At 40.0% G+C, this 288,358-nt stretch overlaps 3 protein-coding genes across 6 annotated transcripts; 1 reads left to right on the top strand and 2 right to left on the bottom strand.

Annotated features, from left to right (window-relative positions):
- Positions 1 to 7,186: 7,186 nt before the first annotated feature.
- slc17a6b (solute carrier family 17 member 6b) lies at positions 7,187 to 24,795 on the bottom strand. The gene is made up of 13 exons (XM_057850918.1): positions 24,666 to 24,795; positions 23,882 to 24,545; positions 22,537 to 22,792; positions 21,737 to 21,855; positions 19,702 to 19,816; positions 19,093 to 19,180; positions 18,907 to 18,993; positions 18,331 to 18,473; positions 18,019 to 18,168; positions 16,405 to 16,537; positions 15,970 to 16,080; positions 13,717 to 13,844; positions 7,187 to 9,807 (listed from the first exon to the last, which is right to left on the bottom strand). The coding sequence occupies exons 2-13, from the start codon at positions 23,953 to 23,955 to the stop codon at positions 9,466 to 9,468; spliced, it is 1,746 nt and encodes a 581-aa protein (XP_057706901.1). The 5' UTR covers positions 23,956 to 24,545; positions 24,666 to 24,795; the 3' UTR covers positions 7,187 to 9,465.
- Positions 24,796 to 28,548: 3,753 nt separating this feature from the next.
- ano5b (anoctamin 5b) lies at positions 28,549 to 72,614 on the bottom strand. 3 transcript variants are annotated; one of them, XM_057839743.1, is made up of 22 exons: positions 72,202 to 72,613; positions 61,201 to 61,222; positions 61,064 to 61,108; positions 50,062 to 50,126; positions 43,893 to 44,000; positions 41,912 to 41,980; positions 41,424 to 41,708; positions 40,702 to 40,821; positions 40,435 to 40,550; positions 40,200 to 40,334; positions 39,938 to 40,043; positions 39,743 to 39,803; positions 37,480 to 37,631; positions 37,303 to 37,377; positions 36,988 to 37,213; positions 36,714 to 36,892; positions 36,537 to 36,634; positions 32,478 to 32,608; positions 32,101 to 32,306; positions 31,783 to 31,970; positions 30,138 to 30,243; positions 28,551 to 30,039 (listed from the first exon to the last, which is right to left on the bottom strand). In XM_057839743.1, exons 3-22 carry the CDS (start codon positions 61,077 to 61,079, stop codon positions 29,815 to 29,817), a joined length of 2,667 nt encoding a protein of 888 aa, XP_057695726.1. In that variant the 5' UTR covers positions 61,080 to 61,108; positions 61,201 to 61,222; positions 72,202 to 72,613; the 3' UTR covers positions 28,551 to 29,814. The 3 variants fall into 3 exon arrangements, with proteins under 3 accessions (XP_057695708.1, XP_057695726.1, XP_057695717.1); XM_057839725.1 differs by lacking the exon at positions 61,201 to 61,222 and having other exon boundaries at positions 28,549 to 30,039; positions 72,202 to 72,614; XM_057839734.1 differs by lacking the exons at positions 61,064 to 61,108; positions 61,201 to 61,222 and having other exon boundaries at positions 28,553 to 30,039; positions 72,202 to 72,612.
- Positions 72,615 to 117,813: 45,199 nt separating this feature from the next.
- Positions 117,814 to 238,398, top strand: igdcc3 (immunoglobulin superfamily, DCC subclass, member 3). Of its 2 annotated transcripts, none has more exons than XM_057849104.1 (14): positions 117,814 to 118,065; positions 131,150 to 131,455; positions 197,057 to 197,201; positions 202,049 to 202,179; positions 202,447 to 202,584; positions 205,212 to 205,370; positions 209,355 to 209,520; positions 225,916 to 226,163; positions 229,414 to 229,578; positions 230,298 to 230,486; positions 230,745 to 230,849; positions 230,959 to 231,094; positions 231,201 to 231,408; positions 237,356 to 238,398. In XM_057849104.1, the coding sequence occupies exons 1-14, from the start codon at positions 117,999 to 118,001 to the stop codon at positions 237,497 to 237,499; spliced, it is 2,307 nt and encodes a 768-aa protein (XP_057705087.1). In that variant the 5' UTR covers positions 117,814 to 117,998; the 3' UTR covers positions 237,500 to 238,398. The 2 variants fall into 2 exon arrangements, with proteins under 2 accessions (XP_057705087.1, XP_057705095.1); XM_057849112.1 differs by lacking the exon at positions 117,814 to 118,065 and adding an exon at positions 118,926 to 119,007.
- Positions 238,399 to 288,358: the final 49,960 nt, after the last annotated feature.

Here is a 288,358-nt window from a genome sequence, read left to right as displayed (position 1 = left end):
CCACGCTGCCGTACTTCACAGTGTCACCCTTTAACTATGTAAGGTAGTGATTAAAATACACCACAAGGTGTCAATGGCGAGTTTTAAATTAATAAGAGATCAAGCCAATGCGTTTTGTCCCTCGACTGACGCCGTAGTTTCCTGTTTAGTGCAGGTCCATTGTGATTTACATTCATTTGATTGTTGTCAAGACAAACAAGACTCCTGATAATGGTTCCTAGGATCATAGTTTGTATATTGTGACTACATATTGTCATCCAGTGTTTTTGTTGAGCTAAACAAGTTGCCAAGATGTTTAGAGTTTGACCAAAATCTGAGTAAGCTATTTTGATCGTGAATTGGTGAATGCCAGTTCTCTTTGCATTGTTAACTGCGTGAGGATAGGGCCTCATTAATACAGATTGAAGCACTTTTCTTTTTGTGAACATTGATTTTTGAGAGATATATTATTTTTGTTGTATTTTCACTATATGATACTTACGTTTGTTGGGAAGGAGTTGCCGAAGCTTATGCCAATAAACAGCGCGGTCCGAACTACGAATCTGAACGCCTATGTCCTCTCCTTTCTCTCTGCCTTACACCCCACTGTGGATTAAAGGAGAACTACGGCGTCAGTCAAGGGACAAAACGCACTCATTAGCTTGATCCTTAATTAAAAACCCGTCATTGAAACATTGTGGTGTATTTATACGGTGGCCCTGAAGTGCAAAACACAACGGCAAATCAAAAAACACAACGGCAAATCAAAAAACACAACGGCAAATTAAAAAACAAAACGCCAAATTAAAAAACACAACTGCAAATCACATAACAAAATAACAAATTGAAAAACAAAATGCCAAATCACATAACAAAAAAACAAATCAAAAAACACGCCAAATTAAAAAGCACAACGCTAAATTAAAAAACACAACTGCAAATCACATAACAAAATAACAAAAAACAAAACGCCAAATCACATAACAAAAAACAAATTAATAAACACAACTGCAAATCACATAACAAAAAAACAAATTAAAAAACACAACGCCAAATTAAAAAACACAATTGCAAATCACATAACAAAATAACAAATTGAAAAACACAACGCCAAATAAAAAAACACAACTGCAAATCACATAACAAAAAAACAAATTAAAAAACACAATTGCAAATCACAAAACAAAAAAACAAATTAAACACAACGCCAAATTAAAAAACACAATTGCAAATCACAAAACAAAAAAAAACGACATTTCGGCTACCGGAAAAGGTAGGGACAGGTCAAAAAGTTAACTCATCGCTGATTGGACGAGTCCACCGGAAAGCGTAGTACTGATGAAGAAGGAAGTTTCTCCGCTTCTGGCGTGGAATTTCAAAATGAGCCTTACTTACCGAAGATGCGAACATGGCTGCCGCTATAAAAGAATATTTTTATTCGGGGCATACGTATGAAGTCCGATTGGACATACTCGCAAAAGGTTTGTGAGACGCACGTACCACTCCATGGGGCCAAATTACATCAGGCACGTGGATGGCTACGATAAACTTAAACCCTTTGGCCTGGCTCTGGGTGTATGGATTCTCGAGAAGAATAATGTGGCGCAGCAAACAACAATCCGTCTGTAATCGCGTGCAATTCTATTAATTGCGTCACGGGTCTTTGTGCCATCCCAATGAGAATGCGAACAGACCTCGGCACGGAAAATGAGACAATCGCAGCAATACAGTGTGCCCTCCGTCAACGCCATTTATGCCGGCTCATCCACCCACCGTTATGGATCATCAATCTGCAATCAACGGATTAAATCCTGGTGGTCGTTGTTCAGAAGAAGGTGAGTGTGTATATGACTCAGAAGAACACAGCATTTTAAACAAAATTGTGTATACCGAAAGTGAGTCATTCAAATTATATATATATATATATATATTTTTTTTTTTTTTTTTTAATTCACCTCATATAAGGGTTAATTATTGCCACATAAAATCTTATGTATCCCCAGGTCTCAGTTTTGGATAGACTTCTTTGGAGACCTGAGGGACTATGGAAGTTTCAGTGGAAGTCAGGAACTGCCTGCTAGGATTTTGCTTCAGTGGTGGTGTACAAAAAGACCTGGATGAATGCAAGGACCACTGGAACAAGCACAGGATTCGTCCAAGCGGTCTTGCATCTTGTCCTGGAGAGATATCAAATGAAGTATCTCTTGCCCCATAGGTAATTGTTTCATGTTGAATTGTATCACATTTTACGTCATAAAATATACACATTATTCGTCTATCAAAGTGTGTGAATTGTATACATGGGTAAAGCAACTTAAGAATAAGTGCTCTCTATCAGTTTACTATTCCATCACCTGATAAGCAATTATTTGGGACTCTGAAACATATCGAAGTAAAATGATTCCATTAGAACTAATTTTCCAAACAAAATGGGGGAAATGCTGTCAATTTAAACTCATTTAGTAGTGATGTCTGAGATTGATGTCTAATTTGATTTGTGTAAGGAAACCTTAATCATATTTTCTCATTTTGCATATATGGTTCCAGAGATGGTGGATTTCCTGTTGGGAGGGAACTGGATGTGTTTCCTGAGGCAAGGCAAACCGTAGGCTTGTGCAACGACCCAAATATTGAAGAATACCTACAGCACGTTGCTCACCAACATTGACTACAGCAGGACTGGGAGTCACCCACAGAATTGTATATTTTACTCTGAAGGAAATAGCTGGGTTGTAGTATTTTTGAAACTCGCTCATAGTATGTGACTTTTCTTTCCTCACAATAAACTTGCTATGGTAACATTTTACCTGGTACTTATTATGAAACCCAAAAGGTTAAGCACAAAGAATTTTAAAAATTTTTGGCCACTTCCGAGTAAATGTATTCACCCTGTAGTTCACGTAGTTAATTTCTGTATGTATTGGCTGACTTGAAAATGTACAGTTAATACCATTTTCCCGTACATGCATAGCAACATGGAATGTTTAAAAATATATATACTAGAAAAAATGAGTTAAAAATTAAGTCTGTCACTCTCAATGAAAACTTTATTAAAGATTTAAAAATCAAGAGAAAAAAATAAAGCTAGGTGCTTCTCAGAACTTTAGTACCAGTTTCTGCCAAAATTTCCTACATGGGCGAAACGTTCTACATGAGTCGAATTTGACACCAAAAGTACTACCTTGCGCTCTCAACTTTTGTTTGGAAGATGCATACAGGCAGAACGTACTAAAAAAATGCCTTAAGAAAACGTAAATGTAGAAATAAGGACAGTTTAAATACGCTACGTGACTAATGTGGTCAACTGCTTCAAGGCTGACACAGAAAAACCCGATGATAAAAAGTATGAAAGGGTAATACATGCAAAAAGTATTTTTGAGGCAATGAAAAGGTACCAAAAAACAAAAATAGTGTTTACTCTCCACTTCTAACCGATGTGTGCATACGTGCCAAAGCTTGCGCAAGCGTGCTGAGCATTGTGTAGGACGTTTCGCCGCGTAGTAAGGAATCGCCGAACACCGGTCAACAGTACCTGGTGAGAACTGGCTTATTAATAAACAGAATAACATACACTAAACAGACAAGGCCACATTTGAGTCCACAACCTCAGAACTCTTAAGGTGCAGGGGGTTACTACTTGGCTAACATGCAGTATTGCAAAAAGGCTTAGACAAATCCTAAACTCTGAGTGCCATTGACAATGATAGACGTATAACCACGTGGCTCTTTTCATACTTTTGCTCTGAATCTTTAAATATCACCAGCAGACATATAGTACATTTAAAATAGGTGGGGTGACAGAATGAACATCCATTCCTTTGCTAACCCTCCCATTTCAATTGATTTGACATCTAACGTCGTCAATGGCAGTGAGTTAATTGTTACTTTAAAAAATTCATAGGATGTTTCTCAAAACGTCATACAAAAACATTGTAAATACAGTACATTAAAAACACCAAAATCCAGGTGAATTCTGGATTCCAAAGTCCATGTTTTGCTTGAAGACACCATATGTGCCTTAAAATAAAGCTGACAATGTATTGGCACAAGTGTTGGCGAGTGGAACCGTGAGTGACAAGAACTCGATGCGTGGAAGGGGCTGGTGGAAATGCTGCTAACCCTGTAGTGAACATCAGAACTTCTTCCAGGGAAACGGCTGCAACTTTCTCTGAAATAAGAATGGCAACAATGCAGTATGATCATTTGATTGGCATGCATTACGCAATGCTTTTATTCCCAAAATGAAAGTGCATAATTAGGACATGTCAAGGAAATCTTATTAAGGCCTGGTAACCGAATGAATAATGTTAGCTTTCTCCGGTAAGCGTATGTATCGTTTTACAGAGGTAAAGAAAGTCATACTGCACTGTTTTACTTACTCGAAGGACGTTCTGCGTCATTGACATTAGAAACTTCTCGACGCCTCTTGTCACAGCCGCTGCACCTGTTGTCACAGCCGCTGCAAAAATTAGGTTAAGATTCCACCAACTGCTTTCCACAGGTCTGGCAGTGCATTATACTTCAAGAATTCAGTTGTGTTTTACGTATTTTTGGCCAAATGTTGAACTTCAACCAAAAGCGAGCAGTAACTATCTCTGCCGGTAGGCGCCATCTTGCAGTCGAGTCTTTCGTCTCGTCCAATCAACGATGGTCGTACTGTTTCCGGTGGATTCGTCCAATCAGCGATGAGTTAACTTTTTGACCTGTCCCTACCTTTTCCGGTAGCCGAAATGTCGTTGTGTTTTTCTTAATGTTATTTTGTTATCTGATTTGTCGTTGTGTTTTTTAATTTGTTTTTTTGTTTTGTGATTTGCAATTGTGTTTTTTAATTTGGCGTTGTTTTTTAATTTGTTTTTTTTGTTATGTGATTTGCAGTTGTGTTTTTTTATTTGGCGTTGTGTTTTTCAATTTGTTATTTTGTTATGTGATTTGGCGTTTTGTTTTTTAATTTGTTTTTTTGTTATGTGATTTGCAATTGTGTTTTTTAATTTGGCGTTGTGTTTTTTAATTTGTTTTTTTGTTATGTGATTTGGCGTTTTGTTTTTTAATTTGTTATTTTGTTATGTGATTTGCAGTTGTGTTTTTTAATTTGGCGTTGTGTTTTTTAATTTGGCGTCGTGTTTTTTAATTTGGCGTTGTGTTTTTTGATTTGTTTTTTTGTTATGTGATTTGGCATTTTGTTTTTCAATTTGTTATTTTGTTATGTGATTTGCAGTTGTGTTTTTTAATTTGGCGTTTTGTTTTTTAATTTGCCGTTGTGTTTTTTGATTTGCCGTTGTGTTTTGCACTTCAGGGCCACCGTATATTTAAATCTATACCTTATGTAGTTAAAGAGTGACACATTTTTTTTTTTTTTTTTTTTTGTTTAAAGAGTGACCCGTTGAATTCCGGCAGTGTGGCCATGTGACGTCACCGCCCTGCGACGTCAACAACAATGGCAACATATTAGTTAAAATAACTTTACAAATTTTATTGAAACGAAAACATTGAGTGGTTTTGATATCAAATTATTATAACTCGTACTAAAATTTATCTTTTAAGAACTACATGTCCTTCTGTTCGTGGAAAAAAAAGTTTCAGAAGTAACCCTAGAAATTCAGCAGACCGTGGGCAGAACTTGAGCCGACCACAATGCATCCAAAGTTGGCCACTCCTGTGCCTGCCAGCCACACTGCATCGTTGCTTGTGGCCTGCCATTTGTCTTACCTAGACATAGCCCAAATAACATAAACATAAACATGCGAGGGATAGTGTATTTGAGCACCTCTGCAGCACAGCTAGATGGTAAAGTGAAGCTCCAATTGTGCTGGACATAAAAAGTCACTGACGGTGCGCTTCGGAGTTCTTATACAGTGGTGGGGGCAGTCCAGAAAGCAAGAGTTCTAGGTGACATCACCCTTCTCGCTTTTTAGGAGTGCCCAAAAATCCTGGCATCTCTGACAGTGAAACTGAGTTTTTTTCTGATAATTAAATTCAATTCAGTTGAATTGTTGTCAGCCTGTCCACGTTTTCAGTACTTATCTTCAAACATATTTCATGTACTTAGAAACAAAGTATCAAAAAATAGTGTCAGGTGTGATGTGTGATAGAAGAGTTTCGGCTAAAGTGAAAGGAAAGGTCAATAAAACTGTTGTGATATCAGCTATGTCGTTTGGTCTGGAGACAGCGCCACTGAGGAAAAGACAGGGGGCAGAGCTGGAGGTGGCAGAGATGAACATGCTGAGGTTCTCTTTGGAAATGACCAGGAAGGACAGGATCATGAATAAGCATATCAGAGGGATAGCACATGTTAGAGGATTTGGAGAGAAAGTCAGAGAGGCCAGACTGAGATTGCTTGGGCATGTCCATAGGAGAGATAGTATATTGGCAAAAGGATGCTGGATTCCCATATGCCATGCAGCAGGTCTAGAGGAGGTTTATGAATGTAGTTAAAGATGACATGAAAGATGTTGGTGTGATAGCAGAGGATGCAGAGGACAAGGTTAGATGGAGTCAAATGATTCGCTGTGGTGACCCCTGAAGTGAAAAGAAGAAGAAACAAAACCTCAAAATGGCAAAAGCATCTTTTATCCCTGAAAAAAAGGCAACATGAAGCAAATATCAGAGAATCCAAAAATTTGAAAAATAAGGTCCTAATGAAACCTTTTTTTCAAATTTGTAAAAAGAAATGTCAAAATGATTGTGTAATAAGCGCTCTAATATCTATAACCCTAGCTAAATCGTCTGTTTTTTTTTTTCTCATGGAACCTGCAGATGCATGTGTTGACTTGCATCCATCATTTTTTTTTTTTTCCAAAAAGAAATGTCAAAATACTGAATTACTCTCAAATCATGAAATTTTAAGGGTATCAAATGTGATACATTTGGCAATAAAGGGTTCAGATATTTGCTCTTTTATCTGATGAATATTGAATATATTATAAATATATGTTCTTTGTAGTGTATTCATTTGAATTCATTGAAGTTTTTAAATTTTACAAAACTGCCCATACTATCGATTTGTTTTGAACAGTTCTTTTAAATTTGAACACATTGTTTGTTTTATGTCCATGAAAGAACACTTTATTTGGAATCCTTTTATATTGATGGTGGATTTCCATATCAGACCTTCCTTAAAGCTTGCAAATGACAAGGTTCACACCTAATTTCAAACTAACCTGTTCTTTGACAGTCAATATACACAATAAAAATATATATAAAACGCAGATTGTTTTTCCATAGTTTGTTATTTAAAAAAAAAAAAAAAAAAAAAAAGATCTAGAGTATCTTTTTTGACAACAACAAACCTCTCAGTTTACACAGCAACAAAAGGCAGAGAATTACACTTTAACTTCAGAGGCACAAAAACAGGAAAGTTGAACTACTTAATGTTGCACAATTATTTTTTGTTCTGTTTTGTTTTTTGAAAGTACAGACTTCAATTATTGTCCTTGAATGCCAGTGACTGTTAAGACAGCTACAGCAAATCAGAAAATACACAAGGGCAAAAGAATGGAAACACTACACTGGGTGACTGGGGTATAAAAGGAAGATGAGGGTCCTTCCACTTGATTTACAACACTGACAAACTAGAGCGTGATAGAGATAGATAGAAAGATAGAGAGAGACAGAGAAGACAATAAGACAAATAGGGGAGAAGAGACACAAGAGTATACAGTACAATCCAGAGGGACAAAAAAAATAGAAGCACATTAAGTAAAACAGCACCCGTTTTTCACGGAGCCACTTTATCATTCATATCTGGTGAGCAGCCCAGTTACAAACTCTTATTGACATTGTCAAAGATGTTTGTGGTAGACTACATACTGTATCATATATCATGGACTATATTATAGCATCCTTTTATACATACATTTTCTACCTGTGCACATTTTCTACATTTATAATCACAAAAATATGAATTTTGAACAAATGCATACAACCTGTTGAGTAGTATCTAATGGTGATGCTGAAAATCGGTACAGAATTGTTACTATAGATTTATTGCTTTGTACAGTACAGAGAAATGTTTGGTGCCATTTGCACACTTGTGGTACAGACTGCAAACTTGTTGCTGATGGTCTTTTAGTTGTTTAGAAAATTTAACTTTCTTTTAAAACCTATTTTTGCTCTTCCCTTTGGTTGATTGTGCAAAGAAATTGAAACACCGGTAACAGTTTCTGAGACAAAACCCAAAAAAGAAAACAATTTTGAAAGGATGGAATGAACAAAAAGAACAGTTGCACCACCAGGTTTCATGCATAAATACTCTTTCACACGCATTTATTAATGTTGATTGCTGATGAATGGGTGGAGAATGATATTTGGCCCCTTGAGCAATTATAAGATGGAATGTGTTGGCCCATTATTTGTTATATTTGATTTTTGGAATATGAGTGTTTACGTTTAGACAAATCTTTAAAATGTGTTATATTTTTCTAATAGCCAGATTATTATTTCTTCAGATGGAAAATAATTATTTACTTTATTTTAACTATCAATAAACGCAAACATCCATATATTTTTAGGAATGCTCACCTCATTCTCTGAAATACACGTAATATCTTCTTACTTGCTAAAAATGTGCTTTAACTATGTGCATTTTCTATTTTCAATGTTACTCAGTATTATTGTGCTGCTCTAATATATTGATATTCTGTTGCTGAGAAACAAATTTGTTGCATTGCACAAACCCTGCAGTTACTCTGTTTTTACATTAAATCTTTTTGATCGGGGAAAAAAAATTGCTTCCAGCGTGTCTTTTCTGTTCTGCATTGGTGATTATCTATGTTATATTTTTATGTGCTTATTTGACAACAAACATTTTATTTAACAAAATAACACTTTACTCTTGCACTAAACTGTTGAGATTGCTAACCTCACACTCTTTACCGCAGGGATTTCATGTTACAAAATGGATTTTACACAGGAAACATTGGAAAGAGACATTGTACCTTAATGCAATGTTACCAAACACATGTCACTTTGTCACATGTCAAATGTCTACACTAGAACAATGCAAAAAATGTGCTCTTAGGAGTGATACAATACAATCAATATTGACGGTGGTCAGTTTCTGTTTATACTGTAATGCTGTGCAGTGACAAGTTTATAGACCCTTTAAGTTTGGCTTGCAGTGTGTGGTATTTTAACCAGAAGCAGGTCATGTAATTGATGAGGGCTCTCCATCTTACAGGCTTCTGTTTTTTAGGAAGCCTTTCTTGGATGAGATGAGGAATTTACATTAAAACACAATCTCACTTCAAATAAGTATATTGACTATCCATATGCATGATACATTTACAGGTTGCCAATTTGATATGTGTTTTACATCTTTTCAGTCAAATACCATTTAATAGTTTTTCAATTATACATTACGCTGATACTTCTTGTGCAAACAACAACAATGGATTGGGAGTTTTTTTTTTTTCTTTGTAATTTGTTGATATAATTTATGACTATACTGACACACACTCAAGAGGTCTACGTGTGTATTGTGTGTTTGGTTTAAGAATATCCCTCTTCTTGCCCATAACCATAGCCTCCTCCCTGAGACTCTTCTTGCACATACTCCTCTGTCTTCTCCCAGTTAGCGGCCCATCCTCCGTTCACCTGTGTGGTTGCGCCATACGACTTGGCAGGCCCGCCGTAAGCACCGTAACTCTGTGTGATGTCACCCGTCTCCTCTGCCAGCTCGTCCTCATCGATGAAGCCGCACTTTTCCTCGCTGGTGAGCTCGGGGTCGGCCCACGGTTGTTTTTCTCCTGATGCAAAGATCCCATAGAATATCACACCCCCATAGTGCACTAAGGAGGCAATGAGGAACACGTACTGCCACTCCTCTCTTGTCTAAACAGTGCAAAGAAGGAGAAAAAAAGAGATTACAACTGAAATACAGTCTATTATGCAGTGAGAAAAATAATATATCAGTGGAACTCAGTCCAGGCCAAAAGACATTCTCGACTCGCCTAAACCATATCAAAAGCACTAACCTACATCCAGAACCTATTCAGTCTAAAATTTGCTCCTTGAAATTGTAATAATTTATTGGCGACAGCATATTCAATTATGTAGCGTTTCCATGGGTTGCTCTGGTTCTAATACATGTTTGTATATGCCAAAGCTTTCTTTTTTTCTTTTTAATCATAAAATCCTTCTCAACTCATATTTGATTGAATAATGTAAATTTCATATGCCAAATATTTCATGTTATGGGATGTTTTTTTGTTGTTGTTGTAAATACTCTTATACTTCATTTATTTCAACACATTCCAAAAGAGTTGGGATGGGGCAACATTGATGAATCCTCAGAAAACATGTTTGGAGAATAGGTTAATTGGAAACAGGTGAATCTCATTATTGGGTATATAAGTAGTATACTCGAAAGGCTCAGTGGTTGATGAATTTTTCCACTTTGTGAGCAACTGCGTGAGCACAGAGGAATTCCAACAGTGCAAAAAAACATTTTCAAATTAACGATTTAGAGGAATTTGGGAATTTCCTCATTTATGCATTGCCAGACATATATACAAATTTCACCGTTAACTCACCGTTAAAAAAAAAACACAACAAACAAAAAAAAACTTTTGGAATTTTAAATCTACATACCTTATTTTTCAGACTATAAGTCGTACTTGAGTATAAGTCGCACCATTCCAAAAATGTACAATGAACCAGTGTATAAGTCGCATTTTCGGGGGAAATTTACTTGATAAAATCCAACACATAAAACAGATATGTCATCTTGAAAGGCAATTTAAAATAAAAATACAACAGAGAACAACATGCCGAATAAGTGTATAGTATGATAATGTTACATGATGCATGAACAACGAAATGCGAACATGGCCGGTATGTTAACATAACATAGCTATTAAGAGTTATTCAGATAACTATAAGAACATGCTAACAAGTTTACCAAATCATCAGTGTCGCTTCAAAACACCAAAATAATATGTGAAATGATATAATAATGTGTAATAATTTAACACATACTGTAAGTCACTCCAGAGTATAAGTCACACCCCCAGCCAAACTATGACAAAAACTGTGATTTATTGTCCAAAAAATATGGAAGCACGTTCGGGAAATATGCTGTGTTCTTGTGTGTCGGGAGACCTGACTTCCCAAGTTGGAAAATCCCTTTGATTTGTTGTAAAGTTGTAATGTGGGATAAAAATATGCTTGATAGTAACTTGCTACAAACAGGAGTAGCCTATCTTAATGCTCCAACATTACATCAAAAGTTGAGTGATTATTTGGCACTTTTTATACACCATTTAATACAGAATAATTTTTTCGATTGCAGCATCAATATTACGGTGCATGTGCCAATCATGCAGTCGACCTTGCAAATGACATCTTTTCACATGCTTTACAGCAGGGGTCCCCAACTACGGCCCGCGGGCCCGATACGGCCTGCCTCCACATTTGGTCCAGCCCCCTGAACAATACCAGAGAGGATTTAGAATTTTTTATTTTATTTATTTTTTTTTTTTAATTCTCAATAGTGTTTTTTTTCCTGGCCTTTTTCTGTGAAGAACTCAGAGAGGGTTATTTGGTTATTATCTATTTAATTAATAGTGTTATTATTATTTATTATTATTTTATTATATTATTATTTTTATTTTATTTACTTTTGTTCCGTGAAGAATCCAGAAGGGGTTATTTGATTGTGCCTTTCTGAAAAACCATATTTTTTTTACATTTAGGCACTCCTGCAATCATCACACTTTTTCTGTTACAAACTGATCTCAGCCCCTCATCAGAGAAGGGAAAAGTTATGTGGCCCTCACAGGAAAAAGTTTGGGGACCCCTGCTTTACAGGTTAGTGCCAGATAAACCACTCATTCTTGTTGTTCATTTTTACCTCTGTTTTGATGTTTGTTAGGTCGCCTATTGCCCTGAATTGGGAATTAAAATGATTCAACTGTACTGTTTACGTATCAAGCAGTTAACTGCAGTAATTTACTCTTGTCATAAATTGCGGCAGCAGATCAGTCGTCTTTTAGCTAACTGGCTATGAATACAACGACAATGAAATGCTATTTGAGTGAGAGGCTTTCACCCAAGAGCTTTGTCTAATTTTGTGTTAATGTGATATGTGGTATTTGAATGGTATCATTACTGATGCTATTTATTGCTATTAGTTCATATGACCAAAATGAATAGAATCCACCTGTATTATAACCTCTAACAATTTTGTATGTGTTCTCATCATAATTTCCAGCTGTTTTACAAGCATGTTATTTGTCACTGTGTAATCTGCAACAAGATATATTAGTTTTTTTTTATTTCTATTTGACTCAAAAAGCATTACTCTTGCAAATGGATATTAAAAAGTTATTTACTCACAGCAAGGATGAATCAGCAAGGAATAATAAGAGAGGTAAACTAGGTAATCCACCTAGACAACATAAACTACTTTTATGTCGCAACCTATCAGTTCAGAAACACTGACTAATTGTATAACAGTTACAATGATATATCCCCATTTCTGTCCAGACGAAGTAGAGCAGCAAAGTGTTGGAAGAGGTGAAGGAGAGATGGTAGTTGATAAGCATGAGCAGAAGTGAACTGACGATCAACATGGGATGTCCCAGTTTTGATTTTGAATACTGATGGCTAAAAACAAGAAAATGTCACATTTTTTACAGAAACTTGTATTTTGGTTTGCTCATATATAGTTAAAAGCACTATTTCTGATCTTTATTTTTTTTATATGTGCTAAAAATATATATTTTTTAATGTCGCTCACCAGTGCTTATGCATGTATGGCCCGTAATACGGTCAAAAGATTAAGAGAATTTTGAAGAATCCTGTCATGCAACTGGCAAATATAAAAACAAACATTCATTGCCCATGTCCTTAGCTTTAAAAACTAGCTCACTGTGTAAAGTATACTGTTGCATGGGATCAGGAACAATTCAGAGAACCATTGCCAGTGAACACAGTTCATTTCTACAGTTAGAGTCCCTTCCCCAAGGTCACCTGATATGGACGGACGCAAAATACAAAAGTGTGCTGCTGTCTGACAAGAAAGAATCTTGCATGGTTTTTCAAAATCCATCAATTTTCAAAGAAGAAAAGGATTCAGATTGTTATCAGCATGGAGTTCAATAGCTAGCATATGTGATGGGAGTGGTGTCTGTACATATCCATAGCATAGATAACTTAAACATCTCTGATGGCACAAATGGTGTCATTTAGGAAATATCTTTAGTGATTTCCCCACTTAATGAAGCAAGATAATGCAAAGCCATATTCTGCATGTGTTACAACAATGTGTCTTTGTAGTAATAAGAGTGCGAGTGCTATGCTGGCTTTTCATTAGTCCAGATCTGGGTCCATTTGTAAAATATAACAATGGAGACCTGCTCTTTAGCAACTGAAGCTGGGGAAAGAATTCCACCTGTAAAGCTTTAACTATTAGCTTCCTTAGTTCCCGAAAGGATTATTGAGTACTGCTAAAAGGAAAGGTGATGTAACACAGTGGTAAGTGTGCCCTTGTCCCAAGTTGCAGGCATTAAACTTAAACTGATTGAACGCTTACAATAAACAAAGAGTTTATTAATTTGATCATTTAAATAGATTGTGTTTGTTGTCATTTAAATTGAATATAGATTGACAAGGATTGGCTATCATTTTATTCTGTTTAAATTGACGCTTTACACAACGTCCCAACCTCAATGGCACCCCTAAATTAATTAGGTTTAGTTTTGGGGTGCCTTTTTTTTTTTTTTTTTTTTTTGGTCATACCTTGTTTTTTGTCATAGCACCAACAATTAGTGGACACACCATCCCGGAGAGGGTTCCCACTCCATTAGAGATGCCCATAAGGATACTGGCGTACCGGGGCGCAATATCCAAATGGTTGACATTAAAGCCTGAAAATAAAATAAGAATGAATGAGATGGATTTGCATAGAATTTTGAAGGGTCATTGAGACGGAATTAATAAAATGGACAGAGCGACGTATTGTAATGCACTGAGTATCAAAAACAGTAGTAACAGTAGTGGTTGAAAGGAGTGCAAAAAGTGACTGCCTTGCAGCAAAAACAGGCAATAACTGGCCATGTTTCTCCCCCACTCTGACTGGCTGCTCAGTTCTGTCTGCCTGACAAATCTCTTGAGACCATTGGCTCTGAATTATTTAACACTCTAGGAGAAAGCTCAGGAACAACAGGCAGTCAAATTTTGCACACAGTCAGAAACCTCACATTGCTACAAGCAGTCGTTACCATGCTGATTTTGCAGCAACAACAAAGTGAATAATAAGAAATAATAGTCTTTTAAGACTGCTTACAGTAAATGTACAGTGATCCCTCGTTACTTCGCACTTCAAACTTTGAGCCCTCAGTCCATTGAAGAACTGTTGTTTGATAGAAAAATATGTCTATATGCTGCCATAGTAGATTCATGGGGCATTAAGCCCCCGAACTATTTTTAATTTGTCCGTTTTACCCTGGAAACCCCGGTTTACAGATATCGCGCAACCGCTTTTGTTTCAACCCAGCTATAAAAAGAAGGTAAGTAATAATATTTATTATTCAAAATGTCTGTTATTTTTAGCTTAGAATCATTCATTGATGTCTAGTATTTTTTTTTAATGACTTTAAAAAAGTATTCACTCGCATATTTTAAACCTTTAAATAAATTACGTCACAATGAAAAGTAAGAGTAAGTAAGTCACGGATATCTACCTCATGCCTATGGCTTAACTTTTTTTTTTTTTTTTTGTTACAGTCGCATTTTCTCCAATATGATAGATGATGAATAATCGATCCAAACAAAAAAAAAAAAAAAACGTTTAAAAGAGTAAATATATGAAAAAGAACATCTCAACCACTCCTTGATGTCTGCGATTTCTGCATCGCGACCTGTGTTATTTTACCATGTTTCACCCATAAAATCCGGCTGTGGCCATTCACATTTGTGTCTTGACACTCTCTGATACATGCTACATGGAGTTTTTGAATCGAAACAAGGTAAGTACACGATAATATCTTGTTAAAATCCTGGCGTCTTTAATTATGCTCTCGTGTGCTCTCACCTCCAGTTAGTGTTTTGCTGTTTAATTTTTATTTATTTATTTATTTATTTTTTAACACTCTCCTGTTCAAAATTTTTCTTCCCCCAGAAAATTGAGATTTTAAGCTTTCCAATGATGTATCACACATGCATATAGGACAGTTTTGAAATTTGGCCAAATTGGGGGTCTTAGAGCGGAACTTCGAGTCACCTGAGTGTTTTCCGCCATATATATATATATATATATATATAATGTATGTTTTTTACTTTCTCTGGGGGAGGGCGGTTCCCATTAACCGCGAAAAACGAGGGGTCATTGTATACTGCATAGTCGTTTCACACATTTACTGTTTCTTTGTGATCTTATTATAAACTGTTTTGGATTTATTGTAGATTCAACAATTATGAATGTCATTAGAAGAGGTTAGAGCTGCCATTGATGTGACTGAATTTAGACATCAAATTTAAAAAACAAGAAAAATGCTGGATACATTTTGGGCACATTCTTATTTGCTTTTTCACCAGCATTAAATGAGATATGCAGCTATACTTTAGTTGATAATGTTTGTCAATTTATTGATTAGATCTTTTGAAATTAACATTTCTGATTTACTGACACATCTGATACAGTGAATTGATTTAGGTTTCATAAACATCGCAAGGCCAAATGAAAATTAGAAATATAGCTGTCTCGTCAGATTTCAAATATATCCCTGTACTTCCACAATATTTATTTACTGTACTCACTGTGCATACTGTATAGATTAAAACATTTATCACAATAAAAAAGCCAAGTTAATAGCACCTGCTTTAGTTAACACTATAAGAGGTATTAATTCACACATATTTTCAGTACCGTAGCCATGTAAAAGAGGCAACACAATGATAAGAATCTTGAGTTGTAGTGTGAACATTGTCACAATTTTTCCACCACTATTTCCACCTTTCAGGCTTATGTGGAGGAGTAGAATATCCACTAACCTGATATAGCAAATCCACTGAAGCCAACTGCCAGCACCAGGAAAGAGATGGCTACCCCTTTACTGTGAGAGTATCCTACCACTAGCAGGAGCGTTGCCTCCATGCCAAATCCTAACAGAGAGGGAACAGCGGGTCTCAGTCACGAGCACACAAAAGCCCACTAAGCCCACAGGCTGTGTACCATCACAATGCCAATTGAATTAAGTGAGCATGAAGATTTTCTCTCAATTACATAAGGGATAGAAATGAAATCAATCTGCAATGACAATCACAAATGCGTACTAGTATTGACCATTACATTGACACTGATCACCATGCAGTTGAGACTGGAGCAAAAGTGAACAGTAGGCATCCAACGCTGTGACAGTAACACCCTTTAGCTGTGCAGGAAGAGGTGTGAAAATTGATACTTTGTCCTCAGCCGAGCTTTCTCACCTCCGCAGTTCATGATTTTTCGGACTGTGGTTGTTGACAGGATATTCTTGCTACGCAGGTGGTCTGCCAGCTGGCCGCCAAAGGGCACAATAATGGTCATCACCAAATGGGGCAGAGCAGACAGTATGCCAACCTACAACCACAGGAAGTAAATGCAGCCGTCATCCCCATTAGGCTTTGGCACTGATTTGTTTTCTACACTATATTAAGTACACAGTATTCTGTGTCTGACAATAATTTAGTTTCTTTTGTGTTTGCCATCTATTTTACCAAATTAATCACTACCCCAATTTTCGCACTATAAGACTATAAGACTATAAGTCGCCACCCACCAAATTTGGCACGAAAACGTCATTTGTTATAAGCCGCAGATAAGCCGCACTGGACTATAAGCAGCAGCTTTCCTCACTGTATTATGGGATATTAACACCAAAAGATATTAACTGTTAACACTTTATTTGACAGCAACATCAAACGACTGTCATAAGACGAAATGAACCACCTAGAAATCAATGAAGCTTTGGAGCCCAGTGGTTCAAAGCTTCATTGCTTCAAGAAGCTTCATTTGGTCATCACTGCTCCCTTGGGGGTCACAGTCAACCGCAGCACTGCTGTTGTCCAATATGCCTCCTAGCATGCATTGCAGCGCTGCAGGTGTAAATAATAATCAAAATTCATGCTCTGCGCTAATTATTTCTTCAGTTAGTGTTCTAGTTCTTTCATTAATTGTTAGTTATTGTATTTGGTAACACTTTGTTTGACAGTGGCGCCATAAGACTGTCATTAAACAATCATAATTATGACATGACACTGTCATGACCATTTATGAATGCTTATAACATAGGTCATTTAGTGTTATCTGGTAAAGTATTTCACTTTTGAATGGATGTAAAAGATCCAAACAGGACATAAATATAGTTAGTGACATAATTTGCCGGACGACACTTGATGACATAAACATTCAGTAATGCCCATGATAGTATTATGTTATAAATGTGACGGTCTTATGACAGTCGCATGACGCCGCTGTCAAATAAAGTGTTACCTATTAACCCAAATAAATCAACAAATAAGACGCACTGGACCTATTAACTCAAATAAATCAACAAATAAGACGCACTGGACTATAAGCCGCAGGATTCAAAATTAAGGACAAAAGTAGCGGCTTATTACGGTAATTGCTTTTTCTTGAGTCATGACTGGATTAGCCCTTTCTTATCAAATGCTAAGCTTACTTGTTGTTTATTAACTACACTTTAGTTGTGTTTAGTACTTGAAGGTTTTAAACAAGAACTTGAACATTCTCCATTTACACTTTGACACATGTGTCACTTATCAACAAGGTGTGACCAAATACAGTAATCCGTAAATTTAATTGGTCATAACAGATTTTCCAATGATGTTATTTTGATTGCAGCCATCGTTTGGACAGACAGACAGACAGACAGACAACATACATACATATATCATCATCATCACACCAACCCATCTATGAAATATCATTGGCTGTTCAGTTTATTCCAAGAGCAAAGTACAAAGTATTCCATGCTCCTAAACATAGCACATGCATGTTTTTAACATATACTGTACATATTTAACATTTCTATGACTAACCTTGCTTATCTCAAAGCCAAACACTTCCTCAAAGTATGCAGGTTGGCTGATGAGTAGCAAGTAAAACGTCCAGCTCCTGCAGAAGTTGGCCACGATAATTGCATAGACCGGCATTGAGGTGAAGAACTTCCTCCATGGTGTCTTGAATTTCTGCAAGAGAGGATTTCTCGGCATTTAAACATTGAATTGGATGGACATGTAGAAGTGAACATTTCGTTTGATTAAAAGAAGTGAGCTCAAACTTAAGTCATGTACAAAGCTGTAGTTACTCTTGGCTGGTAATGTTGGCTTTGTTGTGATGTATCTCCTCACCTCAGCAGGGCCCATTAACATGGCACTCTCTCCAATGCTCTCCTCTATGTAGCAGCGCTCCTCGTCACTTATGGTGGGATGTTCAGCAGGGCTCTCATAGGATACAAATATCCAGAACATGTACCAAAAGATACCAACGCATCCTACACAGCAAATAAAAAAACAGGACTTGAGCACTTTCTTTTCTTTTCTACTTCTGTTTTACTCTTTTCCTCTCTCTGAACTGTGTGTACACAAATTGTTTAACAGACTTTGCAGAATGCCTGAGGGAAAACTGTCATGCCCAGGCAGGACAGCTATCTGTTTCCAGAACAGACAAAAAGATGGGGGGGCAGTTATTAACGCTGCAAAACACTGGGGGAGTAAATCGATACTTGGTCTGCCTAGGATAAAAATCCATTTGACTTTCATTGGACGCACTGATGATCAACCATTTTGAAGGTTGCCCAAATGTGTACAGTACATGCTTTCCTGTCATACATGAAACATTCCGAAGCTACAACCCTTATATGCCAATTCTGTTTATAAGAGAAATAGGATTGTCTTAAACATATTCAATGCTTTAATTAACCATACCATAGACATAAAATACCGAAGACCATCCTGTATACTGGACCAGTATCCCAGCCAGAGGCATTGCGATCACAGCACCAGCGTAAGAACCTGAAAAGAAGCATGACAAAACGTGAAAGATATCACTGTGCGTGTAGGACCAACCTTGACTGAACGTCCTCTACAGAAAACAGTCCCGTTCATAGTTACCACAGAAAGAGATGGTGGCCAGACGACTCCTTTCCAGTGGAGGTGCCCATTTACTCCATATGCCATGACATGCTGGGTAGGTGACTCCCTATATGAAATGTTTGAGGAGTCAAGCGAGCCATTTACAAAGATTCTTCCTCTGGCAAAAACCTCATTAGAATATAGTGAAGTATGTGGTGCATGCCTTTTTCTGTGAACCAGTGGTTAACAATAACTAACAAAGATTAACATTTTCCCCCAATTAGCACGAACAAATGCTCCCTAATTTGTTGAGCAAAGCAGCCTTGAAGTGATTAAGGGTTCATCATTTGAATGAGCTACCCTGACATGAAAAGTACTTTCAGTTTGACTGACAAATACAATGCATTTTATTCATGTGCATCAAAATGTATCTGTTGTGAAAGTACAGTCAAGGAAAGGGAGGTGCACGATGCCACAAAGCAGTATAGATCAATATAGGCCATCTCAGATTTCTGCACGGTGGATATCAAGTGCACTTTACACTCCTTTGGCTTTCCATTGTGTAAAATTCAAACAGGCTGATGTGCAACCATTTCTATTCCTATAGCCATAATGGAAGGTGCTGTTTTTAGAATGAAGACTGCTTACCTCTACCAGTCCTTGCAATATCCTAACAAAAATGACACAACCATAATGGACACGAGCAGCAGAGGGAATGAACATGTTGAGAATTGACGTGAGAACAATGGCTGCGCCAAAAACCCTAAAAAAAAGAAACACATTTTGTAAATTGCACTCACAAGCGTTCACTATTTTTTTTTCAACATTATTGTAACGCGTGCACTTATTTCATACAGCCTTTTAATTGGATTTCTTAATATTTAAAAATAAATGGAGTAATTATCAATACGCCCTGATATCATTCATGCTGATCAATTTATAACCAAATTAGAGCAACATTCGTTTGCTTCCAAAGGCTCAACAGTGTAGCAGACGTCATCAAGATAAATATTTAACACAGACTCGTCCCATCGATAGTGTTGCGTAGCAACCAAGTCAGAGCTCCTGTAAGAAATTGCTTCCAAAAAGAAGAGCGTTTCAAAACTGCATTTCAAGACATCTTTGTTGTGCGCGAGCGTGGTTGTTACTGTTTTTTTCTTTTTTAACACACATTAAAAGAAGCGATTTTTTAGGTTGCGGTGGCAACACGCGCGCTCGCACACGCACAAGCACCGAGCTATTTTTCATTTCTGTCGCATGCTCCGCCTTCCTCATCTCCAGCAGGCAGGCGGGAGGGGGCCCCCATAATCCGGTCGACTCATGTGTCAGGCACGGGACCATCATGGCGGCAATTACATCAGCGTGCAGACCAGCACGTACAAGACATCATTGTACAAAATTAGGAATTCAGAATGTATTATTACTATTATTATTTTTAAATGAACTCGACTATTAATTGACAATTTCGATTCAAATCCCTGTAAATATATTGGAATCCCGTTGTTTTGGATATACAAATTTTGATGAGTGAAGTCGTGTTATCAAATAAAAACGAATTCATTGATGTGTGAATAAAGGCCTTATAGTGCCAACACATTCAGGGTCGGTTTCACACCTAGAGAGAACTGCAGATTAGAGCCTCGCGCCCCCCGGGGAATTTATTAACAGGTGGCACGCAGCCCGACGCAGGGCGACACTGCCCGCAGCCTAGTAGCCTAGTAGCCTTTGCGTCATTTTTCTCCATTCAAATAAACATGAATGCCTTTTTGTATAAAATGAGAAATGAATAAAATTACTATTTTTTTTAAAGCATCAAGAGGTGCCGAATATTATCACACAAGGAGAAAAAAAAAACCCTTTATAGGTTACTCATTTAACCCATTGGCTGACATTGATGGAACTAGACGTCCATTTTAACTGGAAGAGGCTGATAATGATAATTCACCAAATGAATTGGACGTCTCTCGTTGTCAGTGGCATGGGTTAACTACTATGTTTGTTTGTTGTTGTTTTTTTCAAATCAACTTTATACTGTTATTGGGGGCCCTAAGCAAGTTGTATTTCTGTTATTCTGTTATTAATTTTATTTCTCTTATTTTATTAATGTATAATATCTGTGTGTTTGTAAATAATGATTAATAATGAAATCTGGTGGTGGTGGCTTGTTTGCGGCATGGCTATATATATGGCATGGCTCTATCTATATATCTATATACAATATATCTATCTATATCTATATCTATCTATAAATATATATATATATATATATATATATATATATATATATATATAATTATTATTATTATTATTATTATTATAAAAGAGACCTCAAATGTTAATATACGCGGGAAAAAATGTGTTGTCCAAGTAAGTGGACGCCAGAACATTGTTTTTGTGTTTGTTTGTTTGTTTGTCTATCATTAAATTACCCAAAATAGTCACTTGGTTAACAAACGACAATTTTGTTAACGTATTGAGTCGTCCTACGCTTCCTATGCGCTTTGAGACTATTTCCTCATGGAGTAATGGGGTTCATTTGCAGGGACACTGCGACATGGTCACCAGGGCAGGAAAATCGACTCCTCATCCTTTGGGGGTTGGGAGACTACCAGTAGCCATGCCGCAAACAAGCCCCCGCCACCAGATCACATTTGAGGGTGTGGCACTTGGAGCTGCGTCCTACCTGTTTGCAGCCAGCCTGGAGGAGATGTATCCTCCTGGGATTTGTGTCACGATGTAGCCCCAGAAGAAAGATCCGTGAATCATTCCCACGGTCTCTGGGTCCCAGTTGAACTTGGCTTTCTGGTAAATCATTGGGGAAATAAAGTGCTATTATGACATTTATTTTTGCAGATTTTAAAAGAAATTCGTATAGCCGATTTTGTTGTTGAAAAATAAATCCTTACTTGAGAGCTATCGGATTGTTAATTAAAAAAAAAAAAAGTATCCTTTGGCCTGTATACGTTTTGTGTTATTTTGAATTAAAGCCAAGAAAAAGCAACGCAATGCTCGATTTGGAATCGGTGAACTATTGTTTAATAATCCAACACGTTTTCATAATTAAAATATGCATACTGCACGAAACATCATCCAGCACAATTGCAAGACATGCCGCATAGCTCTCACGTCTTGCTTAATACTTTCATTGGGCCATGAGAAAACATTCAATAAATAAAACTGGGCCTTTTTGATAGGCCTATAATGATGTCAATCATTGTAGGATAATAAACCAGAGTGTTGCAACGTGGTCATGTTCACTATATTATTTGGTTTTTGTGATCTAAATGATCTAATGTTGTGTGCATGGTTTTTAAAATTGGGAAAACGTTTCTATTGGAGACACAGTCCCTCTTGTGCATGTGTCAAGAAATGCTTTCACATTCTTCTTTCTATCCGATATTTTATATTGGTTGGGGCAGGGGTTAGGAGAAAAAAAAAAGAAAAAAAGCGGTATCCCGCTGACGTGATAGGTGTTGGGCACACCTCTTTAATGATGATCTTGCCATTCTGGTGGATAGTGCTGTTGTTAACCATGCCCACGATGGCCACGCCCAGATTGCACCGGATGCCAAAAGAGATGCAGAATCCCAGGCCACTCATAATGGCGATGATGTATCGGCGCGGCAGTCCGAAGCACTTGCAATCGCACAATGGGGGCTTCTTCTCCGCGGCCTCGCGGGGCCGCCCGTCTTCCGTCAACTCGATCACTTCTCCGCCTTTTTGCCTCTTCTCCATCACCCTGCAAAAAGATCCCAGTCAGGACCAGACCGTAACCCCGTCCTCCATTTATTAATTTTTTTCATTTTTATTTCTTGGGTTCTCAACATGACCATTTGAAACACGAGGCCATGTTCAAACTCTGGTTAATTTTGGAATGTTTATCCCTTAGTTTGTCTAAAAAGCATCATCTTAGCATGAAAGTGGGGTAAGACCTTATGGGTCTCAGGACACACCAAAAATAATTCAAATTTTAATTGGAAAAACAAAAAAGATGATGAGCCATCTACAGAAAAAATGGACATGTGTTCTTGTACCGCATTGCAGCATCACATTTATGCTCATTGGCATTCAGTAGACTGAGCAGATCCCCACGCACATCTGTGGGCATCCCTCAAATGTCTCCCCTCTCCCCCTACCTACTTCCCCACCACACTCACATATTAAATTCCTTAGCATTCTTGTTTTTCAGTGACATTTCAGGATATTTCTATTTCAATAATTTAAACACGACTGTTCCAGCAGGAGAAATAGCACTTAATTATAGGACCATTTAATAAAATGTGGTTTTATTCAACAAAGGAAAAAAACGTCTAAAGGATTACAATGCATTATATAATAAATAGAGTGAAATGTGAAAAAATCTCAATAAGAAAGCCAAGCAAATGAGAAGATGTCTAAACGTGTCTAAATATAACCGGATCTTCCCTCCACTCTTTTATTTATTTATTTTATATATATATATTTTTTTTTCATATATTCAACATGGGGTTTTTTTCCAACCGTGCAAACCCATTCAGGTTGGCTATGTGATTTAATTTAACACGAGTTACAGTGACATCGCACATTCACACAGTGGCCTTGTATCAATGGATTGACCCCTGACAATATCGAATGTGTGTGTGTGCGCGCGCAACACACACGCACTGGATTGCATAATTCTTCTCACTATAGAGGCGTGCCTCCAGATCTCTGTTAGTTTGAAATGACTTGTCAGTGGCCTGCAGGTGTGTAAATCTCTCAATACAAATAAAATTGTGACATCTGGGAATGCCCACCTCTCCCTTCATGCGCTATCCATCAGGCTCAATTGAAACCATCGCGTCCTTACCTGTGCATGTGGCCCAGGGTCTTCCCCGCCAACTCCTTCATCCCCACCGTGGCCCTGGTCTTCATCGACTCCATATCCAGCGTCTATGTGCAGGCCTGTGCTGTCGTCGTTGTTGTAGTCTGCGCTTTACTGCTTGCACATGATGTTCCTGAGCGGGAGAGCCGACTCAGGCGGCTACACGGTTAAATAACGAGCCAAGTTCTGAGAGCAAGACAGGCGACGATCCAGATGATGAGTCTTCCTGGACGACGAATCCACAAAAAAAAAAAAAAAAAAAAAAAGAAAGAAAGAAAAAAAAAAACAGAAAACACCTTCGTCTAGTGAAAGGGATCAGGCGATGTGAGCGCCTTCATTCATCATCCAGCATCAACCTCGCTCCCTGGATGGCGAGCTGGAGAGCAGGAGGCGCAACTGGCCAGTAGCGAGCAGCAAAGGCACCAACTGAGTGGATGATGCCTTGGAGTGAACGACGAGACTCCCTCTGCCAGAGAGGGGAAAGAAAAGAGAAAAGCGATAAAGTTGATATTGTAGATGAAAGCTGTTATGGGATGAGTGTAAAAAAAAAAAAAAATCAAAGAGGGTGTGAGCCACTGGTGTCTCGTGTGCTGAGCGCAGGTTGATCTGACGGCGTGTTCAGCACCGAGGTCAGCGACAGCCTCAACATCTGGACACATGTGGAGCGAGAAACACGTTCGAAATCAGCGTTTATCATCGAAATATTTTGCACACGACTCCCCCTTCGTCATTTGTGTGTTAATAAGAAAATGAGGGCAACGATACATACATTACAAATAATTTGGCCCGTTTCTATACTGCTTCCAGGTGACTAGATTGTCCAATTTTATTGTGATGACTTTGAGGCTTTTATGAACACAAAAATGGAAAACGAACTAGCAAACGTGCAAGGGTAGAAATCCCTCATTATGATAGCTGCAGCCCCCAAGGGCGGTGCTATGGAAACCAAATGAGCAGGAGTGGATTTTCCCTCCAACAACCTCCTCTTTTCCGCGTAGGAATCCATCAATAATGTATGCGTCTCTCCACATGTTCCTCTCCCAGACAACGAGCGCTTCCCATTGATACATGACCAGATTTAGAGATTAAATGAATATAAGTGCATATATGTACCATTCTATATCACGACCTGCAAATAAACAACTGAATATTAACACTAGGCTAGTCACATTAACATTTATAATAATAATGATAATGGTAGTAATCACAAAAAAAAAAAAAAAAAAAAAAATGATTATAGGCATTTTGATTGACATAGATTTTTAATCATCTATTTATTTTTGTGAAGCCACACGACGTTGAACATGTAGGCTTTCATTTATAGGCGAAGACTGTCACCTGGTGGCCATAAAAAAATACAACACCATCAAATACAACCCCATCAAATTCTGGGCTCTAAAATCCCACAAATGAAAGCGTTATGGTCACTGTAGTAATGGTTCTTCAATCAGCCCTAATCTTTTTCATCTTTAATCTTTAATCAATTGAGTATATTAAAAAAAAAAAAAAAAAAAAAAAGAAAGAAACACGGTATTAATGCAAGAACCTTATTTCAAGTGGTTTCACACAACTGCTTTACGTAACTATTAAGTTATGAAGTTAAATGAAAATTGCCTAAATGACTTAAGTAAGACTTAATAAACTACTTGAACAAGTTAAGAAATTCCTATTCAACCCTTTTACATGCAAAATGTCTAACCACACTCAAAAAGGCCAAAGGCCAAATGCCATACTGATTAAATTAAGACTCAGTAAAGTTCTTTTACAAGTTAAGCAATTCCTATTCAAACCGTTTACATGTATAATGCATAACCACCTTTTGTTTTCTTACAAGAGGAGTGATAATTTTAAATACTCATGGTGATGTTGTTAATATTCTGGATGAGTGGGGTACCCCAGTGATGAACATGGGCCTACCTGCCAAATGTATCCGACTGCTGTGCTCGTGAGAGATAACAGACAGACTTTGCATCCCTTAAGCAAGCACAGACGTCAGGCTCACTGTTATGTGTCTTTTCAACCAAACACACTCCAGCTACAGTGCCTTGCAAAAGTATTCGGCCCCCTTGAATCTTGCAACCTTTCGCCACATTTCAGGCTTCAAACATAAAGATATGAAATTAAATTTTTTTGTCAAGAATCAACAACAAGTGGGACACAATCGTGAAGTGGAACAACATTTATTGGATAATTTAAACTTTTTTAATAAATAAAAAACTGAAAAATGGGGCGTGCAATATTATTCGGCCCCTTCACTTTCAGTGCAGCAAACTCACTCCAGAAGTTCAGTGAGGATCTCTGAATGATCCAATGTTGTCCTAAATGACCGATGATGATAAATAGAATCCACCTGTGTGTAATCAAGTCTCCGTATAAATGCACCTGCTCTGTGATAGTCTCAGGGTTCTGTTTAAAGTGCAGAGAGCATTATGAAAACCAAGGAACACACCAGGCAGGTCCGAGATACTGTTGTGGAGAAGTTTAAAGCCGGATTTGGATACAAAAAGATTTCCCAAGCTTTAAACATCTCAAGGAGCACTGTGCAAGCCATCATATTGAAATGGAAGTAGCATCAGACCACTGCAAATCTACCAAGACCCGGCCGTCCTTCCAAACTTTCTTCTCAAACAAGGAGAAAACTGATCAGAGATGCAGCCAAGAGGCCCATGATCACTCTGGATGAACTGCAGAGATCTACAGCTGAGGTGGGAGAGTCTGTCCATAGGACAACAATCAGTCGTACACTGCACAAATCTGGCCTTTATGGAAGAGTGGCAAGAAGAAAGCCATTTCTCAAAGATATCCATAAAAAGTCTCGTTTAAAGTTTGCCACAAGCCACCTGGGAGACACACCAAACATGTGGAAGAAGGTGCTCTGGTCAGATGAAACCAAAATTGAACTTTTTGGCCACAATGCAAAACGATATGTTTGGCGTAAAAGCAACACAGCTCATCACCCTGAACACACCATCCCCACTGTCAAACATGGTGGTGGCAGCATCATGGTTTGGGCCTGCTTTTCTTCAGCAGGGACAGGGAAGATGGTTAAAATTGACGGGAAGATGGATGCAGCCAAATACAGGAACATTCTGGAAGAAAACCTGTTGGTATCTGCACAAGACCTGAGACTGGGACGGAGATTTATCTTCCAACAGGACAATGATCCAAAACATAAAGCCAAATCTACAATGGAATGGTTCAACAATAAACGTATCCAGGTGTTAGAATGGCCAAGTCAAAGTCCAGACTTGAATCCAATCGAGAATCTGTGGAAAAAGCTGAAGACTGCTGTTCACAAACACTCTCCATCCAACCTCACTGAGCTCGAGCTGTTTTGCAAGGAAGAATGGGCAAGAATGTCAGTCTCTCGATGTGCAAAACTGATAGAAACATACCCCAAGCGACTTGCAGCTGTAATTGGAGCAAAAGGTGGCGCTACAAAGTATTAACGCAAGGGGGCCGAATAATATTGCACGCCCCACTTTTCAGTTTTTTATTTGTTAAAAAAGTTTAAATTATCCAATAAATTTTGTTCCACTTCACGATTGTGTCCCACTTGTTGTTGATTCTTGACAAAAAATTAAAACTTTTATATCTTTATGTTTGAAGCCTGAAATGTGGCAAAAGGTTGCAAGGTTCAAGGGGACCAACTACTTTTGCAAGGCACTGTATTTACACACAACACTACTTACAGTCATGGTGTCATTTCACCCACAAGTCTTTGCGCCCGCTTTGTTTTGTGACACATGCACATAAACTGGGTGTGGCTGATTAACTCTGCCAGTACATTGAACTCTGCCAGGGGTTTGTGTTCAACTCACTTAATTGACACAGCGCCAAGAGCGATCTGAACATTGCTGGTGTTAAACAACATCAAATCAACTCAAAAATAATTTACACCAAAAAAATCAACTCCACAAATTTGCAGTATACGGCAAACTCAGGGGGACAAAAGTCATACAATTTGTGCAATCACGTTACATATATATTAAGCAATGCTTTTTGATAAGTGTTTTAAATGACTCACATAATTAATACAACAATGGAGTCAGTAATGTATAAAAACACAAAGCTAATGTGTATTTACAAAACAACTGTTTAAAAGCTAAAATCACGTTACGTATATATTAAGCAACGCTTATTCATAGGTGTTTTGACTCTCTTACATGATAACTACAACAATGGATTCAGTAATGTGGAAAAACACAAAACTAATGTCTATATACAATGAAAAACACCTTTTTAAAAGTTAAAATAGTGCATGTGCATTTTTTTGGGGTGTAGTTGCCAATAACACATAAAACCTACAAATAGTAAATTAATCCTATAAAAAAGTACATTGTTTAAGCTATTTGTGAATTATCTTATTATCAAATGTGTTGTATAAAAAAGTCTGAAAATATGTCATTTTGACTCCAATTGAGCTGTGTGTAGCCTTCTTACAACAAATGCAGCTAAAATTCAAACAAGAAACAATTAACACTCATTAAGTTTTGAGTGTGGAAATACGTTAATCTCACATCTATTTTTATAAGTGTTTAGGAATTACTGGGTTGACCTGGGACCCCACATACCGAATTTCGTGCCTTATCTTTTTTAAATGTGTGGTAGTATGTCAATAAAATGAAATGAACATGCATACTTTATTATTTGGACAATTTACAGACGCACTGTGAGTACATAAAAATACTGTTTGAAAATGACTCTTTTCTTTTTTTATTGGGACAAAATAGAGGGAAGGGGTGGTTAGATGATTTCAAACATCAAAGCTTGAGGCTTTGAGATACAATTGCACCAAAAAGACAACGACCGGTCTAACAAGGGAAGCACACGTCCATTGACTATTGGAAGCATCTTGTCTCATGAGATTAGCCTAATGATACCAGCCGTTAATTGTGAAAGAATTGCTGACAAATAAATAATGGAGAGGAAAAGGGAATCCGGTACAGATACTTTTATTATCTATGCATATAGCACAACAAATAATATTCCATCTGATGTTTGCATTGTAAGAAATAAAAATATTTTTTCTTGTTCTCATTTAGTCTGGATTAAAAGATTTTGTAATTGGTCCCAAAACAACATTGAAATACAGTTGTAGGGTTGCACAGTCTTCATCATTGTTTGAATGCGGTTTGCACCCTTAAACCTGACTGATACAAAGATTTAAACCAAACAAAAAAGTTGATTGTTACAGTACCATTGTGAAGGGATATTTTTACAAAATAAAAAAAAGCAACAAATGCATTACTTATCTTTTAGAGCCGTTCATGAGCAGTGGAATCTTATCACTTTTTTTTTTTTTTTTTTTAATAACCAGTGTGATTTTCTTCTACCTTCGTTTCATGGTTGCAAGACAAACAAAAATGTAACATATATTTTTACAATGATAACACTTACTTTTTGCCACCACGATACAACATACAGCTTTTCTGACATATTCAGTCAATTGTCAAGTACCCTCTTTACAAGCATCACATGCTGGGATAAATATATCACAATTAAAATTATTTAAAGGGTAATTACAATGGCATTCTCCTTAATTAGCACGTACATAAATGCATGTAGCTTTTTCTTAACTGCAAGCTATGGAAAAGAACAAGGCATTGCATGGATAATTGCACAATCATTTTGCTCAATGTTATTCATTTTTCCACATCAACCCCTTCCTTTGTATTTTGTATGGCACAAATACACAACATGCATTTGAGAAGCAGATGCAAAATATTGATTGCAATGATGTTTTCCTCTACTATCTCTGCTTGGTTCCTAATATAGGAATCCATTATAGCAGGGTGGATATGCCCATTATAGAAGAAACGAGGCCAGCATTGTTTTTGCCTAATCACGGAAGCCCTTGCATATGGAAGTCATCAGCAGGTAAAAACACAAGCTCAAATGTCCATTCTTGGCCACCACTAGAGGCACTCAGATAGCACTTCATGCTTGTCCGGCACAGAGGACACTTCTGAGAGGGGTTCGTTGATGAAGCTGGCACTCAGCTGGAGTTTGAGTCTCTCTACCTCGTAGTTGTGCAGATACTCTTGAATCAGGTAGCGTTCCCGTTTAAATCGTGCCTTCACATCTGAAGGCACATCTGGAATCATCCATGCCACAAAGAACTTGACCACGAAGACCACGTGCTGCAGAGAGAAAGTGAACAGAAGGACATTAATTAAAACTCAATCAAAACCTTTTCCATACGAACATATTTGAATGAAAGAAAGAGTCAATATCTTACTTCCATGATGATAATAAAGGCCATTTTGGCAGCCAGGATATGCCAGAACTGCATGGTGTGAGTGTATTCCCTGTAGTGGCCCGGGGGGTAGCGGTAGTCTCTGTATCTGTAAACCCCAACAGGGAGAGTTCCATGATGCACAAGTGCAGAAGTCATAGGTCACCACTAGCTTTTTTGTTTGAATGAGAGGGGGAGTAAAATTAAAAACCTGAAAACTGTGAATGCACAAGTTTGCACAGCCACTAACAAACGGAATGTGGCTGTGCCCAAAAAAAAACAATCACGTTCAAACATGATAACACATATGCCATCACTTGAAGTGCGACTGAAAACACAGTAAACACCGTATTTTTACCCTATAAGGTGCATCAGAGTATAAGTCGCACTTTCAACGAATGGCCTATTTTGAAACTGTTTTCATATATTGGGCACGCAGCATTATAAGGCAGTAGTGGTTGGGGTTGTGTTATGCATCCACTAGATGGAGCTGTGCTAGGGGGAATGTCCTGCCATGAGTAAAACGATATTAATCCATAAACATATTCAAAAACAGGAACATTTTAACAGTCCAATTGAGAAACAATGATGGAATTTTCACTTTGGTCTTAAGAGGGAGCAGCTGGATTCTAGCCTGGAACTCCAGACTCACTGCTGTTCTGGCGACTGGTCCGCGGATCAAATTCTCCGGGCGGAGCAAGCCACAGCAAACAGAGAGCTGAGTGGACCAATCAGCGACGGGCGGACATGACGTTGGTAAAGCGACAAGAAACTCTACCGCGAGGACGTAAACATACAAGGAAACCGTAGAAGTTTATTCAACATGGCTAGCGTGAGACAGACTGTTGGTTTTAGTGACTCAATGTGTATTTGGACATTTAAAACTGAATTTACCGCGGATAGGAACATATTCTCGGCTCTCCCGTTCACCATCTGTGTTGTTGTGGGGACGACTTCTAACGCGTAAGAGTGACGTTGCTCGTTAAGAGCACGTCACGCAAATAGACAAATCTGACTGCACGGACGATTTCGTTCGGGCTCGAGAGGCCAATAAGGAGCTGGGTCCCAGACTCTATAGCTGGAACAGCGGGGAGTCTGGAGTTCCAGGCTAGCTGGATTCAGCCATGTTAGATGAGTTATGTCATATTCACTGTTGCCAATAGAGGGCAGTGTATCCACCCAAATCAATAAAACTAAATTCAAATGCTTTCAAAACAAACCATTACAACGCCACTGTTAATGAAACGAATCCTCGAAGCAGCAAAATTTGATTCGAAGCTTTTTTCTAATCGAATTACCCGAGTTAATTGATTAATTGTTGCAACACTACCCCGCACAGATTTAAGACATCTCGTGCCAGATGCAGCGAAGTAGCCCCCGAACATACCATAGTAATCTCCTCCGGGTTTCACAGTAGGGACAGTGTACATTTCTATGACGACTGTGCATTTTACAGAGTAGTAGCCTACCAACATTTTGGGAAACATTTGAGAAACTGATTATTTCTGTATGACCAATTACTCTAAGTTTGGAGAAAATTTAGTTTTTTTGCTGGGAGAACCCTCTCAGCTATGAGGCTTAACATTCCCAAATATTAAAACTGTTCAGCCCAGGCCTTCGTATTTATTAAATATATACTGTATATTACCTGCAAGTGGATGTTGAATTATCAAACCAGTTGTCCTTTTCTTCTGGCATGTTTCGGTAGGGAATCTGTGAGATGTTGTATATCGACAAGCTGTTGTTCACATAACCCCTCATGGAGGCCCCTTTGCCGTACGCATAGAGGTAGACCATTCGGGGAATCATGTCTGAGGTGAAGGCCATGATAAACGCCTGAAATTAATATGAGCACAAGAAGCTGTCAAATAAGGGTAGTAAAAGACATTGTGAAATACAAATGGACAAAGGCAATGCTTGAAGAAGCAAAGTAAAGTAGCACATTATTTGGAAAACAGAAACTCACATTTGTAACGACAGACATTATTGCAACTGCATTAAGAATCTCCTGCCAAGCTCCAATGTTTCTAGCCTTGGATGCCACAGGTCGTCTGAACTGGGTGGTGAACTTCCAGGCGTCCACCCGAATTTCCAGAATATTGTTGAACAAAGCCAGAACGGGAGCCAAAGGAAAAGATGCTACAAATAGAGTGATGAAACCAAACTGGACCACTGAGAGGAGCCACAGAGGATGAACAAAGAAAACAGAGACAACATTAATAAAAATATGTATCCCACTCTGTAATTGAGAGAATGATGAACCTTTAAAATTGCAAACGAAATATAATTGTCACATTTATTCATTCATTCATATAAACAGGTAAGTATTCCAAATGAACCTACCCATCTCTAGGTATTCATAGAACAATCCCAGCTGGCTGAAGTTCTGCAGGACGTGGTCTTGCTCCCAGCGGCTGTAATGGTTCTCAGGATGGTGCCTCCCTTTTCTGCTGCTCCACCAGTTACGCATCAATCTGCCATGGAGCCAATGAAATTTGACAAATTATAAAATCAGGGGCATCCACATCTTTATGACCTCGAACAACCACTGTTCTAGTGGTATTAAATTAATGTGTCTGTGATTTTGGGTTTCCATTTGTTTACAATTGCACTAAATTTTATCAGAAAAAAAAATGAATATAGCCCACTGTATTCTATATTTGCAATATTATTTGTGAAAACTAAACATAAGCCCTGTGCCCAGGTTATGTGCCCACCAGAGTGGCAGACTCAATGTGTGATTTCAATCCAAACGTGTAGAATCCTGGCAACTGTGTGATATAACCAATTTCAGCCCACCAATCACAATAAAAACAATGATATTTTTTATATTATTTTTAAACCAGTGATACCTGGCTTGAATGAAAATAATTGGATTAAACGGGTTAAATTTAAAAGTGCAGCATCAAGCAAGCTCATCTGGTGCCCTAAAAAGTTATGACAGAGGGATCGACCACTTTGAGAAAATATTCATGAATTTGATTCAAAATGAACAATGAATGATGATAATCAAATGCAGAAAGTATTTTGTAACAGCTAATGAAGAATTTATGCAAATGTATTATTTATACAATGTTGACATGGTTTCGCAGGTACTATCTCTCCTCAGAACGCCACCATAACTCTGATATGGCACCTTCGCCCTAAAGCGTAACGATCAATCTCGATTCACACTAAGATTCAAATAATATTTTGATGCTTTGGCTCTCAAATGTCACAACTCAGCTATTTTTAAAAATTTCAGTGATTATTATTATTTTTTTTATTATTAAATTACCATTCAAGTACCGTATTTTTCGGACTACAAGTCGCACCTGAGTATGAGTCGCACCAGCCATAAAATGCCCAACGAAGAGAAAAAAAAACATATATAAGTCGCACCGGAGTATAAGTCGCATTTTTGGGGGAAATTTACTTGATAAAATCCAACACATAGAACAGACATGTCATCTTCAAAGGCAATATAATTCAAAAATACAATAGAGAACCACATGCTGAATAAGTGTACAGTGTACAGTGCATGAACAACTGAATGCGAATATACTGTCCTCACCAGGACGCTACAGCTCCGTCCTGGCTATTAAGCGGGCTCAACTCCCAAATGACGATGCTGGACGTCCGTATAATTTGCTGAATCAATTTCATCCTCGATACCAAACAGGTTCGCATCAACGTAAATAAATGATAATTAGGTGCTTTTACAGCAATGGCAAAAACGGTCAGCATGCGTTCGCTAGCATTAATACATCGTTCAAACAACCACACAACTGGCTTTAAGTGTCCGATCGCGGGTGGAAAACACACGACAACAACAGAAAAAATGATACACACAGGCGTTGCCTCTGTAGAGATATTTTACAAGCATAAGCAATGAACATAGGTTCGCAGCCGTGTTTGTCTCTCGCTATCTCGCCCACTCACTCAGAGCTACGTAGCTGTCGGTCTTCTTCTGGCGTGTGAGCGCTCTTCTTCACGTAAACAAGTGCAAGTGCCGGGTCCCCCGACTGGACCCCTCGCCTTCCCAAAGACGCAAATGCAGGTCCAACTGCGTGGTCTTGTTAGCTTGATTTAGGCTTTTGTTGAACATCAGCACGAACGGGCCCTTAATTTTGGAGATGAAGTTTCTCTTGATGTAACCGGCTAATCCAAATCGTGTTATGTACGCATGCAGCAATTATGTCAGCAAAGAGCGAGAGTGGAAGGTGTGACAGTGTTCTGTCAAATTTTTTATTTCAGAAATTGCAAATTTGCGGTTCTACGCATTTTATAAAAATAGCTGCGAATGTAGCGGTTCCAAAACAAACTAGGGCTGTCAAAATTATCGCGTTAATGGGCGGTAATTAATTTTTTAAATTAATCACGTTAAAATATTTGACGCATTTAACGCACCTGCCCCACTCAAACAGATTAAAATGACAGCACAGTGCAATGTTCACTTGTTACTTGTGTTTTTTGGAGTTTTGTCGCCCTCTGCTGGCGCTTGGGTGCGACTGATTTTATTAGCTTCAGCACCCATGAGCATTGTGTAATTATTGACATCAACAATGGCCGGCTACTAGTTTATTTTTTGATTGAAAATTTTAAAAATTTTATTAAAACGAAAACATTAAGAGGGGTTTTAATATATAATTTCTATAACTTGTACTAACATTTATCTTTTAAGAACTACAAGTCTTTCTATCCATGGATCGCTTGAACAGAATGTTAATAATGTTAATGCCATCTTGTTGATTTATTGTTATAATAAACAAATACAGTACTTATGTACCGTATGTTGAATGTATATATCCATCTTGTGTCTTATCTTTCCATTCTAACAATAATTTACAGAAAAGTATGGCATATTTTATAGATGGTTTGAATTGCAATTAATTACGATTAATTAATTTTTAAGCTGTAATTAACTCGATTAAAAATTTTAATCGTTTGACAGCCCTAAAATAAACAATACAAACTTTCTTTAAAGAAACGAATATTTACTTACGTTTGATCATGGACGGACATGTAGAAAAGTTCTCCTCAAACACATCATGCTACTGTATGTTAGCCGCACACAACAACTCTCTCACTGTTAACGTCTTAACCGTGTCATTCGGCATTAATTTACGCTTTTTTTGTGTGGCAAATGTATGTTTATGATGTAACTGGTTTATTTAGCGCTTTTTATTTAGCGATTTAACACCATACTTTTGGATAACATTGACAGTTCAACTGAATGTAAAAGAGGGCTTATTCACTGCCACAAAAGCTTTGGGAGCAAAATATTATAAGGGAGAAAAATTTGACAGAACAACGGCAGCGACGTAGCTGTGCATTAGTGTTAGCGCGTAGCCTGAACTTGGCTTCTACGCAGGAGGCGGGTTTGACCACAGACATACAAGAATAAAATGAAGAAAGGGTAACTCTGACAATGCACGATTTTCTTTCTGTGCGCCAAATGAGCAATATTTCAGTATTGCTTATGTTGGAGCCAAAGGACTACACTCATCATCGAAGGACGAGAGCACCTGTGTACCGCTAGCAAGACGTCAAGTAAGGTGAATTGAACCAACTCTTTCTACACACTTGCTAGGCTGATGGTTAATTTGTTTGATTGATAGCCATCAGGCGGCACGGTGGCTGAGTGGTTAGCACGTCTGCCTCACAGTTCTAAGATCAAGGGTTCAATCCCGGGCTTCGGCCTTCCTGTGTGGAGTTTGTATGTTCTCCCCGTGCCTGCGTGGGTTTCCTCCGGGAACTCCGGTTTCCTCCCACATCCCAAAAACATGCATGGTAGAACACTCTAAATTGTCCGTAGGTATGAGAGTGTGCGTGAATGGTTGTATGTCTCCTTGTGCTCTGTAATTGGCTGTCAACCAGCTCAGGGTGTCTCCTGCCTACTGTCCGTAGTTAGCTGGGATAGGCTCCAGCACCTCCGCGACCCTCATGAGGAAAAAGCAGCATGGAAAATGAATGAATGAATGAAGCTTATATGGCCGAGTCAGGGCAAACTGACGCAAACACGAAAGGCTTATGTGCATGTGTCATGCACCCACAGTGCATGTATGCGCTTGAATATAAGACTAAACGGGAATTTTTAATGCCTGACATTTGTGTCCTCTTTTTGGAAATCAAAATATGATCATCCTGGAATGACATATACGGCCAGCATGTGTAGTTATATGTTTTGATGCTTCTGCACATGCGGGTCAGTTTGCTCAGCGCATGTCAAACTGCGAATTAATGCGCATGCGTAATACTCAAACGGGCTAAATGGACAAAGGCAGTCTGAATGGGCATGACAAAAAAACATATGAAAAAAAATATGAATTGTGCATTAAGACCTGCAGTATGAACCTAGCCTTAGAGATTCAGATAGAAGTTGAAAATAGGGCTACGAGAAGTAAAATTTAAAAGGCTCACGGTAGCAGGGCTTCCTGGATGTTCCCCCACAGTTGCTTTCCAGCCATGACGATCACTAACTGTGTAGTTAGCTCTATCAAGCAGCCTCCAGGGTCACACTAGATCAGCAATAGAGTAAAGAGGCATCAAAACAATGGGTTGAAACACATACAGCGTATTAAAACCCGTGTTGCACACCTCTTCATTCCTCAGTTTGCTCCACTTTCCGAACATGTATGAATATTCACCAGGAAATCCTACAAATTTGCCCTTAAAGAAGGCCACATAGAAGCAAGAGGAGTAATAGTTGACAAACTGAAATAGAAACATCTTCATGGTGAGTCTGTTCTCATACTCCAGGTGAGTCTTTGGGATCTCTGATGGAGAATAGATAATGAAAATTAAAAAACAAAAAAACTTTATCAACTATTGTATCATGTTATGTCCAGGCAGAAAGGTGATTTAAATGTACCCATATCAGTAATCCATATGGCCACCCTCTCATAGAAGAAGTTCAAAATCATGATGATGACAAAATTGATGCAAGAGGCGGTCGCAGAAGTGGCCAGTTGTGGTGTGATGAACCTGCCCACCACCTGGATTTTCCTCATTGGGTCCTTAATGATGCTTGCAAAGGCAGCATACACAGCCAGCCTGTATGCTATGACCCCAATAATACAGGCTAGGATCAGAGAAATCTGTAGAGAAAACACAAACACATTCTGTTATCGGTTGTGTAATGAGGCGTGGCCCATTGTGAAACCATTGACGTGGAACATTTCCATACCCAGAAGATGACCGTAGCTCCTGAGAGGCAGAAACGAGCACACTTGCTACTGACTGGAAGATATGGTTCCATTTCCTAGTTGATGATTTAGATTTAGTTAATATACTGCACTTTGACATACTTTGTTATGGTTTTGTGTATAATTGTTGTCATGTTTCAAAAAAGGCAATAGTGCACCTGAGTAATCCTGTTGAGTCGTCTATTTGTACACCTAATTTCAAACTCAGGCCGAATTTGAAGCTGTTGCTGTTCCTCTTCAAAGTCCACCAAGTCCCACTCATACTCCAATCGAGCTTGACGCCGCTTCCAAAACTCCAAAAATAGAGTTACTGAAAGTATATTTGCGGAAAAGTGAGGGTGTTTGTAATTTCAATTATCTCAAGTGATTTTTTTCTTTCTTTTATGAAACAATTGTGCCCTGTTTTTATACTTTAAATTTAGTAGACGTGTATAATTTGGTAGTTTCTAGAGGTCAACCGATAAATCTGGCCGATATATGGACTTTTTTTCAACATCAACCATATGCCGATTAACAGAAAAAAAGCCAATAAAAAGGATTTTGCTCAGGCATCTGTGTGGACAACTGTGGCCACCACTGACTGATGGTAGGACCCCGGAAGGACCCTGCAACAGCTTAAAGGCAGGCTGTCACAAAGATGTTTTTTTATCTTGCATGAGAGAATATAATGTTGCTTTAGCCTTATAAAGTGTGTACTGAGAGATCCTTACACTCTAAATCAGTGGTTCATAATCTGGATTCGATCGAACCCCAAGGGTTCAGTGAGTAACTAAGGCAGGGGTGCCCAATCCCGGTCCTTGAGAGCCCCTATCCAGCTTGTTTTCCGTGTCTCCCTCTTTTAACACACCTGAATCAAATGATCAGCTCATCAGCAAGCTCTGCAGCAGCCTGATAACGATCCTGATTAGTTGATTCAGGTGTGTTAGAGGAGGGAGACACAGAAAACAAGCTGGATAGGGGCTCTCGAGGACCGGGATTGGGCACCCCTGGTCTAAGGGGTTCGGTGAAGGTGAAATGCAGAGCCCTATTTTCGTACGGTTATTAAATCTAGGCAAAGTGGCTTTTAAGACCAGGTTTTGGACTAGTTTGCTCCCAATTTACAGGCTTGATAATAATAATAATAATAATAATAATAATAATAATAATATATTTTATTTGAAGGCGCCTTTCTGGCACTCAAGGTCACCAGACAATCATTTTAAAAGACATTTAAACATATTAAAGATTGAAAACAGTAAAAATAGCAAAGTATAGAACGTATAGAAAAAAAGATAAAATACTAAAGAGACGTAAAAACAATAAAAACAGAACTAATAGATAAAAAAATAAGTAGCAGATGACTAAAACACAAAGAAATTGGGGATTATTATTGACAGGCGAGTCTGAACAGGGGAGTTTTGAGTTTGGATCAAAAAAGAAGGGGGAACAATTAATCCATTTCTTTTAACTGCTAACCCTCGATCTGATAGGAGGAAGAACTGGTTTGCTCAGTGGAAGGTTGACTTGCCCTTGATATGAGGGAATACAACAGACCAATGGGCAGCATGGTCTCAAATTTTCACCAGTTATTAATTTTGAAGAATTTTGAACAGGGATATACAAAATGATTAGCTTGCTATCTTGGATATATCGGTTCGAAATTAAAAAAAAAAAAAAAAAAAAGAAAGCTGTATTATCTAATTCCGAAGGGTTTGGTGAATCCACATGTGAAACTTGTGGGGTTCGGTACCTTTAGCATGGTTAAGAACCACTGCTCTAAATGTAACTCATAGCATTAGTGTAGCAGTTACGTTAGCATTAGCATTAGCATGGCAAGCATCCTCTTAAACGCTCACTCTCAGTTGTTTACATCTTATCATGATATCCTGGTGGGTTTAATTATTGGAAAATTAATGAACTGTTCTTGCCGAGTGTATCATCAGAAAAAGGAAGTCCTGTGTTTGTTGGTTTGGTAGCACTAGAACGAATGAATCCTTTAGGTCTCAGGTCGTCATTGTAAATTTGAGACTGTTGAAGCAATTTTTAAAAAAAGCCTTTCATCATGTACATGTTTAAAATAAAAGTATATCAGCCTCTAATATCGACTTACAAAACCAGCTTTGGATATAGGCAATCGGCTGAATTAAAAAAAATTTTTTTAGATATCGGTTTCGGCATCGATATTTGAAAATCCCGCATCGGTCGACCTCTAGTAGTTTAGAGCTACATTATTCCAAAAATATCCTAAAAAAGCCTCTGACTTTGCGCAAAGGCTGCAGTGTGCTCAATTAGACAGATAATCCCAATGTGTAACAAAATCATACTGGAAAGTCGATCTGGACATTAGTAGCATGTGGTTTGTCTGATTCTTCACTGTGAAAGACTTCGGTCAATATCTGACGGTGAATATAGACAATTACAGCAGGATTGCGAGTTACTCACCCCAAATCCCCATGAATATGGCAAAGAACACTGTTCCCTCGTTATCAAAGAGATGGGATTGCTGGAAGAGAACACAGGGAGTGACACAATTATAACTGACATGGTGGAATGTTGCTGACTCAGTAGGTCGTATTTTAATCCTTACAGACTGTAAACAATCATGAAAAAGTAACTGCCAAAAGAGGATTAAGTTACCCAGGATGAGAGACATGTAGAGTTGAGTTTCCAGAAAGAGCACTTTTTGTCACACAATGGACACATCACGATTCTGCCCCCAATATTAGGATCGCATATTTCTTTGCTAATAAAGAAAATGACAAAGTAAAAGGCGATTGTATAAAAACCAATGGCCGTCACATAGACTAAAAGATGGAATGAGCTTTAAACTTTAGGAGCAAGTCAAGTAAAGAATTATGTTTTTTTTTTTGTTTTGTTTTTTTAATCTTTTCATACCAACCTGGAAATGTTGTCGTCGTAACTAAGCACGCCATAGGTGAAACATATAAAACCCATGACAGCAGCAAAGAATAACATCTCAGTGTAGAATCCCAGCCATGCAAAGTAAATCCCAATCTTTTCCCCATAGTATTTCCTAAGGGAACAGTTTCATTTCAACAATATGTGTGACTTCAAGGAGAAATATGTAATTTAAGAGGAGACATTAACTAAAAATGCGTTTCCAATTTTCATACCTGATGAGGTTAAGTGGCTGCTCTTTGTAAAAGCAAAGAAATCTGGCCCAGTGCGAGTATAAATTGTACCGCTCACTCTCACATTCAGCATTTCTTGCTCTTTTCCAATAACGGCACTGAAATGAAAAGACAGAAGAAAGGTTTCCTAAGTAAAATAAATTGTGGGAAACATGGGAAGGATGTTAAACCACTAAATATTTAAAATTGTTTTTAATTGAATGTTTTTTCTAATAGTCTGTTGATGTCAGTTTTTACATTGTGACATACATCATGAAGTGGGAAAGCTGCTGTGTATGTCCCATTGCTGAGTAATCGCTTGATTCCTGTCTTATCTTTGTCTTGTTGTCCATTTTTGTAATATGGGCATCTGGCTAAGATGTAGTACACCTGGGAAAAAGAAGAAAGATGCAAATTTTGTTTTCCTAAATCTTGTAAATATATTTACGGAAGTGCATTGCAATCACATGAAAAATAAAAAATTGGGGGGCTATTTTTTTTTTTTTTTTTTGAACTCTCGTTTTTCTGAGTAATCTACTTTTGAGGTCGTTTAATAAATAAAGAGAGAGAAAAAAAAGAAAAGAGAAGAAAAATATAATTTAAAAAAACATCCCCTAGAAAATTAATTTGAAAAACAAAGCTGAAAAAATAATTTTCAAAAAACAACCTCAAAAATAAAAATTAAAAACAAATTTGGAAAAAAAAAAAAATTCAAAAAACAAACCCAAAAATAAATTACTCAGAAAAACAATGTTGAAAAAAAAAAAAAAAAAATTAGAAAAACAATCCCAAAAATAAATTATTCAGAAAAACGGACAGTTGAAAAAAAAATTAATTCAAAAAGCAACCTCCAAAATAAATTACTCAGAAAAAAGCTCCCAATTTTTTATTTTTCTTGTGAATGCAATACGCTTCCGTATGTGTTCAATTAGTCAACATTTTTATGCAAATAAATAACACTCGAAATAAACATCAAAGAGAGATACACTCACAATTCTGTTTCTTGTGGATGGCGGGAAGAAAGTATCCTTGTCATTGATGAGGAAGAAATCAGTCTTGCCTTTATCAAAGGGATACGTAAAATAATCAGGCTGAGGGTGCATAATGTGCTCTGGCAAGCGGAAAGGATTTGACAGCCACTCCAGAGGAACATCCCGGCCGTGAGGGATATCACTGGCTTTGAAGGGAACCTTTATTTTCAAGACATCAGCGTAGGTGGCCAGAACATCCCATGGTGCGTGGATCTTCAAGAAGTATGTCTTCTGGTCTTTAGAGTCCTGATATAAGAAACAACGGGGGGAAAGACGAAGGGCATATTCTGAAAGTTTGACCTTTAACCTTAAAACAAATCAGTAGCTAATCCATGAGTGTGTTGCTGTGTCTACATATGAGCCTTCCCTTTAATGTTTTCCAATAATATCTTGTGCCAATTCATTTTGTCCGCTAGATGGTGGTAGTGCTCGGTTTTACAGTTTCTTACAGATTTGTCTTCTGTCTCCAACTCCAAGCCAGCTTTCTTCAGGTTAGCCTCAAACTCCCTCCTCCTCTCCTAAGGACAAACACACGGAGGGGGAAAAAAAATCACAAGAATGAAAGCAGAACAAGCACTTAACAAACCACATCTTTCTTTTCTTCTTTGTCATTAGTCTATGCCTGTGTTTGCCCCATCGAGGTTCTTTCCTTCCAATATTTTGAATTTTTGCAAAGAAACATATTAGCCAGCCAGCTATGGTGGTTGCTGTGATATAGGCCTACTGTAGAATGCATCCTTATAACAATAATAATAATAATAATAATAATAATCATTATTATTATTAACTCATTCACTCCCAAAGACATATAAACATTGCTATTTATTATGTTCAATTGCTCATAAGTGAAGGACGAAAGAGTAAAAACAAACTTTTTGATGATGAAAGATGGGAATCTACTCTTTCTGTAAGCTCTGTGTTCATGTGGCAACAATAAGCACAGTGCTTGCAAAAAGAAAGATTAGATTCCAGATTAGTGAAGATGAGTTAGTGCAATATTCATAATGTTGGCAAGTGTTCAACCAAATTAAAATAATCAATTAAAAACAACAAAAGATACACGGCCGTGGTTTCGAGAATAATCAATTAAAAACAACAAAAGATACAGAGCCGTGGTTACGTCACCTTAAGTAGTGATTAAAATTCACTCCACTAGAAGGCAGTACAAACAAGTTGAGAGTTAACATGACTGATCCTGATGACCATGCAAGGTTACAACTTGCTTACTTTCACTTCCAGCAGGTCTGGAGCAACATTATTATTCATTTGGGGCTCTGTCCACCCGGTAACGTTAAAACAAAACTGCCTGTTCACCATGATCATCTGCTTGGTAAACAGCTGTCTCTTTCTCAGTGACCACAAAACCATGTGGGGGACATGAAGGAGAGTTGCTAGGGAGAAAACAGTAGCCCTTTATAGTCCCACAATGAATTTTTAAGGATATTATCTACAGCTCTTACATGCTTTTAAATAATCACACGAGGCTCGGAATGTTGGAGTGCCAAAGCCTACTCCTGTAATCTACACACGACAGCACTCTGAGCACAAGGTTGGGGGTGGTGCAAGTGCAAACAAAACATTTGCTGGGCACAGGCCCCCGTGCAGTGACTAGTAAAGGAAAAAAAATGCCGCGATAAGTGACACTGGGTATTCAATATACCCAATTACCACTGCAGCTTAAATTAGACCATGAAATAAGCCTGTCTCCTAAATCTTTGCACAACAACTCAGCAAAAATATTTTGAAAACATTTCTCTAACTTAATGTCTTAAAAAACGACAAATAAGCAATTCAATTGTGTTTGCTTTATGTAAAGCTCCTACTTCCTTTAATCACTGCTGTTTGTGTTTTCATGTGACTGACTTATTTGCATGACCTTTGTATTAGGTTTAAATGATTACTATCTAAAACTTCCATATCAAACATAATTAAGTGTAAAACATTTTAGTTTCATGTTATGTGTCCATAGAAAAGAAGCTACTACCATCACTTCCTATATAGTTGGTGTCAAATATTCCTCTTCTGGATTGTGTAATGAGGCTAAAAGTACCACAGTTTGCCGCAGAACAATGATGAGTAATCAACTAACGGCAGCGTGTCATTTTTCTAGTGTTTTTTTACACACATGGTTAAGAGGGTGTAATAAAAGCAGATCACAGCTAGCGTACAGCTTAACACTCGAATGCCTCTATGCCTAAGCCCTTTTGTACTGAAACATGTTGTCCCCTTCATGCAGATATGGTGAAGTATCCATTTTCAGTATGTTAATAAGGAAAGCAGCATCAACAATGTGAATATGCACTTTTAATTATATACTGTCATAAGTCAATAAATTCTGTGGGAAAAGCACAGGTGAATAAATCTGGACTCTACTGCTATGCATTTGACGTGCCAATTTCCCAGGAGGACAGTGAAAGTGACCTCTGTTACCTGTTTCTTCTCTCCATCTTTGTCATCCACATAAGACAACACAAAGTCGATCCTTCGCACTCCATCCCTGAAGAATACTGTGTCTTTGTTTGGCTGCAGTTTCTCTGTCTATGAGATAAACAACAGGAAAGGGAACTATTGGTTTGTGTTTCCTCTGTATGTCAAGTAATCATTTTACAATATAATTACGAAAAAACTTCAGTCATTTGGATAGCACAGTCGCCTTGCCCTTTGTAATCTACTTTATTCGTCTAACATTATTGGTGGACCAGCCAGGCCATCTCTCATGTTGCATTACCATACAGTCTAATTGCTCTGATATTATAAAATAAAATAACACTCACAACCCTTAGGGATAAATTTGCATGTTATTTGGGGTTGAGCAAAGATGTAGTAATTAGCATAAAACATCAATTTGGCGTTTCACAACTCTATCTCCTTTGTTTAATTATAATTAATTTAAGTAGATAATTTAAGTAGAGACGTCACGAGTACCAAAATAATAATAATAACATAAATGTTTTTAAAGGACAATAATACTGTTGTACAGCGATTCCTCGCTACTTCGCGCTTAAAACTTCAGTCCATCGCGGATTTTTCTTTAATAAAAAAAAATTAAAAATACAGATGAGCTGTCCCGAGCCGATCCCAGTCTCCCTCTCGCACCCTCCCTCTCCCTGCTCTTTTTTCATCAGGCAGGCAGTGCACGTTGTGCACTGGAGTTGTTTATTTAAGTTAACGATGATTGACGAATCAATGTGTTTGATCTTGCCAGACTCAAGAATTTCTGAAGCGCTGCATATGTACATGTGCATATATACTCATTTAGTGAAGCATTTAATAAAGCCAGGAATTTTTTCTACTACTACTTTATTCTTGTTTAAAAATAATACGGTGGGGCAGTCACACGTTTAAAACTTATCATAATTATTACATTTGAAGTGCTTTAAAAAAATTGATTAAAATATATAAACATTATAATTCTTATTTTTTTAAATATACTTTTGGAAAAAGGTGAAAAAAGATATGTCTAATATGTATCTCTTTCCAATGCTAAATTTGAATAAATACATTGAACACACAAAAAGCGCTACTTCGCGGTTTTTCACTTATCACGGCGGGTTCTGGTCCCCATTAAACACGAAAAACGAAAAATTACTGTATTTCAAACAATAATACAGAGCAGACACAGCATGATGTGATCATTTGTAATTTTTGTTATAATTTTAAAGCTGTCCTGTTCAGCTGCTCAGGCACTGAATCTGCGTGCCTTTATAGGCTAAACAGTTTTAACGTGACACATGGGAGTTTGATGTACTCCCATCGTGGTTGTTTATATTGTGTTGTTTATTCAGAGAAAGCAGCTGGACAGAAAAGGGTTTAGGCATTTAGGGGCACAGAGAAAAAGGAGGGAAAGACAGAAGAGAGGGAATAGTGATACAAAAATAAACCTATCATTAAATATATATGATACTTAAATATAAGCAGCGTTGCTATGAGTGCACAAACAATGTTAGTAATGCGAAGTGGTGAAACTAGAAGAAATGAATAGTGAGTATTAAAAGTCGACATCCCACTGTTTATTCAAGGGCATTAGTCATGCGGCCATTCTAACGTGTGTTAATCCTGTGGCAAATGAGACTGCTTCATGGGAGTGTACGGGAAAGCCATACGCTTCCACTGCCATCTCAGGGAGAGCAAGCTCAATATAGCCCCTGCCTGTGGCAATAGCCAATGGAGCACGGTCCGTGCCCCAGGACTTAGGGTGGACACCAACCAGCCTTTGGGAATTGGGAGAAGAAGCCCCAGCCAACACCCAAAACCACCCACAAGCCGGCACCCCCTGCTGCCGCCCTAAACCCGCCGGGATATCCGCCCTTGAGGCCCAGTGCAGGACGGACCACTACGTGGGAGAACGACAGAAGTTGCAAGGCAGCGCGCTTGCTGCCGCTGGGGCTCAAGTAGGGCTATAGGACAAAGGAGACAAAGAGAACATGAAAAGGCCACCACGGGATGGAGCCCAGCCCATTCCGATCACAGCCACCTGCCAGGACGAAGAGGAAGCCCCGCTTAAGGAGCCACACAAAAGGAAAAGTTGGTCCCACCCACCACCCAATTACTATGATTACCAAATCCCTGACAGGAAACCATTAACGCCAACACTGTGAAGGAACTGTGATGGAAGGTGCAGTGTATGCGTTAAAATAGGAGCGGCGGGACAGAAATGGAGAACTGTTTCCCAGCCACTGCAACACCCACCTCAGCCTTCCTAACTGTGTATGATGTACAGTATGTGGTGCATTGAAAATAGGTGTGGATGAGGTGGGACAGGCAAAGGGCCGGCACCTGACCAGCTGCCTCAGCCCGTCAGTCCCAGACCCCCACATTGACGGTTGTATGATGCATTACAATCGAGGGAGCTGGGAAGGATCTGAATACCCAGAATGAAAATGTACGTGCTCAGAGTGTAAATATTTACACTGTGAGGTCTAGAGTGTGTGAATTAGTGTGTGGGCCAGGCCCGATTGCCAAGACCCCTGCCCCACCCCACAACCCCAGGAAACCATCCCAGCACCCTGACAAGGTGCCATATCCCCAAACCGGCAATAGGGGACTGATTGACCCCAAGAGGCAGGAGGCACAGAATCCCACCCCAACACCCCAAGAATGCCTGGAGCCATCACCACGGACTTGAGTGGAAGAAGTGCTACCATCGGGAGCCCAGACAGGTGGGACGAGGAGATGGCAGAGCCAGGTGAGGAGAGGTGCGACCTCTACCCTTGGGCCGAGAAGGGAGCACCCAGTATGGAACCTAAAGGCACCTCCCTGGCTGGCATCCACGCAACCCCATGAGGGCTGACCAAGCTGCCGGCCACACCCCACTAACCCAGTCCCCCCGGGGCACCAACGCCACAGCTATAGAGCAGATAGATCAAAGACTAGTGAACATGCAGAGGCCCAATTAGGGTCTAGAGAAGAAGAAGGACAAACAATTCCACAAATGGCCACAGTGGGTGAAGGTTTTCATTCGAGCCCATCAAGTAGACACCGTTTCACCATCTTGTGTCTTACAAGTGCAGTCAGTTGATGCATTCAGATGCTTCATGTTTCTGCAGAAACCTAATTGGTTAAAGTGTCTGTGCTGGATGGGTTTGGACAAAGACCAGGACCCACTGTGTCCCCTGAAGAATGGTTAGCCATCCCCTGGTCTAGGGAGAGACCACAGTATTTAGATACAACTGTTTTTCATATGAAACTCCTTTGCAGGTATTTTGGTTATTTTTCCAGTTTAATAATATTGTTTAAATCAATAATGGCGGAATGGCTTGTTTTTCTTTTTTGGAAGGTGTATAGTACTCAGATCCCTAAACAGACAAAGATTTATAAGAGAGAGTAGAAATCTGCAGTTCAAAAAGAATGATATTTTCTTTGTCACTTGTAACCAGAGCTGTTTAATTAATACACATAGCTTAATAGCATGATTATTGCTATTTGCTATTGTACATTCATCAGATTGGGAAAAATCTCATTTTATGCATTTTAGCTAATAGCTTTTTCTGCTTAGCAGCCACTGTCATATTGTAATTGCCAATGGGTCGATAAATAGTGTGAGAAGTACAGTATGTGTAAAAAGAGTGAGAGTGTGCAAGCATGGCCAGTACCTCTTTGGAGATAAAAACGTTTTGATACTTTGTCATATGATCCCATATGACTGTTGCCTTAGCCACAAAAATGTAATCTAGTGAACAAGAATTTATACAATAACACATTTCTTAATTACTGTAAAGATAAAGATCAAATTTAATGTATCTAATGCTTTTTCAACATTTAATGATAGAACAATTATACTCTTTTATACGCTGTACCAAATTAATTAGGTTATAGCCATTTGACATTGTTGGTCATGAGCTATGATGGTGGGGAAATGTTTTTTCTTGTCTTGCAGCTAAGGCATTTGCATTGATTTTAATATCTGCGTTTATAAATGATATTGGTCGATAGTTTGCTTGTTGGGTGGCATCCCGCCCTGATTTTGGTAGTAATTTTATTACTGTGGTGTTCATTTCATCTCTGATTTAACCGTTTTTGTTTCTTTCAAATACCATTTTATAAATAATGGCACAAACACGGTTCCTTGTGCTTCTTATAAACAACATAGTGTAATCCTAAACGGTAGCAATGTAATGCTTTTCATAACTCATCTTTCATGCTTATGTTGCAGTATTTCACAGTTTCTGTGAGCAGTTGCGTCAGTGTAAAGCTTTCTACATACTAACTCAAATGTTATATGTTGTACAAAGCACACATGAAAGAGTAGCTTACTGGACATATTTCAGTGCAGTCCTCAACAAATTATTGAAATTGATTTTTAAAATAACGGATGAAGTGGAATGAAAATGCATGAATAAAAGACATATAGAGTTCATTACATGGAACACTAACTAAGGTAGTTTCAAAAACTCTTCTTGGCTTGTTTATCAAAGTACCACATCCTCCAATACGTCTTCTAATAAGAATTGTTATTAAGCTGCCTACGAGTGGAAGTTTAAATTTACGTGATATAGTGCTTGAGCATTATAAGAGCTGACAGAGTAGCACTGATTAAATGTTCCATTAGTGGGCTGTAGTAAAGATGAACATACACAGCTGGCTCCCACCAGAGCATAAATGGTCGCTGTGTCCTCTTGTAAGGGAATAACAAGCACTCCTTGAACAAGTGAGATCTTGTGATTCCACAATGAGGGCAACAAGTCAGTAAAAGGCCATCTAAACATATGCTGCACGAGCAAATTGAGAGTCAGTAGTCTTCCACTATAATAGCACAATTTAAATGATATGACAAATTACACCACCATGTCACAATGTCTACTACTAGTAGATATGAATACCACAAATATATTAGAACAAAAATGATCTGACTGCATTCTTACCTCCGTGAAGTTGCCCCCCTATCATACACAAATTTATTTTAAAAATCTATGTCATTTGTTTGTGCTCATTTGTGCTGAGAAATTTTTCGATTTTGCTGCTATTGTTTTTGCGATATTAACAATTCTTTTGTAGGTCAATCTGAAGTCTGCGAGTCACGTCATCACTCAAAATTAATATCTCAAGCCCCCCACTTACTGTAAAATGGACTTGGAAGAGTGCCATTTGTTTGTGCTACATTTGCGCTGGTTGTTGGCACACCCCTCTGTTATTGGGAGAGTTAGTACACTCCGTCAGCCGCAGGAGTTGGATATAAAAAGGTGCGATTGAAGTCATCACTCAAAATGAATATCTTAACATCAATATAATGATAGCAGCACAAACGAACATTTTTACAGCACAAACGAACACAAAAGTAGCATAAACGATTGGTCCATTTTGCAGTAGATGGGGGGGCTGCATGATGTCATCAATTTAAATTAAGATAATATCTCAATATCTCAAAAACGATAGCAGCAAAAAAAATTTTTAACAGCACAAATCGGCGCTGAATAGCAGAAAGGATTGACACTATTTTTAGCCATTTTTAATCAAAATGGGGGGCTGGTTGACCGATAGATATGCAACTGTATTAGGCAAAAACTAACAATTAATTGCCTTTTTAATTATGCCTCACTTTCTAGACATGACTAATCAATTCATGCTTAATAAAATTAGGACACCAAAATTAAAGTTCAAGTTAAAATATCCTCCATTACCATTAAAATCAAGAGAAGTGCAAAATCAAATTCTCCACTTCACAACAAATTTGTGATTAATTGTGATTCTGTAGTAGTGCAAAAAACAAACAAAAAAATAAAATAAATAAAAGACGCTGCGGCAACCAGATGGGCTGAGTATTGATACTTTTGCAATCAAATATCATATCTGGATACAACATCAACATTTCAGTATTGATACGTCGATAGTTCTAGATAATTTTGACAATACTTATTTGTGTCTGGGTCAACTCCAGATCGTGACAGTGTTGGTGCAATATGCAGATTCCCTGAAAAGCTCTATGAAGAACATCAGAAGAACAAACTTATTTGAATGTTGTTATGCATTCTGTGTGTTCAGATGCTGCCATGATAACATAACAGCTTGTGTTCGCCATCACTGTTCTATCTTTAACATCTTAGATAAAGAGAAAAATTAGGAATAAAATGGTGCCTGTATAAAGTAATGCGCTGTATCATACCTCAGTGTGTCCTGGGAGGGTTGCTCTCTCTGAGAGTGAATTAACATCATTTCCACCATTTTCATCTGGAAAATAAATGGGTAGAGTCACACATTTCATGTAACATACAGTAAAGTGTATCACAAAAGTGAGTACACCCCTCGCATTTCTGCGGATATTTAAGTATATTTTTCATGGAACAACACTGAAAAAAAATTGTCACAATGTAAAGTAGTAGTTAATTTATTTCCCCTCAAAATAACTCAAAATATAGCCATTAATATCTAAACCCTTGGCAACAAAAGTGAGTGCACCCCTTAGAAACTACGTACATCCCTAAATGTCCAAATTGAGTACTGCTTGTCATTTTCCCTCCAAAATGTCATGTGACTCGTTACAGGGGTGTTGTCAGCATTGCTGCAGAGATTGAAGAGGTGGGCGGTCAGCCTGTTAGTGGTCAGACCATACGCCGCACTCTACATCAAAATGGTGTGTATGGCTGTCACACCACGAGGAAGACGGTACACAAGAAAGCCCGCAAACAGTTTGCTGAAGACATGTCAACAAACCACATGGATTACTGGAACCTGTCCTATAGTCTGATGAGACGGGCGGGCTTTCTTGTGTAACGTCTTCAGAAGAGGCTTCCTCCTGGGGTGACAGCCATGCCCACCAATTTGATGGTCTGATGAGACGGGCGGGCTTTCTTGTGTACCATCTCCAGAAGAGGCTTCCTCCTAGGGTGACAGCCATGCACACTAATTTGATGTAGAGTGCGGTGTATGGTCTGACCACTAACAGGCTGACCCCCCACTTCTTCAATCTCTGCAGCAATGCTGACAGCACTCCTGTAACAAGTCACATGACATTTTGGAGAGAAAATGACAAGCCGTACTCAATTTGGACATTTAGGGATGTACATAGTTTCTAAGGGGTGTACTCACTTTTGTTGCCAGGGGTTTAGATATTAATGGCTATATTTTGAGTTATTTTGAGGGGAAATAAATTAAGTCTACTATATAAGCTGCACACAGACTATTTTTCATTGTGTCAAAGTGTCATTTTGTCAGTGTTGTTCCATGAAAAGATATACTTAAATGTCTGGAGAAATGCGAGGGGTGTACTCACTTTTGTGATACACTGTATTTCATAGATGTTCTTATGACTTTAAAAGCTCTTTCTATGACAGCATTATGAGACTAAAAATGAATGCCCTTTTTTGGATTTATTGTAATGCACTACACACATACCATCAACAAGAATCCTAACAAGGTTTTCACTCAGTGGAAAAATACAGAACTATAACACAGAGCAGATAGTTTTATTTCAATTCACTATTTGAAATGTAAAATGAATAACATTATCCCACAAATAATGAACAGAAAATTCAGATTTCTTTACATTTGAAAGCTTTATCTGGTCCATATAAAAAATACTACGCATACAGATAGTCCCCGGGTTACGACCGAATTCTGTTCCTACACCGGCGACATAACCTGAATTTCCGCTTAAGTCGCAACTAAGCCGTTAAGCACCTAAACCTAACTATCCAAAAACATGTATTATACATCATTGCACTGTGCTCGCCAAGATGTTGGAGCTAAGTCTTAGCTAGACAGCGAGCTAAGCTCCAAAATGACGATGCCAGACGTCCATGTGGATTGCTGACTTTATTCAGCTGCTCATGACATCAGCACTTACAGAATGAAACTAAAATAAAAAATAAATTAAATCAGTTTCATCTTCAGTAATAACAATTCGAATTTGCATTTACAACTAGCTACTGATACAGCAATAACAATCAACACAAACGATAAGCATGTATCAATTAGCGTCCGCACATGACATCATCAAAAACAATCACAAACTCGCACTAAGTATTCAACCACAATTGAAAATGCACAATCAACTGTACGAAAAGTATTAAATACAGGTGTTGCCTCTGTGGATGATTCACAAGCAACACACACGCGCGCAGGCTTGCAGCTGTAATCTTTCCCTCCTCTTGCACTCGGCTGCGCGACTTCTTCGTGTGCGCAGGTGTGCTCTTCCTTGTGTGTACATGGGCTTTTACTTGCGTGCCTTTAGTACTACTTGCTCTACGATTCCTGAGCCAAGATAAAAGCAATCATCACTAAACAAAAGTCAACATTTAAAAAAAAATCAAAATAAAAAAACATGACTGGATTTATTTATTTATTGGATTTATTACTGATAATCCTACCTAATACTACACTTTACATGTCATTTGTATATGGTATCTATCTGTCTATATTTAAAGTGCATCTTGTAACTTGATGTATTCTGTTTCTACAAGAGAACATGTAATTAAATTCTGGGTGAAACATTTTCTCAGATGTGAGACATTTTGATTTCAACTGAAATTCGAATATCAGCTATGGCGGGGGAGGTCTGTGATCTTTGAGTGCCTTTTCAGTCTATTTAAAGCAACTGTTGTGTTTAAATGAGGTTAAAGCTCCTCTAAGAATTACCACCTGTTCAATATGGCTGCATGTGCCTCTCAGAGAATATAATATGGTCACAATAAATCTTGGTCCTTTTGTTCAGAGGGGATCTATTGATGCCCAGTCAGTCATTTTGGTAATGTCATTATCAAAAGTACTGATCTGTGATCTGTAATGCACACATGCTCCTGTCTGTCTGTAATTCAATGACACTGCATTCCAGCAGGGCAGCGTGGCAGATGCTGCTTGATTCTCTTTTATTCCTGAATGGTGGGAACATAGCACTTCCTGTGGGGGAGGTTGGAACGTGCATGAAGACAGCAAGGGGGAGGAGCTGGGCATACAGTGTGCATCTCTGCGGTGCCAGAAGTCCCACGTGAACTCAGCCCTTGGAGGACAATCCTCTACCTTCTTCGGGGGGAAACCTCTAATTGGGTGCAAAGATGTTTGACAGCACCGGGAGCCAATTCAAAAAAACGCATTATCAATAAGAGCAGAAAAATCCCTGATGGTAACCACACAAAAAAAAAAAAATAATAATAATAATAGCAGAATAAAAACATATCTCTGGGATTTTAAGAGAAGTGTCAGCTCGGAGGCTGAGGTTGTATTTTTGACTCCAATATCTTTCATCGTCCTGTTTTTTTTTTGTTTTTTTTTTTTTTAACACACATGACACGTAAACAGTTATCCAAGTTGAGCAAATAGAAGCAAAGGGCCAACAGTGTGTCGATGACAGATCAAAGTCAATAACTGATTCAAAATGGTGAGCTACTGTGCTTTCAATAACGGAGCTGCTTACTTAGAATTTTTACAGGCTAACAAACTTGATCAAAGTCAATAACTGATTCAATATGGTGAGCTACTGTGCTTTCAATAACGAAGCTGCTTACTTAGAATTTTTACAGGCTAACAAACTTCATGCTTTCTTGTGACAAAGCTAACATTTTTGTTCATCCTATTTTGTTTAGGGCCCGTAGTCTAATGGTGATATTGCCACTTTGGTAGTATTCAGAGGGTCTAGCTACTAAGCATAACTGCTCCATTACACAACAGCACTTTGAGTTACCAAGTGTAACAGCGTGCACTCTGAGGGATTAGTTTCCTTATGATCGCGTTTCAAAGTCAGCTTTTGTAAGGAGAGCTATCCTGAACTGTTGTAATGTAAAGATCCTTGTTGCCTCGACGGAAAAGCAATTTAAGGCTAAGGAAGGGTGGCTAGACGTATTTTACAGGAAGATATTTTCACAGTTTTCTACTACATTGCTCTCTGTTGCTCCCGGCGACAAAACTTGACAGCCGATTTGTCGGACTTCATCAAATACTCAGAGGAATTTATCGACGTATAGGGCTCTTTTTAATGCTTGGTGTTACTGCGAAAGAACAGTTTAAGGCTAAACTTGTACAGCTGGGAGTAAACTTGCATAAAAACATAATGCTATATTTGCAACAACTTCTTAATATTCGACATAGCCGATCATATTTGAGCACAGTTAAAACTGGCACTTGGAGACTACCTTTCTCCCCAATAGCTTGTGCCTTTTTGTGACCGCAACACCCTGCAATTACACTTCAAGTGTTTTGTGGCCAGTGGGACGATTTTAGAAATATAGTAAATAGCAGTTATGCATTAGTATGCAGTATAAATGAAACACATCGATCTCCTTCGTCACACAGCACTGCGTCACACACATCACAGGGTGGGTTGCATATCTCTCAACCTGCATCTCATTCACAAGACCAGCAGTCTACGCCTAAACATAGACCTCTTCTTCGAAACTGTCGTAAAAGTGTCCCATTCATCCACAAAATTGTCACAAGCACCAGGCATGTCCGCTAGGACACACCCTCACTGCACTAGTCGCGTTTTATTCTGAAACACTCGGGCGCAGTCAAAGAAAATAGGACCTGAAATATTTAGATCATTTCATCCTGACAAACTACCAATATATATGGAACAGATACAGTGGGACCTCGAGATATGAAAGCTTCAGTTAAATACCCCAAAAATTTCATTAAATTAAAAGATGTGTAAAGATGTGTAAAGATGTGTTTTCGCCTAATAATACAAAAGTCGCTTCATAAACGCACCGTAGGTTCCTGCTGCCCTTTTCGAGAGAATCTTTCCCATCATGTACAGTACCATGACAAAGCTGTACTGTGCGAGCGTTTTACCTGCATTTGCTCCTAAAAATAATTTGTTGGTGTCGAGAAAAAAGAACGGGAGCACGAGTGCGACCACAGATTTTACCCCAGCATTTTGCTCCTGTAAAATATAAGAGATGTGAAGATGTCTTCATCCCCATCTTTTTTGCTTGATCCCCATCTTTTTAGCTCACGACAAATCATTAGTTATTTTAGAGCTGACAATTCTTACACGCACTGTATCTTTTCCATCATGTTCAGTATAATGATCCTGATGCCCCATTGGTCAGAACCTTTCCCATCGTGCTTAGTATCATGATCCTGCTCTCCTATTGGCCAACTGTTGGTATCACTTTCGCTTTCGGACATTGTCTTGCTCGAAAGGCAGGGTTCCACATTTAAAAAAAAATTTCGCCTTATGTTCCATTCTCCACTTAATTACGGGTATTAACGGTTAGGTCAAGCATATTGCGTGATTCAATTGTATTTGACTCTTAATTCATTCTGGTTTTACATCATCATAAATTTTAATGAAGTGATTTAGTCGAGCTTAGAACGATTTAAAAACGTGATTCATTACATGAAAAAAGTATGATACAAAAGAACAAATGAACTAATAAAAAATTACCTGTTCAAGTCCGTTTTTAATCTCTGAAATAATCCATTTGGCTTTTTATTCTATTCATAATAGTTTATTTTAGTAATTTATTGGTTCAATGTCGGGGTGCACGATATCCATTTTTTGAAACCCGATACAGATATAAAAAAAAAATTCTGCTCCTCAAAGCCAATACCGATATTGATAACCGATAATAAATATATAACTTTTAAAATGTATATTCACCCTAGTTTTTGAAGACCTGGAGGTTTAAAAAAAAAAATAGTGGTGGATTCAACATTGATTTGCCTTGGACCTAACCAGACTTTTCATATTACATGAACATTATTATAATGAACAAAACAAAGACACGAACAGTCTTGACTTCAAATAAAGTGCCAATATTTATTTTTTCAAACAAATATAATTAGAGTCAATCACATTCAATTCGTCAATATAATTGAAGATGTGTTTCCTGAACAATGAGCACTGAACTAAAACATAAACCTAACAGGTATTGTGCTTTGTCATCAGATAAAAATATTTGGTGCCGCAGGAGAGGAGACTGTTGTGGACTTGGTCCATGAAACAACTTTCTTAACCTGACCTTAGGACAGCAAGCCTATCAATAACCAAAAGGCCTCTCAATAACTTACTAACTTATAACTAACACTGTAAAATGCAAACTTTATAGAGTAAGGTTCATCACTCATTCCTCATAACAAAAATATGGTAGAACAAAAAGGATTAATGGCTGGCCTTATAATAATCAATATAAACGGCAGTGAGTGAGCCTGTTTTCAATAAAGTATGAGGTTTCTTCTCTGCATAGTACGAAATCCTACCAAGGACTAACATTACATGTCTATACTGTATGTCCGGGGTGAAAACCTACGTGCCGTGCATGATTGCCGATCGAAGTATGGAAGCGTGTGGCAATCTCATTATACTTTGCCGATAAACATTCATTTAAAAAGTGGCGGCGGCTTGGAATGATGAACCTGGCTCCAAATGGCGAAGTATGCCGCCTGAATCCTATGTCTTCCACGAGGGAAAAGGGTTGGTTGTCTAGTGCCATCATTTCTGTGATCATCTTTGTGAAACTTTTCAAAGGCCTCGTTAAATTGTACAACCCCGGTTTATAAACTGGCTTTGGAATTGGCTTTGGAATTGGATGGGCAGCTTCATTCGCAGCTTGCACGTCCTCGTACTCTTTCAAAACACCATCGAAGCGATTGTCATCTTTTAAGTGGTTTATTAAGATGTGTTTCTCGCCAGCCGTGCGGCACACTTGAGCGTGACGTCACAGAAAGGGAATGCTTGATTTACAAACGCACACATCCCAATCCACCTTTTCTTTTCTCGCCAGCCGTGCGGCACACTTCAGTGTGATGTAACAGAAAGGGAGCGCTTGATTTATAAATGCACACATGCCAATCCACCGACACCGTGCCAAAAATATTACAGTATATATAATCGGTCCTATTAATAATGTTATTGGATTTATTGGGATGACATCATAATTCCTATTATCGGACGGATAATTATCGGACCAATAATTATCGTGCAACAGTAGTTCATTGTTTTTGATGTGATTACCTTTCAGTGTAGTCATCTTTAAGTACTATTAAAAGTGCTCTTTAAAAAAACTGCCATGAAATCAACTATTTCTACAATACATGCGCCCTATCTCCCTGAAAGAATTATGTCAAAGAGCATAATTAGTACATGCTTCATCCCTGAATTATGGTGAAGAACATTAGACATTTGAAAATGCTGCATATGGATATTTTGGTTTTAGTTTTCTACACATTGAGTTTTCATTAGATTTCTGTTTCTAATTAGTAGTTTTATATTTACTGTAATTTTTGGATTGTTAAGTCTGACTATATTAAAGCCTCACCAACCAAACTTTACAAGAAAACAGTATTTGTTCATACATAAACCGTACTGGACCGTAAACTGCAGGGTTCAAAGAGGAAAGGGAAATTAGCATTTTATAACCCAAAAATTATAGCATTTTATAGTCCAAAAATTATAGTTTAGGTAACAATTGTTTGATTTAACATACCATTTGACAGTGAAGTTAAGCATTATTACAAGTGTCCTTGAGTCCCCTGTATATTAACTACAGTATTTAAACTGAATTTTAATAGGAACTATGTTTGAATGATATGCCTTACACCAAGGGCGTAGGTTTGCATAGGGACGGTATGGACATAACACTACCAACTTTTCAGGATGCTCCAATTGTCCCCACCAACTTTTAAGCAACCATATTTGTATTATATAAGGGGAGTTCAGTTATATACAGTTGTGGTCAAAAGTTTACATACACTTGTGAAGGACATAATGTCATGGCTATCTTGAGTTTCCAGTTATTTCTACAACTCTGATTTTTCTCCGATAGAGTGATTGGAACAGATACTTCTTTGTCACAAAAAACATTCATGAAGTTTGGTTCTTTTATGACTTTATTATGGGTTAACAGAAAAAGTGATCAAATCTGCTGGGTCAAAAATATACATACAGGAACACGAATTATCAATTTCTTGTGAGTAATTATTGACTTGAACAATCATTGACTTGAACAAGTCAGGAACGTCACTTGGAGCCATTTCAAAGCAGCTGCAGGTCCCAAGAGCAACAGTGCAAACAATTGTTTGTAAGTATAAAGTGCATGGCACTGTTTTGTCACTGCCACGATCAGGAAGAAAACGCAAGCTATCACCTGCTGCTGAGAGAAAATTGGTCAAGAGGGTGAAGATTCAACCGAGAATCACCAAAAAGCAGATCTGCCAAGAATTAGAAGCTGCTGGAACACAGGTGACAGTGTCCACAGTCAAGCGTGTTTTGCATCTCCGTGGACTGAGAGGCTGCCGTGCAAGAAGGAAGCCCTTGCTCCAAAAGCGGCACCTTAAGGCTCGACTGAAGTTTGCTGCTGATCACATGGACAAAGATAAGACCTTCTGGAGGAAGGTTCTGTGGTCAGACGAAACAAAAATCGAGCTGTTTGGCCACAATGCCCAGCAATATGCTTGGAGGAGAAAGGGTGAGGCCTTTAACACCAAGTACACCATGCCTACCGTCAAGTACAGTGGTGGCAGTATTATGCTGTGGGGCTGTTTTGCTGCCAATGGAACTGGTGCTTTAGTGCTTTACAGAGAGTAAATGGGATAATGAAGAAGGAGGATTACCTTCAAATTCTTCAAGACAACCTAACGTCATCAGCCCGAAGATTGGGTCTTGGGCGCAGTTGGGTGTTTCAACGGGACAATGACCCCAAACACACATCAAAAATGGTAATGGAATGGCTAAATCAGGCTAGAATTAAGGTTTTCGAATGTCCTTCCCAAAGTCCTGACTTGAACTTGTGGACAATGCTGAAGAAACAAGTCCATGTCAGAAAGACATCAAATTTAACTGAACTGCACCAATTCTGTCAAAAGGAGTGTTCAAAGATTCAACCAGAAGCTTGCCAGAAGCTTGTGGATGGCTACCAAAAGCGCCTAATTGAAGTGAAAATGGCCAAGGGACATGTTACTAAATATTAGCGCTGCTGTATGTATATTTTTGACCCAGCAGATTTGATCATTTTTTTCTGTTCACCCATAATAAAGTCACAAAAGAACCAAACTTCATGAATGTTTTTTTGTGACAAAGAAGTATCTGTTCCAATCACTCTATCAGAGAAAAAACAAGAGTTGTAGAAATAACTGGAAACTCAAGAGAGCCATGACATTATGTTCTTCACAAGTGTATGTAAACTTTTGACCACAACTGTAGGTCTTTTAGATTGTCTTCCCATATGTTTTGTAAGGACATAATTGATCATACCATTATTAAGTGAATTATTTTCATGATGTTCAGACTTACATTTACCTGTTTTCACTTGCTGAATGTGCCGGTCCATTTTTTCCCCTCTCAAACGCACATGTGATTGGCTGATGACTTGTGTTTAAAAGGTGTTGATTAATTTATTACATTATTTTATTTAAAAATATTTTTACTTGCAGCCTATAAAGACATTTTTGTTCAAATAATCATATACATTATTCATAATCGAGGTAAAAAGTTTTCTTTTTTTTAGATTGGCTGTGCTTGTGGACAAAAGCAGTAGTGTTTTAACTGAAGGAAGGCTTAATTTTTATGTTTTTATTTTATTTTTTTTTATTTATTTATTTTTATTTTTTTTTATACCGCAAGAAGTTTTTTCAGTTATATTTAATTAATGTATTTATTTCGACAAATGTTGAGTGGTCTTAAAACAAATGCTTTTTTTTTTTTTTGCATTCCTGGATAGTTGAGAGAAGTTTGTATCTATTGAGTATGTTAATATCATTGAAGTTATGTTCATATATTGCGATTTAAATTTGCTAATAAAATCCAGACATTTATTCCGGAAGTTTTCAAAAACGTTTCTTTAGTAGGTTTTGAAAACAAAGGATTAAATCGAATGGTGTTATCACCTGAACCAATACGCATAAAAGTTAGTATAGTGCAATATAGATTTGTTTTGCATTAATTATTTTGCCTATCAATTAATTAAGTTCATATTCGTGAGAAATGTATCCCTGACCCCCGTTCACCCAATCTGTTTGGTCTAATTAATGTCCCGTCCCCAGTAAAAAATGTACACATAGGTTATGCTGTTATAACATCCCCACCAATATTGAGACCAAACCTACATCCTTGCTTTACACACAGTTGCTGCTCACCACAGTATGTTTTTTCTCCTATGCTGGAATTTAATTTTTTTTTCAAATTTCTTGAGCTCTTTTCAGCTAAAGCCACATACATCAAATGCCCAATGTTTTTACAGGCTGAGTGCTTACTCTCCTTCTGCCTTCAAAATAAAGAATGATGTGGAGAAATAATGGAATTCCCTCAAGGTAAAACATTTATAAAGGTCGTTAGCTCGTCTGGAGTAAATTTTAAGCGGAGCCACACACTGTCAATATTATTTTCCCTTAGATTTAGTTAAAATGCACCACATACTTTACCTACAGGCAACAAAAACAACCTTAAATTTTAACAAACTCAATTAGCTGTTGCATTTTTATGTCTAACATTTACCACAAAACATAGCAACTCTTATCCAAACTCTTATCTTATGCCAAGATTAGTTTTTTGAATCATCAACAATTGGATGTTGTCTTTTAATCTTTTTAATTTACATTTTTCTTACTCAAATATTACCCTTAACTGTCATCAGCTTATTTGTGAGAGAAGGGAGGGAAGGAGACTGGAGCAATATTACTACATATACAGTATATATTACAGTGTTATAATAAAGGTGTGGGTCGCCTCAATCAGTGGCCTGTATTCAGATCAAGTTGCCTCCTTTTCTGTAAATGTGGAATAAATACTGTATGTTATCCTGGACAGCTTGGCAACAAATGGTGGAAATGGATGAAAGAGCATTAACGGGTGTGTGACCACATTTGTTAATGTAAACACTAACAAATCTTTTGATGGTTGAAAATCTTTGATCATCTCATTGTTCATGTTAGCATGCCTGACTACTGTGCATGCATCAGTGCAGATGAGCCACTTTACCCATGAACAGAGCACACTGTACAACCTGCACAAGGGTCAACATGGAGGCTGAAAAAGCAAACAGGGAAAGACACTTCTGGGTGTGATTAGCACACATACCAGTGGCGAACTAACGGCCAAACAGAAGCAAAGATATGCTTAACTACTTAACAGAGCTTGGCGTTATGGGAACAAGTATATGAAATGAGACAAGTGGAGGAAATTAATGAAAGAACGGACAGACAGGCATCACATTAAGCCTCAGATCTGCCCGTACCTGTGTGCAGGTTCATCCTAAATGCAGTCAGCACGGCAGGACCATCTTCAAGGAGCAGATATAAACATTAGAATGTCATCAGTAAGAAGTAAACAACCTTGTTTTAATGCTGGTGGACATTGGTACAAGGGTCTCACTTGAAAAAGTGCCTCAGGTAAGCTTGGACAAATTAAAAGAAAAAACAGAATTTTTAGCAACAATTTTTATCCCTAATGGAATTACATTGGGACTTTTGCACAGAAGCTTAGCATTCATTCATCATCTTCACAAGGGTTGCAGGAGTGCTGGAGTTTATCCTAGCTAACTATGGGCTATGGGCTGGGTACATGCTGCCCTTAACTGGTTGTCAGCCTATAACATGGCACATACCGTATAGAAAAACACCCTTCACAATCACATCTATTACCAGTAGTGTTCAATCAACCTACAATGCATTTAGTCCGTAGGGGGAAACCAGAGTTCCCAAGAGAAAACACATGAGGGCGCAGGGAGACCACGCAAACTCCACCCAGGGAGTCCAGAGCCCGGGATATAATCCTAGATACCAAAACTGTTAGGCAACGTGCGAACCAGTCATTACAGTGCCTTCCTTGACTTAAATTATACTTTAATATTGAACACACATTTAGCAGTGCTAAGGACTTGAATCGATACAAAATCTTGGTGTTGATTTTACAGATACATTTATTGTCAGCAGGCCTGTAAAGATTTATTCTCGTATTATTTTTTTTTAGCACACACATACATGATTTAAGCAAGCATGAAACATGTCTGATAACGTGTACATTATTTGTGCATGAAACATGTCTGAAAACGTGTACATTATTTGTTCACCCAGGAATCACTTTATTTTTAGACAGGACTAATGTCTCACACTTCCATAACTACCACTTGTGTCATAACAAAACATTTGGAACAGATTTAACTTCCTCTTAAGTCAAAAGTAGAGAAGACGATGCGCAAGAATTTCAAGTGTTACTTTATAGCAAAAAAATAAATAAAAGTATTACTTTATAGCACATGTAATAAACTTAGTATTTTAGTTTGGATGAATCACTCTAAACAGGGTAGTAAATTATATAAAGAAAATTGATCCAAATGGTTAAGTGTAAAATGGAAGTATTCAGTCCTGTGGGCATGTTCTCAGTAATGGGAAAAAAATGGGTCCCATAGACCAGAACATCATGCAACCGTAATAAACCATTTTCATTGAAGCATTTCACATTTAATGTGAATAAAAACACATATATTTAACACGTAATATCAATGTACAGCTACAGTAAATGACAACAGCGTCCACACTGTTGTCACACAAGTACAATTTCCTTCATCATTCATAGGTTTCCTTAACATGGGCATAAATCCTTCATCCAAAATGTCATGTACAAGAAAGAGAAGAGACTGCCTTATCTTTGAGAGACACAACCTCCAAGAGTTGAAATAGTGGTGAGGACGTGATGTGTGTGAGGTCTAAAACTGTTTCCAAGCAGCCCTGGCAGATGCAGATTAGGCCCTATTATAATCACATTAGGATGTTTATACCCAATGACTCTGCTTTCAAACAACATTAACCCAGTTATCCATTAAATATTACTCAATGGCTTAAAATTTGCTAGTTATCTTACACATAAGGTTATACAGTAAACACCAAAGTTTTAGCATATAACTTTCAAGTGAGTATTTTGATCGTCACACGAACCAATACTTCTGTGCAGACAGTGAGTGGGACTGAGATGTAAGAGATGGCCTTTCATGTGTTATATAGTGTCGTGCCTCTATCACAGGGGTAATAAAATTACAGGGTGAGTTTCCATAGCAACTCTTTGGTTCTGGCTCTGCTCCAAAAGGGAGATTACTTCATCAGGATCCAGACAGAACAGTGAGATCAGCTTTGAAGTACCGGTGTACACACACAAAAACAATACAAGATATGGGGAATAATGTATCATCATTTACGGAAAATATTTCTTAAGATGTGTCGGGATTTTCATTGACGAGAGTGTTTTTAGGACAACAGACAGGGCTAATTCACACATCTAGCCATATAGACAAATGCTTCGGGCACTGCTTCTGCCTCACAGGGTGTAAAAAAAATAAATAAAAATTCACCTTTAACAGGAACTAAAGTCATTCTCCAATATTTTGAACTGTTTCATGCATAAGATAATTTGAAATGCATGTGGTTGAAGTGTGTTATTTGATTGCAATCTCGTTTGCAAATTAAATCGTTCTGCAGATTGTACATTTTGAAATTTTGCACTATGTGGCATTACACCATGCCTTATGTTGCAAGTACCTACCCTTTTCCTTCTTCCTCCACGGTAACTAATATTGGGAGCGTTGACTACTGAGAAAAGCCATCGAGAGGCTGCCACTTCCTGGTTGTAAAATGTGCTGCATTAGGCATGCAGTATATAAATAAAGCACAACTAGTTGCTGTATTTGTCACTTTTTTATAGCACACCCCCTCCACTGCTATTCACCTTTCTAAGAGGGACTTCCGCTGGCTTTTTCACTGGGAAAAGTCAGCCTCCTCATCTGGTTCTCGATTGACTTTTCCCCCAACAACCTCCACCCCACAATGCTGTTTACTATCCAGCCAGCCGAAAGGCACTTTTCTCAGCTTGCTCACTGGCAGGAGCCGGCCTATGATCACTGAGTAAAGCTGTCTAGAGCAGGGGTCCCCAACCTATTCCACTAAGGCAGACTGTGGGTGCAGGATTTCATTCTTACCAAACAAGATGACAACACTTTTTCCCCAATCTGGTGTTTTACAAGTGCAATCAGTTGATTGCAGTCAGGTGTGGCTTGTTTTAGCAGAAGCCTCATTGGTTCAACTGTCTCTGCTGGATCGGCTGGAACAAAAACCAGGACCCACAGTGTGCCTTGAGGACTGGGTTGAAAACCCCTGGTCTAGAGGTTGCTACTTCCTTGTTCTAAAATGTGCCGCATTAAGCTTACAGTATACTGTATAAATAAAGTGTTATTTGAATCTATACTAGGCATGTGCCGTATGAGATTCTGACGGTATGATAACCTTAAGCCAAAATATCATGGTTTCACGGTATCGCTATTACAGCTCTAAAATGTCTAACTTTGAGAAAAAAAAATCCATTGAACAGGACTTTGGAACATAAGTATAATGTTAAGTTAAAATAAATTATTAAAAAAACTTTGATATTCTAAATAAAATTAAAATAAATGAAAAAAGAACATGTTTCACCACCCCTAGAAAAAGTAAACACGCTGAAGTTGACTCTTGTAGCTGGTGGGAAACGTTCATGACAGTGTTTACCAACCTCTAATTTTGTATAAATGCGAAATCATATTGAATAGCAGTGTGACAAAAACATCTATTATTAGATGCAGGGAGATTCGACACGTCACGATTCGATTACAATTGATAAATGTTCAAAAATGATGATTTTCCCTGATAAGTTTATTACAGCCGCTACTAGCGGAACGAAATTCAAGACACGTCTGCCGCCCGTACACCTTTAACGGACGGACAAGGTAATGATGAATGGATGCAGCTGAAGTTACTGAGTGAGAGATTTACTCCTGTTCAAAAGACTTGAAAATAACTTTGTGAATGAGACAGGCAGGGACCCGGCGGTCGTGCTTTGGGTCCTCTTCTGTGCGCAAGTTATTTTTTAGAGCTAGAGGGAAAGAGAGATAGTTCGTTGCTCATTGTCTTTCAGTTGTCCAGCAGTAGATTCAAGTCGTGTTAATTAGAAAAAGTCCCGAGTGTTTTGCTACGAACCCTCTTGTGCTGTTTAGTTTTTATTGTTGTTGTTTTGGAGATATTACTAGCTAGCGCCGAGCGCTATGCTCATTAGCGACTTCGCTAACATGTATTTCCATGTCAATTTGTGCGTTGTTTGGTGGTCTACAAAACTTACTCTACATGCAGAATGTTTAAAACCAGGATTAAGTACAGCGGTAACACTACAAACATGCGAAGCAGTACAGAAATCTGTGAAAACAGTATATTGAGAATTCTTATTTCTAAAGACACTTAATTTGTTTGTTTCTAGAAAAGGCGGAGTTCATTCCGCCAGTGCAAATGTTATTGTATCGTTGAGAAAATAAGTACTGCCTTTGAAAAAGCTAATGTTTTTGCACCTTCTTGTGAAAAAGAGCATTTCAAGGTCAGCTGTATGTTGTATAGGCATGTTGAGAAATAAGTACTACCTTTAAAATGGTTAATGTTTTTGCACTTTCTTGTGAAAAAAAGGGCAGCATTTTGTCGTACGGGTATGTTTCCATTGTTCCTGTTGAATCATTAGGATATTTTAAATAAATAATGGACATAAATTTGTTTGGCTACTTTATTAATCAGTAATGTATGATGGATCGATAATCGTGATAATCGTGATCATCATAAATACCGTGAACATTCTTCAATGATCAATGAGTAAATCGTAATCGAATCGAATCGTGAGGTGCCTAAGATGGCACACCCCTAAAATTGAAGGTATTGCCTGCTCGGCATCCACGATTCGCAAACATGTTTTACATGTCGGTTGGCCCTCCTCTTCTAAGCCACGGCCGTCTGTAACCTTTCTGTAGCAGAAATATTCCAATAACAGCGATTTCGTTTTCTTTGATGGGGGGAAAAAGTTCAGGAGTTTCACCTCCTTCAGCCATCATGAAGCACAGTTAACTCACTAACACTGAGCGACAACTAGTGGGGGAGGGTTGAGCCTTGCAGCTGCAAGCGACGGATTTCTCCCTGCCTTTTGGAATATATAAAATAGCTAATACCGAAGGGATGGTATGACGGGAATTTTTTGCTGTTTTGAAACCGTGATGTTTTCATACCACGGCATACCACGATACCTTGAAACCGGTAATCGGCACATGTCTAATCTATACATGTGCATTTTCAGTGGTTTCGTAAAATACTTTGGTCGCACAACCAGTTTTTTCTTGTGACCTCCACTGTGCTGCTGTTTACCATCAAGCCAGAGGCGGAGAGGCTATTTTCTCCGCTCGTGCACCGGTAAAAGTCCGTCTTCTCGCCTAGTTCCAACATTTATCTCTGAACAAGAAAGGAACTATTTACACATAGATAACACATAAAGTCAATAAAAACGTGCAAATACGGATGAATTCAGGCTTGCAGACATAGCTATGCGACACCAATTGAGTAAAAGTGTGAGAATTGGCTTATTGTCGATTCTAACCAATTTTTCATCAACTTGGATTTAGTTCTCCTTAAATAGGCTTTACTATGGAGATGTAAGAGCATGAAACATATTGATAAACACTGCATTATTTGCTAATGAACAAATTTGATTTAGTATCTCTTTTAAACAAATAATATAGCATCCAATAACAGATTGTGTTCAACATTAAAGCACCACCACCACTTTAGTCCGCCAGTCAAGTCTGTTTGAGCAGCTGTGACAAAGGTACTATAGTCACAGCAGAGACAGAAAAAAGTGACGACAGACTCCTTCCTGCCCTTTCGCATATGGCAGTAGGTCTACTTTGATAAGAGCCCCAGCAAAGCCAATGCACAACAAGTGCAGTCTATCAACGCACTGCAGACCCAATGTAGACAGACAGCTCTTTACTAAACACTCATCAATAAATGCAATTTTGTGTTGGTTAACAAGCTCAGTTCTATAAATGTTGCAGTTCAGTCAGAAAAGTGTGCATGAATCTGACTGCTATTTGTTCCCGCTGACAGTCTGGATATGTTCATTAACAATATGAAACTAATTCCTTCACGAGGTCAAACCATTGGAACTAAAATTAACTCCTCAGTGGTGAATGAGAGATCACGAGATCATAACATGGGTGTGGCTTGGGCGACCCAAAGGGTTTTTATTTATTTATTTGCAGCAGTCTACTGTTTCTATTGAGGAGAAGACCTAATGACACCAAGTGATCCGACACGATGATTTTAAATAAAGGCTTTGCTGGGATTTGAGGACATTTGGATAACTAATATACACTAAATTTGACATACATCATTTCAAAAGAAGACCTCATCATCATGTAATTTTTGTACCCATAAGTAAATACATTTCCTCATGTTAATGAGGCTTCATCTTCAGCAATTTTTCTTATTGTTCACATTCATTATACTACAAACACTGGGTATGGAAGAATTAAAAATACTGGAGAGAAGAACAACTGTTCATGACCCAATATTGTTTTATTTCTGCTTGTACCTCACTCATTCTTTCACAGTCTGATTAATAGATCAGTCCTGTCTCAAATAAGACTCCTACTTTTCAAAAAGCATAACTTTTTTTCATTCACTACTTGTTGTGAAGGAGTTTCACAAGCACTTCATTAACCAAAATGTGTTGGTGATCATAAAGACATTAGCAAACCTCCTGCAATTAGTCTTTTGCACTATTGTATTGAATGTTAATTAGGGCTGCAGCTATCAATATTTTTAGTAGTTGATTAATCGATTAACTTTTTAGTTCGAATAATCGAGTAATCAGTTAAGGAACATAAAAAAATCATCTGAGCTGAGCCTCAAACGGTTTAAAAAAAATAACAATAAATGAGGATTCATCTACAACAAAAGAACAGAAAAAAAGTTTGTTAGCTCAATTTGCTATAAAGTGCTAACTTTTTTTTACAATGCTCTTAACAAATGGTTCGGACACATATTCCACCAATAAATGGCTAAATATACCTACAAACTAAATTACGAATGCATTAAAAAAAAACATTAGCTCAAACAAAAACTTAGCTTATGTTGGTCTTAACAGGGAGCAGATGGATTCAGCCATGTGAAATGAGGTAGACTAGAGGGCCGTGTATCCACCCAAATCAATTAAACTAAATGCAAACACTTTCAAAACAAACCATTACAATGCCACTTTAATTAAACGAATACTCGAAGCAGCCAAATTTAATTTGAATATTTTTTCTAATCGAATACTCGAGTTAATCGATTCTTCGTTGCAGCACTAATATCAATAGATCTTATTTTATTTTGTTTATTTTTTTTAATTTACTTTGGTTTGGATAAATATACAACTATTCTCAAACACGTTACAGCGCTAATGGTCTTATCGGTTGAATGCGGGCAGAATATTGGGTATATGCATGTATTGTAATATGTATTATAATATTCTTTTATTTGTGAATGTTGAGTCATAATAATGATGTTGAGCCATACAAGAACACAACAAACTTAACAAGTGCTGTTGGGTCAGAAATAATGGTAAAACAATTACTTTTCATCAAGACAACATCTGAACGTAACAGTAAAATGTCCCTAATGGACACTAATGTTTCCAACCACTGAATGTGGTTTGAGGTTTAGTTAAGATATATTGACTCCTGACCGAAAATGAAGAAATCGCATTAAAAACAGTGTTGTGCATAAATGTGTTCAATGAACGATCATTCTAGGGCTGTCCCAAACGACTAACTTCCTCCCGATTAGTCAGCCGACTATTTTTATGATAAGTCGACTAATCTAATAATTTTTTTTTTTTTAACTACTGTAATAATGATTTTTTTGTTCAAGCTTATTAATTCACAAAAAAAAATTTTGGAACACCTAAATTCTTTATTAACGTATAAATAAATAACATAAATACCAATAATAAATCATAAACAATGAGGTCAAATGCAGCTGGCATTAACTAGAGCAAAAAAATGTAAACGGAAACACTGTGACTTCACCTCCTTAACAGGAGTCAAAACAATTCTTACTCTTTTTGTGGTATGCCATTGTCTATATATTTCTAAATGTTAAAATGAATTGCAATGTCCCGGACAACCATTTTCAGAATACTTTGTGTGAGTTCAGATGCTTTTTCTGGTGTGCATTCCGCATTTTTGGGGATGGGAAAAACTGTTCAACTTTTGTTTGTTTTAACCTGAAAATAAATAAAGTAGAGGGCACACTGAAATATTACCACAATTATTTTGAATGAAAGGCACACATACCCACAGTAACAAAAAATAAATATATAGTATTAATTTTATAGTATACTACAAAATGTAAAACTTTATAATATTAAATAACTAACATCAGTGCAGTCATGGATTACAGTAAGCAGGCCAGTGGTGTTTCCAAATATATTTTTTATTATATTATGTATATACAGGATATATGTATATATTTTCCCCAAGTGGGAGCTTCCATGATCCTAATAAATTTAACAATAAATTTAAAAAATATATAATTATATTAATTATTTTATTAAATAAAAATGCATGTTGATACGACGCACATAAAGGCAAGTTCCATTTAAAAAATCGTTAGAAAATTGTATGGACTTACAATCCGCTAGCTTGTTGTTTCTTGTTGTCTTCAAAAATTACACGTGGGTGACGGCGCTTCAAGTGTTCGTTCATAGCCGACGTGCTACCGTAGAATGCGAGCTCAGCTTAGCAAAGAGTACACAAAGTGACACTCTCCATATTTTCCTTGAAATAATTCCAGGCTCTGGCTATTCTGGTCCGCTTTTTTGGCTTTATGCCGCTTTCACGTGTTACCAACTCTGCTCTTTTTTGGAAATTGGACGTGTTTTTAACTCCTCGCCAGCGATTCACTTGGCTCGTTGTCGTCGGTTCGTCTGGGTTCGTCCGATTTCCTCCTCAGGAAGGCGGCGGCGTGCATAAAAACACCGAGAGACGTCGGATGGCTCTTTAAGGATACTTTTATTGACCAAAACAAAAACGTGAGGGATGAAACCAGTCAACTCGGCGCTACCCGCGCACTTTTCCAACTCACCGATCTAGCTCCCTCTCTCTCGCTCGCTCGCCCACTTTCTTCCTCTTTGCTCAATCTGACAACGCCGGTCACATTGAAATAACAGCGGCACCCTTGGGGGTGCCAGTAACAACCGCTTGTATCGCGAGCGCCCGCCATTCTAAACTTTATCCGCATGTTTTTTTTTGTTTTTTTTAACCCGTCATTACCCGTCGACGGTATGTTTTGCCCGTCGACGGATTTACGTCATCGATGACGTCGACAACGTCGACTAGTCGGGACAGATCTAGATCATTCATTAACACGTTTATATTTTGGGCTAAACTATAATCGCATCATATTTTTGTTTCATGAACGTTACTGTGAACGTGCTCATTCTAGCGGTTGTGAGCAGAGAGCAGCGTTCATAACCTCGTTCATTGTCAAATACTGGTGTTGTGCAGCAAAGAACATATGCGACTACCAGAGGTGGGTAGTAAAGCGTTACATGTGCTCTGTTACATTTACTTGAGTAGTTTTACAATGCCATACTTTTTACTTTTACTTGAGTAGATTTGTGAAGAAAAAACGCTAGCCTTACTCCGCTACTTTGGGCTACACAAGAGTCGTTACATTTTTCCTCTTTATTCTTGATATTAGAGTTATTACATTTTTTGCTAGCGATCATATTGCCTAGAGTAGCGCTACTAATTTCACCAATGAGACGTCGGAACAATAATCACATGACTCCATTACACCAATCAGACGCAGGCTTGCCGTTCCATGATCACGCGAGTCCATTCAATCACGCGTCTTTAAAGACCTGTGACAAATGAAGTATTTGACAAAGGGTGCTGCCCTTAACATGAATCAAAGGCACAGATTTAAAATTCTCTCCCAGTTTTTATTTGGCACCGATTGACCACGGAAAACCGAAGATATGATCCTTTTGATTTCATAATAGGAACTATGAAGGAACTACAGTATTTTCTACTCAAACTGCGAACTATTTTCTCTACTAGAGGGCAGGGCACTCATGCTCTTTGGATGAATAATGCTTCATTACTGGGGGTTTTTTTCTCTCTTTAATTTAACGATTTTTTTTATTTCTCTGGCTTAATGTGGTTATGTAATGGGTTATTGGACAGTATCATTATAAATACAGGGTGATCATGGGACTTGCAGTCTGTATACCACATTCATGAGTTCAGAATTTCTGACAAAACTGATGAGAAAGCCATAGGCTAATGACAAAATTAAAAAAACAAACATTAATTGCGGAAAACTATCCAACCTGCCAACTGAAGCTGCCTAAGGAAGTCCCGGCTGTGTTATTTTGCAAATACGGCAGCTTTTGCTCCCCAAGCTTTTCTGGACTTTTTATTAATCATTATTTTACATTCAGTCGGACTTTATTTAGCATTATTGGATAATATTTAAACATGTTGCATAATAAACATCTGCAATATGAATATGGCTTAAATAAATTTTTAAAGGCACACTGTGAGAGAGAACTTTTCTTCCTGTGCGTCAACCAAACATAAGTACATAATTCTTTTATCTAAAGAAAGTTTTTAGTGTTTATTTTGGAATTGCTGCATTTGCGGCCGTATGTAAGATAACGTGCAAGTGCATAACTGCAAAGTTGCTTTTTCTGAGGGGGTACAAAATCTGACAGAACACTGACCCAGTACCAACATTTAAGTGGGTTTTACAAACAGGTCAGTACTGATGCAGATTTGAATTTGAATATGAAGATGAATCTTACAGTTTCAGTGTTTAAGTGGATAAAATAATTGCTGTCTGTGGTTCTAATATCGAGTCTGTCAATAATAGCTAGCTGCAATTATTGGGGAGAAGAAAAAACTACAAAAGTTAAAAATAAATAAATAAATTACAAAAGTTCATTTTTTGAAACATGAACTTTACTTCAAAATTTTGAATTATGAACAATACAGTTCATTTTAAAATTTGTGAACAGCAATTTTAATGTAGAAAATCAACTTTCCCAACAATGATTACAAAAATATTATAATAATGAGTTTTCCTCTGCATTTACTTACTTTATGATACCTTTTGTTACTCTATCTGAAAATTTGTTTTAATTTTGGAATTGTCTTCTAGGGTCATCCAACAGCTGTTTTTTTTTTATCACACATCGAACTACCAATCCAATCCATTTTCCGACTTTGCGTAATGTGATCAAGAGTCGTCTCTGTTCAAAGAAAGCGCTAAGTGCACGTGGACAATGACACGTTTGCACAGAAATGACTAAGAAATGATTGAAAGTTTAAAACGACCACGAAATGTTTATAGACTATGGCTTTCAAAACGCTCACGTTGTAAAAGCGTCTTTTACTGTATATAATTGCTTCCATGTGAAGCGGGCACTGACATAAATCAATAAAGAAGCAGACGACTGAATAAACATCACTGATGCCGAAACAAATAGGCCTACCTCCAGTGTGAGCGTCTCCAGCGCTCTGCAGCTCTATCAAAGTTTCATCCTTGGCCTTTCCCGTTATTCTCCTCATTGCGGCCAACCGTCTGTTCAGTCAGAACGTCTGTGACGAGGAGGAGGCACGGACCGCTGATGCCACTGTGGCACTGTCGGCTCGACCAAGCCTCCACCATGTACACAAATCGTCAATAAATGAAAGACGGAAGCATCTTTTGGTAAAAAGCAGCACAATGTGCTGAAGAATCCCTGCTCGTTCCCAGACGCTACCCGAGTAATGAAGGTACTCATAAAAGGGGAGTGGCCAGAGGCTTTTCATAGGCTCAGCGTACCTTTATGGAAACCCATTTGAGCGACAGAGTGGTTGGCAATGTAAAACACCGAAAGGACAAGAGACGCTGATCCGAAATAAGAAATGACTGCGGTACAGAATTAAAAAGGTCCCCAACGTCTTCAATTAAAGAAAACGTTTGAAAGCACGAGGCGCAATCTAAAGAAAACTGATTTGTAGACAACATTGACACCTTGTGGTTAAACTCAAGTGGTGCATCATATCTAGTGGTAATCACGTTCATCCACAATATTAGGTGCACTTCTTTTCTGTCTGCAACTTTCTACTAATAAACAAAATAACAATGGAAACAACCGGACAAGTTTAAAAGACGAAAAACGAAAGAAAAAAAGTAACACATATTGGTTACGGCCCTAAGTAACTCTCAACATTTTTCGAAACGTCCTAAAGCAATTGAGAAAACTTTAATACATAGACCAGCTTTTGTGCAAAGGCCAAAGGCATTAGACTTCTACATTCTACATTCATTTTGAAGGCAACATGCATATTAGCACAAACCTGATAATGAAAAACTGATATCCATATTATCTGATATGATTTTAAAATGCTGTTATTGGCCAAAATTATTGGCTACCCAATATTTGACAACTATACTATTTACTAATGTGAAATTGTACATTCTGGGATGGATGGATGGATGGATGGATGGATGGATGGATGGATGGATGGATGGATGGATGGATGGATGGATGGATGGATGGATGGATGGATGGATGGATGGATTGGGTAGGTAGGTAGGATGGATGGATGGATGGATGGATGGATGGATGGATTGGGTAGGTAGGTAGGTAGGTAGGTAGGTAGGTAGGTAGGTAGGTAGGTAGGTAGGTAGGTAGGTAGGTAGGTAGGTAGGTAGGTAGGTAGGTAGGTAGGTAGGGAGGTAGGGAGGTAGGTAGGGAGGGAGGGAGGTAGGGAGGGACATAGATAGATATACAGAGTGATCCCTCGCTACTTCGCACTTCAAACTTTGCACCTTCAGTCCATCGCTGTTTTTTTAGATGAGCTGTCCAGAGCCGATGGCACAGTCTCCCTCCCTCTCCCTGCTCTTTGTTTGTCAGGCAGGCAGTGCACGTGCACTGGAGTTGTTTAAGTTAACGATGACTGACAGATGAATGTGTTTGATCTTGCCAGAGTCACCAACTTTTAAAGCGGCGTAGGCGTCAATCATCGTTTAACATGTTAAATATTTGGTGTGGCAACTCATTGTGTGTAAGTGTGCAGCTCCGGGCAGATTTGAGTAGACTCACTCAGTGAAGCATTTAATAAAGCAAAGCATTTTTGTACTACTACTTTATTCTTGTTTATTAAAAATTTGGTGGGACAGTAACATGTTTAAAACGAATCATGATTATTACATTTCAAGTGCTGAAAAGAACATTTATTAACTCGAGTTTAAAAACTGATCAGAGTAATTTTATTCACCTCGAGTAATCGTTTATTTTGACAGCTCTAAGCATCACGTTTTGCTCGGACTACTTTTAATGCATGACAACGCGCTAATGTCATGTGCGGAGAGGAAGAAGGGAAAAAAAAAAAAAACTTACTGCAGCCGACAGCCGCTACAAACGACGCCGACGTTGCTAAATACTAGCCCACATGATGCTTCGTTGGTAGCTGGTAGCGTCTGATGCGTCTCATAGAGATCACATGTATGTTGAACTAGATGCGAAATGACAGACTCGGCCGCGTCTGGGCGGCGTTAGTAAACAGCCGCCATCTTAAAGCAGTAGAGCGCTAAGCGCTAATAAATAAGATTAACGTTACTGTCACTACTAGCTCACGTAACGTTAGCCCTGCGGAGGGTTAGGTTTCTATTAATTATGACCACTGTCGATGCGTGGCTAACGTGTCTTACATACAGGCTTTAACATAACATAGCATTGTGGAGTGATGAGGGTGTAAAATAAAAACTTAATAATGCTAACTATCAATTTTAGCTCAGTAGTCATTGCTGGATAAAACACCAAGTAGCACTGGTCCCTAATGTGCTCCAATACAGCCTGTATCATACATTTATTTTGAACACTGCAAAAACTCAAAATCCTATCAGGACTTACAGTTTAGACTAACTTGAAACTTAACTAGAACTTAAAAATGGCTTGACACAAATAGAAATTCAATTGAAACACATGGGGAAAAAATCCAAACTTTTAAGTGATGTGTGTTATCAAGCGTAACGGCATTTTTAGGTAAGATATATATATATATATATATATATATATATATATATATATATATATATATATATATATATATATACTAGGGCTGCAGCTATCGAATATTTTAGTAATCGAGTAATCGACTGAAAATTCTATCGATTAATCGAGTAATCGGATAAAACAAATATATTTTTAGGTGAAGAGCAATTATAGATATACATGAGAAAACAAGACATTTTATCATTTTCAGTCAATCAATGTCTTTATTTTTGATGTATATTGTTGAAAACAGCCAACAATTGCATCTCAGATGTAACTAGAATTTAAAAAAAAAAAAAAAAAAAAGACTAATTCACTGCTTTCACTCAAAAAACCTTTAGATCTTATTTAACAAAAAAAAAATATATATATATATATATATATACACACCTAAAAATGCCTTTACGCTTGATAACACACATCACTTAAAAGTTTGGATTTCTTCCCCACGTTTTTCAATTGAATTTCTATTTGTGTCGAGCCATTTTTAAGTTCTAGTTAAGTTTTAAATTAGTCTAAACTGTAAGTCCTGATTGGATTTTGAGTTTTGCACTGTTCAAAATAAATGTATGATACAGGCTGTATTGGAGTACATTAGGGACTAGTGCTACTTGGTGTTTTATCCAGCAATGACTACTGAGCTAAAATTGATAGTTAGCATTATTGAGTTGTTATTTGACACCCTCATCACTTCACAACGCTATGTTATGTTAAAGCCTGTATGTAAGACACGTTAGCCACACATCGAAAGTGGTCTTAATTAATTGAAACCTAGCCCTCCGCAGGGCTAACGTAAGATGAGCTAGTAGAGACAGTAACGTTAATCTTATATATAAGCGTTTAGCGCTCTTTATTAGCGCTTAGCGCTCTACTGCTTTAAGATGGCGGCTGTTTGCTAACGCTGCCCAGACACGGTCTAGTCTGTCATTGTGCATCTAGTTCAACAAACGTGATCTCTATTTGGACTCATCAGACGCTAGCTGCAACTAACGTAGCATGTGCGGGCTAGTATTAAGCAACGTCAGCGTCGTTTGTAGCGGTTGTCGGCTGCAGTAAGTTTTTTTTTTTTTTGCTTCTTCCTCTACGCACGTGACATCAGCGCGTTGTCCCGCATTAAAAGTAGTCCGAGCAAAACGTGATGCTTGGAGCTGGCAAAATAAACGATTACTCGAGGTGAATAAAATTACTCGGATCAGTTTTTAAACTCGAGTTACTCGAGTTGCTCGAGTATTCGTTTCAGCTCTAATATATACACATATATATATATATACACACATATATATATATATATATATATATATATATATTTTTTTTTTTTTATAAGATCTAAAAGTTTTTTGAGTGAAAGCAGTGAATTAGTCTTTTTTTTTTAATTCTAGTTACATCTGAGATGCAATTGTTGGCTGTTTTCAACAATATAGTACATCGAAAATAAAGACATTGATTGACTGAAAATGGTTCAAGATTAGATGAAATGTCTTGTTTTCTCATGTATATTTATAATTCTCTTCACCTAAAAATATATTTGTTTTATCCGATTACTCGATTAATCGATAGAATTTTCAGTCAATTACTCGATTACTAAAATATTCGATAGCTGCAGCCCTAATATATATATATGTATATATATATATAAAATATATATACGGGGGGGGGGGACTGGTAATCTGTGGGTTTTGGAGGATCACAGAACGGCCGGTGCCCTGGACGGCCGGCGGCCGCCATTCATTATGCATCACTGTTTTTATCCCCCCTAGCCTCTGATTATCTACAGTTCGCATCCAATCCGACAGGTGGCAGCATTGCGCTTGCTGTTCATCGCCAGTCTGATAGAAGAACGAAAGCACAAAGTATCCTTCATTGGTTCTTTGTGGAAGCAAACTAGCGACGAGCGTCAATGCACAATATGGATGGTGGTGGCAAAAAAAGAAAAGAGAAGGGTGGCGCGGAGAAGGTTAGGGAGAAAAAAATGAAGAAACTGGAGAGCGAAGCATTAAAATTTCATAAGTTGACAAATATTTTCGCAAGCAGCAGTTCATACAACGGCCACGTAGGGGAACAGCAGGTCAGCCCCCGGCGATGGTGAGAGGGGGAGCGGGAGCCGCTCTGACGTGCAGCTGGTGCAGGGAGAGAGAAAAGAAGAGGAAGGGTGTAATGATAAGCTGGTGGAAGTTCCCCAGACAAGCGCAGGGCAAGTAAAAAGGGATGAAGAGGGTCACTTGCTCGGTAAACTGGCAATAGGGAATGGGACGTGCTACGTCATTGTTTGGACGCGCCTCCATGCTGGCAATATGATTCACTTCCGGGCCGGCAGACTCAATGCGGATTGTAACGTGTGGTCGTGCTAAGCTAACTCTTTCGGTGTTTTAGAAAGAAATTATGGGTGTGTATTGTTGTGTTACCGGGTGCAACAGCTTCTCCTACGACTAAAAAAAGGGCGAGGAAAACTGGACTCACTTTTCACCGTTTTCCTGCATGGAGGACCAAATATCAGATCACGAAGGCACGACGGATGGCTGGGGCGCAGCGGTTCGTTGGAAAAGCATTTCTCTTGATCATATTTCTGCTGGAATGAGAGTGTATTCCCCTCATCTCTACTCTTGTAAGTTGAACGATTTATCCGTTTTGGTTTCAATACGGTTTTTTTTGTGGTTTTTTTTACTGTTGTGTAAATCTGCCTCGGTAGCAATGCTAACCTTCTCCTCCTCCTCACCTACCTGTTGTGTTACTAGGAAAACCTGCATATGAAATGCTGACAACACATCCCGATTGGTCACCATATCTCTTCTTGGGTTATTCTGAGGTCAAGCGCACCACATCGGAGCGTTATGAGAGGTTGGAAAGGTGAAGCGTGCACGCTGAAACTTCAGTTTGCTCTGCTCTTACAAACACGATCCCAAGTGTTGTTGTGAAAAGTCAATAAAATATGAATACCAAAACATGACTTGAACAACTTCTTGACAAACTGTAACTGCTTGTTGTTTACTTCAGGTCTTCATAATAAACAGGTGTAATAATTACAAAGTCAGGTGACTTAATTTTGTTATTCTATTTGGAATATGCATTGACAATTTTTGGACAGTGTTGTAGACAAGAACTGGGACTGATAAGTTGCAATAGATTTATTTCAACTTAGTAATGCAATTTCTCCAATACGATATTTGAATTGACAGTTTAAAATCTTTAAATTAGTGCAAACAAGGCCCACCCTCTGGCGGTGGCAGCAAATATTATATAATTATAAGTAATACACAAATACAAGATCACAATAAACGTGTCTTTGTCAAAGCAGTTTAAAACACTATTTACTGGCCTTGGGTAAATTGCCAGACAGGATAAATATGTGCTTTAAAGTTCTTGCATTTCCATTTTAAGTATTGCAAGTACTAGTCTCCAACACAGTATTTGAACTGACAGTTTAAAATCCTTTTAGTACAAAATGGCCCACACTCTGGCAGGGGGCAACAAATATTATAATACATAATACATTATAAAAAGCTATATACTATATAAATACAAGATCACAACAAAACCTGTATTTTTTCAAAGCAGTTAAAAAACATCCAGTGGCCTTAGGTAAATAAAGGTGTATAAATATGTACTTTACAGTTCTTGCATTTCTATTTTAGGTATTGCAACTTTTCCAACACTATTTGAATTGACAGTCTAAAGTCTCCATAAGTGCAAATAAGAATATTATAATTTAAAAATAATAATAGAATATATAAATTCAACATTACAATGAAACGTGTCTTTGTCAAAGTGGTTTAAAAAAAAAAAAAAAAAACGTCACTGGCCATAGTTAAATAGCCAGGCAGAATAAATATGTGCATTAAAGTTCTTGCATTTTCACAAGTTAAAAGCCCGCAGTTCATCGACGAGAAGGGCAGACCCAGATGGCGTCTGCTGCAGGGGCTTGTTTGAGTCCGACACAGGACAAATGGAACCACTCCACTGAACAAATTTTCTTTGTCAAATGATCCAAGAAGAGAGATGGTGACCAATCGGGATGTGTTGTCAGCAGGTAAGTGAGTCGTAGTAGGCGAGCATTGCTACCGAGGCAGATTTACACAACGGTGTAAAAAAAACAAAAACGTATTGAAACCAAAAGTGGATAAAGCGTTCAACTTACAAGAGTAGAGATGACAGGAACACACTCTCATTCCAGCAGAAATATGATCATAAATGCTTTTCCGATGAACCGCTGCAATCCAGCCATCCGTCGTACCTTCGTGATCTGATATTTGGTCCTCCATGCAGGAAAACGGTGAAAAGTGAGTCCATTTTTCCTAACCCCTTTTTTTGTCGTAGGAGACGCTGTTGCACCCGGTAACGCAACAATAAGCACCCATATTTTCTTTCTAAAACACCGAAAGAGTTAGCTTAGCACTACCACACGTTACAATCCGCATTGAGTCTGCCGGCCCGGAAGTGAATCATATTGCCAGCATGGAGGCGCGTCCAAACAATGACGTAGTACGTCCCATTCCCTATAGTTATCCACCAGGTAGCTACATTTCAAATGAAATAAATGACAATCAGTGTCGGTCCTGGCTACTTTCGCGCCCTGGGCGAACCACCCCATCAGCCCCCCCCCCCCCCCCGACATCCTAACATTCCAAGGATAAGATTCTGGCACAGAAGTGAATCATGTAACATCTTATCAGTCTGGCAGATCAGTGTGTATGGTGATTCTAAACACTGATTTAATGTTCTAGGTAACATGTTTATGTATGAAGAAACGCTAGCATGCTGCAATGCTGTTAGCAAATGCTAACAAGCTAGTTACAACAAGTTAAGGCAGTTAATTGGTTTACTACTACTAGTCTGCAGTGCTTCGACTACATTAGGACATAAAACTACAGTAACATAGTACACTCACTGCTGTCTTGCTTCCTTTTCTCCTCTTCTGCTTTCTTTCTTTCTTTTTTTATTTCCAGACGGATAACTTTTCATTTTGCCAATTAAAAAAGGGCCCGATCGCCGCCCACTCACTCTGAGTCACGTGACACACATACATATTTGTGCAGTAAAATGAACACGAAGGTGGGGGCGACGGGTTCGAGTGCGCGCTGCGTGCGGTCATCTTGGCCATAAAAGTGGCGAAAACTAAGCACTTTACACTCATATGGATGTACAACATCATTTTAAGATGCTAAACTAACACCTTCCCTCTTAAAGCAAATGTGCAATGCGAATATATTGCAAAGAACGCTCTCCTCGACGCAGCGAGAACGAGTGGGATCAACCAACCGACGTAAGAGGAAAAACACGAAACGGTCGCGCTGATAACGGCTCTAACTTATCATAAGAATTTTATGGCATGAAGAGGAAATACTTACATTCGTTCATTGACGCACAGATTAATCCTCAAACAGGTGGGGTGGCCCCCTCTGCTCGAAATGTGAACCTTACGCTTACGCCTATTCTCTTTTTTTTTTTTTTTTTTTTTTTAATTGAACACTACAAAACATACAAATAACAAATAATACAAACAACTAGTTCACATAGAATATAACCATCTCAACATATTTACATCATTAGACATACAAAAAATAGTAAATAAATAAAAATAATAACTCAAGGGGAAATTAATTAAGTACTAAACAATTTTGCATGAGCTTTTATACTAGACTTGCATTTATTATTTTGTATCATATTAAGTGATGTGAAATATGATTCAAATTCAACCAAAAAAAATCTTAAAGTTCGGATTTACTTTTTGATTTAGGCCTATTCTTGTTCTCAGAATATGCAGCACTTGTGACGTAGCAGGACTGGTTGCTATGGGAACGTACGCAGCGGCATACTGCATACCCAAGTAACCTTGCTAAAAGGAGTATTAAAATTGCTAATAAAATCGTTTAGGATTATTTTAGATGCATATATGTTATATTTTTCTTGTAGAGTATTGGACGAGGAATATGATAGACCCATTAATGGACTTTCTTGGAAAAAATCACCATTTCTTAAAGTAGTCACAGGAATTATTAGGTGGCCTGTGACAAACTGTATATGGCTTGAAGCCTCGCCGCACTCCTTGCATTTACTCGGTCAGTGATTAAGATTTGTTCTGTTAACTCACTCTCCACTTGTGAGCAGATGATTGCCCTCCCGTCACCCCTGCCCCTTCCCTGACACACATAACTCTCAGCAGTAATTGACATGGTAGTAAGGGGCGCCCGAGTGCCCACCCTACCAATTTGACGTGGAAATGAGCGGTAATAAGGCTAGATTCTAGCGAAGTTTTTTTTGTTTTTTGTTGTTGTTTTGTTTCTCTTCGAGGGCGCTTTTGCGCCCCCAAATAGATTGCGCCCTGGGCGGTCGCCCACATTGCCCATAGGAAAAACCGCCTGTGATTTTCTGTATAAAAATGTGGTGTTCAAAAAGTCTTTTTTCAAACTTGAGTCTTGAAAAAGAGGCGGTCGTCTTATAATAAGGTACGGTACAACAAAAGACACATGATCGACATTAACAGGAGAAACTTACAGAAAGGTGTATGGAGCCACGTCTTCTTAGAACTACTCCTTATTGTAGTCTGTAACTGTCTGACATCTTGCCAAACCCTCAACCCAGTAGTTAGCTGTAATGCCCCATGATACAAGGGGTAAACTGCCAACAAAAACAAGAAGAAGAACTAATCCTTCCCTCCCTACTAGTAGGAGCCCCATCAACGCAGGCAGGTGCAGCACCCCAGCGGCCGGACGGATTCTCTCAATTTGCTCCCGTGAAAAATCATAAAACCTGACATTTTAATGAAAAAAAAAAAAAAGAAAAACAGATATGAAGAAAAATCAGATTTGTGCGTTAAGACCTGCGATATGAACGTAGCCTAGTGTCTACCAGAACAGATTGCTACATCCAAACAGGTAAAAATCGTGAACAAGCAGAAAATTTCATTCTCCATAGATTTTCTTATTCAGTATGTTCCAAAACAATTGGAAAAATACAAACTATAAACCCTTCACAGATTCAGGACATCTTGTTCAGGATGCATAAAGGCAGCTCTAGAACATGCTCAAAACTGCGTTAATGAGTTCATGAGTTCATGAGTTAAGTTCTCCTCTCTTAGCCATTTTGAGAATAAATTTCTCAGCTGATTCCCCATTTCAGCTGAAAAAAAAAGTGATCAGCTTAACAGAGTTACAATTAAAAAAAAAAAAAAAAGATACAAGGGAACGTTTGCAAACGGTGACGAAGAAATGGATTTAATTAGACGCCCCAAAATAAAATATATTGTCCATAATTCCCCCATCCTTCGCATGTGTTCTTCATTGTGAAGCAGTGCAAGAGTTTGTAAATAAACGGAGGCAAAAAAGCACCTGTCTAATTTACTCTAAACAAAAACATTGGTCTCATGTGTGACGTAGGGACAAAGTTTGTCGAAGGTAGACATGAGCCAATTATCGGTTTTAAAGTATAGCGTGGTATGAAAAAGTCATCGTTTCAAAACCACAAAAAATGTCCGTCATGCCGTCCCTAAGGTATAGCTATTTTTTATGTCCCAAAAGTGCAGGGAGAAATCCGTCACTTGCAGCTGCAAGGCTCAACCCTTCCCCACCGTTTGTTGCTCAGTGTTAGTGAGTTACCTGTGCTACACGATAGCTGGAGGAAGTGAAACTCCTGTTTTCCCCCATCGAAGAAAACGATATTGCTGATATGGGAATACTTCGTCTCCAGAAAAGTTACTGTCAGCTGCAGCCTAGAGGAGGAGGGCCAGCCGACATGTAAAACATGGTTGAGGGTGGCTGCCAAAGAGGCAATACCTCTAATATGATTTCGCATTTATACAAAATTAAAGGTTAGTAAACAATGACATGAACATTTCCCACCAACTACGAGAGTTAACTCCAGGGTGTTTAGTGTGTCTAGCGGTGGTAAAACGGAGTGTTTTTTTTCTCTCTGGCAACTGTGTATTGAAACAGAGTGTATGTATGATGTAAACCACTGACGTGCGGTGAGGTTCATGGTTGGTGAGGCATTGACTCCTTCAGTGTCAGATTTCCAAATACATCAACCAAAAAGGGTAGCTTATTCAATTGGCTTCTGGTTATTTCATATCTTATCAGCATCCTTCACAAAACACGCACACACGGTACATATTATCGATACGTAAAAGTAAGAAAATAACATGCATTTGCTCTACACCCTCAATGTGTTGGTCGTCGCAATTCTATAATTCATGCAACATAAATGAGAGTAAAGAGTGGTGTACAAAACCACAGAATTCAATTCTGACCTTTAGTGAAATATTCAGTTGTTTTTAAAACTTTTAATTCTGATACTTTAATCAATTTATTACAGATTGCTAAACAAAAAGTGTGAAAAGAAAAACAAAGAATATTTTATTTAAGGCCAAAATTTAGTTTTTAAATATTCTATTGTATTTTTCTTGGTCTAAGCTCTTTTTTTTTTATTTTTTTTTTATAAGATTGAAATGAAAACTGTTTGTGATCTTGCGCCTGTCCTTCACCACAAAAACCGGTGTTAGTTTGGAAGGGCATAAGTTTGGTCTCAACATTCGTAGGGACGATATAACAGCATAACCTGCATGTAGGCACACTTTTTGCTGGGGACGGGACATTAATTAGACCAAACAGATTGGATGAAGGGGGCAAAGGGCCACATTTCTCATGTATATGAACCTAATCAATTAATGGGCAAAATGATCAATGCAAAATAAATCCTTATCTTCTGATAACTTTTACATGCATTGGTTCAGATGATACACTGTTCGATTCAAACCTTTGTTTTCAAAAAATACTAAAGAAACATTTTGAAAACTTCCTGAATAAATGTCTGGTTTTTATTAGCAAACATAAACATAATGAAAATAATTCACTTAATAATGGCAGGGTCAATTCTATCCTTACAACATATGGAACTATTGAAAGATCTAAATTCTCTATATAACTGAACATTATATCATGCAAAAAAGGTAAGGTTGCTTAAAAGCTGGCGGGGACAATTTTAGCATCCTGAAAAGTTGGTAGTGTTATGTCCCTACCGTCCCTATGCAAACCTACGCCCTTTTTGTAAAAGTCCTCCTTATTTTCCTTTACTTTAAAAAACATCTCTCCGCATCAATGGAGAGGATTGCTTCAATTAGATCGTTCTGTGTTCTATTTGACATCCAGAAAACACAGTGGATCCAAATGTCTAGCTAACCTTTCATCTTTCTCAACAAAACCATGTAATCGTTCTACATATATGCCACGTTTAGAAGAGCTACACGCTCATCGTTACCACGAAATGTTAACTCCTGTTTAGCTAGGATGCAGGTTGCATTAATGAGGTCTTTCAAACTCTTTTCTTTACCTTAGCATGGAGGATGCTACCGTTGAGCTTTCGCTGTTCGTCAAAGCCAAAACGATCCTTGAGCTTCCAAAAGTTTTTAAAGCAATCAGGCTTTGAATGTGAGTGGTCGAGCTGTCATGTTTGCTGAGGCTTCGTGGTAGTTTTTTAATGTCACAATATCTCGTGTTAGTCCAGACATTGGCGCAAGTTGAGAAGAAAAGGCAGGGAAAGCAGCAAAGGCGATTTTTCGAAGGACAGCCACATAGCCAGTCTTTTCGGGTGTACCAGTCCGTTTGAAAAGCGCAAGTTATCTTGTCTCGTAGTTTGAAGCAAACCTTTTAGCTCCGGTGTTGTGTTAACCGCGTCCACTTTTAATGGAAAGTCCAGTTTCACGTACGCCCCCTTGCAGTGCGGCAGAGTACTATCTGCCGCAACCTGTGCCTTTTCACTACGGGTTTATTTCCCATCAGCAAAACTAAATATGTCGCTAACAAACATTAAACTTTAAGGGATAAAGACATTAGCCAGACTGTGGAAAATCAGGTCAAATAAACATATCTGGAAACATTATAATGGCGACATGCAGATGTACGGCAACCAGCACGCTCCAATTCCATGTATCAACCCAGTTTGTTGTGGATTGCGCAATCAGAGGTGAGGCTTTACTCATTGCTGCCGCACCTCTCGTTTCATTTCTTTATTTGAACAGGAAATGGGCAAATTCAGCGATTTTGACTATAAAAAATGTTTGAAATGAGTCATACATAAAGAGCAATGAACAAATATTAATATAAATTTGATGCTATAAATATTTTTTTGTCTTGATGACAGGTGAGGCTCTGCCTCACCTGCCTCACCTGACCGCACGTCACTGATGTAAACATGATACAAGTCATACACCCATGCTTTTTATGGAAAATAATTCAATTATTTTTGTTCTGATAGGAATAATGTTGAGCTGTGGCTTTAGGCTCACCTAAAGGACTGCATTTATTTTAATTTTCTGTAGAATATTTCAGTTATTTTTTGTCATTTTTAAATTTGTTTGACCTTCACACTAGACTTACAGTGCCCTCCATAATTATTGGCACCCCTAGTTAAGATTAGTTTTTTAGCTTCTAATATATTTTTCTGTAATTCAATATGGGACCTTAGTGGAAAAAAAGAGAAAAATCCAACCTTCAATACAAGTGCATTTAATCAGTGGGGAAAATTCCCACATAAAGAAATAATTATTTGACATCAAATAATGTGTGTCACAATTATCAGCACCCTTGGTGTTAATACTTTGTACAATCCCCTTTTGCCAACAAAAAAAGGTCTGGGGACTCAGATGGCCATGGGAGGAGCTTGATTTTGTGTCTGGTTAACCATTTCTGTGTAGATTTGGCCATATGTTTAGGGTCATTGTCTGACCAAAGCACACGGTCCCAGGCTTCAACTGGGACCGTGTCTCACCTTCAGATGAGACCAAGATTGAGCTTTTTGGCAACAAACACTCTAAGTGGGTCTGGCGTGCCACGAAAGATGCGCATGCTGAAAAGCACCTCATACCCACTGTGAAGTATGGGGGTGGGTCAGTGATGCTGTGGGGCTGTTTCGCTTCCAGAGGCCCTGGGAACCTTGTTAGGGTGCATGGCATCATGAATGCTTTGAAATACCAGGACATTTTAAATCAAAATCTGTTGCCCTCTGCCCGAAAGCTGAAGATGGGTCGTCACTGGGTCTGGGATTTAGAGAGATTCTGCAAAGAGGAATGGCTCAAGATCCCTCTTTCTGTCTTTTCCCATCTTGTGAAACATTATAGGAGAAGATTAGGTGCTGTTTTGTTGGCAAAAGGTGGTTGTACAAAGTATTCACACCAGGGGTGCTAATAATTGTGACACACATTATTTGATGTCAAATAATTATTTCTTTGTGTGAGAATTTTTTCCCCACTGAGTAAATGCACTTGTATTGAAGGTTGGATTTTTCTTTTTCTCCACTAAGGTCCCATATTATTTGAATAAAAAAATATATATTTGAAGCTAAAAAACACATCTTAACCAGGGGTGCCAATAATTATGGAGGGCACTGTATGTTCCAATTTGCAAATGTTTTGAAAAATAAAAATCCTGTTAAATGGGAATATCCCAAAGTAACAAATTTCAGAGCTGTACGTGCAATACCGTTAAACCGTGATATTTTTGCTTGAGGTTATCATACCGTCAGAATCTCATACCGGCACATGCCTAGTCGCAGTCAGTGATGTTTCCACAGTTAAATCTTCGGTTATCAGTGTCAACATGATGGTGCCACAGATGCCAAATTCGCACATCTTCACTCTGGCCGCAGTTTTTAAGAAACCTCGTATAGATTTGCATGTGCGGGTGGATGATATGTGTAGACATGGCTCGAGTCTTAAGTATAGCTACGGGGCAGAAATAGTTATGTAGCTACGAGGGTTGTTAACCTCTGGGTACCTCACAATACTTTGCGATACAAGGCTCACGATGACGATGATCTCACAATAGGCGATACAACAATTATTGATACATTGGTCAGGAAATCATTCTAGAATGTTCTACATAACTAATAAACAGAAAACCAAGCTTTTTTTTCCATTTGTCTGCGGTGAATTGGAATGAGTTTACAAGTAGACATCCAGGTCAATGGCAAACAGTGAGTTTTATTTTGGGGTATTTCAGGTCATTTGCTGTTGATTTTCAGTCACATCTTGTTTTCTCAGTTCTTTATGATGCATGTATTCTCAATTCTTTATGATGCTTCTTGTTTTCTCAGTTCTTTATGATGCATGTATTCTCAATTCTTTATGATGCATTAAAGAATACACCGTCTGTATTTAAGGACGCGCGTGTGTCTTAGCTTTGTCGGATGATTGACTTGCTTACCGCTATGTGTGCCCTCATCTTCATGCTTCTCCGGTAGTATCCTACTTTCCTAAATTCACGTACTGTTTGGCATGCTTCCTTTATTTTACTTTTTCTTTAATACAAACTTATTTGCTATTTCTGTTCTCTGAGTCTGTGATTGAGATCCACCCAAACGGCTTGCCGTTCATCACAATATCATTATGAAGTCAATACCTAAATCATTTCCAATTTTGTCAACCATGTTTTGAAAAATATTGAAAAATTAGAATGCACTACGGTATTTGTCTTAGATCTAAGATGTTGTTCAACATTCTGATTGTATGTAATCCCCATTTATTCATCTGAAGTTGAAAGTGATGCATATAGCTTGTTTAGTATTACTTTTAATCCAGTTTAGGACCTTTTATAGTTCCCCAAAAAAACTATAGTCTGCTTTAACATTTCTGTGGCCCTCGCTCTTAATAGCGGCAAAAAAACCAAAACAAAAAAGTATCAAAGCCACGACAGGAAAACTGTCCGCTGCTAATAAAGCAATCAGATATGTAGCATCACTGCATTTTTCAATTTTGACATAAATTACAGCTGTAATATATTATTTTTCTATTTTATTGAAAGGCTATTTTATTTCTTGATTGTATTTATTATTGCCATTCATTAAAATGCGGAAGAGATTTGACCTGCCAGGCACATCTCAGGAAAGCCTCGTAGATTATTAATGGTATTAAAGCAGACAGGACAAATACAGCGCCTTTGTCACATTGATTTTCAAACGGCCTCTTTGACGTCCAAAATGTGACACCCAGCAATTTCACAGCCGCTCATGGACAGATAAGATTATCCCAGGGTGTCAATTTTTGGCTAAGGCGTGTGTTTAGGGATCCCCGACAAGTAATGTACAAACGGGGACACACCTCGACCGCCTGTATATTAACCTGCTGTATACTGATCATCAGCATCAGCTTTTGCCGGAAACAGTCGTGAAGACAATGGATCTGAGAGCCATCATATTCCTTCTTTTGCTGCAGCTCGTCGCCCTCTGCTATGCACAACCTAGCTGGGTGAGTACCGGAACTCCGCAAATGATTTCTACCAAGTGGCACAGTTCATTTAGAACGGTGGGCCCAGCTGTGACACACTTCTCTAAAGTCAGACCTTCAGTTCGTGCCTTGGTTAAGATATCGACAGGTATGTAGATCTGTTGATGGAACAATTTCTAAGAAAACCAAGATGGCTGAACTTTGTCACTTGCCCTGATCTGAGAAAATGCACGTAAAATAGCTTATTTTGAAAAAAAGAGTAGACATTCTCTATTGATTTGGCCGTGATAAGGCAAAAGTAACTTTGATCAAGTCTGCTCTAGCGTTCGTTCCACTGTCGTTGGTAGCCAAATTTCCATCTCGTCCTAAGTGTTTATTTTGAAAAAAAGGGTAGACATTCTCTATTGATTTGGCCGTGATAAGGCAAAAGTAACTTTGATCAAGTCTGCTCTAGCGTTCGTTCCACTGTCGTTGGTAGCCAGATTTCCATCTCGTCCTAAGTGTTTATTTTGAAAAAAAGGGTAGACATTCTCTATTGATTTTGCCGTGATAAGGCAAAAGTAACTTTGATCAAGTCTGCTCTAGCGTTCGTTCCACTGTCGTTGGTAGCCAAATTTCCATCTCGTCCTAAGTATCATTTCTTTCATTCTCATTACAGGACCAGGCTGTTGATAACGGTATGTGACCCGTCGGTGTGCAACCATCCTAGCGATCAAAATCAATAGGTATCAAAGCGTGAGTGTGTGTTGCTGCCACTGAATGTCATCTGCTTTCCCATTAGAGAACTTGGGGGGTCCGGAAGAGGAAATGGTTTGTTATTTTGCAATTATTTTCGGGGGACCTAATTGTTTCACAAAAGGGGAGAAAGATACATATTTTGAACGACATAAGGAACAAAGGAAAAGGCATCACTTTCCAAGACATAAATATTTTAATTATTGCTAAGTGGCTTTGTTTTGGATCTGAATTGGACATGAGGGGTTTGTAAACTGGAAATAATAAGACATATAAATGTTTTTGTGTTGATTGTTGCATTGGTAACCATTGAACAGTTTCAACGTGTAGTCGACAACCACACACCGTAGTAATGAATGTTTAACTCCCATCTCTCTACAAAATGATTCCTTGTGACTAGGGTTGTTGACGATCAATATTTATTAAGCTTATTGGAAAAAAAAAAAAAAAAAAAAAAAAATCTCAAATAATGGCATTTAGACCACCATAGGGGATAGTTTTTGATTTGGTCTAGATAATTGGGGGATCACACAAGTTGATGTAAATTGGGAATGATAACATGTACTGGGTATTCATAATGCACTTTGAGTAGTAGCTATGAGTGATATAGCCATGCTTACAATTGCCATTGTGGGCATGGCTAGAGGGGTTAAGTGGGTCAAGATAACACCAACATTATTACTGAAAGTTAATATGGATGCGGACAACTGTAAATTTTTATTGACTTGTACAGTCTGTTCAACTCTAAACATACAGTTCTTAGGCCCAACAAACAGTAAATTATTATAAACATAATACTATTCATAATCTCACTTAGACATATGGAGTTTCACACATTGCTTTAATAGCACGACACATTTTAGGAGCACGCAGAGGCCATTACAACGATCTAAAGTTTTCCCTGACCACATTGTTTCCCAAAAGATTTCAAGGTTTAAGGATAATAATCTGCCACATCACATGTTGGAGTTTTGAGACGGGTGCTGTTGGGACGTTTCAGGTGGTAAGGTTACAAAGAGGCCCAGTTATGATAAGTAAGTATGACAAATCGGCTATTCTTGAGTTTATCCTTATTTCTACTCATCGATCCCCTGAAACACCAGATGTGTATGTTGACAGGATGGGAAGACATTCACCCTGAACGCTAGCAGAGTTGGAGCTGGGTGTGACAAGCGGAGCCATCGCACCGGCACACGGACCACCGGTTGCGCGGGTGGGAGAAGGGATCGCCAATGGTTGGAGGATCAAAGGTTTGATTCCAGACCCCACCTATTCCCTCAGGGCTGTGACTGCGGTACCGCACGAGCCGTGAGCTGGTGGTTGTGTGAGAACAGGTGCTCACAAAATAATGGTTCATCGCCAAGGGACAGCCGTCACGACTGTCCCCACGGTTTTATACTCACCCCAGCTGACGATGCTGTGTTTCGTCGAGGTGAATGTTTTCCGGTCTTTTTGAGTTTGAGAGAGTATTTAAATGTTAGAGAGATTACCGTGCCTCAGACGTCTCGACAAGCAGTAGGCAAAAAAAACTAAAACATGTGAGTATGTGACATATTTTAGGTACACCACATAGTCCCAGATGTATTTTAAGATTCTTTACTTTTATTATTTTATTTTCACTTTCTAATGATTAACTTTCCTGTAGGTACCGCATTATATTTTAGACACCTTAAACTCATTGTTTGTGTTCTACACAAAGGCAAAGTCGTTCTATGCTTTAATTAGGGAGTGTTTTAAAATAGGACAGGACTAACTTGATGGGTAGCCCGTCTAATTGATCATGAAAAATCGGTCTCAATGCACCTGTACAAAGAGGGCACTGTGAGCTGATGCCTATAGCCACGGGACCAAAGACAACCAAGGATTAACCCTTTGAGGCGGTATCATATTGTTTTAAAGAGTACTTAACAGGAGTCCTGAGGGGGACAAATTTCGCACATCCCTGTTTAAACTGTTCATCAATTGCTACATTTCTTCCACCACTTGACAAAGCTAAGTTCTAAGGCCACATCCATGTTTTTACGATCCCCCGTCGGGGCTCGTGAGGGGGATTGAAGGGGAAACGATATCGTCATCGCACACACCATATAATTGTCTGCATTAGTCTTAACACATATATAGTCTAACACATACATATGACACTGTCTAAGTGTTTGCATTACTCTAACACACGTAATATAATTAATCAGGAAATAGTATCATTTTCATATTTACGGTAGGACTACGCTACTAATATAAAATAGAACACCATAGTTTAATGAGAGGAAATAGAAGAGATACACAATGCCGTCTTATCGCAGGAGTGACGCACCAACTCTGGCAAATCTGCTCTCCCAGCAAACTCAAGGACAAAGCGCTTTGTCCTAAAACAAGCACAACCAGCCCGGACAGCAAAGTTGATGGCGGGCGTCCCAATCCGCGCACGAACCTAAGCCGCCCAAAACCGGCCACAGTGGGGGTGGCACAAAAGCAACGCCCAGAAACGCCGTCGACAAGACCCGCGTCAGCAAAGACTTCAAAAAGACTGGACACTGAGATAAGACAGATTTCTTCTGCTCGGAAACATGTAGCCTTGTTTTGGATCCAGAATTGTCCCTCCGTCGTCTGTTTTTGCCTTGTTTTTGACCATTGTCGACGAATAAATTGTCAACCTGTTTTCGGCGAGTGTTCTTCAAGCTTTTGAAACATGGAGTCAGTGTGCAAAGGGTTAACACAGGAACGCGCGGAGTTTAGCTTCCTCCTGGCCTGGCTCTTCGGGGGCGTCGAGCGGCGGAGCACATTTCCGTTCTGTTGCCGGCCTCCCCGTGCGGTTTGGGCTGGGAGGACTAAATTCCTTCAACGGCTTGGGGGTCGGGAACTGGACCGAGGTCCGCGGTTCCGTGACCTGTCCTCTAGATGATAGACTGTGGAAAAGAAAAGAGGAGGAATGCCACGTCTTGATCTTCCGCCTCCATTGTGTATAATGTTGTCATGCCACACTAAAAATGGCGATGGCATGACGTCACTTTCATAGTGTCCGATTGTTGTATGGACACTAAACCTGAACGATATATCAATTAAACATCGCCATCGCGATGTGCGTGTGCGCAATAGTCCCATCGCAAGCACGTGCGATAGTTTTTTTTTTTGATCCACATAAGCCTCACTTTCTGGTCTGCGCACAGCCTCCTACCCTCCCTCTCCCAGCCTTTTGATCCTCTCAGTCACTGCGGCACAACAATGGCTTTGATCTGGCCAAAGAAGCAGACTTCACACGGGCATCTGTCAATCATCGTTTAACTTGTTAAACAGTTGCAAGGAAGCCGCGCTGGAATGAATGTGTGTACTGCGGGGACGTTGGAGACATTTAAATGCCAGAAGTGATCATGAGGAGTTTGAAATTTCTACATGTCACTTCAACGGTCACAGCTAAAGTAGATAAACAGAAGCATTTAATAAAGCCAAGCATTTATCTGCTACAGTACTTTATTCTTGTTCAAAAATGATTTGGTTGGACAGTTATGTTTAAAACTTATCATAATTATGAAATTTGAAGTGCTTAAAAACCATTTATTTATATACATTTTTTAAATCACTTTGGGGGGGGGGGGTTGGGGGGGAGAAAAAAACATGTCTTTTACACGGTGACCCAAAAAAAAGTTTACACTGCCATAATACAACTTAAATGCCATGTTTATTCATCTTAGAATTAGAATTGAATCACAAATTATACATTATTGTAAAGAACATGTACAGTACACTCTATTTTTCAATGTGTCCTCCCTTAAGTGTCACAACAGCCTCCAGGCGCCTGCGGAACGCTTCTTTATGTAGGATGCTGTCATCTTTTCCCAAGATCTAACAATGGACCTCTCCAAGGCTGCCACAGAAGTTTGTGGCTTCTTACAGGCACTGTCCTCCACAGTTGCCCATATGCTATAATCCAGGGGATTGAGATCTGGACTATGGGGTGGCCACATATCACCTTGTCAATTAACTTTTTGGTCCACACAGATCGGCACTTCCAGACCCAGGTTTTCGTGAGGCTGTTCCAATATCTTTCAGCTTCTTTTTAACTTTGTAGACTGCACATCTGGATATTCTCAGATTTGCTGCAATCTCAGTAGGTGTCAGACCGGCACGCAGCAATTCAGGTACAGCTAAAGTTTTCTTCATTTTCAGCAGAAGCACAGGAATTGTAGAGACGAGAGATTACCAGCTGCATTGAGTGACCTTAATGAATCACTTAAGCATGACAACCTATTTAGATATGTTTCAATGGCTTTAAACAAGCAGTCAACTGAGTGTAAACTTTTTTTTGGGTCAACCTGTATGTATCTCTTTCCAATGCTAAATCTGAATAAATACATGGGGCACAAAAAAAACACTCACAAAAAAAAAATTAAAATGGGGGGGTGGGCTACTTCGCGGTTTTTCACTTATCGCGGCGGGTTCTGGTCCCCATTAACCACGAAAAACAAGGGATGACTGTACACTGTGGTGATCTAAAGTCTTTCCAAACAGCTATTTAAGTCATCTTGTGAAAATATCTTGAAAAAAATATATATACATTTTTTTTAATATCGCAATATAATAATATCGCAATATATCGCAACACAAAAATCGCAGCAATAGTTTTTCCCAATATCGTTCAGGCCTAATGGACACACTAGCCTATATTAAGTAGCGGGTAATATTAGCCAGCTAGCTTATCAGTGTAAGTTCTTGCACGAATAAGAGACACATTAGTGTAGCTCCTAGTGTAGCCGCAGCCTTTACCCTTCCCAGCAGTCACAGTTGAAGGGAAATTTCCCGTAAATTTTAAAAAATCGTTTAGATTTTTTTTATTGCCACCATATTTTTTACAGTGCAGGCTATCAGAACTGCTGGTCTTTTACCGTCAATTATACAGACAATTTTTTGGGTGTACCATGATATCTTCTCCATTGTCACCGTCTATACAGTAGGGCAAATAAGTATTTAGTTAACCACCAATTGTGCAAGTTCTCCTACTTGAAAAGATTAGAGAGGCCTGTAATTGTCAACATGGGTAAACCTCAACCATGAGAGAGAGAATGTGGGAAAAAAAACTGAAAATCACATTTGATTTTTAAAGAATTTATTTTCAAATTAGAGTGGAAAATGAGTATTTGGTCACCTAAAAACAAGCAAGATTTCTGGCTGTCAAAGAGGTCTAACTTCTTCTAATGAGGTCTAACGAGGTCTAACGAGGCTCCACTCGTTACCTGTATTAAAGGCACCTGTTTTAACTCATTATCGGTATAAAAGACACCTGTCCACAAGCTCAGTCAGTCACACTCCAAACTCCACTATGGCCAAGACCAAAGAGCTGTCGAAGGACACCAGAGACAAAATTGTAGACCTGCACCAGGCTGGGAAGACTGAATCTGCAGTAGGTAAAGCACTTGGTGTAAAGAAATCAACTGTGGGAGCAATTATTAGAAAATGGAAGACATACAAGACCACGGATAATCTCCCTTGTTCTGGGGCTCCATGCAAGATCTCACCCCATGGCATCAAAATGATAACAAGAACGGTGAGCAAAAATCCCAGAACCACACGGGGGAACCTAGTGAATGACCTACAGAGAGCAGTGACCACAGTAACAAAGGCTATTATCAGTAACACAATGCGCCACCAGGGACTCAAATCCTGCACTGCCAGACGTGTCCCCCTGCTGAAGCCAGTACACGTCCAGGCCCGTCTGCGGTTCGCTAGAGAGCATTTGGATGATCCAGAATAGTACTGGGAGAATGTGTTATGGTCAGATGAAACCAATATAGAACTTTTTGATAGAAACACAGGTTCTCGTGTTTGGAGGAAAAAGAATACTGAATTGCATCCGAAGAACATCATACCCACTGTGAAGCATGGATGTGGAAACATCATGCTTTGGGGATGTTTCTGCAAAGGGACCAGGACGACTATCCTGTGTAAAGGAAAGAATGAATGGGGCCATATATCGAGAGATTTTGAGTGAAAATCTCCTTCCATCAGCAAGGGCATTGAAGATGAGAGGTGGCTGGGTCTTTTAGCATGACAATGATCCCAAACACACAGCCAGGGCAACAAAGGAGTGGCTTTGTAAGAAGCATTTCAAGGTCCTGGAGAGGCTAGCCAGTCTCCAGATCTCAACCTCAGAGAAAATCTGTGGAGGGAGTTGAAAATCCGTGTTGCCCAACGACAGCCCCAAAACATCACTGCTCTAGAGGAGAGCTGCATGGAGGAATGGGCAAAAATACCAGCAACAGTGTGTGAAAAGCTTGTGAAGAGTTACAGAAAACGTTTGGCCTCCGTTATTGCCAGCAAAGGGTACATAACAAAGTATTGAGATGAACTTTTAGTATTGACCAAATACTTATTTTCCACTATGATTTGCAAATAAATTCTTTAAAAATCAAACAATGTGATTTATCCCCCCCCCCCCCCCCCCCCCCCCCACATTGGCTCTAATGGTTTAGGTTTACCCATGTTGACAATTACAGGCCTCTCTAATATTTTCAAGTGGGAGAACTTACACAATTAGTGCTTGACTAAATACTTACTTGTCCCACTGTATACCGGTGAACTACTGCCAGTATTTTACCGTAAATTTTACAGATTTTTTAAACGGCTGCTATTTGCACTATGATGAAAATTCTTTGAATGTTAAAAACCTAAAAAGCAGAGTAAGGGAAACATCTTTTGTTTCTGTACTCTTCAACATGCGTCCATCCATACAGGTGTTCCTCACAAATTGGCCACATGGGGTACAAGCAGGTAGTGTGACTGCAGCGTTCTGGCTGCGTCCAGAAAGGTATTATCCAGCACGAGGTGTTGCATTCCCTGGGGTTCTACCACGAGCATATGCGCAGCGACCGTGACCAACACATCCTCATCCACTGGGATAACATCCAGAAGTGTGAGTCCTTTTCTACTGGATCACGAGAGTTACGATTGTATTAAGTAGTGTTAGGTCCTCGTCCCCTTCCTTCTGAGACATGCCCACCTCCAGCAGGTGTGCATGTTTTTTAGTGATTACAGGTCAGACGAGTGGAGCGGCCACACCTGAGGGCAATTAACATCAGCCAGCTTTAAAAGCCAAGGATACGCTCCACCTCGTCGCCCGATCAACTCGTCTGGTTTCGCCGTCAGTTGCTTCTCGCATTCTTTATATGATATCACTGATTCCCGGCTCACAATTACTTTGCTCTCGCCCCAGGTCCTGTCTTCTGCGCGCTCCTTGTCGGATTCTACGCCTGCCTCCTTCCGAGCTTCCACGCCTGCCTCCTTCCGAGCTTCCACGCCTGCCTCCTCCCAAGCTCCCACGTCTCACGCCGGCTCACGAAGCAACCCCCATCCGCCACGTTATCTCTGGTGTCTGTAAATAAATATTACTCACCGCAACCACCGTGTGTCTGCACTTAGATCCCTCCTCGTCGCACACCCTAACAGTTTGATCGGGCCATAATGGATCTCGCAGACAAACCCACCGGCTCACCCACGTCACTCCGAGACCACCACCAAGCCATTGACTTCCTCTTCCATAAGGTAACGGACATTTCCCACTCACTCCAGGCCATACAAGCACAACTCTCCCCGCCTCCCCTTCGCCGCGCCGCCGCCTCGCCAAGCCACGTTCCCGTAACTAACCTGGTGTCATCAGCTGCAGACCGGGAGCCGCACGTTCCCGCACCGGCGCCTTACGATGGAAACCTCGGTACGTGTCGGGCTTTTTTGGTCCAATGCAGCCTTGTTTTCGAACTACAGCCGTCCATGTATCAAGGGGACCGTACAAGGATTGCTTACCTCATCGGCTGCCTTCGCGGAGCGGCTTTGGAATGGGCCTCTTCAATATGGGAGCAGAGTTCTTCCGTGTGTGTGTCGTACTCCCGCTTCACGAAGGAAATGCGCAAAATCTTCGATCATCCAGTCCGTGGCAAAGAGGCAGCCAAGCGGCTAATGTCCATTCGCCAGGGGCCTCGGAGCGTCGCCGAATTCTCGGTTGAGTTCCGGACGTTGGCCGCGGAAAGCCGGTTTAATGACGCGGCTCTCCAGGAAGTGTTCACCCGCGCCTTGAACGAATCCCTCAAGGATGAATTGGCCACACGGGACGAGCCCAGTTCCTTGGAAAACCTGGTTCTTTTGGCAATAAATATTGACGATCTCTTACGCGAGCGAGAAAGACAACGCAGAGAAGAGCTGGACGCCACACGCAAAATCTTCCCTGCCCTTCCACTACCACCGCCACTTCCTGCCCAGGCAGCTGACGCTGTGCAGGCGAAGTCGCCCCCTTCTGACAAAACTGAGCCAATGCAGTTGGGCCGCACAAGGCTGTCCCCGGAGGAGCGCACACGCAGGTATAAGGCTCAGTTATGCATTTACTGCGGTGAGGGAGGGCACTTTATTCGTGGCTGTCCGGTGCGTCCGGGAAATGGCTCGCCAATAGAGGAAGGACTATTGGTGAGCCACATGTCTCACAATTCTTCACGCAGACTCCAGCTCACAGCCACCCTCTCCAGGAAGGGCCAGTCTCACACAGTCACCGCCCTAGTCGATTGTGGTTCGGACGAAAATTTTATTGATAAAGGCCTGGCGAACCAGTTGGGGCTGTGCACGCACCCACTTCCTGCCCCGTTAAGGACCACAGCACTGGACGGACAGCCCCTGTTTAACGTGAACCGACGGACTGAGGCCATCGACGTCATCCTGTCAGGCAACCACCGAGAGGTGAGCTCCTTTTTGGTTTTTAGTAGTCCTCGAACACCGCTCGTCCTTGGTCTCCCGTGGCTTAAAACTCATAACCCCTCCATAGACTGGACACACCCTAAGGTAACTGCATGGAGTGACTACTGCCATACTCACTGTCTTAAATCTGCTCTAGTGCTGTCCGGTCCGGTCCGGGAATTGGGGCCGCCCGACCTGTCTGCGGTGCCGGAGTGCTACCATGACCTTGGGCAGGTATTTAGTAAGGATCACGCACTGTCGCTTCCTCCCCACCGTCCTTACGACTGCGCCATCAACCTTCTTCCTGGAGCGACTCTCCCCAAGGGTCGTCTTTATAACATCTTGCTTCCAGAGAGGGAGGCGATGAAGTCGTACATCACCGAGTCCTTAGCCTCGGGTATTATTCGCCCGTCCTCCTCCCCCGTTGGTGCGGGGTTCTTTTTTGTGGGTAAAAAGGATGGAGGCCTAAGACCCTGCATAGACTTCCGTGGCCTGAATGAGATCACCGTTAAAAACAAATACCCTCCTCCGCTGATGGATTCTGCGTTCACCCCCCTCCAGGGCGCTACGATTTTCACGAAGCTAGACCTACGTAGTGCCTACCACCTCGTCCGTGTTAAGGAGGGCGATGAGTGGAAGACTGCCTTCAACACACCCATCGGTCATTATGAATATTTGGTTATGCCATTTGGGCTCACAAATGCCCCTGCTGTCTTCCAGAATTTGGTTAATGATGTACTCGGTGACATGATTAATAAGTTTGTGGTGGTCTACTTGGACGATATTCTGGTGTTCTCTCCCACACCACACGAGCATGCGAACCATGTTCGTCTAGTGCTCCAGCGGCTCCTCGAGAACAGACTGTATGTAAAGGCTGAAAAATGTGAGTTTCATGTTCCAGAAACTGCCTTCCTTGGCTACATTGTGGGGCGTGGGAAGCTGCGGATGGACCCGGCAAAAGTGACTGCTGTTCTGGACTGGCCTCGCCCCTCTGACAGGAAGCAACTACAACGCTTTCTCGGTTTCGCCAACTTTTATAGGAGATTCATTCGCAATTACAGCCGGATCGCAGCACCCCTCACGGCCCTCACCTCCACCGCAAAACCGTTCCTCTGGTCCGACGTTGCAGATGCCGCTTTCAGCGACCTCAAGAGTCGTTTCACCTCAGACCCCGTGCTGGTCCACCCCGACCCGTCACTCCAGTTCATTGTGGAGGTTGATGCCTCTGAGTCGGGCGTGGGCGCGGTGCTCTCCCAACGCCAGCCCACTGATGGCAAAATCCACCCATGTGCTTTTTTCTCCCGCAGGCTCTCACCCGCTGAACGCAATTACAGCATCGGGGACAGGGAGCTCCTAGCAGTAAAATTAGCTCTGGAAGAATGGCGTCACCACCTGGAAGGCACACCACAGCCATTCCTCGTGCTCACTGACCATAAGAACCTGGAGTACCTCAAGGCGGCTAGGAGACTGAATCCACGACAGGCCAGGTGGGCTTTGTTTTTCTGCCGTTTTGACTTTGTGCTTTCTTACATCCCAGGCTCCAAAAACACAAAGCCCGACGCCCTGTCTCGTCAATTCCAAAGCATTGAACCTAAGGAGGAACCCGCGCCGATTATTCCTCAAACCCGCTTCCTGGCCTCCGTGGAATGGGAGATCGAACGCAAAGTAAAGGATTCCCATGGTGAGCACCCAGATCCTCGAGCCGGTCCCCAGTCTAACCCGTTTGTGCCCCAGGGTCTCCGTTCCCAGGTCTTGGAGTGGGCTCACTCATCCCGGCTGTTCTGCCACCCCGGCATCCGTAGGACATTGGATGTACTACGCCAACGGTTCTGGTGGCCCTCCATGCCAGAAGATACTAGATCCTATGTCCTAGCCTGTACAGTATGTGCGCGCAGCAAAACATCAACCAAGCCCAGCTCTGGACTCCTTCGCCCACTACCTGTCCCAAGCCGACCCTGGTCCCACATAGCCCTGGATTTCGTCACCGGTTTGCCCCCCTCCAAAGGAAACACTGTAATCCTCACTATAGTGGATAGATTCTCTAAAGCCGCTCATTTCATTCCCCTTCATAAACTTCCATCAGCCACGGAAACTACAACCCTGCTCACTAACCATGTCTTCCGTTTGCATGGCATCCCGACAGATATAGTCTCCGACAGGGGACCCCAGTTTACTTCCCAGGTCTGGAGGGCTTTCTGTGCGGCCCTGGGCGTTGGTGTGAGCCTCTCCTCCGGTTACCACCCCCAGACGAATGGACAGTGTGAGCGTACCAACCAACAGCTCGAAGCAGCCCTCCGCTGCACCACTCAAGCTCACCCCAACACCTGGAGCGATCAACTGCCCTGGATTGAATATGCGCACAACTCCCTGCCGAATGCCTCTTCAGGTATGTCACCATTCCTGTGTTCCTTGGGGTACCAGCCCCCATTATTCCCATCCCAGGAAAGGGACATCGCCGTCCCGTCTGTCCAAGACCACATCGACCGTTGCTCCGGAATCTGGGAACAAGCACGCGCCGCGCTCCTCCGTGCCTCCGGGAGATCCCGTGCCCAGTCTGACCGTCACCGTTCGCCCGCGCCGGCTTACACTGTCGGCCAAAAGGTATGGCTCTCTTCAAAGTCCTTGCCTTTGAAGACTGAATCGGTGAAGCTTTCCCCGCGTTTCGTTGGGCCCTTCGAAATCACGAAGATAGTGAACCCCGCCACTGTGCGTCTCCGGCTCCCGGCGCATTACAGGGTCCACCCCACGTTCCACGTCTCCCTCATCAAACCGGTGTCCTCTAGTCCTTTGGCCCCCCCTGTTCCGCCCCCTCCGCCGCCTCTGTCGGTCGACGGGGATCCGGCCTACCGGGTGGAGCGGCTTCTGGATGTCCGCCGCCGTGGCCGTGGGCTCCAGTACCTTGTTGACTGGGAGGGCTATGGCCCGGAGGAGCGGTCCTGGATCCCTGCCCGGTGGGTGCTGTCGCGGGCGCTCATCCGGGACTTCCACCGCACCCATCCTGGGCGTCTCCGTCGGGCGCCTGGTGGCACCCGTAGGGGGGGAGGTCCTGTTAGGTCCTCGTTCCCTTCCTTCTGAGACATGCCCACCTCCAGCAGGTGTGCATGTTTTTTAGTGATTACAGGTCAGACGAGTGGAGCGGCCACACCTGAGGGCAATTAACATCAGCCAGCTTTAAAAGCCAAGGAGACGCTCCACCTCGTCGCCTGATCAACTCGTCTGGTTTCGCCGTCAGTTGCTTCTCTCATTCTTTATATGATATCACTGATTCCCGGCTCACGATTACTTTGCTCTCGCCCCAGGTCCTGTCTTCTGCGCGCTCCTTGTTGGATTCTACGCCTGCCTCCTTCCGAGCTTCCACGCCTGCCTCCTTCCGAGCTTCCACACCTGCCTCCTCCCAAGCTCCCACGTCTCACGCCGGCTCACGAAGCAACCCCCATCCGCCACGTTATCTCTGGTGTCTGTAAATAAATATTACTCACCGCAACCACCGTGTGTCTGCACTTAGATCCCTCCTCGTCGCACACCCTAACAAGTAGGACCATTGCTGAGATTTACTGTCAAGTAATGGATTGTTCCTGTCCTCAGATGAAAGATGCAACTTCAAAAAGCAGGACACCAATAATCTCAACACACCTTATGACTATTCCTCCCTAATGCACTATGGAAGGTAAGAATTCGTTTTTTTCTGACCTTAAATTTGAAATGTCTGTAGTATAGAGCCAGAATAGTCAACTTTTGCTTCAGAATTAATTGCTAATTCATGATAGCTTGCTCAGATACATGTCATACGACACTGAATAAATTCACAGAAGGAAGCCTAGAAGTAGTCTGAGATTTCATCCTACCCTGCACCAGTAAAAGACACCTTGTGCCACAGCAACCCAGAACTTTGATGAAAAAAACAAAAATATTTAGACTTTCTGAAAACCAGCCAGAACACTTTGCTCCAAAAATTCCGGACCCTCTTGTAACTTTGGGTTATAAAGTGCACAAATTCATGTCACACCATGCATGATTAAGCAAAGCAGCCCTAGAATGTGTTCTACAGGAAAGTTAGAAAGAAATAATGGAAATTTACCGTAACAGCCTTGGCCTGGTGTCCTGATGATGCATCAGCTGGTTATTTTCCAAGGCCACTATCAAACACTCAGTTCCAAATAAGTTTAAAGATATGTTTGTGATTAGCGGTGTTTCAGTACAAGTGTGGGTGCAGCCAAGTATTGTGTTTTTACAAATTTTTTCTGTAATCCTGTAGAACTGCCTTTGGAATTAATAGAGCCGTCACCATAACACCCATCCCTGACAGCTCAGCGGAGATTGGCCAGCGGAGGGACATCTCTGATCTGGATATTATCCGGATCAATCGCCTCTACAAGTGCTTCAATTATGAAATGTAGGCCACAATGTGACAGGTCAAGTGACACTTTCAATAAAACCAATGCATCCCAATTACCAGAACGTCTCTTTTATTGGGCAAGCAAAAATGAGGGAAAATACCTTCTGAGGTTGGATGTCGATGTGAATTACTAAATTGACTACTTGATAAAATATAAAAATCAAATTTACGAGTAAAATTGGTTCTGTAATATAATGTTGCCTTCACAAAATTCTGTCTGCATTTTTACTCAAGAGGGGCGAAATTCTAATTAGGCTAGGTCCATACCGCAGGTCATACTGCGTTCGTGTTTTTCCGACTTGAGTGAGGCATTAACTTGACAGTCTGAACTAAACAGGTTGTATAAAAACAGACCATTTCAAATCTGATCTCGGTCACTTTCGTATGTGGTTAAAATTCGATCTGCGCCACATTTTTCCAGAATGTGGCTACGGTCTGAACTGTCAAGTATCCAAAACAGAATTCATGTAGCAATTACATCAGCAAAGAGCGAGAGAGATTGGGCGCTACGGCAGCGAGAGATGTGCATTAGCTTTAGAGCATAGCTTGAACTCAGTTTTTAGGGAAGAGGCGGGCTTGACAGCAGTCATAAAAAAGGTGAGGAGGGGGAAAAGCATAAGCCTGAGAATGCTCGGTTTTCTTTCTGTGCCCCAATTGAGCAGTATTTCAAGATTGCTTACATGGCCGACAGTCTGGGCAAACTGCCCATGTGTGTGTGCGTCATGCACGTACAGTGCGTACATGCATTCTATCAATCCATATAAACTTTGAATATATGACTTAACGGGGATTATTTATGTCTGTTATTTGTGTCCACTTTTTTGAAATCAAAATATGATAATCCTTGAATTATGTAGAGCCAGCATGTATTAGGGTGACCATATTTTGATTTTAAAAAAAGAGGACACTCGCCCGGCCTCGAGGTACGTGTGCCTCCTCCCTCTGGATAGAAAAAAATCAGTAATGTGACACACTTAAAAAAAAGTGTGGTCACAAATATTGTGATTTAATATTTTTATATTCTGGAAAAATTGTATACAAAAATCTGTATGTGAAATTAACCCTGAAATCTAATTTGAGAGGGGAAAAAAAGTAAGTAGGAACAAAAGAGCGGAACCATAAAGTCAAAAAGAGGTTGAACCCAATTTCACTGTGACGTGAGGGAACTCGCTCACCCCTCCCTTCAGAGGAAACTTGGGATGAGAGCAGGCTGGTTCTGTCTCCTTTCCTTAACTGCTTTGCATGTGGTTTTCAGGTTAGTAAATGTTTGGAATGCACTTCACCTTTATTTTGGGACTCATGAATACTTAAAGACATTAAGGTGATCAATTTACACCATAAAGAGTTGCGTTTTTGTAGCGAACTTTAGAAGTGAATTCAAGCGCTAATGTTAGCTGCGCGCTAGCTAACGGTTAACGTCCATTGTTGAACACAATATTAGAGAGCGAACTATATTTCCACCTCCGACTTGAATCCTTCAGAAAGATTGTTAATGTTATGTTTTACATGCCTCATTTATTTAGTTGATGTGATATTACACTGGAACATGTAACTGAGTTATATAAAACACTTAAATGACAGCAATGCTATTTTCTGTTTTGAGAATTTAGAAATTAGATGAAAATAATTTTGATTTTTGACATGCACTTTAAAAGTGAAAATTTTGTAATCAAGAGAGGAAACTTGGGATGAGAGCAGACTGGTTAGTGTCTCCTTTCCTTAACTGCTTTGCCTGTGCTTTTCAGACACGGCAAACAAATCTTTTTGTTACCGGGATTCCAAGTTTTTGGGACCCGTAACAAATTGTGGGGGCTCGTCCGGGATCACTCTTCCAAAAATGCCGGAGGAGCTGATCCAGTGAAACATTTGAACTACGAGGCCGGCGTGACGACGTGCGTCTGCAGTCCAGGAGGGAGCCAGCAGGTGTCCACGGTGAGCGGAGTCAAGCGTCACAGAGGGAACAGCACTGCTGAAGGGCTGGACGTCCATTTGTCGTCAAGCGGATTACACAGCTTATTGAATGGAGCAACAACGTAACACAGTCAACACTAATAGCACCATGCCAACCACGCGGAAAGATCTGGTGTGGAGCATCAAGAAAAACTTGTTCACACTTTCAAGCCAAGACCTTCGCCGGGTCGCAAGGAGCGTCGCAGCTGAATGTCAAGATGTCATCGGCTTCGGTGACGATGATGAGACTTGCGTGGACTATGTCATTTCGCATACCCAGTCGGACACCTTGCTAGAACTTGAAGATGAAGGTATGAGTCGTCTGTTGGTATTGAATGAGTTAATGGGTAAATACATTGCATGTCCAACTGAAATGCCGAGTAATTTGGAGACTGGTGTTAAAACACAGAAGAGTTTTTATACCACTCCACCTAGAGTGGTTCCAGATTAAATAACACAATCATCACACTCACCCTCCCATAATATAAACACACAACACCCTCATATTAACACAAATGCAAACACATATCCAAACACACAGACAGTAGAAGACTTGAAAAGAATGTATGACCAATTGGGTGAGACACTTAGACAGTGTGAAACTGTAGCGTGTCCGCCACTCGCAACACATGAATCTGCATCACACCCAACCGCTGAGAGGATGGTACCCCTAAGGGACCTTTCTTACCTTCAACGACGTGAATTCAAAATACATGGGGCCCAAATTGGTGACCAAAATTCAGACATAAGTTACAAAAATCTAAGCAAACAAATAGACGAGGGAATTAAAGAGGGTTTTGCCGAGGCAGAAATAGTTCGGGGCGTGTTGAGAATAGTCAAGCCAGGTACTTTTAGGGACATGCTGATGAACAAAGATGATATGACCGTTTCTGAACTAAAGGGGTTCCTGAGGTCTCACTTAGGAGAAAAGGCCACGACTGAGATATTTCAGGAATTGATGTGTGCAAGGCAAGCAGAATATGAGTCACCCCAGCAATTCTTGTATCGCATGATTGGTCTGAAACAGAAACTCATATTCCAGTCAAGGCAAACCATCACACACATTGCTTATGATCCAAAGACTATTCAAGAAGTTTTCCTTCACACCATTTACTAGGGCTTTGGAGCAAAACATACAGAACTCCGACAAAGATTAAGACCTCTCATTTCTAACAATCAAATTAGTGATGAGGAAGTTCTCAGCCAAGTTACTAAAATAATAAATGATGAAAATGAACACTTCCGTAGATTTAATCAGGCGCCCAGGCAACGAACAACACATACTAACGCTGCTAAGGTGGAGACTGAGCGTTGTAATGACAATGAGAGACTGAGAGGAAACAGTGAAAGCAACCAAACGCAGCAAACTCTACAACAGCTCACTACTCAGGTAGAGGCTCTGACGCACATGGTCACCTCTCTGATGAAGCAACAGGAAGTCAGAGCCCAAACACAAACTGCAGCAGCACCACCACTACAAACTCCATCTCAGTCACGATTTGCTTCTCCTACAACATTCAACAAGCCACCTGAGCACCCACCAGCACACACTTCCAATCAAGCTAGGGTAAAATCACCTTTCTGTCCAAAATGCACTGAAGAAAATATGCCTGATTGTAACCATTGTTTTGTATGTGGACAAGCTGGCCATCGAGCAGTAGGGTGTTTGAAGCGTATCAAGCCATCTTTAAACAGGATGCGGCCTCTGCCGGGGGAAAGTCAGAGACCAGAGCACACACCAAGTCCCAGTCATTAAATCGCACGTCAAAATATTCACCAACACCTCAAAACTCGAGAGCACCTCTAGTTGGGAAGAAAAGCTTACTCAAGTGTCTGATTGGTGGATATCCACAAAGTGTTCTTTTTGATTCTGGCTCACAGGTGAGCATAATTGATCGTAGATGGGCAGAAAACTATATCCCTAACTCTACAGTGAGACCACTACAGGAGCTGATGGATGTTGAGATTGGTGTTGATGCTGTAAATGGCCAAGCTATTCCGTATGATGGATGGGTGGAGCTCACAGTAAGCCTTGCAGGGAGTGAGGATCCCCATCTAACCATCCAGGTCCCATTTTTAGTCAGTTGCTTGTCACTACCTCAGCCACTAGTAGGCGCAAATGTGCTCGAAGCAATTGTCAAGGGAGACAAACTGTTTAGTGATGCAGTAGTCACAATTACCAGTCTACTGTGCAGAGCTTTTCAGATGGAAGCAGATGAAATAGCAGCCATTGTAAATTTTATTCAAGTCCCACAGAAAAGAGAGTGTGATCCAGTAACTGTAAGAGTAGGAAGAGACAACATCATAATTCCAGCCGTAAGAACGGTACAAGTGTCATGCAGAGTACCTTCAAACTTCGACACCTCAGATCCTCTAGTTCTCTTTGAACCGACGGGTGAAAACACGGTAATGAATCAGCTGAGTGTGGGAGAAGGTATTCTGGAAGCACATAACACTGGACGGCCATATGTGAAAGTCCCAATCGCCAATAACTCAAAACATGATATTCTGCTGCCGAAGAGGACCTGCGTGGGCACCATTCAACACATTGACAAAATTCTTGAGACAGATACGTCAGATATACAACAAGTTAATGGTCCACAATCCAAAAAGACATCAATTTGGGTAAATAACCTTACATCACACGACAACTCCCCTACCCAGTCTTGGATACAACCTGTCAACATTAGTCATCTGAGCTCTGAACAGCAAGAAATGGTGAAGAAAGTGCTCTGTGAGGAATCAGCTGCTTTTTCCCATGACAGTGGTGACATTGGATGTATTCCAACTCTTCAAATGGAAATTAGGGTCAGAGATGACACACCCGTGCAAAGGGCTTATGCATCCATACCAAAACCACTGTATCGAGAAGTTAAAGAATACATCCAAGAACTTTTGCTCAAAGGATGGATTGTGAAGTCAAAATCACCATATGCTGCCCCTCATCTGCGTAAGAAAGAAAGATGGTACCTTACGTCTGTGCATCGATTATCGGCTGTTAAACAACAAAACAGTGCCCGACAGACACCCTCTTCCCCGAATCCAGGACCTCACAGACTCACTTGGTGGATACAGCTGGTTTTCAATTTTAGACCAAGGCAAAGCGTATCACCAGGGATTCATTGCCGAGGGATCAAGGTACCTGACAGCATTCACAACCCCTTGGGGATCGTACGAATGGGTCAGAATACCATTCGGACTATCAAATACCCCTGCTGATTTCCAAAGAAGCATGGAGGAGATGCTTGATGTACTTTGGGATGAATGTTGTATCCCTTACCTTGATGATGTCCTTTGTTTTTCCAAGACGTTCGAAGAGCATGTAAAAGTGTTGAGGAAAGTCCTACAGGCCTTACAACTACATGACGTGAAACTAAAACCAGAAAAATGTGAGCTGTTTCGCAAAGAAGTCTGCTACGTCGGTCGATTAGTGTCTCCTGAAAGTGTAAAAATCGACCCAAAAACATTGAAGCGGTTCAAGCCCTGAAATGCAAAAGACCACAAAATGTTGGAGAGGTCCGACAGCTGCTTGGGTTCTTGAGCTATTTTCGAACATATGTGCTGGACTTCTCACGAATAGCAAAGCCACTATATGACTTGCTCCAGGTAGGGTCGAATACGCCACAGCTCAGCAAAACACGTGGAAAGGCCAAGTCTCCACAGCAGTCGTCTCGAACACCAGTAAAATGGACTCGGGAGCACCAAGAGATTTTGTAACGCTTGATAGACATGCTCACAACACCCCCAGTGCTCGCTTATCCTGATTTCAATGTCCCTTTCACACTGCACACAGACGCCTCCCAAAAAGGCCTGGGAGCAATTCTCTACCAAAGCCAGGAAGGAAAGATGAGGGTCATTGGGTATAGTTCACACACATGAACCCCTGCAAAACAAAACTATCATTTGCACAGTGGGAAGCTCGAGTTTTTGGCTTTAAAATGGGCGATCTGTGACAAATTCAGGGATTTACCATTACTTGTTCTATGCACCCCATTTTACCGTCTATACAGACAATAATCCCTTGACGTATGTGTTAAGCTCCGCGAAACTAAATGCAGTAGGTCATCGTTGGGGGGGACAGCTTGCCGATTTTCGATTTGACATCAAGTACCGGCCCGGTAAAACAAATATCGATGCTGACACACTATCTCGCTGTCCCCTTAATATTGATGCTCTGATAAAAGTGAATTGTCAGACGAAGCAGTGGGTGCCATTTGGGAAGGGAGTCGGAGATCCAACCAGGGAGATGTAGCATGGGTGGCTGCGCTCAACCTCGCTTCTGAAAGCCAGTTTCATGCAGAACCACTTCAGCAAATAAGTCACCAGACACTAGTCCAAGAACAAAGAAGGGACCCAGCAATCGGAAAAGTCATTGCGTTAAAAGAAAATAACACACCACCAACAGATAATCAAAAAGGGAAGTTTGACGCAAACGCCAGGAAACTTTTGAGAGAATGGAACAGGCTGATAATTGAGGATGGTGTTCTTTACAGACAGACCACAAATCGAAAACAACTCGTACTCCCTGCTGCTTTGATCCAGACAGCACTAATTCAGCTCCATAACAACATGGGCCATGTCGGGGTTGAAAAGGTTTTGAGCTTAGCTAGGGAACGATTCTACTGGCCTTTCATGAAAAAGGAAATTGAAGAGTACATAACGAGGAAGTGTCCCTGTATTAAACAGAAAAAGCCCACACAGCAAGAAAGAGCGCCTATGGGGAGCATTAACTCTGACTACCCTCTGGAACTGGTCTGCATCGACTTCCTTCACTTGGAACCAAGTTGAGGTGGGTTTGAATACATATTGATTGTGGTGGACCACTTCACACGCTTTGCACAAGCCTATCCGACCCGAAACAAAGCCGGCAAGACAGCAGCAGATAGACTGTTCAACGATTTCATTCCAAGATTTGGATACCCTACCAAACTCCACCATGACCAGGGACGTGAGCTTGAAAATGAATTGTTTAATACGCTTCGACAACTTTCAGGAATACAGCATTCCAGAACCACCCCTTACCACCCGCAGGGCAACCCCGCTGAGAGGCTAAATCGCACCTTGCTACAAATGCTGAGAACTCTTGGACAAAAGGAAAACGAAAACTGGAAAGACCATTTACCTTACATCATGCTTTCATACAATTGCACTAAACATGAGGCCACAGGTTTTTCCCCATACTACTTACTGTATGGCCGTCATCCCCGCCTCCCAATTGACCTTGTCTTTGGCCTCGTCACTGAAAGTAAAACTGAGACACCAAGAGGATATGCTGACAAATGGATGGAAAAGATGACTGAGGCATACCGCATAGCCAATTCCAACAGCCAATCGTCCAGTTCAAAGGGCAAGAAAAACTATGATAAAAGATGCAAAGGAGTGACACTTCAGCCAGGCGACAGGGTCCTGGTGCGAAACCTGAGAGAAAAGAGGGGACCAGGTAAACTGAGATCCTACTGGGAACAAACAATTGCCAGAATGCAATAGTGAGAGAGCAAGTCGGAGACAATCCAGTTTACAGAGTGAGCCCAGAATCAGGTGGTCATCAGATGCGCACACTTCACCGAAATTTGCTTTTGCAGGTGAATGACTTACCTATTGAACCACTTGTGAACCTAAACTCAAAAACATCAAGTTCACAAAGAAAAACTAAGCAACAGACAAGGCAATCAAATATCACTGAACAAACATTAAAACCTGTGACAAGTGACTCAAGTGATGAAGAAGAAGAGGCATGTCGTTAATGGTTAAGGATCCCTGGGACAAACCAACAAAGAGAGCAGGGGTTAACAGAACAAAGACCAACAACAAACCCACAAAATACGGCGGAACAAAGTGAGGTTCTCCTTGAGCCAAGTCTTGATGATGTGTGTGACCATGAAGAGGAAAATGTTCAAGCAGAAGTGGAGTCAGAGAATGCCAATGAGACTCACCACTCACTAGAAATGGAACAAACCAATGACCAAGAAGTTGAATTGGAAGTGGGGGATGTTCCAAAACCAAATCCAAGTTATTTGAGAAGGTCAACTGGAGAGCGTAGACCACGTCAGGTGTTCACATATCCATCACTCGGGCAGCCAGTTTATCAAATACGTTCAAGTATAAATGCTATCGACATCCAGCCTGCACACGACAGCCCCATGTGCTACATTCCAGCGTACACCTATCCATTACACTATCCAACCATCATTCCACATCCATACACATGTGCCACACACCCAATTTACTGTTTTTGAGAACCAGTTTAGCTATATTGGTTTCCATAACAAAAATGTAGAAAGTTTGGGGGGAAAAAAAGTTCAAACTTGTGTCGGGAGCCACTTTTGTTTGTTGGGAGGTGTGTGACGCACTTAAAAAAAGTGTGGTCACAAATATTGTGATTTAATATTTTTATATTTTGGAAAAATTGTATACAAAAATCTGTATGTGAAATTAACCCTGAAATCTAATTTGAGAGGGGAAAAAAAGTAAGTAGGAACAAAAGAGCGGAACCATAAAGTCAAAAAGAGGTTGAACCCAATTTCACTGTGACGTGAGGGAACTCGCTCACCCCCTCCCTTCAGAGGAAACTTGGGATGAGAGCAGACTGGTTCGTGTCTCCTTTCCTTAACTGCTTTGCCTGTGCTTTTCAGGTTAGTAAATGTTTGGAATGCACTTCACCTTTATTTTGGGACTCATGAATACTTGAAGACATTAAGGTGATCAATTTACACCATAAAGAGTTGCGTTTTTGTAGCGAACTTTAGAAGTGAATTCAAGCGCTAATGTTAGCTGCGCGCTAGCTAACGGCTAACGTCCATTGTTGAACACAATATTATAGAGCAAACTATATTATACACCTCCGACTTGAATCCTTCAGAACGATTGTTAATGTGTGTAATGTGCATGTGTTGATATGTTATGTGAAAAAAAGGAATTGTTCTTAACTGTCATTGTTCATAGAAAAAAAAAAAAAACTTCCCAGCATAATGCCTTTCGTAAAAGTATGTTTGTTTTACATGCCTCATTTATTTAGTTGATGTGATATCACACTGGAACATGTAACTCTGAGTTATATAAAACACTTAAATGATAGCAATGCTATTTTCTGTTTTGAGAATTTCGAAATTAGATGAAAATAATTTTGATTTTTGACATGCACTTTAAAAGTGAAAATTTTGTAATAAAGAGAGGAAACTTGGGATGAGAGCAGACTGGTTCGTGTCTCCTTTCCTTAACTGCTTTGCCTGTGCTTTTCAGACACGGAAAACAAATCTTTTTGTTACCAGGATTCCAAGTTGTTGGGACCCGTAACAATAATAATAATTTAAAAAATAAACAAATAAAAATAATGCAGACCCAGTCAATACACACACGCACACACACACACACACACACACACTAGTTACGAGTTACAGTGTCAGTGTTTCCCACTAATGGACGAGACTGTGGCGGCCCGCCACAGTCTCGTTTGGGCCCGCCACAGTCTCGTTTGCGCGCCCCCCCCACCCCCCCCGAAAAAAAAAAAGATACTAATCAGATGCGTCAGTCAGCCGATTACACAGCTGTAGCCCACTCCACTCTACTACCCGCGCCAGCGAGAGCAGCATTTTAGAGTAGTATTTTATTTATTTATTTATTTATTTATTTATTTATTTATTTAAGAGACGCAAGGGGAACGAGTAGGAAGAATGGGAGAACGAGCGAGATAGCGAGAGATAGCGGTCGCATGTCGTAGCAGCCCGCTGTTATTTTGTTATTGTTTTTCTTTATTATTGTTACCACAATCGAGTGGGTAAGCAAATACAGACTTCTCTCCTTCTTCCCCATATCCGGGGCATTACAATAGTTTCGATCGGACTTTTCGGCGAAAGTGAGCGGTGGACGGCCGTCTTGGACGGAAAGCAAACTTTGATTGAACTTGCGCGGAGAGGCGGGGCCCAAAATAAAGCCTTGCTCTATTTTCAGAGCGTTGGTCACAGTAAAGTATTTATTAGTTCAAGCAGAGTAAAATGATACATATTCACGGTACAAGAACGTCGTTTCCGTGTCCATCGATTGGTAAGAAAAGGCTGTTTGTACGAGTGACGTGTGGGCGCTCCCGTCGGGGGGACATTTCGCGTGGAGTGGCTATTTTTCGGCACAACACCGACGCGCCAACTTCAGACAATTATGGCTGACGAAAGTTGGATAAATGCGCCCCCCCCACAATTTCGCGAGCTCTGGGACACTCGAAAAATGACTCTCTTACCTCTCCTTGCTAAGTTAATGGTACCTCGATGTGCGTTTGTGTGGAAATTTAGTTCACGAACAACGGGGAAAAAACTATTCAACTTCTCACCGAATCAAGAAAAACTCTTTACACGGCCATTAGAATTCCCCCTGTCCTGTAAATGGGTCAGTTGACAGAAGAACTGTTATTGTTGTGGTATGTAGTACTTATGAGGGTCAAATAAAAAGAAAAAAGGAGGGCTACGACGGCGGTCTGAAACCCGCGGCTCTTGGGCCGCATGCGGCTCTAGTGCTTTTTTTTTTTTTTAAATGGAAAAAGATGGGGGAGGGAAATATATTTTTTGTTTTAATAGGATTTCTAGGAGGACTAACATGATACAAACATTCTTTCAATTCATTAATATTGTAATGAAGTTAAACTTGTGGTGTCATCGTACAACAGAGTAGTCACGTGGTGCGCTATAGGATCCACTGCAGGGAAAATAAACATTTAATCATGAAGGCTAATTATGTATTTCTAGCCAACTTAGTCATTTTTATAGTAGGCTAATATAGCTAGTATTGATAATTATAAGGCTTGTACAAGGCTTTTAATTTTTTGCTGCTCCAGACATACTGTATCAGGTTTTTTATTTTTTTTTTTTTTTTGGGGGGGGGGGGGGGCGTCAAATATGGCTCTTGCCAACCCTGAGTCACTACCAGATGTAAGTCGTACTATTGCTACGAGAAAAAAAGTCGCATTATTACATAGGGTAACGTAGCTGTACTCAGCAACGCATTTTACATACATGTACCGTAGCTGAGAGCTATAACATTAGCCTAGCTAATGAAATATTTCAAATATATCGTTGTTATGGTTCTTCTTGGGGGAAAAAAATAATGAAAAAAAAAAAAAAAATTGCCGTGGCATGACATGGTGTGGCTGTCCGACTCCGATGCAGCCCACCACCACAGTTTCAAAAAATCCTATGGTCAGAGACCCTCCCACCACAGTCTCCTAAAATCCTGTGGGAAACACTGAGTGTGTCGACTTAAAAAATTAATCAAAGATAGAAAAGAACCACAGTTATACATTTTGGACATTGAAGTTTATTAAACTGGAGAAACTCCATACAGGACTTGAATTATAGGAATAATAGTTATAGATCAGCCAAGGTGTAAAACAGTAAAAAAAAATTGCCGCTTGGTACATATGTTACGTTATACGACAGAATGAATGGGCCATGTGTGTAGTGTGTAGTAAGTCACAGATTATTTTTAGGGGAATTGAACCCCATTTACTGATGACAACCTGTACAAATGTACTTTTCCCAAAACAAATATTTTAAAAGAGAACAAAAGCATACATGGGGATATGTCACAAATTCTTGTATGTACAGTAAAGAGGTACTATGGGGTCTGCGGGGGGGGGGGGGGGGGGGCTGTGCGGGGGCTTGTGCGGGGGCCTGCGTATCATGTCGTCGGGTGGGGTCAGGCCACAGGACCTCGTCCACATCGCAGGCTATGTTTTCCCTTGCCAGGCAGCTGGGGAAGAAGGCTCTGGCATGCCAGACCCCGCCTGAGTAATCCCCCACATCATCACAGGCCAGGTCTATGGCCCTGAGGAGGTTCTCGCCACTATATGGTTCCCGGTCATACACCTTCCACTGCCATGATTAGAGGAACTCCTCTATGGGGTTGAGGAAAGGTGTGTAGGGTGGCAGACATACATTGAGGAATTGTTGGTGTATATTGAACCACTTTCTAATCTGGTTGGTGCTGTAAAAACCGATGTTGTCCCAGATGATGAAATAGATAGGAGGAGGCTGTGCTGGAACCAGATTCTGCTGCTCACGGTCAATCAGGATGTCCCATAGCTGTCCCAGGAATGTGAGGAGACACTGGTTGTTGAAGGACTCAAAGAGAGCATCAATTTTGAGTCGTTGTGCATTCTCAAGAGGCCAACGTGGATAGTCTCACGTGTCTTCAATTTTGAGTCACCGTGTTTAAAGACCATATGTGAAGTAATTTCTTAAAATGCCAAATAGGGTCACAATTAAAATAAACATTTTCCAACAAATAAAGCATGAAAAAATCATTTATATGTTGTATATTTGACAAAATAATCGTGTTTCCGAAGTTCGAGCCTGAAAGGGGACGAACCCGAAAGTGACAAGTCACACCGAGAACAGCAATGGCAGCGCTCCATACGGCCGCCATACAAAGCCCTTCAAACAGTGATTCAAACAGCAATATAAGGGACAGATCGAGCGCGAGTGAGGAGATCCAAGTTTTTGAAGAGTTGGAGGAAGAGGAGGAGTTTGGAATTTTATGTTGAACCATACATGTATTAGCCAGACGCTAATCAGGATGCAAACAATGTGCCCATACTACCTGACATGGAATGGAGACGAGACCCATCGAGATTACAAGATTGGTAAGATATAGGCTGTTATTTTTATGATTTGAAGCATGTCAGGTAAATAAACCACCTACTATTGCCTGGGATAAAAGAAAAAGTTTTGACGAATCCCCGATCATGTTGTAGAATGAACAGTAGAAGCTAGTGACGTTAGCTTTTATTTACCTGATATGTTTCGGTGAACACTTCCGCCGTCGGACCCTCTGACGAAGGCGGAAGTGTTCGCAGAAACATGTCAGGTAAATAAACCACCTACCATTGCCTGGGATAAAAGAAAAGTTTTGACGAATTTATAAGTGTAGGCAAAATGAACTCAATACAACTATGATCGGGGATTGCCACAAGTTAGCTTCTACTGTTCATTCCACAACACGATCGGGGTTTGGCCTCGAGTTACCTTTCGGCTAACTTCGCTACCTTCTACTGTTCATTCCACAACAGTTCGCAGCTCTGCTTTGACAAAGTCATCAGTCATCTATCCAAAAATCACACTTATGTTTTTTGCAAATCCTTGATCTTAAGCAGACCGGTTGAGGAAGCAGGCATCTTCGAAGTGTTTGTAGCAGAGAACACTACTCGATGATGGCGTGAAATTCATTCGCTTCGTGCGAACGAAAGATGTCCATTCACTGCCCTGCTATCCTTTGGCCATTCATACAACTTTTCTATAAATTGAAAACAATGCATCGCCACACACCGCTGTGGCATCTTACCGAGAAGCAATGCAACAATACTGTTCTATGGTGGACTTCCCTCGCAGTTCTCTGTGTGACGCAATTTCCGAAGATTTCCGAAAATTGTCGAAGAAAAGCATTTTCGTTGTCAAGGGCGTTGCTATGGGTTAAACAAAAAATCTGGAAGGATTGCTTTAAAAAAATAACGAAAATATGCTTATAATTGTTTAGCCATTGTTATTATTTAAAAACATGGTTGGTAACCTTACTTCACATTTGGTCTTTAACTATAAACATTTCTCCTCAATCTCCAATTTCACAAAACTCTAAACACAATTGCAATTCTCTAAACACATTCACACTTATGCTAAACACTTTTGCACTTGCTAAAACACACTTTGTGCAATACAATCCAAAATGGTAGACTCAGACATCAAAAGTTGAACACAATGAAAGCACGGGCGTCATTGCTTAAACTAACTAGCGGCCTGATTTAACCCTTTAACACCGAACGTGTCGGCAGCGACGCGTTTACGCATGTCGTCTTTGAAGCTTCGTCACGCTGTAATTACGTCACCCACGTGCTGCTGGTTGGTCTCATTTGAAAGTACGGAAGTTGATGTCCACACCAGTTTTTATTTGAAGTCAAATCGACCAAGAAAAACGGGAGATAATGTCATTTGAGTTTTATAGTTTTATTGCACTCATAAATATGCATTAAAACGCTGCATGGACCATGTATCTATCTCCATATTTCAATCATTTCTTGTCCTTTTTCAAAACCGAAAGCAGCACAAAAGACTACATATATCCCAAGAGCCGTTGTGATGTCAAGAAGGACGAACCGAATGTGGACATTTTTAATAAATTTCCGAGCGAGAAGCCAACTAAGGAAAAGGAGGCATGCTGAAGCAAGCAACGGCCAGTTTGAGCGAGCGACTTTGAACGTGCAGAATGAATCTAAAACTAAATTTAGCGCAAGCTAATGCATTATTTCATTAACTCAAAGAAGAAGATGAGCCGTATTTGTCGTTGTTTTCCTGGGATGAGTCAGCGTCTCGGCGAGTAGAAGTGACAGGCTGACAGCAGCGCGCAAACGGCGAAAGAGTAGGCTGTGTGACGCAGCTCCGTGACCTGTTCATGCAGAAGCTTTATTGAGTTCGCCAAAAAAATAAACTTTATTGGGTCGTATGCCAGAAAAATTTGAATTGAACTGAACGACTTGTCAATATTTTTGAAAATACTTTTTTTTCAATGTTATATATATATTTTTTTCTTCACTATAATCTTTTCAAATTTTATAAAGATGAGTGTTCGAGAAGCTTGGTTGCATGTACGTATATACTTTAGATAAGGTGATGGGTATAGTACCTAACTTCACAAAGAGATATCCTCCAAACACTTTTTGTGTTAGATGATATATATATATTTTTCTCACTATTTTGCACTGTATATAACCCGTTTTGATCATAGTATGTGTAAAGGCCAAAAACGCCTACGACCATTCTTGTTGTTTGTGTTGAATTGTCAAACATAAAACTATTCAATCTTATTTTTTTCTATTGCATGTTTATCCTAACAAGTAGAATAAATATTATCAACCTTCAAAACGTTTGGTCGAGCATGTTTGGTTGTCAATGGGACATCAACATTACAAATTTTGAAAAAATATTTTGGGATTTTTTTTGTCTTTTTGGGTTCAAAATGTGGATTATAATTGGTCAGTGAAGAAAACAACAGTTTGGACATGAAGTTCAAGGTGTCCTTAAAAAAGGGACCCAATTTGGTCATTGTGAACAATTTTTTCTTTGAAATATAAAGGCAACATCAAATGCATTCAAATTCAGCCAAAATAGGCTTAGGTGTTAAAGGGTTAATAAATGTGTTTAGGCAACTGGTCATTGTGCTCAGAGATCGAGGAATTTGTGCTTTAGCAATTGAGAAAAACTGTAAATGGATGACAATCTTGGCGAAAAATATAGCTGTCTTAAGCATATTACTATAGATATTCTTGTAAGTTAATTTTATTGCTGACAGTTTCGGGGTCATCAACATGTTGTGCCCCCCTACCCAAAAAGTCAAAATACGCCTATGGTTGTTCTATAAATGGTTAAGGTGGCTTGCACTGGGATAACATACAAAAATAGGGCCCAGTGCAAAAACAAACACAGGATTGTTCTGGAAGAAATTACAGTTTAGCGTGCAGTTCACAAAGATAAACAATGTGGATGTACCACGTTTTCAGGTCATATTTTGTACATCCCGCTAGAGGGCAGTACAGTACTGTTTCACAGGTGCTGCTTTGTTTCCAGCGAGTGATAAGAGTTCCTTGTTTTTCTGATGTTCGCTCATCCCAAACCTGCGGACAAAAACCAACCCACTGCTATTGTTAATATTTTCTCATTTATGACTTTCTTAAAATGTTGGAGCTCCAGGTTGGTCTTGTATTAAAAGTCATCCTAAATATCAAGATTCTTGTAATGCCGAACTGCGTTGGTTTGTCGAATTTCAGACAAAAAGATGAAATATTTTGTATATTATATAGGCTAATCATCACGTGGTCCAAGTCACCCGAATGCCCAAAATACCGTACAATATAGGCTGTGAATTGCACTGAATTACTTGGTTTATATTTAAGAGATTACTTGTTCGCATGTACAAAGCGTTTGTGAACGAACTCCTCTATTGTTCCACGTGCAAATGCATTGCATCCGTGTGCGCGGCTGCGCGCGCGTGAGAGAGAGAGGGAGAGAATGGTCGTTTCCAGTGGAGTGAAAATGAAGAAGAGAAGGAGGAGGAGAGGGATGCTGACAGATTACTGATAGATGGTTGAAATGGCGAAAGCGTGTTCGACCCCAGCGAGCCACCAAACAGTAGCCCCGTAGGTCCGATCATGTAGCAGGATATTTCTGAACCTCATCAATTAACTTCGCGTTGTGCAAGTGCTGGATTAATTGAGCTTTTTAAATGGCATCCAAAAGGCGCTGCCGCCTTGTTCCATGCTTTTTGGGTATCTTGCTAAATGCGTGCATAGGTAAGTTGCATCATTCTCTACATCGTTCCATTGTGCGGGTTCTTGAATGTGATCTAATATCCTGCCTTGCTGGATGCATGCAAGCTTGGAAACCGGGATGGGTGCGATGGTGACCGATGGTCAGTAAACCTGAACTTGAACGCTGTCCGCAGACATTCTGTGCTGTGGATGCCATGTTGTAGACAAATGGATCGGGGTTTTCCGAAGGGGCCCGCACGCATCCAGTGCAAAAGTTTTAGTAAGAAATTCAACTCGTGTCATATACCCGCAGAGTTCCTTCTGCTGATTGCTGGCGTAAAGCTGCACTTTAACCACGTGCAGCGTTGTGAGGCAAAGTTGGCAGGTTGCTTTGATGTGAGCACGTCGCACAGAGCGCAATGTTTATTGAGCAACATATTCCACATTGAAAGCAATGGCTTTCACAATTACTCCCTTTGAGTAATTATTCGCCTCCCACTGGCAATACAGCAAATTGAGCTCTCAAAGGAAAAGCTGAAGCAAACTCATTACAACATGTAATGATAATGATAAGAAAGTTAATGAGTCATTATTGGTCTGATCCGTATGGCAATGAAAGGCGGTGGGGTTACAATTATTACTAAACATTTTTTGAATTTATAATTAAAATATTACATTGTATGACCCTTGAATTTATAGACGAGATTCTTTCAATGTCATGGGGTGTTTATGAAAGGAATTATTTACATTGCCACCTCAATATGTGCACATGCTCTTCGAATCAATTAGAATATATACCAGTTGTATCCTGCTGGGAAGGTTATTTGTACATATTAGGACTGTCTCACTCCTCCTTATCAAATTCCCTTTTTGTGTGCCTTTTGTTCACTGTTGACAGTTTCTGGGCCCCCCAAATTCAAAGGCACCAAAGGGTCGTGAATATTTGCCACATAAGGATATACAAAGGCATGAAAGGAATCATAGGTACTTATCATACTTTCTCAGGGAATTGGAAAAACGTCAGAGCCACAGTTCATATTTTGTTATCATCTGAATGTAAATTAGCAATTTTGGGTAAACATGAACAAAACATCACCAAAAGATTGACAGTGTGAGAAAGTAACTGTTTTCGTTGTGCTTTTTTTTGTAACAATGACAATAAATATTCTGAATCTGAATCTGAATCTGTGGGATTTCTCTACAGTAGCTATTTACCTCCTTTAGTAGAAAAGTAGCTTATGGAAACTAGCAGCAAAGGAGAACTTGTTGATCCTTGCACAAACATATCGACGGAAGAGAACACCTGCCCGTAACACTAACAAGAACTGAAAATGGGAATAGCAGTAGCGTGATTTCTCTATGATGCCACTTTAACAGCTTTCACTCTTGTGGAGACTTTCAAAATATTTCATTATGGGAATTTTACTCAATTCACTCTGAAGAACGTTTGTGAGGTCAATAATGTACAACAGCTTCATGCTGACTGCCTACTGGCTCTTTTCTAAATATGTTTGATGCACCAGAGTCCTACAAAGTTCTGTACACCCAAAGTTGTTCACTCAGACACTTAACAAAACACAGCGTTTATACTCAGCATGTAACACAAAGTATTCCCTAGAAAGTTTGGAATATTGTATTTGTCTGAAATTGTAAAGTTGAGACTTACAGTATTTGATTCTGATTTTAGATATCAAAATTTGAATTTACTTTGTACTGTACATATTCAGAAAAATCTCTTCAGTCTCCATTTTACCTGTCCGCATTAGTTAAAAAGGTTGTCCCAGCTGTCTTTATGTGATATTTGAGTCCATAACATTTGACAGTGAGGAATATATATGTGTGTGTATATATATATATATATATATATATAGATGTACAGTGGGGAGAACAAGTATTTGATACACTGCCAATGGGTTTTCCCATTGGCTGTGTATCAAATACTTGTTCTCCCCACTGTATATATATTCATTCATTCATTTTCCATGCCGCTTATTCCTCACGAGGGTCGCGGAGGTGCTGGAGCCTATCCCAGCTAACTTCGGGCAGTAGGCAGGGGACACCCTGAATTGGTTGCCAGCCAATCGCAGGGCACAAGGAGACACACAACCATTCACGCACACACTCACACCTATGGACAATTTAGAGTGTTCAATCAGCCTACCATGCATGTTTTTGGGATGTGGGAGGAAACCGGAGTTCCCGGAGGAAACCCACGCAGGCACGGGGAGAACATGCAAACTCCACACAGGAAGGCCGAAGCCCGGGATTGAACCCTTGATCTCAGAACTGTGAGGCAGACATGCTAACCACTCAGCCACCGTGCCGCCCTGTATATATATAATATATATATATATTACTCCATTTTGCTAAATGTATTTTATCAATATTTGTAGTGAATGGGAAGCAACATAGACTCTGAAATAGGAACGGAAGTAATATGATCAAAACAATAAATCCTCTTAACTTAGATTATTATATGAGTTTACTCACAATTTGCTTCCATGACAGCCTAGAGCTGTTTTGTGTGCTGATATGACTTGTTGCTGTCAATGGTGTTCATGTCCGATATTACATGTTCATTCAGGTTGTGTTATGTCTGTGGTTGTGAAAATCGTTGCAGTAAATCTTTTTGCCAGACAGTCACATGAATCTGCCAAAAGGAAGCCAGCTCCTGAGTCACCCGTAGTTACTGCTTGTCTTTGGCCTAACAGTAATCAAGCATCTGTTTGATCAATCTGCATAGACAATTAAGTAGGATGTTATTCCTGCTTAAAGTTGGAAACAAAAGTTCAAGTTTAAAAACATCTGTCTATAAACTTAGTTCCATTTGCATATTTTGTACTAATTTTCTATAGCTTCTGTTGCTGTTCTGTCTAGACCACTGACCTCAATTTATTGATGATCACTTCAGTACATTCTGAATATTTTAGATGACTTAGTGTTGATTGTCAAAATAAATTCATTTGACGCAACGACACAGCCTATTGCCTTGTTGCCCATCAGAGTTCACTGTCACAGTCATTAAAAAAGGGTGATGTTGCATTTTGATGAGCAACAAATATAATTTTGATTTAACTATTTTAAAAGGAAAAGTAGGCTGTTCTGATTACCTGAGTTTATTTCATGTATGATGTTAATGTTACGAAGGGTTACCAGTTCGATTCCTGGCTATCCATTGTCAAATTAGGAACTGAATCCTAAATGTACGGTATAAATGTGTGAGTGAATGGATGAATGCGAACCTCTGTAAAGCACTTTGGGCACAGTGTTGGTGTTGGTCATGAGTGTCATCTCATATGTATATTTTTGACCGAAGAAGTTGTATTTAACAGTTAATTTTTCTCACCCATTTTGCAAATAAATGCACATAACACATTCAATATTCACATTGCAATTTTAACAACGCATCGGTGCTGCTTAATCTATCTGTCTGTCCGTCCGTCCATCCATCCAGTATCAGTTCATCTTATCCTCAAAAGTACACATGATGTAGAAATGATTTAAAATTTACATTTTCACAAATGTCTTGAAATCTTGAAAACTTCTATTTGGCATCAAACCCTGCAAACTAAAGTAGAAACATTTCAGAATTAAAACTGCGGATGGCCCCCAAACTGGTAAATGTATGCATCAAAATACTGTATGTACAGGTTTTGGTATGCATACTCGAAGGTGACAGCACATTTGCACATGAAAACTGCCTAACAAACAATATTATGACATGATACATACAGGTGTCGGTTCTGCAGCAGGACACTCATATTGTTTATGGTCGATGCATCTGCGAGTTCTACAGTGTAGGGCCAAATGATGTCTTTTCGGCAACCATGTCTCTCTGCGTGGCATCCACATGTGCACCGTGTACTTGCTTTTTCAACCATGTGAACGTCTCCACACAGAAAATCAATGCAGGCAAGCTACTACTGGCAGAGGTCTGTAGCTGGCAGACACGGAAAAGAGCTTTTTTACTCTCAGAGCAGTGCGTACGCACTCGTTCACAAACCATACCCAAACACTTCAGTGATACAGTGTCCAGCGTGAAGCACACATCAATAGAAAACACACACAAGTGACAACAAATCCTGTTTTATGGCAACTGTGTAAAAGTAAAAGAGTGTGATTGTGTATGCACTGTACAAATGAACTCAACCATGCTTGACAGGCAGAAAAATGACCCTCTTGCAAACTGGTTCCAGCCCGTGGGCCATATGTTTGACAGCGCTGGTGTAAAACACACCTTTTAATTACTATTCATATTAATATTTTTTATATATGGAAAGATGCTCACAATGTTAATGATTTCTCATGAATTATAAACAGAGCCTTAACATGGTAGGTAGCAACTATATTTCAAATTGTAACACTTGTTTCTATAAATTTTTGCGAGTTACAATTCAAAGTCACTCTTACAACATTCCTGGAAATCACAATGATCCATCAACTGGTGAGATATTTTTAGAACGGAACCACTGGCGACTCCTTGTTTTCATGATGGGTCCTTTCATGCTGGTTGAGCAGCAGGATGTTAACATTTATGTTTTGGGTTAGGTTGTCAGGTTTCTTCTTTATGAAAACATTTGAGTAGAGAAGCGCGAAGCAGAAGCAGTACCTGCCACCTAAGGGTTAAATATTTCTACTACCACCCCCTTGTTTTTCACAAGTGGCAGCACCAATGTCTCTCTGGTCCTATGGCCGTTTCAGTTACACTGCTCATCGAGAGGAGAAAGTGGGGGCCACATGGAGTAAAGGGAAAAAGAAGTGATTCTTTGATTTGCATTTAAGTCTTTATGTGATCACCATGCTCAGCAAAATTCTTCTCCAAATTGGGCTCTGAAAAACCTCTTCATGGATGAAGTTTCTCTGTTTTGACCTTTGGCCCTGAACCCCACCCCCTCTGCTGCCCTCCTCCCTTTACCACCAGATTTTTCGGCCTGTGGGCAGAGACTGGTAGTGCTTAGTCCATTAGCAACTGAAACATGATACCTAGCGACCCTTCTAAGCGCTTCTTTTAGAGGACCAATTCAGGACATGCTTTTTACCTCCTCTATTTATTGTTGTTATCTTAGATTAACAGATACCACAGCATCAGAGCAGCATTATAAGGTAGGAAATCCCTACTGCCTAGCAATAATGACTTTAATTTGTTCATCTTCGGTACTGCTTAATCCTTACAAGGGTCACAGGGGTGCTGGAGTCTATCCCAGGTAACTATGGGCAGGAGGTGGGGTGCACACCAGTCAATGGCGTACCGCAAGCAACACGTCACTTCCGCTCATTAATATTCATGACGTTAGTTACTGTTGCTAAGGAGGAATACGCCGCCGTATGTCCCTAATTGGAATTGAATGGAAATTGTGTACGGTGAAGATGTTTACAAAGCTAAACCTACCAATTCGCTCCGAAAATTATGCCCATGGTGCCAAATTCACTGGCAAAGATGTGGAAGAACGCAAAAATGTTCAATTAAAGAGATGGTTTGAGTGTCGAGGGCTGAAAAAGACGAAAAAAATGAGCCGACCTAAGCATAGCCTTAGCTTTTTTATCGACACTTTTTTCTTACGCGACTGACAATGACATTCTCCTGTTTCAACAAGCTATCCTTTACCACCAGTCCTGTCTTTCTTACATATTATATCCTCTGGTTGTCCTACGTCTCTGACCGTTCTTGGGGGTAAGTTAGTTCATTTTGTATAGCGATCGCAAATGCTAGTCAGTGACACCCTACGAACACTTTTAACTTTTTCATTGATAACAAATCTTAATTCTATAATTTACTTACACTTCCCCCTTACTAAAGTTTTTTTTTTTACAACACAAAAGGTAACTGGCAGTCAGATACCAGTTTAATTCTTTGCAGGTCATTCATTGTCGGACAGAAGCAGCACGGCACAACGTCACGCCAAAAAAATAAGTTAAAAATATCAAAATGGCTTACCTCTTTGTCCTCTGAAAGACCATACCAACCCAACAAAATGTTTACTGCATATGAAATGTGAATGGCTTCACCCTGGCTTCACCTAGCTGGCGTTAAAACGTCCGCGCAAGTTGATTAATTCTTCACATTTTTTCCTCCGAGTTTTGGTTTCGGGAAACGTATGAAGAAACATCCTTCATATGTCATAATGTCAAGAGTCGTTTCTACATTTCCAAAAAAGCAATGTGTGATCGGCATGTTCGTTTTTGAAAGATTACCGGAGAAAAGTAGGAGAATTAACATTGTTTCTATGCGAGGGTGTGTCTATAATGTCCCACTCTTGCTTTACTTCCGCTTTACGATGCGACGTCACGGTCTAAAAATAGCTTGCGTACGGTACGCCATTGCGAGGCACAACAACACAAACAACCATTCACACTTACCTTCATATCGAGGGAGAATTCAGAGTGTTCAGTTAGCCTATCATGCATGTTTTTGTAATATGGGAGGGAGACAATTGGACTCGAGTCACAGGGACTTGGACTCGAAGCGACACGAGTTGCAAATTTGATGACTTGGACTTTTTTTTCTCCTTGATTTACATTGACACATTGACAGTAAGGTTTGCCTCAAAGACAAACCTAAGTGCTTTGTTGGTGGGCTGGGCAACAATAGTTAAGGCCTTGACTAACCTGTGACTCAACTTGACTCAACTCGACAACTTTTTGACTTGACACGACACGTTTTTACAACCTTGTGACTCGGTTCGACTCGACCTCGAGACTCGACTTGACATAACCTTGTGACTTGCATGCTTACAAATAATGTTTTGCACAATAGCTATTCCTAATTAGTAACATTTCTGACCTTTTAAAGCTTTTTTAAAGATTAAATATACTAATTTATTGCTTAAAATGAGTATTTTCAGCATATTTTGATTCATTCATTCGTTTTCCGAGCCGCTTATCTTCACGAGGGTTCAGCTAGCTATTTTTCTTCAAGAAATCTGAGTAAAATTTACTTGAAGCGCTAGCAGATAATTTCACTTTTTCTAGTAGATTTCCACTGAAAACAAGGGAATTTAACTAGTTTTGAGAAGGTGTGTTTTTGTAGTGTAGCTGGTCAGACACAGAGAATAGGAATCTTGAGTTTCTTTATTGTCTGAACAGATTTAATGTAGGAGTTTGATATACTGTACTCCCATTGTAGTTGTTCATTTCATTTTATTTATTAACTCACCCATGCCACAACTGGACCTTACCCAGGCCAAAGCAGGACTCTTGCTATGGTTAAAGCAGGACTCTCACATATAACATAGTACACATCTTATGAACAACACGGTTTTGGTCTTTTCATTTTAAGTGGGCCAAATCAATTATATTTAAAGTAAAGTAATGAAAATTTCTGCTGTAATTTCATTCTTTCAATAAGCCATGTAACTTGCTATGATCCGAGATATTGAACAGGCGCGATACTGGTGTGTGGCCACCGTGTACACATCTGATGTTGCTCACTGTGGTCCGCAGTGTGCTCAGGGAGCTAGTGTGTCTGTTAGACACATGAAAAATTAGAGGGAACATTGCTTCCACCTAGAGCAGGGCGGTAAACCGAAAATTTACCGTCACCGAAATTCATAACGATGACCGACGTAATTTTGACCATGTCGGTAAATTCGGTAAATTAATAAAACAAGAAAATAGTCTTTTCATCCCGCTTTGATTCTGTGTTGTTCGTCTATGTTCATTCCCCTTTAAGAAAGCAGTGAATGTGCTTACGTAGGGAGTCACGTGATCATCAGGAAGCCAATCAAACAAAAGCCCGGTAAGCTAACGCTAGCAGCTAACGCTACAAGCAAAACGTGATGGAGTGTGGCTTAAGGGAGGTTCACCAAACTTTCAACCGACATTTAGTAGACTCTTGGTGGCATCCAGACGGGCTTTCACCCGCTGTCCTCCTTTGTTCTCACGATTTCCGGAGATGGTGCTTTCAGTGCTTTCTACTGGTAGCCAGGCTAACGCTAGCTAGCGGCTAATGCTACAAATGAACGTTATGGAGTCGGATAGAGGCTCTAACCTGGTCGAAACGGCTGAACTTAATGAGTGGATTGGGCACGGACTGCATCTAGCAATTACTATGTGGCGTTATTTTGTATCTGTGTGTGTGTGTGATTCCTCTGATAGCTTTTGTGATGGTAAAGAATTCTGCATAAAGTACAATCCAACGGCGAAACTTATAATGACCGAGAAATGGCCCCAGCTATTTTTATTGTGCGTGCATTTATGAAAAAATGCACTGGGGGTGGGGGGGGGGGGGGGGGGGAGGGGGGGGGGGACCTTAAACCATAAAGTAAACACTTGTATTTAATAATTATATCACAGCAGCCATTAACAATAAGTTGTCTTTTTGAAGTGTACTGTTCAAGCTGCAAGTCATTTGTGTTACAATTACATGTTTGCACAGGCATATTGATTTTGACAATGTACATTGTTCAAGTCATACACGCTGTTATAAATGTTCATACTTGAATTCTTATTGCTTACAATACATTTTTATTAGGGCTGTCAAACGATTAAAATTTTTAATCGAGTTAATTACAGCTTAAAAATTAATTAATCGTAATTAATCGCAATCTAAACCATCTATATAATATGCCATATTTTTCTCTAAATTATTGTTGGAATGGAAAGATAAGACGCAAGATGGATATATATTTTCAACATGCGGTACATAAGGACTGTATTTGTTTATTATAACAATAAATCAGTTCTAAATCAGTTATAGAAATTTTATATTAAAACCCCTCTTAATGTTTTCGTTTTAATAAAATTTGTTAAATTTTCAATCAAAAAATAAACTAGTAGCCCGCCATTGTTGATGGCAATAATTACTTACACTATAAAATCAGTCGCACCCAAACGCCAGCAGAGGGCAGCAAAACTCCGCAAAACACAATTAACAGGTGGGCCTTTCACTCTAGTGACATTTAAATATGTCTGAGCTGGGCAAGTGCGTTAATTGCGTCAAATATTTTAACGTGATTAATTAAAAAAATTAATTAACGCCAGTTAACGCGATAATTTTGACAGCCCTAATTTTTATAAATTTAATGTTTAGACTGCATGTACAATTGTTAAATACAGTATATCAAATTGAATGCTGGTAAATAAATCAACAAGAAATAGTTAATCTGTATTTCATGCATTGATTCAGATTTTCAAATTATATAACAGTCCGCTTGGGCGAATTTATCGTCATTTATCGTTATCGAGATAAATCTGCTCAATTTATCGTGATACGTGTTTAAGGCCATATCGCCCAGCCCTACTTCCACCCCAATCCATAACCCTCCTTCCCCTGATGTGAGTGTGATGGGTGAGGTAAAAACTACAAAAAACAATGGTTTCGCAATAAAGCATTCCAGAAATTTATTTCTACAGTGACTCAGAGGGTTCACTGCACGCTGTTCACATATTTATAAATGAAATACACAACACATGTTGGCGAATCTTGCATACCTTTCTGACTGAACTATGATCAGTCCCTTTACCATATGCCAAAAGTTATTTGTGGTCTGAAGAAGTGTACTTATAGACTTTAGACTAAGTTTCAGTCGTCATTTTGTCACAGTGTTGGATATATATTCAGGGACACTTAATTGCTTCGCCGGTATATTCCGCGTGGTACAGAGCCATCTGTCTAATTCCCAAACTGGTGCAGCAAGGTTTGTGTCTGAAGTTGAGCGAGTATCAAGATGTGCTGATTTTTACGTTTGAACACAGGTGCATTGTCGATGAAAACAGTCCCATGTGCTAAAAAAATACATTTTAGACATTTAGAATTCCTACAGATGCTACATGTGCCAGAAGGATGTGTTCTCTACAGTTGATTTTGCTAATGACTGGGAAAAATGTATCATTTTACAACTTTTTTGGAAAAGACATTTTAAGTCATCCTAAAGTCTACATATATAAAGTGATTAACAATACAACTTAATTTGATTGTTAAGTGCAGCGGTTATGAAAATTTGGTACGTGTACCTACACTGGTACGTTTGCGCCCTCTAGTGATACCCAAAAGAATGACTAAATTACATGTCCTCGCCTTCTTGAAATACAGTAGTTGCCTAAGTCATTTTTTTAATGATTAAAATTGTTCGTAAATATAAAGAAAGAGTCAAAAATGTTTTTTTTCTTCAGCCTGATTTAAAAAATCCAATACAGTAAATGTGTTTAGTAGATTGTATTTAACTTTATAGTACACTGTTTTGTAACTTTTCAAACATTTATTTTTGTCAAATTTCGATAACTTTGAAGTGTAATATAGTTTAGTTGTATTTTTCTTAAGTCTATTTATATATTTTACTGTATATTTAAGTACAATATTAATGTTAAAACTGTTTGACAGTATTTTTTTTAGGTAGTAGGAAGTTTGAGGACCATTGATTTAGCTTATACAAATGTGCTTTTCCAGTGACTTTCTTGCTGTTTTATTAGCCCTTCTTCGCCCGTTTTCCATTTGCATTTGTTTTCCAGCAAGGCATACTGAAGCCTAATGATATTCCAATTACAGTACATGTTTTTGTGTAGTTATCCATTGTAAACAGATGATCACAGTTCACGAGGCAGTGGTTTAGGTAAAGCAGGCCTGATAGCGTTACAGCTTATGCATGCAAATGTTTTTATTGTGCATTATTTTAACTAATAGCACTTTGAAATTTACAGTTTTATAGGTACTTTCCTTTTTTATTTGGTGAAAGCAAGGCGGATTCGTTTCTGCGTGTGAATTATGTAGTCAGACCTTAAGTACTTGAAAAAATTGAAAAGGTTTTGCATCTCAGACAGTAAAATATTTGGCCCTACAAGTACTATTATTTCGATCATACACAGAAGTGTACTAGTCCCAAGTATTCACTGTGTTAATGCAAAATTTAAAAATCCCTGAATGAATTGGTGGTTGCCACTAGACATCTGTTTTGGAAAACAATAAAAACACATGAACTTCAATGTTACACATGTGTGGTCTGTATCTATTCAATGTAACATATGGTTGCTGCTGTTTGGTGGTAACATAGCACACTTAAGGCATTTTATTTATGAGGTGCATGGTGAGCAGTGTTGTTAATAACGGCGTTACAATATAACGGCGTTACTAACGGCGTTATTTTTTTCAGTAATGAGTAATCTAATTAATTACTTTTCTCATCTTGGCAACGCCGTTACCGTTACTGAGGCGGGAAAGGCGTGCGTTACTATGCGTTACTAAGTTGGTTGAATAAAAAAAAGTCTGAGAGAAACGGACTCACGGGGACGAGAGCAGAGCAGGAGTGGGGAAGACGCCGTTGCAACCGCGATGCTAGGTGGCTCCAATAATACCTGACTGCAGCCATAGCCGACAAACTACACCCACATGACACGGTAGATATCATATTATAGAACTAGATGCAAATGGCAGACACTGCTGCATTGCCAACATGTTTTAAGGACTACATGCGTTTGTAAACAGCCGCCATCTTAAAGCAGTAAACCTCTCAGGAAGGCCCTGATGTAGAGATCCTTCCTAGCGAACCTAAGTAATTTTTTTAAATCTAAAATGCTCCTAAATCGGCAAAATCTTAACTTAAATCTATCTTTAAATGATGAAACAATTTTAAAACTTACACATGTTTAAAGTAGACAGAAGGGAACTAATGCAATAACGGGAGAAATTTTAACAACTTTAACGATTGATTCACAACTTTAAATGACTTCCAGACATAGCAAAGGTTACTAGCTAGTTATCGCAATACCCTTGTGTCTAGTTAAGTGGAGGGTAAAGAATTGGGCTAGGGCCAATTGTCCCCCAAACCCTTTAAGCTTCACATTGTGTGACCTGTGTGTTTTTTTTTTTGTTTTTTTTGAGGAAAAAAAAAAAATATCACTAGTTACTTTGCCAAGTAACTAATTACTCTTACATTCAGGTAACTGAGTTACTAACGCAATTACTTTTTGGGAGAAGTAATTTGTAACTGTAATTAATTACTTTCTAAAAGTAAAATTAACAACACTGCATGGCACTAAATGCGTTAGTACAGGGGTTCCCAACCTATTCCACTAAGGCACACTGTGGGTGCAGGATTTCATTCTTACCAAACAAGATGACAACACTTTTTCCCCAATCTGGTGTTTTACAAGTGCAATCAGTTGATTGCAGTCAGGTGTGGCTTGTTTTAGCAGAAGCCTCATTGGTTCAACTGTCTCTGCTGGATCGGCTGGAACAAAAACCAGGACCCACAGTGTGCCTTGAGGACTGGGTTGAAAACCCCTGCGTTAGTAGACAGCCGCCATCTTAAAGCAGTAGACTTTTTAGGACGGCTCTGTTGTAGAGAACCTTCCTAGCAAACCTAAGTAACTTTTTATCTAAAATACTTCTAAATCGGCAAAATCTTGACTTGAATCTATCTTTAAATGATGAAACAGTTTTAAAACTTTCATATGTCGAAAGTAGAGAGAAGGGAACAAATGCAATAATGGGAGCAATTTTAACAACTTTTAACAGTTGATTCAGGGTAAAGGGTAAATTAGGATAAAGAATTGGGCTCGGGCCAATTGTACCAAAAACCTTCACAAAAACTTCACATAGTGTGGCCAATGTTTTTTTTTTTTTTTTTTTTTTTTTTTTTGAGGGAAAAAAAAAAAAGTAATTATCACCAATTACTTTGCCAAGTAACTAATTACTCTTACATTCAGGTAATTGAGTTACTAACGCAATTACTTTTTGGGAGAAGTAATTTGTAACTATAATTAATTACTTTTTTTCAGTAAGATTAACAACACTGATGGTGAGCTGTCATAAGTGACCTGCCAAATGGGAATATTTCTTGTTTGTTTGTAATACAAAGCTGAAAATGATTACTGCAAAATCCGCTGTACCAGAAATTGTTTTGTAAACTAGGGTGACTCTCGGAATGGCATCAGCCCATGAGATAATGCACATTCAGTATCATCATAATCCCAACATGTATGCACACCTGCCCAGTTTAACAGTCTCACGTTCAAGATAGTCTGTTTTTACTGAAACAGAGTGGTGAAGAAAATCAGGAAATCCTAAAATGAAGTATTAGTTAAAAAGTGTCAGCGTCTATTTACTGTACTTTGAACCACTGTACTGTGATTTGTGTTTCTTTGTTCTGAACTGACAAGGCTACATTGTGACCTTTTGGTTGTGTTCTTTCAGGTGTGTTGTGTGATGCAGAGCTCTCCTTTACCTTGGAGCCAAGTGACATCATCGCAGTGCAGGAACAGCCCCTTATGCTTCATTGCCAGGTGGACGGTACCCCCCCTATTACCACACAATGGAGGCACAACAGCATGCTTTTATCTCAGGACCAGTATCACATCACCTTCAATAATGGCTCTCTCCTCATCGGACACTTTCTCAAGACCAAATCTGACAACACATCAGATGAAGGGGACTATGAGTGTATAGCCCAGAACTCTTTTGGCCTGGTGGTGAGCCGTAAGGCGCGCATCCAAGCAGCCAGTAAGTCTTTTGCCTTATTCCACATTTTTTTCTTGGACCAAATGTCCGTATCTAAAGACTCCTCAATATTTCCACCAATTAATGATACATGGAAAGGGAGATCATCTTAAAACATGTTAATGCTGCATATTTTTGCTTTTTTGTTTGGTTGTTGTTGCTATTTTTCATTCTCATCAAGGGAGAAAATAGATTAAATGATGTATTTCTTCCTAGGAATAATAGATACACAAAGCATTGCTCCTGCTTATGTCCTAATTAATCCACATTGAATTGTTTGCAAACTTAGAAAGCTGTATAAGTGTTTCATTGACACAAACCTTAAAATGAGTATGTCTCACTGATACACCAGCCAGTTAAAAGAATAATAGATGGTGGTAGACAATTCTACTACTACTTCCCTCCTAAATATTAATAATGACAATAACAGTACAAATTATGATGATGCTTATTATTATTATTTTAATTGATGTTTTGGCACCACAGCGCAGCTAGTTTAGGTTTGATTGAGAGCTCACCTAACAAATTACCGTAATACAATAACATTAAAATGTCTTGCTTAGCGCTAGATTCTTGGGTAGACAACAGAATGATTTGCATGGTTTAGTATGAGTATAACGAGCTATCTGATCCAACTACTTTGGGTCTTTATTATTAACAAGCGCTCATGCTGAGCGCTTCCATGTTTCATTGTAGGCGCAATGGGATTCAAGCAGCTCTGCAGACCACTCACTAGTAGTTAGGACCTTTAAAAAAGAAAAAATATTTCATTTATGATTTAATGTATTTAATAAATAATTGAAAATGTTCTTACAACATGCTTTATTTTGGCACCTTGCTCCTGGTTTTGTTTCACAATCACAGTATATTACTTATTTCTGTACATTCATTCTAAGAATATTCAGCAGATTTAGTGGGGCTGTATTCTATCATGTATTGCTGAGCAGGTACTCTCTGAACTTTATACGTTATGTTCTAGACGAGCGAGAAGAACAGAGGTTCGGAGAAGCTAAGTGCAGACAGAACACTGCTGTGCTGTTGTGACCAAACAGGCTTTTATGAGGTTAAGAGTGGACATTTCACTGGTCAAAGCTCCCCAGGAAATAGGAAAATACATGTAACCTCTAAAGGTCATTTGAATTTTCTGGATGTCCTTCCTGTTGTACCCTACTTGTTTTCTATCCAGGGTATAACTGATCAGAAATCCCACCTGCCTTATCTAAATGAAAAGTAGCACAAAACTACTGACTAATACATGGGCCTCTAAAGCTGAATATCCTAATTATTAGAAATTTGGCTTTGTGTTCAAAGATTATGTACTGTACAGTTGCACTAGCTACAGCAGGAAATATGTATTTGCCTTTTACAATTCAAGTGTTTTAAAGAAGTAAAATGTTTAATACATAGACAAATCTTGTTGAGCAATAGCTCAGGTTGTACAATATCGGCCATGGCTCACTTATCGTGATTTTTGGGTGCATTAAACCTTTTCATGATTTCCTCTTGCACTTGCCCAAAATAAGAAAGAACTGTGTGATTCTGGTAAGTCTTAAATTTTCACTGGAGATTACTGGTTTGTTAAAAAGTTATGAAGGTTTAAAAGTACTCCACTGTTCAGGTATGTTTCTGTCCCTTGATGGCGTATCAAAGTCAGTAGGTGATAACCTGCGAATATTATTTTTAAAGTATACGATGCCAACTGCACCTTCCTGGTATTTTTAACTTAAAACTTTTGACTTTCATACTGCTGCTCATATCATTAATAGCGATTTATAGCACTGCATCAAGATGTGTTAATGCTTGAAATATAGCCTTCTGAAAATGGTGAATACTACAATGTTTACAGTATCTGCATAGCAGTTTAGTGTTTTTGTGCCTAAAATACACCACCATATTGGAAAAGGATTGGAACATATTGTGTGACAAAAATCATACCTCCAGAACAATTGCACCGTCAGATTGATTGCATGCAGTTTTCAACTCTAAAGATAGGACTTAAAACGACTTAGCATTGTTTTCATAAAGCACAAAAAAAAAAAAAAAAAAAAAAAAAAAAAGACACATTGTATTTATGCAAGAACCTTATTTCAAGTGGTTACACATAACTGCTTCAAGTAACTATTAAGTTATGCTGTTAAATGAAAAATGCCTAAATAATTTAAGATTTAATGAACTACTTGAACAAGTTAAGCTTTTCTTATTCAAACCTTTTACCAGCAAAATGTGTAACCAGCTTTTAAGTGTTAATTTTAAATGTTCATTGTGATGTTGTTAAAATTCTGGATGAGTGGGGTCTCTAGAGTAGAACAAGGGCCTAACTGGCAATTGTACCCTACTGTTGCACTGGCAAGAGGTAACAGAGGGACTTTGCATCTCTTAAGTAAGCACAGAAGTCAGGCTTACTATTATGTGTCTTTTCAACAGAACACACTCCGGCTATTTACACACAACACTACTTACAGTCGTGTTGTCATTTCACCCACAAGTCTTTGTGCCTGCTTTGTTTTCTGACACGTGCACTTTTAAACTTGGAGTGGTTTGTTAACTCTGCTAATACATTTAACTAGGCCAGGGGTGTCTGCGTTCAACTCACTTAATTGATACCACGCCAAGAGTGATCTTAACACTGCTAGTGTTAAAACAATACCCAAATGAACACCAGTCAACTAAAAAATAATATACTCCAAAAAATTAACTCCACATATTTTGCTGTGTACGGCAAGCTCAGAGAGACAGCGACAAAAGTCATCCAATTTGTGCAATCACGTTACATATGTATTAAGCACTGCTTTTCATAAGTGTTTTAATTGACTCTTACATGATAAGTACAACAATGGGTTAAGTAATTTGTAAAAACACAAAGCTAACATGATTATAAAATGAGAAACACCCATTTAAAATTTTAATTTTAATTAATTTAGCCATATCACACATATATTAAGCAATGCTTTTTCATAAGTGTTTTAATTGACTCTCTTACATAATTAATACAACAATGGATTCAGTAATGTGTAAAAACGAAAAGCTAATGTGTACATACAAAGAAAAACACCTATTTAAAAGTTAAAATCATGTTACGTATATGTTAAGCAATGCTTATTAAGTTAATTTACTCTCTTACATGAGAAATACAACAATGGATTCAGTAATGTGAAATGTAATGTGTTAGTTTTTTTACTTCCTCCTACTCCTTTTCGAATCTTATGTTTTGTTTTGTTTTTTGTAGTCTTGTATGTCCATAATGAGATGCATGTTTTCGAAATAAATTCAATCGATCGATCAATCAATCAATCAATCAATCAATCAATCAATCAATCAATCAATCAATCAATCAATCAATCAATCAATCAATCAATCAATCAATCAATCAATCAATCAATGTGTAAAAAAACAAAACTAATGTGTATATACTAGTACAATGAAAAACACCCATTTGAAAAGTGCATGTGCATTTTTCGGAGTGTGTCTTTTTGGACAACTGCAATCTCAATTTTAATCTTAGGCTTTTGTTTTCTGCTTTTTAGCCATCTTAGTTATCCATCCATCCATCCATCCATCCATCCATCCATCCATCCATCCATCCATCCATCCATCCATCCATCCATCCATCCATCCATCCATCCATCCATCCATTCCATCCATTCCATCCATTCCATCCATCCCATCCATCCCATCCATCCCATCCATCCCATCCATTCCATTCCATTTTCTTAACCGCTAGCTTTTATTCATTTAGATTTACTGCGTCCTTTTTCGCACGTAATTCATCACTGGACATACGTGAGTGACATTTATTCATTCATAATTGAGAACATTCATCAAATATAGGCGACTCAACTAGAGAATAAACTATGAAAATTCCGTATTTTGATTATGTAAATAAAAAGTATCTGTTCTTTCCTATGGGTCCACATATTACTACTGGTTCATTGTATGTACCTTTTACTCGTAGTCTCCCATACATGGTCACCACTTTAAATTTCAGAAAGTTGCAGTGGCTGCAGTTTAGTTGGAACACGTGGACTTCCTGGGCTACATATACATTATTCCATATGAAACAAATCCAATAAAAGTAATTTAATCAGAACACCGTTCTTATGACTGAATGCATGTTTGGAGGTCAATCATTGAGAAAGGTGTGTGCCTACTGTGCTTGCTTGTTATTTGTGTAGGCACCGGAAAGTCATTAATAACGCATAAGGCATGGGGCGATTGCTCTGGCTGGAGAGCTAATCTTCCAATAGCTAGCACAGTTGAATGATAGGCTCTTGGTCCTGATGAAATTGTTGAATTCATTAAACAACTGTGAGCCCCAGGATGTCCAAATGTTACCAATTTATGCGCAGTTGCATTCCATTGACCCGTTGTCACACTTTTCTTTTCTCCCATACGTTCTTGATAAACAGCCCTAAAACCAGTGTGGGTGCAATGTACGCCATTCGCATGGGATTGTGGTAAAAAAGACAAAAAAAAGGAAAACAAAATGAACAGTAATTGTGACACTTTAAATATATTATATATAATAGCTTCGTGGAAGACTCCTTTATGATGCAATTAGTACAGGTAGCCAATACAGTACAAACCAAAAGTCTGGACACTCCTCATTCAAAGCAACACAAATAACCCTGTTGATAAAGCCAGAAATTTAACTAATCAAACCTGAAAAGGCATTCCTGTGAAGTGAAAACCAATTCAGGTTATTACTTGAAGCTCATTAAAAGAATGACATGAGTTGTGCCAAAAAAGTGATCAGAGCACAAATTGGTTACTTTAAAGAAACTAAAATATAGAACATGTTTTCAGTTACGAATGTATTTCACCATTTAAAAAAATTTTTTTTTTTTTTGCTAAGCGTCTGAGGCATAAACAATTAAAAGTGCTGAAGTCAATACGAAAATATTAAACTCCTAACTCCTAACTCCTATAGACCCTACCCACGTGATGTCACAACTCCTTCCTCCTGACTGGTGCCGCCCAATTGTCCGTCAACACATCATGTTTACCTGTTACGGCTACGTACATTCCTCCTATTTACGACGTGTTTTTCTGCTCGTTAACATTAATAATCAAAATGGTGAAGGCGTGTGTGGCGGTCGGTTGCAATAACAGAGAAGATAGACGGAGAAGACGGAGAGACTTGAAGTTCTACCGGATTCCGAGAGACCCGGAGAGAAGAGAGCGAGATGGGCTGCTGCAATTCGACGAGAAAACTGGGCTCCAAACGATTACCACAGATTATGTAGTAATCATTTTATATCTGGTAAGATGCATTTAATATATATTTAGAGGGTTTTGGGCTGACAACCACAATTAAGATCATTGCTAGGCTAATCGCCGACAACATACACGTATGTATGTAGTGAGAGTGCTATCGCTAAACCATATAAACATTAAAAGCCCTAACTCCATTGATAAACGACATGAAATACATTAGACTTGACAGTGGATGTTAGCAATAACAAAAGATTTTGACTTGAAAATTTCGTAACTCACCTTTCCAAGCACAAGATAGATTCCTGCCGAATTTTCGTGGACGAGGACCTGTTTCACCCAACCAGCAACGAAGTATTTATAAGCCTCCAAGCTCTTAAAGTTTTTCAAACTTTCGTGAGAATAGGCTGATTTTGTGTGGACAAGATAGTTGTACATATCAGGGTAGCTAGCAGATGTCAGGCAAATACGGCGGAGACAGCGGGTCGAAAAACATCGATTTAGGCATCAAATATGGATCTGGCGAATGGATAAACTGAAGCTTTTCCACATAACGCCTTTTATGCAAAGCATCAAGTGAGTTTACGGCATCCGAAAGCACCGGGTCTTCCATGAAATGCATTATAAATTGCTTGATCAATTGAGACCATTGATAATACAGACACAAAATGACGGACAAGGGGGCGGAACCATACAGCGAGCACGTGATTTTGTGACGTCGGTGGGTAGGGTCTATTGGCATAAAGTGGTGTAAATGGCAGATGTAAATCAACTACGGAATGTGTCTTTTACACCACGCATACGCTATAAGAAAATGCCCTGTAGTGAGTGATGGACCTGGAGATGACCAACAGAGAATATCACTCACTTTAACCCTATATTCGTATACCATTCAAATCTAGAAACACATGCTCGAAGAGGAGTTTTATACAGATTATTAGTAATTTCGTGCTTTGAGTGGGAATTACTGGATGTGGGAGTGGACACTGATGACTCCTTCATGCCAATAAACTGGCTTTATTCCATTTTTTTAGCAGTGTTTTTTGGGCAGCTTGTCCTTGATACCCAACAGAAGGAATAAATGGTTTTCTCAGAGGAATGTTGACTCGATCTTGATATCAGATACAATGGGCAAACCTACCAAGCAAGAATATTGGTGTAGTCAAATGGGCCCTTTAAGACTGTCTTTCTCTCCAATCCTTTGTGTTTTTTCGTGATTCCCTCTCTTGCCCCATCCATGACCTGTGTTGTTAATAAGGGCGTTTCTAATGGCGTTAATTTTGTCAGTAGTGACTAATCTAATCAATTACTTTTCCCATCTTTGCAACGCTGTTACCATTACTGAGGATGTGAAGGGACGGGTTACTACAATTTAGTTGAATGAGGCGCGAGTTGTCTGATTTCATTTCAGCTGCCTGGGAGAGATCAGAGAGGGAGGGAGGAGGAAGGAAGGGTTGGTGACGCCATTGCAAACGTGATGATGATTGGCTATATGGCTCGGAGCATTAGCATAGCATTTGTGTTCTCATTAGCATTGGCATTTGGTGTGGCGAACGTCGTCTTAAATTCTCTGGCAACTTTTTTTTTTTTACATACGGTTCGTGGCGTCCAGGTGGGTGCAATTAATTGAAAATAATGTGCTGTTTTCCTGCTGAGTTGACGTTGTCCTTGTAGACCCTACAAAAGGCTATTACAATGTTTTTTTATTTTTTATTTTTATTCATTTATTTATTTATTTATTTTTTATATGACCAATGGCCGATCAATCAAATTTCCACACACCTGTGGCTTGGACTGGGTTGGCACAAAAATAAACCAGCTTGGATAGCCTGGAAGTTGGCTAAAGGACATTGGCGCAGTCTACAATAATAGGATCTAGAGTCTCATGTCCAAACCAGAAGTAATGTGAAATCAAATGCTATCTATAGAAAAGCTCACAACACTGCATGATAATCTGTAAGGATAACCGAAAGAAACATTGAATAATCAGTCTGACTTTGGTGGAAAGCGACCAATAAGGCCAGTCAAATTTGTGTATCCATTTGTCCGAGAATTGAGGCACTTCTTTGTCTTCCCTTTGTTACACGGTAGAGTGATGTTATTAAACTATTGAAGTTATCGTTTCTTTGTATTGTTTTGTGTTTTATTTTGATCTTTAGCATGGATCTCAGTCTTTTCAACCCAAGAGTTTGAGTAAGTGTTCTTTAGACAAAGATTGCTAACTAGTGTTTGTTTCTTTTTCTCGTCCGAGTGTTTGTTAATACTGATGTTCTCTTTGTAGTTCAGCGGTAATTTGCAGTGTAACACTCCCTTCTACAACAGAGCTCTGACTTGTACCACTGCGATGCAATGGGTTGTGTGAATCCTCTTTATAGCCCTCCCGGTGGATAAAACGTCTGTCTTACTCTCTACACTACCCCCCTCCATAAATTTTACTTTTTATTAGCTTGACAGCCATTTGTGTGAGCTCACAGTCAGGGGCTTGTGTAGGACGGACGCCCCGTTGCCCTTCTAAATCACCATGCAGCTCAGGAAACATTTTTTTCCCCCAAGTGTTATCTCTTTGATGGTCAAGCTCTGTTGCCAAGCTCTTTTTAAATTTTTCAATCTCAAATTTTAGGTCCTTTCACATTGGTTAAGGCTCTGGAAACTTTTCATTATTTCAATGAATGACAAGTTCGGTACAGTGGACTTAGCCAGGGCCTCTGCCCCCTCCCCCACCGCACACCAGTGTCACCAGGCAACATACCACAAAAGCTCCCCGTTACAAAATAGCTTTTAGGATCAATTGAGATGACTTTCTTTTGTATGTTTGCCTGAAATTAATCGGAAAGACTTAAAAATGTTCATGCAATGATTTCCCCCCCACAAGTTTCCTATGTACCTAACAGCTGTAAAAGATAATATAATGTGTCGTGAACAATAGGTGAATCATAAACAGGACAATAAGTGTATGAAATTATTATATACGATATTGCTCAAGAGCCCACAGTCACTAATGTTACAAGTTTATTCATGATGATAGCTTCAACCCTTAAATTCAAAAATGTGTGTTTTACTGCAGCTGTAACTGCAGACTTCTGAGTGAGACGGATATGAAAAAGACGGCAATAAAGGATGAAATAGGAGAAGTGAGAGGCTCCTCGTAAAATTGTCTCTGTTTGTACTCTTGGCACTGCTTGGAGAAAATAAAACTTCTCACTCATGTAAATAAATGCTAGTCAGACCAAGAGTTGACAGGAACGATGTGAACAGCTTTTTCAAAAGCTGAAATCTTCAGACTACACAGTATGCACCAGCACACTGCAGGTAGTGAGAGTGATTTATGGACTGTTCATGCATACATGTGCATGTGTACGTGCATCTAGAGTGTCAATTGGTAGCTGGCCATTACCCTTCGACCTTCCTGTTCCAGCCCCTTTCATGGCTTCCTGCTGGGGTGGACGGCGAAGCGCCATCCCTACCTCTCCGTGGAGCTCCCTTTGTTCTGGGAGCCAAGCCCCACCTCTCACCGCACCCCCGTTCTGCCAATGCTCCTTTCTGCTAACTCGCCATGAAGCAGCTCACAGCTCCGTCGTATAGAACCAAATGCCACATGAGCGTGTTTTGACATTTAAACATCAAATAGCTGAGTCTGTTTTGGTAATCCTTGGAAAACGTTTCAATTTTAGGATTTCAAACTCAGATGAAATGTTGGCCTCATCCCCATCCACAGATAAGCATCTGATTTGTATATAAATGAATGAGAGAATTTCATGCTCATTCAAGTTGAACATACAGTCACTAGATGAAACAGGGATTTTGACTCTCTGCCTTCAGCCATTTGTTTGCATTCTGTTCATTTAGAGTATTTCTCTCATTCACATTCTGTGTGAAAAGCTGTGCACTGACAGTCTTTAGTCATTTTTTTGAGCTGACATGCGAGCAGATGTTAAAGCAATATTTCTTCCCACTTTGTGGTCAGCACCTCCCATGGGGCCAAGAGTTTGAAAACATTGGATTTTTATCAGTACCCAAGAGTTTTGACCTTGTCAGTGTAATTACACACATTTCCAGGTTAATTACTGAATAGCTGGGAGAAAGATGTGTGGGTTTAAGATAGCGGGGAAACCGATGTGTGTAATAGATAATAGTTATATTGTGATACAACTACTTATAACGGGCTGTGGCAACCCTAGAAAATAATCATGTTACTTTAGAAAAAAAAAAAGTTATTAACATTATGAACTGTGCCTGTTAAGAGAGTCGTCGTTCTGGAACAGAGATGGCTTAAACATTGTGAGCAATGTAACTGAGCTGCTCCGCTAGATTGCACATCCCATTTACAATGGCAACATCACTTGTACTACCTTGAAATGTGAGAATATTCTTTTGTTTTTTCAATCTGTGTTCATTGTTTGTTCAGTTAACCCAGAGGAGTGAAGTGCAATAGAGGCGTAACATTCTCAGCAGGAGTGTCTTTGTCTTCTGTGCCCATTTTTCTCTTCTTACCTGCAAAGCACTAATGGCCAGCTCTTAGAAACAATTCTATTTGTATGTCCAATATGTAGTACTGTTTCCACCTCCTTATAAGACTGTGGCATTCATTAACGTATTCATATTTACTTCACATGCTAACCTGTCTGTACACAAATTGGCTTTTTTTTGTGGTCTTAATTTTTTTTTTTTTGTTATGTTCATATAGGATAGGGGTCTCAAACATGCCGCCCTGGGGCCAATTGTGGCCCGTAAAACAATATTTTGCAACCCTTATTTGACATTAGATTGCAGCACAGTGGTACTTCTACATACGAATTTAATTCATTCAAGGACTTGGTTTGTAAGTCGAGATGGTCGTATGTTGAGCGGGATTTTCCCGTAGAAATACATTATAATTCGATTAATTCGTTCCACAGCCCAAAAACCTTTGCTAAATCCTTCATAAATACTGCAGGTACAATTACTAATAGCAATTACACATACAGTAGCAAAACCATGAATTATACATACAAATCAGAATACAAATTATAATAATAATAAATGGAAATTTTAAAAAATGTTTTTATTGTCACCTTAAATTATAGAGTGGTGAACAGAGGTGGGAGGAGACGACGGGTGCATGTGGATACGGTGAGCCATTCAATAAGACGCATGTAAAACAAAGAAATTATGAAAAAAAAAATTAATAACAAAAACGTTTTTATTGTCACCTTAACTTACCGCCGAACGGAGGTCAGAGGAATGAGACAGCGGGTAAGTAGTTAGGTAAGGCAGGGGGGACCAGTGAACCGTATTGTCCAGCCACTACACTCACACGCGCAACACACTCATATTTTTCTGATCGGATTTGGCGGTGCTGATCCTCATCTTTACCCCTTCACATTTGGCAGCGAACCGCTCCAGTGAGAGTTGGAGTGCACAGCTTGATGAAGCCAACAGCACCACATCATCTGCAAAAAGCAAAGATGCAATGGCGAGGTGACCAACGCTTCACTGCTTTGACTGCGCCTAGAAATTCTGTCTATAATTGTTATGAACAGAATCAGTTACAAAAGGCAACCTTGGCGGAGTCCAACCTTCACTGGGAACGAATCCGACTTACTACCGGCAACTCTGGCATCAGTCGTATAGGGACCGAACAGCCCTTACCGGGGGCTCAGTACCCCGTACTCCCAAAGCACCCCCCACAGGACTCCCCGAGGGACACCATCGAACAACTTCTGCAAATCCACAATACATATGTAGACTGGTTGGGCGAACTCGCATGCACCCTTGAGGACCCTGCCAGGGTGTAGAGCTGGTCCACTGTTCCACGGCCTGAACGAAAACCACACTGCTCCTCCTGAATCCGAGATTTGACTTCCCGACAGACTCGCCTCTCCAACACTCCTGAATAGACTTTATGACGGAGGCAAAGCAGTGTGATCCCTCTATAATTGGAACACACCCTCCGGTCCCCCTTCTTGGGATGGCGTGACTCAGTGGTAGAGTAGTCGTCCCCCAACCCAGAGGTTGTGGGTTCAATTCTCTGTTCTGATGAACTCGCCTAAGTATCCTTGAGCAAGATACTGAACCCCACATTGCTCCTGGTGCTGCGTCACCAGTAGGTATAGATGGCGATGTAGTGTAAAGCGCTTTGAGCTTTGAAAGGTGGAAAAGCGCTATATAAGTATAACACCATTTAAAAAGGGGGACCACCACCCCAGTCTGCCAATCCAGAGGCACTGTCCCCGATGTCCACGCAATGTTGTAGAAGCGCGTCAGCCATGACAGTCCCACAACACCCAGACCCAGAGGAACTCCAGGCGTATCTCATTCACCCCTGGGGCCTTGCCACAGAGGAGCTTTCCAACCACCTCAGTGAATTCGACCCCAGAGATGAGATAGCCCACCTCAAGAGTCCACAGACTCTGCTTCCTCAAAGGAAGGCGTGTCAGTGGAATTGGGGAGGTCTTCGAAATATTCTCCCCACCGACTCACGACATCCCAAGTCGAGGTCAGCAGTACTATACAGAGTGTTAGTGTTGCACTGCTTTCCTCTCCTGGGACGCCGGATGGTGGACCAGAATTTCCTCGAAACTGTCCGAAAGTCGTTTTCTATGGCCTGGCTAAACTCCTCCCACGTCCTGGTTTTTGCCTCAGTGACCACCGAAGCTTGGCCAGCCAGTATCTGTCAGCTGCCTCAGGAGTCCCACAGGCCAAAAAGGCCCGGGAGGCCTCTTTCTGCAGCTTGACCTTACCGCTACTGTCCACCAGTGGATTCGGAATTGCCGCCACGACAGGCACCAACCACTTTATAGCCACAGCTCCGATCGGCCGCCTCAACAAAGAAGGCTCAGAACATGGTCCACTCGGACTCAATGTCCCCAGCCTCCCCCGGGTGAAGGGAGTTCTGCCGGAGGTGGGTATTGAAGCTCTTTCTGACAGGGATTCTTCCCGGCAGACCCTCACAATATGTTTGGGTCTGCCAGGTCTGCCCAGCATCTTTTCCCGCCATCAAAGCCAACACACCACAAGGTGGTGATCAGTTGACAGCTCCGCCCCTCTCTTCAGAGTCCAAAACATTGTTTTATGTTTTTTCATTAATCTCTTCTGACCTGACATATCTTAACTCTTTGGCTGCCATTGATGGCAATAGACATGCAATCCATTTTAACTGAGAGGGGCTGGAAATAGTGGCTTCCAGCCCCATCTCTCTTGAAATGGCTTAGACTTCGATTGCTGTCTTTCGAACTAAGGTGTTAGTGTGCCTTCATCTTGAGCTCTGCTAAGAGGTTTTCAGCCCTACATAGGACATGTGCACGTGGAAAGCCACAAAAATGCTCAGTTAGTACAGCACTAACTTCAGGGTTTTGCTACTGTGTGTGGTCAAGAATGGGAACCTTGGGACTCTAAAAATATGGGCTGTTGCACACACAATCACGATACATTTGCAAGAAAATGGTTTTATGTCTATCAAGACGGATTTGTTTGTTCAGCATGACATGCTGGTAAGCACATGTATGTAATATAAAACAAATGTGTGAACTGAGTAGATGAATCAGTTGTGATGTAAAACGAATACAAGTGGAATGAAATGAAGTCGTCAAATTTCAAGTCAGGTCAGGTTTTCGCACTGAATCGGCATATGTAACCAACAAAGCATCGAGTCACTGAAATCCAATCAATCATTGAGTTAATGTTTCTATTGAGATTCTTGTTTTGAAATTCAAGTTCAATGTTGGCATTGGACTATTGTCTGAACAGCAAAGAGGGACTTTGTTAATAAAGTGTGTGTTGGTCTCCTCGTGCCACTGGACCACCCTTGCTATTCTCAAACAAACAAATGAAAAGGGGGCCTAAAATTCCTTTGGTCTACTTTTAAGTCTCGTGGGAGGAGCTCGTCATTAATAGAGCTCAAAGGTGAAAGGAGGCCGAGCAGAGGCCAAGTCATTGGCTGCAAAGAGCTGACCAAATGTTGGAGTCTCACTTTTCAATCTGCCAAAGCAGGCAGTCTTAGGCAGCTGGGTTTAAGTTTGTTCATCTGTTCCAATAGTATGTCTTCATCAGGGTTGTGATAGTTCTGCTGTTTTCATTCTGGTTACTTTTGATTTAAAATGGTCAGCTTTAATTAAATTTCAATTAGTCTGTTTTTAATTGCTTTTATTTTATTTCTTTTTTTAAAGAATGTTTTAATTAGTTCCAGTCTTGGTTAATGTTTTTAATGTAATGTTTTTATTGTGTGTTACATAATAATAAAAATAAAATATTAAAGCAATGCATTAATTTCTGAGTGAATAAAGTAAAACTGAAATCACAATATTTAAAATCCACCCAAAACTTATGTACAGTAAAATTAATTGAGAAATATTTAAATCTAACCTTTGTCCTCACCTGAGAAATTGTTGATTTGCCTGCATTTTAATATGCAATGCTGCTGTAGTAAAAGAAATATATTATGGTCTGGAACTTAATGTGGTTTTACGATCCGAACCAGGAAGGAGAATCATAAATGCGGTTTGAGGTCAATAAACAGTGGTTACACGTTATTAAACACACTAGTCGTAAGAATATTTTGCATTCTCTATTTTTCTATCTGTGGGCTTCAAGGGAAGCCTGATTAGCTTTCTCATTGCTTCAGTAAATTACATTAAACAAAGCCTTTCTTGTCAAATAATGCAGTTTGAAGGTTTTACAGAGTTAGCACTAATAAAACAGCAAAATACAATTTTTGAATGAGGTTGTGCCTGTATTTTTTAAAATGTCTTAAAGCAAAAAAAAAAAAGACTCGAACGTTGGCGTTATGGTCCAAGCCTTATTGTATATTAAGCATAGAGGTTGACATCTAATCTAATAAATTATTCAAACATATGGCAACCACAGACTATCCTCAGAAACAATAATTATCGGAAATGAAATCCTAATGACATGCACTTCTAGCAGTAATGCAACATCAGCATACTTATTCTTTTGCATGTAATTGTAAATGTAGATTTATGTACTATATTGTATTGTACTGTACCACCTTTATTTTCATTTTTTTGGTGTTTTTTGAAAAACCACTTAATGGAAGATGTCTTCAAAACAGAGTTTCTTTCCCTCATGTTCACGTGAGGAATGATTAGTGCGCCCCCATTTTAATATGTCCAATAACCTTATTGCCCAATATTACACAGATATTATGTCTGTTGGAGCGTAAAATGCCTAAACAATCTGATTTACAACCTGTTTGCAAGCCCCATCATTTAGTTTTGACACCCTCAATACCAGAGATGGGTAACAATGTGTTACCTTTACCTAAGTAATATTATATTGAAGTAACGCTAATTTGGCTCCTCAGTCCACATATGCTCATTACTCTAAATTAAAATCTAAAATACCAAATCGTTACGATCTTCAGGCGATTTTATCTCACTGACCTTGTTGACAAAGCTTGAAAAGCAGACACAAACTCTCTTCAAACATGAAAGGCGTAAAAACACTTTGGCATTTTCTATTAAAAAAATATTTTACAGTATGTCTTTGATAAAAGGCATGCTGTATTGTAAAATCTGATCAATTCTACAAGGAAGGATGATGGATATACAGTGTTGTAGGAAAGACTGGTCATGGATGCAAATAACATGACGTCATGCTATCGCAAACTATATTATACGTGATCTATCACTTTAAAAGAGGAACATTTCATCAATTTGAAGGAATTCCATAGATTTGTGCCCCATTTATCAGTGTTGTGTCAGAAGTCGGGATTACTGGTCAGTCACCAATTTGACACTACCGGTGGGTGTTTTGATGAAATGTGTGAGGGCGTGAATCCAGTTGTGTGTTTTGTTAAAGGGGGGATCATTTAGGCAGCCACTCCTCTCTCTGTGCCTCAGCTGCTGCTCTTCCAATCCGTGTTTTGTGTGTGTTGTTACCTCTGGGAGCAGAGCAGCACCTATTGTACTTGGTGAACTGCAGGGCAGCTGAGTGGCTGGGAACAGGCAGAGGCTGTGGGGATGTGCAGTCTGTGGTGGCTCTGCTGTGTGAAGGTGGCCTGAGCGTTTGTTCTCTAAACCAAATCGGCTCTCTGAGGCCGAGGCCCCCTTTTGTTGTCGCTGACTCTGGGTGGGTGTGTTTCCCCTTGCACTCTTGTTCTCTTTCTCCTTCTGTTTCTTCATTGACTTAGAAACGGAAGGGGTCAAAGGTGTTGGGGGTTGGTTGATGGAGAGGTGGAGTGTAGCTGGGAAATGGTGACCTTTGTGCGTGCATTAAGGCAACCCCCTATTTATCCATTAAGTCTCCCATCCTCCGCCGAAGCCTCCTTCTCACACCCCAGTGAAGGCCCACTCTGTCGCCTGATGGCCCTTGGGCAGCTTCAGTGACCTTGGCATTGACAAGAATAAAGATAGCCCAAACCTGCCACAATTGTGCAACTTCAATCCTGACTCAAACAGGCTTCGGGGGGAGGGGGGGCAAACACATGCACTCTCTTTGGAGAAACATTTATCGCACCCCTCATTTTTTTGTTTTTTTTTAGTTTCCTATTTCACTCTATCCAGAAATGTGTCATGTAATATCGCCATTTATGTTCTTGGAAGCCCATTTGACTTTTGTCTTAGTCTTAGTCTTTTGGATGAAAAAGCATATTAGTCTTAGTCATATTTTAGTCATTTCAAAATGTTTTCGTCTTCGTCTAGTTTCGGTTGACAGTTACTCAAAATGTTTTTGTCTGTAAAAGTTTTAGTCCAAAGATAAATAAAAGATTTCCAACAATTTCAAATGAACATAGACAGACGAGCACATATTGTAGCGTGTACGAGGACAACGCCAACTTTGGAATGATAATGAACACTCAGTAGGAAAAGCAGTACATTATTTTCAATTAAACTTCCCCAAAAGCCACGAACTGTATGTAGAAAATTGCCCGAGCGTTTAACATCCTCTAGACCAGCCAGTGTTTTAAGAGGACGCTCACCATATGGAAGCTAATGATAATGCTAACACGAATGCTACGTTAACACTAGGATTCACATTTAGCATTTGATGATCACTCAGGACAGACCTTTAAAGGCTAAAGTTTCATTGCATATTGTCTCTTGCAAAGATAGGAAAACAAATTGTTCCGTGCTTCCAACCAAGCAAGATGAAACGCAGCCTACCTTGAGACACATCCCAAACTCCGGTGAGGGGGGAGAGGCGCAGCACATCTCACATGAGTGACACAACCCAAACACTACCATGTTCCAAGCTGAATTACTCCACGTACAATATGAAAATGTCACGCATTGTGAACATAAAACAGAAACGATGTCTCATTTTCGTCTCGTAATTATCTCATCAGACGAATATGGCATTCGTCTTGTTCTGGTCTAGTCTCCCAAGCTACATTTTTAGCTTGTCGTCGTCACGTCATCGTCATGAAAAAATTGTTCGTCGAAGAAATATATTCATTATCGTCATAGTCGACAAAAACAACACTGTTCTTATGTACATAGTGTATGTTCTCCTGAGTAGATCTGTGTTCATTTCCCATTTGTCAAATGATGTGATGGGATATTAATGAAAAACCCCCAATTTAATGGCAGCAGGATGATTTGCAGAAATGTGCACATTAATCCCAAATTAAAAGTAGCAGTAAAGTGGATCTGTACAAATACCAAAGGCCACCCAGGTATAATTTTTCATATTTAACATCTGGATTTTTATTTGACATTGTCATCCCTTCACAATGAAAAATAATGAGTTTGAAAACCTTGTTCTGTACAGAAAACAGTGATTTGACATGTTCCACCTCTAATCACTTTGTTTACTACATACTGTACGCCAAGCCGTATTTTGACAGGATGGCTAATTGGAGTTCATACACTACTCATGATGCTCTGGTGAATCAGCACCAGTCATTTGATGATGAGACTTGTGAGCCTGCGGGCCAGTGCCAATGAGCTGCTAACAATAAAGCAGGCTGGGCTAGATGAAAGTGAAGCGTGGTGGGGAGTAAAATAGATGGGGCATGTGTGGATGGTCTCAAATGATCTCTGGGCCCCTCTGGCTCTGGAGGCTGGACCTTGAACCAGGAAGGAACATTCCATTCCAGTGCTTTGCGCTGACCTCCTGACCCCGGCAGCTTTGTTTCGAGGGCAGCTTTCGACAGACTGCCGGATGCAAAGCAGCGGCGGTGGGCTGGCTTGAGGAGGAAGCACGCTTTGGCTATTAGAGCATGTTGGAAAAACTGCTCCCCTGACCCAACACTTGTAAATTGTCCTTAAAGCACAAGCTGCACTTATTTCCATTTAAAGGCTTTGACGTATACAGTGTTCATATGGAATAGTGAAAATGGCTTATAGTCAATAGCCGTTCATAAACCATGATGAAATGTTAATTCTGTCTCTGAACGTGCAGTCGAACCATTGAATTCCCTGTGCAAGTGATTAAGTAGCACATTTGAGGATTAAGGGAAACTTAGTGCAGATGCTCAATAGGATGAAAAATGCTTATTTTATAAATAATCTAATATAGGAGTCGTGTCAGACATCAAACTGAAGCCTTCAATCATTTTTATGAACAGGTCTTCTTGTCATGCATTACTAAGCCATATATTGTTGGACCATTTCATTGCCTGTCCGTGAAAAGAAACATCATGCTTCATTTGCCCAACAGAGGTGTTATTTGTGAGTGGAAAGATAGTTTGAGAGGGTGAGCCCTCTGAAGGCTGATCGAAAGAGTCAATGATATGTATGTGCTAATGTAAAACTGCTTGCAGGCGTGCTTCTCTCATCCACTGTGTGGAGTGGCTGTCAGTGGCCACGACTTTGTGAACACCCCAACTATCAAATTGCATATAAAAGCTAGATTGATGCATATTTTTAAAAATGTATCAATACTTGATATTGCTACTGTAATATTCAGAAACATATGACAGCACTGCTGCATACAGCAATGTTTCCAAATATCATTTATAATGGGAAAACATATTACAATCGGTTTTCAGTTTGATGATGGAGTTCAGTTCCATTTGCCTTTGACATTCACATTAAAAAACAAACAAATGGACAGTAACAAAACCGAGCATGTTTTGAGTGCAAATATTTTTTTTAAACCATTTTCTGTCATTTTCCATATACCAACAGTACATCCCATTTAAAAAAGAAACATGTGTTGTTGCGCCAGAATTCCCTTAGTATTTTATGTGAGACAAAAGATGAAAAATAAAATCAAGATTAGATCAAATGAAATGACAACCCTTAATCATATCATCTCTTGGGAATATTTCTTATTGCACCGGCATACACTGAAGTTTCATTTACCTTTCAGATTCTTCCATAATAAATCATTTTTCAACGCCTTTATACCTTTTCTAAACCTAGTAGCAAAACCTTCATAATCACAGTAAAATGGATTATTGTGAAATGTTAACATTTCAATTATAAACTGATTCCAATGATACAGTGATTAATACATAATAAACATGTACGAACCACTTAAAATATATATACACACATATACTAGTACATACATAGATACTAGTATTTCTGCAATATGAAGCTAAGAATGTTTTGTTATGCAACACTCCCCCCCCCCACACACACACACACACAAAATACGTGTTTTTCAATTTATGTAAATCCACAGTATCCCTTTGTATATTATCTGATTGAACAGATATTCCTTCGATGCTGCATCTTTGTTTGCACATCCACACTATAGGTAGGGAAAGACAAAGGACTTTCATTTATCACCCGCTGTCATGTTACTCTAAGTGGTTATGACAGGGACTACGTTTGCTTCTCCTCTCCTTTGCTCCTTTCCTTGCTGCTTATTTTCCTTTGTGCACTGCTGTGACCTAGAGTATGTGTGGTGGGCGTGGCAGAGAGTCGCATGTGCACACAAAGACTTGGGGGGGTTACTGACTGCATATTAACATGAATTCATCGGGATTAGGCAGTTTTGCGAGGAGTGGGGTGCATGGGCAATGGGATCACTGAGGGGCAGTAATATCCCTGGTGACTGCAGTCTGCCGAACAGGAGAGATGGATAAACAGAAAGCAGTGATAAGAAAATATATTAAATGCTGACATACAGTATATAAGCAATAGACTGGTGTCACTATAGGTGATGCCAATTTCCATTGGCTACAAGCTTTCTGAATCCAGATATTCCTTTATCTGTGACCATGTTACTTGAATGAGTGATTTTAATTTTGTTTATTTTACTATATGTTCGTTCATCTATTGTATAATATGCTGTTTTATCTTGGTCATGAATTTGTTCTTATACAAGGTATTATACAGTATGTAAAGTTCCCTAGATTTAAAGGATATGATATTGAAAGTAGTACTGGATTAAATTATTTAGTATTCTGGTGTTGCGTAATGATTTAAAAGAACAATGAGGATGGTCACAATCTGAAGTTACTCATCTTTATAAACAGAAGACTGCATCATATTATTTACAGATGGCTGGCAATTACCCCTTGGGACAACGATTATCATAGATGCTGAAGTGGAAGAATAGCCTTTATTACTAATGATAACATAAGCGCCATAATAATGATAATAATGATTATCCCCATTTTTGTGGTTGTAACTAGAGCACAACATTTAGAGATGACAATTCTTGGAAGCGTTGTTAAAAAGGGTAGAGGAATAATAATTTTAATATATTAGTAATTAAATTATTAGTAATTAAATATATTCGTTTTAGACCATGAGTCAGTTTTTAGAGCAGCAGTTTCGTTCTTTGTTATTGCACTCTCTCTGTCCTCCACATACTCACAAGATCCCTCTTTTTACTACAGGGTAATCCCCCACCCACATCTCTACCAATGAACGCATCTCTGTTTGCCCCACACGTGATGTCACCGCGTTGCCTGGGATTGTGATTAATGGGTGCTATTCAGCTCGAAAAATTCCCTTGAGTGGTTGCCAGTTGGCTTTCTCAGAGAAGAAACTCATTACTGCTGTCAGTTGAGCTGATGGAGCAGGGCGGGGTATGAGTGATTGAATGTGTGCGAATGCATGCAAGAGGGAGAGAAACTTTTTTTGTGCGTGTTTGTCCACCTTTGCCATCAGGTGTCAATAGGTTGCCCATGTATTCTGCGTTGAGTGAAAGAGTGATAGTGTATCCCAGCACTCTCAAACAAGTACCGTATTTTCTGCACTATAAGAGGCATTTGAGTATAAGGCGCAGCTTCAATGAATGGCCTATTTTAAAACCATTTTCATATAAAGGGCACACTGCATTATAAGGTGCAGTAGTAGTAGTTGTAGGGGTTGCGTAATAACATCGACTAGATGTATATTGATCCATATATAAGGTGAATCGGATTGTAAGGCGCACTGTCTGCTTTTGAGAAAATTGAAGGCTTTTAGGTGTGCCTTATAGTGCAGAAAATACAGTATACATGTCTGAATTAAATGCACTCGCATATATAACAATCTTAAATTTTTACTATGTATTACCTGAAATGCTTTAGGACAATCCCATCTTCACACATGCACTATATCGGTAACATGGTCAGGGGAGCTGAAAGTCACTGACAGCAGGGGGTGCTGAGGATCTGTTTTTTTCCATCCAAAAACAGCCGTTTCGGCCCAAATTTGTCGTGCTCGTGCTTTTTCTCCATACAAGGTGTGCACGATGGCAATGCACACACATGCTGAATAGTTTATGTACTACTACTGCGCTACTACAAAGACAGCGTTCTATTTCACCTACAGTGTGTGTTGAAGTTTTTGTATTGGAAATAAAAGTACCCGTGTGTTATAAAACAAATCCCAAAATCTAGACGGCGCAATGACACACAAACGCATTTGTGAACTAAAAAGTCCAATAAGCCACAGTTTAACACCCACTTTTAACAACACTCAAATAAATGGCACACGAATATCAAACAGCGTTGTGCACGGCGGCAGCTCAAGAGCAACAATAAACAAAAATATGGCTACGATTCAAGGTATTTGACGTTCTCCACGGTCTAAATCTGCAGCTAACTTTTCCTCGCTGGGCACTATTAGTAACTATCATACTCATCTTTATTTTCAACTTCGAATTAAATTTTAGAAAATTTAGCTGTTTTTGGAAATTTAAAAAAAAAAAAATCGCTAATTCGTTTTCACGCATATTAACGCCTCCTCTGTCAATAGTTAACTTTTCTGTTCCAATAGCGCCTTATACAACGTGACCTGGTAGCAAACAAGGTGTCAGGTGGTGACCATGTTATTTGCAACAACAAAAAAAAACTTTTTCAATATATGTATTTAATCCCAAAGTTAAATACACTATTGTTTCAATATATTTTATTTATTGATTTATTTTTATTTTTAACACACACACACACACACACACACATACGTGTTTTCATGATATATCAGGACGTGTCACAAAAACGTGAAAAATGGGTACATGCCTTTCCCGTGGTCCTACAGGCTCCAAAAAAAAATCATATGTACAAAAAAAATTTAGGAACACATCCATCTATTCAGATTTTAGCTAGGGCTTGATTTTTTTTTGATTTATGACAGGAATACGACATATGAGGACATTAACTTGTTTTTGTGAAATATGACGACCATCACCTCACACTCTTTGCCATTTCAGGTTTTTGTGAAATTTGAACCCCATGACACACAATATTTTCAAGTATATGTGACATATAAAGACCAACTCATCTTGATTTCAGTATTTTTTTTCTCAAACACCCCAAAGTATAAAATCTGATTAACAATAGTTATACGCTCTAGTCAAATTACCTCTGACAGAAAAATATGATATTCACACGTTAATTCTACATGGGAAAACTGGCAAAAAAGCTGTTGAAGCTTGCGGCAAAGCATTTTCGATGTTTACCTCACCTTAAAGTGTATGTAACATGTAAAGACCAACTCATCTTGATTTCAGTATTTTTTTTGGCAAACACACCAAAGTATAAAATCTCATTAACAATCGTTATAACCTCTGGTCAAATCCCCTCTGACAAAAAACTATGATATTCCCACGTTAATTCTACATGGGAAACTGGAGCTGCTCAAGTAGAAAAAAAATTGAAAACGAGATTTCAATCTACTGTACTTCAGGTATCTCTTTTTGCTTTTATGGACAAATGTGAATTGCACACTGGAGACATGACTGATGACTAAAATGTCAAATTATGTCAAAATTTAAAAAAAAAATGTTAAAAACATCTGTTCAAATATCAATTATATCTTTATTAAGGACATTTGTTTGTCTGTTCATGTCCGAACCACCTGTTATTAAATTTTCTTGCCAGATTTGGTTTAGACAAAGCACGTCAAAAGTCTGACACATGTCATCTAAAGTGTTCACAGGTCATAATAAAATCACTTGTAAAGGTGAAACTTAGGATTTATCGTGAAATTTAAACCCAAAATCTATTATCCCTAACTTTTTAGGAGTATTTCTAACCATATGAAGAGCAAACGTTAAAACGTAACATATAAAAAAATCAAGCCCCACCCCCCGCACATGTTTTTTGTGCTTATTTTAATCTGATATCTAACTGTACCTGTATGGTGGACCAAAGCTGCCAGACTTAAAAATAAAGAAAGAAATAAATACAAATAAAAATAATAGGGACTATGGAAAAAAAAAAATAACAAAAACAACTTAAATATATATGGAAATAAATACATATTTAAATAAAAGTTAAAATAAAAATGAATACAAGCAGAAAAATATGAAATAAGGTTTAAAAAAAAAAAAAAAAAAAAAAAAAAAACCAAAGGTCCTCCAGATACAGTACCTGGGCCAGTTCAAATGATTAAGTTCTAATTATTCATCTGTCTCTTTAAGGTTACTATTCTGTTGTGAATGTAGTATTTAATGGCGAACCAGTCTCTCTCTTTCAGAGCTGCAGGCTCAGCTTGGAGGCAGGCCTCACAGCTCTTTTTACCTGGTACTTTCAGGTTGCTTATGAAATCCAACATGTGCCGCTCAACAGCTTTCACTTCACCCTCTGTCCACTTACTTCTCGCCTTCCCACCTATAAAAATGAAAACAATTTTCTTTATAGTGATATAATGGATTCACCATTATGAAAAATGCGTGCTAGGATCGAAAATTCATTCATCCATTAATTTTCTGAGCTTCTCATCCACACAGTAGTCGGAGTGCTGAAGCCTATCCCAGCTAACTACAGGCTACCCACTACAGTAGGTGGGGTACATCCTGAATCAGTTGCCAGCAAAACCCAGGTCACAAGGAGACAACCATGCACGCACACACTAATACCTAGAGACAATTTTGAGCATCCAATCAGCCAACAATGCATATTTTGAGGATATGGGGAAAAAAAACGGAGTAACCATAGAAAAACAGAAAAGCTCTTTAACCTCGCTTCTTCTTGCTGGAGCACCTTGACCGTGCTTGGGAGGAACTCTGTTGAAGTGCTGTCCTTTGCTGGTAATCTGAAATAAATAAATATATTTAAAAAGAATATACAATTATTATACTATATATACTTGTGGAGGCAATCAGAGCCTCTGTAATGTGAAAGTACAATTGGATGGGCAAACAGGTACACATTTTTTGTGTCAACTTGACAATCGTTTCTCTTGTTCACAAGGAACTCTATTGCAGAAATCATACTAGGAGTGAGAAGCACAGGTACCATTCTTGACCTTTTACTACGGATCTCAAGTCTGTCAAAGTGTTTAGCAAGCTTCCTTTCTAACTCAGTAAGACACATCATAATGTCCGGATTCAACTCTGCACGATTCCGGGATGTGAAAGGCTGGAGGTTCATTTTTGAAACTCCCCCTTGCCTTTTTCTGTCAAAACGTATGACTTGTGTCAAAGTCACATTCGCAAGATTTCCATTGGTTATACTGTTGGGTTTTTTTCTCCAAGTCCTTCATGCACTGCTAAGTCAGCAGACTCAGTAGCAAGAAACTTAGCAGCAGTGAAACATCCTGTGTAAATGGTAAAACCTGTGGTCTTATCCACTTCACTTGGTGAAGTGTACCCAATGCGGAAGCTGAAATGGTTTCATTCCAATTTTTCTCATGGAGAGTAACGAACCGCTTGCCTGACTCTGCAATACTATTACGATTTGCAGTAATGGCACTGCACTGAAGAATGCCTGCAACTTTGGCCATACTGTGTCCTAATTTCAGAGCCAAGGATGGAGTTTTATAAGAGTATCTTTCCAAATCATAACCCGCAACAGCCCTCACTTTTTGGATGACATGGGGAAAGTTACCTGGCATAACAAAGTCTTCTGTGCTTTTCAAAGGGGTTATAGCTTTTGCTATTATCAGTATTCTTGCCATCTCTCTCATTTTTTGGTGTATGTAGTAATTTCTTCTCTCTTGTGGTTTTCTGGCATTTTATAATGACTCACCAAGGGAAATAATGTGTCTTTCACTCCTTGCTACAGAGGAAATGTTGTCCTGGTTCATTTCACAAGCAATCTTCCAAACAGCTTCAATGACTTGTTAAGTCTCGGTAAGACCAGCTGAATTTATTTTTGTCCAGCCAAAGGTCCCACCTCAAAAGACTTCTGAGGGCAGTTTTTCACATGCCTCCAAAGACTAGCTCTTGCATATAGTCCTTGACTAAACCTGCAGTGACAGTAGCCATCACACTGTGTTGTTTTTTGGGGTCTTCGACAAGCAACCATTTCCCCAGCACCACAGTTTACACTCTGGCATTAGGAGTAAAAGCTCCCTTCTTCTTAAGAAAGCGTAACAAATCTTTTCTTTCTCGGGACCTTTTATCATAACTTAAAGTCCTTGCAACATCAGGCTGTGTACTGTGGGCAGAATCAAAGTGTCTTGCCAACTTAGAAATTGGCTTTTTACAATAAAAACAATGCTGTTTTTTGTTGTACTTGCTTTGTTTAGACGTCCTTGGCAATGGTGCGACTGTTATGGGGTGGCTAAAGTATGATGTGTTCCCTGAACAATTAGCATTGCAACTTTTCACTGAAGTGCAATGATTGCTGCTTCTCGGTGATGAACCTAAACTTGTAACTATGGCTCAACTAGAGATCTCCCCACACTGTTCTTTATCCATCTCCAACGGCACATTCTTAATCATGTTTTCGGAAGCAAAAGGTTCTGTAATGCTCAGATTCTTACTGCAAACACTTCCATCTGAGGAATTCCCACTTGTGTCTGGAATATAGTCGATGTCTTCATAATCTGTACAATCTGAATATGGATCAGGAGAGCTCTGAAAGAAAAAAACAGTTTTTTATGTTTTCTTCTTTTTCATTTTACATTAATGTATAGTTTGTGTATGTATCAACTCACTACCACAATTCCATAACATTTGAGCATTCAAATTTTTACAGAATAACATTGAAAGTAATATTTTGATTTTGATACAATTGGTTCTTTTTCCGTAATCGACCATATACTTATCAAAGAACATGATATTCCCCACTAAGGTATACTTAATGCTTTGTTATTACCTGTTCAGAAGAGAGGGTAGCGTTTCCACATGGTAGCTACAATAAACAACGATACAGTGGCAGATAACATCAGTAGTCATAAGACCCTGATGGACGATGAAAACAGGAGTAAGTGTATCCGGCCCGGAGGAGTACCGTGTGCGAGCGCGTGGTGGTCGGGCCTTCGCCCACGGGGACCGGCCGGGCACAGCCCGAACCGGATTCATGGGCTCGTCGTCGTGTGGACCCACCACCCACAGGTTGAATCCGCAGGGTCCGGAGCTATGTGGATCAGGTAGCAGACCAAGGCTGGGACCTTGGCGGTCTGATCCCCGGTTGTGGAAACTGGCATTTGGAACATGGAAGGTCACCTCTCTGGCGGGGAAGGAGCTGGAGCTTGTGGAAGAGGTTGAACGATTCCGGCTAGATATAGTCGGCCTCACCTCGACACATAGCTCTGGCTCTCGAACCCATGTCCTCGAGAGGGGTTGGACAATGTCCTTTTCCGGAGTTGCTCCGGGGAAGAGGTGGAAGGCTGGGGTTGGTCTTTTGATAACCCCATGGCTTTCTGCCTCTGTGTTGGAGTTTACCCCGGTGGACGAAGGGGTCGCTTCCCTGCGCCTTAAGGTTTGGGAACAGGTTCTCACTATTATCAGTGCATATGCACCGAATGGTAGTGCAGATTACCCGCCCTTTTTGGAGTCCCTTGGAAGGGTACTCAATTGTCTTACTGGGGGACTTCAACGCCCACGTGGGCAATCGCAGTGTGACCTGGAGAGGAGTGGTTGGAAGGAACAGCCTACCTGATCTTAGCCCGAGTGGTGTTCAGTTATTGGACTTCTGTGCTACCTACAGTTTGGCCATAACGAACACCATGTTTGAACATAAGGATGTTCATCGGTGCACATGGCACCAGGACACCTTAGGCCAGTGTTTGTCAACCAGAGTGCCGCTGCACACTAGTGTGCCGAGAGAGATCGTCAGGTGTGCCGTGAGAAATGATTCTGTATCGCTTTTTTTTTTTTTTTTTTTTTTTTTTTTTAATTCGATGGGCCGAGTTGCAGTAGGAAGGAAGGATTAGATAGAAAGTTGAAGTAGTGTCCAGATAAGCGAAGTATTGCCAGTGTCGCAATCAATCACTACTCGGATTTCTAGCCATCTGCAACCTTTCCTGTCCTTTCCATTTTATCCATATGTGACGGCCTTCAATCCTCCCCGTGTTTTATTCCAAGACATTGTCGAGGACAGCAAAATGGCTGACGGCTAGAAATCCAAGCAGTTCTTGAATGCGACACGAGCAGCTATCCTAAACGTCATCTCCAAACGAAACATCCGTCATTTCATAACTCGTCAATGGACTATTTTGTTCGCCTTCGTGAAAACACAGAAAAAACAGGCAACGTTTTGAGAAAAACTACACAGGTAAATGAGAAAGCCCCCAAAGCCAGTTACCTTGTTGCTGAACTTGTTGCTAAATCCAAAGTCACACGCTGTGGCAGAGACCTTAATACGACCTGCCTGAAAAGCTATTGTCAGCGAGATGCTCGGCCCTGATGCGGTTAAAGACATTGCTAAAGTCCCCCTGTCTGATAATTCCGAGCTTTTCAAGCCTAACTGCAATAAAAAAAATAATAACAGAGAGAGCGAGACTGAGAGCTGTTGACGATGATTCCTGCTAGGATATCGGCTTTGTGTTCATCTAAACAGGCACAAGTTTCACACTGAGTAAATATAATTATTGAGAAATTATTTTAAAATTAAATATACTGTACAGAAAGTAATTTTGGAACAATTTTGGTTTTTGGTGTGCCGCGAGATTTTTTTCCAATGTAAAAACGTTCCGTGACTCAGAAAAGGTTGAAAAACACTGCCTTAGGCCGCTGGTCGACGATCAATTTTGTAGTTGTATCATCAGACCTGCGGCTTTATGTTCTGGACATTCGGGTAAAGAGGAGCAGAGCTGTCAACTGAACACCACCTGGTTGTGAGTTGGATCAGATGGCAGGGGAAGAAGCCACGCAGACCTGGTATGCCTAAACGAATAGTGTGGGTCTGCAGGGAACGCTTGGGGGAGGAACCTGTCAGACTGATTTTCAACTCGCACCTCCGGCAGAGCTTCGACCGCATTTCAAGGGCAGTGGGAGACATTGAGTCTGAATGGGCTTTGTTTCGCTTTGCCATTGTCGAGGCAGCCGCTGAGAGCTGTGGCCGCAAGGTAGCTGGGACTAGTCGTGGTGGTAATTCTCGAATCAAATGTTGGACACCGGAGGTGAGGGGGTCCATCAAGCTGAAGAAGGAGGCCTACAGGTAATGGTTGGCCTGTGGGTCTCCTGAGACAGCTGAATGGTACCGGCGGGCCAAGCGGAGTGCAGCTTTGGCAGTCACCGAAGCAAAAACTCTGACGTGGGAGGAATTCGGTGAGGCTATGGAGGAAGACTATCGATCGGCTCCAAAAAGGTTCCCACCAACACGCATTCCATGGAGGAAACAGAGCCGAGGGACTTGGGAATGGTCGGGTCAATCACTGTGACAGAAGTTCCCGAGGTAGTGAAATTACTCCGCGGCGGCGGAGCTCCGGGGATTGATGAAGTCTGACCTAGTTATCTCAAGGCTTTGGATGTTGCAGGGCTGTCTTGGTTGACACGCCTGTGCAACATTGCGTGGTCATCGGGGGCAGTGCTTTTGGAATGGCAAACCGGGGTGGTGGTCCCTATCTTTGAGAAAGGCGACCAGAGGATGTGTTCCAACTATCGGGGAATCACACTCCTAAGGCTCCCCGGGAAAGTCTACGCCAGGGTACTGGGAAGGAGGGTCCGGTCGATAGTTGAACCTCAGATCGAGGAGGAACAATGTGGTTTTTCGTCCTGGCCGTGGAACCACGGACCAGCTCTTTGCCCTCGCGAGGGTGCTTGAGGGGGCATGGGAGTTCGCCAATTCAGTCCACATGTGTTTTGTGGATTTGGAGAAGGCTTATGACCGTGTCTCCAGGGGCACCCTGTGGAGTATGGGGTGGATGGCCCTCTTCTAGAGGCCATCCAGTCAGTCTACCACAGGAGTACGAGTCTGGTCCGTGTGGCCGGCAATAAGTCGGACCTGTTCCCAGTGAGCGATGGACTCCGCCAGGGCTGCCCTTTGTCACGAGTTCTGTTTGTGACTTTCATGGACAGAATTTCTAGGCGCAGGTGGTGGAGAGGGTCGAGTTCGGTGGTGGGAGGATCTCGTCTCTGCTTTTTGCGGATGATATGGTCCTTCTGGCTCCATCACACAGCGACCTCCAGCTCTCGCTGGAACAGTTCGCAGCTGAGTGTGGAGGAATCAGGACCTCCAAGTCTGAGGCCATGGTTCTCAGCTGGAAAAGGGTGGATTGCTCGCTCCAGGTCAGGGGTGAGTTCCTGCCCCAGGTGGAGGGGTTTAAGTATCTCGGGATCTTGTTCACGAGTGAGGGTAGGTCGGAGCGTGAGATTGACAGGCGAATTGGGGCGGCGTCCACAGTGTTGCGGGCGCTTAACCAGTCTGTCGTGGTGAAGAGGGAGCTGAGCCGGAAGGCGAAGCTCTCGATTTACCGGTCAATCTACGTTCCTTCCCTCACCTATGACCATGAACTTTGGGTAATGACCAAAAGAACAAGATCGCGGATACAAGCGACTGAAATAAGTTTCCTTCGCAGAGTGGCCGGGCTCAGCCTTCGAGCTGGCCTGGGTCTCGGCTGGCCTGGGAATGCCTTGGGATTCTCCCAGATGAGCTGGTGGAAGTGGCTGGGGAGAGAGCTGTCTGGGCCTCTTTGCTGAGGCTGCTGCCCCCACAACCCGGATTCGGATAAGCGGAAGATGACGACGACGACGATAACATCTACTAGTATGCTATGGTGCTAGACTCAGTTATAAAGTAATAAATAGATATGATAGAGTGAACATCATTTGCAGAAAGATCTGAGGTCATTATGCTAGATTATAGAAATTGTTTACGCTGAACCAACAAAACAGGGACATGGTAACACACACTCGTTCTTGAATGAGACAATATAATGACATCGATTTGTTTCAGACAAAAGATTTTTCCTAAAACACACTAAAACAATATCAGGACGTGACGAAGGGTAATAATCAGAATCCATTTTCCTGACGTCTAAATATTGTTTTGCTGTCAAACAAAACTGTAAACCAACACACAATTGTGAATTGATCAAATATAATCACCTGTTGGAATTCTCTCTGGCTCGTTCCTTCATTTTCACTTCGTTGAGTCAGGATCTCAACACATGGTAGCTATAATAAAAAAAATTCAGTGTCAGATAACATTTATACTATGGTGCTAGACTCAGTTATGAAGTAATAAGCAAATATGATAGAGTGAACATCATTTACAGAAGGATCTGAGGTCATTATGCTAGATTATAGAAACTGTTTACGCTGTACCAAGAAAATAGGACATGGTAACACACACTCGTTCTTGGATGAGACAATATAAGGACATCGATTTGGCTCAGACAAGAGATTTTTCCTGAAACACACTAAAGTTTTTCACACTAAAACAATATAAGGACGTGACGAAGGGTAATAATTAGATTCCATTTTCCTGACGTCTAAATATTGTTTTGGTGTCAAACAAAGCTGTAAACCAACACACAATTGTGAATTGATCAAATGTAATCACCTGTTGGAATTCTCTCTGGCTGGCTTCTTCATATTCACTTGGTTGAGTAAGCATTTCAGCACATGGTAGCTATAATAAACAAAAATACAGTGTCAGATAACATTTATACTATGGTACTAGACTCAGTTATGAAGTAATAAGTAAATATGATAGAGTGAACATCGTTTACAGAAGGATCTGAGGTCATTATGCTAGATTATAGAAACAGTTTACGCTGTACCAACAAAATAGGGACATGGTAACACACACTCGTTCTTGGATGAGACAATATAAGGACATCGATTTGGTTCAGACAAGAGATTTTTCCTGAAACACACTAAAGTTTTTCACACTAAAACAATATCAGGACGTGACGAAGGGTAATAATTAGAATCAATTTTCCTGACGTCTAAATGTTGTTTTGGTGTCAAACAAAGCTGTAAACCAACACACTGTTGTGAATTGATCAAATGTAATCACCTGTTGGAATTTTCTCTGGCTCGCTTCTTCATTTTCACTTGGTTGAGTAAGCATCTCAGCACATGGTAGCTATAATAAACAAAAATACACTGTCAGATAACATTTATACTATGGTGCTAGATTCAGTTATAAAGTAATAAGTAAATATGATAGAGTGAACATGGTTTACAAAAGGATCTGAGGTAATTATGCTAGATTATAGAAACTGTTTACGCTATACCAACAAAATAGGGACATGGTAACACACACTCCTTCTTGGATGAGACAATATAAGGACATCGATTTGGTTCAGACAACAGATTTTTCCTGAAACACACTAAAGTTTTTCACCCCAAAACAATATCAGGACGTGACGCAGGATAATAATTAGATTCCATTTTCTTGACGTCTAAATATTGTTTTGATGTCAAACAAAACTGTAAACCAACAAACAATTGTGAAGTGATCAAATGTAATCACCTGTTGGAATTCTCTCTGGCTCGCTTCTTCATTTTCACTTGGTTGAGTATGCATCTCAGCACATGGTAGCTATAATAAACAAAAATACTCTGTCAGATAACATTTATACTATGGTGCTAGATTCAGTTATAAAGTAATAACTTAATATGATAGAGTGAACATGCTTTACAAAAGGATCTGAGGTAATTATGCTAGATTATAGAAACTGTTTACGCTGTACCAACAAAATCGGGACATGGTAACACACACTCGTTCTTGGACGAGACAATATAAGGACATCGATTTGGTTCAGACAAGAGATTTTTCCTGAAACACACTAAAGTTTTTCACACTAAAACAATATCAGGACGTGACGAAGGGTAATAATTAGAATCCATTTTCCTGACGTCTAAATATTGTTTTGATGTCAAACAAAGCTGTAAAACAACACACAATTGTGAATTGATCAAATGTAATCACCTGTTGGAATTCTCTCTGGCTCGCTTCTTCATTTTCACTTCGTTGAGTAAGGATCTCAACACATGGTAGCTATAATAAACAAAAATGCAGTGTCAAATAACATTTATACTATGGTGCTAGAATCAGTTATAAAGTAATAAGTAAATATGATAGAGTGAACATGGTTTACAAAAGGATCTGAGGTCATTATGCTAGATTATAAAAACTGTTTACGCTGTACCAACAAAATAGGGACATGGTAACACACACTCGTTCTTGGATGAGACAATATAAGGACATCGATTTGGTTCTGTAAAGAGATTTTTCCTGGAACACACTAAAGTTTTTCACACTAAAACAATATCAGGACGTGACGAAGTGTAATAATTAAAATCCATTTTCCTGACGTCTAAATATTGTTTTGATGTCAAACAAAGTTGTAAAACAACACACCGTTGTGAATTGATCAAATGTAATCACCTGTTGGAATTCTCTCTGGCTCGCGTCTTCATTTTCACTTGGTTGAGTCAGGATCTCAACACTTGGTAGCTATAATAAACAAAAATACAGTGTCAGATAACATCTATACTATGGTGCTAGACTCAGTTATAAAGTACTAAGTAAATATGATAGTGAACATCATGTACTGAAAGCTCTAAAGTCATTATGGTAGACTATAGACATTGTTTATGCAATACTGCCATAATAACCATTAACACATTGGCATGGTAGCACACACTGTTTGATTAAAAACAGTTGGATGTTCAGACAATGAAGACTGAAGACTTCTAAAACACTCTCAAGTTCTTCCGGCTGAAACAATATGAGTAGAGGACAACGGGTGCAAACCAGTATCTAGCTTCCTCTTGTCTTTATGGTCTTTAGTTGTGAAACAAAGCTCTATACCACCACGCAAATGTGAACGGATCAAATGTAATTACCTTTTGGAATGATGCAGATGATCTCAGACTCACTTCTTCGTTTTGTAGTGGTTGATTTTGTGTCGTACCATAGCACCTGACTATTCCATTACGTGATGTTCACACTTGTGTTTGTGAAAATTATTCACAGAATAGTTTGGGTTTCAGTATATTCAGTCATATAGCATCTGATTAACTCTTAAATTATTGTTGATTTTTGTTTCGTTTACTGAAGGATCTGGGCTCATGCCAGACATTAAAAACATAACTGTACACCTGTAAAATCCTCACATGTGAACTTATCTTTATCAAGGATGTACTTTTAAAATCGGATCTCCAAAAGAGAGCGAGAGATGTTTTTGTTGTTGTGTTTTTTGTTTTTTTAAATAATCTAACAATTAATCGGTTTTATTGTCTATAATTGATTAGCAGTATTTCCTTACCATTGCTCGCCATGGCCACTGACATTCTCCATAGTCATAGGTTATTTCATCCCCTGCTTGGATGTTTTCAAGAGCAAACAAGCAAAGATGAGGTTTACCCTTTATGGTTAACTTTTTCACTCTGCAGTTTGCTTTATTAGCATCATTCGCCAATCGGCCCATTGATTCATCTTCACGTGAGGCATCAATGCTGAAATTGAACACATCGCAAATGTTTTTTCTGTTTAAACCTTAATGTTAAGAACAAATTTATATTTATAAAGTCCTTTACTTACCACCACTTGCTACCATTCCATTCAAAATCAAAGAGGAAAGAATTTTGTTTTTCTGTGTACTTTTTCTGCCTCTTCTCCAGTTCATACTGTGAGATTAACTCCCCACGGTACTCCAACACAAAGGATCCCTTTTCAATTGGTTCACTGGTAAATACACCACGTCCTAATAGGAAAAAAAAATCCTTATTAGTGTAATGTAAAACAACCTAAATTAAGTTAACTTACTCAAATATTGGACAAACATGGGTTAAACAACTAAACAAGACTTTTTGCAGTCAGAAAAAAATATGCTTCTCACTACTAAACCTTTTTAAATTCATTACTTAGATTTGTCATGCATAGCTCAATCAATTATTTCTAAAAAAAAAAAAAATTTGAAAAGTTATACAGGTGGGCAAATACGTATTAAGTCAACCACCAATTGTGCAAGTTCTCCTACTTAAAAGGATTAGAGAGGCATGTAATTGTCAACATGGGTAAAACTCAACCATGAGAGACAGAATGTGTGGAAAAAAAAAAAAAGACATTTTTTTATTTTTAAAGAATTAATTTCCAAATTAGAGTGGAAAATAAGTATTTGGTCACTTACAAACAAGCAAGATTTCTTGCTGTCAAAGAGGTCTAACTTCTTCTAACGAGGTCTAACGAGGCTCCACTCGTTACCTGTATTAATGACACCTGTTTTCACCCATCCATCCATCCATCCATCCATCCATCCATCCATCCATCCACCCACCCACCCATCCATCATCTTCCACTTGCTCCGGGGTCGGGTCGCGTGGGTTTTAACTCATTATCGGTATAAAATACACCTGTCCACAACTTCAGTCAGTCACACTCCAAACTCCACTATGGCCAAGACCAAAGAGCTGTCGAAGGACACCAGAGACAAAATGGTAGACCTGCACCAGGCTGGGAAGACTGGTAAAACTAACCTGTAAAGAAATCAACTATGGGAGCAATTATTAGAAAATGGAAGACATACAAGAATACTGATAATCTCCCTCGATCTGGGGCTCCATGCAAGATCTCACCCCGTGACATCAAAATGATAACAAGAACGGTGAGCAAAAATCCCAGAACCACTTGGGGGGACCAAGAGAATGACCTACAGAGAGCTGAAACCACAGTAACAAAGGCTACTATCAGTAACACAATGCACTGCCAGGGACTCAAATCCTTCACTGCCAGACGTGTCCCCCTGCTGAAGAAAGTACACGTCCAGGCCCGTCTGCGGTTCGCTAGAAAGCATTTGGATGATCCAGAAGAGGACTGGGAGAATGTGTTATGGTCAGATGAAACCAAAATCCAAAATAGAACTTTTTGGTAGAAACACAGGTTGTCGTGTTTGGAGGAGAAAGAAGACTGAATTGCATCCGAAGAACACCATACCCACTGTGAAGCATGGGGGTGGAAACATCATGCTTTGGGGCTGTTTTTCTGCGAAGGGACCAGGACGACTGATCTGTGTAAAGGAAAGAATGAATGGGGCCATGTATCGAGAGATTTTGAGGGAAAATCTCCTTCGATCAGCAAGGGCATTGAAGATGAGACGTGGCTGGGTCTTTCAGCATAACAATGATCCCAAAAACACTGCCAGGGCAACAAAGGATTGGCTTCGTAAGAAGCATTTCAAGTTCATGGAGTGGCCTAGCCAGTCTCCAGATCGCAACCCCATAGAAAATGTGCAGATGGAGTTGAAAGTCCGTGTTGCCCAACGACAGCACCAAAACATCACTGCTCTAGAGGAGATCTGCATGGAGGAATGGGCAATACCAGCAAGAGTGTGTGAAAAGCTTGTGAAGAATTACAGAAAAGGTTTGTTCTCTGTTATTGCCAACAAAGGGTACATAACAAAGTATTGAGATGAACACTTGGTATTGACCAAATACTTATTTTCCACCATGATTTGCAAATAAATTCTTTAAAAATCAAACAATGTGATTTTCTGTTTTTTTTCCCCACATTCTGTCTCTCATGGTTGAGGTTTACCAGTGTTGACAATTACAGGCTTGCATAATTAGTGGTTGACTAAATACTTATAATTTTTATAATTACAGTGGGGCAAATAAGTTTTTGAATTTATGTTAACGGCTGCCTCTTTTTTATCCTCAAGTATGCTTCTTAACTGACTATTGTTTGGTCAATTAATCAATTAAGCAATATCACCCAAACACTTTTGAAGCTTTTTTATGGGCACAGATGATTTGATATGCATTTTATACATTTCAAATGCATGTTATTTTATCCCCAAAATTCATGAAGAGCAACGGCTGGAATGGCTGCAATTTTGCAAATGTATCCTGTTGATACTGTAATTTGTGACTTTTCCAGCCCCAATAATAAATACATTTTAAAATAAATGGATTAGTGACAATTCCAGTCAGTCAGTCATCCAGATGTTATCAACTTATTTCCCTCCTATGATTTTTTGTGAATGTTAATTCATTAATGATGACATTGTTTTAGATATTTCATTTGGATACATGCTTATACAGTATATTTAATAAAATTATTATTATAATCATGAATATGTACATATAAGTGAAAAATAGTTTCTTAATGCTAAAAAATATCGCAATTTTCCAATTCGATCACCTGAGTAATTTAGTAAATAATACCTCATAAAAGATACTTATAAGTATCTCCATGCAGTAACCACAAGAACAATACTTTATGTATTTCAGTACATACCTTTATAGTCATTGATCCACTGGACTTTTAAGCAAGGCCTGTCAACTCCAGTTAAAATAAACTGAGTAGCCTCAGATTCAGGACTGAGCCTGGCTCTTCTTTTTGTCATGCTCATCACCATGAAAATATCTACAAACATTCATAAAAATTACAGATTTCAATAAATTTGGTGCAAAGGGCAAAAGACAAGGGAACATGTTTCAATCTGTTAACAGCAAAACATTACATAAATAAAGTATTAACCTAATAAAGCACCAACAAATCAAACAACTGCCATACTTCCATTACCAAAGTATTTTACTTCCACTACATGTACTGAGCAATTGATATACATATGCATTAGCTGTATTTATGTCGGAAAATATCAGCTATAATATATATTAGTTAATATATATTATAGCTGATATTTTCTGTTAGAAATATAATACTAGCTACTGTTAATCCCAATAAATCTTTTTCCTTTAATAAATTTTGGTGACCAGTTAAATGACTTTGCAACTTAAGCACAGCAGGTCTATGAGACATTTGTATGGTGAGCTAGCTAGCACATACTGTAGCTATCTAATTATTTCCAACTAGCACGAGTGGGCATTGTTGAAAAAACAGTTACTTTTAACACCAACTTCGACTCTCTGTTACTTAAGATAAAAGTAAAGCAATGACTTACCATTTATTGGGCGGCCATTCAACAGTTTGAGTCCAAACTCCAGAGCATGTTATTTGGCCTCAATTTAGCAAGCTAGCTGGTTAATTAGCCAACCTAGTGTCAGCTGCTGTGCGTGTAATAATGAAGAACACTGCATAAAGAAGCTTTTACTCCTGAGGTGGATGTAGGCTTGGTTAGCCTAATAACTATCTTACCCAACTAGATGTATTGTCACTCAAAACTAGAATCTGGCTGTGTATTTTTCTGAGAATTTACTATGGTGTGACTGCAGGCCTATCTTAATCCCGCCTCACCTGTTGTAATGTGTTTGTGAGTCAACAAAAAGTGAAATATGAGGACCTGTGCAGTGACGTCACTGAAAGTGTGTGAAAAGTGTGTTAAAGTACAGAAGATGGCCACTAGGTGTTAAAATAAAAAGTGAGTCGATTGTTAAACACACTTTAACACTGAATTTCCCAAAATTATGACATTTTAGGACATGCGTTTTTTTTGGTGTGGGAGCATTCTGGGAGGCCTCCCGGTGTCGTAGACGGCGTGGAAAAATGAGGACCCGAAAAATGTCCTCATTTTTCCACAGGTCCTGATAGTGAAGGTGTGTTATCATAAAATTGTCCTGATTTGTCATGAAAACAAACGCACGCACGCACGCACGCACGCACACACACACACACACACACACACACACACACACGCACACACACACACACACACACATAAAAGAGAATCTACCAAAACACTTTTTTTCTCACCAACACCAGGGGGTGCTACAGCCCTCAGCCCCGCTGAACATGGCTGAATGGTTTGTCCATTACTCTGATTAGAGCGAAATCTTTAATAATCTTCTCCAGTGTGTTTTTTGTTTATTTTATTAAGAAAACCTCCCAAAAGTCAAACTAAAAGGTGTACCCACTATGAATGTGTCACCTCGTCAGTCTTCTGTCCCTGAATTAGTTGTTAATCCTCAGGTGTGGAGATTTCGAACACGTCCAATTTGAGACACATGAGGGATCAAGAGACGGCTGATCTTTTTGCTCAAGCACTACAGTTGCAGTTAATACTGGGAAGTTTTAACAAGTGTGTCAATAAATGATATTTGTTTTCATTTTTTTACAATGGGAGAAATTGCAAACTCGTCTTTAATAATGACAAGCAATGAAGAGAATTGGTGGTTGGTTGGATGGGTAGTCTGCCATGTTCATTTGAGGTTTTAAACTAGAGAAAAATGCAGTTATGAGACAAGAAGGAGAGTTTTTTGAGCCGAAACAAGAGCTAATCATATACATGGGCAGCAAGAAACACTGTCAAAATGAAGACTGTAAGATTGCAATGTTTTACCGTAATTTTAGGACTATAAGCCGCTACTTTTTTCCTTCATTTTGAATCCTGCTGCTTATTTGTTGATTTATTTGGGTTATTAGGTAACACTTTATTTGACAGCGCCGTTATAAGACTATCATAAGACCGTCATAATTATAACATGACTCTATCATGGGCATTACTGACTGCTTGTTAAGTGTCATCTGGCAAAAACTCCATTTATGTCCAGCTTGGCGCTTTTACATCCATTCAAAAGTGAAATAATTTGCCGGATAACACTAAATGACATCTGTAATAAGCATTCATTAATGCTTATGACATTCTCATGTCATAATTATGATTGTCTAATGACAGTCTTTTGGCGCCAGTGTCAAATAAAGTGTTACCAAATACCATAGCTAGCAATTAATGAAACAACTGGAACAGTAACTGAAGAATTAATTAGCACAGGACATGAATTTTGAATTTTATATACATCTGTAGCGCTGCAGTGCATGCTAGGAGGCTTGTTGGACAGCAACAGTATTGGCAGCAGGTGGCAGCAGAGGATGACTGTCTCCGCCAAGGGAGAGACAAGTAAAGCTTCTTGAAGCAATGAAGTTTTGCAGCCATTTGGTTTGAAGCTTCATGGTGGTTCATTTGGTCCTATAACAGACACTTATAATACAGTGAGGACAGCTGCGGCTTATAGTCCAGTGGCGGCATGTCTATGAACAAATGCCCTTTGCGTGTCAAATTTGGTGGGTGGCGGCTTATAGTCAGGTGCGCCTTATAGTACGAAAATTACGGTATTTATGTTTTATTTATACTGTACATGTCCTTAACCCTTTAACACCTAAGCCTATTTTGGCCGAATTTGCATGCATTTGATGTTGCCTTTATATTTCAAAGAAAAAATTGTTTACAATGGCCAAATTGGGTCCCTTTTTTCAGGACACCTTGAACTTCATGTCTAAACTGTTGTTTTCTTCACTGACCAATTATAATCCACATTTTGGACCCAAAAAGACAAAAAAATCCCAAAATCTTTTTTCAGAATTTGTAATGTTGACGTCCCATTGACAACCAAACATGCTCGACCAACCGTTTTGAAGCTTGATAATATTTATTCAACTTGTTAGGATAAACATTCAATAGAAAAAAATAAGATTGAATAGTTTTATGTTTGACAATTCACCACAACCAGCAGGTATGGTCATAGGCGTTTTTGGCCTTTACACATACTATGGTCAAAACAGGTTATATAGTGTGCAAAATAGTGAGAAAAAAATTTATATATATCGTCTAACACAAAAAGGATTTGGAAGATATCACTTTGTGAAGTTAGGTGTTGAACCCATCACCTTATCAAAAGTATATACGTACATGCAATCAAGCTTCTCGAACGCACATCTACATAAAAATTGAAAAGATTATAGTGAAAAAAAATATATATAACAATGAAAAAAAGTATTTTCAAAAATATTGACAAGTAGTTGAATTCAAAATTTTCAGGCATGCGACCCAATAAAGTTTTTTTTTTTTTTTTTTTGCGCACTCAATAAAGCTTCTTCTTGAACAGGTCACGGAGGCAGCTGCGTCACACACAACGTCACACAGCCTACTCTTTCGCCGTTTGCGCTCTACTGTCACTTTTACTCGCCGAGACGCCGATTCATCAGAGGAAAACAACGACAAATACGACTCATCTTCTTCCTTGAGTTAATGAAATAATGCATTAGCTTGTGCTAAATGTAGTTTTAGATTCATTCTGCACGTTTCAAAGTCGCTCGCTCAAACAAACCGCTGTTGTGCATTTTTCGGCACAACACCGGCCGTTGCTTGCCTCGCATGCCTCCCTTTCAATAGTTGGCGCCTCGCTCGGAAATTTATTAAAAATGATCACATTCGGTTCGTCCTTCCTGACATCACAACGACACTTGGGACAAGTAGTCTCTTGTGCTGCTTTCGGTTTTGAAAAAGGACAAGAAATGATGGAAATATGGAGATGGATACATGGTCCGTGCAGCGTTTTAATGCATATTTATAAGTGCAATAAAACTATAAAACTCAAATGACATTATCTCCCGTTTTTCTTGGCTGATTGACTTCAAATAAAAACTGGTGTGGACATCAACTTCAGCACTTTCAAACGAGACCAACCAGCAGCACGTGGGTGATGTAATTACAGCGTGACGAAGCTTCAAAGACGATATGCGTAAACGCGTCGCTGCCGACACGTTCGGTGTTAAAGGGTTAAAGTTAACTATGGTAAATGGAGAGTGCTTATGTAATGCATTTATCTACATTGTTACAATGTATTAGCACACATTCATCATTTCATTCACATATTCACACACCAATAGTGCTGCTGCCATGCAAGGAGCTGCTAACCTATTGGGGGCAAATTACAGTTCAGTGCCTTGCCCAAAGGCACTTTGACAGTGGGGAGTCATAGCCTGGAATCGAACTGCTGAGCGTTCCGTCCCAGAACAACTCGAGCTACCAACTGCGCCACGGCCGCCACATGTAGCACATTTTATAGAATTACATTTATTAATGGCTCAGGCATCTTTTTTTCTTATTATTTCTTAAATGACAAACTATCAGCTTTTAGAAAACATTTTTTTTTTTTTTTTTTATCATAAATGAATGCTTATGACATATGTCATTACGTGTCCTAACCCTAACACAGTTCCTAAACTCTAATACCAACCCAAAGGCATTTGGAAAAAAAAATCTCAATATTGAACGTGCATTTGCAAGTGAAATGATTTACTAAATGAAACTCAATGGACATCTGTCATAAGCCCTCGTTCATATTCATGACAGGTGTCATGTCATCATTATGACATTCTTATATGACAGTGAGCTCAAATAAAGTCTTACCCTGATTTCTATTTGACTGTTTTAAATTCTGTGCATTTTGTTCCCTTATTGCTTTCATTACGCATGCCAGTGATGTTCCCCTTCATTTATATCATTTAAACTGTGGTTGGAAATGGAACATTTTAATTAAAAAAAAAAAAATATATATATATATGTTTATCAATTAGTTACAGAATCTCCTTGAAATGTAAAAGTATACCTGTTATTTTGGCCAGTCAGTGTATATAAAATGAACCATATGAAATGCATATGATTTGAATCTCAGTGTCTTCAACTGCTGTGATTGGCAGGGTGTTTCAGGTGGTCGAATACCATGCAGATTGCCACAGTGTTGTATTCGTGTGTGACTCTTTTGGAGCCTTTCCATTTCCAATGGCGTACCGCAAGCAACACGTCACTTCCGTTCATTAATATTCATGGCATTAGCTACGGTTGCTATGGAAGGACAAGCCACCATTTGTCCCTAATAGGAAATGAATGGAAATCGTGTACGAAGGAGATGTTTACAGGGCTAAACCTACCAATTCTCTCCGAAAATGATGTGCCTGGTGCCAAATTGATTGGCATAGATGTGGAAAAACATAAAAATGTTCAGTTAAAGAGATGGCTTTAGCGTCGAAGGCTGAAAAAGACGAAAAAAACGAGCCGACCTAAGCATAGCTTTAGCTTTTTTTTTAATCGACGCGACTGACAATGACATTCTCCGGTTTCAACAAGCTATCCTTTACCATCAGCCCTGTCTTTCTTATATATCCTCTGGTTGTCCTACGTCTCTTAACGTTCTTGGGGGTAACTTAGTTAGCTTTGTGTAGCGGTCGCAAATGCTACTCAGTGACAGCCAACGAACACTTTTAATTTTTTCATCGATAACACATCTTAATCCTATAATTTATTTACACTTCCCCCTTACTAAAGTTGTTTTATATACATATATAACAGAAACGGTAACAGTGGCTGTCAGATACCATCGTAGTTTTTTTCAGGTCATTCATTGTCAGACACAAGCAGTACGGCACAAGAGTTTTTGGTTTGCGGGAACGTATGAAGAAAACATCCTTCATGGTCGTAATGTCTAGAGTCGTTTCTACAAGTTCCAAAAAAGCAATGCGTGATCGCCATGTTCGTTTTTGAAAGATTACCGGCGAAAAGTAGCACTTTTTACGTGGGGTCTATGCAAGGGCGGGTCTATAATGTCCCACTTCGGCTTTACTTCCGCTTTACGATGCGACGTCACGGTCTAAAAATAGCCTGCGTGCGGTACGCCATTGTGACAATCGGTTCACTCCGTTTGCAGCTGCTTCTCTGTCCTCAGTTGACACACATGCTTCTTTTAATCCACGTATCTGAGGTTCACCACCTCATCTGAGTCAGCTCATACTTGAAGTCTGAGTGCATAAGATTGATTCTGTTGCAAACAATCTTACTGCAGATTCAGCAACAATCTTATGTATTTCTCATGTAGGTCCCTCTTCGATTTATACAAAATTGAATTAAAAAATAAAAATTGATGGGAGAATTGAAGAAGGGGGCATCAGGGACCCTAAAATACAGATCATTTCCCAAAGGGAACCACACAGCTGAGGAACAGTGGACCTGCTTCCTTTGACAATTACCAGGGGCAGATGGAGGGTGTTTCAGAATGGGTGAGATTTACACAGACGTTTCAAGCATTTGTAGAGGCCCATTTTCACCGTTCTGTGAGATGCAGTGGAGCGCACTGGTCTGTCCCGCCCTGCCTCCTTTTCATATCCCATGGGAGTGCCAGATGTGGGGTCACACCTAACCTTAGTCAAGTCCCTGTCAAAACTCGATAAACTTTGGATCGTACACATCATTATAAAAATGTGTGTTTTATCAGATACATTTTAAAAATGTTTAATTAATAAAAAATGTATTCTTTCAGCCCAAAAAGGCAAAGAAACAGTAACACAAAAGTGCAAAGACCCTTAGAGAAAGATCTACCCTGCCCCCTTCAGAACTGCCTTACAACTCAACAGTTGTGTCCTCTAATGAGGGGGAAGTAATGAGTGCTACACTAAAGAGAATTGTGATGTCAAATGTGTGTACAGGTTGTTATTCACAACAGCGACTGTCTGCGGACCTCACTTATTCCTTGCTTCCAGAAGTAAGAGGCAGTGACAATGCAAGGAAGAATGTGATGGCATTTTAATTTAAATATAAGCAATTATTTACTACAAGAGTCTCTGACGTGATCAAATAATTCAAGTTCCTCCAGTCACGGCAAGACTAAGATAAAGCACTTATAGTGTTTTTGTTTTGAATAGAGAAAATGCTGGGAACAAGCCGAATAAAGGCAGCATGTACTGTTATTTATGTGGATAGTAGTTTATACATGCAAGTAGGCTGATGGAAGTGTTATCTCATTTGAATTCTAAAGAAGGCACTTGCAATGCTGAGGTATTGTCATTATTAATTAGTTATCTGGCTTATGGGTATTCTTGTGAACGAAGTTGAGAAGATGTCATATCTTTCCAGAAGCAATCGTGATTATGTGAGAAAGGCAGTATTTTCTCTTTTTGAGGATCATGATGCTTGCAAAATAAATCATTTTTTATGACTCCACCCTACTCACACACACACACACACAACCTGAGGTGGGTAGTTATGCGTTACCTTTTCTCCGTTACATTTACTTGAGTAACTTTTTGAGAAAAATGTACCTCCAAGGCTAGGTTCATACTTCCGGTCTCAATGCACAAATCCGATTTTTTTTTTGCCATATCTGTTTTTTGGGCGTGCATGTTCAGACTCCCTTTGTCCATAGAGACCGTTCAAGTATCACGCATGCGCACTAGTTCGCAGTCCGAGATGCGCTCAGCAAAGAGACCCGCATGTGCAGAAGCATCAAAACAAATTACACATGCTAGCTGTATGTCATTCCAGAGTGATCATATTTTGATTTCCAAAAAGAGGACACAAATAACAGACATTGATAATCCCCGTTTAGTCTTATATTCAAAGTTTATATGGACTGATAGAACGCATTCACGCAGACACATGAGCCTTGACGTGTGTGCGTCAGTTTGCCCCGATTCGGCCAAGTGTTCAATAATGAAATATTGCTCATTCGGCGCACAGAATGAAAATAAAAAATTGTAAGGCTTATTCTTTTCTTAATTTATATTTTTATGACTGTGGTCAAGCCCGCTTCGTGCTTAAAAGCAGAGTTCAAGCTAGGCGCTAATGCCTACATGGCTGCTGTCCTCCGTGCCTCTTCTTGCTCTTTGCTGACGTAATTGCTGCATGAATACCGATTTGGGAGTCATATTAGATTTCACTTTTTTTTTTTTTTTTGCCAGAGACGCTGACAGTGGCTCAACCAGTTTCACCAATGAGACGTCGCAACAATAATTCACATGACTCCAATAAACCAATCATAATCAAGTTTGCTGTTCTATGATCACGCCGGCCTGTTCAATCATGTGGCGTCTTTAAAGTACTGTAAAAATTAAGTATTCGATGTAGAGCACGGCCGTCAACACGACTCAAAAGCGCAGATTCTAATCTCTCTCCCACTTTTTATTTGGCATCGATTGACCATGGAAAACCGTAGATATTTTGGTGTTAAATCAAGGCCAAAAGCTTTGTAATCTGAAAAAAAGAAATGATTGAAAAAAATTTTTTGAAACTGAATGTTTAAGTTTTATTCTTGAATCTTTCAAAAGCGAAAAAAACGTTTTATTTTTTCCAGTTACAAAACTTTTGGCCTTGATTGAACATTGAAAATATCAACTTTGTAACTGGAAAAAATAAATTAATAATTGATAACTTTGTGCTAAGAAAAAAAGCACCATTGTTTAACAAAAATAAAAAAAAAAAAAAAAAATCTAACATCTTAAGGAGTTACTCATAATGTTATTCATTTCTTGAGTATTCTTTTCACCAAATATGTTTTTACTTGTACTTGAGTACATTTTTGGATGACTACCTTTACTTTTAGTTGAATTTTACTTTTAGTTGAGTAATATTACGTAATATTATTTTGAAGTAATGACACTCTTACTTGAGTAAAATGTTTGGTTACTATACCCACCTCAACACACAACCCTACCCCTAATTTATAGTACAGTACTAATTTATAACAGTTTGTGTCTCAATGCGGTTGTTGTTCCTGTTTTAAAATGGTAACATATTTTTCCTAATATATACTGATCCTATAGGAGGCTAATACAGCTTCAAAAGAGACTTGTCAGTCAAAGGCAGCTATCTTGCATGCAGCATCCTAAGACGGCAATTTGGCAGAGGGACAAACTAAGTAGGGGGTGAGTTAAGACGAGATCAAGTTCTTTCATGGAGAAGATTCCAGGCTTCACTTCAGGAGTGTATGCACTGAGCTGTCTTTATCTCCAAATCCTCTTGTTTCACACTCTCTCATCCAAAACTGAGGGAACACTGAGTCCCAAGAGTGGTCCCAGAATTTGAGTACTATATCTGGTGGGGAAAAATCTCTTGTCACAACCCAACAATAAAAGCGCCATTCCCAAACTTGCCACCAAGTAGAAGGGCTACTTTCCATTTTCAAGGGTAAAGAATCTTGATAAGAACCGACTCTGTGTTTGTTCTTGTTGCAGTGCCTTTGGGTGTGTCCAGGGAGGACATTTCATAAAACCCTAATAGATGCTCAAAGATAGCAGAAAAAAAGGGTTTGTAAGCCGCCTATCTTTGTTCAACAGTGTACAAGACATTTGACAGGATTTGTGGCACAGTTGTGCGGTATGTACATCTCTGGAGGCTGGATGGATGTGTCTCTTTGTGTCCATTTGAGCCCATTCAGGACATTTCTCTGACTGTCATGGGAGAATCTTTGAAGTTGCATAATGATTACATTGTTTTTAAACCTGGTAAGTCCTTTAATAATACAAAAGACCATTTCTTTTATTGCTCTCACCCATCAAATCAAATCTCCTCTTTGTTCACTGTGGGAATACTTTTTCCCATTTTTGCTTTTTTCTTCCTGTATTAAAACACAGGACAAAGTCTGCAAATGTGACACCAACAATGACCTAAACTATCATCATTCAAACTGAAAATTATTATGCCAGTGGTTGGTCTATTAACACACTCATCGACATATGCACACACAGTCCATTTTGCTAGTCTCTAATCTTATCCGAGTTGCAATTGGGAATAATTTATATAATCCCTTAATTTTGAGCATCTGTTGTGTTTTAATGGCTCTCTCAGTAATTAGACCTGCAAGCTGCAGTAAATGCAGGAAGATTAGTGCGGAGATTTGGGGCTACCAGGGCAGGGCAGAGTGCATGGGTTTGGGGGTACTGTCGTGGGATCGCAACAGCCAGATGGACAATAGGGTGTGGTGTGTATTGGAGGGGGCTAGAGGAGGTGAAGGAGTAAATGGGTGTGATGGAGACATAGGGTCAGCCTGTTCTTTGTCCCTGTGATAGAGACGTGGCAGGGCAGTGAGCCGGGTGACTAAACAGTACCTTTCCCATCATTGTGTAAACATAATAGCTTTCATATCCTTCCTTGAATTACTTTGCTACTAATTAATGCTGCCTTGCCTAATCTGTAAATGGATATAATCGGCATTGTGTAATTATAATGTTGGGTGTTTTTTTTAAATTCAGCCTTTTTGACAGGCAACTCCTTTTTTTTTGCAATGACTTATCACCCAAACCCTAAAAATGATCTAACAATTGCAGATGTGTTGACGTTAAACTTGAATTAAAAAAGAAAAAATCATGCTGCCATTGCAAAAGGTCAAAGCACCTTTGCAGAAAGCTTGGGGCAGAGATAAGGCCATTTATCACCAAGAATAACTGTAAACTGGACAGTTATATGATGAAAACCAATCAATATATGTAGAACGTGTTAGCCATCTGCAGTGAAGACCATGCTGGGCTCAACAAGACTAAAAGGCTGACATCAGATGACAACTTCCCATAGCAAAAGTTTGTTGCTCATTTGATGCTAAATTTCGACTTGTGAGACGAATTTGAGCGTCTAATATTTGTCTGATCCTCTGCTCATTTGTTTCTAAGTTACTGCTCTTATGGTTGCCTTAGGAGCACTGGATTAGTTAAAATGAGAAAAGACATCACTGTGACAAATGAATGGAGAAAAACAGATTTGAGCTGCATATGAGAAGAAAAACAGGATCAGAAATCTCATAATTATCTCAATGATGTCTTGTTTTCTTTGAAGGAGAATTGAGTGAGTTCAGTTTAATGAGACAAATATGAGACACAAGCCTAAAAAGATAAAAAAGAACTCCTTCATGTTAGATTACCCACTACACTCCGCCCCGGAAAGTTTCACTGCCGATCCCAGTATTCGGCTTGCCTGACAAGCCAGCCCGACTTTCGCCATGTACGTGATACATGGCAAGTCAGTCTGGTATTCTGTGGTTTAAATTGGATTTCCAATACCTCAGCTAAGGTTTTGTGTCCATACAAACATGTTTTGTTTTTGTTTTTTTAATTTCTAACAACTAACTGGTAAATGCAGCATGTCGGTTTTCGGTTTGAGTGGACGGAAAGTTAGAATTACTACTTTGCGTGACACTGGATTATAAAACATCGAAAAATTAACATACCGTCAACTGGGAGCCATGCTAATTGAACTTTACAAATACCCAAGAAGGACATTTGAGTTGTTGTTAACTATTGCAGGCATTGTACATGCAGTGCCACCTTTGTCTTGACTTGGAATTTTAAGCGTTTTTATGTACGTATGTAAAAAGTAGTGATGTCAAACGATCATAACTTTCTAGGTAGCAACGCAAGGATGAAAGGCTCACTCATTGATTGGACAAATAGAAAAAAAGGAAATACTTCCCTCCTGGGAAGGAGCTGTGCTGTGATGCTTGCACCAAATGTAGCATAGCATTATTTTTTCATGTTAAACTGTATATAGTTTTTTCTTTTCTTAATTGTCTTATTTTGAAATGATAATAAATAAATAAATAAATAAATAAATAAATAAATAAATAAATACAGGTATTAGGGTGGCCCTTATTTTCGAAAGTTTGAAAATTCAGTCTCCAAACCCGGATTCTTGTTCCACTCCATGAGAAAACCACGCGAGTAATTTTTTTAAAAAATCGAATAATATTTACCCGGTGCTCAACGACCTTAAAGTTTTACTATATAAGATCATTTTCACGTTCAACGATACAGGGGCTTTGTCGGTGACAAATGCCGCGGCTCTGTTCTCAGATGCTCTCGTTGGTGGACTATGGACCAAGGACTGTGTGTGGCAACTCTCGTCTAGTGCTCCTTTTCCTCTGTCTAGGATTTGTCTAGTGCTTGGCAGTACTTTTTCAACGTGTTTGCATGTTTCTGGAGTGCGTTCTGATTGGAGGCGTCGACGTCCGCGGCAAGAGTCCAGTTGGAGGATTCGTCCTCAACCTCCTCTAGCACCAGCGCCGAAGGAAGCCCCACACGTGGTATCTCCCCAGTCCCACCCAAACGGCCTCGAGCGAACCTCAACATCGTCACCCCGGACGTGGCGGCCTCTTTGGATCGCGTTAAGGTGAGCGACCGTGGCGCAGTGTTCGTCCTCACCGAGACAGCCCGTGCCCTGGGGCACGACACAGTTGAGTACAACATCAACAGGACATCGATCCAAAGCCAGCGCCGTCATCACCGCGAGCAACTGGCCTCCGCCCTCAAGGAGAAGCTGCGAGTAGAAGGCCCCTTGGTAGTCCACTGGGACGGGAAGCTGATGCCGGATCTCACCAGCAACGCCCACGTCGACCGCCTGCCCATCTTCGTGTCTGGGGGAGGGGAGGTTCAGCTGCTGCAGGTGGCGAAGCTTCCCAGTGGAAGAGGGGCGAATGCAGCGAAGGCCGTCGTGGAGGCGTTGGAGAAGTGGAGCGTCGCTGACCGGGTCGTGGGGATGTCCTTTGACACCACCGCCGCCAACTCGGGTCGCCACACCGGGGCGTGTGCCCTGATTGAGCGGCAGCTGAAGAGCGACCTCCTCTACTTCGCCTGCCGGCATCACATTCTCGAGCTCGTGATCAAGGCGGTCTTCACGTCGGTGATGGGGCCAACTACAGGGCCTGCTGTCCTGCTGTTCAAGCGTTTCCAGGAGAGGTGGCCCTTCATCAACCAAGGCGAGTTCCAGCCGATCGAGGATGGAGCAGGAGAGGTCAACATCGAGTGGTTCCTTCAGGCCCTGAAAGAGCGGACAGACCTTCGGGACGACTACCGGGAACTTCTGGAACTAACCGTCATCTTTCTCGGCGGCGTACCTCCCCGCGGAATCCGCTTCCGTGCCCCTGGCCCCATGCACCACGCTCGGTGGATGAGCAAAGTGCTGTACTCGCTCAAGGTGTGGCTGTTCAGGGGACAGTTCAAACTGACGCCGAAGGAGGAGCGCGGACTGTTGAGGGTGGCCATGTTCTCCGCCCGCCTCTACAGCAAAGCCTGGACGCAAGCCCCACTTGCTGTCGCGGCGCCGCTCAACGATCTTCAGCTGCTTCAGGCACTGGACGGGTACGAGGACGCGGAGGTCTCCAAGGCCGCGACAAACAAGCTCCTCGGCCACCTCTGGTACCTCTCGGAAGAGCTGGTAGCCCTGGCGTTCTCCGACGACCGGGTTTCATCAGAAACAAAGAAGAAGATGGTAGCGGCGATTGAGGAGAAGGATGGCAACGACACAGCCCAGAAGCGAGTGACCATTCCCGCTTCAGCGATCAGCGGCTGCAGCCTTGAGGACTTCGTGACCTCCAATACGTCCTCGTTCTTCGACAAGATGTCCATCGACAAGGGATTCCTGGCGTTGGAACCGGCAGACTGGAAGAAGGATGAGGCGTACGGCAAGGCGTGCAAAGCGCTGGGGAAGCTGTCGGTCACCAATGACCACGCGGAACGAGGCGTCGCCCTGATTCAGGAATATAACCGGCTCCTGACGAAGGACGAAGAACAACTGCAGTTCCTCGTCCAGGTCGTCGCGGACCTTCGGCGCCAGTTCCTGGACACCAGGAAGGGAACGCTTGCACGGACCGGGCGACAATGAGTGGCTAGCAGCCACATAACCCCCGCCAGGAGAGGAAAGCGGCTAATACTCCCACGAGAGCAACGTGGGAGGGGGACCCGGAGTGCTTGTGACTAGCGTTCGCTGAGTAAAATTTCAGAGTCGTTGAGCACCGGTTAAATATATTCCGATTTCAATGAAACTTTGCACAGCACGTTTCTGGGTCAAAAGGAACAAGAATCCGGGTTTGGAGCATAGACATTATTCGTTTGAAATTTCACCCCCCTACAGAGGGCCATCCTAAGGTACATCTGTATCTGTCAATTTTTTGTCAACTGACTGTTTTGTGAAGCAGAAGCTTGTAGGCACGTAAATTGGTAAATGTAGCATAGCATAGCAAGTCGCCGATCGGTCAGCCGTGGGGTCGCTCCCTCCCGACTTAAAACTGGACTGTATAAAAAATGCATAGGGGAAAATTAAACCACGAAAGGGAACCGTGTGGTACCCCAAGTCACACACGTGTTATTGCTCTTATACCCCTTTCCCACTGGCCAAAAAACCCATGTCAACCCACTCACAATTGGCTTTTGGTGGCAGTGGGAAAGGTGCAGCGACCCGCCTCAACCTGTGTCAATCAACCTGCCAAGCGACCCGCGTTAAAATCACCTCGGCTCTGATCGTCATGCTGTGTGAAAGCAAAACCCCGGGTCAACAGTCAACACCCTAATCTACGTGGTGACGTAGGCTCTTACGTGATGCGTCATAACAACGTGCCAGTCGCCTCCCATTTAACCCGCCCCACAACCGTAGTTAAGTCGATGCGTATACGTTGATCAAACCAAAATTCACGTCGCCTACGTTGCCTCAGCACAAGCAGAGTGTTGATCCTTTGCTGCATTTCGACCATTTTGAGGGCAGTAAAAAGCATGAAAACAGAGAACACAAACGGAAAGGAGGCTTCCATGTTGCACTGCATTGTATACTTCCTTGAACTGAATGAATTCGGTCGCACTTTTCGACGCGCATCTTAGCGTGGTGACGTCACGGAACCTTACGCACGGCTGAGGAGGGGTGGGGGGTTAGACGGGTGAAAAAAAAAAAAAGACACGGCTTTCTTCTGTCAATGGGAAAGGTGCCAAATGCCAATTGCTAGTGGGTTGCATTGGCTTGGAAAAAAACGCACGTTGACCCACTAGTTTCAGTGGGAAAGGGGCATTACTTTCGTGAGTTTTTGGACTGTCAAATTGTTGCCACTTCCATTAGAGCCAGACTCACAAAACGGCCACCCAGAGAGGCTTTGCCTGTCTCGGCCAGTCACTCTCACACGGTACGTTCATCAACAGCATGCAAAACACAATCGCCACATTAGAACCTGATTCTGTGTATCAAATGCAACTGCTTATAGGGTAACACAACATAATTTGGCCATGGCTAAGAACGCTGGTCCATTTTGGATAGACCAAACAGTGGTAATGTGAAAGCGCCCTGAATCAACATACCACACAATCCTATAGAAAAAAAGCACCTATAAAATGAAGAATTTTATTGAAGCTGCTAAAAGCTACAAAATACTCTATACACATTCAAAACCTTTCTCCCCTCATCATTTGGCCTATGGAAAATGCTTTGTAGCCAGGGGTGCACATATTTTTTTTGACCAGGTTCTCAGAGGAGGACCCGGAGATGTGACTTGGTCCTCATTGAGCTTGAGAGCCGACCCGCCTGATGCGATAAAATTATGACAAGATTTAGTTAGAGCCAAATACCTTTAATTAATTATATTAACAATTAATGCCTGATTAACATCAACTGGCACAACAAAATTGCCATTACTTTGAAGTGAAATGTAAAGAAATAAACATAAAAGCAGTACTAATTCAAAATAAAAGGCATTATGCGGCTCCCAAATTAACTCCAAGCCTTTGTAAAAGTGGGATGTCCTCCTCCTCATAAGAGCTCATTGAACGTGCATGTTTAGCTTTGTGAAATGCGAGCACAAACACGTTTGTCAGTGCATGGCGCTGCTCTTCATTAACTTTATTCCGCCACTTGTCCATAGGGCGAGTGGGGTGCTGCCTGACATCGATAGTTTGCTTAATTGCCACATGCTCTGTTTTTTTCGTGCTTTTCAAAGTTTGGATGGCTGAAATTCTTTGACCCTACATAAAATGCGCTGCTCTTATCAGCGACATTGGGATTCTCACGGCAAATTTCGTACCACATATCCGTGCGAGCATCATTTGCTTCTAGCCATGGTACCTCCTGCAGCCACTTTTCAGCAAAAGTCCTTTTTTCGGTAGCTCCGGTGACGTCTCTGTCGTCTGTCTGTCCTTTGACGGGGGTGGGGGAACACGGAAATAATTACTCAGTGGGGCCTGCCGCCGGCATTTTGAGAAGTGATTATCTCGTGTCCACCGCAAATACAGTGGTCAGCCATCGGTACGCAAATGCGTATGGAAGCCGTTGAGGGCCAGCGCGTTTGTAAACGTCCAGTACGCATGCGCGCATGCGGACCACTTATGTGCACCCCTGTTTATAGCTCTTTATTAGTGCTCATTAAAGTCAAGTCACAATTATTTATTTTACCTTAATCACAACAATGTCTCAAAGAGCTCAAGGTTTTTCATGTTTAGAAAAAAAATGCAAAGCATTCTCTATGCTGTCAATATTACACAGCCACTCAGATTTCCATTCTCCATGTTTAAGCAGCTGAACAGGAAAGGTAAAAAAAAAAAAATAAAAAAAAAGGGGAAAAAATACATATTTTACGCAGATTTTCTTGGTGGTCGGGACTGGTCCCTATCCATGAGGGGATTCCACTTTCTAGCTTTTTAGGAAGATGAAGGATATTCAATATTCTACATCTCCCATCCAGACCAATGTCTGTATGATGCCCCATGATACAAACCTCTATTTAGTTTGCAGATGCCATTTACTGGGTGTTCAAAGGGGCATTGCAAAGGTGAGTAAAAGGTATAGCGGTTGATAAACACACTCGGATTATCGCATCCCCTCACAGCTGTGCCACACACGGTGGTGCAGTATGACAGTAGACTATCAAATAGAAAATGCAATCTTCTACAGCAAATGATATTGCTTTCTGAAGGTGTGGAATATAGAGAATTGAATGTGACTCTGTTCATCAGCTGTCAGCAGCAGATAGTTTTTTTTTTTTTTTCAAACAACTGTGCCTCAATTAATGTGATTGGAGGATGCCAGCACAGTAATGTATTTCAAGAATGAGACATCTAATGTTATCTTTGCTAAAAGGGAGCTCTTGGTATCTTGGTACACACATGTAGAACTATATTGTATGCTGCAGTTATTTGCAGTTATCCAGCAGATAATACTTTGTGTGTGCATTTATCAAGGTAAATCCAGAGAGCGACTATTTGGTGGGGTACCTGTCAGATCACAGGTTACATATTTGTCAATACGTTAGTCCTGCTTCTATCAAATGGATGCAGACGCTTTATTTTTTAAGCCTAAATTATTGTAGTATTCATACATCAATCAGTTTTAGCTTCATATTTTTTATTATTACATTGAAGCCCCTTTCACAAAAACCTGAACACCGTAAAAATCCCGGGATTTAAACGGCTGCCCCTTGTGTCTGAAAGCAATTTTCTGGATAGACTGACACGGAGATTAAGCGAACATTTAACAGGTCGGGTCTTAGTATTATGCCCGGGACTTTTCCGGGAGGAGGCTTGCGTGAAAGAACACATTTGATTCCCTGGTCACAGCACGATGGCTGATGACGTAAATATCATGGCGGGCCGATTATCATTTCCTCTTTTTTCACAGTAAGACAAAAAGCGGTAAACAAACATCACACTTATCAACATGGCAAACTGGAAACGGCAAAATTAAACAGAAAACGTAACTAAATTAAATTGCTACTGGATCGTAGCGCCGAAGAAGAGAGTCAATTGTCCATCTTTGAAAATGTGTGGTTTATTTTGTTGTCGATGTCACCTCGGTAACACACCAGAAACGTCAACGGCGCGTCAACGATTCCGCTGCGAAAACGCACCAGTGACGCTCGGTGTCAATTTCCACAGGACGCGTTTTACGAGCAGTGTGTCTGTGGAGCAGCTCAATCGGTTCATGCGAGGATTGCAAGATCGCGCGAGAGTAGCAGGTATTTAAAGATAATAATACAACAACCATTTTCCTTTCAGACCCACGTATGTGTCAGCTTTCTTTCTGAAAGAAAGATGAAAAAAGTCCCGTGCTAAAGTGAAAAGCAATCCCAATGAGAAAGATTTTAACATGTATTTTACAAATTAATTGCCTCAAATCATTTTTTTTTTTTTATGAACATTTTTCTAAAGCTTTGTTGATGAGTTTTATCAAGTTAAAGCACCAAGTGGAAATTAATAAATTTAATTGTGTAAGCAGGATCTGTGTACCGGTATTATTATTATTTAATTACAGGTGTTTTAGCTCATTTTAATTTATTTTATTTAAATGGGCTATTATTTATTTTATTATGTATTTGTTTTACAAATCTGATTTAGTATTCATTTATATTCTATATTTTATGTTATATAATTTTATTTCCTATGGGAATATTAGTTCCTACTTGTTTTGTTGTTGTAGGAGGGTTTTGTATTGGACACTGAGGTACTGATGCGCCGAGATTAAAAGCAGAATACTGTCCCGCCTTGTTGGTTATTTTTATAGCAGAGAAGACAGCAGTAAACCAACAACAAGTAAACTGTGACCCGATCTACCCACAGCCTCAAGAGATCTGATGGAGTCGAAAAGTAAGTTACGATTGCATATTATTTTGAAAATCGACCGGATACACCGTATTTTAACATGAGTGACTTCCGGTCTGTCCGATCCTACCTAGTAGTATTGACGCAGGGGGGCCGTGTCTCGCGTCAAATAACAAATTCTGTTCTCTTCGCGTGCGACGCGTTGAGCCGCTTCTAGGACGTGTCCAACACGCGGCCGCACTGCGACTGGTGTGCATTGGCTGATTGACTTTAACGGCCGCGCTTCACAGCGTTATTGCAGCAGGATTGTTAACGTGCCGTTGACGTTTCTGGTGTGTTACCGGGGTTAGGGTCTGCCGCTACAGAAACAAGGTTGTTCCTCAAATCAGAAAACAACGGAGGGATGCGTTCAAAGGTTTATTAAATACAAACAAAAATACGCGCAATCGGGGAAAAGGGGGACGAACACAATGGGTCCGTAACAGTAGTTCGACGGGGATCAATAATACTAACCTAAGCGGTAGGCAGAGAGCCGATCAGACGACAAAACAAATCCACTCAAATGCCAGTACAACATAGGGGATTTCAAAACAAGGGCAGCAGACGAACAAGCTAGCAAATGTATGAAATTCGAGAGTACAAGGTGTCGAATGGCGCCCAGCAAGTTAATATCTCAGCACCTCCGCTTGGATCGCCTGGGCTTAAATACAGTCTTGATGAGCTTGAATTGGCAGCAGGTACGACGTCGGGAACGCTCCCACAACTGGCTCTGTTACAAAACACGATCTGACTATCAGAATGTGACAGCCGATGCTGACCAAAAATGACGTAATGTTCGGGTTATAAAATCGCACCAGCAGCCCTCCCTGCACAAAGACCGCCAGGTCGGCAACACGGGACAAGTCTGTAAAAGTGTCCTACCCGGGTCATTCCCGGGATATCTCTCCAGTGTGAAAGCCATGACGTGAGTAAGTCCCGTATCACCTTACACAGGAATTTACCTGATATGTGTGGGGCTATATAGTCATAATCATAATTGACATCAACTTGTCTCAAGAGTCCTCACATCTCCAGCCATCACTTTTCATGAAAATGTTGCGCCATCAAAATTGCATTGTCAAAGAGGGCGAGCCCTTTACAACAAACGTTGTTTTAGCTAACTTTATCATTTCATCTAGTTTCCATGTTGACTCTGCTAGCGGAGACCAACCATTTACACCAAGAATAATTTGGAGTTTTAAATTAATCCAATTTGCATGTTTATAGAATGAAGGAGGGAGACTGAATAATCATCGAAGCCCTGCATAACCATAGGGACAGTACTGTATATGCAAGCTCCATAATGGAAGGCCATAGTGTCAAACAACCCCCCGACTTTAGCTGTTGGCAAAATCATTAGTGCACAAATGGGTTGAGAAAGCCTGCAGGTAAAAAAAATGATGCCCAGCCTTTCATTGATTTGTTTTGTGAAATAATAGATAAAAAAGGTTACACATTTTTCTGAACGATAACTCCACTCCCACCTTTTTCACCTCTTGCAAAGAGCCTTAATAGCATCCATCAATCTTACTAGGTTTAACTTTGTCCCATCAAATTGATCGACACATCAGAATATAGATAGTCAGACCAATGAGAAGCTAAATGCAAACAAATGAGCGACACGTCCAGAAAAGGTAGTTAGCAAGCAAAGTCATGTGAGAGGGAAATTCAGTCAAGTTTGTCAGTATATCGAGTCATCCAAATGGAGGAGAGCCTGAAATATGTTCTCATCAGTCAAGTTTTATTCTCATTGCACGATGGGTTCCCATACGAAGTCTGTGTAATCACTTGTTGGATGCCTGGCGACTGGTGATGTGCATCTAGCATGACGCGATGCAACCGTTTTAACCAAATAAGCCTCACCCCACAATGTTTTGCGATGAACGTTTGCGCTAAAAGATGACCTGGATTTATCTTTGTGTAGCTGCGTTCACACCAAACTCAAACCAACGTGCAACAACGCCTTGCTCGCGCTATGCATATCGCCAACAGCGATGGAACATCTGGCAATTAATGGTTGCACTGGTTACACAACAATGGCTGAATTGGAAGTTGTTTGATTTCACAGGCTTTGACTTTTGGTGATGTACGACCTGTGTGAGCACAAAACTGCTTTTGGCGATGGGCATAGTGCGAGCATGTAGCGTGACGGTTTAACTTTGGTGTGAACGTAGCTTTGAGTATAATGGCAGGACTGATGTGAAAAGTCAAATTGCTTGTTTAAGAAGACAGAATGCAGATGTGACATCCAGCTTACATTAGTGTTCTCGAGTTGTTTACGACAGCGAAAACATTTCCCTGACTGTTACACTCTTCTCAACATTGTCTTCTTATGACCCTTAGCTGAACCAAGGAGGCCATATATGTATGCTGCAGTGAAATTTACCTTTGGTCTGCTATGCCATGGTGTTCGACACACATCTATAACACATTAAGCAATGAGACACAGATAACAGAGCCTCTAATAGAGTGCGGGTAGACTTTTTTACCCTTCTATGTAAGCTTCATGTCACGCTTTTGTAATGAAATGGGCAATCCGTGACTTGTTAAATACACTTGTAGAGTTAGCTGCTACTTAAATGGAGTTATCTTTTTCTTTACCAGCATTGTTCTCATGTACATCAAATTATGTGCCATTGAAGTCAACATTGCAGCTGTGCATATCACCCGATTCCCTATAGCAGTAAAGATACCGTCTTTGAACAATATTGACATGGTATATCATTAAAAATTGGAATGAGTGTGTGAGCCCACACGCACTGCTTTTCCTGTCATAGGTGATAAGCATCACGCACCAGGAAGCTGTGGATTGATCAGCCCGGCTCGAATGCTGCATGAAGACAGGGTAGGGGCGGAGGGCCGAGTGAGAAGCAGAGACAATAAAATATCACATCTGCATTAAAATGCCATCTCTCTCCACCACAGACCCTGCTATTTTAGATACACCCATTCAATAACAGTTGAAGTCTAAGCTTTCACACATTAAAAAATTTCCATTATTTACTGGCTTAATCTTTATTTTACTGTTTTACCAAGGTAGGGGGCAGGGAGGGTTGAGCGGTCATCCCCGCTACTGAAACAACACACACTTAATGATATCACAGGCTTGAGCGGTCTCATGGGGGTGGGGCAGGCAAACGGGTGAAATGATGGTGATGGTCTTGGCGTGGGGGATGAATGGCAACATTCGGTAGGGTGATGACATTATAGCATTCAATAATTGGCTAAAGATTTATGCTGCCGGTTCATGTTCGGATTGAAGCTGTATCAGCCGTCAGCATGTAACATCTACATCCCAGTGGGGAAAAAAGTAAAAATCACTTCACAATCACAAATTCTCAATGGTAACTAGACAAATATCAAGGGCTCAAAGAATAGCTGGGGAGAGCCTGGAAGGTGAAAGCAACAGTGGTGCCCGTGGTCATAGGAGCACTGGGGGGCGTGTAATATCAAGAAGTATGTTCTCTTTTTTATTTTTAGATCTTAAAATTAGAAGGCCCGACAAAAATGTCTGGACATCTGACTCTACTGGAACATGCTGAGCTATCGGCCAGATTCTGTATCAATGAGTTTTGCGTGACAATTTGTAACCTTTTTAATGTCAACTTAAGCACGTCTTCCTTTTCATGTTCCTCTACCATCTTTGCACTTGAACTTGGCACATTCTGTTGGTTAAGATGTCCAAGTGTTCAGGTCACCCGCCCATACAACCGACATTGTTTTCAACATTTCTAGCAGTCAAATGGAAAATGCCGCCTGATGGTTTTCTGCTTGGACAGACAGAAAGTTAGAATTTCTACTTACACTGACGGCTCTTGACAAGCACGCTTAATTTGGATAACTGAAACAACACAAACTTATTGTATGTATGCTAGGAAATAATGAATGTCAGCAAAATGTAAACGGAAAAGTGTTCATTTAAAAAGCAGACCACAACTTGCAATATAATGTCATATAAAATGTAGTTCGACTCTAATGCCCCTTTCCCACTGAAACTAGTGGGTCAACGCGCGTTTTTCCAAGCCGATGCATCCCATTAGCAATTGGCATTTGGCACCTTTCCCATTGACGAAAAAAGCTGCGTCTTTTTTTTTTTTTTTCACCCGTCTAACCCCCCACCCCTCCTCAGCCCTGCGTAAGGTTCGTGACGTCACCACGCTAAGATGCGCTTCGACAAGTGCAACCGGATTCATTCAGTTCAAGGAAGTAAACAATGCAAAGCAACATGGAAGCCTCCTTGCCGTTTGTGTTCTGTTTTCATGCTTTTTACTGCCCGCAAAGTGGTCGAAATGCAGCAAAGGATCAATACTGTGCTTGTGCTGAGGCAACGTAGGCGACCTGAATTTTGGTTTGAAATTGAAAGGAGTCGTGTACGTCACAGAAGGAGGAGAAGAGCCTTTGTTTCATCTGTTATGGCTATTGCTAACGCTGCTACACCGACTGTTCGCCTTATGTGGATCCGGGCTAGAGCACGTTTTTTGTTTTTTGTTATGACGCATCACGTACTAGCCTACGTCACCACGTAGATTAGGGTGTTGACTGTTGACCCGGGGTTTTGCTTTCACACTGCATGACGATCAGAGCCGAGGTGATTTTAACGCGGGTTGCTTGGCGGGTTGATTGACACGGGTCGAAGCGGGTCGCTGCACCTTTCCCACTGCCACCAAAAGCCGATTGTTAGCGGGTTGACACGGGTTTTTTGGCCAGTGGGAAAGGGGTATAACATTACAATGATAACCAACCAAAGTGTAATCTCTCTTTAAAAAAAATGCATCTGGGCCACACCCCCCGCTGCCACCGAAGTCACGCTATCTACCTTTGATTTTATTTTATTGTTTTATCATTTAACGTTATTCACAATTTCTTTGAACGGATCGGAAATAGACAAACGAGCCTTCACGTTTCATTTGTTTATGAACTACTAGAACACAATTTACTTGTGAGACAGTTACGAAGGTAACCTGTCTTTGCCTACACGGAAGGAAAACATTTATAGTGGCGGCCTTAACAGCGAAAAGTGGGGAGCAAATGTAGGCCCGCTAATATTATGGTTGACGTGACCGATGGTTTGTCTAGTTCTTTTTAACAGTCAATGGTGGTCTCCAGCAGTGTTGCCCAAAACGGCATAAGATGTGTTTTCATTGTTTCTTCCTCAAAGAACCTTACCTCTAAGTACTATGTGCAGTTTAGCATGCAGTCTATTTACACAATAACATATGCTTTATCACAATTGCCACGTTTACATGGAGCCAAATATTCCAATTACAATCGGAATATTTGTTCAAACCGAATAAATGTGTTCCATATAAACACCTCATTCGGAATGAACAGGCCCAAACCGAATGGAATTTCATTCCGATTCACAGGGGTGGAATATTCCTTTTCCCAAACCGATTAGAAGTAAAATTATATCATGTAAACAGGGAAGCGGAATGGTGTCTGGTTGCGTTCTTTCTGCACATGCTCCGTACTGACGTGGTGACGTCACTTTGTGACGTAAGTAACGTCACTTGCAACATGGCTTCCAAGCACAGCGCACCTAATTGGAGTCCGGCGGAAAGATTGTATTTAATTCAAACTTTAAAAGAATTGAATATAATTACTCGCTTAGACGGGCGTAAAACAAGGAACAGTGAACTATTTAAAAAAGTTCACGAGAGGTTACACGAAGCCGGAATAGACCGGAGCGTTGACCAGATTAGAAATCGGTGGGAAACCGGCTACTACAAGGCAAAAGAGCAAAACAGCAGAAACGGATACGACCCCACAAACACAACAAGTGGGTTAAAGTTAAAACAGCAGCACTCCGATGATCGAGCTCCATGTTTTGCAACGTGACGCTTTGTTTTGATTAATCTGCGCATGTCAGACGGCAGTTGTCAAACGTCCTTTCGGAATAAAGGCAGTCACATGTAAACGCTGAATCGGAATAGATGAAGAGACATGTAAACAGCTGATCTGAAATTTCCATTCGGAATGATTTGAATCGGTATGAATAAAAGTCAGCATGGAAACGTGGCTATTGACTGCAGTTCCTCTCTGCCTTCATTTAGGGCTTGGTTGCTTGTGTGTAAATATTGGCAGGGGCCTGGCTCATGTTTTATGTATGACAGCTGAGATCCAATAATGTCAGCAACCTCAAAAAGCCAAATAAGTAAAGGCTGTACATCCCATGATTTTCTTCTCTTATTTCACTTAATCACGAGCACTAGCATATATCTAAAAAGGACGTGTTTTTGAGTCTCTTAAAGTGAGAAACTTCGAAAAATTGTCCCTTGGAGCTTTCGATTTGTGCAAATTGTGTTTGGAGAGATTTTCAGAACATCTAACCTCTCCATTATCAAGAGCAGCAGTAATGCCTTTGGGCTCAAACTCAACGCTGGAGTGCACTTTGCACTCTATAGCAATATAGTATATTACACTCTATTGGCTATTCTTGACATGCATACATTAAAAATAATAAACATGAAAATATTCTTATCAAAGTTGAAGTTGTACATTGATTTTACAACATTTAACAAACTGGAATGGGAGGAATTAAAATTTTACAGAGAGCCCTATAATGCAGCAATTGTATAAAAGCATGAAAGAAGAAACAAGATGATATGAAGAAAGCTGTGTGGAAATTTTTATAAATATATTAGTTCAATAAATATCAATTTTTACAGGATGTGATGTTTCATTGTTTTTGCTCATTAGAAGCAACCATGAAAAATATTCCATTTCTGCAAAGTCATTACCCCTGGTTGAAAGAATGTGTCAGATGAAAGAAATTACTTCAATTAATATGCAACTATTTAAATAATGTAATAATGGCTTTCACAAGAGATTGAGGTAACATGAAATTTGGATGAGATGATTCAAAACTAACCAATTTTCTTCTTTCCGGTGTCAGTTCACTAGAGTATAACCTAAGTAGAGGAGCCCAGACTTTCCTCTCTCCAGCAACTTCATGTATTGTAGCTTTTCTGGGAGGATGTTGCCAGTAGTGTGGTTAATAACAGCGTTAGAGTATAACAATGTTTCTAACGGCGTAATCTAATTAATTACTTTTACTATTTTTGTATCCCTATTACCTTTACTGAAGATGTGAAGGGGCGTGTTACTACAATTTGGTTGAATGAAGCGGGAGTTGTCTGATTTTATCACACATCGGCTGCCTGGGAGAGAGCAGAGCGGGAGGGGGGAGGAGGGAAGGGGGTGGTGACGCCGTTGCAAACACGATGATGATTGGTTAAGTGGGCAGGTCATGCCTTACTACATGCTCTGGCAAACACAACTAAATGAAAACTAAAATGGTGACGGGCCAGGGAATTTCAAAGGTAGCGTTCTCAATTTTGAATTGAATTTTTTTTAATATTGTTACTTTAAGGAATATTTAAGGATAAGAATAGTGTTGTGCTTATTGTGCAGTGAGCCTAACATTCAGTTTCATAGATCTGCAATGGTTAATGGTCAGTTTACATTTGTGTTTTTTAAACAGACTGATCTAAATAAATACCAAATGTTCTAAAATACTGTATATGGGAAAAGCAGCATGGAAAATGAATGAATGAATGTTTTTATTCTGCAATCAGTTAATGTAAACTTATTTGATGTGAAAGATGTTATTAAATGTATAATGTAATGCCATGTAAAACATGAAAAGGAATGTCAGCTACTTTGCTGAGTAACTAATAACTCTTACAATGAGGTAACTGAGTTACTAACTCAATTACTTTTTGGGAGAAGTAATTTGTGACTGTAACTTTTTTTTTAAGTAAGATTAACGACACTGCTTGCAGTGGTATTTAACCTGGCTAAAGGTACCAAACCCCACAAGTTTCACATTTGGATTCACTGAACCCTTTGGAATTAGATAATGAAAATTCAAAACCAATAGATCTAAGATAGCAAGCTAAGAATTTAGCAAATTCCCGCTCAAAATTCTTCTCATTTTGACAGTTTGATGTTTTATAAACAGGTCGAAATTTGAGACCACGCTGCCCATAGGTCTGTTGTATTCTGTCATACCAAGTGTGAGTCAGCCTTCCACTGGGCAAGCCAGTTCCTCCTCCTATCACATTGAGGGCTAGTAGTTAAAAGAAATGGATTAAGCTTGTAAATTGGGAGCAAACCAGTCCAAACCTGGTCTAAAAATCCAATTTGCCTAGATTTAATCAGCGTACAGAAATAGGGCTCCGCATTTCTTTACCTTCGCTGAACCCCTGAGACTTGCGCACCGAACCCAAGGGGTTTGATTGAACCCAGGTTAAGAACTAGTGAGTCGTTGAGCTTCCACAGGGCGTTCTACGGGTAAGCTTTGACAACCTTTATTTTGTACTTAGAATTCAATTAAAACAACTTGCATATGAAAGATGTAGCTTGAAAGAAATAACGGCCATACATTGAATTATAAATTACTTTAAAAAAGAAACGATGAAAACATTCATTAATGCAAGGACTAATAAAGCATGTTGTCTTTCTAAAGAAAGCTTTATGTTGAGGACTCCAATTGTCCATTCTCTGAATAATGAATTAATGCAATCTACAGGTTGGAAGACCAGTAGTTCTTGAAAAAAAAGGATCTTCCTTTGTTGAACATTATCTGTGTTCAGCTAAGTCCACCCTGGTTCTAGTTAATTAAGGTTGACATTAAATGAATGTACGTATGTTGGAGGAGACAACATTGTGGATGACGAGGGACTATCCCTAATTGAGTTTGCGTCTGAATTGGCCATCGACGGTGCCTTTGTTCTGCCGTGAAGGATATGTGATGTGCAGCTAAAGGAACCTCTGTGTACGTGGATATCGATGCATGTGTCTGTGTTGTAGAGTGTGTTAGCATCAATTTTTAAAATCTGCCTGACCTACATACTATATGGTAACATATGTCAAGAAATCTATATGTCTTTCATAAATGTAAGCAGAGATCACCTTCAGCAACCGTTCCATGTAGCTCTTCTACAATATGAGTGAATGGTTAATTATTATGTATCAATGTGTGTGTGCGCCTCATTCTTCCAAGCCTTTAGGATCCTGTATGGCGCTGCACCTCGTGGTTATAGTTGTCATGTTTTCGCCTCGCTAAAGGTCATACTGCTTTGAAGCAGCGGTAAAGAATAATTGGACTTTTGTTTTGCTCCTAGCCATTGCCTCGAAGTGTGTTTTCAACCAGCTTAGTAAATATACGGTACATTTACAAGTCCTAATGCACTATAGCTCTTCTGAGCCTCTGTTTAAAAAGATGTCTTTATTATTTTCTGATTTACACATAGTACAGTCCACATTTATGGTAAATATTAATTATTATTAAATAATTCCCTCAGAAGTAAATCTATTTAATATTAAATATCTAACCAACTTCAAACTGAAAGAAATGCAACCATCATACATAGTTGAAACCTGAAGAATATGCATGCCAATCACTCTATTGGAGAAGAATAATTTCCTATAGGCAGAAATATATGTCAGGAAGCTATTTGAAAGGATCCTGGTGAGCATATTCTACAGACTTGTCAAACCCATTGTAGCTCAGGGGCCACATGCAGCCTAATTTGTTGTCTAGTGAGCCAGGCCACTAAAGTCATAGCATAATTAATATGAGTAATAACATAGTGTTCTCCTATTTCTTATTATGCAAATCAATACAAGGACATTATGAGAATCTTAATATTTAATGGCCCATCGAATCAAACATTAAGAGCAACCTCAGATTCCTTAAGAAAAAAGTGCAATTTTCTTCAATTTGCATTCTGCATGTATGTATTGTAATTGATTACAGAAGACTGACCAGACGTTGAAATGATAACAAGAAGATGGTCCATCAACATGAAACTGCTGAACCTACTGTCTCTTCATTACATACAAAGGCTCCTTCTTCCTTACCACTTCATTCAATCACGATTCAGGAGTAAATATGTACATGGCCCGACACTCACAGAAGCAAAAATATGAAGAAAGTACAGTATATAACCTTTGACCCAACACAGAACTACAAAGTCCCTACTCTACCTTTTTCCATTGTATTTTCAAAATTATCCTGTGGGTGTGATTGAAGCTGTGTTTTCACACACCTGTGCTAACTGTGAGCCTAATATATATAATAAGTCTGCATTTACAGTAATTAATCAGCACTGATACTAAAACAACAACAGAAACAGCAACAACAAACAGGCTCCGAGTATTAAACCACGCAGGAAGACATTTTAAGTATTAACCTAAAAACTATCAGAAAGACAAGTCAACCACTTCCCTCTATTCGATCCAGTTTGACATTTTTCACACAAAAAAAATATTAATTAAACTGAATCTTTAATTTTTTTGTAAATTATTTTAGATTTGTTAGGAATATTTCTTGAATGTGAATGGTATTTGTCACATCTTAGTCGACACAAATTAATTCCTAATTACACGTGCACAAGTACTGCAGACTCATTAGTCCAAAACAGTGACTCTCCCCAGACATTAGTGCTTAAAAGGCAGCTGGGAGTTGTAGTCAGTATCGGGGCTGAGAAGCTGAAAGCGGTGCACCAACGCGTTCTTTTCTTTTGCTATACGGTCCAAAAATGGCAATTTCTGGGGCCACTGTTTTATTTAGTAGTTTTGTGTTTCAATCTGTCCTTATACAACCAAGTGTCATGATCAAATCTCCTCTAAAATGAACAAACAACAATAAGTCCGCAATGCCCTCTACTGGCAAATTCCTAACCTACAGCAGGTTGCCACAACTGGTTAGTAATTCTGCAGTTAATTAATCAGCCCTCATACAAAAAAAAAAAAAAAATAATAATAATCAGGCTCCAAGGATTGATAGATACTGGTCCATGCTACATAGCTACCTAGTTTTAAGACGAATGGTTAACAAATGATGGAACAATAGGACTTCAAAATTCGTGTCCACAAGATCAGCAGCAACAACCTGAGTGATGACTTCTAAAAACTGCTGTCTGTACGTACATAAGGAGAAAACAGAAATAATGGTATCAATAGGCAAACCATTTTGCTCTTAATTGTTTTTGAAATTATACTTTAGAGACAATTGTTCATTCTAATGGAGCTCATCCGATAGCTACGACTCAGTTACTAAACGTGTGATTAAATATCCTGTAATCACCACCTCCCTTTTTCGCTTCCCACAGCCATGGCCAACTTCCATGTCCAACCAGAGCCAGTGCATGCTGAGGAGTCTGGTGTGGCCAGATTCCAATGCCAAATCCATGGTTTGCCAGAGCCTGTTATCAGCTGGGAAAAAGATGGACAACCTGTGGACACGAAGGACAAAAGGTATGAATTGTTACACATCACAACACGATTCGATATTGTATCTTTGTTTTTTCTTCCAGGTATACTGCAGTGATAAATAATTATAGTATAACATTATCAATTTATTAAGCTTTACCTCTTCCCTCAGTTTCTCTGAGGCATTCCTCGGCCAACTTTGAGTCATATACATAGTCCATGCAGTGTGTGTCAGATTTGCCCCGAGGCTCCCTCAGGGTTGGACATGCCCGGACCGGAACACCTCACCAGGGAGGTGTCCAAAAGTCATCCACTCAAGTGGTTCTCCTTGATGCGGAGGCTTATTTACTCCACTCTAAGTTTCTTCTGGATGGCAAAGCTCATAACCTTATAGTATCCGTGGAGTGTAATGTTCACTGCTTGTATCTATACTTAACCTTTTGAGTCACTGTCCAGAATAGTAACGTACTAGGAATGAACTTGATAACTGATAATTTTCTTGTTTCCAATCCTTCTCTCAATCTCCATCCCAATGCCTCTGTGAATGAGATACTAAAAACTGTCAGGGAATGCTGGGCAGGCAGGTGTGTGTGGACCCAAACGCAGGAAACAAAATGCAAGGCAGGAGGCAGAAGGCAATGAACTCAAAAAACGTTTTAATTATAACTAACAAAAACACAAAGTACAAACAAAACCACTGGGGATCAAAGGGCAAGATTAAAACAAAACTTACTTAAATCAGAGGGACTGGTACACGAGGGCTTGGAACGGACTTGAAGTTTGGCAGAGACGGACATAGACATAGACAATGACGCAGCAAGGAGTGAACAGAAAATGGGAGCATATATACACACAAGCAGACAAGGGATAACGAGACAAGGAACAGCTGGGTAACACAGGTGGATGCAGATTGCAGAATACACTGGGAAAACACACACAGGTGAGAGCAATGGGTAATCACAGGACAAGTCACACAAGGAGAAACCAAACACAAAACCTAACAGTACCCCCCCCTCAAGGGACGGATCCCAGACGTCCCGAGGAAACAAAAAGTCAGAAGGTTGCTCGGAGGAGGGAGCAACACCAGCCCGTCACGGCCAGTCAGGCGGGCGTCCAGGACGCCAGACGTGGGCCGATCGCACGGGTCGATCGGGAGGGCGCCCGGGGCGCCAGACATTGGGCGACCGCACAGGCAGATCAGGCGGGCGTCCCCGACGAGGTAGTGCTCGGTTGTCCATACCGCCACGTTTTGGCAGGAAACGGGGAGCAGCATCATCGGGGCGAGGGTCAGGAACAGAGTCGGAGTCGTCGTGCGGACCAGGAACAGAGTCGGAGTCGGAGTCGTCGTGCGGACCAGGAACAGAGTTGGAGTCGTCGTGCGGACCAGGAACAGAGTCGGAGTCGTCGTGCGGACCAGGAACAGAGTCGGAGTCGTCGTGCGGACCAGGAACAGAGTCGGAGTCGGAGTCGTCGTGCGGACCAGGAGCAGAGTCGGAGTCGGAGTCGTCGTGCGGACCAGGAGCAGAGTCGGAGTCGGAGTCGTCGTGCGGACCAGGAGCAGAGTCGGAGTCGGAGTCGTCGTGCGGACCAGGAGCAGAGTCTGAGTCGGAGTCGGAGTCGTCGTGCGGACCAGGAGCAGAGTCTGAGTCGGAGTCGGAGTCGTCGTGCGGACCAGGAACAGAGTCTGAGTCGGAGTCGGAGTCGTCGTGCGGACCAGGAACAGAGTCTGAGTCGGAGTCGGAGTCGTCGTGCGGACCAGGAACAGAGTCTGAGTCGGAGTCGGAGTCGTCGTGCGGACCAGGAACAGAGTCTGAGTCGGAGTCGGAGTCGTCGTGCGGACCAGGAACAGAGTCTGAGTCGGAGTCGGAGTCGTCGTGCGGACCAGGAACAGAGTCTGAGTCGGAGTCGGAGTCGTCTGCTGGCGGGACAGCAGCGGTGTCGTCTGCTGGCGGGACAGCAGCGGTGTCGTCTGCTGGCGGGACAGCAGCGGTGTCGTCTGCTGGCGGGACAGCAGCGGTGTCGTCTGCTGGCGGGACAGCAGCGGTGTCGTCTGCTGGCGGGACAGCAGCGGTGTCGTCTGCTGGCGGGACAGCAGCGGTGTCGTCTGCTGGCGGGACAGCAGCGGTGTCGTCTGCTGGCGGGACAGCAGGGGTGTCGTCTGCTGGCGGGACAGCAGGGGTGTCGTCTGCTGGCGGGACAGCAGCGGTGTCGTCTGCTGGCGGGACAGCAGCGGTGTCGTCTGCTGGCGGGACAGCAGCGGTGTCGTCTGCTGGCGGGACAGCAGCGGTGTCGTCTGCTGGCGGGACAGCAGCGGTGTCGTCTGCTGGCGGGACAGCAGCGGAGTCGTCTGCTGGCGGGACAGCAGCGGAGTCGTCTGCTGGCGGGACAGCAGCGGAGTCGTCTGCTGGCGGGACAGCAGCGGAGTCGTCTGCTGGCGGAGCAGCAGCGGCGTCGCAGGAGGCTGCTGGCGGAGCAGCAGCGGCGTCGCAGGAGGCTGCTGGCGGGACAGCAGCGGTGTCGTCTGCTGGCGGGACAGCAGCGGAGTCGTCTGCTGGCGGGACAGCAGCGGAGTCGTCTGCTGGCGGGACAGCAGCGGAGTCGTCTGCTGGCGGAGCAGCAGCGGCGTCGCAGGAGGCTGCTGGCGGAGCAGCAGCGGCGTCGCAGGAGGCTGCTGGCGGAACAGCAGCGGCGTCGCAGGAGGCTGCTGGCGGAACAGCAGCGGCGTCGCAGGAGGCTGCTGGCGGAACAGCAGCGGCGTCGCAGGAGGCTGCTGGCGGAACAGCAGCGGCGTCGCAGGAGGCTGCTGGCGGAACAGCAGCGGCGTCGCAGGAGGCTGCTGGCGGAACAGCAGCGGCGTCGCAGGAGGCTGCTGGCGGAACAGCAGCGGCGTCGCAGGAGACTGCTGGCGGAACAGCAGCGGCGTCGCAGGAGACTGCTGGCGGAACAGCAGCGGCGTCGCAGGAGACTGCTGGCGGAACAGCAGCGGAGTCGCAGGAGACTGCTGACGGAACAGCAGCGGAGTCGCAGGAGACTGCTGGCGGAACAGCAGCGGAGTCGCAGGAGACTGCTGGCGGAACAGCAGCGGAGTCGCAGGAGACTGCTGGCGGAACAGCAGCGGAGTCGCAGGAGACTGCTGGCGGAACAGCAGCGGAGTCGCAGGAGACTGCTGGCGGAACAGCAGCGGAGTCGCAGGAGACTGCTGGCGGGAGAACAAGACTGCGGGGAGTCGGCGCGGGAGCCACTTGACTGCGGGGAGTCGGCGCGGGAGCCACTTGACTGCGGGGAGTCGGCGCGGGAGCCACTTGACTGCGGGGAGTCGGCGCGGGAGCCACTTGACTGCGGGGAGTCGGCGCGGGAGCCACTTGACTGCGGGGAGTCGGCGCGGGAGCCACTTGACTGCGGGGAGTCGGCGCGGGAGCCACTTGACTGCGGGGAGCCGGCGCGGGAGCCACTTGACTGCGGGGAGCCGGCGCGGGAGGAACTTGACTGCGGGGAGCCGGCGCGGGAGGAACTTGACTGCGGGGAGCCGGCGCGGGAGGAACTTGACTGCGGGGAGCCGGCGCGGAAGCTTCGGGAACCCACGACGTCAGCACTGCCGCGCGCCGTCGGCGTTGACGGCCACGCCGAGGCTTTTGCTGAGTGCCTTCAGGTGGCAGGGGCGGCAGAATAGCCCCATTAGGCCGCAGTGAGCCTGGGCGTCCCCGCAGACCACCCCGGGGGGGTCCCCGATAGATGGCCCAACGGGATCCCAGGTAGGAGTCTTTGGCCAAGATTTCAGAACGGGACACCAAATGCGACGGGTGGAAAGAAAAATTACCAGGGGAAACAGAGGGCGTGAAATCAAAATCCAGGTCGGAGTCAGAATCAGAGTCCAAAAATATATGCCGAGGGAACACAAAATCGGGGGAACGGGCAGAAAGCCGTCGGCGAGCATGCCGGTGCCGGTTGTTTCCCGCTGGGTCCACTAGTGGCTGCGTCATTCTGTCAGGGAATGCTGGGCAGGCAGGTGTGTGTGGACCCAAACGCAGGAAACAAAATGCAAGGCAGGAGGCAGAAGGCAATGAACTCAAAAAACGTTTTAATTATAACTAACAAAAACACAAAGTACAAACAAAACCACTGGGGATCAAAGGGCAAGATTAAAACAAAACTTACTTAAATCAGAGGGACTGGTACACGAGGGCTTGGAACGGACTTGAAGTTTGGCAGAGACGGACATAGACATAGACAATGACGCAGCAAGGAGTGAACAGAAAATGGGAGCATATATACACACAAGCAGACAAGGGATAACGAGACAAGGAACAGCTGGGTAACACAGGTGGATGCAGATTGCAGAATATACTGGGAAAACACACACAGGTGAGAGCAATGGGTAATCACAGGACAAGTCACACAAGGAGAAACCAAACACAAAACCTAACAAAAAACAATAACCATGTAAATCACCCAAGTTCATATCATCTACAAATTACACCCTAGGCCACTGGGAGCGCCCTTTTTCATTACTAAAGATGGTGCTTACTGTAACTTGATTAGTATTTCATAAAAATAACAGACGAACCGAGTTAAGATCCAGATTTTCTTATTAGTAAATGGGCTTGCTAGGTTGTTGATGATTTCAGACTTAAACATTTTCCTGTACCTGAAACTGGGCCTTCTAAATTCTGCTGAAAAACATCAGAAAACAAGCCTAAAATGGCGACAGATACAGTATGTGTTGTTGTATTTTTTAGGCGGGAGTTCTGCATACATATTTTCAATTCTAGAACTATAAAATAAGTGCCAATGATAGTTGCAGTTTAAGAGAAATTTGGCTGTGCATTACCTAGACGTGCGATACTTAAAATTTAAGTGCGACGAAATAATTTGTATCTTATTTTCTCTTTTAGGTACACTCTTCTACCTACGGGTGTTTTACAGATTACAGGATTGCGTGAGGAGGACAGTGGAAATTTCTGCTGTGTGGCTCATAACAGTGCAGGAGTGAAACACAGTACAGAGGCCCTCCTTTCTGTTTCAGGTTGTTACATTTCACAGCTTTAACATCCACATTCCATGAGCTGTCAAGCTTTCTTATTGTGGAACACATTGTTGACAATCTTAACTGGATATTTTGCCATTCATTTAGCCAATTCGCTTCAGTATTTTACCATGTTTCTCAAAATCTATGGTTTATCTGATGAATCATAAAAATACAGTACATTGGTCAAATCCACTCCCAAGAAATCAAATTAAGGATGTCATTCATCGCTGTTGTTTCTGTCTTAAATGCACTTCTATTTTTCAGGCTCCCAGTCATCCGTTTACAAGGAACCGATGATCCTAGTCGGTCCGGAAAATCTCACCCTCACTGTTCACCAGACCGCCATTTTGGAGTGTGTTGCCACAGGATACCCTCGCCCCATTGTTTCGTGGAGCAGGCTAGGTAATATAAAAACACGCTGAGCCATCATGTAATTTTGCTTGTCTTCTTTTTGTTTTTGGAAGGGAACTGCTTGTTACACAAATGTGCAGTCATGCATTAAATACCAGCGTGAGGTTTTACAAACACAGCTTTCATTTGTCAAGTGTTGTCTGATGCATTTGCACACATGAACTGAGTATTTTTGTTGTAGTACAGCATGTGTCGTGTATATGTGATGCAATGGGACCAAGGAAGACTTCAGGGATAAACATAAACGTGGTTTGATAACTACATGCCTCATCTCTTCATGAAGCTCAGTGGAAATGGAGATCCTGGAGAATAATTACTTTGTAGGCCTGAGACACATGCAATTAGCTTCCTCCTCCCTTGGTGCACGTTTTAATTTTTGACGATCATTCAAATCTGTCTTGATTCATTTTTCAATGTGGCATCCGTTTTCCTTCCCAATTATCAAAACTGATTTGCCGCTCCAAATATAAACTGGTTGCCCTTCCCTCAAGGGTTGAAACATAATCACATATGACAGTTCTATCTTACAAAATGCGTCTAGAATGAAAATGATAACACGATAGGATTTGTATACAGTGGTATGAAAAAGTATCTGGACCTTTTGGAAATTTCTCACATTTCTGCATAAAATCACCATCGAATATGATCTGATCATTGTCAAAATCACACAGATATAAAAAGTGTCTGCTTTAACTAAAACCACCCAAACATTTATAGGTTTTCAAATTTTAATGAGGATAGCATGCAAACAATGACAAGAGGGGGAAAAGTAAGTAAGTGAACTCTTTGCCTAAGGAGACTTAAAGAGCAATTGAAATAAATTTTTACCAAACAATTTAAGTCAAGCATGTGCCCAATCACTGATGAGTGGTTTAAGGCTACGCTGCCCACTATAAAACACACACCTGGTAAGAATTGTCATGAAGCATTGTCTGCATGCATGCAAGCATGGCTCGGTCAAAAGAGCTGTCTGACGACCTGTGATCAAGTATTGTTGATTTGTATAAAGCTGGGAAAGGATACAAAACCATCTCATAAAGTCTAGATGTTAATCATTCGACAGTCAATGAATTTGTCTACAAATGGAGAGAGTTTGGCACTGTTGCTTCTCTCCCAAGGAGTTGCCGTCCACCAAAGATGATGCCAAGAGTTCAACGCAGAATACTCAGAGAGGTAAAAAAAGAACCCTAGAGTGTCTGCTAAAGACTTACAGAAATCACTGGCACAGTCCGGGGGGGGGGGGGGGGGGGGTGTACAAAATATTAAATGTGATAGTTCACTTACTTATTCTTCCCCCTCCTGTCATTGCTTGCATAATATCCTCATCAAAATATGAAAACCTATAAATGTTTGGGTGGTTTTAGTTAAAGCTGACACTTTTTTCATCTGTGTGATTTTTGGCAAAGATCAGATCACATTTGATGGTGATTTTATGCAGAAATGTGAGAAATTCCAAAAGGTTGTGTATTACTTGACAATGAGGAGGCTGAGGTAAGTTCTATAATGAATTTAAATACGTAGTTTCAGATCACTCATTGCTTAATTCTTGGAGTTCGTTTGCCAATATTCATCAAGATGCATCACACCCTGTGAGTTGCAACTCTTTCTTTTCCGACAAGTTCATTAGTTCCAGGCTGAAGGACTGTGAGAAAAGTACAAATTGCAGTAAAAGGGGAAAAAGCAAAAAGTGCTTTTGTTTAAATAGAACTAGAATGGTACTAGTCAGTCCAGCAGGAAGTTAATGATGATGGAAACATACAATAAACACACTACAAGACACTCAGCAGTTCAGTAGTACCCCCAGCAGAGCTAATGTCACTGTTTAAGTGAGCTCATTTTTTTCTTCTTCTTCTAACGATGAATCAACCCCAATTCAAGACATTGCTAACTCACTCAGAACACTGATTTTTTTTTTTTTTTTTCATAACTGAAATTATAATGTCTTTATTCATGTCTTCATTACTGAGCACATTTAAAATGTATTGTTTGTCCGTAACGTTTTGTATGTCATTCTTTTTTTCCCTAAAACTACTGTATTCATGTTTTAAATCCATTACAAAACAAAATTATAGTTAGTAGCTGGTGTCTCGTCACTTGGCTAAAATCCATACATCTACATTATCACACATAAAGTAACTTCCCATTTGTGTACCTGTTTTGCTGTTAAAGAAGAAGGTAAAATGTTGAGCACCTCATTGAATAACTAGACACAATAAAAATGTCAGCTACCATTGATATAATAATAATACATGTGAATAATGTGATAACCTTTGAAAACATGTCTTATAGAAATTTGCTGTTTACTAAGGATCTATAGGAAGCTAATGTGAATGTTTTATTATTGCAACTATATCAGCGACCTACATGTATATCTAAACATTACCTGAATGTTCTCGAGTACTGCATAGTCAAAGAAAGGAGCACTGCAGTCACTGGCAGTTGCATCCTTGAATCTACAGTAATAGCACATTGACCGAGATCTTTCATATGGCTGAAGTTACAGTATGTGTCATATCATGTGTTTTTTTATTGTATTAATTTTTGGACTTCACACGGTAGCAATCATCTTCTCTTTCTTTACTTTCAACTGGTTGTCTGTGGCACTTTTCTATTTTTAGATGGACGCCCAATCGGGGTGGAGGGAATCCAAGTACTCGGCACTGGAAACTTGATGATTTCCGATGTTGGCGTGCAGCACTCGGGAGTTTATGTGTGTGCTGCTAACAAGCCAGGGACCCGTGTTCGAAGGACTGCTCAGGGACGTCTAGTGGTCCAAGGTGAGAATGGAGAATAGAAAGATCACACTCAGACTACACAAGCAGGTTGCTCTAAAACAACAACAATTGACTTCAATATAATCTAGCTTTATTAGTAACAGCCAAACAAATAGTTTACTGCATTCATGTCTATTTTTTCATAACACATCCTTTTTTTAACCTAAATTAATATTTACTCAACCAGCTATGAAAAATAAATAAATATAAATTCATAAACCAAATAAAGGAAAGAGGTATTTTTCTTGATGAACTGTGAAGTGTCACGTAAGCCACATTTTCAGTTTTTGTGTGTTCTTTTCAGTTACACACGAAGAATGGTAAATCTTTGTGTCTTCATATGCTGGAACAGTTCTAATGTGTCACATAGGAGTTTGTTGTGTTCCCATTGTGGTTGTTCATATTCTGTTGTTTACTTAGACAAAGGAGCCAGACAGAAAATTGTTTTGGGGGAAAGACAGAAAGAAAAAAATGAGGTAATATTGATACAAATACATGATAAATATATACATGCTATGATACGACTACTCATACTAAGAGGACACCCTGTGGGGAGGAGATACCAGAGGATAAGAAGAGGAAAGATTCAATTAAATTAAATTTAATTTTATTTGTATAGCCCTATATCACATCAAGGTTTCTCAGAGTCAATATGATACACAGTCAGAAACAGTAGGTGAATTAGATCAAGTTCATGTCCTTCATGACCTGGGCATCCCCCATCCTTAGACCCTCCATGTCGGCAAGGAAAAACTCCAAAAACACTTTGGAAAAAATGAGAAACCTTGGGGAGAACCACAGTCAGGAGAGATCCACTCCCAGGACGGACGGGCTATAGATGCACCAGGACTGATGGTGGGTATTAGCAGGAGGTCCAGTTTGTAGAAATAAATGGAGTGAAGAAACAAGAACGGTCCATCTAGCCAGATGAGACCAGGGGAGGGGGGGGGGGGCAATGAGGACATCCATCCAGCCAGGGGTCAGGATAGTCAGTTGGCTGCGGCTGAAAAATAGCCCCTCCCCCAGAACGGGGGGGGGGGGGGGGGGGGGAACACCGGTTGACTAGTGATGAAGAGACTAATAAACTAGATATTACAATTAGAAAAGAGAAGATAGGTCAAATACGTGTACGATGGAGTAAAGTTAGTGCGCGAGCAATGTTAGTAATGTGTAGTGAGGAGCCCAGCATCAAGACAAATCACTTGTGAGTATTAATGAGTTGACATCCTACTTTTAGCTATGTGATCACTAATGCTTGCATAAACAGTTTTATATACTGGATATGTGTCTAGCGCCACCTAGTCATGCACATACTCACTGCTGGTCATGCAGAGGATTAAACTGCAATACCAGGCTGGGTAAGGTGCGGCCCTCCACCCACGGCCATAGCTGATGCAACACCATCTGTGCCCCAGGACAGTCCCCATCCGAGTTGCCCCAACTTGCCCCTGGGAATATGGCGGCGGAGTGCATGACCACACTCACCACCACCCGCCAGTCCGCAAACCCCGCCGCCACCCCAGCCCCCACCTGGGAGCGCATCAGAGCACCCAAGGCCCAGCACAGGACCGGCCCTTATCCTGGCCACCACCCCACAGGCACAAGTAGCATGCCAAGTTCAGCTGGGGCAGGACACCGGGATCAGAGATGACCGAGATGTTGACAAGTAAAAGAGAGGAAGCTAATGCGGGACAGAGAAGGCAAACCCCAAAGCAGCAATCAGTCCAGACAAAGAGGAGGCCCAGACCCAAGAGTAGTGCAACAAGAAAAGTGGGACCTACCTACCACCCTATTATTACGGTTTCAAGCTTCCCAACGGGCAACCATTAAACCCAACACCATGAAGGGATTGTGAGAGGAGGGCAGTGCAATGTAGGCATTCAAATAAGAGCAGGGCCAGGGAGCAGCAGGACAGCAATGCGGAACTGTTTCCCCACCATCTGACTCCCCACACCCACCACACCCACCACCACCCACCACCATAGCTCCCCCAAAAGAGTATGATGTATGTGCTGTATTCAAAGAGGTGCTGATGAGGCAGGACAGGCGACGGGGAGGCACCTGACCAGATGCCGCCCTCCGCTGAACCCAAAGCCCCACCCCCAACCCCCACCCTACTATCGGAAGATAATGGTGGGGGCTGGTCAGGAACTGTACAGCTCTGTTCCAGTCCCCCAAAGATGCTAATTGAAAATGCAAGCACCACAGTGTCAAATATTTACAAGAATAAGTGAAAAGTGCATGAGGGTTAAGGTCTGAGCCCCCAACCACGGACCTCTGCCGAAACATGAGGCCACAAGTAGTAAAAGGGGTGGCTGATAATTTCGTGTAGTCCTGTTGCTAGTAATTTGATTATTTTTCCAGTTTACAATATTGTCTATTTTGCTCCATGCTGTTGTTAAAGTTACAAAAGAGAGCAGAGACAGAAGCTAAAATAGTCATGCTCATAAATGTATGTTGTAACATTAAATCATGTCTTCCCCTGCCTGTTTTATCACGTCTGCTCCAAGTTTGTATAAATACAGTACTTTATTTAACTGGATTTTAATAATAAAATTCCCACACCACATGTGTTAATAGATTATAAATCCTCAAGGTCAATGAAAGTGGTTTTATAAAATCCTTTTTCCAAGCTAACCCACCATCTAATTAATTCCAAAACTATCTTTAAGTATCTTCACAACACACACTGTTGAGTACAAGGGAACCAAAACTATTGTTATCTGTGTCATCTAGAAAACTGGGACGCAAAGACCGGTGCATCTCAGCAGACTCTTACTGTAGTGTTACTAATTAATCCGGGATATCTGATTCACTTCATTTCTTTATTGTCTCAACTTGTCATTCTCATTTGATCCAGCAAGTTAATGTTGACAAGGTTGGATGTAAGTGCAGTTTTGACCTTGACAATGAGAACAGATGCGTGCATCCTTGTGTATGACATGTCCCCTAGCAGGAAACATCTTTCATTCATTCTGTTGTTGCATTGATTAAAGTGGACCACACTTTGCTTTAGCAGTATTGATCCAGGTCAATACTTCATTTTATCTTCCTGTCACGTCAAAGATGAGCATCTTACCCTTAGATGGGAGAAAACAGATGTTAATTATGCGCCACTGTCTGTGTTTTTGTTATTGATTTTTGTCAAACAAAGATGGACTGAAAAGTCTAAGTATATCAAGGTTAGGGATCTTGCTTAAGAATATTTGTTGTATGAAATATTTTTCATTTGTTTGATAGGTATGAAATGTTATATGCATATTCCATCATTTTACAGTATCAAGGCCATATTCTCACATGTTTGTAAGAGGGAAAAGGTTTGAACCTTTATTGACTGCTGATTCTGGTCACTGAAGCTCACAAATGTTTAAAAAAGGATTTATTAAGAATATTTGTCCGCTAACTTCTGTCAGTCAGTGGTGCTTTCATAGAAACACAACCATGAGGCATTATTCCAACAATACACTTTGCAGCTTTCTACCCACTAGCGTTGACAATAAGATATCATCAACAAACGCTTTATTAATAAGCACAGGCATAAATAATTCAGTGCAACGGTTATAATCACCAGCATGGAGTAGACTCAAATTAAAGTGGCGGCCAAAATAACATTAAAGCAGATGTTACTCTAATTACTTACTACGTCTTAACCTATCTATAAAGTCCCTGCCTTGCTCCATATGAATAAGTTATTATCTCTAATTGACCATTGGTTTTCGCCCGTAGTATGGGACAAGCCATTATATGATGAAACTGTAGTTTGAGTGTTTTAAAGAACATTACTGCTAACAAATGCGCTTTTGCTTGCACCTCTGTTATTTCCCTGTTTACACATTAGCTTGACAAATTGAAATTAAGCCTACTGACACCACTGTAATTCAAACCAAATTATAGTGCTTATTTGTTTTAATACTGGCTATATTTAGACTAATTTGTCATAGTTTTGTTTTGTGTGACACATTTTTGATGTTTGCTTTTTGTTTACAGCTCCTGCAGAGTTTATTCAACCTCCCCAGTCTATTTCTCGGCCTGTGGGAACGACTGCTATCTTCACTTGCCAAGCCCAAGGTGAGCCCGAGCCCCAGTTGACCTGGCTGAAAAATGGCCAGATCCTAGAGCCTGGTGGCAACGTCAAACTCAGGAACAACAACAGGTAAGGTCAAAAACAAACAAACAAAACATATGCACATATGTATTTATAAATACTGGTAGTCCTTGGGTTACGACGTACCTGACTTCCGTGATTTCGACTTTACGACACCGGAGTCTCGTCCGCCGTTTTGTCTCCAGTTGTCTCCACTATCCAAAAACATATGGATAGTTATTTTGAGATTTAGGGGGTATTTAGGGGTACTTAAAAGGGTTAATTCCGATTTACGCGGAAACTTGAGCTACGTCGCCAGCGTAGGAATGGCACTCGTTCGTAACCCGAGGACTACCTGTGCTTTAGATATCATCACCTTACACAGAATAGCAGGGTGAAGGCTTGAATAGAAATTTTTCATGGTTGCAAGTCTTAATGCAGCAATTAATCAACATTTTTTGACATTAAAGAACAGTTTGTCATGCCGGTTGTGTTTAATCCCGTTCGGCGGCATTTCTCCGTCTAATTGTTCGTTTTTATCCCTATTTTAATGCTGGTCTTTGTGTAGATAAACTATTGGCTAAATGTTGGATGCTTTTCCATGGTGGTCCCCCTGAGTGCAATGAGTGTTGTAGAACCATGTTTTCACACTATAAAGTCCACATGCTGCAGTCACTATTTTATTAGCACAGGGGATGGCATCGCAACTTCATCTCGGAGATAATTTAGATGATTAATTGCTCATTGGACCAGATTGTACCCACCTACCTTTTACTGCCATTTATTTGCATAAGCTATAGGCAGGCGGCACAGGAAAGCATGTGGTTCGCAGAGGATAGCTTCTGGTTTGCATCTCCGGTGAGTTTGAATGAAAAAAAAAACCCAACAACTTATTTGTCTCTATGTGCTTGGATAAGCTACAGTTCACCTATAGCACTTCAAAGGATAAGGGAGTACAAAATAAATTAATGCAAAAACTTTAATAATACTGTCTTTACTCATGTCAGCTGTGTCAAAACTTTGTTTTCCAAGCGGCACACATGAAAATCAGAGAGCAAGGACTACCTTGAAATTCTTCCTTTTAGTTTATTTAACAAAATCGTGTTTTTCCCCAATTAATACTATATGCTACTCCTACATACATGTGTGAGGTGTGTCCTTGTTTTTTCTCATTACTTCAAAATTTCTTGCAAGAGCAAGTTTCAAAATTTCACAGGCAATTTTCCAAATTTGCAGTTGACAAATGCGACTCCAACAGTTCTAGCTTAGTATGATATACTGTATACTGCTCACAAAAATTAAAGGAACACTTTGTTCATCAAATATTTGTGAGCAGTGTATACAGTGGGGCAAATAAGTATTTAGTCAACCACTAATTGTGCAAGTTCTCCCACTTGAAAATATTAGAGAGGGCTGTAATTGTCAACATGGTTAAACCTCAACCATAAGAGACAGAATGTGGAAAAAAAACAGAAAATCACATTGTTTGATTTTTAAAGAATTTATTTGCAAATCATGGTGGAAAATAAGTATTTGGTCAATACCAAAAGTTCATCTCAAAACTTTGTTATGTACCCTTTGTAGGCAATAACGGAGGCCAAACGTTTTCTGTAACTCTTCACAAGCTTTTCACACACTGTTGCTGGTATTTTGACCCATTCCTCCATGCAGATCTCCTCTAAAGCAGTGATGTTTTGGGGCTGTCGTTGGGTAACACAGACTTTCAACTCCCTCCACAGATTTTCTATGGGGTTGAGATCTGGAGACTGGCTAGGCCACTCCAGGAGCTTGAAATGCTTCTTACGAAGCCACTCCTTTGTTGCCCTGGCTGTGTGTTTCGGATCATTGTCTTGCTGAAAGACCCAGCCACGTCTCATCTTCAATGCCCTTGCTGATGGAATGAGATTTTCTCTCAAAATCTCTCGATACATGGCCCCATTCATCTTTTCCTTTACACAGATCAGTCGTCCTGGTCCCTATGTAGAAAATCAGCCCCAAAGCATGATGTTTCCACCCCCATGCTTCACAGTGGGTATGGTGTTCTACAATTCAGTATTTTTATTCCTCCAAACACAAGAACCTATGTTTCTACCAAAGATGGATGGAGACAGAAATATATGTGTGTGTGTGTGTATATATAAATATATATATATATATATGTATATATATATATATATATATATATATATATATATATATATATATATATATATATATATATATATATATATATATATATATATATATATATATATATATGTATATATGTATATATATATATATATATATGTATATATGTATATATATATATATATATATGTGTATGTGTATATGTGTGTATATATATATATATAATATACATACATATATATACAGTGGGGAGAACAAGTATTTGATACACAACCCATTGGCAGTGTATCAAATACTTGTTCTCCCCACTGTATACAGTGGTACCTCTACATACGAAGTTAATCCGTTCCAGGACCTTGTTTGTAAGTCGAAATGGTCGTATGTCGAGCAGGATTTTCCCATAGGAATACATTATAATTCCATTAATTCGTTCCACAGCCCAAAAACCTGCACTAAATCCTTAAAAAATACTGCTGGTGCTATTACAAATGGCAATTACACGTAGCAAAACAAATAAATTATAAATCAAAATTGGAATAATAAAAAGAATAATAATAATTCCTGTAATAGTGTAACGAATCGGGTTCTAATAAGGCGGACGTTTTTTTGTGTACCTGAACGCACCGCGGCGCTGACGTGCCAGAGACGAACCGGTGAGCTTGAGTTTCACTTTCACTTTGAATGTTCTCTTGAGAACACCGTCAATTGCGGCAGACAGCAGGCGTTTTGTGTTGAATAAGTTGTGAAAGAAATGATGAAAACGTGGCGAAGCTGGCGATTTCTTTGGAGATGTTACCACAATAAGAATTGTCAGCTTAACTTACAAAGACTGGCGAACGATGGTCGGAGGAGGACCGTGGAGATGTATTGTTGAGCCATTTCACGGATGCCCACCCCACGCTCATATTTTTCTGTCATTTGCATCTTCATTTAGAAGGTAAGCATAAACTTTTTCCTTGTTTCACCACCTGTATCAACCTTTTCTGAAACCTGTGTTGATTTGTCACACAAGAAAATCCGCCGTGCATTCGTCTGCGGTGCTGCCATTGTCGTCGTATTTCGAGCATGTCGTCGGATGTAGAAACAAATGGCGAGTCAAATTTTACGTCGGATGTCGAAAAGTTCGTGTGTCGAAGCGATCGTATGTAGAGGTACCACTGTATACTGATTTTCTTTTTTATTGACGTGGCCACGTTGTGTTGAAGAAACGTATGTGGCGATCCGTTGCCGACCATTACGGTACGTGACGTCACCATTTTGTTTCGGTAATACTTCACTCTGATCGGAGGAATGATTTCGGCTGTGATGAATTCTGCTTTTTTCACTCTTCATAAAGCACAGAATTTAGTTTAGTTTGAACTCATTTGAGTCAACGTTTATTGCAGCTCCGCAACTCGGACCATAACAAACGTAACACTGTGTGTGTCCGTCAACTATATCTGTCCCTCGGGAAACTCAAACCCAGATAACAATAGTTCCTATTGTTACTGTTGTGTCGACAGCGATGAGCACTCTCGGATTTCCGACTTTCGTTCTCACTTTCATTTTACCGTATCAAACCATGGAAGAAACATTTATTCATCATGTTGAAACGAGCAAGTTATAAAGCAGCCTTTAAAAGAAAAGTCACATCTGTTTTGTTTTCTCCTAGATTCTGGTAAGTTGGAGAAGTTGTCAAATCATATTATTACCGTAAATATTGTCAGTTTATGGTAATGTTTTGAACTACCAATATGCTATGCTTGTGGTGTGTTTCACCATTCAGTAAAATGACATTTGTGCATCTGTACACGAGCTCTGTTTTCTTGTATTTTTCTATTTATTGGTGCTAAAATTAGGGTGCGTATTATAAACGGGTACAATAATTTTCCCTAGAGTTTACAAATAAATTTGGGGTGCGCATTATACACGGGTGCGACTTATATTCGGGAAATTACGGTACTTATTTTCCACCATGATTTGCAAATAAATTCTTTAAAAATCAAACAACGTGATTTTCTGTGTTTTTTTCACATTCTGTCTCTCATGGTTGAGGTTTAACCATGTTGACAATTACAGGCCTCTCTAATATTTTTAAGTGGGAGAACATGCACAATTAGTGGTTGACTAAATACTTATTTACCCCACTGTATATGAGCATCTGTATTATATATGTTTCTATGCTTATGCAGAATGTGGTCAGATCACATAATCTTACTGATGTGATGGTTCATATTTTCCATCTCTTCAAGTTTTAATTTATGTTTATTCATAATATATGAAAAAGATAATTATTGTTCACACGGAGCAATACCTCAAAGACCCAGCACATGTGCTTTTTCTTGTAGTCTGTAACACACGACTCAATCCTGAGTTCGATTTATCCTGTTGGCACATGCAAGGAGCGAACTACTATTCATCGCTTTATTATTCATAAGTAAAAAGTAGAAAGAAAGTGTATTGCATATGCATGAAAAAGATCAATAGCTGCAGCGTAGTGCAGCAAGTACATTGGGCAGACACCACTATCACTCACACGCACGCACGTTGATTCACTCCCACTTGCCTCCTCTGGCCTACGCTTTATTATACAGGGAGAAGAAATAGAGCAGAGGGAGCGAAAACAAGGGAAGAGATCATGTTTTGTTGTAGAGGCAAACGTGGAAAAGCAAAAATGTATAGTGGACAAAATGAGAAGATGAAGAAGGTATAGTCAGAGCACCACAATATTTCCACTTGACACTATTATTCTTTATTGTGATCATCATGCTTCTAGCTACTCTTTGTTGAAGGACTCACACTTCATTTTTTAAAATCTACCATTTGCAAATTGCTCATAACAGAGATGACCATGAAAATCTTACATTTTGACTGTTTATTCATCTTTTAAAATTTCCAGTGGATTGGTGTAAATAAAAAAACAATGCAAAAAGGATGTATGAAAGTAGTAAGATTATATAGTCTGTTCCTTGACTCGCCGGAAGCCAGTGTGGTAAAGCCGGTGCACAAGGGCTCCAGACTAACATATTTTACTAGGAGCACAGTGGCCCTTAACTTAAAATTTTAGGGGTGCAAGCAGAAGATTCATGGTGAATCGTCATGCAAAATTTTCCTCTAATTTTCAGTTTAACCGATAAATACTTTCATAATAAATGCATAAAACTGCAAACTTATGAATCTATATTGTATTCTCCATCGGTTTTGACATCAACTAGTATACTGCTTAGAAATTCTGTTTTTTGTTGTTGTTGGTTTTTTTTGTTTATTAACCGAAATGAACAATCAACACACAAACAATAACAACAACAAAAATACTTAATGGTACCTCTCAGCATGATTTCCGGGATGTAAATAAAAAGGCAGCAGTATGGTAAGTTGTTGCCGCTCAGAAAAGACCAGAAATTTTAAAATGCCGTCCAAATCCATAGCTTATCAGAGATGAGCAATGACGCACAGGCAGAGAGTGGCACGTGTCGCGAGTCCCTAAGTCGGACCTTTTTCCCCCTGTCAGCCTCCTTTGAAACAGTGCCGGCGGGTTTCTTGGAAAGAAAGTAGTCACTTATTTTCTTTTTTTTTGTCATTGTTCGCAAGTGCTGTCAATTTTTCCCACTACCCAAATTATAACTCGCTCCACACATCGCCCAGCTCCACCTTCTTTTTTGTTGTTGTATTTTACATTGGCAAACAACCTTGTTACGTTACCGCAAACTAGTGGATTAGGAGCAAAATACAAAAAACAAAACACAATATTCACACATGTGCGAGTAGATGAAAAAAAATTATTCGTACTGGCTCTATTTTTAGTTGCAAAATGCGACCATTTGGTCACAGTCTGGAGCCCTGTGTAATATGTTCAATTTTAAAAATAAATAAAAAACAGTATACCTGAAGTTTTCTTTCTCCCCAGCTACACTCCATTTGTCTGTTCACTTTTTTTCTGTGCTTTGAAGTGCCTACGACAGGATAAAAAAATATTAAATAGCATTATTATGTAAATTAAAATCATATTTTGAGACGATTTGAATACATACAACAAATTGGCAAAGCACAGATGACGAGAAATTACTTTAGCCACACCTACCATTATCAGGCTCTAGCGTCCCCAACAGGAGGATGATGTCGGCAGGGTCTTGGTTTCATCTGATTTAGATCTCAGCCCACTGAGGGGCAATTATTCGGAACGAGGAAAACACGACGCAGAGAGCTGCAAAATGTCATTGTTTCAGTCTCTCTACTCCAATATTTTTTACAGGATATTATTTTTATCGAAGTATTTTTCCCCAATTGCTAAATAAATGATATGGTCATGACAAATAACAGTCTTTCTAAATGGAATATAAAATATTAAAAATGCATTTATTCAGTATGACATTGCAAAATTACTCTATAATGGTCAAAACTCCACTTCTTGCACCTCCCAAACTATATTTTATGCCACTGGAGTTAATCCGGCTTTTGTCATGTCCCTGCCCCGGCTTCGGAGAGCGTAAACAAACCAGGAGGCCTGACAGCTAGCTGATATGCTAACCCGAACCGAGTGATGTTTCAAAGTCTTATTCTCGGATTTCGAAGCGAAACATCACACAAAACTACCCAGGGTCATGTCACACGGCGGCGGGGTTGTCGATTGTCTTTGCCGATAGGCAACCTGCCTGGCAACGAACAAGTTACAGCTCGTTGGAATTGTTCCCGTGCTTCAGGTAGGAGAGCTTGTTTGCCGGTGAAGCAGCTGATCAAACCGGCCGACGTCGGAAGAGCGCTTAGCTGCCACATGGTCAACACAAATATGACGTAAAATAATGCTAAAGATGTAAACAGTGAGAGAGCATCCTGCAGTTGTTGTGCAGCTAGCATGGCAGGATGTGTCTGAGGAGAACTTTTCTAAATGTCCGTCCATGATCAAACATAGGTAAATAGTCCTTTATTTAAAGAAAGTTTGTAGTGTTAACTTTGTAATCGCTGTATTCACGGCCATTTTTAACACAAAAATTTCTGATGGGGTTGAACATTTGACTGAACACCGGGCACACGAAGAGGGCAATAAGCCGAGTATGACGCTGTCCCGGCGGGCACGCGAAGGTCAGAGGGGGGGTGTGACAAGCCTCCGGTCGTCGGCCGAGTGGCCTTCTCGTTGGACAATCAACCACAAACTGCAAGCCACCTCAGTATTAAAACGTGTGCCATGATCCCAGTATTTGACGTAATACAAAATACGATGTTTACTCACTTCCTCGTAAGTCCAATGGTCCCACAGTAGTAGGGCTTGTTTTGGCCAATATCCACGGTGATTGGGAATCTTTTGAAACCCAAAAAGGCTCACACGCCTCTCGCTGGTGCAACAACAATTTTCTGCAACACATTTGGCTGGCGTGATGCAAAAAATAAACAAATTAATCCTCAAAATCAGATGAATCTGAAGTCCATCTACATGCTATAAAGCAATGCTGTATTGTGAGATGCTGAACCGGGTGACGTCACATTCGCATTCCTCCTCAAAACAGGTTATTCATTTTCATGGCGTGGGATTCAAAAAATTGAAGAAATAAAACGATGACTTCTGCACACATCGAAGCGGTCCATTTCATTCAGGAGCATAAAATACCAATATAAATACAATAATATGTAAATTGTATTCAACTGCTTTGGACAGGATGGGACATATGTTTCCATATTCAATATAGTGTATATTTGTGTTGTAACAAGGGAGTCTGAATGTACTGTAAGCGTAACAGGCTCATTTCAATTAATATATGGTAGGCATGGGTGCGTGTGTTTGTGCAACACTGCACATACTGCAATCCCCTTAAACTGTTCATTTTCCATGACCTTCAAGAGGAAATCGGACAGAGTAGAAAGGGGAATCGATTGTATACGTACGTCATTCTTGCACACACAAATGCACACGTGCACGGCCACAAATTAATGAAAAATCGAGAGAGCATGTTTGTGCACAAATACCATAGTAATGGTATTATTCATTTGGTGTGCATGCTGTTTGACATAAAAATTCACAAATGTGTTGCCCTTTGCACCTTACACCACGTGTGTGTCAGAACATATTGGCTGCCTATGTAAATGGCCACTTTGGGGAAGCTGTTCTTATTGCTACATCGTGACTGATGGTAAAACACACGCATGCATATATACGTAAACCCCTGTATTCTTGCTGTGACATATTAAGACACGATGGTGTTTGGACAGTTGATTTCATATTATCCATTATCGCTCTTTCAGAGTTAGAATACTGCACTCTCAGGCAGCATGAACAGCTTCACTAATGAAATTCTATTGATTCTTAGGACATAGTGTTTAAATAGTTTATAATATAAGGGAAAGGTACACAGTTAAAGAGTGTTTTATAATTGAAAGCTATCATTTGAAGTAGCAGGCTTCTTTGCAAATGGCATTTTTCCTCCCACAAGATTTTCTTTAATGGCCCTTCTTTTCTTCTCCATTCTTTTTTGCTCACTTTCTTTCAACAAGAGCATTCCATTCTTTTTTGCAGCCACTCTTTACACCCAACAGCCTACACCACATGAATCATAGAGCGCTAAGGCCTAGGCATTGGCCTTGACCTCTGACCCTACTTGTAATCAGTCATACCACCGGGCCCTTCCCTCTTCTCAGGCCACAGACGGCTCATTGACCATCTCCCCTCCACTCTCCCCCACCTTTTCCTTATGTTCTACTCTTTGTGCCATTGCCTTATGCAGGATTCAGAATGGCCATGCTGTTTCTTATTTTTTTGAAGGGGTGCTGCTCAGAGACAATGGCGAGCAAACACGCCCCCAGAAGTGGAACAACAGACCCAAGGCCCCACTGTCAGGCACACTGGTCTTATGCATCAATCCGTGAAACGACCTTGAACTGATGGGTAAATGATGGTGTCATCCTGTCAGAAGAGGACAGCCCAGCTTTAGAACTCAAACAAGACAAGCAAACAACTCCCTACCCCCATTCCCCAAATCCCCAAACACTTTGTCTTTCACTCTTTCCAGCTGTTTCTTTACATCTTGGGATACTTTACAGTTGCTCACTTAAACCCAAGACCGAATGATCCTTTAAAAAAAAATTAATTGCTGCTTCATGTGATATTTTTGACACAAAAGGGATTAAGCCATAAATTCGCCTGCTCCCATTCATCCCTCTAGGAAATTTTTGTCTTAGTAGGAAGGAACGTGGTTTGCATTCACAGTTATGGCCTGATACCTACTTTAAACAGAAGCACCTTGTAGGGAATAGCCATGATCGTCAGCTAACAGTCATCTTTAGAAAGTGACAAGAAGAATACTGTCAGCCCAAATAAGATGTTCATGTTAAAAGACTATGTAAATTGCCATCAAACAATGGCGAGCTCCAAAATTACAACAATGACACAATAACAACAAAAAAATTACTTACATAAAGGACACAGCGTAGACGAGATAACCCCTTGCTGAATGTCGGACAGATTTTTTTTCTCCAGCGTATGTGGAATTTTGTGAGTGAAACGTCAGCAGTATCATTGTGCTTGTGCACATACAAAGTTGAGGCTATTGTAACTGCTGAAAACATATTGCTTCACTCCCCTGTGTTGGCAATGCCATCAAGATGGCTTTCCCTGGCGGCCCCTCTATCGTCTATGGTCACTGGTCACATTGCCTGGATGCAAACACATCATTTGTTGCAGGTATGAAAAGCTGCCAGAAATATGACGTTTGAGTAGTGAGTGTAGGACTGGCAACTCAGGCATCCTCTGGGGTCAGAGGTGTGATTGTCTCAGAGGGTGTTAATATAAAAGACTCTTTGACTGGATCCTTTTCCAGATTGAATCCACCTGCCAGCCAGATGAGTACAATTATGCCTTCATAGCAAAGTTCCGACTGAACCTTATTAGAAAATTTACCATATGTATGTACTGTATGTATGCATGTATATATGTGTATACAACATCCATAATTAAATAAATATGTGATATATTAATTAAGGGTGGGACCTTAACCCGCTAATTATGATTGGCTAATTATGATTAGCTAATTATGGTAAATATTGTGGTTTGTTCAGAATATTTGGAATACATGATTGGATTATAAATCAACTTAAACCAGCCCTCTCATTCAGAATAAAATGATCGGGTGTGAATACTCCGAATAGGGTGTGTACATGAAGCATTTTTATTCCAACCAGGCTTTTAATCCGAATAACTGTATCCATGGAAACGTAGCCAGTGTTGCGAAAATGAGAGCTACCTAAAGCTCTGAAAATGCACACAGGCCAGTTTGCCTGAGCAACCGACTGAAATAGAGTTTTTAAAAAAAAAGTGTTTTATTACTATTATTTTTTAATTTGTTTATTAACTTTATTTGTTTATTTATTCATTTATTTATTTATTTGCACCAAAATGTTCAAAGCCTTTATGGGTCAATGTGCCCGGGTACTTTAGGTTATATTTCTTAATGAAAGATTTGCTCTTTGTTTTTTATTATTATTGTTTTTTTTTGTTGTTGTTGTTTGTTTGTTTCTAAACAACGTCAAGCGCAATACATTTGTGGGGGAGAAAAAAGGCATGTTTGTTATGTAGCTGTCTTTTCAATTTTGTCAGGGCTTTTTTCAGTTTGTATTTTATTTTATTATTGTTTTGTATCAAAATAAAATTACCGGCAAATGTGTTCATTAAGTAATCAAATATTCACGTCTGTGTATACTTGATTGGGTCAATCATGGGAATCTATAAAACAAATAGATAAATACAAACAATTTAGAACAAAATGTGCTATGTGATTAAAAAAAAAAAAAAAAAAAGATTAATCGTGATTATTTAATGACAAAATTACTAATTAAAGGAGTCGCATTTAAGATTGGTGGCCAAAAATGGTACTGCAACCATGATCACACTAATGAAGAGCATAACTTTTGGGTTGCCAGATACGTGCTTCACAATGGCGACTCAATCTGCGTTATCATAGCATTGTTGCATTTCAAGGAGAAAAGGCAGAGGCTAAAAAAACTACACATTAACGTTAGCAATATGCATCATGTGTAGTCTACAACCTTGTATTTTTGGATGTCTTTTCCATATAAAAAAATTAAATGGTACACCCTAGTCTTCAAACATAGGGGTTTTATATTGCACCGGGGTTAAGTTGGTGCACGAATAAATAATCATTTTCAGTGAGGTAAGTTATCCCATTTTGTAATTCATTAACAGCATTATTTCTTCATCCATTTTATTTTTTAACTACTCACAGTGACTAACATACATACAGTGGTATGAAAAAGTATCTGAACTTTTTTGAATTTCTCAAATATCTGCATAAAATTACCATCAAATATGATCTGAGCATTGTCAAAATCACACAGATGTAAAAACAGTGTCTGCTTTAACTCATACCACCCAAACATTTATAGCTTTTCATATTTTAATGAAGATATCATGCAAACAATGACAGAAGGGGGAAAAATAAGTAAGTGAATCCTCTGTCTAAGGGGACTTAAAGAGCAATTGAAATCAATTTTTACCAAACAATTTAAAGCCAGACGCTTCCTGTAGCTGCAGATCATTCTGGCACATCGATCAGGACTAATCTTGGCCCATTCTTCTTTACAAAACTGCTGCAGTTCAGTCAGATTCCTGGGTTGTCTTGCATGAATCGCTGTCTTTAGGTCATGCCACAGCATCTCAATGGGGTTCAAGTCTGGACTTTGGCATGGCCGCTTCAGAATGTGTATTTTGATCGTCTGAAACCATTCTGAAATTGATTTACTTGTGTGTTTTGGATCATCGTTTTGTTGAAGCTTCCATCCTCTTTTTAGCTTGCCAACTGTTTTCATATTCCAAATATTATTTTATCATGCATGAAAGTAATATAGGTAAACTCAAAAGTACATCATCTATCAAGGAGGAGAAATGCAACTTTGCCGTCTGTCGTCATTTTTTTTTTTTTTTTTTTTTTTTTTCAGTTTTTGCTGTTTGTTTTATTGGAAGGCGACATCATTAATTCTGACTTCTGACAACCTGGATGAAGAACTGATCTCATAATTTGCTGGTTGAGGCTGGGACACCCATTGTAAACACAGAATCAAAACAATAACAATTAAAACAGGCTGACTATACACTTTTTAAAATGGTAAAATTTAGGCGTAATCATCAAAATTTAAGGGGTGGCCGTGATGCAGTTGGTAGCTTGAGTTGTCCTGGGACAGAAGCGTCAGCGGTTTGATTCCTTTCTTCGACTGACCAATCTTGAAGTGCCCTTGAGCAAAGCACTGAACTCTAAATTTCCGGCAGTGGGTTGGCAGCGCCTTGCATGGCATTGGTTTGTGGATGCATGCATGAATGTGAGCTAATGTAAAGCGCTTTCGGCACGGAAATGTGCTATATTAGTAGTCTCTATTTACCATTAAAAAAACATGTTTCTTTAATGTCTATTGAAATATTAGGGCCATTTAATGAATAATTGAAGTGCAATATGGCTCCTTTAATCAAAGTACATAAACGCACAGATGGTAAAATGCACACACGTTGTATGATGTGCAAACAGCGCAGATAATGTTGTGGTGATCAGACAAAAGAGTGAGTTGCAGTGAATAGATGAATAGTGTGTAAAGTAAAAGCTGTAAGGAAAAACAACATTTATGTACTGTATATCAGAGTTGTGCGCATACGGTAGGTGTGTGTGTGTGTATAGAGACACATGAAAGGTTTCACTGATGTAGGCAAATTACTTTTTTTTTTTTTTTTTAACTGAAATCGATTTATGCCCTCTGAATAGAGTTGCAGCAGATGACAAATGAGGTTGAAATGCTGGCTCCAGATGACGATCTCCTTTACCGTGAACTGTACACGACTATACAATGAAAGCGATACTTTAATACTGATTTGCTTAAAAACTACATAGGAGCATTTTTAGAGTGTGAGGGTGGAGGGTTATTTTTTTTATGCTGTTTATACCACACTTGATGGCAAAACATTGCTTTGTCTTTAACTGAAAAACAGTTTGTGTGTTGTACATTGTACAATGCAAACACTCGTTTTCATTTCAAATTCATTTATTCAGGGAAGTCAATTGAAATCTCTCTTTTCCAAAGATGCCTTCATTAACACATAAAACAACAATGAATATAATACATGCATTTACAACAAATGTGTTGCTTTTAAAAATGACTTTGTAAAACTATTTAAAGAAATGGGTAATCTGAGTTAAGTGTATTTTGAAACTTCTCACAATGGGAATCCAATGCATCTTGGGTGTCCAATGCATCTTGGGTGTGGGTATGGAGATTGCCGACTCAAAGTGAAATTAGATTGGAAACACAACCAGGAAAAATACCAAATAAAATGCTATAAATGAAAACAGTGTACCTCCTTCCTTACACTTAAGACTGGCCATCCAACTTTATTACAAAGAACACAGTTGTGGGTTCGGAACACATCTCCAGTAATAAAAGTGCAGAATGATACATTCCATCCAGGAGTTTCAATGTAGAGAGAGCAGCATTCATGGAAAAAATCTTCACATTGCAAACACTGTAAATACAAATAGTTGAACTCGCTCATAACTTAAAGGTTATAACAGTCAAATATCCTTGTCATAGTTGACTGAGCCATAAACTTTCACTTTAATTCAATAATGGTTGATGTTTTAGAGCAATTTTTTTTTTTTGTAGTCTCAAAAAAAAATTAAGGAACCATACAATATATCACTAAAATATTGTTGTATAATCTCTTATATAATGATTTTTTAGTTCAGTGAATGTATTAGGTTTTTAGAGCATAATCAAGTAAAGATTTTTAAATAAACAAATGGCTGGAACATTTTTCTTTTCTATTTTCCAATGTTGAACATACTCTGCTGTGATAACTAAAATTGTAATTTTCCTTTTAGCTTTTAGGTCACTTCAGAAATGTGAGAAATATTTAAAAAAAAAAAAAAAAAAAAAAAAAATCTCATCCTATTTATAATCATCATATCATCCTCTATTTATAATTTGCATTACCGTAAACAAAATTGCTTAATTTATTTAGCGACAATACATGTGCTGTACTTATTTTGTAGGTTACATTTATAATGAATTATAACTATGTTGACAAGATGAACACTGTTCATTTGACATTTTCAATTCTGCAATTTAAAATCCCGCATATCGCCCCTTTCAAAGTGGTGTTTTTTATGTCACAGTACTTCTCACTTACTGCAACGAGCACAATTGCTGGAAATGGGAGATTCAATATTGGTTGCAGATGCTCTTCATCTGTGATTTTAAAACTGTTTACACCAAATGCCACCTCAGAAAATACTTGGCTCTCCAAGTAACAACAGTAATGACCAAAATCAATTATGAGTTTATTTTAAGAGTAATATTTGTGTAAACTACTCGAACTGTGTAGATACTATTACTGTGTTAAATATACTGTAGATACTATTACCGAAAATGGTTCTACTTAATTGGAAATATTTCACCAAAAAGAATCTCTCAAAACTAACACTTCTAAAAGAAATAGTGAATAAATTACACTTTATAAAGTACTTCAATTCAATTCAAATTCTAGACTGTCAAAGTATTGTCTTCAAGCAAGGGCGTAGGTTTGGTCTCAATATTGGTAGGGACAATATAACAGCATAACCTGAATGTACACTTTTTGCTGGGGACAGGACATTAATCAGATCAAACAGATTAGGTGAACGGCGGTCAAGGCTACGTTTCTCACCAAGAAGAAACTAATTAATTTATAGGCTAAATGAATAATGTAAAATAAATCTTAAATCTAGCCAAATTATTTTCTCCATCTTGTTTTGAGTGTTAAAGGTTAGTTAACAGATTAATGCGTCATATTTTCCCACTTTTAATGAATATTACTGATTGTTCTAATTAAGCCCATCTAAAATTTGGGCATTTTTCACCTTAATCAAGAAAAAAATGCTTTCAAATAATGTTTTAAACAATATCTATTCTTGAGAATTTCTGACAAGCAAGCTTTTTTTTGCCCAGTTTTAGGGGGAGGGGGGATTCGTAGTGCATATGTATTGGGTCAGGTGATACACCATTCGATTCAAACCTTTGTTTTCGAAAATTACTAAAGGAAAATTTTGAAAACTTTCAGAATAAATATGTGGATTTTATTAACAAATTTAAATTGCATTATTTGAATACGAATTATATATTAACATACACAAAAAAATACAAACTTCTTAATTCATCTCTTAACTATCCAAGAATGCAAAAAAAAAAAAAAAACATTTGTCCTAATACCACTCAAAATTTTCTGTCTAAATAAATTAAATATAACAAAAAATAAAATTTCTTAGTCAGGGAATAACAAAAATAAAAATGGAGCCTTCTTTCAAGTAAAACACTACTGCTTTTGTCTACAAGCACAGCCAAACTCAACAATAATGAAAGCTCCTTTGGGCTGCTTTAAAGACCACATAAATAAAATAAAAATGAAAACTGGGGAGAAGGGGTTAAAACTTGGTTCACTACATTTCTTACAGTTTAATTAATGTCAACAGTAGAAAACATCCATGAGGATATTTCTCTCAAAGCTGCTTCCTACTCAAGTTCGAAAAATTCCCACAGATTAATGTTATGCTAACTCTGATGCAGGTTGGACTTTCAGTAGCAAAATTAGTGGTGTGTTCCCCACCTACACAACATTTACGTTTTTACATTACCTACAGTGGCTGCTGCTGGCAGAAAACAACTTCTAATATCCTCCGACTTCGAAGGGGGCACGTTGTATTTCTTCTTGGGGGTGGTCAAGTCATCAGCCAATCGTGCGTTTGAGGGGAAAAAATGGACTGGTACATTTAGCAAGTGAAAAGGGGTTACTAATTCACTTAATAATGGTAGCATCAATTCTATCCTTACAACAATCTACCTATTTAACTGAAGTCATTATATAATGCAAATAAGGTTGCTTAAAAGTTGGTGGGGACAATTTTAGCATCCTGAAAAGTTGGTAGTGTTATGTCCCTTCCGTCCCTATGCAAACCTATGCCCTTGTCTTCAAGTGAAATATAAATCTGACAGTTGTCAGTCTGGCTAAGAGCAAATACAAAATGAAAATCCGGGGCACAAGATTTAACCTCATGGAACCTCAAAAGACACCAGAGCACATTGGGACTTTTATCAGGCTACGCATAGTTGTAGTTTCCATAAATACAAATGTTAAAAGTTGAATACAACTGAACTGTACATATTACAGTACTTATTATATATAGTGTGCTTGAACATTTATTAAACTGATTGTTTTCTGTATGACTTCCCTGCATACCACTATTGGTTCTTGTACCACACTTTCAGCACCACTGCCCTACAACAACTCTTTTTTTTTCATGTTAATGACAGTAAAACTTACCTTTCTGTCTTCCACAGCACACTGACGATATACAGCATCAGTCAAGAGGACGAGGCCATTTATCAGTGCATTGCTGAGAACAACGCCGGCTCCACCCAAGCCAGTGCTCGCCTTACAGTGCTCTGGGCTGATGGTCTCCCTGGTGTGCCCACCAATGTACAGGCCAAGGCCCTCTCACCCACCACCATCCAGGTGTCTTGGAGGGAGCCTGATCGAAACACACCGGACATCATCGGCTATGTGCTTCACATTCGCAGGACCCTGGGTGAGGATGCAATCAAAAGCCAAATGCAAATAAGTTGCACAGATGTTATTTCATGACTAATGTCAGGTTTAAAACTAGAACTCCTGCCGCGTGAAATTTAGGACATATTACCGTAACCACAACGGAAGATTGAGTTAATATAGTATACTGATACGATATATAATTTGATCAGAACATATACTGTACAGTATTAATAATATAAGCGATTGGGTTCATATGGACTATTTAAAGATTATTACATATTTTATATTCATTGCTGGGGATCGCTACTCAAAAAAGTAATATACAGTGGTACCTCTACATACAGATTAAATCCGTTCCAGGACCTGGTTTTTAAATCGAAATGGTCATATGTCCAGTGGGATTTTCCCATAAGAATACATTATAATTTGTTTCACAGCCCAAAAACCGACGCTAAATCTTTAATATACACTGCTGGTACAATTACAAATTGCAGTTACACATAGCAAAACAAATACATTAAAAATACAAATTGTAATAATAGTAATAATATCATGAATTAGGTTCTAATGTGGCGGTTGTGTTGTGTTGCATGCTGTTCCTGAATGCACCGTGTGACTGACGAGAAAGATAGAGGTGCGGTAGATTTTGCGACGTTGTCATAATTTGTCGTATTTTGAGCATGTCGTCATATGCCGAGACAAATGACGAGTCAAATTTTTACGTCGGCTGTCAAAAGGACCGTAAGTCGATGCGAACATATGTCGACTTACCACTGTATTACGCATTACATATTACTCTCAATATTTTTTCAAATATTTTTATTCAATTTTTCCACCCATATAAACAAAACAGAAATTTACAAACATGATAACAGAAGACAAACCCTCCCCACCCACAACCCCAAATGTCCTGAATAACTATAGTATTTAGGCAAACAAATACATACCAATGATGAGTTAAAAGCACTGTATCACAAAATAAAAGCTGTTGCATTTATGTCGATATCTGTATATATCTTCATCTTTAGAGAGAGAAAAAGAAAAATTAGGAGGAGAGTGATTATATTTATCCATACATCTCAAGAGTTCCCTCCGAACATCTGAGCATATCTCATGGCTTTGTTTGAGTATTGTGAAAGTACGTCAGAAAAAGATCCCACGTCGTATGGAACCTTCTCCTTGATCTAGTCAAAGAGAAGCGCAACATTTCTAGTTTAAGGCAAGCCATAAAGTACCGACGCCACTGGACAAGCGTGGGCAGGGCAGTCCCCTTCCAATGTAGCAAAATTATGCGTCTAGCCAAGAGCAGAGCAAAAGTGACCATACGTTGTTCTGTAGATGACAAGTGATCATTATCTTCACAAAAAAAACCAAACAAAGCAAGGGTAGGATAGATGTTAATATTCTTATTTAGTACTGTGGACAGAGTTTGGAAAATATCAAACCAAATTTTCTGCAGTTTGGGGCACAGCCAATACATATGTATCAATGTAGCATCCCCAAATTTGCATTTATCACAGGTGGCCCTTATGTTCGGGTAAAAACTGGACAGTTTAGCTTTGGACATATGAGCCCTGTGCACCACCTTGAACTGAAGAAGGCGGTGCCTAGCACAGATTGGTGATTTATGTATTGAAGATAGTATAGATTCCCACAGATTATCAGGGAGATGCCCCAAATCTTTTTCCCATGCTGCCATTACCTTATCAACCGCTGAGCCCAATGAAAATGATATGTAGTTATGCAGTTTTGACAGTGCACCTTCAGAAATTGGATCAAAGGTGAGAAACCGGTCGATTGGATTAGGACTGGGTACTAAGGGGAAATTGGGCACATTCGAGCGCAAATAATGCCTGACTTGCAAATAACAAAAAAAGTGAGTTCTGGGCAGATTATATTTGTCAGCCATTTGAGTAAATGATACAAAGTGTCCATCTTCAAACATGTCAGCAAATGATTTGATACCCTTATCGTGCCATATCTGAAAGTTACAATCAGAATGATGCCTTAAATTACTTTATTAACTCCTGCAGAAAGTAATCACATTACTAGTTACAGTATATTAGACGTGACATTTTTTCTTTTTTAATAAAATTGTCTGAGATCTATAAGATAAAGAAGGCTGACAGATAAAAGGATGAGTGTTCTTCAGGATCATTATTATGCCAGTCTTGTGGCTCTTTATTCAAGAGTAATACATGACACTCCTAGATACTAGGTTGCCGTTACAACATGCCCTATAATGGCAAATGGAATTTCAACATGTAACTAGCCACATAGCTGCTGCTAATGTAACACGCGTCAGCTTGGACCCCCACAGCCTTCAAACACTAACGTGGTCGCCGGACATTTAGTCATGTGTGGCTGCCAGTAGGTCTGCATACTGCATGAGGCCTAATCAGCCTCAGCTTCCCTGAGCCACAGCCCCATGCATCAGTTGGTCACTGGCCCCTAGCATGGCAGTTTAGCTCAGTATTTATCACACTCAACATAGGATCCAAAACCAATTGATAAAGGTATTATCCATTATCAATGTGTTTACACCAGGGATGAACACTATTGTGCAAATGTTCCACCAAATGTTTCAGTCAGACAGGAAAAAAGTGAGAGAAGAGGCATTTTTAAGAGAAAAATAATAATTGATGGATTTCCATCATGGTGATGGGGCTCCTTAAACGCTGTACGAGCAGTGTAATGAAAGTAACAAGCTTGTAAAAATGCAATATTCTGACTTTTTTACAAGAGTAATGCTTTGCATTACTGAAAAAACTGGAAAAGTCATATTGACGTATTATGCCCAACACCTTTTATATTATTGTACACAACCTAGACTCAGCTGCTTTTCTCATCAGTATGTTTCCCTCATACATATTTAAACGCTCCAAGCTAGAGCCAATATTGTTGCTGCAATTGCACTTCCAGGATGGCATGGCCTGATAGGTTTAAGTCTGGCAGTAGATTACGGTAATGTTGGGTATCTCTGGATTAAAAGCAATAAAGTGCAATAATAACACCCCCCCCCCCCCCCCATTTAAATTCCACCCCTCTACTGTTGAATGCAATTCCGAAGACCATCAAAGCCAATCTAGATGATTAGTTAAGAGCCAGCAAAACAGTGAACCCGCAATCACTATTAAACAAAGACAGCAACAGAATGAATATGCTGTTTCTTCTCCTTTTCTTTCTTCTAATTTCATATGAATGCAATAGCAATATCAAATTCAAACATAATTTCCCAAAGACTTGTTCTTTTTTTTTCCTCACTTCCTTCCATCTGCCTCAATCAGACCCAGTGGAGATGGAGTATGAAGAGGCAGTCAGTAAGGTGACACTGCAGCAGATCATCCGAGATCTTGAGCCTTCCACCAGTTACACCTTTTACGTCAAAGCCTATACGTCATACGGTGCCAGCAAACCATCAGACCATGCTACAGTGAGCACTTATGGGGAAGGTGAGAGTACACGTGCACTCAACACATCTGTTGCACCAGTAGTTAACACAATGAAATACACATTTTGTACATGAATAGTGAACTTTATCTACAGCGTTTGTATGTCCACTCTGTGTCCCCTCCCATATTCAAGCAAAGTGCATAGAAGGGTTATTGATAGTTGGCAAACCAGCCTGATTTTCGCCACGTACAGAGTACATGGCTAGTTGGTCAAGATAATTAAGGACTCTAATTTGTCTGTAGGTGTCAACTTGAGTGTGAATAGATATTTGTTCATATGCGCCCTATGAATGGCTGGTGGCCAATTCAGGGTTAACCCCCTCGTCTCACCCAAAGTCACGTGGGTGAACTTTAGCACACTTGAGGCGCTCGTGAATATAAACGGTATGGAGAATGGACATGTAATTGCAATCCACAAAAATAAAAAAAATTTTAAAAAAATAATAAACATTAAGGCAAGGAGCAATATTTGATGATGAGTGATGCGATTGAAGAAAATTAATCTGTCATCAAGGGCATTGGTACCTTACTATGATCACCTTTGCATTACATAATTCTGGATGAAAACCAGAATCTCCCAACAATGGGTCCCAATGATTACACTTTTTGTTCCACAGTAGGATTAGTTTTAATCCTTCTCAGGCAAAAAAAAAGAAAAGAGCTCAAACGTATTTGAACATACTGTATTTAATTATTTGTTTTCATTGTGGTTATTTCAGTTCCAGCACCACCCTCCCTTTTCGCCAAAGTTGTGAACAGCAGTGTTGTGCAAGCAATATGGGAAGCTTCCACCAAGATGGGTGAACATCAAGGCTTCCGACTGTATTACAGAAGAGCCCATGCAGCAGTGTTCACTGGTCCCATTTTCTTACCACGCAACGCTACCCGATATAACATCACTCAGCTGGGTAAGATTTCTCAAGGCTTTCATGACCTAATAGACTCTTAACATACAACAGCATAACAATAACATGCTTTTAATTTAAGATTTTCACTACATAAAAATGTTCTTCACTGGCCCGTCAGTTTCAGGATACCGATCTTTAATTTGTTCAGATTCCATGTTAGTTTGATCAAATCTTGATCATCTCTCAGGAACCAAGAGTTCCAAGAGTTGTGTGACAGTACTTACGCGTGGTGTGTTTCAATCTGTATCTTATATCCAGATCCTTCTCTGGTTTATGAGATAAATCTGCTGGCATACAACCAACACGGAGATGGCAATGCCACCATGCGCTTTGTTTCACTTCGAGAGGCATTGGAGAAATCTGGTGATTGCTTGGCCCAAACAGTCTGACACTCCCTTTACCTACTTTTAGTGTTAATTAAATCTTGAATATTTCTACTCTTGTTCATACTAACTATGTCCTGTCTCACCAGTTCTAGATGCGTCCTGTGACTGTGTGCAAGATGAACACAGCAAAACATCCACTACAGGCATCGTAATTGGCATTCACATTGGAGTCACCTGCATCATCTTCTGCGTTCTTTTCCTGGTTTTTAGCTACCGTGGAAGGTGCGTCCGCGATAAGAATCTGGCGATATCCCATGTTACGGATTAACGTCTGTCATTCTATGCGCATGTGACTAGTGTTTTAAAGTGTGTTTCTCCTAATCCTCAGGTTGATGATGTGTAAGGCAGTTCAGGCCACCCCCCAGGCGGCACACAGCACAGCACTGGAATCCGCTTCTTCCCGGGAGGGCTCTGGGCTGAATATACCCACTAGAAGAGAAATGGAGGTCAATTGTAGCACAGAAGGGAACAAAGTGGTTGACAGCAATGAGCTGGAAAGATTCTTCTCCCAACCCAACACACTAGACCCACGCATGGTGAGTCCTCTGCTTTTGCTGTTGCTGCTGCTACTGTTGTATTGACATATTTAACATTTGTAAACCTCCAAGTCTTATACACACTTACACACACATTTTGACCTTACTATATGCAATCTCCAGAATTTAATACCTACATTTCTTTAAATTCTTTTATTCACTGGCTGTCAACAAATGTACAATCAGGGATGTTTGAGCTGATTCTAGGAATCTTTCCATGTGCTGAATCCAACTATTGCATTGGTTTTACTTAATGATGTAAACATTTTCCACAATGCCCACATTTTTCTGCATTTTTGTTTCCATTTAGGGGGTATTTTTGCTTCATGTTAGAATCATCTTTTTTGGCCAAGTATGTTAGGTTGTTAGAGACAATCTAGTATTACAACAAGCATAGGTTCGGTATACCGTTCACTTGAATGGGAAACTAATTAGGGCTGTCAAATGATTAAAATTTTTAATCGAGTTAATCACAGCTTAAAAATTAATTAATCGTAATTGATCGCAATTCAAACCATCTATAAAATCTGCCATATTTTTCTGTAAATTATTGTTGGAATGGAAAGATAAGACACAAGACGGATATATACTGTACATTCAACATATTGTACATGAGTAATGTGTTTGTTTATGATAACAGTAAATCAACAAGAAGGCATTAACATTAACATTCTGTTAAAGTGATCCATGGATAGAGAGACTTGTTTTTCTTAAAAGACAAAAGTTAGTACAGGTTATAGAAATTTTGTATTAAAACCTCTCTTAATGTTTTCGTTTTAATAAAATTTGTAAAATTTTCAATCAAAAAATAAACTAGTAGCCGGCCATTGTTGATGTCAATAATTACACGATGCTCATGCTGCTGAAACCCATAAAATCAGTCGCACCCAAGCGCCAGCAAAGGGCGACAAAATTCCAAAAAACACAAGTAACAAGTGGACATGAGACTGTGCTGTCATTTTAATCTGTTTGAGCGGGCCGTGTGCGTTAGTAGTGTTGTATCGGTCGCGAACGATTCGTTCTTTTTGAACGAATTGTTTGGGTGAACGAGACCGAACTAATCACCATCTGCACTGATTCGTTCTATGAAGTTGATGGCGCTTGTTCGCTGCGTGGGAGGGCGTTGAGCAAGCGGCAGCGTCTTCTGACATCGCACACGACCAATCAGACGCCAGCCTCATTGCGTGCAGGGGAGGGAGCGGAAACAGAATCAAGGCGTCTGTCACTCATTCCCACGTGTGGCCAAATAAGCAGCAAGCGTGCAGGCAGGGGGGAAAGACTGAGTTTTGTCACTTCCCGTTCAGTGATTCGGTCCTCCGGTTCCTGACCTAGCTTGCTGCTAACTTGACTTTCCAGTAATGACTATGCGGTGAACGAGTCATAAAATGAAAGGAAATGACTTTGTCACATATTTGTTAACGTGGAGCCTATCAAATGCTGCCCAAACAGACAAAAACACCGCACAAATCTAGCGAGCATGGTTTAGTGTTCTACTTTTCTCAACAGACTCGGGACTGTACCTATGACGATATACTATCAAATTTACAGTAATTTAAAACACGTGTAGCTACGAGGCAAGCAAAAGCTGAGCTGCGGTCGCGTGACGGCAGTGAAGCGGGCAGAGAACTGTCACTATATGGAGGCTTCATGGCAGCGATATTTACCTCATGTGCACAGAAAAAAAAGAATATTTAGTATGATCACCATAATACTGATTTGCAATGAAACTGTATATACATGTCAATTTTTTCCGAGTGTTTTTTTTTTTCCGTGTCAGAGGGTGTCGGTTGGTTTGACAAATTATGTCAATCCGTCCATCATGTGCTACTCAAGCGCTCAAAACAAAGCGCACGGACACGGGAGATGTCGCAATATGTCTACATTTTTCTTAACAGACTAATGAGAGTAGAAAGGCGACATCATAAAGAGCAAACAATTATTTCTCGTCAGCATTTGACGATCTGAGATGCGGGGACGACAGGGGAGCTGACCGGATTATTTTATTTATTAATGCCAGTGCAAAAATTCAATACGATCGTCTTAGTAATAAAAAACAAAAATACAACAGAGCGAGAGGTAAATATGATGTGTTGGTCGTTCCATATTTAGGAATTAAACTTTCGATTTATTTTTATTTTCGTGACAGCGAGCATGCCGCGTTGGCTGGTAGAAGCAGCAGCATTGTATATGTGAGCAAGATCATGCTAAAAGTCCGTGCGCCCCCGACCCCAAACCCCCACTTCCCCCTCAAAAGGAAAATGTTTAACCGTGTCCTAAATCGAAATGCAAGCACGAGCCATGACTTTGAGCCCATAGAACTAGGACAGACGACGCGGAAGTTCTCCCTCGCTTTTGGAGCAGCGGGAGGGAGACGAGGCTGTCTGTGAAAGCAGAATGATATCGCCTGTCACTCATTTCTGAAACTACGACGAGTGGTCAATGTGCAAGAGAGGGAGGGACCAAGCAATGTCACTTCCCGTTCAGTTATACTGCGAAGCGGTCTTTGGTGATTCGTTCGGCAACGTCACTTCCCGTTCACTAACCGAACGATTCATTTGGGCGGGGAGGGAGATGAGGGGGGCGAACGATTCGTTGAACGATTCGTTTGAACGAATCTTTTTACTGAACGAACCGGAATGGATTCGTTTACTCAAGTGAACGAGAGATCCCGTCACTATGCGTTAGTTTGCGTCAAATATTTTAACGTGATTAATTTAAAAAATTAACTACCGCCCGTTAACGCGATCATTTTGACAGCCCTAAAACTAATACAAACTTACAGTGGCATGTACAGATTTTGGCCCCAAGGGTATGCCTATCTTTTTTATGCAACTCTAGGGCTTCACAAGATGAAATCTGACTTCTTCCTAATCCTAACCCTAACCCTTCTTTAACAATAACCTACAGGTGGATTAAAATGTTTCTAGAGACAAGTTTCCTGGGCAAAATATGGACGGCGCCAACTTGGAAAATGTCTGCTCCGAACTTGCGGTTTAGAAAGAACAACTTTAATTGTGGTTGAAGTGAACAGTGTGTTGACAAAGTTAAAACTGCAAAATGAAAGCAGAGGAACCCACTGAATCTCCAAAAATGGATCGTAGATGACACGCCGAGACTTTCTGGGTTGTGTGTGATCTCCTGGAAGCGCCTATATACTATGTATGGTTGGAAGTGGAATGTTTTCATCAGCGACCAGCTGGTAGTTGCTATCAACTAGTGTGGATCTACCTCGCCATACGCCTTTAATCGAAACCAACTGCAGACAAGAAGTTAAGGATGTGATTTAAACCTAAGGATATTCCTAAAAGAATGTATAATTGTTCTTATCACTTCGTTGATCATTCGTTGACAACATTAAACCAAACTGTCAACTTGTGTTGATGTGAGGTGAAGAATGATACGCCGGCCACTTGAGTGAGCAAAATGAGGTGAAATTACAAATTTTTATTACATTTGCCGAATGGAGAAGGGCTGACACAGATTTTGTTGTTACAAGGAAATACTAAAAGGTATGTACATATAAATTTAAATACGATGTCATTCTTTTTTATTGCTGATATTCATCGCAATAAAACATTTGGACAACATGATTCCATTTCTCGTTTCATTCGCAATTTATAAAATTATAAGACAAATAGCATACGAGAATGTGATATCAGACAGCAGAGCTCCAGAGCGGCTTGAGAGCCTCTCCAAACTATCACCCGACATTACGCATACCCTCAGCGGCTTACAGACGGGCTTTCTCCCGCTGTCCTCGGTAATTCCAGGTACAATAGAGTATCTTAAAGTTGCTGCAGTTAAAAAGCTCGTAGTTGGAACTCGGGATTGAGCTGATGGCCCGCCGCGAGGCGAGCTATCGTCTGTCCCAGCCTCTCGGCCGCCCCCGTGTAGAACGAACGTAGTCCCGATATTTGTCTATCGACTTACAGTAAGTGTTGATGTGAGGCACATCAACTTGTCTTCCCTTGCTTAACAGCGTTTTCCACCTGTGAACAAACGGACAAAAGACTTGTAGCGCTTGCATTTGTGCGTTGACATAATTGTGCCATCCTACATCTACTAAATAGCAACAGGCTAGCAGCCACAGAAGTACAGTAGTTGTCGTAAATACTATTAAAGATCATCATAATTACAATCATCATCGTGATAACAATATCAAAGGCAACAAGTCGTTTCATGCGCAAGATTATAGCCTTAGTATTTTTTTCAGCACCGGACACATGAAAATGCAGTGATAGTAAGAACATACCTTCCATAACACAGCGGCAACATGGCTATAAAAACACCCGGTCTTTGTGGTGGCACAAGCTTGATTCCACATCTGCCTTCATGAACAAGTTGTCCTCCCCTGTCGTGATGATGGCAGATGGATGCGGTACTTCCAAAATGTGTTTTTTAAAGGATTTTGATGAGTAATGTTACTCCTGCTTCACTTTTGTTTTGGATGGAGAAATTCTAAAACGGAGGTTGCTAGCAGACGTGCGCAAGTAAAGCGGAAGTAGGCTACCTGGGAAATGTGTTTATACTATTCATAATAAGTACACAATACATTGCTTTTGGGTGGAACTTTCAGGTTGACCATACAATAATATTCATGCTAATCATTACAGGGGAACTTTTTTTTTTTTTTTTACATTGTTATCTTTGTTTAGCATTTCATTTTATTTTGTTCTATAACAAGGAGATGATCAGGAAAAGTCACGTCAAGTGTTTGAACCATAAACAGATTAAAACTAGGGCTGTCAAAATTATCGCGTTAACGAGCGGTAATTATTTTTTTTAATTAATCCCGTTAAAATATTTGATGCAATTAACGCACAAATGCCCCGTTCAAACACATTAAAATGACAGCACAGTGAAAGGTGTACTTGTTGTGTTTTTTTGAGTTTTGACGCCCTCTGCTGGTGCTTGGGTGCGACTGATTTTATAGGCTTCAGCACCCATGAGCATCGTGTAAGTAATTATTGACATCAACAGTGGCGGGCTACTAGTTTATTTTTTGATTGAAAATTTTATCAATTTTATTCAAACGAAAACATAAAGAGGGGTTTTAATATAAAATTTCTATAACTTGTACTAACATTTATCTTTTAAGAACTAAAAGTCTTTCTATCCATGGATCGCTCAGACGGTTAATAATGGTAATGCCATCTTGTTGATTTATTGTTATAATAAAGAAATACAGTACTTATGTACCGTATGTTGAATGTATATATCCATCTTGTGACTTATCTTTCCATTCCAACAATTATTTACAGAAAAATAGGGCATATTTCATAGATGGTTTGAATTGGGATTAATTACGATTAATTAATTGTAAAGCTGTAATTAACTCGATTAAAAATTGTAATCGTTTGACACCCCTAATTAAAACATTTCCTGAATCAGTTATGAAATAGCGTTCTTTATTCGCTTTGTGTCATTAGTATTTTGGCATCAAAACAACATCTAACATTGCATTGACAATATCTTCGCATTGCCAGGCTTCAAACACTAAATGGCCTTATAGTGTAGGTGTCATAGTGTCATGAGCGGTTTGCAACAGAGATAAAGACTAACAGAAAAGAATCAGAGAAAGGCATAAAAATTGTCGTCCTTGGGAGAGGAAAAACAAACAAAACACTGTCATTCAGTTACTTCTGAGAGAACAGCAAGTTCTATACAAGTGTACAAGTATTAAACATTGAATGTGCATTCAAAAGTTAAGACAAGTTAACTTCACTTGTCAAGGTTTAGTGCCGTTTTTTCTGAAAGCAGGTATCGTATTTTCCGCACTATAAGGCGCATCGGCGTATAAGGCGCACCTTCAACGGCTGGCCTATCATAAAAATGTTTTCATATTTTAGGCGCACGGCATTACAAGCCACATTTGTTGAACCAAAAATTGATGTTTGAAAATTGATCATTGAAATATGTTCCTTTCTTTCCGTGCACGGATTGTTAGGCTGACGGGACCCTCATGACCAACTCACCAAATGATACCCAACTGTCCACAATACCAATGGACGAATTCACCGTGGAGCAGGGCACAGCGATCCACTTACAAGAGTCACCTGCAACCCGAACAGCTCAACAGAACCAAGGCTAATCAATGTGTGAAGTGTCCACTCAGATTCTCTCTCACTCAGGTTTTCCTTTCAGAATAGTTTGCATTTTGTGCAAAGATTTATATCGGTAAGTTAAGAAGTTCTAGAGAGTCTAGGACTGGTTTTGGGGAAGTTGTTTTTGCTAGATTTACCAGTTAAGTGTCATTTGCGCTCACTGTCTGGTTGTTTATTTTCTGGTGTTCGGCAGCACACAGAAGAGAGGCCCCAAATGTCCTTGTTATACAAAGATGATCATTTTTGAGTTTATAAATATACATACAATATACTGTACTTACATACGAAAAATGTATCTTGATCATCTCTATGTCAAAGTGGTTATAAGCTATTGGTCTTATTGCTACTTTTCTGTGGATGTCAAAGATGCCTGCTCAGACATACCAACGATTGCTGTTGCTGGATTCTTGTTGCTCACAAAAGACCTAAGCCTTCTTCCAGGGTGTGAGTCGGTTCTGTCTCAGGACTTTGTTTTTTTTTCCGTTGTGAATTCTGGGCCCTCATACAGCCTACTGTATTGGCTCGTGTGAACCTTTTATTCAACAAAAACCTACCTCAGCCGGAATGAATGTGTTGTGGGAAGCATTTACGGACTTTATCTTCCCCTTGTGTTCACACTAACTTAACATGCAGAGGAACTGATGGGTCAGAATTACAAGATCAGGTGCCGCACTACCTCAGATGTCAAGAGTTGTCTCTCCATTTGTGCTTGTCAAAGCAGAATGAAAAACGAGTATCCAACATAAAGCACTTCAAAATGCTGAAGTTAATGTTCTACCTCAAATTAACATTGTTAATGTCACTGTTGTAGTTGATCTTTGTATGCTAATTACATTATGAAAATTTCTTATTTCCTTTGTTTGAAGAATTTGCTGTCTGTATTTACAGTCAGTCAGTACTACATTTAATATAATATAATGCTTTGAATTGCATTGTTTTAGCTATGCTGTTCCATTTTTTAAAATAGTTTTTGAATAATTATTGTTTTTTATTTTATCATTTGTTTTTAAATAGTTTCTTCTGTAGAACAAACACTCCTCAAAATATGTTGCCGTAAACAACATTTTCCAGACAGTTTAATGCTAAATGAAGTGTTTCATGCTCAACTGAACAACTGCAAAATGATGCAAATTAGTGATATGACTGTGTGTGTTGGGGGGGTGGGGGCTGGTCTGTCAATGTATGTTGTTCATGTGTGTTCATTTTGGTTTTGTGTTTTGTTTCTTTATATAAAAACGAGCACAAAACTGATTAAACTGCCAAGACGTGTTTTAAACCTTTGCTAGCATAGTTCAATATTTGGGTCATTAACTCAGTCGCTTGTTGAGAGTAATGTTAGAGGGTTGATGCCACTTCATTTAGTAGATTGTGAAGAAGAGTAGTGCAAGTTACAGTGCTTCAGTTCATACTTGCATTTCTGTCACCTTTTTTAGCTCTCCAAATAAATCCTGAGAAGGAAGTACTATAGCACGCTGAAATACACATGGGCTAAATAAATCAGGTTCTTTTTACACTCTTGGCTGTCTGTCAAACACAGTATATGACATCCATCCATTTTTCTTTATCACTGCCCCTCACCTTGGTCACGAGTGACCTAGAGCTTATCCGAGTTGACCTTGGGCAAGAGGTAGGCAACACCTAAGACCAATTATGTCAAACGCCTGATAGCATGTGCACGCAATGACAAAATACATTTCTTACTACCGTCACAACTATAGACAAATTACCAAACAAACTTGTCCAAAACCATACTGTGTTATTGCAAGAGTTTACCACAAAGATCCCTTTGACAGTAGTTATCAGCTCCATATATGTGCCTAGGAGTGTTATTTATTTTGAAGACTGAAGAAATGTCGTTATGAAAAAATCATAGGTTCAACTTTTATTTAGTTTCTAGAACCTTGTCCTCTGATTTTCCCAATAATGGCAGAAAGTGTTTGCCTTAAGTACTGAACAATGAATCTCAGTAGAAATTTGAACTTCTTATAAAAAAAAAAAGAAGAAAAAAAAATCACACTAAAATTGAAGCATTGAAGAGACAGTACAGTTGTTGATGATGATCATTCTTCCCAAAAGCACCATTGCTGCCACTCTATCTTCTATATTCACTTCTATCAGAGCTTCAGTAACACAGTCCTGCGGGACGTCAATGACCACAGACGAAGAGCTAAAGGTTGGGATGGATTGTAATCATATGACAATCTTAACCCCTTCATAGTTCTTAGCTGTGCAGTGTGACAGGGACTTGCTTTGGTTACCTACCTCACTACTATCGCTCCATTTGTTCAGGTCTTAGGGAAACAAGCAGAGTAAAAACAGAACTACATGAATCTACAGTGCAAGCTTAAATGTAAATACTTTCAAATAGCTAGCAGTCACTGGATGGTGGACTAGTCACGATGACACACAGAATAACACACACACAAACAAAACACCTTTATTCCCAATGTTGTGCACTAATGATGCATGTGCTTGCTCTGTTCTTTGTTTAGGTGAATGTGTAAATCCATTCAATGACTTTTTTTCCTATTACAAAATGTTAAAATTATTTTTTTTTATCACTTGTGTATAAATTTCAGTTCTTGTCTTTGAATAAATTCAACTTTCAAAAGTAAAGTGGGTGACACAACTTGCATCACATATAAAAGATTTTTTTTTTTTTTTTTTTTACTGACACCATCTTATTCTTTATTCATAGCTCATTCTGCAACTTCGATGAAGGGAGGTTACATATACAGTGGGGGAAAAAAGTATTAAGTCAGGCACAAATTGTGCAAGTTCTCCCATTTAAAAAGATGAGAGAGGCCTGTACAGTGGTGCAAATAAGTATTTAGTCAACCACCAATTGTGCAAGTTCTCCTACTTGAAAAGATTAGAGAGGCCTGCAATTGTCAACATGGGTAAACCTCAACCATGAGAGACAGAATGTGAAAAAAAAAAACAGAAAATCACATTGTTTGATTTTTAAAGAATTTATTTCCAAATTAGAGTGGAAAATAAGTATTTGGTCACCTACAAACAAGCAAGATTTCTGGCTGTCAAAGAGGTCTAAATTCTTCTAACGAGGTCTAACGAGGCTCCACTCGTTACCTGTATTAATGGCACCTGTTTTAACTCATTATCGGTATAAAAGACACCTGTCCACAATCTCAGTCAATCACACTCCAAACTCCACTATGGCCAAGACCAAAGAGCTGTCGAAGGACACTAGAGACAAAATTATAGACCTGCACCAGGCTGGGAAGACTGAATCTGCAATAGGTAAAACACTTGGTGTAAGGAAATCAACTGTGGGAGCAATTTTTAGAAAATGGAAGACATACAAGACCACTAATAATATCCCTCGATCTGGGTCTCCAGCCAAGATCTCACCCCGTTGCGTCAAAATGATAACAAGAACGGTGAGCAAAAATCCCAGAACCACACGGGGGGGACCTAATGAATGACCTACAGAGAGCTGGGACTACAGTAACAAAGGCTACTATCAGTAACACAATGCGCCGCCAGGGACTCAAATCCTGCACTGCCGACGTGTTGAAGAAAGTACACGTCCAGGCCCATCTGCGGTTCGCTAGAGAGCATTTGGATGATCCAGAAGAGGACTGGGAGAATGTGTTATGGCCAGATGAAACCAAAATATAACTTTTTGGTAGAAACACAGGTTCTTGTGTTTGGAGGAGAAAGATGGGGGTGGAAACATCAGGTCTGTTTTTCTGCAAAGGGACCAGGACGACTGATCTGTGTAAAGGAAAGAATGAATGGGGCCATGTATCGAGAGATTTTGAGTGAAAGTCTCCTTCCATCAGCAAGGGCATTGAAGATGAGGCGTGGCTGGGTCTTTCAGCATGACAATGATCCCAAACACACAGCCAGGGCAACAAAGGAGTGGCTTCGTAAGAAGCATTTCAAGGTCCTGGAGTGGCCTAGCCAGTCTCCAGATCTCAACCCCTTCGAAAATCTGAGGAGGGAGTTGAAAGTCTGTGTTACCCAACGACAGCCCCAGAACATCACTGCTCTAGAGGAGATCTGCATGGAGGAACAGGCCAAAATATCAGCAACAGTGTGTGAAAATCTTGTGAAGAGTTACAGAAAACGTTTGTCCTCCGTTATTGCCAACAAAGGGTACATAACAAAGTATTGAGATGAACTTTTGGTATTGACCAAATACTTATTTTCCACCATGATTTGTAAATAAATTCTCTAAAAATCAAACAATGTTATTTTCTTTCTGTCATGGTTGAGGTTTACCCATGTTGACAATTACAGGCCTCTCTAATATTTTCAAGTGGGAGAACTTGCACAATTAGTGGTTGACTAAATACTTATTTGCCCCACTGTAATTATCATCATAGGTATACATCAACTGTGAGAGACAGAATGAGGGGGAAAAAAACAGAAAATCACTTTGTCTGATTTTTAAATAATTTATTAAAAATAATGGTAGAAGTATTTGGCCACCCACAAACAAGCAAGATTTCTGGCTTCCACAGAGCTGTAACTTCTATAAGAGGCTCCTCTGTCCGCAGCCTCGTTACCTGTATTAATGGCATGTGTTTGAACTAGTTCTCAGTATAAAAGACACCTTTTCACAACCACAAACAGTCACACTTCAAACTCTACCATGGCCAAGACCAAAGAGCTGTCAAAGGACACACCAGAAACAAAATTGTAGACCTGAACCTTGGTGGGAAGACATAATCTGCAATAGGTAAACAGCTTGGTGTGAAGAAATAAATTGTGGGAGCATTTATTAGAAAGTGTAAAATATTCAAGACCACTGATAATCCCCCTCAATCTGGGGTTCCATGCAAGATCTCACCCCGTGGGAGTCAAAATGATCACAAGAACAGTGAGAAAAATTCCCAGAGCCACACAGGGGGACCTCGTGAATGACCAGGGGAGAGCTGGGACCAAAGTAACAAAGGCTAGTATCAATAACACACTCCGCCACCATGGACTCAAATCCTGCAGTGCCAGACTTGTTACCCTGCTTAAGCAACTACATGTCCAGGCCCGTTTGAAGTTGGAGCATTTAGATGATCCAGAATAGGACTGGAAGAATGTCATATAGACAGATGAAAACAAAATAGAAGTTTTTGGCAGAAACACAACTTCTTGTGTTGGAAGGAGAAAGAATGCTGAGTTGTATCCAAAGAACACCATACCTACTGTGAAGCTTAGGGGTGGAACCATCATGCTTTACGGCATTTTTTCTGCAAAGGAACCAGGAGCCCTGATTTGTGTAAAGGAAAGGATGAATGGAGCCATGTATCGTGAAATTTTGAGTGAAAACCTCCTTATCATCACAAAGGGCTGTGAAGATGAAACGTGGCTGGGTCTTTCAGCATGGCAGTGATCCCAAACATTGCCCGAGAAACAAAGAGTAGCTTCGTAAGAAGCATTTCAAGGTCCTGCAGTGGCCTAGCCGGTCTCCAGAGCTCAAACCCATGCAAAATATTTGGAGGGAGTTGAAGGTCTGTGTTGCCCAACGGCAGCCCAAATACCTTACTGCTCTCAAGGAGATCTGCATGGAAGAATGGGCCAAAATACCTGCAACAGTGTTAGAAAACCTTTGAAGACTAATAGAAAATATTTTGACCGCTGTCATTGCCAACAAAGGGAATATAACAAAGTTTTGAGATGAACTTTATTTCTTCACCAAATACCTATTTTCCCCCATGATTTGCAAATAAATTCTTTACAATTTGAGACAAAGTGATTTTCTGGATTATTTTTCTCTTTCTGTCTCTCATAGTTGAGGTATACCCATGATGAAAATTACAAGCCTTTCTCATCTTTTTAAGTGGGAGACCTTGTACAATTGGTGACTGACTAAACACTTTTTTTGCCCCACTGTAGTGTCTGACTTTTGCTCACGTCTTATTTTGTGAGTAACCTTAGAATTAATGCACAATTAACAAGGTCTCATGAGTCATGACATTATAGTGCAAACCAAATATAGCAGTAATTTATCAGTATAGCATTTAGTATCTCAAATTTATAAGGCCATGCAGTATGTTAATAACATCCATTACATTGCAAGTAAAGGCTTTTTCACACTAGCGTCAGCCCAGTGTGACGCTATTTTCACACTAGCCTCAGCCCAGTGTGAAGAGCAGTCCACGGCAAACGCTAAACAGAAGGAGCCACGTTGCCTGACGTAGATGCTGTCAGGAAGTGACAAACAGCAAGCATATTTATCGTAGTCCCAAGCATTTATTGCGTTTATTTTTCATTGTTGCACAAGAAAACAGCGACTTTTTATATTTAAAGGAGTAGGCGGCATTACAGTATAATACTAGTTTCGGTGAGAAGGTGAGGAGTTTTTTTTTGTTGTTGTTCCTGAACTACATTTCCACACAAACGCACATCGAGGTATCATTTAGCTCAGCAAGGAGAGGTATATTTTTAGAGTGTCCCAGAGCTTGTGAAACTTTAAAAAAGCGCCTTTATCAAGCTTTCGTCGGCCATGGTTTGCATATATCCGGCCGCCGAAACAGCCTCATAGCACAGATATAAGTCCGCTTGCCTCTCTGCTAATGGATGCGTCGTTGACGTCAGCGCGGCAGCACTCTGAAAATAGAGCAAGGCTCAAATTCAATTCAAACTTGCTGTTTCGCCCAAAACAGCCGCCCACCTCTCACTTTCACTGAGAAGTGCCCTTCCACATACACAATGAATGAGTTGTCGCTGAACCCATCACACTAGGCTGCCGCCAGTTTGAAACAGCCTTAAGAGTTGTACAACGTGTACAGTATGTGTTCGCACACCAGCCAAGCATTGATAACCTCAGTTACTGTAAATCTTTATATGTTTTTATTTTTTTATATATATATGGTGTTCCAAAATGTTTGACCCCATTTCGCAGGCCAATAATTTTGTCAATTTTTGTTGGAATAACCTCAAATTTTTACAGCTTGTGTAAAAATGTTTCACGTTTTTGTGTGTAACATTTGGCATTTCTATCTTTTCAGGTTAAGAAATGCCGTTGACTTCAAAAGAAAAGGCATTTTGCGTGTTAGAGTATGCTCGGACTCAGTCACCGAAGACAGTGCAGCTTGCCTTCTTCACAAATTTTGCAAAGAAGGCACCGACTACAAAACAAATTAGGACTTGGAACCAAAAATTTCAAGAAATTTCAGCGAGTTTGGTACGAGTTTGAATACCGACTTGACGTGTGCAGAGTGACAGGCGGCGCTCATATTGAACATTTATGAAAATCTGTCATAGAACCAACAATTATTGTTATTTTCTTTGTAAATTTAACCAAAAAAACTTATGACCTTCAACATAAAGTGTATTTAGTTTAATTAAGATCCATCAAGTAGTTTCCGAGATATGGGCATTTAGAATGGGGTCAACTATTTTGTAACACCCTGTAGTTTGGTGTTAGTAATCAGTTTCGAGTGTCAAAAAAAGCATTTTCAATCACAATAATTCCTACTTGTAATTCTAACAACTGCTACCTGATCTTTAATCTGAGAGCCCTGTTCTAGCCTTGATGAGTCTGCCATTTCGTAGAGCCCAATTTCCATAGAACTCAAGTGCTGTACTTTAACTTTTCTTTATATTGCTGGGACAGGCAATGTTTCAGATTCATCTTCTACTGCATGACATTGCTTATCGTATGTGGCTCCTGTGGATGTGTCATTTGAGGGTGTCACATGTGTTCAACCTGAATTACTAAAGGTGTACTGTTGTGAGGATCATGTTGATGTGATTAAAGTTTGATAGATCTGGTTATTATCTGAGTGTATATTACAAGTTTTGAGATATGAGAATGAGGCCTTACAGTAAGGCTGTTAGCGCCATAGTGCAGTGAGGGTTACGGAAACAGAAGTATGGTTGATCCATATACAGTATACTGTAATTAGTACATTAAAAAGCGCTTCAGCATAATTCACTCCTCCTGTTAGCCTGTATTCTTTTATTTTTCTTCAGGTTGTTAAAGTTTTGAGAAGGTGCTCAGGGACTTTGTGATCTGCATGTATTGACCACGACTACTTGACTGTACTTTGAGTCCATCAATTTAGTTTCAGACAAGTGCTTGACAAAATTGCGATAAGAAAGAAATGCAGTCGTAGGAACAATTAGGCATCCGTAAAAGGCTTTGCTGAACTCAGGGGTAAAAACAATCTTGATTTTCATACCAACGCAAGCCTTATGAAGATGTCCGTGGCTATTCTTTAGTCATTTGCGGTACATTTATTGAGGGCGCCCGCTAGCAGTACATTGTTTCCAATTTGGCCAAGCACAGTGACAATGTTTCTGTTCCTAATTTCTATGTAGGTTTTGCAAGAATACTATACCTCCATGTGTATGAATATGAGTTCCACCTGATACCTCGGGCTGCTGCCATTGGTTGTGAATTTACACACATAACGCCCTCTGTCAAATGCACCAGCCTGCTCATCTCTACCAAATTATCAACATCCGGTCTAAAAGGCTGGGTAACTTGCCAGTCAACAGTTACACTTGTCACGTAAAACAGCCCCTTTAATGTCCACTTTTCACACTTCTGGTACAAAATTGCGCAAGATATTTGAAAACATGAAATTATTGTAATAGGTACATTAAGTACTGGATGTGGCTATAAAAACAAATAACATACCAAATTACCATTCCATATGATTGAAGATTAGGTACTTGTAATTTAGCTCTTTTCTTCTGCTCTCAGACTCTTTGGTTGGAACGACAATGCTGTGAAATGTCATGTACTTTTTTCTCCTGAAATAAAGTTGTTGTACAGATATACGTAAATATTTGAAATCAGTATTATATCACTGTATATACAGTATGTATGTCTTAAAAACAAGCTATGTGCGAGCTCAAAACTAAATGAGAGCTACATTTACACTGAAAACCCATGTTTTTTAGTAGGAAAATGTTCGTACATTGATACTGGACTTGATACTGTATGTACGTAGCTACAGTAAATAACAGCAAGCAAATGTGATGATCTTAACCCGATACCATAAAGGCTCCTGTCGCGCATTGCTGGTCAATCCACTTTGATAGCATGTGTTGATGAAAAGAGATGAAACAACCTTTCGGATGTTACATCTAAATCTGTCTTGCCCTAGCCAAAGCCCAGTGATGATCTCCGCATCCTCATCTTGCTCCCACTCGTCATCTTCACTTGAATGCCTCGTGGTAAGGTCCTGTTACCTCGAAAGTGACAAGCTGTCTTCATTCCCTGTCATAAAACATGCTTGCGTGAGCAGATTGTATCTTCTGCATTGATGTTGTCAACACGATTTAAGGCTGTTTCGATATTAAATAAAAGTGGAGCGCTGCAGGTGTGATTGACTCCAACACCTGTCCTGTGAGTTTAGTATCAAATCTACCGACTAGTGACGCTTTCTCCGTTACATGATTGATTCCCATCTCATCAGATTGGTATTGCTATTAAATTTGTGATTTACAACCTTTGCAAGGTTCGATGAGATTCAGTCATAAAAGGTCAACATGGTGGTGTGAAAATACTGGTTTTTAAATATCCAGTTTGAAAAGACCAACGTATCCAGTTTTGAGCGTTTCTATAGAGATCCAATTGTGTCAACAAGAAACAAACAAAAAGCATTTCTGATTGCACTCTTTACATGTCTCAAAAGCGGCTTCATTTCTAAAGTGGTCAGCATTAGATCAGGTCTGGGTGTGTATGTGTGCGTGTATATGTGTGGTTTTTTTCTCTGTTTTTTGAGTACTGATGTCAGTGCTTTTAATGTTTTTCCCACAGTTCAGGTTAAATATGAGGTAAAATAATCATTGTTGTCAGGGATCATCACTGAAATGTTGCTGCACATATGTTTGTTGGAATTCCTCTTTATACATTTGTATAAATATCCACATACTGTATATTGTATGTGTGTCAAGATAAGACCAGTTTAGTGGTTTGTATTGTTTTAGAGTTTCACTGTGCAACATTGATTGAAGAAAATAAACAATAAATTAGCTCTAGAAATAACAACTGTTCCTGTCTTTATTGAGTGCATGTGTATGAAAGACTCATACCTTGGTGGATAATAAAATGTAATTTACAGCAAAAAAAATATGTTTGCCTCTCAGGCCTACTGAAACGCTAAAGATCAATTTGCTGCGTACACCTGCTTCCTCTACACGTTTTAACTTGTTCACCAGACAAGGAGTACTTATTTAAAGTCTAACAGTGCAGCCCTTTTAATTTTTGTCTTAGTCTTAGCTTTTTGGATGAAAATAGTTATGAGTCTTAGTCATATTTTGGACATTTCAAAATGTTTTCGTCTTCCTCTAATTTTAGTCGATGAATCTCATACAAATTTCGTCTAGTTTTAGTCGACAGTTTCTCAAAACGTCATCTATAAAATTAAAAAAAAAAAAAAAATATATATATATATATATATATGTATATATATATATATATATATATATATATATATATATATATATATATATATATATATATATAAACATTTTTAGTCCAAAAATAAATAAAGGTTTCCAACAATTTTCAAATGAACCTAGACAAACGAGCACATACTGAAGCATCTATAAGGAAGGACAATGCCAATTTTGTGATCATTCATAACACACACTCAGCAGGAAAAGCAATACATAATTTTCAATTAAACCTACCTAGAAGCCACAAACTGTATGTAAAAAACAAAAAAGTCTGGGTGCTTAACATCCTCTAGACTTACCAGGAAAGCCAAGCCAACACGAAGTTGTGGAGGTGGGGGAAACACCACTAATTTTGCTACTGAAAGTCCGACTGGCATCAGAGATAGCATAGCATTAAACTGTGTGAACTTGTTCATGTAATAAGTTGTATATGTTGTAAGGATAGGATAGACCCTATCATTATTATTATCATTATTATTATTATTATTATTATTAGCACCACCCGCCGGGCGCACTTCCCCTGCTGCGGTGTGCTGCGACCGGCTCCGGGTCGGCCAGGAGGGGCCGGGGGCGACGGTGGCGCGCAAAAGTGGCGTGGGACAAACGGGGTTTCGGGCAGGCGGCTCGTTGCTCGGCCCGTCGCCTTCCGTGTCGCGCACTCTACAGCGCCCCGCCCTCGCTTCGCCGCTTCCCACCGTGGCCGGGAAACGTACTCGCTGTTTATGTTCAGACTTAAATGTATCCCTTTTTGCTTACTGAATACACCAGTCCATTTTTTTCACCCTCAAACACACGTTTGATTGGTTGATGACTTGCCCCCTATCCACACAGACACATACGCACACACACACAGCCCAGACAGATTCCTGTCAACAACATGCCCCCTTCGAAGAGAAGGGATAATAGAAGTATTTTTTGGCCACTGTAAGTAATTTAAAAAGATGTCAATGTTTGTGAGGTGGGGGAAACACCACTAATTTTGCTAATGAAAGTCCGGCCGGCATCAACGTTAGCATAACATTAAACTGTGTGAACTTGCTAACCTGCAAAACTACTACAGCCAGGCCAGCCTCCACCAGGAACAATTAAGTCAAGTTAGCCATCCCTCATTTGGATCATTGTTTGCATTATGTGCATTACGGTAATGCAACGCAGTGGCTTCAGAGTGCAAGTCTCCATATTAATAAAAACGGCGAGCTATCAAAGAATGGGTCCGCTTCAGGCGAACACTGACATGAACTTGAACATCACCTGACATAAAAAAAACATCTGTGAAATGAAATCATACATCAGAATTTAATAAGGGTACTTTGATTCAAGTCTTGGGGTATTCTAGTATGCCTCAGATGTAACTCAGTCCTTGAATACTGTATCTAAGTTATTATTTTCATTAATTTTTCCCAAAATCACTTTCATATTACAATACTATAGTTTAGGGCTACAGCTATCGAATATTTTAGTAGACGATTAATCGATGGACTAGTTAGTTCGAATAATCGAGTAATCGGATAGGGAACAGGAAAAATTAAAATACCTGAGCTGACCCTCAAACGGTATTTTTTTTTTTTTTAATGAGGATTTATGTACAACAAAAGAACAATTGGTGAACTTACATAGAAGAAGTCCGCTAGCTTAAATGCTACAAAATGCTAAAGTTTTTTTTTTCTTTTCTTTTTTTACAATGCTTTTAACAAATGGTTCAGACACATATTCCCACAAAAAAACTACTAGATATAACTGAACTAAATTATGAATGCATTAAAAAACATTAGCTCAAACAAAAACTTAGCTTATGTTGCTCTTAACAGGGAGCAGTTTGATTCAGCCATGTGAAAAGAGGCAGACCAGATGACAGTGTATCCTCCCTAATCAATAAAACTAAATGCAAACACTTACGAAATAAACCATAACAATGGCACTTTAATAAAACGAATACTCGACGAAATAAATTTAATTCAAATACTATTTTCTGATCGAATACTCGAGTTAATGGATGAATCGTTGCAGCACTACTATAGTTTGAGTCTATGTGTGCTCCAGTGTCCCTCAGAAGTGGACCTATTCTTGGATACCTCTATGTTGCTGAAAGAAGAAGAATGTTGGATTCCTGAAAGGTGTGAATCTACTTCTTTTGTCAATTGAAGTGGTATTAAAAGATCATTTGTGAAGCACAGATAGCCTAATTCAAGCTGTAAAAAAGATGGATCAGAGGGAAGTCAGAGAATGTCTAATCGGGCCATCTGAAACATGGTGTCCACGTTGATCGAAATATAGACAAACGCATATTTACATCATACATTATGGTCATTTTACAGCGAAGTACGTGAATGTGTTAACAGTATGTCAGCAATATCATTTATACGGCGGAAAACACAGACAAGACTGAAAAAGCAGTTTCTGCACCCCCCTTTAAAATAAACTACTGTATTTTAAGCCAAAAGAACTGTTGTGTTTGATAGAACAATATGTCTATATGCTGCCATAGCAGATTCATGGCGCACTAAGTCTCCGAACTATTTTTAATTTGTCCGTTTTACCCTGAAAACCCCATTTACAGACGTCGCGGAACCGATTTTGTTTCAACCTAGCCATTAAAAGAAGGTAAGTAATATATTTATTATTAAAAATGTCTGTCATTTTTAGCTTAGAATCATTAATTGATGTCTAATACTTAGTTTAAAAAAAAAAGACTTAAAAAAATTATGCACTCACATATTTTAAACTTTTAAACGAATTACGTCACAATGAAAAATTTGGTGTCTGTAAAAAAGTCACGGATATCTACCTAATATCTATCGTTTAATTGTTTTTTTTTTGTTTTTTTTTTTTTTTTGTTGTTGTTGTTTTTTTTTGTTACTGTTGTATTTTCCCCGATATGTTAGATGATAAATAATCGATCCAAACAAAAAAAAATTGAAAAATAATGTTTAAAAGGGTAACTATATGAAAAAGGACATCTCAACCACTCCTTGTTGTCTGCGATTTCTGCATCGCGACCCTTGTTATATCACCATGTTTCACCCATTAAATTAAAAAAGAAAAATCCGGCTGTGGCCATTCACAGTTGTGTCTTGACACTCTGTGATACATGCTACATACATGGAATTTTTGGATCGAAACAAGGTAAGTACGCGATAATACCTCGTTAAAATCGTGGCGTCTTTAATTCTGCTCTCGTGTGCTCTCGCTTCCAGTTAGGGTTTTGCTGTTTAAAATTTGTTTTTTCATTTTAAATGCCCTCTTGTGCAAAATTTTTGTTGCCCCAGAAAACTGAGATTTTATGCTTCCCAATGATGTATGACACATGCATCTGGGACAATTTTGAATTTTGGCCAAATTGGGGGTCTCAGAGCGGAACGTCAAATCACCTGAGTGTTTTCCACCATAGATTACATTCGATTAGTGCGTTGCTGCTGCACGCCAATCAGTAGATATTAGGTACATTTTGTATTTTCCATCCTCAGTGAGAAGAGGCCTGATCCAAAATGCAGGTTATTATTGTTATTATTAAATTATCATTATTTCTTTTTAAATCTAGACAGCTGTGACATGTGAACAAAAGCCCAATTGCCACTTGAATCATGTAGTGTAAATCCAGACTGATTACACGTATTTTGTGGGGTCAGCCAACATTTTAGGTTACATTTTAGGTAAAATGCATGAGACTAGAAAAAAAACGGTCCAAAATGGTGAATACTGTGTATATTTTATAATGAAAAAATGAACAGTGGCAAAGAGTGATGAAAATATCATGAAGACCACAATCCTACTCTGTGGGAAGTTGCAGGTGTGCACTAGAGCCGAACGATATTGGAAAAAACTGACATTGATACTTTTTAGGGATTTGCTAAGTATTTTTAAACTAAATGACTTGAATACCTCTGTTTGGGAAAACTTTGATTGATCACCATGACCACATTGTTTTTTTCCCAATACTGTTTCATCCAGGCTAAGGGGGTTCATCTGTAAATGGTGAATATTTCTGGAAATAAAAGGGATCCAGGAGGACATGTCATTGCACACTTGCTACTTTTATGTAGCAGATTAAAAGTTAACATGTTCCAAAAGAAAAACAACAACAACAAAATAAACTGTATGTGACTATTGCGCATGCGCACATCGCGCTGGCCATCTTCAAACGATATATTGTGCAGGCCTAGTGTGCACTATCCTATTTTTTAACGTCCTTCTCAGCAACTTAGACACACAGAATTGTAAATCTAAATGCCCTGTTATGCTTAAACAATTTCAATGTGCCACAGGGGAGTTTACCCCCTTTGTTGTTATTTATGTTGCAGTGTTTATCAATAAAATGCAGCTGAACTGAATAGCTGACAAACAGAAGGAAAGAACAACGGATGCCGAGGAAAGCGAGGAGAGGAGAAGGCAGGCCTAGGGGAGTACTGGCACAATCCCACTGACCTTAGACTTCATAAAATAGTCTTCTGCAAGAAATGAGGATGAGAGTTGTTTTTTTTTCCAGTCTTCCATCCGCAACGGATTCAGTGAGCAAAAAAAACATTCTTCTCCATCCAGGTTTTTCATACCAACGCACAGGCTTGCACAAAGACATGGCAAAGTAGAGCGATGAAACCCTAGACTAGACCACCTCAAGTGGGCCCCTGCTCTTCCTGACCCCTGATCATTAAAAAGCAAGTTGAGAAAGTGGACCTCAGCTACTCAGAAACAACTCATAGAAAGAAAGAGGGGGGACACAGTTGTCGCATGGTTTTCTTACACCGCAATTCTCTTCACAAGTCAAAAGAAGTGGCAGAGAAGGGTGGGGGGGTCAGAGGTCTAAGCAGCTAATTTCTGTACTGAGTTGTCCCATATTTTCGGCTGATAAAAGCATTTTTTCAGAAATATGAGAAAACATCGTTGTCTGTTTTTCCACCAGCATGCATACTAGGTCTTGAATTGTTGATGTAAAAGCCTGCGGCCTTTGTCCATTGGCTGACCACAGCTTAACACAGTAGCTGTGTTTTGCTTAGAGTGCACTCTTAGTGTCTCTAAACTATGATGCTTTGGACTTGTTAACTGAGGTAAAGACCCTTATCACTCATGGTTCCCAAATAAAAATTTAACAAAAAATTTTAAAAAATCAGAGGCAATCTCCAGCACTTGAGGCTTTTAAAACCCTTCCAGTGTTTCATTTTTCCATACCACAAGTTACCCCAAGTCTCTTACTCACAGATGCTAGATGTTGCAAGATTCTATTCAGCACAGATATGAAGTACTGCTTACAATATTAACTCATTCACTCCCAGCCATTTTCACCGGGGCAAAGCCCTTCGCTTCCGGCCGTTTTACTGGATTTTGACTGATTTTGCAAGGCCCACAGAAAATTTTGTTCTCTCGCTATATAAACATTGAACCCACCAAAAGAAAGATCAGACTCTCTTCTTTCCGCAGAAAAAAAGTTAGTTCTTATCTTTTTCTATTCTTTAGAAATCCGCATTAGAAAATAGCTTAGTTTGAGCAATTTTCCAATTTCTGATGAAAATACGGAGAAATTGAGCTTTTTGTGAAAGCATACATTTCAAACATAACTTTGATTTATACACAGCTATTTTTTGCTTTAGTTACATCCCAAATATCTGAATGTCTTCCTTTTACAAAATTAGATAAACAACAAGACAAATAGAGCTTTTGATAGCAAAGTAACAATTTATTAACACATAATTAACTGAAAGATGACGTTGTTCTGGCCATGACAGCCGGTTAAACTTTTCCCTCATCGCCGTCTATCTCATGAAGATGAATTTTTTTGAGGCTCTGCTCGCAAGCGGTATGGACTCAAAGGCATCGTCCGCTGCACTAGTGGTCCCAGTCATTCTGCTCGGTCATCCAGCGACTGGCATCCCGGGTGTCCTACTGGTTGTTCTATTTGGTTGTCCGCCACCTGGAATCCATTCGGTCGTCTTCCGCCGGCACCGGCCGTGCGGCTTGGCCATTCGTTGCCGTTGAATCGGGTTGTGGGTCTTAGCAAATGCGCTACTTCCTTCCTGTGGCCAGTTTTATTGCTTTAAAATGGATTTTCAACTTTGTGCTCTGGAGCTAAATTGAATCACGACCCAGAGATGTCTTTTTTGAAAAAAAAAAAAAACAGAAACGTAAAAGAGTTTCAGTGTCCTAAAGACGTATTTATACGTCTTTAGGACACTGAAACAATTAAAAATAGAACGTATTTATACGTTTTTGGGAGAAAATGAGTTAAGCAGAACAGCATAGATGAACAAACTTGTATCAAGTTTACATCGTATGTTGTTGATATCATGTTCAGGACTAGGCAACATTTAAAAATGTTTACATTGTGATACGCTAAATGTTAAAATACTAAACTCTGAATAATTATATTGCATACTTTTATATGTAGTGTGATATAAAATGACAAAGAATTTATTGAGCAAACACTTTCAGCTTTTTTTATACTGTAACATTTAAATACAATATTCAGTGTTAGTCCCAACTAGTATATCATCAATGCAAAAAAAAAAACTAACTCCAGCGTGTTGCCACTTCAGCGGCTTTATTGTTATCATGTTTGCTCATCCTCTTAGGGCCTGGGCTTATGTTGTCCCTGACCCTTTTATGTTCTTGTTTCTGTCCATGTAATTACCTTGTTGATTTTACCTGTGTCTGTTTGCCTCTTGTGTCCACCTACAATTGCCCTGTCTTGTTCTCCAAGGTGTGTGTCCTTGTCAGGCCATTATCCATTTTGCGTCTCGTTTCTTGTTCTTAGTCCTGTCATGTTACCCCACCCAAATAATTTCCTTTCGATTGCAGTGTTGGGTTTGTTACTTATCTTTTATTCTCTGTTAATAAGTACTGTTTAAATTTATACACGAATTCTCTTGTCTTTCCACCTTTTTCAGCCTATATATTGGATCCCCCTGTACCATGTCTGCTCGCCAGCCACAACGTAACGCTTCCAGAATAAATGGTTATAAAATTGCATTGAAATAAACAATTTCTCAGGGAACAGCAAAAATGGCTTTCTTTTACCCTTTAACACCGAACGTGTCGGCAGCGACGCGTTTACGCATATCGTCTTTGAAGCTTCGTCACGCTGTAATTACATCACCCACGTGCTGCTGGTTGGTCTCGTTTGAAAGTGCGGAATTTGATGTCCACACCAGTTTTTATTTGAAGTCAATCGGCCAAGAAAAACGGGAGATAATGTCATTTGAGTTTTATAGTTTTATTGCACTCATAAATATGCATTAAAACGCTGCATGGACCACATATCCATCTCCATATTTCCATCATTTCTTGTCCTTTTTCAAATCCGAAAGCAGCACAAAAGACTACTTATCCCAAGAGTCGTTGTGATGTCCAGGAAGGACGAACCGAATGTGATCATTTTTAATACATTTCTGAGCGAGGCGCCGACTATTGAAAGGGAGGCATGCGAAGCAAGCAACGGCCGGTGTTGTGCCGAAAAATGCACAACACCGGTTGGTTTGAGCGAGCGACTTTGAAACGTGCAGAATGAATCTAAAACTACATTTAGCACAAGCTAATGCATTATTTCATTAACTCAAGGAAGAAGATGAGTCGTATTTGTCGTTTTCCTCTGATGAATCGGCGTTTCGGCGAGTAGAAGTGACAGAGTGCAAACGGCGAAAGAGTAGGCTGTGTGACGTTGTGAATGACACAGCTCCGTGACCTGTTCAAGAAGAACCTTATTGAGTGCGCAAAAAAAAATAATAAATAAAAATAAAAAATAAAAAATCTTTATTGGGTCGCATGCCTGAAAATTTTGAATTGAACTACTTGTCAATATTTTTCAAAATACTTTTTTTCAATGTTATATATATTTTTTCTTCACTATAATCTTTACAACTTTTATGTAGATGTGTGTTCGAGAAGTTTGATTGCATGTACGTTAGGGTGGCCCTTATTTTCGAAAGTTTGAAAATTCAGTCTCCAAACCCGGATTCTTGTTCCACTCGATGAGAAAACCACGCGAGTAATTTTTTTTTTTAAATCGAATAATATTTACCCGGTGCTCAACGACCTTAAAGTTTTACTATATAAGATCATTTTCACGTTCAACGATATAGGGGCTTTGTCGGTGACAAATGCCGCGGCTCTGTTCTCAGATGCTCTCGTTGGTGGACTATGGACCAAGGACTGTGTGTGGCAACTCTCGTCTAGTGCTCCTTTTCCTCTGTCTAGGATTTGTCTAGTGCTTGGCAGTACTTTTTCAACGTGTTTGCATGTTTCTGGAGTGCGTTCTGATTGGAGGCGTCGACGTCCGCGGCAAGAGTCCAATTGGAGGATTTGTCCTCAACCTCCTCTAGCACCAGCGCCGAAGGAAGCCCCACACGTGGTATCTCCCCAGTCCCACCCAAACGGCCTCGAGCGAACCTCAACATCGTCACCCCGGACGTGGCGGCCTCTTTGGATCGCGTCAAGGTGAGCGACCGTGGCGCAGTGTTCGTCCTCACCGAGACAGCCCGTGCCCTGGGGCACGACACAGTTGAGTACAACATCAACGGGACATCGATCCAAAGCCAGCGCCGTCGTCACCGCGAGCAACTGGCCTCCGCCCTCAAGGAGAAGCTGCGAGTAGAAGGCCCCTTGGTAGTCCACTGGGACGGGAAGCTGATGCCGGATCTCACCAGCAACGCCCACGTCGACCGCCTGCCCATCTTCGTGTCTGGGGGAGGGGAGGTTCAGCTGCTGCAGGTGGCGAAGCTTCCCAGTGGAAGAGGGGCGAATGCAGCGAAGGCCGTCGTGGAGGCGTTGGAGAAGTGGAGCGTCGCTGACCGGGTCGTGGGGATGTCCTTTGACACCACCGCCGCCAACACGGGTCGCCACACCGGGGCGTGTACCCTGATTGAGCGGCAGCTGAAGAGCGACCTCCTCTACCTCGCCTGCCGGCATCACATTCTCGAGCTCGTGATCGAGGCGGTCTTCACGTCGGTGATGGGGCCAACTACAGGGCCTGCTGTCCTGCTGTTCAAGCGTTTCCAGGAGAGGTGGCCCTTCATCAACCAAGGCGAGTTCCAGCCGATCGAGGATGGAGCAGGAGAGGTCGACATCGAGTGGTTCCTTCAGGCCCTGAAAGAGCGGACAGACCTTCGGGACGACTACCGGGAACTTCTGGAACTAACCGTCATCTTTCTCGGCGGCGTACCTCCCCGCGGAATCCGCTTCCGTGCCCCTGGCCCCATGCACCACGCTCGGTGGATGAGCAAAGTGCTGTACTCGCTCAAGGTGTGGCTGTTCAGGGGACAGTTCAAACTGACGCCGAAGGAGGAGCGCGGACTGTTGAGGGTGGCCATGTTCTCCGCCCGCCTCTACAGCAAAGCCTGGACGCAAGCCCCACTTGCTATCGCGGCTCCGCTCAACGATCTTCAGCTGCTTCAGGCACTGGACGGGTACGAGGACGCGGAGGTCTCCAAGGCCGCGACAAACAAGCTCCTCGGCCACCTCTGGTACCTCTCGGAAGAGCTGGTAGCCCTGGCGTTCTTCGACGACCGGGTTTCATCAGAAACAAAGAAGAAGATGGTAGCGGCGATTGAGGAGAAGGATGGCAACGACACAGCCCAGAAGCGAGTGACCATTCCCGCTTCAGCGATCAGCGGCTGCAGCCTTGAGGACTTCGTGACCTCCAATACGTCCTCGTTCTTCGACAAGATGTCCATCGACAAGGGATTCCTGGCGTTGGAACCGGCAGACTGGAAGAAGGATGAGGCGTACGGCAAGGCGTGCAAAGCGCTGGGGAAGCTGTCGGTCACCAATGACCACGCGGAACGAGGCGTCGCCCTGATTCAGGAATATAACCGGCTCCTGACGAAGGACGAAGAACAACTGTAGTTCCTCATCCAGGTCGTCGCGGACCATCGGCGCCAGTTCCCGGACACCAGGAAGGGAACGCTTGCACGGACCGGGCGACAATGAGTGGCTAGCAGCCACATAACCCCCGCCAGGAGAGGAAAGCGGCTAATACTCCCACGAGAGCAACGTGGGAGGGGGACCCGGAGTGCTTGTGACTAGCGTTCGCTGAGTAAAATTTCAGTCGTTGAGCACCGGTTAAATATATTCCGATTTCAATGAAACTTTGCACAGCACGTTTCTGGGTCAAAAGGAACAAGAATCCGGGTTTGGAGCATAGACATTATTCGTTTGAAATTTCACCCCCCTACAGAGGGCCACCCTAATGTACGTATATACTTTTGATAAGGTGATGGGTACAACACCTAACTTCACAAAGAGATATCTTCCAAACCCTTTTTGTGTTAGATGATATATATAAATTTTTTTCTCACTATTTTGCACACTATATAACCTGTTTTGACCATAGTATGTGTAAAGGCCAAAAACTCCTATGACCATACCTGCTGTTTGTGTTGAATTGTCAAACATAAAACTGAATTGAATCTTATTTTTTTCTATTGAATGTTTATCCTAACAGGTTGAATAAATATTATCAAGCTTCAAAATGGTTGGTCGAGCATGTTTGGTTGTCAATGGGACGTCAACATTACAAATTTTGAAAAAAGATTTGGGGATTTTTTTTTTTGTCTTTTTGGGTCCAAAATGTGGATTATAATCGGTCAGTGAAGAAAACAACAGTTTAGACATGTAGTTCAAGGTGTCCTGAAAAAAGGGACCGAATTTGGCCATTGTAAACAATTTTTTCTTTGAAATATAAAGGCAACATCAAATGCATGCAAATTCTGCCAAAATAGGCTTAGGTGTTAAAGGGTTAATTACTGTGTAACACAATCATTTGGTTGGTCTACTCATACAACTACACGTCATAGACTTGATAATATATTGACGGGACACGGGGCCAATTAATAGGGGGCCTGACCGAGGGGAAACACAAAGAACTTTTTACGTTGAAAGTTCTTGTGAAGAAGTGCTTAAATCCCTGAATTCTTTACAGATATGGATGTATAACAGTCTTGATTCTTGGTGAAAACAAAACAAACGGGCAGTTAGCAATTATTTTACTTAAATATGTCGAATGTGCCGCTAGTCTTTATGCCACTGTGGCGCCGCCTTATCACCAGAAAGAGCTTTTTACGTTTAAAATTCTTGTGAATAAATGCGTAAATCCCTGAATTCTTTATAGATATGGACGTAAAACAGTCTTGATTCTTTGATAAAAGAGCAAAGAACCAGGCAGTTAGCAGTTATTTTACGTAAATATGTCAAATGTGCTGCTAGTCTTTAAGCCACTGTGACACCGCCTTATCACCACAAAGAGCTTTATACTGTACGTTGAAAATTCTTCTGAATAAATGCTTGCATCCCTGAATTCTTTATAGATAAGAACATAGAACAGTCTTGATTGTTGATTAAAAGCAAAAAAAAACGGGCAGTTATCATAAATATTGCGAATTATGACGCCAATGCCGTAGCGGTTAATTTCTCCCATTGATTTTTTTCACAACGTTTCAAAAATGCATGCATGGTACCAAAAATATAATAATTACCTTGAATCCTCGAACAAATCACTTCTGAGACAATCCTTCCTGTTTGTATGCAGTAAGTAAGTAAGTAGCGTTGGATCGCTGCATGTGTTTGAGAATAACTGCGACCGACTTCGACCGACTGAAGCGGAGTGTGGGAAGGCCCACTACTTGAAGATTGTGTCCCATCAATATCATTATGAAGTCTATGTACAGGTTTTTGTCCTCTGTACTAAGTTGCTAAAACATACAAGATTATTAACAAATTAATATGATAAAGAATTGCTCTCCTTCTTTAGAAAACAGTATAATCACCAAGAGAAAACACAGGGGAATAATACTGCAAATGTGGCTAAATACTTGTGTGCTTAAGAAATAAGTCTCCTGTGTGAGCGTGTATGTTTGGATCATCATCTAATGGATATGAATCTGAAGTGGTACTGCTTTCTGCTATTTATTAGTGTTTTCTTAATTTAATCAGTTCAGACTGACTGATGAACGAACAGTGTTGTTAATAACGGTGTTAGAGTACAACAGCGTTATGTTTTTTCAGTAGTGACTAATCTAATTAATTACTTTTCCCATCTTTGCAACACCGTTACTGTGGATGTGAAGGGGCGCATTACTACAATTTGGTTGAAAGAAGTGGGTGTTGTCTGATTTTGTCACACATCAGCTACCTGTCTAGAGAGAGAAGAGCTGGTAGGGAGAGGATGGAAAGTGGGTGACGCCGTTGCAAACGCGATTATGATTGGCTAGGTGGGCAGATCATGCCCTGCTTCACTGCGCGCTCTGACAAACACAACAAGACAGCGATAATGGCGACAGGCCAGGGAATTTCAAAGGTAGCGATCTCCAACTTGAATATTTAATATTGTTAGTTTACGGAATATTTAAGAATGGTGTTGTACTTATTGTGCAGAGGGTCTAACAGACAGTTTTAGAGATTTGCACTGGTTAATGGTCAGATTAAATTTGTATTTTCTTAACAGACTAATATATTTGGAGCAGCCCCTCGGAATGACGACGTGAGATCGACTGATGTGGAAGGTTTCTTTATTGTCCAAACAATCCTTACGACACCGTGAAACTAAAATTTAATACAAAACAATTAATATTTCACAGTGATCAAACATCGAAAAGTTACAACACAAAAATAAGGTACCTCGCTACGCTCTCCGAGGCGTGCAAATCAAACAACACGGAAGTCGCTCCAAGACCAGCGAGCAGACATCAGCTGGTCAAATCAAATTACCACAGTTCGTATTAGTTAGATGTTAAAAGCAAAGCATGGATAAGAGTACTCAAAAAGGAAGTGATCTTACCGGCTCCTGCATTGCCAAGACACACCTGTCTGCTGATTTACAACCGGATGTTACGTTGTTTAAATACGCGCAGCATTGGTCCAAACAATTCATTAACAATTTACAAAATAGAAAAGATCATTAACAATATAATAAAATACACATTATATTGGCCTTTTACACGCCCACCAATCATTCATACTACTGAACTTTGAATGATTCTAAACAACAAAATGAATGAGGATCCGATATTAATTTTCGAGAAACGGCACCAAATTTTGTACTGAAGGGTTCATTTTTGAAAGGGACTTTCCGAGCCATTTCTTGCGAACCTTTAACATTTCACGCTTGACAGTTCTGGAGTAGAGAGGCTAATAACGGTCCATATCTTCTGTTCTCTTTTCGATTTCTCTGAACTATAAACTGTCCAAGATTATCCCTCCCACAACTTGTGGATGCGGAGGATGCGGAGGATGCGGAGGATGCTCCGACGCGCTGTCCAGGAAGTCCTGCCATTTGCTGATTTCCAACTGGACATCTCAATTTCCTATGCCACACAGATTTGTCAATTAATTGTGCAAACAACTTGCTGCAGCCGATAATCCAGAAGCCAATATGCAACATGCCTTCTTGTATGAGTGGATTCAACTTGAATAGTGGACTAGAAGATGGAAGACCTTTCCCCTTTTCCAACAGGGTAATTCCCTTGCCAAATTCTTGTCGTTGTACGAGCTCCACCACTACTCTAGTTGCCTCTTCCCGCTTTTTGACGGTCACCGCATTGGCACGACATGTTTGCCTTATGAAAAGTGTCATAATCCCTGCTCCCACCATAAGGAGTGTAGACCAAGATGAAAACTTTGACAAACTGTCAAGAAACCCTGCGTGATCACAAACTGTTGTAAAAGCTTTGATGATTTTGACCTCCATGGTATCAACATTCTTCCATTTCTCCAGATTGCTATATCCTTTTACCTGAATGCAGTTCATCACAAACACATGAAATCTTTGTGCGCCATTCTTTATGTATGGAGGATGGTAACATCGGGGAATGAGAAGGCCTCCCAAACTCTGCAGCTTAGTTTTCCCTTCCTCCCACCGTGGGTATGGATCTTCAAGAAGGACTTCAGGTGCTGGCTCCGCGTCACGCTTTTTGATTACAACAGTCATAAAAGCCTCGTGATGCCCATAATAGTATGGATTGACCTTGAGTCTTTTCTTTTGATGTTGCATATGAATGATTTCCACTCTTTTATTGTCGGGCAATGAGGGAGGACTAGAGCCTTTGAACGGAAGGAGCATTTTGAGATGATCATCGCCTTCACCGAGACGCTGGATAAAACTTGCATCTTGAGGGTCACATTTATTCTCAGAGATTCTTTCGTTAAAATCTGATTTTAGAATCTTTAAAACATCTGAGGCCGATAGATATGTCAGCTCTCTAACAGTGACCCGATTGACATAGCTGGGACTTCCTAGTCTTTCAAGATGAGGGTTTGCAGCTCCTATTATGCTCCAGCCCAACTCTGTCCTTTGCACGAATGGCTCATAATCGCTGACTCGAATTACTTCCAGTGGGGCCAGCGCTGAGGGACAGTCATATCCAATTAATAAACCAACATCACAATCTTGAAATGTTGGCAACTTACTAGCAAGATGTTTAAGATGTGGCCATTGCAAAGCAGTGGTTCTCGTTGGAATGCAAGACATATCAACAGGAATGATACCGCGCGTGTACGCTTGCTGTAACTGTAAATAATTTTTATGATAATAACTCCTAACACGCAGACCAGACACACCTTGACTAGATATTAGAGTGTCCAAGGTGGTCATTGTGCTCAGCCTCAGTTGCAATGGTTGAGTCGCAACGTCCAGCTCCTTGACAAAACTTTCCAAAACAAAGGTTGAGTCGCTCTGGGTGTCAAGAAGAGCGTAGGTGAGGATTCCCTTTTGCGGTTCCTTCTCAGACGACAAAAAGACTGGAACAATACTGGAAGTAGAAGCAACTTTGTGAACAAGGGCATGAGACGTAGCGGTATGAATCTCCTGATTGGTTCCTCCCTCCACTGAGCCTGGAGTTCTGGTCATCCTCGTCTCCACTCACCTCTCTTTCGCGTCATGCATACTGGTAGGATGGCGATGACCACATTCGCCACAGATGTGTTTTGTTCTACAGTCCTTTGTCATGTGACCTTTTCCCAGACAACTAAAACAAAGATGATGTTGATATATAATTGCCCTTCTATCTTTCAGTGACTTGGAGGCGAAGACTGGACATTTGGCTATACCGTGACGATCGTTCTCACAAATATAACATGGGAGTCTTGGCCTCTGGGTACAGGACTTTCTAATGAATCATCATTAACCAGAGTGTTGATATTAAAGGCCTTGGCTCTTCTGGGGAATTTTTCGTCATATGCTGTTGACGCAAGCAACCAGGGTGAAGCAATAGGATTACAGGCTATACGTGCCTCCTTCTGCAAGAAATCCACAAAATGTTGAAAGGTGGGGTAGTCTCCAGATGCATCAAGTTCGTCATCTACTATTCTGCTCCAGTTATGCACTATCCAATCTGGCAACTTTTTTAGGAGTTTATGATTTTCTTCACTGTCATTCAAAATGGACAAACCTCTCACATGAGGCATGGCTTCTGCACAAGCTTTTAAGAAGTCAGCAAAATCTCTAAGTGCGAAACAATCACTAGGCCCAATCTTTGGCCACTTCACAAGTTTATCTCTAAATGCTTTCTGAACGACAAATGGATTTCCATATCTGTCTTTTAAAACAGACCAAGCTGCTACATAAGCATCTTCGGAACACCGGTAGAAGAACCCTTCTACAGCTTTACGTGCTTCTCCTGTTAAGTAGTTTTTCAGATAAAGCATTTTTTCGCTAGCAGAGATTGGTTGTCTGTCAATTAGTGCCGTGAATGCCATCTTAAAATCTATAAACTTTAATGGGTCACCAGAAAACATGGTTGGCTCAGGAACAGGCAGGCGATTTAAAGTGAGAGAACTTGCAATAGCTTCTGCCAAGTTAGCTGTGGAGCTCTGAGAAACATCTGGCAACGTGGCTTGTGCGGCAGCTGTGGAACTTTGTCCATTTAAAATTACAGCTGGTGGCGTTTCGGCAGTAGGAATTGGTATGTTACGTTCACAATCTATACCGCCTCCCATTTGGTTATACACCCTGACACGAGCTGCAGCCGCATTTACATCCATTTGCACTTGAAGCATTTTTAACTTTGCTTTCTCCTCCTCCAATGCAATTTCAACCTCCGCTTGTCTTTGCTTTATTTGACCCATCATTTGAGACTCATGCAATTTCCAATCACTTTCAAGATTGCTGAGTTTAATTTGTTGGGCCTGTATCTCCTGCATTGACTTGACTTGTTCCAACTTGGCTGCCAAATCTGCTTCAGCATCAGCTCTTTTACTTGAGACTTTAGAGGTGACTGAGACATTTTCAAAGTGCTCCGAGATGACACTTTCTGTGCTTGTACCACCAAACACTGACCCGTAGTCATCACGATTTAAAATCATCCGCACTCTTTCCTTCTCAACTTCAGCTTTAAAAGTCCCTTTTTTTGGATCCACTTCAAGTCGTTTACTGACAAGATCACTTATTTCTGTTGTGAGTGTAACACAAGCATCCATTTTCTGGACAATGCTTTATTTAAGGAATTACGTTGGAGAGGCTCATAATTTTGATTTACATGATCATATCGACTTTGGATGTGTTTACTTATTTCTTCTAAATCCTCTACTCCACAGAATTTCTTCAATCTTGACCGACATTGTCTGGCTACCTCCTTCCATGATTGATAAGCATTGAAAAAGGCCTTTAGGTGCCTTTTAGAAATTTCCTCCCGCATTTGTTTCCCTTTCTCCGTAAGATGCAGTTCACGTGCAGGTCTATTTGGAACCACTTCTTGACCACTGCTGACATTTTCATTCATATCTTCCTCATCCATTTTGTTTTACAGCTAGCTATTTATATTTTACGTTTTTTTTCGTCTTTCTTTGTCGTTGTTTTGTTTTAAAACTAAAAAAGGTCACAGTATACAATAAATATCAGTGTCAATCTACTACAAGAATAACATTTAACAACGTGAACCTTTAAATTTACTGCGTTAATCACAGCGAGGTGCTCCACAAAGTTTAAAAGTTTCAGTCACAACTTTACTTAGTTCGATTTTAGTCCCGGTTTTCACGGACATTTAAACCCGGAAATGACTCGTTTAACCCGTTTAAACATGACATGCAACAATTTCGTATTTCTTGAAACATTCGGGTGAATGGTTCGTTTCGTTTTGGTGACTCGTGGTTTCTCACTGCACCGGTAAGCTCGTGACCGCTGTCAATTTCCGATCTTGCCTGAATACATGTGAATCAGTGACAGGCTGACGAACTCCGATGACAGCGGCATGTGGCGTGTCGGAGGCTCCGGCGTAGCGTCGAGTTTCACTGTAGCAGCCCCTCGGAATGACGACGTGAGATCGACTGATGTGCAAGGTTTCTTTATTGTCCAAACAATCCTTACGACACCGTGAAACTAAAATTTAATACAAAACAATTAATATTTCACAGTGATCAAACATCGAAAATTTACAACACAAAAATAAGGTACCTCGCTGCGCTCTCCGAGGCGTGCAAATCAAACAACACGGAAGTCGCTCCAAGACCAGCGAGCAGACATCAGCTGGTCAAATCAAATTACCACAGTTCGTGTTAGTTAAATGTTAAAAGCAAAGCATGGATACGAGTACTCAAAAAGGAAGTGATCTTACTGGCTCCTGCATTGCCAAGACGCACCTGTCTGCTGATTTACAACCGGATGTTACGTTGTTTAAATATGCGCAGCATTGGTCCAAACAATCCATTAACAATTTACAAAATAGAAAAGATCATTAACAATATAATAAAATACACATAATATTGGCCTTTTACAATTTTTTATCCAAATATATACTAAATACCAAATGTTCTAAAATACTGCATATAGTGATTTTATTCTTCAATCAGTTAACATAAACATCTTTGATGTTAAAGGTGTTGTAGAATGTATAATAACGTGTAGAAGATGAAAAGTGAGTTGCTGAGAAACTAAATGCTCTTACTTGATGTAACTGAGTTACTAACTCAATTCATTTTGGGGAGAAGTAATCTGTAACTGTAACTGCCGTATTTTCCGCACAACAAAGCACACCGGATTATTAGGCGCACCCACTTCAATTAATGACATATTTTAAAACTTTTTCTATATATTTTTTTTATTATAAGGCGGATAGAATAAACGCTACAGTAGAGGCTGGGGTTATTTTAAGCATCCATTAGACGTTGCTGCGCTAAAGGGAATGTCAACAAAACAGCAACACAACAGGAAGGTAAAACATGTAGTGCAACATTGATAAGCGTGTCTCTTAATAGGAGCCATTTCAGGGTCTTTACACAAACACACAAATGGAAATGAAACGCCGTTTTATATATCCCAGCATGCACAGCGCTGTACTTCTTCTTCGTGGGAAAATGGAGTCAGCGGCTGTGTGTGTGAGTGTATGAATACAAACATGGCAAGCAAGTAAGATTTTGAATATTATGATGAAGAGTGTTATTTGTAATTTTCTTATTATGATGGTGCAATTTTGTAGGCCCGTTTTTGTTTGCAAGTTTGTATAAATCTGTCCAAAAAAAAACCTGTTGCGGCTAAATATTGATTCATATATAAGGCGCACCGGATTATAGGGCACACTGTTGGCTTTTGTGAAAATTTTAGGCTTTTAGGTGCGCCTTATGGTGCGGAAAATACGGTATTTAATTTTTTCAAATAAGATTACCAACACGACTAAAGAAGCGGACAAAAGGGTTCTAAACTTCTTTGTTGGCTCTGATGTTCAAGCGCAATTACATTAACTGCGTTAATTATTTAGTGAGTTAAATCGGAGTTGATTCGTTAGCCTGCCAGTATCGTATCGTACATTATTCAGATGTTTTTTTCCCAACAATTGTTTTTTTCAGTTCAAGGAATAACCAATTAGAAAATGTTTTGCGCTGTACTCCCTTTTTAACACCCTATTATGCTGAACTCAACTATATAAGTAATATCTATATAGTTTGCTGTCTACCCAGTCCACGTTTTTTGCCTCTGGCTGAAGTGTACAATATGCATATGATGCAGGGTGACTGATGGAGAATGTGCACATTAATATGCTGAGGCCACAGGAGACGTGGCACTGGAAGCATTAATGGAGTGACTGTTTCAGAGAAAAGGAGTCCTAACGTGATTGCAGTGTGAGCTGGACAAATCATTCTACTAAACCTGACCGTGCAGACTTTGTAGAAAACCTTGTAACACATTTGTATGTATTGGGGAGATAAATCGGTTGGCCTTTACAACAAAACTGAGTATTGGGCTCACATGCTGGGATATGCCGTCATCATCTATGATAACCCCACCTTCCCTCTCCAGCAGTCAGATTTCTCATCATTTATCACTCATGCGCACACTGCAACGACTCAGTGGTTAACATATAGAGTGTAGAGCATATACCCACGTGCCCTGAAGAAAGACAAAGGGCGGAGGAAAGAGCAGTGTGGGCGAGGGAGGGGAGTGCACTATCGCATCTCCTATACATGTCCAAAGGACAAAGAAGGGTGGGACAAAGGCAGCTAGGGAAAAAGATGTGTAGACGACTGCCATGAGACAACAACGTGGAGCGATTTTAGAACCAGCAACAGATGGCATTAGGTGAAAGCATGACTAGATCATGGAAGGGGTTGTTCATTAGTTAAGTTTAATTTGAAAGGGTAAGTGGAAATTTGCAAGTTATGAGATGAGGATGGTGTGCTTGGTTTACAGCTCATTTTCATTCCAACAACACTAACATACCGTATTTTCGGACTATAGGTCGCAATTTTTTTCATAGTTTGGCAGAGGGTACATCTTATTATCTGGAGCGACTTATGTGTGATTATTTACGGTCGGGTCTGGCCGAGTTCTCTCTCGCTAACTTTTTTTAAAAATAAATATATATTCATGTATTTATCCTAAAATGATGTATGGATGTTAAATAAAATAAATAATTTGGATAAAACAGAGAAGGCGCTGTGCATGCCTGCGCCATGAACGCAGTGGCTCTCTTTTCAACTTCCAGCGCCTTCTCTGAGTATCCTGGTATTTCCTTTTCGATATGGAGCAGATATAGGAGTGAAAAGCAAACTAAAGACAGGGGAATTGAAAAGCAAACAACTGTGGTAGGAGTGGGATATGGAAAGGATTCAAATTGATTGTTGAAGATGCTATACGGAAACCTGTGTCGGCTTCGCTGCATGTAAACGGATGTGGCGCTTTGGTCTTATACGAGAAATATATTTTTCAAACTTTTCCAGCATTATTTAGTTGTGTAAATGCATTTATAATGATCATAAAAATATGTAGACTATTTAAACATTGAGAAAACGTGCTTTTTTTTCTGCCAACTCAAGGAGATTAAAATAAATGTCAAATCCACTATCCGCCTGTTAGAACAGACACGCATATATAAAAGATAAAAATGTTTATTGAATCTCCATCTTACAGTCTTGTTTAACTGGTAGAATTTGTTACAAAAGACAGGCTTTAATTATTTATTATTATGCATGTATGCACCTCATTGTCACAAACGTGATCACACAAATCGCAACCACGCATCGCATCCCCGCTTTTCTTCCTTCTCTTGAGTCCTCACAAATAAAACATAAAATCTCGTTTATTTTCGGGCTCATGCCTACAAATAAAACATACAATTTCGTGTTTTTTGGGCTCGGGCAAGCAAATCAAGTTAATTGATCAGGCTAGGGCCGCGTCGAGCTTTAATACCCGCAGGCCGGTCGGGCCGGGCTGGATTTTTTAGGCCCGATCTAACTTCTAGCGTCATGTAATGTTAGCATACTATACACCTATTCAGCCTGTTGTTCTCTATTGTATTTTAAATTGCCTTTCAAGATGACATGTCTGTTCTTGGTGCTTGATTCTATTAAATAAATTTCCCCCCAAAAATGCGATTTATACTCCGGTGCGACTTTTATAATTTATTTTCCTTTTCATTTTTGGCTGGTGCGACTTATACTCAGGTGCAACGTATAGTCCAAAAAATACGGTGATTGAGTTTGTATCTCAGTCTGAATAAAGCTTAAGGAAAGGAAGAAAAAAAAAAAAAAAGAGACCCTACTACCGTAATTTCCCGAATATAACATACACTTTTTCCCCCCCAAAATCAACTTGTAAAATGGTGCGCATTATAAACAGGTAAATGGAGACAAAAAAAAATATATATATATTACATATATATATATATATATATATGTGTATAAACAGATTTTTTTTTTATTGGCACGGCCACATTGTGTTGAAGAAACGTATGCAGCGACCCGTTGCCGACCATTACGGTACGTGACGTCACCATTTTGTTCGGTAATACTTCACTCTAATCGGCTGAATGATTTTGTCTGTGTTAAATTCTGCTTTTTTCACTCTTCATAAAGCACAGAATTTAGTTTCTTAAACTCATTTGAGTCAAGGTTTATTGCAGCTCCACAACTCGGACCATAACAAACGTAAGCACACAGACTTCCTGTGTCCGTCAACTATATCTGTCCCTTGGGAAACTCAAACCCAAATAACAATAGTTCCTATTGTTACTATAATGTTGACAGAGATGAGCTCTCACGGATTTCCGACTTACGTCCTCGCTTTCATTTTACCGTATCAATCCATGGAAGAAACCTTTATTCATCATGATGAAACGAGGAAGTTATACAGCAGCCTTTAAAAGAAAAGTCACATCTGTTTTGTTTTCTCCTAGATTCTGGTAAGTTGGAGAAGTTGTCAAATCATATTATTATCGTAAATATTGTCAGTTTATGGTAATGTTTTGGACTACCAATGTGCTATGCTTGTGCTGTGTTTCACCAGTCAGTAAAATGACATTTGTGTATCTGTACACGATATTTGTTTTCTTGTATTCTTCTACTTATTGGTGCTAAAATTAGGGTGCGCGTTATAAACGGGTACAATAATTTCCCCTAGATTTTACAAGTAAATTTGGGGTGCGCATTATACACGGGTGTGCCTTATTTTCGGGAAATTAGGGTATTTAATTTTTATTCGTGACGTGCAACTGTTAAATCTACCCAGATGTAATAATCCACATGCAATATAGGTAAGACAAAGAACTCGAATACTAGTGAAGTGAATGTTACTCCATCAGGAAGTTTATAAGCAACATGGTATTTGTTTCTTCTCATGGTGAGCTCTAGAAATCATCCTCTGGTGTCCCCCTCCTCTCACCCCAGTTCTCATTTATCTTTAATCCTTACTGAGGAATAAATCCACCAGGGTGTTGTGTCCAGCTAAAAGAGCCTAGTGTAGTTGCGTTAGGTTGTACAATGTAAGAATCTTGCCTTGTTCGCGCCGAATGACAAGATAGTATCGATCAGGGATGTGCTGAGGGATTGACTGATTGATTTTAAATTGGGCTCTCAACACTTTTTGGGAATGATTGGATTTGTGCATGATTAAAACATGTCAGAAAAAGGGCAGAATATTTTTAATGTCTACATAAAGTGATCACCATGAATGTCTTGTTCATGGACAGGATCTACCTAAAAAACAGGTTATTTGTATGTATCCATTGAAGACTAAGGAAATCAGGAAATATTTATTAGGGTCACAGGGATGCTGCAGACTATTGCCAGGAGACAGGGTATTCAGCCAAACACATGGCATAATGGACAAATAACCATTGACGCCCACATTTACAATTCCAATCAATTTGGATTATTCAGTCAGACTACTATGCATGCTTTGGAAATTTGCGAGGAAACCCTAGTACACCGAGGGAACCTACATAGACTCGAGAAGAGCCCAGGCATGAGCAACTTGAGGTGTGTCCTAACCAGTCGAACATGCCCAAAAAGAATCAGGTTAGATCATTCTTTGTATGTTACCATCGGACACTTAATTATCTAGCAAGCGATTACTTAAAGCCAGGGTCCTCAATTAGCGGACCACGGTCCACGACCGGACCACGGCACACCTCTCTGCCGACCTAGAGCAAATGGCACTTTAAAAAAAAAAAAAAAAAATTGAAACTTTTTTTTAACATATATTATTTGTATAAATCACCGATCTATCGCTATGCGCCACTGTTCTATCGCTAAATTCGGTTTCACTTTTTAGTCAAATATCTCCCATGTTCCCACTTCTGTTGTCATGTCTATGACAACGATGCGCTGATTGGCTGAGAGAGCCTGAATGCTGCGAGCTAGAGTGTACGGACCGCAGCAGTGTGAAAAACGAGTCGCAACTGGCACTTCGCAATCTGTTTGTTAACATGCCACCCGAAGAAGACCGAATCTAACAAAACTGCATGCTCAAAGTTGACCAAGAGAAGAAAATTGGAAAACGAAAATTGCCATTTCAATGAGGAATAGACTGACAAATATGAGTCCATTTTACCACCTGCAAGTACCAACCCCGTGTGTTTCATATGCTTAAAGACAGCGTCTCTGGATGGCCATCACACCATTTGTGCCAAAGTTCAAAGTAGAGCTGAAACGAATACTCGATCAACTTGAGTAACTCGAGTTCAACAACTGATCCGAGTAATTTTATTCATCTCGAGGAATCGTTTAATTTTGCCAGCTCTAAGCATCACGTTTTGCCCGGACTACTTTTAATGCGGGACAACGCGCTGATGTCACGTGCGTAGAGGAAGAAGCAATAAAAAAAACCTTTCTGCAGCCGACAGCCGCTACAAACTACGCCGTCGTTGCTAATAACTAGCCCGCATGATGCGGTGGTAGCAGGTAGCATCTGATGCGTCTCATAGATATCACATGTACGTATGTTGAACTAGATGCGAAATGACAGAGTCAGCGGTGTTAGTAAATAGCCGCCATCTTAAAGCAGTACACTTCTCAGCGCTAATAAATAAGATTAACGTTACTGTCACTCGCTCACGTACGTAACGTTAGCCCTGCGGAGGGCTAGGTTTCTATTAAGACCACTGTCGATGCGTGCCTAACGTGTCTTACATACAGGCTTTATTTAATCTGTGAAACATAGCGCTGTAGAGTGATGATGGTGTAAAATGAAAATATGATAAAGCTAACTGTCAATTTTAGCTCAGTAGTCATTGCTGGATAAAACACCAAGTAGCACTGGCCCCTAATGTGCTCCAATACAGCAGGTATCATACTGTAACGTTGACGAAGAGTCACCCGCTTCGTTAGGTTGCAATTATTTCTTTTTGGGGAACTTGTGGAACGACAACAACAACAGGAAGGCACGTCTCTCGCTCTCCCGCACCTCCGTCACCCCCGCACGTCACGCAGTGCATTCAGGAACGTATGCAAATATCCCCGCCATATTATAACCTGATATGTTACAATACATTTATTTGGAACACTGCAAAAACTCAAAATCCTATCAAGACTTACAGTTTAGACTAACTTAAAACTTAACTAGAACTTAAAAATGGCTTGACACAAATGGAAATTCAATTGAAACACGTGGGAAAAACACCTAACTTTTTAGTGATGTTTGTTATCAAGCGTAATGGCATTTTTAGGTAAGAAATATATATATTTTTTATAAGATCTAAAAGTTTTTGGAGTGAAAGCAGTGAATTGGTCTTTTTTTTCATTCTAGTCACATCTGAGAGACAATTGTTGGCTGTTTTCAATGATGTACATCGAAAATAAAGACATTGATTGACTGAAAATGGTTCAATATTAGATGAAATGTATTTTTTTCTCATGTATATTTATAATTGCTGATTACCTACAAAATATGTTTTATCCGATTTCTCGATTAATCAATAGGATTTTCAGTCGATTACTCAATTACTAAAATATTCGATAGCTGCAGCCCTAGTTCAAAGCCATGGCTTCAAATCCCAAAAGCCATTTCTCTCATTGAGCAGTGTTTTACAGTTAAAGTTACTGTCAATGATTATTATCTTTGCACCTTAATGAGAGAGCTTGTCATTTATGTTCTGTACATGTGAACATGTACTGTACTATTTTTTGTCCAGCAGTGTTTTATAGTTACTTTGCTTAGCTATCTATTCAGTAGGGAGTTATGTTCTGGCTCCAAAACTCTTGTTTTTCCCCCATGTTTAACCTTGTTAAAAGTCAAAATGAGCAGTGTGTGTGCGCACTTTTATCAAAATTACGGCCACATATTTTTTTAATTACCCATTTCTGTAAGCATCACACTCTCAGTCCTATGCATGAATAAATTCACGCACAACATTTCAGTTGTATTAACCCAGTCCTATGCATGAATAAATTCACGCACAACATTTCAGTTGTATTAACCCAGAAAGCAAAATATAACTGGAGCGGACATGGGCCATATGTATTGCAAATTTCGGCCTAATATCGTAAAACTGATCCGCCCCAGTGTCTTTTTGAACAATAGGCATAACATTAAAGATACCCATTTTTAGACTGTAAGCAACATATTATATTTGTTAAGGTTCTGGGGTAACGGAGGACCTGAGCGCAGAAACAGGAGGCAAACTGGCATTGGTAACAAGAGTTTACTGACAATTACATGGAGTGGTGGATAGTGTCCGGAGAATCCGGTGGGCAATTTGGTTAATAGGTGAATAGGTGGGCAGGCGTTCTGGCAGGCAAGCAGTACAGGATCTGGGGAAAAGAAAAAACATGTTCAGTATTAGGATAACAAGATTCTTTGTTAGCTGAAAGCTGGAGTCACAAACTCGTGTAGTTGAGTTGTTGATCTGGCAACTATGTGAGGCCATGGACTGGTTTAAGTAAGCTGCTGACGATGATCACTAGCACCTTGTCCCAGGCTCACCCATCTGTCCAATCCTGCAGTCAAGGCAGTGACACACAAACACAAACACATGGAGGAGGAGCGGGGCTCAGGGGGCAGGGGCCCTAACAGTATTCCAACATTGAAACATTTACAGCAATACAGAGTAAATGCTTTCTCCCACCATATGTTGTTCTCCAACAAATTTTGAATTACTTAACATGACAGATCACTTGAATACAACGGCCATTTGATTAGGGCTTGATTGAATAACTTGTTTAACAGTCAAGCAGTGACTTCGAAACGTGATTATGACTTTGAATAAAGCACTGACCACACAAATTTGCTGTTTGCCGAGATGCTGTGTCCTGACTCGTGCGTGTTCTCCTGTTTAGTGTCACAGTGTGAATTCAGGGTTCGCGCTGTTGTGACGTCACACGTCGACCATTAAATTTCACATTTTGAGCGCATCTGGTCTGCACGGTCCACCCTAGAAAACAGTATGTAATCTATCATTTGGACTGTTATATTGATGATCCCGGCCGCATCTAGTGCACTGACGTTCAACAGGCGTGATTGCTATGTGAATCTGGCGAGCTGACGCCGGATCCGGCGCACTGTCACCTGCTATCGGGGAAGTTATGTAGTAATTTATGTTTTTGTAAAGTGTTTCAAACTGTTTTGCTTTGTCAGGTGCATTTTCACCTCGAGCACCTGCCTCACCAAGGCTCATTTTTATCAATTGTTTGTTTGATTGTGCAGACCATTTTAAAGTTTTGATCTTTCAGGGTCTTGTCATGCTGCTTTGAGCCAAGGTTGGATTCCTCTTTCATTGCCCAGGACTTCAAGGTGTTAGGCAATGGAGCAATACTGTATAATTCTTCACCATCAATAGAGACAGTGCAGCGCATGCTCAAGGTAACTCAGCCAAGCCATTCCATCCTATGTGTTTTGTTCTTTAATTGCCTTCAATGCTCACTCTTTCTAATGACCCAGGGACATACAGTATAAATTCACAATGTGGTGTAATTATTAATACCCTGGCCGCAGAATTAGTCAGGGAATTCTCTGCCTCAACTTTACTCATCTATTTATCAATTAATTTGGAAGGTAAGGGATAAAATAATGGATTTGGGTCAAATCTGCTTGCATCTAACCACTGTTATAAATCACATCTACTGCCCTAAAATGTAAATCCATTTGGAGTATGTCCATTTGAAATTGATAACAACTTGTAAAGGAAATTTATAAATAATGAATTATTATGTATGTGACGAATCAAATTCAATTTGAATTGATTAATAAGCCTTCAAAACATTCTATACAATATCATGTACTTACACATTTAATACAATCAGTTAGATTTCAATTAATGTAATAAAAATAGAAGGCAGTTTGGATGTTTTTGTTGCTAAAACATTTTTACACATTGAAAGAAAACCCTGCTTTTTAACAAAACGACATATTTAAAATATAACCATAGACCAACAGCATAATTCGACGTAAAAGTTATGAACCAAGTGTCAGCCACTACTGCACGATGTCATGGAATTCGGGCTACAGTTTTTGCAATAATGCACAGCAAGATGGCCTGCAAGCCATGTCACATCAGAGTTTGGATGAATGTTGCCGGATGAGGTGGGAAGGGCAGCTGGACCAGAGCTATTGCGCGTGTGCGTGTGTTTCAAACTGCCCATTTGACCCTTATTATACCAAATACCAAAAATGTCATTATCTGAGGGAAGGTGTATTTTTGTAGAGGGATGTAACTTGAGGGGTAATAGCAAGCTGGAGGAGTAAAATTGTTTTTTCTGAATGAGGAAGTTGCAATTGTACTGAATAGCCACAGTAGGAGTGACAACATTCAGCCATTATACTGTATAGTGCCGGTTGACCCAGTCCCCCCAAATTTTGGTCAAGTGAGTAAGTAAACAAGAGTTGAATGCAATGTCTCAGCAATTGAGCGCTAAACTGCTCTTTTAGCACCCATCTTCAAGCATATTTTTTTGTTTGCTTAACAGCAATCATATTTATTTAAAAGACACTTATCATATACAAGAATCAAAAGCATTCTGTTTGATTAAAAAGGCAATTGCTATCCTCCACTCATACATAAACAAATAGATAAATAAATAAATAAATTTTTAACCTCAAAGTGAGGTGTGAGCTGTTGAAAATCCATGTGTGAGTCCTAAGGAGAAATAGCACAACAAGATGGTAAATGGATCAGACAACTAAATAAACATACGGTGCATGGGAGCCGATTCCCCAGTGAGCCCCTGCAGACTAGGATAAACTGCTGTATGACAAAGAAGGGACAGTTTAAAAATGCAAATATGTTGATTTTGTTAGTATAGAAATAAAGATTCTTGTGTCTTGCCTGCTGTTACCTACCAAAATAGAGTGACCTTGCCTGGTGCAACCTTCTCTATTTGCTCAAGTTCTTAAGTGTATGGAATCCTTAAATCTCACACATCATTCCCACTAGGGGACTGAAGACCTGGGTGGGCATCAGGACTAGTGATGAAGTAGGCTGTTTGAACTGAGGGGCCAACGGATGGAGCGCAGGGGGCCAACACAGGGGGTTGATGAGGGTGAGGTCAGCTTAGAGGGTCATGGGGATAGGAGCAGATAAGGGTCAATGTTTGCCCAGCTGTCTCCTGGGGAGTTGGAAAAGAAGCAAATGGACAGAGCGATAGGCATGGATAGCTTTTAATGGAGCCTTTTTTAGTTTTGTTCTCTCAGAAATCACCTTACTTGTTTGTCTATATGATGCAAACAAAAACTACTGTGTTGATAGAGTAGCATGAAAATACATCCTTGAAATTATAGCAACCTATCCAGTTGTGGCAAGCCATGCAAAATTCTGGAGTGTGTCTGGGCTTTTTTTTTTTTTTTTTTTTTTTAAAGAATCTGTACAGACGAACGTTTTTCACAGATGTTGGTCATGGAAGGAGGCCTGATGGTTCGCCACCTTTGTTCTAGTTCCTTCCAGTGACATTGTCCTTGATATCAAGGTTTTGTGCTTGGTCCACTATGTCAAAAATATCAAAATATTTCTTTATGGCTCTTGCTTTGCGTGTTGAAGCACAGTCCTTGCTGAAAATAACCTTTTGATGATGACCAACCTAAACTCTTGAAGAAGGCTATGACACTTAAACAACATCACAAAGGCAAAAGGCGTTGTTGCTTTGCTAAGTTTCATTTCACATACTGGTCCTTCTCAAAAAAATTAGCATATTGTGATAGGTCATTATTTTCTGTAATGTACTGATAAACATTAGACTTTCATATATATTAGATTCATTACACACAATTGAAGTAGTTCAAGCCTTTCATTGTTTTAATACTGATGATTTTGGCAAGAAAGTCAAGAAAAAACAAAAATTCCTATCTCAATAAATTAGCATATTTCATCCGACCAATACAAAAAAGTGTTTTCTTAATACAAAAAAAGTCAACTGCTTCAATGCGGCGTGGCATGGAGGCAATCAGCCTGTGGCACTGCTGAGGTGTTTTGGAGGCCCAGGATGCTTCGATAGCGACCTTAAGCTCATCCACTGTGTTGGGTCTGGTGTCTCTCAACTTCCTCTTCACAATATCCCACAGATTCTCTATGGGGTTGAGTTCAGGAGAGTTGGCAGGCCAATTGAGCACAGTAATGCCATGGCCTGTAAACCATTTACCAGTGGTTTTGTCACTGTGAGCAGGTGCCAGGTCTTGCTGAAAAATGAAATCTTCATCTCCATAAAGCTTTTCAGTAGATGGAAGTATGAAGTGCTGCAAAATCTCCTGATAGCTAGCTGCATTGACCTTGCCCTTGATAAAACACAGGAGACCAACACCAGCAGCTGACATGGCACCCCAGACCATCACTGACTGTGGGTACTTGACACTGTACTTCAGGCATTTTGGCATTTCCTTCTCCCCAGTCTTCCTCCAAACTCTGGCACCTTGATTTCCGAATGACATGCAAAATTTGCTTTTATCTGAAAAAAGTACTTTGGATCACTGAGCAACAGGCTAGTGCTGCTTATCTGTAGCCCAGGTCAGGCGCTTCTGCCGCTGTTTCAGGTTCAAAAGTGGCTTGACCTGGGGAATGCGACGCCTTTAAACCATTTCCAGCACATGCCTGTGCACGGTGGCTTTGGATGTTTCTACTCCAGACTCAGTCCACTGTTTCTGCAGGTCCCCCTAGGTCTGGAATCTGTCCTTCTCCACAATCTTTCTCAGGGTGCGGTCACCTCTTCTGATTGTGCAGCGTTTCCTGCCACACTTTTTCCTTCCGACAGACTTCCCACTGAGGTGCCTTGATACAGCACTCTGGAAATAGCCTGTTCGCTCAGAAATTTTCTGTGTCTTAGCCTCTTGCTTGAGGGTGTCAATGATGGACATTGGACAGCAGTCAGGTCAGCAGTCTTGCCCATTATTGCGGTTTTGAGTAATGAACCAGGCTGGGACTTTTTCAAAGCCTCAGGAATCTTTCGCAGGGGTTTTATGTTAATTCATTGATTCAGATGATTAGGTTAGTAGCTTCTTTAGAGTACCTTTTCATGATATGCCAATTTTTTGAGATAGGGATTTTTGTTTTTTCTTGCCTTTTTTGCAGAAATCATCTATGTTAAAACAATAAAAGGCTTGAACTACTTCAGTTGTGTGTAATGAATCTAAAATATATGAAAGTATAATGTTTATCAGTACATTACAGAAAATAATGAACATTTATATATATATGCTAATTTTTTGAGTAGGATTAGTATACATTCCTTCCAAGCAAACTGAGTTAGTACCAGTTATAGATCTGTGACTACTGTATCACCTTGAGTTATAGGTTTCATTTTACTGCACACACAGATAGATCTAAATACCATCAGGTTGCATTATTGTCCTGGAACTGATAAAGATTGAAGATTTGTTTTCTACTAACTCAAATTCTGCCAGCTTTGCAGACAATACTGCAGCCATCCATGAAAAAGAAATAGTGCATTTGTCATGTGTGGTGTGTTTTATGTCACGTTGTTAATATAAACGGCACTTTTTAGATGTAAATGCAAAATGTATCCATCTATTTTTCAGAGTATATCACTTGCCCACTGGTCGTGGGTGGCTGCTGGTGACGCGAGTATACCTTTGACGGATTGCCCGTCAATTGCAGGGCAAAAGCAACCGATCACACTCACATTCACAGTTGAACACTTTCGAGGTAATCTACCGTTCTTGTATTTTTTTTTTTTTTTTTTGGGGGGGGGGGTCGCAACTGCCAAAAGAACCCCCTAAGAGAACCACCCCCCTAAATTAAGCCACATCAAAATAACCTCTATGACAGCGGGAGTAAAGCACGTTTTGGGTAATTTTATATGTACACAAAAGACATCTTTTGTGCAAATACATGTTCCATCAAAATGAGGCATCATTTACCAGGAAAACTAACCAACCAATGGTTTATGGCCAAAATATTTTCAAGAAATGTAAATGGAATATAAACACTGTATGAATCTGAGATCTGCCAACTCTCGTCAGATAGTGGAACCCAGAATTCAAATCAAACATGAAAAAGCAGAATTTTACTCCTATCTTCACATCAATTGAATAAACTGCCAACAGAAGTCAAAGTAGACCCAACTGTGAATGTTTTTAAATCCAGGTTAAAAACTTCTCTTTTCCCTCATGTTATGTTAGAGGTATTTAAAAAAAAAAAAAAAAAAAAAAAAAATTTTACTTGCACTTTGGGTTCTTAAAATGAATTCTTTTATTTTTACAATCTACATGAAATGCACTTTATATACAGTAGCAATTAAAGCTGCCTTTGCATTGCACATATAACCTATAAGCAAGGGCGTATGTTTGGTCTCAACATTGGTAGGGACAACATAACAGCATAAACTGCATGTACTAGTATACTTTTTGCTGGAGACGGGACATTATTAAGAACAAACAGATAATTGAACGGGGGTCAGGGCTACATTTCTCATTAATATGAACATAATTAATTGATAGGCCACATGAACAATGCAAAATAAATCTGTATTGATTTATATTAAATTTCATGTGTATAGGTGATACAACGTTCCATTCAAACCTTTGTTTTTAAAAACTACTAAAGAAAATTTTTGAAGTGCAAGTCCCTTTATTTAAAAAAAAAAAAATTTTTTTTTTTTTTTAAACTGAGCTATCCAGTAATGGGTCCACTTCTGCGGGACAATGGAGCACCCCTAGACTCAAACTAAAGTATTGTAATATAAACGTGATTTGGGAAAAAATAATGAAAAAAAATCTTTATATATCCAAGGACCGAGCTACATCTGAGGCATATTAGACTACTCCAAGACTCGAACCAAAGTACTCTCATGAAATTCTGATGTGTGATTTGATTTCACTTTTTTTTTTTCATGTCAGGTGATGTTCATGTTCATGTCAGTGTCCCCCTGAAGCGAACCCCATGCTTGGATACCCTTCCGTTTTATTAATAAAGGGACTTACACTCAGAAGCAACTGCGTTGCATTACCGTAATGCACATAATGCAAACAATGATCCAAATTAGGGACGGCTAGCTTGACTTTGTTGTTCCTTGTGGAGGCTGGCCCGATAGCAGTAGTTTTGCAGGTTAGCATGTTCACACAGTTTAATGTTATGTTAACTCTGATGCCGGTCGCACTTTTAGTAGCAAAAATAGTGGCGTTTCACCCACCGCCACAACATTGACGTTTTTTTACATTACTTGAGTGGCCGAAAAAAAACTTAATAATACCCCTCCACTTCAAAGGGGGCAAAGGAGGCGGCATGCTGTCGACATGAATTTGTCAGGGCTGTATGTGTGTGTCCGTGTGGCGGAAGGGGCAGGAAGGGTCAAGTCATCAGCCAATCAAACATGCGTTTGTGGGAGGAAAAAATGGACCGGCACATTCAGTAAATGAAAAGGGATAAACGTAAGTCCGAACATAATAATAATAATAATAATAACAATACTGGTAGGTCTAGTTTATCCTTTCAACATATGGGCAGACAATCTAAATGACCTATATAACTGAACTTATTATATAATAATAATAATAATAATAATAATAAAATACGGTTGCTTAAAAGTTGGTGGGGACAATTTGAGCATCCTGAGAAGTTGGTAGTGTTATGTCCCTACCGTCCCTATGCAAACCTATGCCCTTGCTTATGAGAATTTAACATTAATGAGATTATATTGTTAAGATTTTTCAACTAAAGTTCAGGTTGAAATTGAATACATTTCACAACTTTGTGTGCTAAACATGATCTTCAACCTGGCCATGTCAAGACTGTCAAATGTGTCAACTTTTGAAGGGATTAGAAAATGTTTCCAGTCAAAATTTATAGTAGCACATCACATCCTCTTTCTAAGATGTATGGTTGTGCACGTTCAGCAAATAACTACCACATGGTGTGAAGCTCCCCTCGGCTTGGCAAAGCCGGACCTTTGTTCTAGATTTGCGTCGGGTATGAAAATAAGGCCCTTGGTGTTACGATTACAAAAGACGTCAAATGTATCACATTATACATGAAATTCATCATGTTAAAACAGTCAATTAACTATGTTAGCCTAAGACTGATCCTGTTTTCATTTGTTTTCCTCATGTGGCAGAAATAATGTATTTTCCAAAAATTACAGGGAAAAAAAATTAACCAAGCAGAAATTTCTAACATGTTCTAATTTTAATTTCCTTCAGAGTCCATCCTGTTAATTCTTTATAGGTTACGGCCAATACATTAGGACGATCAAATACGAAGAAACTAGCTAATAATATGCCAAAGATTGCCATTTATTTGACGTCGTTAAGGTTTCCTTAATGTTATGGTTTGAGGTCATGTGGAATAGCTGCCTTACTCACTAGTTCCATCATCACACTTACAGGAGGCTCTGCATCTAAGATGGATTGCAGCACCCGTTTCAAGCATAGATGGCAAAGTGCCACTTTAGGTTTGAAAGATGAGTGGTGCTTAGAATGGGAAACAAGTGTAGCTACTACTCTGGGTTGTTGACTTCCAAGAAGCTGGTGGAGAGGGGAGGTGAAGGTCACGGTGACCACCCCTTCCACAATATCTTCCATCCCCCACATTGCTCCGGTCATCGTCCTTCGTTACTATTGAAAGCTCACTCAATAACCATTACTCTCTACAGAACATGAGGTTGGCAGACCCCGCTGGGCTTCTAATCATTCGATCAATAGATGATCATATAAAATACCACTGATATCACCACGGGAAGGAGAGGATTAGTAAGAGCATTGCAACTTTACTCAATCAAGCAGAGAGCGCTGGAATACTTTGATGCTGTCCATTATGTCACACAACACAGTTCTTTGTTGTGTGGGTGGGCAAAAGGCATCCTTGTTTTAAAATATCTTGGATTTTTTGTTGTTGTTGTTGTTGACATTTTGGAACTCTCCATCATTTTGCCAACCTACAAGCACAGGAAAAATAAGTCAGTATGCTTTCAAATACTATAAAACAAAAACACAATGATTGTATGGCATCCTTTCGAAAGAAAGGCATTGCCCCCAGTTGGTCAAATGTAGTCACTGCAGCAAGATCACATCAAAAATAGAAAAAGAAGAATCTGCGCGTGTGCGTGCGTATGTTTGGAAGTATTTTGTTGTAACGTCTTTAAACACAAATTATTTTGGTAGTTTGCAATTGTGTGTGGGAAGATTGTTTTAGGCGTGCACATGTTTGTGTAATTGGTCTTTTATTAGTGTTTAGTTGTACAATATCCTGATGGAAGGCAGCATCGGGTCATGCTGAAGTAATTGACTGTCTCACCCAGTATTGCTGACGAGGGTGCAGTTTCCTATAGTATGTCAATACAAACAAATCCGCATCTCGATGGTAAAGACACCCCCCAACAACACACAAACACACGTGGAAAATAAAATTTCCCTGGGAAATCAGCCATCCATTGCTGTACATTGCTATGTATTGTAAACAAATGCAATAAGGCTGTCAGAAAGACATGTACTTTTTCTTCTTACAACAAATGTATTTGCCACAACGATTAATACGCTGAAGCTTCTGTTCGCAGCATCTCTCAGAGCTTCAAAGGGATCAGTTTGGACACATATGTCCAGAAACTCCTGCATCCAATCAATATCGAAGGATTTGTCATCATTCCCCTGAGATGCTGCCAGTACGTGTCTGTTGACTTAACCCTTCCTGTAAGTAGTAAATGCTTCCACAGAGCTGCACAATGAATCAATCATGTGCTGTCATTGATTTTTAGATTTGGTTTAATTTGGTTAAGACCAACAACAGAATAACAATGGTCGAAGCCTGTTCCAGCAGTTGTTTTTCAAACGGCATGTAGAATGGCATTTCACTTTTATGAAGACCAGCAATCGGCCAGGACTTATCACTGCACATTGAATAAAAGCAACCAATCATCAATTTACTGTGCAATGTTCCACATTTAAATTCAAACAACTCTTCTGACAAATGCGTCAAAAGATTCTGAAGGTACTTTGGGTCCAAAATATCAGCTGCTTTACTGAAAGGAAAGCCCGTCAAAAAAAAAAAAAAAAAAAAAAAAAGGGGGGGGGGGGGGCAACCGGGTATATTGTCCCAGGCCTCAGGACCATTCAGGACCCCTGAATGACCCTTAATTTATTTTACTTTACATTCACATATTTCTTTTTTATTTAAATGATTGTCTGATTAAATATTATGTCATACTCGATATATACTTAAAAACTTTAACATATGAAATATTCAAAATATATATTTTTTCCTTTTTTTTGCACAAGGCCCCCCCCCCCCCTCCCGTCTTAGCAGAGAATGGTTTGACCCCGCTCTGTCGCACTCAAGTGCTACGCATTTTCTCGTCTTTGTCTCTGGAGAGCGAGCCTTCAGTAAAATGAAAATTAAAAAAATTAAAAATTAAAAACCTACCGACGCTCCACCATATCACAGTGCAGGCTAAACAACCCAGCCATTGTTACCAAACTGCACTTTAAGGTTAATTGCGGTGCTCTCAAATCCGAACCGTAGTGTTGAGTGGGCGGGTGGACGGCTCGTTTGTCGTCAGTTCGTCCGGGTGTTCCTTCAGAGAGGTGGCGATGTGCATAAAAACGCAGAGACTGCTGGAATTTTTTTTAACAATGGGGGGCTCATAGCCACTCGACTCAGTGCTACTGCGCAACAACTCTCAACAACTCCTATCCTTTCGATTACGTCCGCCCACCTCTTCGTCTGCACCAAATTGATAAAGCCGGTCATATTGTAGGGGACAGCGGCTCCTTGGGGATGCCGGTAACACCATATCTCCATTGAGCGTGAGCTTGCTCAAAAACTAGATTTCACTGATGTTATAAATGACTTTGCTGTCAAAAAAATCTAGGCGCATCACTTTTTGAGAGCTTGATAACCCCAGGGATGTGGAGGGGGCAGGCACAGGATGTTATACTGTTTTGTTGTTTAGCAAGCAGGCATAGCATTCTCAGTTGTATTGCATTGTAGCCTACATGGGATAATAGATGGAAATTGTTTGTATATATTGTGTCACATCACATTATGGTCAGTTAAATTTAACTGTCCGTCTCAAATAATTTGAAAATTTACACTGTCATTGCTTGCAAAGCATTAAAGTACACGTATGTTGTTGTGACAAGCCGGTGGTAGGAGCGGGGTGGCCGTGTCCTATAATAGTATCTTGGCCACGGCCCCCTGCAAGTCTGTTGACAGTCCTGCTGTAAGGTAATACCATACACACTCATGGCCACTATATTAGACACACACTTCCAACTGCTTGTGAATGTGAATTTCTAATCAGCCAATCACATCCAGCAGGTCATTGCATTTAGGCATAGTTGGGTAGTAACGCGTTACATATACTCCGTTACATTTACTTGGGGAAAAATGTACTTGTAAGAGTAGTTTTACAAAGCCATACTTTTTACTTTTCTTGAGTAGATTTGTGAAGAAAAGAATGCTAATCTTACTCCGCTACTTTGGGCGACACATGAGTCATTACAATTTTCCTATTTATTTTACATATTAGATTGAATTTTTTTATTTATTTTTGCTAGCGATCCCAAGAGTAGCTCTACTAATTTCACCAATGAGACATCGCACCAATATTCACAAGATTCCACTACACCAATCAGGAGCAAGCTTGCCGTTCTATGTTCACCCCAGCCTGTTCAATCATGTGGTGTCTTTAAAGCAAGGGTGGGCAAACTATTCTACAAAGGGTTGAGTGGGTGTGGGTTTGTATTCCATCCCATCAAGGGGAAACCTTTTTACCAATCTGGTGTCTTGCAAACGCAATCAGTTGATCACAGTCAGGTTCTTCTTGTTTCAGCAGAAACCTCATTGGGTCCTTGCTGGATCAGTTGGAGCAAAGACAAGGACCCACTATGGCCCTTGAGGACCGGTTTGCCCACCCCTGCTTTAAAGCAATGTAAAAAATGAAGTACAGTATTTGACATAGAGCGCTGCTCTCAACATTATTTTAAACTCTCTCCCAGTTTTTATTTGGCACCGATTGACGACGGAAAACCGGAGGTATAAACCTTTTAATTTCATAATAGAAAGAAAAAAAGAAAAAAATTAACTCAAAATACCATTTGTTACAAACGAGGTATGCAGACGAGCATTTCTAAATGTATAACACGTCAAACCTTGAGGCAGATGGGCTACAGCAGCAGAAGATCACACCAGGTGTCACTCCTGTCAGCTAAAAATATGAAACTGAGGCTACATTTCACACATGCTCACTAATAATGGACAATGGAAACACTTTCCCTGGTCTGATGAATCTCGATATCTTCTGCGATATTTAGATGGTAGGGTGAGACTTGGTGTTAACAACATGAAAGAAAGGATCCATCCTGCCTTGCATCAACGGTGATGGTGTAATTGTGAGGGATTTGCATCGTCAAAACACAAGGGCGTAGGTTTGCATAGGGACGGTAGGGACATAACACCACCAACTTTTAAGGATGCTCAAATTGTCCCCACCAACTTTTAAGCAACCTTATTTGCATTATAAAATGAATTCAGTTATGTAGGTAATTTAGATTGTCTTCCCATAAATTGTAAGGATAAAATTGACTAGGAGTGGGAACCTCTTGGTACCTCACGATAACGATGATCTGACGATATAGCGATACAACGATTTTCGATACATTGGTCAGGAAATCATTCTAGGATTTTCTACAAAGAACTAATAAACAGAAGAACAAGCTTCTGCTGTGAATTGGAATGAGTTTATCACTAGTAGACGTCCAATCCATTTGAACTGGGAGGGTGGCAGCGAATGAACGAAGCCATCCTTCCCACTTCAAATGGATTGAACGTCTATGGCCGCCAGTGGCAGCCAATGCCGGGCAATGAATAATTCTGGGCCATTTAAGGTCATTTACCTGTTGATTTTCAGTTAGTTCCTGTTTATTTTGGGGTATTCTATGGGTCACTTGCTGTTTATTTTGCGTTACAGAACAGGAAGTGACCTGGGAATCACCCAAATGAATAGGCAGACTCAAACTCAACAGGAAATGACCTGTAAGTGCCCTAAAATGAAAAGCAAGTGACCTGTAAATGCCCCGAAATCGGACTGAATGACTCTGAATGCTCTGGTTTTGAATGAACGAACGTTCCCAGTCTAAATGGATTGGGCGTCGAGCATTGTCAATGGCAGCCTTTTTTTAAATTGTTTTTATTGTATTTTATTTTGGTTTTAATTGACACCTTTTCAAAACGACATCTCAATTCTTGACAGGAGCATATCGATAACCTTTTGGGATACAAAGTATCACGATATATCACCATTTAGATATTTTGTCATACCCCTACAACTGACCCTACATTATGTTCAGACTTACATTTACCCCTTTTCACTTGTTGAATGTGCTGGTCCATTTTTTCCCCTTTAAACGCACGTTTGATTGGCTGATGACTCCCCACATTCACACAATCCCGACAGAAATACATGTCGACATGCCGCCTCCTCGCTCCCGTTGAATAGGAGGGATATTAGACAGGTTTTTCGGCCAGCAGCAGCCACTTTAAGTAATGTATAAAGATCTCAATGTTGTGAAGGCGGGGAACACCCAACTAATTTTGCAACTGAAAGTCCGACTTGCATCAGATTTGGCATAACATTAATCTGTGTGAACTTCCTAACCTGTAAAACTCGAGTAGAAAGCTGCTTAGAGACGTGTCATACTGTACTTTTTCTACTTTTAACGTTAATCCAACTGTGCATTTTGTGCATTTATTCCCTAATTAAAATGTATGTAATTTCTTCATCATTAAAAAATATATTTGTATTTGCAACCGATGCACATTTTTTTAAACTCCCCAACAAAAAAAAAACAAAAACAAAAAAAAAAACAAAAAAACACAACTACTGTAAATTTCCTTTATATGAAGCAAGCATTTTGAAAAATGACTTTCTCCCATGAAAATAATTTTATTGTAACTTTTTTTTATTTTTACGTAGGAACCAGCTATATTTGAGAAATGTACCCAATCTGTTTGGTCTTATTAATGTCCCGTCCCCAGCAAAAAGTGTACATGCAGGTTAGGCGTTTATAGCGTCCCTACCAATGTTGAGACCAAACCTACACCCTTGTCAAAACACCACACCCTACCTGAATAGTGTTGCTGACCAAGTCCATCCCTTTATGACCACAGTGTATCAATATTCTGATGGCTACTTCCAGCAGCATAATGCACAGTGTCTTGAAGCTCAAATCACTCAGACTGCTTTCTTGAACATGACAATGAATTAGTTCACTGCACTCAAAGGCCTCCATAGTCACCAGATCTCAATCCAATAGTGCACCTTTGAGATGAGGTGGAATGGGAGATTCGTATCATGGATGTAAAAAAAATCTGCAGCAACTGCGTGATGCTTTTCTGTATGTCAGTATGGGCCAAACTATCTGAAGAATGTTTTCAGGACAATGTTGAATCCATGCCACATAGGATTAAGGCTGTTCCGAAGTCAAAGGGTTTCAACACAGTCCTAGAAAGCAACTAATAAAGTAGTCGGTGAGTGTATTTTTGTATTTATTTTGGTTACAATTGGGAAGTACATAATTGAAGTCACTACTGATATAGTCCAGCCATGTGAGAACACTGTCCCCCTGCCATGGGTGCTACGAGTGTTTTTTGACTGAGCACACTGGACCATAACCAAATTCCATGAGCTAAATATTTCTATGAATCCATCAAAGAATACACCGTTGTCCAGCTAAAGCATCGGCTTGAATGCAGGGACCTGCCTGCGACTGGTAGAAATTTAATGGAAAGCAAGCTTGGTACCATTCAAAACTAGCTATGCAAGTTTGCTCTTCCTCAGTACTTTGGTTTTCCATGAATAACTTCCGTTTGACAGCTGTTTTTTTAATCGCAGGTCTTGAAATAAAATTTGCTTAAAGGCCTAACTAGTGTCAAAGACAACAGTGGCAAGGCAAGGCAAATTTATTTGTATAGCACAATTCCACACAAGGCAATGGCGTACCGCACGATACACATCACTTCCGCTCATTAATATTCATGACGTTAGCAACTGCTGATAAGGGGGGACATGCTCCCGTTTGTCCCCAATAGTAAATGAATGGAAATAGTGTACAAAGGAGATGTTTACAGAGCTAAACCTACAAATTCTGTCCAAAAATGAAGTCCCTGGTGCCAGATTAACTGGTAAAGATGTGGAAGAACATACAAATGTTCAGTTAAAGAGATGGCTTGAGTGTCGAGGGCTGAAAAGAGCCGAGCTGATCCACACCTTTTTCCTTACGCCACTGACAATGACGTTCTCCTGTTTCAACAAGCTATCCTTTACCCCCGTATGCCCTTTCTTTCTTATATATTATATCCTCTGGTTGTCTTACATCTCTGACCGTTCTTGGAGATAATTTATATTGTTAGTTTTGT

This window comes from Corythoichthys intestinalis, chromosome 1 (genome assembly GCF_030265065.1).
Source record: "Corythoichthys intestinalis isolate RoL2023-P3 chromosome 1, ASM3026506v1, whole genome shotgun sequence".
NCBI classification, from domain to species: Eukaryota; Metazoa; Chordata; class Actinopteri; order Syngnathiformes; family Syngnathidae; genus Corythoichthys; species Corythoichthys intestinalis.
The sequence above is the reverse complement of the archived record's forward strand: the minus strand, read 5'-3'. Positions and strand labels throughout refer to the sequence as shown.

What these genes read in the sequence shown, in the direction of transcription:
- slc17a6b (XM_057850918.1), bottom strand. Translation starts at nt 23,955, where the DNA reads ATGGAGTCGATGAAGACCAGGGCCACGGTGGGGATGAAGGAGTTGGCG. An exon ending in TATTGCAAGGACTGGTAGAG is followed by an intron (nt 19,181 to 19,701) that starts GTAAGCAGTCTT and finishes CATTTCATATAG; the next exon opens with GGAGTCACCTACCCAGCATG. An exon ending in TTCGGTATTTTATGTCTATG is followed by an intron (nt 18,474 to 18,906) that starts GTATGGTTAATT and finishes TTTGCTGTGTAG; the next exon opens with GATGCGTTGGTATCTTTTGG.
- ano5b (XM_057839725.1), bottom strand. Translation starts at nt 72,277, where the DNA reads ATGAGGAGAATAACGGGAAAGGCCAAGGATGAAACTTTGATAGAGCTG. An exon ending in CCCTCCCAGGACACACTGAG is followed by an intron (nt 44,001 to 50,061) that starts GTATGATACAGC and finishes TTTATCTCATAG; the next exon opens with ACAGAGAAACTGCAGCCAAA. An exon ending in ATCCAGGAAGCCCTGCTACC is followed by an intron (nt 32,609 to 36,536) that starts GTGAGCCTTTTA and finishes GCTCCATGGCAG; the next exon opens with ATTGATGCGTAACTGGTGGA.
- igdcc3 (XM_057849104.1), top strand. Translation starts at nt 117,999, where the DNA reads ATGGCATCCAAAAGGCGCTGCCGCCTTGTTCCATGCTTTTTGGGTATC. An exon ending in CTTGCTAAATGCGTGCATAG is followed by an intron (nt 118,066 to 131,149) that starts GTAAGTTGCATC and finishes GTGTTCTTTCAG; the next exon opens with GTGTGTTGTGTGATGCAGAG. An exon ending in TCACATTCGCAGGACCCTGG is followed by an intron (nt 226,164 to 229,413) that starts GTGAGGATGCAA and finishes TGCCTCAATCAG; the next exon opens with ACCCAGTGGAGATGGAGTAT.